General features: G+C 34.5%; 9 protein-coding genes, 3 non-coding genes and 3 pseudogenes across 32 annotated transcripts in view; 8 read left to right on the forward strand and 7 right to left on the reverse strand.

Moving 5' to 3' along the window:
* Positions 1 to 2776, forward strand: part of LOC110673063 (pescadillo homolog) — a 6719-nt gene extending 3943 nt beyond the window's left edge. Inside the window, exons 10-13 of the mRNA XM_021836068.2 lie at positions 84 to 205; positions 1108 to 1327; positions 1635 to 1853; positions 2454 to 2776. Of these exons, the coding sequence (XP_021691760.2) occupies positions 84 to 205; positions 1108 to 1327; positions 1635 to 1853; positions 2454 to 2540 (648 nt within the window). The 3' untranslated portion in view covers positions 2541 to 2776. The remainder of the gene's footprint in view (positions 1 to 83; positions 206 to 1107; positions 1328 to 1634; positions 1854 to 2453) is intronic.
* Positions 2777 to 5062: 2286 nt separating this feature from the next.
* On the reverse strand, positions 5063 to 25816 carry LOC110673059 (uncharacterized). Of its 20 annotated transcripts, none has more exons than XM_058141208.1 (40): positions 25669 to 25816; positions 22555 to 24345; positions 22179 to 22406; positions 21796 to 22026; positions 21190 to 21646; positions 20434 to 20609; positions 20046 to 20309; positions 19408 to 19959; positions 18287 to 19324; positions 17696 to 18199; positions 17421 to 17573; positions 17156 to 17314; positions 16924 to 17067; positions 16562 to 16702; positions 15403 to 16473; positions 14703 to 14972; positions 14482 to 14598; positions 12041 to 14386; positions 11796 to 11939; positions 11500 to 11709; positions 11204 to 11413; positions 10908 to 11117; positions 10664 to 10822; positions 10368 to 10577; positions 10072 to 10281; positions 9779 to 9985; positions 9484 to 9693; positions 9188 to 9388; positions 8887 to 9096; positions 8591 to 8800; positions 8298 to 8504; positions 8002 to 8211; positions 7706 to 7915; positions 7493 to 7619; positions 7410 to 7462; positions 7114 to 7323; positions 6818 to 7027; positions 6521 to 6730; positions 6190 to 6435; positions 5063 to 6005 (listed from the first exon to the last, which is right to left on the reverse strand). In XM_058141208.1, the coding sequence occupies exons 1-40, from the start codon at positions 25708 to 25710 to the stop codon at positions 5286 to 5288; spliced, it is 14478 nt and encodes a 4825-aa protein (XP_057997191.1). In that variant the 5' UTR covers positions 25711 to 25816; the 3' UTR covers positions 5063 to 5285. The 20 variants fall into 20 exon arrangements, with proteins under 20 accessions (XP_057997191.1, XP_057997198.1, XP_057997189.1 ...); XM_058141215.1 differs by having other exon boundaries at positions 7114 to 7272; positions 7694 to 7915; XM_058141206.1 differs by having other exon boundaries at positions 7694 to 7915.
* Positions 25817 to 32809: 6993 nt separating this feature from the next.
* Positions 32810 to 33576, forward strand: LOC110673070 (cyclin-dependent protein kinase inhibitor SMR6). The gene has a single exon (XM_021836080.2). It carries the CDS (start codon positions 33035 to 33037, stop codon positions 33362 to 33364), a length of 330 nt encoding a protein of 109 aa, XP_021691772.2. The 5' UTR covers positions 32810 to 33034; the 3' UTR covers positions 33365 to 33576.
* A 7880-nt stretch (positions 33577 to 41456) lies between these two features.
* LOC110673036 (uncharacterized) lies at positions 41457 to 43190 on the reverse strand. Its single transcript, XM_021836016.2, has one exon. It carries the CDS (start codon positions 43066 to 43068, stop codon positions 41590 to 41592), a length of 1479 nt encoding a protein of 492 aa, XP_021691708.2. The 5' UTR covers positions 43069 to 43190; the 3' UTR covers positions 41457 to 41589.
* A 3362-nt stretch (positions 43191 to 46552) lies between these two features.
* On the forward strand, positions 46553 to 47179 carry LOC131175863 (uncharacterized). The gene has a single exon (XM_058140541.1). It carries the CDS (start codon positions 46553 to 46555, stop codon positions 47177 to 47179), a length of 627 nt encoding a protein of 208 aa, XP_057996524.1.
* Positions 47180 to 51821: 4642 nt separating this feature from the next.
* On the reverse strand, positions 51822 to 58610 carry LOC110673050 (uncharacterized; annotated as a pseudogene).
* On the forward strand, positions 58363 to 66082 carry LOC110673071 (ABC transporter B family member 26, chloroplastic). Its single transcript, XM_021836081.2, has 17 exons — positions 58363 to 59436; positions 59529 to 59571; positions 59872 to 59916; positions 60002 to 60124; positions 60209 to 60312; positions 60941 to 60995; positions 61065 to 61135; positions 61306 to 61408; positions 61548 to 61758; positions 62955 to 63028; positions 63819 to 63875; positions 63964 to 64038; positions 64654 to 64728; positions 64805 to 65086; positions 65244 to 65308; positions 65384 to 65444; positions 65618 to 66082. Exons 1-17 carry the CDS (start codon positions 58871 to 58873, stop codon positions 65696 to 65698), a joined length of 2091 nt encoding a protein of 696 aa, XP_021691773.2. The 5' UTR covers positions 58363 to 58870; the 3' UTR covers positions 65699 to 66082.
* A 1956-nt stretch (positions 66083 to 68038) lies between these two features.
* On the forward strand, positions 68039 to 153390 carry LOC110673061 (nuclear pore complex protein GP210). Of its 2 annotated transcripts, XM_021836066.2 has the most exons (41): positions 68042 to 68414; positions 68848 to 69113; positions 69849 to 70015; positions 70105 to 70321; positions 80849 to 81195; positions 82974 to 83153; positions 83275 to 83413; positions 83509 to 83657; positions 85381 to 85492; positions 85594 to 86189; positions 86332 to 86455; positions 86566 to 86840; positions 88012 to 88119; positions 88276 to 88338; positions 119596 to 119787; positions 121320 to 121379; positions 121462 to 121530; positions 121846 to 121992; positions 122107 to 122226; positions 122514 to 122633; positions 123475 to 123630; positions 123715 to 123777; positions 123851 to 123951; positions 124165 to 124573; positions 130511 to 130613; positions 130695 to 130807; positions 131030 to 131101; positions 131825 to 131900; positions 132069 to 132176; positions 132284 to 132425; positions 143899 to 143979; positions 144069 to 144285; positions 144677 to 144743; positions 146672 to 146763; positions 147079 to 147139; positions 147239 to 147566; positions 150324 to 150364; positions 150459 to 150622; positions 150750 to 150849; positions 150936 to 151105; positions 152496 to 153390. In XM_021836066.2, exons 1-41 carry the CDS (start codon positions 68245 to 68247, stop codon positions 153021 to 153023), a joined length of 6813 nt encoding a protein of 2270 aa, XP_021691758.2. In that variant the 5' UTR covers positions 68042 to 68244; the 3' UTR covers positions 153024 to 153390. The 2 variants fall into 2 exon arrangements, with proteins under 2 accessions (XP_021691755.2, XP_021691758.2); XM_021836063.2 differs by lacking the exons at positions 150324 to 150364; positions 150459 to 150622; positions 150750 to 150849; positions 150936 to 151105; positions 152496 to 153390 and having other exon boundaries at positions 68039 to 68414; positions 132287 to 132425; positions 147239 to 147883.
* Positions 153391 to 170425: 17035 nt separating this feature from the next.
* On the forward strand, positions 170426 to 176149 carry LOC110673057 (altered inheritance of mitochondria protein 32). The gene is made up of 5 exons (XM_021836039.2): positions 170426 to 170860; positions 170993 to 171078; positions 172997 to 173302; positions 173377 to 173460; positions 175584 to 176149. The coding sequence occupies exons 1-5, from the start codon at positions 170615 to 170617 to the stop codon at positions 175942 to 175944; spliced, it is 1083 nt and encodes a 360-aa protein (XP_021691731.2). The 5' UTR covers positions 170426 to 170614; the 3' UTR covers positions 175945 to 176149.
* A 13616-nt stretch (positions 176150 to 189765) lies between these two features.
* On the reverse strand, positions 189766 to 191543 carry LOC131175972 (alkane hydroxylase MAH1-like; annotated as a pseudogene).
* Positions 191544 to 199714: 8171 nt separating this feature from the next.
* Positions 199715 to 201544, reverse strand: LOC110673075 (alkane hydroxylase MAH1-like). The gene has a single exon (XM_021836087.2). It carries the CDS (start codon positions 201489 to 201491, stop codon positions 199899 to 199901), a length of 1593 nt encoding a protein of 530 aa, XP_021691779.2. The 5' UTR covers positions 201492 to 201544; the 3' UTR covers positions 199715 to 199898.
* Positions 201545 to 206509: 4965 nt separating this feature from the next.
* Positions 206510 to 206616, reverse strand: LOC131176159 (small nucleolar RNA R71). Its single transcript, XR_009146284.1, has one exon. It is a non-coding gene; the product is annotated as a small nucleolar RNA R71 (small nucleolar RNA).
* Positions 206617 to 220202: 13586 nt separating this feature from the next.
* LOC131176274 (small nucleolar RNA R71) lies at positions 220203 to 220309 on the forward strand. The gene has a single exon (XR_009146397.1). It is a non-coding gene; the product is annotated as a small nucleolar RNA R71 (small nucleolar RNA).
* An 8784-nt stretch (positions 220310 to 229093) lies between these two features.
* Positions 229094 to 229200, forward strand: LOC131176204 (small nucleolar RNA R71). Its single transcript, XR_009146329.1, has one exon. It is a non-coding gene; the product is annotated as a small nucleolar RNA R71 (small nucleolar RNA).
* Positions 229201 to 255731: 26531 nt separating this feature from the next.
* LOC131175990 (alkane hydroxylase MAH1-like) lies at positions 255732 to 257484 on the reverse strand (annotated as a pseudogene).
* Between the last annotated feature and the right edge of the window lie 1334 nt (positions 257485 to 258818).

Genomic DNA, 258818 nt, shown 5'->3' on the forward strand with positions numbered 1-258818 from the left:
TTGCTTATGGACACTTGCACCCACCCATTTCTTGGGGAAATGTATAAAATCAAATTTGATTTGGGAGTGTTTTATCTTTGCAGATTGTTGATAGGCCAACCCAAGGTCATAAATACCTTTCAAGAGAATATGTTCAACCACAGTGGATTTATGATTGTATAAATGCCAGGATCATATTGCCGACTGAGGCTTATTTAGTGGGGAGGTAATCTTTAGGAATTGTAAAATTCATTTTCCCTTGTTTAGGTGTCCAACTGTTACCCATGCTTATAATATTCTGAAGAACAAATTTCTGTGGGCATCTGAATCTGATTATTTGACCACTAGGATCATTTATCAGTTTTATCTTTTAATAATAAATTCAGCCACTGGGTTTATGATTTTGTAAATGCAAGGATCAATTGCCAATTAGGGATTAATCAGTATAAAGGTAATTTGAGGAAATGCAAACTGTTTTGTGTTGTTTACCCATGCTTTGTTTCTGTGATTCAAAATTTTATCAATTATTAAACATTGAATGTGGGTTTCAGTTGCTATAAGTTGCAATAGATTCCATGCAAATCTATTTCCAAGGAAAACCTTTTGTGGGCATCCACATCTGGTGATATTGGCTACTCAAAATATTTGTCAATTTCATCTTTGAGCATAATTTGAACACATGGTTTGAGATTTCAATGAACTAACAAAGGAAGTTGTTAGTTTGTAAGAAGCATATGGAAAAATGAGCAAATAGATAATTGATTGGTGGATAAATCATAAAAAGAGTGCAAGTGCAGGCACAGGGTATTAAAGGATTCGAAAGAAGAGTTCAAGTGGTTGACTTTGATTGAAGTAAATTGAATCCTTGTTTTTTATTTTTTTATTTTTTGGTGGGTTCTCTGCCTGCTTGCATTTTTGTTTTAAGCTTTTCTCTTTGCATCTAGGATCTAATTCTTGTTACTCCTGCAATAATGCTTGCAGTCTTTTTTATTTGTCTTTTTGTGTTCTATTCATATAATGTACTTGGGCTGGCAGCCACTCTGCCACCTTTTGTTAGTTCTATTTTTTTTTTCCCTTATTGGGGAAAAAATTGGTTTATTGATGTTAACATTGTGGTTATGCCAACAGAATTCCACCACCACACCTATCGCCTTTTGTTGATAATGAGGTGGAAGGTTATGTTCCTGACTATGCAGAGACCATCAAGCGTTTGCAGGCTGCAGCCAGAAATGAAGTCCTTCCAATTCTAGGTGTAGGAAAGGAAGATCTAGATGATCCTCAGAATTTGTTGGTTGAAGGTTACATCAGTCGAACAGAGGCTATTGAAGCTGCTGAGAGGAAGCAGAAGGTATGTAGCTGTTGAATATTTAATTATGAAGTAGTAAGAACTGGATGTACAACACCGTTGAATAAGTGAATGCAGTTTTAATGCACATGTGTGTGTTAAATCTAATAGCTGGGCTCACTATGGGTGAAACCTTACCCTTATCTACATGTCCCTTCCATCCCCATCCCAATGAGATTTAAACCTAGACGTCCAAGTTATTTAGTTAATATTTGTTTTGTCCTTTCTTTCATTTTTATATGGATAAATGTTATCCAGTTCTCTTGTTTGCACATCTAGTTTCTTAGTGTTTGCATTTTGGACATTGCAGATGGAAGATCTTGAGAAGCAGCATCATGAAGAACTAAAAATGGAACTTCAGAATCTCCATTCTTCACCTGTGTCAAAGAAAATTAAGAAGAGCCCTGTTAAGGACACAGAGTCTAAGGAGGAGTCTCGCACTGACTTGCAGCAGTTTATTGAAGACAATGAAAGACGGGAAACATTGCTTATGCCTCGTAAAAAGAGGGGCCTTTATGAAGCTATCAAGGTGACTTTGATTACCCAATTATGCTCTTCTGGTCCTCTTTATGTCAGTCTAGTCCCATGCTATGCTATGGAAAAACATAATTTTACACCATGCCATCAAAAAATGTTGTGCTCTTGATTATGGTTAGTAAAAAGTGTATTCTATCTGTTCCTAACCCATAGTTATATAGCTTATAAAATGATTAAGCAAATTTTTCTGGCACTTCTTACTTATGAAAGTCATCCTCTACAACAACCCCAACACCCACCCCCCCCCCCCCCCCCCCAACAAAACCACCACCCAAAAAAAAAAAAGAAAAAAAAAAGAGTATTGAAATTGTAAAACATTAGCCTCTTGCCATTTACCGTACCATTTTTAATTTTCTTGACATGGTGCACTTTTAATGCCATTTTTTTGTAATGTTATCAGTTGGTAGAGTTTAGTATTTCAACCAACCAAGTGAATTTCTTTGTGCTTGATCTGATAATGCTGGTTGTGTAGGATCTCTCTTTGGTTTGTTCTTTAAGTCAGTTGATTGTGAATGCTTGTTCACTTGTGCATTCTTTGGGAAGTCTCTCTTGTGGTTGTGCTGATTTATGACATTGTTTGTTATTTATCCAGAAAAACAAGGAACGGAAGAATGCTCACGTTAACAAACTCAAGGAGCGAAAGAAAGCAATTGAAGCTCGGAAATCCGATAAGAATTGATTTGTCTAATGAATTCTTTACTTTGAAATTCTTGGCATACCAAACTTTAGCTTCTTTTTTAGCTAGTTCATGTGTTGTGCCATGTAAACTATTACTTAAGCATGTAGCAAGTATGACTTCGCCAATTAATGTTTTAATTGGCTTAAATTTTGCTAAAATATGTGCTATTTTTAAATTAGGATATGACATGTGAATTGCACCTTTTTTTTTTGTAAATAATTATTTAGTTTCTGAGATTTTACAATCTCTCAGTCTCCTTCCCCGACACCAAATACTCAAAGTTCCCCTAATATAATACCCCCCTTGATTTTGATTTAACTCATTTATTCACTAAAATAATCCTTCATTGTCCCAAAACCTGTCGTTAGTCTTCTTCATGGGGGCTTGGCTCTCTATTGCAAGCAAAGCGCACTGTATATAAAGAACACCATCTCTTGTCCCTATTAACAATTCACCTCTAAATTCTTTTTTTCTGTCACTTCATCTTCTCTTTCATAGTTTACCACGACTTATCGTCCAATTTCAACGATTTCGTTCTTTACAGGTTCTCCTTCATTACTTCTCCACTGCTGCTCTGTCTACGACTTCTTTCAATGCTAAGATCTCAGAGAGGAAAAGCAACCAATCTATCTTCATGGGGACCTTGACTTGTCTATTGTTGAAGCTAGAAGGTTGCCTAACATATTCGCACATGTTTCACTAATTGTGCCCCGTATTCCACAGCCGCCGTCCACTTCCACTGAGGAATCGTGACCGTCGTTTAGATTTCAGTGAATCTAAGGCTCCTCAAATAATTTACAGAAGTTGGTAAATATTTAGATTCCTTGGCTTGCGAATTATTTACAATGGAAGTGGGTCTTGGTCAATCAAACCCGGAAAACTTTTTATCTCCATCTTCAAAATGGCTCTTATCTATAAATTATAAATTATTTTTAATATTTAAAAATTAATATTTGAATCTATATCATAAGGTGTGACGAAATTTTTACGCTAATTGTCACTTACCGCAACCCTCCTCTTTTATCCAAATTTGGAACCGCAAACTATTTAGGGGAAGACCTAAATTGACTTGGAGGAGACTAGTACAACATAACCTAGAAGCATTACACATTTCTGAGGATTTAACCCGAAATCGTTTAGAGTGGAGAAAGCGAATTCATATACTCAACTCTAAATTTTTAGAATAAAGGCTTAATTGAGTTGAGTTGAGTTGAGTATTTAAAAATTAATATTTTATTGTTAAAATATGAGAAAAACTATTATTTTAATTTTTTTATTAAAAATTAAATTTATTTGAACTTGATGAAAATATTTAAATGAATTTATTTAAACATTCTGAAAAAAATTAAGAGCATATTTAACCTTTATTTGAGTGTTCTCCAATTATCCAATAGAGAAATTATTATGTACATACTAGTGTTTATAATCTTAATTAGCTGTAAAACAAACGGAGCTAGATGGCAACATGACGTGGTCAATTATGTTTTCATTTTTAGAATTTGGATAATTTTATTGAATTATTAAAATACTTATATATATATTATTTAATATTATAATTAAATCATATAAAAATATTTTTATGAAAAAGAGTTTCAAACGAAACAATTTTCATGAATTTTTTTTGATAAAATATTCAATTTAATTTCTGTATTTATTTTGAAAAGATTAATTTAATCTATTTTTAATTTTTATTTTATTTAACTTAAAAACTAAAATTTATTAACTAAATTTTTTAATTATATAAAAAATAAAGAAATTTAATTTTTTTATTTTGTGATTAAATTTTCTTAATTTTTGAATTAAATTAAATTTAAATTGAAATTTTTAAATCAAATTAAATAAAAAATTAAAAATAAATTAAATTAAACTTTCAAACAAGAGATGTAATTGGGCTTTTAAGTTTTTTTTTCAACGATATCAGTTAAGCAATTTACCGGTTCAGCAGTAAATAGCAAAATATTATTATTTTCTTTCTGTTTTTGTCTTGCTAGTTGTGAATTGTCTTTCATTTTCCTCCCTCACCCCGTCGGTCCCTCTTCACCATTTTCCCCCTCTGAATCTTTGGAACTCCTTGTTTCTCCATATGCATTGTAAAGCATTTTGAAGATGATTCAGAGAGGACTTCACATTCAATTAACAAGGAAACAATGTGCCTGCGGATGCTGCAAATAATAAGACATCAAAAAATCTGGTCTCCTTTTGCCACTGATTCAATTTCTTGGTGTTCGTAGGCTGTATTTCTATGATTAATTAATACGTAGTAAGTGCATTTTACTTGCTCATCATATCATTGCCTTGCTGCTATTTGTTAAATTTGGAGTAATTCATTTTAATCTGAGTTTACACAAGTGATTTGAGTTGTTTTATATATCAAAATGACTAGCAAAGTTAACGTTGCAACTCAACAGCTATTTTCTTAATGTGGGACAAGTATTCCCAACACTATTTAATGATTGCCTTCCATCTTGATGTTTCTTTTAATAGCTTTTTCTGAATTTATGATTAAGAAGAATAATAAAATCTGGTTTCAAGATTTTCCACAGTAGAGCTTCTTCTTGCAAACAACAATGCATTACAATCATGGCATGTTCAACTCTCTATACATATATGTGCAGAATCTGAATTTGTACTTACAAGCTACCTATATGCACACACCACACTTCAAACCTTAATCCTATAATCAAAACATCAAATGAGAACAACCCTTTGAATGAATTTTGTTTTTGTCACCTAGTATTTTGTACTTCATTTTAGTGATTGTTGCTTTGGATGAGAGGACTTGCCAGTAATGGCTTTCTTCACCTTGGAAATGGAATGCTTCACCTTTGATCCAACACCGGATAATATGTTATGGGATTTCTTGTGTGCAACCTTAATGTCTATGCCCCTTGAGGCTTCTACAATTACTGGAGCTTCAGAGCCCGAGTCATTCTTTTTGTGCTCCTCTCCTTCCTCTTCTTCTTCTTCATCAGATTTTGCCCTTTTTGTTTGTTCGGTTTGTTTTTCAACTTTCATTTCTTCTTTTGTTGCTGTTGGTTCTTTAGCTTCAGTCAATTCTCCAGCTGCTTGCCTTTCTCTCGTGGATTTCTGCATCATGTCAAATAATGAAAATTTGGCTGAATCCTTTGAAACTGTCTCCTCAATTGCTTTTTCATCTTTCTCATCCACTATATTATCTGATCCATGTTCAACTCCTTTTACTTCTGAATCGACATCTGCAGCATATACATGCTGTGAACCTCCTATTTCAGTAACTTTTGTGGTTTCTGCAACTAGTTCTTGCAGCATCTGTGGAACATCTTTCTTTCCGGTTGAAATGATTGTATCTAGCTCTACTTCTCTCAATCTCTGGTTTTCCAATGTTCCATCAGAGGTACTCTCTTCCTGATGAATGTCCTCAGTGGTTTCAGAGGCTTTTGCAAGGCCTGTGGCAACTTCTATTTGTGATGTCTCTGCACCCAATTTCTGATAAGACAAAATATGAAGATTCTTAATTTGGAATGTCAAGTGGAATCTTTTTCTTATCCAGTTTGATCTTTAAGCATTATTTGGTTCTTTAAAAGAATAAAGAACATGTATATATATATATATATATATATATATAACAATTCAGAAAACTCAGATTGAGGGAGACTAAATGTAATCTAACCTTTTCAGTTGCAGTTGTGGCTTCTGTTATACCATCTCTAGATATTGTCTCATCACCCTGATTTTCAATGATTGGTTTCCCTTCTGTCTTCTGAACATTTTTTTCCCATGTTTCATCTGGAAAGTGCACTTCAGCAGTCTTATTCTGAACAACAACTCCGTGAAGGTTATCAACTGCTCCTATTTCTGTGCTGATATGTTTTTCAATTGTCTCACTTGCATCTGTCTTTTGAATTTCCTTGCATAACTGTATTTTATATAAAGGCTTCAACTTTATGTAATGAAGAAGTTAGCAAATAAATAAAAACTAAGTTCAGTGCTTATAGTCTTACAGCTTCATTCTGTATTTCCTTTGCTAACATCTTATCTCCTAGACTTTCTTCACCCTTGATCTCATGTTCTTGGTGAATCTCTTCAGTTGCTTCTTCACTTGAGACATTGTCAACAACAGGTTGGTAAAGGTTCTCAACTATTCCCTTTTCTGTATTGATCTGCTTTTGAATTGTCTCACTTGCATCAGTTTTGACAATTTCCTTGCATAACTGTATTTTAGATAAAGGCTTCAACTTTATAGTAATGAAGAGGTTAGGAAATAAATCATAAACAAAGTTCAATACTTAAAGGCTTACCACTTCAGTTTGTGTTTCCTCTAATAACACCTTATCGCCTAGAATTTCTTCACCCTTTGCCTCTTGTTCTTGGTGGATCTCTTTAGTTGCTTCTTCACCTGAGATATTGTCAATAGCACCTTGGAGAAGGTTCTCAACTGTTCCTTTTTCTGTGCTATTCTGTTTCTCAATTGTCTCACTTGAATCGACCTTTCCAAATTCCTTGTTTAACTATATTTTACATAAAAGTTTTCAACTTTACACTAATGAAGATGTTAGAAAAAAAATATAAACAAAAATCAATACATTAGTCTTACCTCTTCGTTTTGTGCTTCCTTTGCTAGTATCTTGTCTCCCGGAATTTCTTCACCCTTCATCTCATTTTCTTGTTGGATCGTTCTATTTGCTTCTTCAACCAAGATAGTGTCAACCACAGCTCGTTGAAGGATCTCAATTGTTCCTTTTTCTGTGTTGACCTGTTTTTGAATTGTCTCACTTGCATCAGTCTTTTCAATTTCCTCGCATAACTGTATTTCAAATAAAGGCTTAAACTTTAAAGTAATGAAAAAGTTGTGAAGTAAATGTAAATAAAATTTAGTAGTTATGGTCTTACCGTTTCATTTTGTGTTGGCTCTGTCAACACCTCTTCTCCTATACTTTCTTCTCCCTTGATCTCATGTTCATGGTGGATCTCTTCCACTGCTTCTTCACTTGAGATATTGTCAGCAATAGCTTGGTGAAGGTTCTCAACAGTTCCTTTTTCTGTACTGATATGCTTTTGAATGGTCTCACTTGCATCAATTTTCACAATTTCCTTGCATAACTGTATTTTAGATAAAGATGTCAACTTTATAGTAGTGAAAATGATAGGAAATAAATATAAGCAAAGTTCAATACTTGAAGGCTTACTACTTCAGTTTGCATTTCCTCTGCTAACACCTTATCTCCTAGAATATCTTCACCCTTTATTTCTTGTTCTTGGTGGATCTCTTTAGTTGCTTTTTCACCTGAAATATTGTCAACAGCACCTTGGAGTAGGTTCTCAACTGTTCCTTTTTCTGTGCTGTTCTGTTTCTCAATTGTCTCACTTGAATCAGTCTTTCCAATTTCCCCGCATAACTATAGTTTACACAAAAGTTTTAAACTTTACACTAATGAAGAGGTTAGGAAATAGGGACAAACAAAATTCAATACATTAGTGTTACCTCTTTGTTTTGTATTTCCTTTGCTAATATCTTATCTCTTGGAATTTCTTCATCCTTCATCTCTTGTTCTTGTTGGATTCTTTTAGTTGCTTCTTCAACCAAGATATTGTCAACAACAGCTTGTTGAAAGCTCTCAACTGTTCCTTTTTCTGTGCTGATCTGTTCTTCAGTTGTCTCACTTGCATCAGTCTTTTCAATTTCCTCACATAACTGTATTTCAAATAAAGGCTTAAACTTTATAGTAATGAAAAAGTTGGGAAGTAAATGTAAATTAAATTTAGTAGTTCTAGTCTTACTGTTTCATTTTGTGTTGCCTTTGTCAACACCTCATCTCCTATACTTTCTTCACCCTTGATCTCGTGTTCTTGGTGGATCTCTTCAGTTGCTTCTTCTCTTGAGATATTGTAAACAACAGCTTCGTGAAGGTTCTCAACTTTCCCTTTTTCTGTACTTTGCTTTTGAATGGTCTCACTTGCATTAGTTTTCACAATTTCCTTGCATAACTGTATTTTAGATAAAGGTTTCAACTTTATAGTAGTGAAGAGGTTAGGAAGCAAATATAAATAAAGTTCAATACTTAAAGGCTTACCGCTTCAGTTTGCATTTCTTCTGCTAACACCTTATCTGCTAGAATTTCTTCACCCTTTATCTCTTGTTCTTGGTGGATCTCTCTAGTTGCTTCTTCACTTGAGATATTGTCAACAGCACCTTGGAGAAGGTTCTTTATTGTTCCTTTTTCTATGATGTTCTGTTTCTCAATAGTCTCACTTGAATCAGTGTTTACAATTTCCTTGCATGACTGTATTTTAAATAAAAGTTTTCAACTTTACACTAATGAAGAGGTTAGGAAATAAATAAAAACAAAATTCAATACATTAGTCTTGCCTCTTCGTTTTGTATTTCCTTTGCTACTATCTTGTCTCCTGGAATTTCTTCACCCTTCATCTCATGCTTTTGTTGGATCCTTTTAGTTGCTTCTTCAACCAAGATATTGTCAACAACAGCTCGTTGAAGGCTCTCAACAGTTGCTTTTTCTATGCTAATCTGTTTTTCAGTTGTCTCATTTGCATTTGTCTTTTCAATTTCCTTGCATAACTGTATTTCAATTTCAAATAAAGGCTTAAACTTTATAGTAATGAAAAAGTTGGGAAGTAAATGTTAAAAAGTTTAGTAGTTATAGTCTTACTGCTTTATTTTGTGTTGCCTTTGTCGACACCTCATCTCCTATACTTTCTTCACCCTTGATCTCATGTTCTCGGTGGATCTCTTCAGTTGCTTCTTCACTTGAGATATTGTCAACAATAGCTTGGTGAAGGTTTTCAACTGTTCCTTTTTCTGTACTGATGTGCTTTTGAATCGTCTCATTTGAATCAGTTTTCACAATTTCCTTGCATAACCGTATTATAGATAAAGGTTTCAACTTTATAGTAGTGAAGATGTTAGGAAATAAATATAAACAAAGTTCAATAATTAAAGGCTTACCACTTCAGTTTGCATTTCCTCTGCTAACACATTATCTCCTAGAATTTCTTCACCCTTTATTTCTTGTTCTTGTTGGATCTCTTTAGTTGCTTCTTCACCTGAAATATTGTCGACAGTACCTTGGAGTAGGTTCTTAGCTGTTCCTTTTTCTGTGCTGTTCTGTTTCTCAATTGTCTCACTTGAATCAGTCTTTCCAATTTCTTCGCATAACTGTATTTTACACAAAGTTTTCAACTTTACACTAATGAAGAGGTTAGGAAATAAATATAAACAAAATTCAATACATTAATGTTACCTCTTTGTTTTGTATTTCCTTTGTTAAAATATTATCTCTTGAAATTTCTTCATCCTTCATCTCTTGTTCTTGTTGGGTTCTTTTAGTTGCATCTTCAACCAAGATATTGTCAACAACTTGTTGAAAGCTCTCAACTGCTCCTTTTTCTGTGCTGATCTGTTCTTCAGTTGTCTCACTTGCTTCAGTCTTTTCAATTTCCTCACATAACTGTATTTCAAATAAAGGCTTAAACTTTACAGTAATGAAAAAGTTGGGAAGTAAATGTAAATAAAATTTAGTAGTTATAGTCTTACCGCTTCATTTTGTGTTGTCTTTGTCAATACCTCATCTCCTTTACTTTCTTTACCCTTGATCTCATGTTCTTGGTGGATCTCTTCAGTTGCTTCTTTGCTTAAGATATTGTAAACAACAGCTTCATGAAGGTTCTCAACTGTCCCTTTTTCTGGACTGATCTGCTTGTGAATGGTCTCACTTGCATCGGTTTTCACAATTTCCTTGCATAACTGTATTTTAGATAAAGGTTTCAACTTTATAGTAGTGAAGAGGCTAGGAAATAAATATAAACAAAGTTCAATACTTAAAGGCTTACCACTTCAGTTTGCATTTCCTCTGCTAACACCTTATCTGCTAGAATTTCTTCACCCTTTATCTCTTGTTCTTGGTGGATCTCTCTAGTTGCTTCTTCACCTGAGATATTGTCAACAGCACCTTGGAGAAAGTTCTTAATTGTTCCTTTTTCTGTGGTGTTCTGTTTCTCAATAGTCTCACTTGAATCAGTGTTTCCAATTTCCTTGCATGACTGCATTTTAAATAAATGTTTTCAACTTTACACTAATGAAGAGGTTAGGAAATAAATAAAAGCAAAATTCAATATATTAGTCTTGCCTCTTCATTTTTTATTTCCTTTGCTACTATCTTGTCTCCTGGAATTTCTTCACCCTTCATCTCATGCTCTTGTTGGATCATTTTAGTTGCTTCTTCAACCAAGATTTTGTCAACAACAGCTTGTTGAAGGCCTTCAATTTTTTCTTTTTCTGTGCCGATCTGTTTTTCAATTGTCTCACTTCCATTAGTCTTTTCAATTTCCTCGCATAACTGTATTTCAAATAAAGAGTAGTTATAGTCTTACTGTTTCATTTTGTGTTGTCTTTGTCAACACCTCTTCTCCTATACTTTCTTCTCCCTTGATCTCATGTTGATGGTGGATCTCTTCCGTTGCTTCTTCACTTGAGATATTGTCAACAATAGCTTGGTGAAGGTTCTCAACAGTTTCTTTTTCTGTACTGATCTGCTTTTGAATGGTCTCACTTGCATCAGTTTTCATAATTTCCTTGCATAACTGTATTTTAGATAAAGGTTTCAACTTTAGAATGGTGAAGATGTTAGGAAATAAATATAAACAAAGTTCAATGCTTAAAGGCTTACAACTTCAGTTTGCATTTCCTCTGCTAACACCTTATCTCCTAGAATTTCTTCACCCTTTATTTCTTGTTCTTGGTGGATCTCTTTGGTTGCTTCTTCACCTGAAATATTGTCGACAATACCTTGGAGTAGGTTCTCAACTTTTCCTTTTTCTGTGCTGTTCTGTTTCTCAATTATCTCACTTGAATCGGTCTTTCCAATTTCCTCGCATAGCTGTATCTTACACAAAAGTTTTCATCTTTACACTAATGAAGAGGTTAGGAAATAAATATAAACAAAATTCAATACATTAGTCTTACCTCTTCATTTTGTATTGCCTTTGCTAATATCTTATCTCCTAGAATTTCTTCACCCTTCAACTCTTGTTCTTGTTGGAATGTTTTAGTTGCTTCTTCAACCAAGATATTGTCAAAAATGGCTTGTTGAAAGCTTTCAACTGTTTCTTTTTCTATGCTGATCTGTTTTTCAATTGTGTCACTTGCATCAGTCTTCTCAATTTCCTCACGTAACTGTATTTCAAATTAAGGCTTAAACTTTAGAATAATGAAAAAGTTGGGAAGTAAATGCAAATAAAATTTAGTAGTTATAGTCTTACCGCTTCATTTTGTGTTGCCTTTGTTAACACCTCATCTCCTAGACTTTCTTCATGCTTTATCCCTTGATCTTGGTGGCTCTCTTTAGTTCCTTCTTCACCAAGAGTTATTTCCTCACAATTCTTGGCATCATTCTCTTCGATGATCTGTTGTTTTTCGCTCTTAGTTATTAAGTATCAAATGTTTTTACACCTTTTGGAGAAGCAAAGAAAAAAAAAATAGCAAGTTGTCTAATTCTCTATCTGACCTGTTCATGTGTGACTTCATTATGTATGTTCTCAGTTGCATCGGTTGTTTTTTCACTTTGATTTTCTTTGACCATTAAATCCAAAGTTGTTGCCTCTAAATGCTTTTCCTTGATTTCAGTTTCTTCTGATTCATTGAGTACTTCGCGACCATGAACTTCTAATATAGATTCAGAACCCTCTTCACTTAGCTCAGTCTTGAGAGTGGAGGTTTTCTCAGACAGCCCTGTTATTTCAGATTCTGAGATTTTCCCACTTTCTAGTGGATGTTCTGCATCTCTCATCTCATTTCCAGGTTCAGCCTGCAATTTTATATGTTCATCTGGAGTCCCATCTTCTGCCACATGGATTTCTTCAAGACTCTCCTTCTGTATATTATTGTCAATTTGAAGATCTAATTGGGAGGTTTTGAGCTCCCTTGTCTCTTCCTTTTTAATGCATCCCTCTTCTGTTGTTTTTGGTGCATTTTCTGGTATTTCCACTTCCATTGCCTTTTCTTCTATGCTCTTAGTGTTGGTTGAAATGCCATGCTCCTGTTCTTTGGAAAGCAATCCAGCTAATGATGTCTGATTTTGCTCCTCTGATGTCTCTACTGGTAGAGAGTGATCCGAAATAATTTCATCTTCTGCTGCTTCTGTATGGTCTTCAGAACTGGACTTGGATGCTAATTCAGAAACTTCTTTAATTCCTTCTGTAGTACCATTTTTAGCCCCATCTTGTCTATCATGTATTTCATTTGGGCTCTCCTCCTGTGCATCTATATCAGGTTGAAACTCAAACAGGGAGACTTCAAGCTCTCTGGGATCTTCCTTGTGGAGGAATACCTCATCTGTTGCTTTTGACTTATTGTCCAGCACTTCCATTTCCTTCTTGTTCTCTTCTGTGCTCTTGATTTTGGCTGAAGTTCCATCCTCTTGTTCCTTTGAAAGCAGTGAAGAGGACTGTTTCTGGTTCTGTTCTTCTGGTTTCTCCACAAGATTAGTCTGATCAGAACTGATTTCTTCTTCTTTATCTTTGCCATCGTCTTTTGAATTAGAATTTAATGTGAAAACAGAAGATCCCTTCTTTTCTTCAGTTTCTGATGAAGTCTCTTCTTGTTCCTTTTGTGCTTCCTTTGGACTCTCTTTTTTATCTTTACTAATTTCAAGGTCTAATTGGGAGACAATGATATCCCTGGACTCTTCATTTGGTAAGAAACACTCTTCACTTGTTTTTGGTCCATCTACTGGCAATTCCACTTCCGTTATGCTTTCTTCTATCTTCTCAACTTGCATTGAGTATTCAAGTTCATGTTCCCTGGAAAGTAATGCGTCAGATTCTGTTTGATGTTGTTCTTCTGATTTCTCCTCTTTATCATCAGCAACTATATCTTCTGTAGCAACTTCGTGGTTGTGACATTTGGATTTCAATGCTGTTTCAGAAACTTCTTCGGTTTCTTCTTTAATTTTGTCTAGAGTTTCCTCTTTCTCCACTTGCAGGCATCTGTCTTCTGTTGTCTCTAATGCAGAAGAATTTTCTGGCTTTTCATCCTTTGCTATTACCTTTTTCTCTATCTTCTCTCTGATATTTTCAATTGTGGCTTTAGTTTCACGCTCCTCTTCTTTGCAAGGAATTGCTAGAGATGGTGTCTCATGTTCTTTTGTTATCTCTTCTGGGCGGGTCTGATCATTAGCAACTTCAATTCCTGTAACTGTTTCATCACTCTGAGACTTGTGTACTGTTTCAGAGGCTGCTTTGATTTCTTCTCTAATTTCATCTATGTGCAGCTCTTCCACTCTCTGATTTCTGGATTCATAAACTACATCAGAAGCTTTTCCACTATCCTCCTTGTCATCTAGATTTGCATTTCCCTTCTCCATGGTTGCATTCTCCTGTGTTGTGCTCTCATGATCAGGTGGAAGTCGCGATGCCAAGTTTGAGGAGTTTTCTTCAAGCACCATGCTGTCCTGTTGACATGCCTCAACTTCAACTGCATGTGGTTTGCTCTCATCTGAGGGGATGCTAGAGTGCTGCACTAGCTTTTCATCTGTCAGAACTTCCTTCAAGCATGGTTTTGTTGTTACCTCCACCACAGTTGTTGCCTTTATATTGTCATAACCACCATCTGCATCCTCTATGATCTGCTCCTTAATTTTTTCTTCCGATTCTTTTGTTGGTATAATGGGTGAGAGGCTTACAATCTTTTCACTATCTGCATCTTCCAATTCTCTTTCTTCCTTTCCCTTTGTAGCTAATATATCTTTTTCCACGGCTTGTGGTACTTGAACCTCTGAGCTTATTGTTTCTGTCTGTTCATTGGAGTCTGTTGCTTTAAGAGATTCGGTGGATACAGGGCTGAATTCTTTCACCTGATTAAAATCATGATTCAAATAATTGTTTATGTTAGAATTTTAAAGTGGTGTAATATTTAAAATACATTAAATAGTCATATTGTTAAGCTGACCTCATCTTCTCTTTCATCTTCAGTGGATACAGTGTGAATTTCCTGTATATCATTCTCTTCCTTGTTAAGGTGTTTGACAGTTTCATCAAAATCAGCTTTCTCAACTTCTTTGTGCACCTGATAAAGAAACATGTAAATTAAAAAAACTGAACCTAGGAGATATTCGAGGGAAATTTACTTATGCTTATAGATGAGTTTTTTTTTTTTTTTTTTTTTCAGACCTCTTCAGTTAAGATGGTAGCCTTTATTGTCTCATCTGCATTTTGTGTTTCTTTAATGTGATCTTCAGCCTCCAACTTTGACTCAGTTATCTCTTCTGTCTCCTCCTGATTCTCTTGAGATTCTTGGGATCTTTGTTCAAAAGATTCAGAAATTCTCTTTTCCTCAACTGTGCTTAGGTTGGTATCAAGGATTGTTTCATTGCTTTGATCTCTTGTCACTATTTCAGAGGTACAATCAAGCTTCTTACTAGACTCCAATGATTCAAAATTCTGTTACACAATGACAGTTATTAGAAGGCTAAAAAATGTAGTCATAGAAAATAGATATTGTGTGCTTGTTTGATGTAAGCCAGAGTATAGATAAGAAATTGACACTGTTTGACACAGCATATGAACACTTAAGTTGGTCAAGTAAGACTAAGAGGAAGTCTCAGATGTAATTGACAGTGGTTAAGAAATATTTCAGAGATGCCTCTTTTGTATATTTTAGCAGTACCTTAGTTTCTAATCAGTGGAATTAAGAAAAGTAAGGAATTGGACCACTAAATTTTTTATGGCATTTAAGAAATCCATTCTGAGGGATCAATGATCAATGTCTCATTTGCACCATTAGGGATTGAAGAAAATGAATTCACTCAAGCTGGTTCTTAATTCATTGTGAGGCTATGCAAAAGAGAAAAAGAAAATATTTTTCTCTGACCTCTTCTGTTGGAATTCCAAAGTTTTTGGTCTCACTGGCCTCAAGCTCTTGTTTCTGGGCTTCTGTTGCGAGCTTAGCATCTTCTTTTTCTACTGCATCATCTTTCTTTAAGCTAGAATTTTTAGGAGAATCCTCAACATCATCTTTCTGAGCTTCAGATTTCTTAGCAGAATCCTCTTCTTCCAGGATAATTGAATTGCAAATCTCTCCCTGATCAACTAGGTCTCCTGTTTCTTCCATCTTCAAGATTTCAGTGTCCTCTGGTTTGGAGAGAATTTTTTCATTAAGTAGCTCAGGATTCTGATGAAGAGCCTCACTCTGGTAAGACCTGGCTTCTTCATTTGTAATCTCTATTCCAGTGTCCACAAGAACTAATCCTGAGACCTCGTCTGCAGCTGTGATCTTATCCTCATTTACTGGCTTGCTTTCTTCACTAGTTATGAACTCAGAATCTTTTGATAAAATTTTAGGGCATTCCATCAGTTTATCATCTGATATTTTGCCTGAAGATGTTGCAGTAATAATCATCTCCCTTTGATTGTCAATTCCTGCAATAAAAGCTTCGTTTTGGATGTCATGCTTTATATCTTCTCCAGCTTCATATGCTTCTCGTGATATCTCATGGTCCCTCTTCTCAACCAAGGTGGTGGCATCATCTCTTGGGGCATTGCTATCCAAACTGTCCAATGCAGTTCCTTTTGTGTCGCCTGACATTGGTCCCGTCTCTTGAGTGTAGGGACCCGAACTTTCAAACTTCCTTTCATCTTCTAGTTTGACTTCCACCCCCTCAAAGCTTGTTTCTTTTGTCACTTCCGTAACAGATGCTGAGATAGAATCATTAACGAGTGGCTCTTCTTTCCCTAAGGTGTCTTCTTTGCTCTGTGACTCTAATAAGAAGACTTCAACAAGGCTTTCATTGCTTTCTTTAGGCAGCATTCCTTCTTCAGATTCTTTCGCAGGATAAAGGCCAATATTTGGTTCTTGTTTTTCCTCCAGGTTGTAGAGTTTATTTGCCTCCTCATAAACTCTTGATGCAATCTGTTTTGTGGATTCTGAATTGAAGCTTTTTATCTGTTAAACATGTGGATCTGTAAATATGCAACTAAGAAAGGATAGATGAAACAAAAAAAAAAAAAATTGGAGAAATTCAGAAGTTGACCTCTTCTTTTTCCTTCTGTATAGTATCTTCTTCATCTATTCCTTTTACAGGAACATCAAAGTTGCCCTTAGTTGCATTGCCTTCCTCTGTGATCTGTTTCACAGTATACTCATTCTCAGCAGGTTGAATAATTTCATGCATCTATGTGAACAGATGGGTTTGTTATTGAAATAGATAAGGATAAATAAATTGTACATGAAAAATGAATGTTCATTCTAGAAAAGTTCTCGATTGAATCTCATGTATCTATATGAATGGATGAGATCTTGAAATTAAAAGAAAAGGAAAAATATATTGTACATTAAAAATGATAGATCATGCTAGGAAAGTTCACAAGTTCTTGGCCATAACATTTGGCATACCTCTTTTTTTGGCACCACTGCTATCATATCATCTGCATTTACAATAGCAGGTTCTGTCGACTGGTCCTTTATAACATTTACCTCCTCTGGAACTAGTTTTTCAGTGTCCTTAACTATACTGGTTGGCTCCAGTTCTTCTTGCCTCTGCTCAAGAGATGGAATTTTAGATGTTGAATATGAATTATAAGGATGCCAATAGGAAGCACAACATGAATCAAGTTGTCCAACCAACCTCCATTTTCGGTTTCTCTTCTTCTTTCTCCCCTTTATTGATTAGAGCTGTTACTTCTCCAGCTGATTGTGGTGAGATGCCTATGGTGGTGTGTGCTTCCATTATGATGTGTTTTTTGCTCTCTTCTTTCAGGCAAGCAGTCTTAGTATCCCTGTATACCTGCAGGGCATAAGAGTTTTCAGCTTTGGTGGCAATAATAATGAAAAATAGGAAAATAAGACTGAATACAGTGAGACTAAGCAAAGATTCATTCATTAGACTGGACCTCTTCAATCTCTTCCTTTTTTATTTCCTCTTCTGTATTATTGCTTGTTTGTTTGCCTTCTGTATCTATTTCACTTGTTATTGGCTTTGTCTCCACAACTTCGGTCTCCACACTTACATTTTTGTTGCATGTTTCTTCCTCTGGTTTTTGATCCTGCATAATGGATAAGATTATAATGTCGTTACCTTAGCTTCTGTTGATAGATAATTATTAGCTTGAATGATATAGAAGATGGGAAATACTTGATTCTTTTAAGAGATCTTTTTGTATTCTACCTCTCTGGTTGGGACTTTTTGCGCTTTGTTCTCAATATCTTCATTTCCTTCTTCATTATTTTCTTTCTCTACAGTTGCTTCAGTATATTGGATGGCTTCAACTTGTTTTGCTATTATGATGTCATTGGCCTGTTCACTCAATGTACCTGTCTCAGTTTCTGCAGTAATTATATTTGATGATGTGTGAGGAAGTTCTTCTGTTTCATTCTTCTGCAACTCCGGTTCCCTTTTTTCTTCACTCTCTGATCTTTCATTCTCGCAATTCTTGATAGCCTCTGCTAATTCAGTATTGCTGTCATTACCTTTGCTAGCTTTGATCAAAGATCCATTGTTTGTCTCCTCTGGCAATTCTTCTGTTGGATTTATGTTCTCAACCTTACCCTGCAAGCTTTCCTCTTCTTTCATTGATGCAGTTGGAAGATTTGCATTGGGACTTTCATTATTTTCATTTGTCTCAACTACAATTCTCTCATATGTTTTGCTTGTTAGAGACTCCTTAAAAATCTGCAAAAGAAACCAAGTTTCTAGTCAACAATGAGACTATAAACTAATATTTTTCAGAGGCTACCATAATTGAAGTGTCAAACTTACCTCTTGGTTAGACACTTCAGCATTAATTTCATCATTATGGAGATTCTTAAGCGTTCCTTGCTCAATAGATTCTTTTGGGAGGCTTTCAATATCACTCTCATGCATGATATGTCCCTTGGTGTCATCTTCTTCTTTAGACATTTCTGCCTCCTTTGCATTGTCTTGAGGATTCTCAACTATCTCTTCTTCAGTGTTATGAGCCACTTCTTTCAAAGTAACTGCCTCAGTTTCTGCAGATAGCACAGTAATCAGCGGTTCAAGATTTTCTCCAGTTTCTATCTTTTTCTCTAGTTGTTCTGAATCTTCCTCACTCTTCAATGTCTCCTCATTTTGCTCTTTAAGTTCTTCTAATCCAGTGTTATTCCCATTCTCCTCATCCATTTTGAGAGTAGAGTGATTCTCATCCTTTTCATCCATGGGTGGAGCTTCTGGTGGAGTCAAGTAACTTGGCAGACTTTCATCCCTTACTAGTGAAGCTTGAAGAGACAAGTTGAGACTTTCATCATTCTGATTCATTTCATGGGAAAAATGATAATCCGGTTCGCATTTTTCCTTGTCACTGTCCATGTTATCCTCTTCTAGCCTAGTGTTGCTATCGCCATCTTCATCTATATTTACAGAAGACCCATTCTCCTCCTTTTTCTCCTCCGTTGAGGCTTCTGCTAGAATGTTCTTACCCTCATCCCGTAGACTTTCCACTTCTTTTGCCAGTGATGTTGATGAGTTGAGGCTTTCATCCTGCTGATTCATTTCATGGGGAAAATCAACCGTTTTGGATTTTTCTGTGTCACTGTTCTTCTTATCCTCTTCTAGCCTAGCATGGCTGTCATTTTCCTCATTCATATTGAATGAACACTCATCCTCCTCCTTTTTCTCGTCGAGTGAAGCTTTGGCTTGAATATTCTTATCCTCAACCTGTAGACTTTCCACTTCTTTTGCCATTAATGTTGGAACAGTTGCACTGAGGCTTTCATCATTCTGATTTGTCTCATTTGCAATGCTCTTGCCTGTTCCTACTGCCTTGGACTCCTCAAAATTCTGCAAAAAGAACTATTTTTCAGTCAACAAAAATGAATGAACTGAAATTGATAGAGAGAAGTAATTAAGAGTTTCATTCTAACCTCTGTGTTTGACTTCTCAAAACCGATGTCATCATTCTGAAAGTTCTCAATTGGATCTTGTGCAACTGATTGTTGTGAGAGGCTTTTAATATTGCTCTCATTTGTAGTTTCTTCTTCTGTTGCCATTTTTGCCTCCCTTTCAAGGTCTCGAGGGCTCTCAAGTTTTTCTTCTACAATGTTATCCATTTTACTTAAAGCACCTTCGTCAGTTTCTTCTGATTTCACATTCAATGAATGTTCAATATTTTCTTGGGGTTCATTCTCCTGCAATATTTTTTCTAAATCTTCTTCTCCCTTCAATATCTCCTCATTGCGCTCCTCAACCTCTGGTAACCCAGTATACTTCTCTTTGTATTCATCCTTTTTTATGGAAGATTCATCCCCAACAATTTCCTCTTCTGATGGAACCTCATGTGAAGCTAGGTTTTCACTTTGCATGCCTTCCTCCTTAACCAATGAACATTGAACAGTTGAGTTGGGTCTTTCATCATTCTGTTTTGCTTCATTTGCTATGTAATCAACTGTTTTGGCTGTTTCAGACTCCTGAAAACTCTGCACGAGAAATTAACTTTTCAGTTGAAAAACAAGTAAAGCTAGAGTTTAGTGAAGACCACTAATATGTTTAGTTTCATGCTGACCTCTGTGCTGCTGGACTTGTCAGTGTTCTTTTCATCATTTTGGAAGTTCATAACTGCGCATTCTTCAACAGACTCCTGTGAGATGTCTTTAATACTGTTGCCTTCTGTGATCTGTCCTGCAGTGTCCTCTCCTGTAGATATATGCACCTCCCTTTCAGTCTGTTCAGAGCTCTGAACTGTCTCTATGTTAATTACTTCTGATGGAAGCTGCATAATATTGTCTTTTATGTTCTGTTCATCATTGACCTCACCAGCGCCTATGACCTTTGGTCCATAACGCAATTGTATTATTAGATATGACTTGATGATTGTAAAGAAGAAAAGGGAATTTAAAACAACTAAGCAAAATGAATTTCAATTTCTATCGATACTTGTTCTTAGTGTATACCTCTTCATTTTTTATACTTCTGTTCTCTTTGTCTTCTCCTTCACCTTTCAACGTTATTACTGCTTCTGCAAGACTTGCTGCTTGAAAGTTTTGCTCAACTGTCTCATGAAGAAAGGGAGCAATGCAGATTTTATCTGAGGTTGCTTCTTCAGTATGACATTTTTCAGTGTCATGACCTGCAGTAAATGTACCAGGGCAATCATTCTCTCTCTTTCTTTCTCACAGAGATATGCCTACAAATATAGCATTTTGCAAATACATAGCTTTTATGACATCAGAAGCAGCAATAGTATTGACTCAACTCACTGAAGTGCTGATGAGAACTTAAACCATGTTGCAAAGAAGGTTCTAACAAAAATGATTGTATGCCATGATGTTGTGCAAACTATTAAGTTATATTTAATGAAATGCTTTTAGCGTGAGGTAAACTACTAGAAGTGAAAGGAATTGCACATTTGACTACTCATAGTCGTTATATTTGATATTAGTCTCTCATCTGCTGGACACGGAAGGAACTAATTTTGTGTGTGCTTGTGAAGGATGGGTTTTGTGCCTATGTAGGACATGCCATCAAAGCCTCTTGTTTGGTTTATAATTTCCTCAGTTATTGAACCCTTTCAAAGAGATTGGCACATTTCGAATAGCAAAGTATCATCCAATACATTTCACATTGAACGTATTATCTTGTAAATTTTCATTTTATAGTTGCACAAGTATGTTTTAGTTCAGCTTATGTTACAAGTTGAGAGTACTTACTTGTTGTTGCCAATTTATGTGTCTCTATCTCACGTGCTTCTTCCTTCATTTGTATATATTCTTCTATGCTTGTGTGAGCATCCTTGACCTCTAATTTTTCTTTGGAGTCGTATTCACAAGCCTCTTCCAATTTCTCAATCCCTAATTCACTTGTTTCTGAGCTTTGTCCTGTAATTTCTGTCCGTTTTGCATGTGGAAGCTCTAAATAGATGTTCTTGGTGCTTTCACAAGTTTTAGGGTTATTTTCATCATGGTTTTCCTCATCTCTACCTGCTCCATTAGCTTCTTCAACTAGCTCTTGCGGTTTAGAGCCAGAGACTTCCCTTTGCTCTTCACCTTCTGCTAGTAATGTTTCTTGTTCCATTGAATGAGTTGAATTGAACTCATCAATGCTCTTGTTTGAGACGTCAACTTCTGCAATATCAATCTTTTCACTGGCTTCTGCTGGTGGGAGATTCTGCAACAAGGAAAGAAAATTTGTGGAACTATATAGATATTGTTGTCATTATTGACGTTGTTGTATTCATTTCATGACTTGTGTAGGAAGAAATACAGATAAATGAAACTTTGGAATCCAAAAAGGTTCAAGATTAATATTGTTTTTACCTCTACTTTTGGAATTCCATCATCTCTGATTACATCAGTGACTACTGATTTCTCTTCTTCTTCAACTTGGTCATGAGGTTCAACATCAGAGATTCCCCCAAGCACTTCACCTTCTATTAGTCCGGTTTCCTGTTTCAGTGAATGAGTTGCATTTAACTCATCGATGCTCTTGTTTTGGATCTCAACTTCAGCAAGCTCAATCTTTTCATTGAGCTCTGTTTTTGGGGGATTCTGCAACAAGGAAAGAAAAATTTGTTTGACTGGATTCTGGAGATACCGTTGTCATTGTTGATGTAATATTCACTTTTAAGATGTGAAAGGAATCAATACAGATAAATGAAACTTTGGAATTGAAAAAGGTTCAAGATTAATGTTGCTTTTACCTCTGCTTTTGGAATTCCATCATCTCTGATAGCATCAATGTCTGATTTCTCTTCTTCCTTAACTTGGTCTTGAGGTTCAAATTCAGAAACTCTCCCCAGCTCTTCACCTTCCATTAGTTCTGTTCTTTTTTCTAATGAATGAGTTGCATTTAACTCATTTACGCTCTTGCTTGGGATCTCAACTTCTACAATTTCAATCTTCTCATTCGGTTCTTTTGGTTGGAGGTTCTGCAAGAAGTAAAGAAAATATGTGAAACTTTGGTGATACAGTTGTAATTATTGAAGCTGTAGTATTCACTTTCATGATTTTTATGGACATAATACAGATGAGTAAAAGCTTGGAAGTGAAAAGTTCCAAGAATAATATTGTTTTAACCTCCAGTTCTACAATTCCGTCATCTCTGATAGCATCAATGTCCATTGATTTCTCTTCTTTCTCCTTTTTGTCAAAGCTTTCTTCCTGATCTTTGATGGAAGTATCCTCTTTCGCACATGCAATTGTTTCAGAGCAGTCACCTGAAGCAGTTGTTTCTATCTCCTCAGAAGCCATTTCCAAAGATTCTTTTATCTCTTCATTTCCTGGTTCATCTTTGCTGTGTCCTGAAGCAGTTATTGCATCATTGATTTTGTCTTCAGCTGCTATGACTGTATGCCCAATGTTGTCTCTGCTCTCCCCTGCTGATGCCTCTGTTACAGCCAGCTGTTCATCTATGTTTTGTTTACCTTCCTTGTGGTTTACAGGCAAATTGTCAAGCTTTTGTTCGTGAGTCATCTCATCCCTAACGTTTTCACCTTCACTGCTATCAGCTTGAGCTGTTTTCTCAGGGATTTCTATCTGGCCTTCTTCTTGTGGGCTTTCTTTCACGTCCTCTGACCAATTTTCTTGGACCACATTGGATACTGGAGTCTCATCTACTTTCTGCAAACACATTTCTTCAGTCTGTGTGACAGAAGGAATATCTAAATTGTGCTTCTCTTGGGTTTCATAAGTGATTGGGGTCACATCTTTCTTATTCTCATTCAAGTTGATTGCGCATTGGCTTTCCTCATTGGTTTCTATAGTAGAGGTCTCGTCTACTTTATCTCCTACTTTAAGCACATCATCTTCTTGCATGCTTGACCTGTCTGTTGCCAATGTGACAGATGGACTCTCAAGTTTGTCATACACATTCTCTATGATTGCAGAGCTGGTTTCTCCAGCATTCACCATGATGTCTATACTTTCTGCTAGTGTTGGAGAAGATTCTCCAATTGCATCATGTTCGATGCCTTCTTTCTCACTCTCTTTCTTTTCAATTGTCTCATCCACATCAGGACCCTTCTTCTCATCCAAGGAACTGGAGCATCTCTCTTCTTTCTTCTCTTGTACTCCTTCAGGAGTTTTTTCTCTACTGTTTTCTTCAGTAGTTGCAGTTTCAGTGCTCCAAGCTTTGTCATTGCTTTTATTTTTAAGGAAGGCATCTGTGGTTGGTTCAACACTAGTTTTCAAATCATGAACTGTCGGATCAGGGATGTGAATCAAAGTTTCTTCATTCTGACCTGAGCTGGCCTCAACTATGCTTGCTTCTTTACTAGTTTTGAGTTCAACATCCTCATTTTCCTTTGGTCCATCTTTTTCATCTTTCTGCAAACCAATAGTTTCTTTTTCAATAGTCTCTGGGTTTTCCTCGACATGGTCAGATATTCTCTTCTCTGAAATTTCCTCTCCTCCAGCCCTGAGGCATTGTTCCTTAATCTTATCCATCTTTAAACTGATTCCTGTAGCAGCTGATATTTGACAGCTTGTTTCATCCTTCTCTCCTCTCTCCTTTGTTTCACCTATGACATCATTCTCCTTATTTTCCATCTCTTCTGCGGCCTTAAATTTTTCATCTTTCTGTGTCTGCTTTTCATTCTCTGTCATCTTCTTCTCAGCTTGGTATGGCCTATCAACGGCCTGACAAATTTCTTGTTTTCTGCTGGTTTCTTCGCCTGGAACTTTGGCAATTGTGGGTGATTCTAAAAAACTTCCACTTGCTGTCACTCCAGGTTTGCCTTCAAAGCCACTAACTGTAGTTTCAACATTATTTGATACTTCTATTTTTGCTGATTTTAACAAGTCATCAGCAGTTTCAGGAGGTTGGTTAAACTCTCCTGGGGTCAAGTGTCTGTTAACTCCATCTTTTTCCTGCATAAAGGAAAATCTGTGCTTACATTTGTGGAGACTTTATATGTCATCTTCACACCAATAGATATCCCATGACATCCATATAGAATTTTTTAGCGTGAATCTAATTTGGGAAAACATATGAAGTAATTTAATGGTTAAGATTTATTATTAGTTGGAAGGTTTCCACATAACTATGGTTTTAAGGATATGGAGGATGTAGCCAACTGGGATTGCATTCCTGTAATAAATTGTTGGTTTATAAAATATAAATTTAATTCCTAACTTAAAATTTTGTGGAAGTAATATAAGTTACATGCTTAAAATGCTGTATTTGTGTGTGCATGCATGTCAAGGCATTTGGCAAAGCATTCTTAGAGTTGCGGTGAGATTAATTCACTTGGGAGAACAGAAGCTCAATGGAAAAGTGAGAACTCAAACTTTTCTATGCATGCACCACTGAAAGGGCATCTCAGAAAATTAACCATCAAGACATATGCAACAATCAGATATTTGTTATTCATTAATTTTGTAAAATAATATTAAGTACAAAATGGTTATTTCTTATCTAGTCATGATAGCTCAGATTTGACTACGAGTTTTGAAAAGACGCTTTGTTGGGCATGTAATTTTGATAAAGCTGGACATTTTTTTTATTGATGAAAATTTTCTGTAATCTGTCTATCTGTTTATTTGGATTTATGCTACCATGAGATTTGGATGTCAGCTATTCTAAGTTTTCCATATGTTGTAACATACTTATCATTGCACCCATGATCTATAGCAATAAGCGCTGATAAAAATATAGAAGACACTGATCAAGAGTAGCTTTTGTAGGGTGTCTTAAAAACTAACTGAAAACACTACAGGTGTAAAGTACTTATCTTCACATACATGATGATTCCCCCCACCCCCCTGCCATCTTCTTTTCTTTTCCTTTTTGGAAGATATCTATATCTATATATATATATATATATATATATATATATATATATATATATATATCTACAGAGAGAGAGACTTATAGAAAGTTGTCTGGTAGGAAACAAGGCAAATGAAGGCTGCAAACTTTCTTTTTCCTGCTGCCTATGTTGATCAAAACAGGGAAAATCTAGTATAAACAGCTTTACTTGTACAATAAATGCAACATGAATTATTAAATTCCTCAATGATCTTTTCTTTCAAAGTTGTGAAAGTTGTTTTATTGCTCTCATTTGTCAATGATCTTGCAAAACTGTTATGCCACCCTGAATGTTTCTGATGACAGATTCTAACATTGTATATCATTAATATAGCAAAACACAAAGTAAAAGGCATACAGTAGAGGAAGGTGGTCTTACATACCGGTAAAGATACAGACTCTGGAATATCAGCTTCAGTTTCCATTTCATGCGAGACTAGGTGAATCTTGATCTAAACTCTCGGGGGTAAGCTTATGATTTCTTTGTTCTGCCAAAATCTCTTGTCCCTGCATTTAAAGAGACTTTTAAACTTTGAATATGTGGATCATTAGGTACCTGTAATATTCTGCTGATAGTTATATGGCTAAAGTAGGCTAGAAGTGACAAAATGCCACTTGGTATATGCTAATGTATTGGTGAGTTGTCAAGATATGCAATGGTCCTACTGATTGACCAGTCACATGCCCCAGTTAGTAATACAGCTTTAGTGAAATTGCACAGTTTACATTCCATCAATTATTCCTAGTCCAAAAAATTGAGATGTTTCCTCCAACAGAAAGAAGGTGCCATTCTTTTTAACAGTTTCCTTTTTGTCAGGACGCTTATATAAGTTGTCGTGTGGGGTTGTGGCACCTTTGTTGACTATAAGTGCTTTAAGATTATAACTTTTCAGGTAGAGTTCATATAACTTAAGGAAAGAGTGTTGTGTTCCTCACAGAAAGGAAGTACCTTTCTTTTATATCAATATTTTTTAGTCATTGTAAAACTGCTTCCTAGGAATGGATTTGTTTTATTTGCACTATTTGCATCTGTAGCAATGGTGTGATGACAAATCTTGCATAATTTTACTGTGATCATGTTGAACTTTCTATTTCAGATTTGAATCTTACTTGCATACATATAGAAGTAAGATTAAGTAAAGGATCACCTTCAATATCAGAAGTGATATTGAAGCAAGACGCTTTTCTGTTATTTTAGTTACTTCGGTTTTAAGAACCCACTATTATATACCAGTAAAATTTTAACCACCAATGATGTTTTGATTTGGTGGAAGATAGAATTCATGATTAGCTTCAAATTAGTCTAAAGGCAATGCATTCCAAGATTGAATTTTTTACAGTGTTCAGTGGTTGCAATTGGTTAGTTTTGTAGCCATAGATAGATTAGTTTCTATAATGACAACAAATTTGCTAATGATATTTTAAATGACTGTCAAGGCCAGTTCTCATCTAAATCTAATTAAGAGCATAATGGAATCTTTTTTTTCTTTTTTTTTTGTAAGGCATAAAACATCAAAATCACAGTTGGCCACCATGGGGGGTCCCATCATTAGGTGTCTCAGAAATTAAATCCCTTGTATATGAACTTCCAATGTAAGCATTATTGAAGATTAACATAAGACTTGCAACTATACTGTGGATTCATCAGATATGTCAAATGTGTGAGACAGTTACTATTTTAAGATTATTAACCTATTACTCTCTCTGTTGTCAACTCATCAGTCTACATCTAGAATATACCCTTAGAAGTATACCTGGCCGCCGGTTGAATCGGATTGGAACGGGGTTGAATCGGATTAGAACCGGATCGAAATTGATGATTCTAATTTCAAGAAAATCGAAACTAAAACTGCAGAGCTCCTGGTTCTATTTCTAGTTCCGATTTGATTTTGACGTAGTTCCAATTCAATTTTGAAAATTAACACAAATTCCACCAGATTAAATTAGTTTTATTGTTAAATTTATTCAATTTGAAATGAGTTGAGACTTTGAAACCAGAATTGTTGCATAAATTGGTTAGTTTTTTTTTCATTTTTTTATAAAACTTAAAATTTTAATTTTTTAAATATATTTGTAAATAAAATTATAATTGTAATAAAAAAAATCAACTTTTACTTTTTGTAAATCTGACTTTTCCACATTCTAAATTTAATCAAATATTACTTTTTAACTTTCTCTTTTAAAACTAACCAATGGGAACTTTTAGCAGATGGGGATGATGGTCATGGCATCAGAAGATGATGTGGACGGTGGTCGTGTGACAGATAAGTCGGCTAACTGCTGATCTAATGGCCTCATGACCCATCAACCGTCCAGGTGGCTAAAGTCTAAAATTGTTGGCAGAAGTCAGAAAGCAGGATATCCACATCCAAGTGGATTCATTTTGTGTTTATTAAATAATAATAATAATAATTACTATATTTGTAATAAAATTATATTTGTAATAATAATAATAATTTAAATTTTTTACATATATTTGTAAATAAAATTATAATTATAATAAAAAAAAAATCAACTTTTACTTTTTTGTAAATCTGACTTTTCCGCTTTTGAAACATTGTAAATTTAATCAAACATTACTTTTTTACTTTCTCTTTTAAAACTAACCAATGGGAACTTTTAGCTGATGTGGATGATGATCATGGCATACGAAGATGATCTGGACGGTGGTCGTGTGACAGATAAGTCGGCTAAGTGCTGATGTAATGGCCTCATGACCCATCAACCGTCCATGTAGCTGAAGTCTAAAATTGTTGGCAGAAATCAGAAAGCAAATACACATCCAAGTAGATTCATTTTGTGTTTATTAAATAATAATAATAATTATTATTATTATTATTATTAATTATTAATTATTTTTTATTTGATGCAATGTGTAAAGTTGCATAAGATCTCAAGAAAGCAAACCAAATCAAACCGACCAAACAAGACATTATTGTCTTCATTGGCCGCCCATTGCATGGATAATTGATTCCACTCCCAATTGGTTTTGCTTTTTTTATTACAAAGTGTTATTTGATTAGAAGCTTTTTTTTTTTTTTTTTTTAAGGATATGCAAGTTGGTGATCAACGGCCAGTGGCCACAACATGCATCCATCAAGTCATCCTATACTATGATTAGAAGTTTGAAATTAAATGATGAAAAAAAATATTCAAATCTTGTCATCTTGAAATTCTCCTCCCCTCCAAAAGTTACTATAGTGTTTATTTATTTATTTATTAATAAAATATTTAAGTGAGGGAACGCTCCTTCAGCTCAGGATTTTGATATATTATTAACTTCAGTGACAGATTAGAGTATAGTTTATAAATCGTTTATCAAAAAATAGTAAATAAAATTCGAACTCTCAACTTAATGGAAATGATGATTAAATCTTATTGATTGAAATAACTGTTGAAGATGTTTATTTATTTATTTTTAGCAAATGAAAAACAAAAAGTTCCTTCCATCAATACAAGTTTATTTCATCAATGCAAGTATAGCTCTAATCCATAAATGAAAAATAAAATTATTATATAAATATCCCAATTAAGTTGTGTTTGAAACTCTAATCCTCACTTATTGTAAGAAAAAAGGTTGTCTAGCAAGCCTGATAATTAGATATGGATACGATTAGCATATATGATTGCATTTGAAGTGCCAAGATTTTCAATTTTGGGAAAAGATTTCCAAAGTTTCATAAATTAATATTAGAATTTTTTTGCCTAAATCGAGTTTACATAGACTAAGACATAAGATGTACGATGAAATTTAACTATTAAATAAATAGATTTTATATATTTGTATCTTAAATTCATAATAGACCGAATCTAGATAAGAATTTTTCTTAAGATCATCTCAGTAGGAAACCTTGGATTATCCCATGTCACTATCTCACTCATTTAAAATAATTGGATTGAATGTATCTTTTTCATTATTACGTTGATGCATTTTAATTTATTGTATTTTTACATTTTTTTTCAAAAAATCTATTGTAATTTAAACTCTAAATCATCAGACTTGTAAAATTGAAATATGAAATTTTAAAGTCACAGAAATAAAATTATTACACCCTAAACTCAATTGGACTAAATAATTTTGGCTTTAAATCATTAACCTAAAATGATTAATTTAAGTTATTATTATTATTTTTTTTTTAAAGAATTGGGTTTAGATTAGGAGCCTTTTTACTTTCTCTCTTTGCCACCCGGCCTCTCTCCCTCACGATGACGATGACGATTCTCGCCTGTGTCTTCCCCGTCCCTAGGTCATGACTGACATGGCTTGTTGCCATTGCAACTCGTGCCACCCTCACCCTTAGTGACCTTACCTTCCTTAGTGAGTTGGCCACGGGAAGAATTGGTCCTTAGTTCATTGATCCAGTCGCTGAATTCAACCACAGTTCTCATCAAAGGTGTCGCAACTCTCTTCGCCGGCCCAAATGACTGCTTTGATATTTTATTTTTTTAGGATTTTGTGTTTTATAACAGGGATTTGATTTTTAAGTTAATCGTTTAGTATTTTGATAATGATGAAAATATTTTTTTATTATATTAAATTATTTAATGATATAAATATTTATATTAATGTTAAAAAATTGAGAGAATATATGAATAATAAGGTATAGTGTTTTGATTATAATAAAAAATATAATATAATTATTTTATATTTAATAATTAATTTAATATTTATTTTTATTAAATATTTTTATTTTAAATTATTATATAAATAATTAATTACTAAAAATTAAAAATTAATAAAATAATTGATAATTATAAAAATATCATTTAATTATTATTAAAATAATCAATATTGGTAAACAGAAATTTAAATTAAATGAGAAAGTGTTAGATTTTGATTTTTTTGTTCATGTGTTTTTGCTTGGTTGCTAAGAAAATGAAAGAAAATGTGATTTTTTTAAAAGAGTTGCAAAGTGTCACCATCATAACAACTCATAGAAACCCGCATTCCCAAAAGTGGGAACGGAGAAAATTAAAAAAAAAAAAAAAAGGAAAAGGACAAATAAACATCACCAATGGGTCCTCGTCTTAATAGTCCTATTCTTATACAAGTGAGCTCATCTTGTGCTCTATCATGCTCCATAACCATGAGTCTGCATTTTTGAATGCTTGTTACTCTGGATTCTGTACAAACTCACAGAGGCCAGAAACCCAGAAAAGAAAAAATCGATAGGCATGGCTTAGGCTGAATTATTGGGGTCCATCTCTGGTAATAGGGACCCACATAAACATGATAAGAAGACAAGCATGTGAAGTCTCATAAGTCACAAATCACAACATAGGTGGAGCCATGTCAGTTCTGATATTAAACAGGCTTCCTATTGGGTAGTCTGTGATGACTGGCCAGTTCCTAGTAGCCGCCCATGGAATCCCACCCATTTGGCTCCTGCTTAGATCTTGTGATTCAAGACTCTTCTCTTTTTATTTCTTACAGAGACGGTGGATGCTTTCTTGTGGCTACATCTAGACAGGACTGCTCACCTTTTCTGATCTCAGCAAGGCCCCTTCTCTATGGAAAGCAAAAGTCTGATTTTTATAATTATCGTAAGGGGTTGAAAAAGCTTGAACAAAACTAAGGGCTTGGCTCAAAAGTTTTCCCTCAATTTATGATGGTGATTTTGAATTTCATGATTAGATCATTACACACGTAAGAGTTAAATTCTTGAATATTAAAATTGAGCATAGAGATGTGTCTTTATATTCATCATAGAATGAATGGTGTGTAATTAAAAGCTAACCCACGTATTAAACCTATAATTTAATCTTAAATAAGTTTACATCGAATTAGGTTTATGTAAAAATTTCCTACTTAATGAAAATTTCACTATCCAAACATCACTTCGTGAGTTAATAATTTGAAGTTAACTTTTTGAATTCAATTCAATTTAATTTAAATCTTAATATAAAATAGAATTTTATTTCAATCTCCTTAGCGATTAGGTATTCAAAGGCTTTACAGTAAAGGTATGTCTATAAAGACTTAAATTTATATGAAGACGAATTTATCTATTGTTATATTAAATTTTTATATATAAATTCGTACACTTTAATTAATTTTATATATATCTCAATATAAATATTTAAACTACGATAATTAAACTCATTTTTATATAAGTTCAAACTTATATTAAATATAACCTTAATAATATATATATATATATATATATATATATATATATATATATATATATATTATTAGCAACTAATTTTATAATTTTAAAATTATCATTAATACTTTATTAATTTTTTTGGTAGTGCATGTGGAAAAGAAGTGAAATTTATTTAAAATAGAAACAAATTAAATAAAACATTTAAAAGTTTTACTAGAAAAATAAAATAATAAAAAAATTTAAATACATTCCCTCCCCCTGCCTCTTTATCCAATCCCACCCCTAATGTTAATTTCAACATTATATAATATCACTTTAATTTCTCAGTGGTATTAGAGTCATTTTTAAAGTAGTAAAATTTTAAATTTAAATTTTAATTAAAATTAATTATAAAAAAATCTATATTAAAATATGTTAATATTCATAAATTTAGTAAAATTAATTGTGGAAAAACTAATGTAATGATGGAGAAGCACATATGCATATGCAAACATGCTTCTTCTAATTGAACCCTTAATTTAATTGTCTCTAAAATTATGAGATTTTCGGTTTAAATTTTAATTAAAGTTCATTATTCTGAAATTTAAAAAAAAAAAATTTATAGATTATAGCAACTGGCTTAATTGTAAATACATGCTCATAACTTTTGGCCTTGAACAGGCCTTGAACACTTACAGGTAGCTTGATCTAAATTATTTTTTTTTCTTTTTTAGAAATTTATAATTCAATACTTGGGCTGGGCTCATTGTTCATAATGGGCCTCCTCATTATCAGGCCCAATCAAATTTCTAGAGGATTTTTTTACACATGACCATGCTAAGCAAATTTTGGTTTTTATCCTCTTCTTCAATTTCTCAATATTGTTTCCTATATTAGCAAAAAACATTTTTTTTTTGTAATTATAATTAGATGATATTATAAATTAATTAAATTTATTATTCTACTTCCATTAAAGGCAAGTCATTCAGTTTAAGAATAAAGATTCACTAGAAAAGAAACTTAGAAAAAAAAAAAGCTGAAAAAATCACTTTGTGTGAAATTTTTAAAAGAAGCTACTTTGTGTTAGCCTCCTTTTGAGTCAATGCCAATCCGTTTTAAAACGACGACGGGTCTAGACTTTCACATGTGTAAAACGCTAACGTTTTGACTTGATGTAATGAAAACCCTGTGCCGGTGGCCGTGATTGTCCTTTCCCTAGAAAACAAATTAACAACGAAGAAGGGCAAAATGGGAAACACGTGAAAATAATAAACGCGGGAAAAAGAGCCGTTGATAGCAAAAACCTCGAAATTTTTGGCGCCAGATGAAAATTTTCCTTTCACTCGGTTTTCGACTGCCCGTAAGAATCCCGGGCAGCCGCCCCTCCCTCTCTGCTTTTGGCCCGATAAAATATTATATATATAAATCTCTCTTTTTTCTTGGTCTCTCAATCTCTTTCTTTTTATTTTCCTGCAAAATCTCTACTTTTCTTTCCCTCTTTCAAATCTATTTTCTCTTTCATTTCCCCCTCTTTTCTCTCTCCCTCTCTACCTCACAAAAATTAGTATCCAAGGACCCTTTTCTCTTATTCCCTCTACTCTTGCTTGTTTGCTTCATTTTCACTAGAAAAAACTTTTTCTTGTTTGCTGATTTCAATTAAATGATGGGGTTTTCAAAGAAGGCACAAGTGGATTCTGGTTTAGACTCGAAAGGGAAAAAATGGGTAATTGCTGGAATTGCAATTAGGACTTCACTGAAGCCGATAAGCATGAAACCAAGGGGAAAAGGCAGTGATGATGGTGATGATGAAGAGGAGTGTTCTACAACCCCAATTGCCAAAGAAGCTAGAATACCGGAGAGGTTGCACTGTCCACCGGCTCCAAGGAAGCGGCGGCCTTCTTCGAGGTGCAACTACAATGATACTAGGGAGTTCTTTACTCCTCCTGATTTGGAATCGGTATTTAAGTGCCATGTTGAGAAGGCAAATTGAGAGAGGCTTACAATGATTAGGCCTAAAAGAAGGGTTGAATTAGAGCTTAGAGATTTTGTAGCATTTTCTCTATTTATCTTCCTTTCTTTTCCCCCTTTTACTATTAATAGTAATTTTTATCTCTATTTTTATGTTTTGGTAGTGATTAGTGATTAGGAGCTGAAGTTGTACAAAGATATGATATTTTATGAAATGACTAGTGTACTTTGGTTAGCATTTTTTTGGTTAATGAGGAGTTTTTGCATCTTTTTCTGTTCCAAGTTTCTTCTTTGCTTTAGAAGATATTATTCTCATTTCTTACCAACTAGTAGTGCTTGAATGGGAAAGAACATTCATTTCTTGTAGTAGTTGATTTCACTACTAAAGCTTGAAGATTTCTTTTGATTATTACCTTCCATCGTTTTGGGTATTGTTGTTGGTAATTAGCATTTATCAGGCGTTAGCAGGTTAATTTTTTTGATGGGTTTCTAGTGTGATTTTTATATTCAAATTTGGTTAAGTGGGCTGTGGCATGGGCAAAGGCAGAGAGTACCTTCAATTTATGTTCTGCCTATTCTCTGCTAAACTAATCATTTATCAACCCACTCTGTCAGTGGTCGCTCATTTAGTTTTGCAGAGATATTTTGAGCCAAAAATCTGAGTGTTCACAAGCTAATAAGCTAACCCTTCTTTGCTTTCCTCCGCACCATTGGGTCACTCTCTCCCTCTTCAGGAACAAATGCACACGCTCAGAATTCAGAAATAAAAGTTTGTGTGGGAAGAATTTATCAAGAAAGAAAGTAAGCCTAAGTTTTTTTTTTCTCTAGGAAATTTCTAAAAGTATAATCTTTTTCATGGCTGGAGATGCTGCAAGCATGCTTCTCCATTTGTTGACTACAAGAAGCCCTCTTTAACTCTCAAGTCTTAACCATTAGTACGTTCTTTTATGCTCTATGTCAATCTCTTCTTTAACCTTCCTGTTTGCTTCACTTACATAACCCACCTCATATCTCACCACCTAACTCCAACCCAAGTTTCCTACTATGCTTCTCTGATTATAAAATGACAAACCCATATCTAATGTGATAAGGCAAGAATCCTATGTGGGGTTTTGAAGGATTTTTGGTTTATTTTTAAGCCACTTAGTGAAAAGGACACTAAATTTTGGTGTATTTGTGGGTAAGAATTGAGGCATGTGTATATTTGAACTTATTATTTTAGTTGCTATTTTAAAAAAAGAAGTTTCAAATATGTCAATCATAGGCTTTGAAAAATTTTCTTTTAAATCAATGGTGTGAGATCCCTATGTGCTTTTTTTACTTTTTATTTTTTTTCTTCAAGAAAATTAATGGAGTGGATAAGATATTTGCTGCTTGATTCTTGATTTGTTTTTGAAGGTGACAAGGAGAAGTTTACCTAATCTATGGTTCTCTTTTTAGTTTTTAATTTGCATATTTTTGAAAACAGGCAAAAGGGTCTCTCTAGGGATTAGGAAACTTTAAGAAAGCACATAGTAAAGTGGTACTAAAAATTATCGTCTTAGTTTGGCAGAATCTGGTCATTTAGTTTTGGATTTGCAGGTTAAGCTACAGTTTTCCAATATAATTATTGATGCAGTTGATCCCACATGAGATGAGTTTTGATTTTGTTGTCTTCTCTTATAAAAGCATTAATTTCTTGTGGATAATTTTTATTTTGTCTGTTGTTAATGCCACCACTAGGGGAGCAACAGATTTTCTGAATCAAATTTCTTGTACAATATCAGATTTTTCAATGAAGTCTATTTAATTTAATTTATATTTTCATACTAACTGAAATTGAATGCATTACAATAAATATTTATAACAAAATTTATATATTTATTATATATTTTTTAATTAATTTTACATAAATTATAATATAAAATATTTAATTTAATAATTATTAAATTCATTTTTATATAAACTCAATTGAGTCTAGCATAGTGGTGCCTTACACTACAAGACTGTTCGATCTGTAGAGTCGATAATTTAGATAAGTTCTCCCTTTGCATGTCCAACACTCAAAAGAAAATAATCAACAAAAGGACACTCTAATTAATTTTCTAAATAGCTTGTATATTAGATAATAGAAGAAGAAAAAATTTTCACAATTTTAAAATACAAGAGAGGGGAGAGAAGTAAAAGGGAAATGAAATATATAGAATTATATATATTTAAATAAATATATATTATTTTATTGTGAAATAAAATAATTATTTTAATTTAAATAAATTACAATCAGATGTGTTTATTAACAAATATATGTATTTGTTAATAAAAATATATGTCTATTATATATAAACAGTTATAATTATTTGAAATGTATCATAACAGATGTGTCTATTAATAAATAAATATATTTATTACACAAACATTCATATATGTTAGAAGAAGTGTCAATCTAAAATAAAGAGTCATGTCTGTTAAAAGTAAACAGATGTGTTTGTCTAAAAAAGATATAATGATTTTTCATTATTTATAAATATGAATGAGTTATTCAAATTCATACGCTGCCCTATTTTTTCTTTTTCTTTTTTAATCTTTCTAAATTCTGTTCCTACAAAAAGTTTTTAAGAAAAAATTTCAGAAATTACTATCTGTAGATTTCAGATTTTGTTATATTCTGAAAGTATATTGCCATAATCTTGTAACAATTTAATGAGATAATTAATATTTTAAAGATAATAATTTATTACGCTTCAAAGTCTATTATATACCTATTGCCACAACAATTAATATATATATATATAAAAAAAAAATTAAATCTCATATAAAATCAAATTTATATTACATATATCAACTGAAATTTATAAAAAATTTCCCTCCATAACTAGAGGCCTATTTAATTTATTCCATAATTATCCACATATTTGAAGTAAGTGCTCAGAGCCTATGATCCTGGGAAATATGAAGTGTGTCAGTACATTGAATGCCTCAATCTTCAATCATTGTCATTGAAGAATTAGTGTTTGTCCAATTTTGTTAAATTTGACCATGATAATTCATTCCCAAAGAATTCACCTGATTAGCATGTAAATATGTTTTTCCAAGTAGCTAACGGTTTGATTATTACCAAATAAATATGTTTTTCATGTCAATTAAAATCATGATAATTTTAACAGAGTTTTTACTCTCATATAATTCATACTCACGCACACTCCACAACTGATGTAAAATCGTAATAAATTAACCCATTGGCAAATGTACTTGTTTCGATTTTTTCACCATTGGCTCACCTGCACTAGCTCTTCTCTTGGCTTTTTATTTTTTTTTTCCGTCAAAAATAAAACACACACATATGAGTTAGTGATGGAAATAAACCATCGTTAAAGCAATGATAATTTTACTAAAGTTTACTTGGTATATCAATTCATAAGTATTTTCATTTAAAAAATCCAATGAGTAATTAATATTTACCTCAGTGTATAGGAAAAATAGTAAGTATCCTTTTCTGACAAATTATATAATTCTACAAAGAGTTATACATCTAAATATCTTAATTTATTGTGGGTAATTTTTTTTTTATTAGTTAGAATTCTTGGTTGTTGTAAATGACAAGTATTGCATAGCATATGCCTGGTTGGTTGTTGAGGGTTTTAAGAAAAAGGAAAGAAGAAAGAAAAGGGCAGTTCTAAGGTTATAGTTAAAGCAATCAATCCTTTTCAAAAGGAAATGACATATCATGTGATGTAAATGGGTCATTGAGAGAGCATAATCTTGACCCAAATTTGATCCAGCTGAATGCATCACTTGTTTTCTTGTCCTCATCGATTGCTTCCAACCAAGTTTTTAATGGCTTAAACTTGGTCGTCCATCTGCTTCTCTAATGGGGACCCAACAAAGAGAAAGATCATCTTCTTCTTTCTTTATTATTATTATTCTAATAAAAAATTGGGTTTTTACATTTTCGTTAAAAATAATTTAATTTTTCATTTAATTATTAAAATATTTTCTACAAGTTTAAATTTTGTGCTTTAATCTATTTATTTAGTGAATGTGCTGGACTCCAAGGCGTTCCTGGAATTGCTCTCGCGTGCTGAGTGAGCCAAATTTGCAATTCATAAACTTGATTGCTTAATATTGGAGGCTCTTGAGTCATTCTTGGCAAGTGCAGCTTCGTCATTGCTATAGAAAAACTAACAAAGTTGTTGAAAAATTGGCTAATTTAGCCATGAAAGTGAGTTTGATGAGTCATTTGCTTCGTACTGTTATAAATGGGTAGGATTTGAATTGAATTGCCATTTATAGAGAAGGGTAGATAAGATAATCAAACTTTAATAATAATAATAATAAAAGAGAACCCTATTCATGAAGCCGAGGAGAGAGAGACATGAACACATGGCCCTCCTAAGGAATCCAAAGTGAGAAAGAAGATTCTATTCCTATGCCAATGTTTAAGCCCCCTTTGGGGTCTGCCCGAGCTGCCCCAAGTTTGTTTGGCGGGAATCTAACCCCAATCCAGTAACCCTTTTCCTCAAGATTTGGTGTTCCACACTCCACATGAGTAGGGCTGAGCAGAATTCGATTCAAATCGAAAAATCGAATTGAACTGAGTTAATTTGATTCAATTGGTTCGGTTTTAAAATTTAATCGGTTTGGTTCGTTTTTAATTTATAAAAATTTCCGTTATTTCGGTTCAGTTCGGTTTTGAAGAGAAAAAAATCGGTTAAATAAACCAAACCGAATATTAATTTATATAGTCAAATCGAACAGAATCGATTTTTGAATTAATTTATTTTTATGGAAAATTTATGAATTATATTTAATTTTATATATTAATATTGTTTAATTTCATTGATTAATGATTATTAGGTTCAAATCAAAGTTAAAATTAGATCAAATAACTTGAAAATCAAGTCTAAATTAAAAAATAATCAAAAATCAAACCGATCGGTTTAAACCGAACCGAACCGAAATAAAGCGGTTCGGTCCAATTCAGTTTTTCACCAATTTCGATTCGGTTCGATTTTTATAATTTAATTCAATTCGATTTGGTTCGGTTTGAACCGATTGCTCACCCCTACACATGAGAGGTATATAACATATAATAACTCTCCTATCTTGTGTAGGATTAATATATGAAGATTTTATTTATTTTATAAAAAATATATTTTTTATAAATGAGTTAATAAAAATATTTTTCTGATTAAAGAGAAAATTAAATCATTTTTAAGAAAGATGATTTTGTCTTTTTAAAAGAGTAAATTATTTTTTATTTTATAGATATTGATAATTTTATTGAAATGTAAACATATATATATATATATATATATATATATATATATATATATATATATATATGATGTAAACACGTACCATTAATTTAATATTTCAACTAAATAATAAAAATTTTTTTCTATAATATATTTTTCATAAAATAAACAAAATTAAAATGATAAATTAATTAGAAAACTATATTTAAATATAATAAGTATTTATTATTTAAAAGAAAAAAAATTATTTTAAACACACGATGAAAATTGAATGTTATGAGACTCATTTATATTATTTATATAATTCTCATTGGCTTATAATTTTGTATAGGTCATTATATATAAAATTATCGTTATATTATATAATTTTTCACATAAAAACAGCTGAGGGTAAGAAAATTTTTTTAAATATTATTATTTAATATATAATGATTATATTATAATTATTAATTATGATGAGTTTTATATCATAATTAATGTTTAGAGTATATTTATTATGCTTATAATGATTATAATTGCAGTGAATAAATTCTCGATGATGAGGGGTTGGGTGCTAAATGACTAAATTGCCCAATAAGGGTTTTTAAAATGCTTACGTGTTGAAGGTGAAAGTGGGTGTCTAAAATGGGAAATTAATAAGGTCACTTCACTTTTCAATTACAGTAAAGAAGAATGGAAAAAAAAAGGGAATTTTTGAGTTTCAAAATTGCCTGCTTCAATTCAATTCAATTTATGTGTGTATTAAATTACTTTGCAATTGGGCAGTTGATGAAGAGTAATTGTTTTGTTTGGATAAAATGAAAATATATTCAATAAAGTAAATTTTAAATTTTAGGGGTTAGTTTTATTAAATTCTGAATTATAAAAAATATTTATTTTTATTTTATGAATATTTTATATTGAATGTGAATGGTAGTGAAAGTTTTTAAATTTATTTAATTTTATGTATAATTTTAATCTAAAATTTTATAATTTATTAAATAAAAATTGAGACTTAATATATTTAAAAAAATATTTTTTTATAATTATTCTCGTTATAAATACTTATGATTTAAATTTTTATATATGAAATAATATTATTATAGTATTATAAATATTATATTTAATTATTTAATTTAAAATATTAATTTTAACATTATTTTAATTCATTATATAAATAAAAATATTTATTAAATTAAAATTATTATATTGTTTATTGGATTATATTTTATGAAAGTTTTGTGTTATATATAATAATAACATAATTATAAACTTAAATGAAATATAATAAAAAAAATAATAATAAAATTTAAAATATAAATGAGTTAAATTTTAAAAAAATAAATAAATTAATAAAAAAATACAAATTAGCTCATCGAATTAAATTTATTTAAATTTTATTATTTTATTTTTTAAAAAAATAAGATTGATTTATTTATATTATATATTTTTTATAATTTAAAATAATATTAATTTACATAATGAAATTGTAAAATTAGATTAATGTGAAATAAAATTATTAATAAAATTAAAAAGTATGATAATTTTTAAGATGTATTTTTATAGTTTTGTGTATTATGATTATAAAATTTTAATTTTTATTATATTAATATCTTGAAGTTCTGCATCATCCTATTATTTAATATAATTAATTTTAAAATATATTTAATATATTTAATAAGTATTTTTATTAGCATGTATTGTAAAGAATATTTATTACGTGTCTGCCTGGGCGAATCACTCGCCTAAAATTCTATCATCACATGGTTAAAGTTCTATCATCTAACATATTATTTGACATCCAACCTAATGATTCACATTTGGGAGACTCAACTATAACTATTATAAAATAAATCTTTACGCTCTTTACATATAAAAAAAATAAAAGAAAATCAATTAAAGCTATCCATTGAATATTTATTTATTTTTTGACCTGTGGGACGCGCAAAGGAAAAAGCCAGCAAAAGGAGCTATACTTCAGGCAAGCGGAATTGAAGGCGCCATGACTACCTCCTGCCTTCGACCATCTAGAAAAAGACCTAGTTATATTTCTCACACTATGAACCAGAAATGTTTTTTTTTTTTAATTAAAATTTAAACTCAAAATCTTACGATTCTGATAAAGCTTTCATAAATAATAATAGGGAACTAAATTCTATTTGTCTCTTCTTTTATCATTCGCCCTACTTTAAAATTTTTTTATTGTTGCTCCAAATTTTTAGTTGAAAAATTCTTGTACAAACAGGATCTATCATAAATCTATGGTATCCATATATTTAATAAGTGTGTCTCATATTGAATTTGAAAAAGAGTAATAAGAAATGGTTCGATTCTCTGATTTTTCTTTCTTGAACGAGAGATCTATGAATTGGGATCCGAATGCACATAAATACAAATAGTCTAATGAGAGTAAAAATTTCTAGGAACATTTAGAACATTTCATTTTTGAGCAGAAGAGTTATTTTCTTTTTTGAGCAGAAGAGTTGTTTTCTTTTTCGAGTAGAGTTCGATCAATTATGTATTAATCAATATTCGATTGATTAGTCTGAGGTTATCGACAAAAAAGATTTGTTTAAGTCACTTTGTTTTTTTTTGTCCAAGTTACTTCTTTTTTAGTCAAGGAGTTAGAAAAATCCTAGACCATAGGTGTTTTTTTTCTTTTTTTTTAACATTGATCAAGACTAAACCTCAAGCATTGGCAAGTAAAATTACTGAGGCAATGACTCAAAATTCAACGAAAACAAAACATAAAATCAGGTCACTGCAGGATGTATAAGCAACAGCTATGTGAAATTGATTCAAGGTAGCTAGTAGTTGCCATATCAGTATAAACAGTAATAAGACCAAATGTAATACAACTGAACTATAAATATATGCCATTTCATTTGTCACAGACAAGAAGAACTCAAATCTTATATCATCATTTTTATTGAACATTCAACATCTGTGCTAACTTAATTATTCACCTCTTTCTATTCTACAACAGAGATATTTACAGCAAACAAAGAAGAATTGGTTTTCCTTTTTTTTTTCTTTAGTTCATGAATGAAGCAACAACCTCAATGAGTTTATGTGACGCCCATGTCCTTGCAACATCAGAAACCTTGCTTTCCTCAACCTGCATTCGTCTCAATCGCGGTGAATTAAGAACGAAGAATTCAATAGCCTCAGCCTCAATCCCACAACAATGTATAATATCAACATTTTCCAATCTCTTGCAACTCTTGAACCTAGAAAGAATTGCTAAACTAGTAAGTCCTTTGCACCCTCTTAACCTCAACTCAACCAGATTATTGCAAGAAACTAGCATTGATATGAACTCTTTATCCAGCAAAGACTCATTATGAGACAAGTCTAGTTTACCCAGTTGCTTCAAATGCTGGCCTAATGTGGCAAGCAATCCAGATTCCCTTTCAACAACATCACAATTTATAAGTGCCAATTCTTTGAGGAGCCCTGAACTCATGGCAATTCCAAGAGCTTTTAGTCCTTCGCCAGTAACTAGGCAACAACTTCGAAGCCTAAGAGTTGAGAGACCCCTGAAATTTACTGCAATTGCTAAGAGATGATCATTGTTTAGGTCTAAAGGTAATCGAAGGTCCAGTTTTTGCAGATTACACCTGCAATTGTTAATGAAATGAAGGAAGCCTTCTCTGCTACCACCATCATAAACCAAAAGAGAATTCAAAGATTCACAATTCTCTGCCAATCTTATTAAAACCCCATCAACTATACTCCTACAAGTCCTTAGCTCCAGTTCTTGGAGAACATTCAAGCACCTGATAAATGATAAAAAGGATCCTCCATCACCAATACCTTCACAGTTCTTTAACTGCAATTTCTTGAGTTTTTTGCAGCTTCTCCATAACCAACCCAAACCAGAATCATCTCTTTTAATCCCTGATAAATAAAGACTCTCCAAACCCAATTCTGCATCAGTTTCTTGATTTAAATACAACCCAGATTGGCTATTGCTGTAAAATTCATCCCCAGCCCCATCAAAATCTGATACATAGATAGATAATTCCTTTAAACTAGAAAAATAAGCAACCCAGTTGAAGAAGAGAGGCCTGGACAGAACGATAGTTAGAGAGGTGAGAAGGGCACTTGTAGTAGAGAGAGAAAGGAGAGAAGAATGAGAGATAGGACCAGCCAAGAACCTGAGGTGCTTAAGCTTGGAGCAAGAAGTGGACACTATAAAAAGAAGATGATCATTGAAAGCTGTGTTGGTTGAATTGGTGATCGTTAAGGTAGGGTCAGAGGAGAAGAGGAGAGGAAGAGAGGAGAGAAATGGGTAGTTGGAGAGAAGAGAGAGCAAAGATTGAATTGTGGAATTGTCAGGAGCAAATCTAAGAGAAAGAGAGGTTCTGGAAGTACGATAGAGACGGAGCCACCGCTTAGAGACCAAAGAAACCGATGAAGCTGATGAAGATGGTGCAGGTGATGCTGATGATTCTGAGACTAATCTCGAAATGATTTCTTGGAGCAGCTCATCACAAAGCATGCTATCCATTGTTTCCAAGTTCCAAGCTAATTGCTTCTCAAAATTCTTCTTCTTCTCCTTCACCTACCAAAGAGAGAAGCCTCGCTTGGTGGGTTTGAGGTATTCTTCCTTGTCTGCTTCTGTTGTTGACCAACTCTTCCAAAATAGAACTGAGAAAGATTCGGTTAAGCGCTGTTTGGAGGGCGTTAAGTACACTTTCCTTCTCAGTGGAGGTGAAGTGAAGGAAAGAATATTTCCATTAAAGTTAGGGAGAAAGAGTGTCTCTCGAGTTAAGCAAAAAAAAAAACACCAAACAGGGTACAAGAATTGAATGCTTAGAAGCAAATTGGGAAAGAAATTGCAGGTTGGTTTATTTATAGTTTTTCTTTTCTTTGTTAGGGTTTCTCATCATTGATAGAATGTAATTATAGATTCACTTACCTAATTAAGATAATCTGTTAATTTGATGATGTCTTTGATTAAGAAACTTGATTCTCTTGGTAAGTTGGCAACCAATTTGATCTAAATAATGCAATTTAATATGCAGTGATTAAAACCAATGTTATGAGTGTCACATTTGGATTGTGAAGATGTAAAATTTTAAATCTAATGATGTTAATTTGAATGCAAAAGATGTGACAAAAGAATATAGCCAATTAGGAAATTACATAATTTGTCTTTTTATTTTTATTTTAAGATTTTTAAATTCAAATCTTCTTATTTATATATATATTTTAATATTCACTTTTATGATAACAAAAAAAGATAAACAATAAAGAGAAAAAGTAAAATTAAATTTCAATTACTTAAAAAAAAAGAGATTGGATTTTAATTTGATAAACAATAAAGAAAAATAAAAAATTCTATTACATTTTTCCCTTTTTTTTTTTGTTTTTGGACATATGGCATTACTTTTGTAATTGATTTAAAGAAAATATTATTTAAAATATGTCAAATTGTCAACTAAACTAAACACAATGAATGGTTGCTCTTAAAGTAAATTTTATATTCTATTTATTTTATTGAAAATATTTTTTACATAAAAAATGAGTAAAAAAATAATACTAATTTTATTGAAAATTTACTAGTGAGGTTTTAATAAAAACACAGTGATATCAAAATTTAGAATATTTTTTAATGTTCAATTTTATTTTCGATAGACAAAAACATTGGCATAAGGAGGTTTGAATATTAATTAATCTATTTAAATAATAAATATATTAAAGAAAATGAAAGCATAGATAGTGAAAACAGAGATGACGTTGATTTGATAAAAATATTTCACATTTTAAATATTTAATTTTATATTATATAAATAAATATTATTATGTAATATCATATTATTATAAATAATGATAAAAAATAAAAAAAATAAATAAATAATTGAAATACAGTAAAATAGAATTTGACGTATTATTATGGAACAGTGATAATATTCTTTATAAATTATCAGTTAAATTAATTCATATATTTTTACATGTGTCCAAGCTAACCACTTTTTTTTATATTTATATATATATAATTTATGGTATGTGATTCACACGCTCTGAAAGGCACGTGTAAATTAGTGATGTACATTACCTCTTCCACAATCCTGCTGCACATTTATTAGGGGTAATTTTTATAATTCGTACATACTGGAATGTGCTCCAAGATGACCTTATAGTAGTTGTCCTTGCCTTTTTCCACGGGGGAAGAATTCTTAGAGCTTTTAACCACACTGTGTTATCACTTATTCCCAAGGTGAAAAGGGTTCGGTCTATGAAGGATCTTCGCCCTATTAGTCTCTGTTAAGCGTTTTACAAAATCATCTCAAAAATTTTGGTGCATAGGCTCCAACTTTTCATGGATGCTATTATTAGTGAGGAACAAAATGCCTTCACCAGAAAATATTTTGATATGTCGTGAGATAATGCATAACTTCTCTAGAAGAAGGAAAGGAAAGAATTGGGGAATGGCATTAAAACTAGATGTTAGCAAGGCCTATGAATGTGTGGAATGGCCTTACCTTTGGATGATGCTTACCAAATTTGGCTTTCATGCACCAGGGATTTCTTAGATAATGGAGTGTGTATCCTCGTTATCATATTCTCTTTAGATTAATGGTTTTGATCAAGGAAGCAAGATTAGAAGGCTAGCAAGTCTCACCAAGAGGTCCTATTCTTACACATCTTTTATTTGTAGATGATTCTATCATTTTCTCTATTGCTAATGCTTCCGTAGCTCATTTTCTTGATGATGTCCTTACAAGATATGCTACTATTAGTGGGCAATCCATTAATTTCCAAAAATCTACTATGACTTTCAGTAGAAATACTCCCATTTCTATTAGACAGGAGACAGCTGCTATCTTACACATTTATAACACCACAGGCCACGATGTCTTTCTGGGATTACCATCCATTATTCTTCGCTCTAGAAGGGAAGCCTTTTCTTTTATAAAAGAGCGAATTCAAAGCAAAACTGTAGGGTGGAAGGAGAAGCTTTTATCTCAAGGAGGTAAGGAGACACTAATTAAGGCAGTCACCCAAGCAATTCCCATCTATGTCATGAGCTGCTTTCGCCTCCCTTCTCTTCTTTGTTAGGATGTTAATCGTTTAGTGGCTAATTTCTTTTGGGGACAAAAACATGATGAAAAGAAGCTTCATTGGATATCATGGAAAACTATGTGTGAGCCGGAGGCTAAAAGGGGTATGGGCTTTAAGGATATCCAAGACTTTAACCAAGCTCTTTTAGCCAAGCAAGGATGGTGATTATTGTCGAGATCACATTCCTTGTTTGCTAAGTTTATGAAAGGTAAATACTATCCTTTTTCCTCTTTCATGGATGCTTCTATGGGATCTAATTCCTTAGTGGGGTGGCAGAGTATTATTTGGGGCAAACAAATTCTTCAAAAGGGTGTAAGATGGAATATTAGCAATGGGAATTCTATCTTATGTAAAGATCAGTGGATTCCTAAATCTTTTCCCCATATACCTAAAGTGGCTTCTTCTCATGATCTTTCTATTCATTGGGTTGCTCAACTCATGCATCCTAATAGTTGCTCTTAGAATTTGGATGCTTTACGTGAAAATTTTCAGGATGAAGAAGTTCAGAATATACTTGCTATCCCTCTTTCTTTTTACAAAAAGGATGACAAGTTAAATTGGCATTTCACTAAAACAGGAGAATATTCTGTTAAGTCTGGCTACTACTTGGCTAGAGAGGCTCATTATCACATCTCTAGGCAAAACAATCCAAGGCCTGCTCTCACGCTCACATTGAAGGTTTCTGGAAAAAACTTTGGAGCATTTCTCTTCCTAGCAAACTTCCGGTTTTCTTATGGAAACTGGCTAAGGGAAGATTGCCCTGTGGAGACTTGTTACATAAGAGAGTCCGTTCCATTCCTCGGGAATGTCAACATTGTGGGACCTTTGAGACGTTAACCCATATATTTTTTCAGTGTCCGCGTGTAGTTGAGGTATGGCTCCATTCTTCCTTTCGAATTCGTTCATTACTACTTAATAGTTCTACCATGGCTGACTATTGTAGTGAACTTCTTCAAGTTCTTTCCACTCATGAAGATGATAAAAAATTATCTCAATTGCTTGTTTATCTCTTCTGGTTCATATGGAAGGCCCGAAATGGTCTTGTCTTTGAACAGCAATCATGGACATTTCAGGAGATTAATGCCAAGGCAGAATTGGCTCTCAATGAATTTCTTGTCTCTAATCTAGATGACAGTCCATTTCCTAATAATCCAATTGTTAGACCTCCACATTGGCTTCCTCCTCCCTTGTCAGCAATTAAAATCAATTTTGATGCTTCGGTTGACATTAACAGAAACATGGGCTCTTTGGCAGCCATTGTCTGCAATGTTTCAGGGAAAATTCTCGGCTGGTTTTGCAAAAGACCGAAAGGAATCACTGACCCAACTATGTTGGAAGCAATGGCTTGTCGTGAAGCCATTTTGTTGGCCAAAAACAAAGGGCTCCCGAATGTTGTTATTGAGGGTGATGCTAAAGCTATTATTTCTTATGCTAATGTTAGCGCGGTACCCTTAGTTCTTCAAGGCATTTTCCATGATACGGCTTTGTTATCTTCTTCTTTTTCTCCTGTTAGTTTTACTTTTGCTAGTAGGAAGTGTAATTGTGTTAGCTAAACGAATGCTCCAATGTGATTCTTTTGCTTGTAATATATTGGAGCAAACAAATTTTGTAATCTTTTCTTTGCCAATATAATCTATTGGTCTTGCCTTTGTCCAAAAAAAAAAAAAAATATATATATATATATATATATATATATATATATATATTATTCTTTAATTTTTATTTATTATTTAAAATTTTTTATTTTTAATTTTATTTTATAAAATTATTTAGTATGTTATAGTAGATTTTCAAATTAAAAAAAATAATGATATTACATTTTTATATCATTTAGACTTATCATAAAAAAATATTAATTCCATCAAAATAATTTGTTTCTTAAAAAAGAGAAGGATTTAACTTTTACAGAAAAATATTAAAACTGCATTTATAGATATCATATTATAATTTAGAGAAATTTTTTAATTTATAAATCTGATTTTTTTCAAATAAAAATAAAAATTTAGAGATTTTTTTAGGAACAAACTAAGATTAAAGAATAGAAGTGAAACACAAAATAAAGTGCAAGAACAAATTATAAAAATTACTCAATTTACTAGACTAGATTAAGTTTTAATATTTCAATTTTGATTTTTTTTTAATTTTAAAAACGATTAAAATTTTAATTTAAATAAATAATATTTTATTTTTTTAAATGACTGTTTTGAAGTTAAATCAAAAGATTAAGACTTAATTAAATATGGCCAAAAGTTTGGCTTTATTTATTTATTTATTTATTGACAAAAGGGCTTTATCCCATTATTTAATTAACACACAGTTTTAAGAAAATCTCATTCATGCCTATTCTGTGAATTTTTATTTTATTATTATTATTTTTTTTTTTACAGGAACCCATCTTTGAGATTTGAGCAGAAGATGCGGCAAAAAATGTTTTAAAATGTAATACAATATATATATATATATATATATATATATATATATATATATATATATATATATATATATATATATATATATATATATATATATATATATTTTTTTTTTTATTTTAAGAAAATTATTTCTAAAAGTTCAAAACATTTTTTAAAATAAATTTCGAAATTGAAAAAAAATAAAGGAAGCATAACAGAAGAGAATAAAGGTGGCAAACTTTCATAATTAATTTTATGAGTCATGTAAATAGCTGAGATCAAATTTTACACCTCAAGATGGGAGGCCATGCAAGAACTAACGCATTATTCCCTATCAAATTGTGGTAACCTTTGTTGTGCATGTTTATAATACTGAAGGAGTGAAAGCGTGAATAAATGGCATTAGAACTTTAAATTTCAAAAATTATTTCTAATGTTACATGTACCATATCAAGTGTCTTATGATCTTAATCAATTTTCAATGCCCAATTGCATACCAAAATATATTTTAGCATGCATTAAAATTTCATTTGTCATTAAAGATTGTGAATTAATATTTAATTCAATTATACCCTAACTAAAAGAAGGATTTTTAGGTACTGACCTCTTAATACACAATTGAAGTCTTTTAAGATGTTCTTAGAACTCCAAATATTGTCCCTCTAGTTTGTTCATCACAAGCACACACCAAAGATGCAATGACAGCCCTTAGATTGGCTTTTCAAGCCTTGTCAATCAATTTTGAGATGGAGTTTATGCTTTGTGAAGGTTGTATGAATGTATTGGGTGTTAGAAACACTTTCTAATAATTTTAATTTAAGAGGAAATCATAGTTTTTCCCTTGAATCAATTGAGTAATTGAAAAGGAGAGGGAGAGACAAAGCAATGGCAGCCCCTAGATTGGCTTCTCAAGCCTTGTTAACTAATTTTGAGATGGAGTTTATGCTTTGTGAAGGTTGTATGAATGTATTGGGTGTTAGAAACACTTTCTAATAATTTTAATTCAAGAGAAAATCATAGTTTTTTCCTTGAATCAATTGAGAAATTGAAAAGGAGAGCGAGAGACAAAGCAATGGCAACCCCTAGATTGGCTTCTCAAGCCTTGTCAACCAATTTTGAGATGGGGTTTATGCTTTGTGAAGGTTGTATGAATGTATTGGGTGTTAGAAAAACTTTCTAATAATTTTAATTCAAGAAGAAATCATAGTTTTTCCCTTGAATCAATTGAGAAATTGAAAAAGAGAGGGACAGACAAAATTGCCGTCCAGTTTGAGAGAAAAGAGAGAGGAGTATATTTTTTTCTTTATAACTTTTCTTTATATACTTAGGTCAACCCTAACTTACTCCTTTGCCACATGTCATCATAAGATCCTATCTTGTTATTATTTGATTTAATCCTATGAAGTCAAGTGTCAAGCTCCATTTAAATCATGACATGTGGCCTTTCATCATAGGAAGATAAGTGGCAAGATCATATGGTATCATGTGTCACCATCTTATTGTGCCACATGTTATCATGTGAAAAGACCAATTTGCCCTTACTTTTTAATTTAAGTTCTCAACCCAAAATTATAATTTCTCCTCTTAAAATCAATTTATATCAAATATTAATTAATTAATTAATTAATCTCAATTAATTAATTTCTCATAATTAAATTCATATTTAATCAAATTAAATATAAATTTAATTTATACTATACATCCAATAACCTAGATTTGGTTTCAAGTCATGCTAGCGACTTTGCAATCTTATTACAAACTAAACCTCTTTAATTATTCAATTAAATCACATTTTAAATAGTGATTAGCTTGTGTAGATGTGTGACTTACTAGGCCCATTACTTATTGGCAATGAGAAATGATATTAACTCTTAATATCATTAGAACTCTTTCTTACTGTAAATAATTTCTCTAAATCATTTCAGACATTTCATAGACCATAGTTGACACCTAGCATAGTATGTCATGGCCCCTTAATTAGTAATAAGGAATACCTTAAATGAACCTTTAATCATATGTTACCATGTACTAGAATCTCTCCATTACAAAACCCCAATTCGAGCTGGAGTCATGGTTAATGTCAAACCCCATTTGCTATGAACATTATGTTATCTTTTAATTTCAGTTCTTGATTAATTAGATTTTCTTATCAGAAACTCTTTTCTGACTAAATTTGTCTGTCCTGGCTAGGAACTTGAAACATAAAAAACAATTAAATGAACATAGGATTTTATCCATATTTACTTAGGGATGGATTCCATCTTTATTAATACCTATCTCCATATATAACTAGTAGGAGCCAACACATGCTTATATATCCATACACAGTACAAGTATGAAAGCAGTATCAAACTCAAACCACCTATATACAACATAACTGTGTTATCTCAGGTCTAAAGATTATATGCACTGATATGATATATGATAATGCATTGACAAGAGTAAACTCCATGTGCTTGTCATAAGCGTCACTGGTTCGGCCTACTTATTATGTATAAATACCTATCATGTTTATTATGTGACATGAGACTCACCACTCTATCTTATTTATATCCCATATAAATACCTTGGGAACAAACATGATTACAATCTTTCTGGATAAGTCATGTCCTTTGTGAAGTATCCTCGATTGTGAACCAATTTATAATACTTTGTGCTAAAAATACTGTCACTCATATTCTTAACAACTTAAGAATATAATTTCTATCAAAACATCAATAAACATTTTCTATTATACATAAATATATTATGTAAACAGAAAAGTGAAATTGTCTTTTATTAATAAGATATATACAAGATTCATACAAAATGATATGCTCTAGGACATATTACTAACAAATACTACATGATACATTTGGAGCATAAAAGCACTTTCAAATTTTACATTTTAGGCTTATTTGATTGGGGTAATTTGGTTAGGAAACTTGAAGCTCCTAGAAAGTTTAAAAATTAAGCCTGTTTGGTTGCTATTTTAGGAAGAAGTTCCTTAACACAACCCAAGTAACTTCGAGTTCCTTAACATAAATTATACTATTTTCTACTTTATCCTTTCTTAAATACTATACTTTTATTTGGAGTAAGGATATTTATGTCCATTTTATTGTCACTTCCCACTAATACACTTCACTTCTTGAGAATTGAGCATATTAGCCAAACACATTGAAAGTGTAGTTCTTAAGAAATAAAATCCCCACAAGTGACTTCTCACAAAGTGTACTTCCTAGAAAATAGACAATATTGAACCAAATAAAGCCTTAGACATTATCAAGTCGATCAGTGTTACCTAATCTGACTTGTTTGATGGTTGAAGACACATCTCTTACTTGATAGCCCATGTTTGAATCTTCAATCTCTTAGTCCCCCAATTCAATAAAAAAATGATTTTTTTTTAACATGCAATTATAGAATTGCATTACCAAGACCCACTAGGCAGAAGTACATGAAATGGATAAGGCCTAAAGCTAGCTTCACGAGAAACCCAGACCAGAGAAAAATCCAGCCCAATATGCCCACAGGAAAGCAAACAGTGCCGCCAGTTGTTGGAGAAACACATGTGACCAAACCCCACAAACACCACTGAAACTTCGCTGGACCTCCCCCTAGTGCCATATAATTGACTGGTCGAATATTTAAAAAAAAAAAAAACCCATCATTATAAGGCCTTCAGTGTTGTTGCTTATTTTCAATGTATGATATTTTTTATCTGTAATATTTGCATGTGTTAAACTTATTAATTAGCAAGTGACATAATTAGAGTAACACACGAGTTGGTGGAAAACATATTTTAACCTGTAATCTTTATCTGAAAAATATCTGCTATAGCAAAATTAACAACTGACATGAGCAGCAAACCAATGAAAGCAGCCGGAATGGTCACTGATTTTAACATAGCACATTGTCCTTTCTGAGATGCATAGGCATAAGAAAATAGTGAACCCAAGATCAGGTATAGGATAAGGAGGCTAAGCATCGAAAGCAATATCCAAGAAACAAAACTGGTTGTTGGGCTTCTTTCAGGCATTTGACAAATCAAATATGGCGGCAACAAAACTACCACACCCCATATAAGAACAACAAAGACTTCTTTTGCTGCACTGGGCCTTTTCCATGACCTAAAAGTGATGTCTATCTCATTTGATGCAGTGGTTATAGAAGTAGATTTATCATTTTTCATGCCAAAATCCAATTCATTAGCATCAACATAAAGGGATGCAGCAGCCTGGGGAAGAGGAACTACAAGGAGTGCAAAAGCAATCATGTATACTCCAACTGAGACAAACTTACTAGGAGATGCTCAGGGGTATAGAAAGAATGACTGGTGAAACTTTTTGAGAAGATTAGTTACTGAGCTTATAACTCCTTCAATCAACCTTCACAATTAACAAGAAAAACCTTCAGCCAAAGAACACAAAATCTATAGATTTGGGTATTCATAATTGGACAGTGGCATCACCATAGGATCGCCAAATAATGTGTTATAATCACACACATAAAGAGAAATAGAAAGAAAAGTATCCAGATAGAGCACAACCTAAATAACAATAACTCTAGAATCAGAGGGTATTCTAAGGCATTTCAACTGATTACAGATTGAGCAGTTTTGTCTCTAATTGGGCAGTCTTGGTTTTGAATTTAAAGAAAACCAATATGTTCGTTTGGGTCTCGATCCTGCCTCAATGCATTGATCATCTCATTATTCTTTAGAAATCTATCTCCCTAATAATTCATAGATAAGAATAAAATCAGCTGTTTTCTGAATTTGCTTTACAAGAAGCAAAAACTAATCTCTCAAAGATTTCCCTGAGATATGCATGAGCATTAAGGTTTTTCAAAGAGATGCAAGACTACGAAATGACAAATCAAGGTTGCAAAAAATTAACTTAGTTAAGTAAAAGTATCCATTTTATTTTTACTGGAATTTGAGATGAACAATAACGTTACTCAAAGATAATAAAGCCTTAGCTGTAAAGGTTTCTCATGGATAAAATATATTCTCACTAGTGGTCATCAACTCCATTGGAAAGCTACACCAATGTATTGTGGTTCATAGTTCTGTGATTTAAAGTTGAGTGAGAAAGAAAATTAAAATGACGTGGAACAACACTGACCTGCGACCTCGCAGAAGAAACTCATTAAGCCGAGCTTTGTTATTCAAAGAAATTTTAGGTGAAATCTCCAAAGTAATTGCATCAACTTGGAAATAGCAGGAATACCTAGCGCCTAGTGGCAGGAAAAAGAAGCAATGTAAAACCCTTACACTTAGTTGCCAATCCAACTGATATTACAGAAAGCAACAGATAAATCCCGCATCTTGCATCCAAAAACTCCTAAAAAGAAAAGAGAAAAGAGAGAGAATATTGCAAAATCAACTGAAAAAAAACATACTACCAGGAAATACAATGAACTTGCAAGTGTAGCAGTGCCTCTAATATAATCTGAAGCTGGAACACCAAATTTCCAGTTAGGATTTAACCGTCTTGCCAGTTTCCCTAGTAATTCAAATGTTTTTCCCAAAAACTTGTGCCATTTTAAATCAAGTAAAGACCAATTTCTCAACCTTTACATGCAAACCTTGCCTATAGACAGCTAAATAATTCACAATATTGATGAGGTGTAGGTTTGGCATCTGCCCATTGGATGCCTCAGCATAGATACTAAGAGTGCCATCCCAGTGTTCATTTCCATCTGTAACCTTCAAAACCAGGGCAACAACCATTGTCCCAGCGCGTCTAAAACCATCAGATATCTTTCCTTGCAAACCAGAATTATCCTTTGATATATTAAGATTATTGCCTTCAACACATGCATCAGCATTTAGGGAAACTAAACCAGTAAATGATGGTTTATGATAATCTCTAAGCCAAGCAGCAACAGAGTCATATTCGCCATACTGTGAATAAGCAATCAGCCAAATAATATCCTCATCAAGCCATGAAACTCGGGTGAGCAAGGAAAAAATAGATTATGCAATACTCAAAGATAAAGTTTCACTCAAATCACTCTTTCCAAAATTGCAAGGTGTCATGAAGCCAATAGCTTCCTTACCATCACCATGAGGTGCTCTTATTATTCCAATAGTGTTGACACGATAAGATGAATAACTAAAGACTAAACTTCTCTCCTGTTATCCCAGAATTAGGGTTAAAGAAGAAATGCAGTGGACGAAAATGATTGTGATGTGGATGGTAATAAAGAGAGATAGAACTATTTTTGTAGCCTTTATCTACAAGTTTAGATTTTTAGATTGAGTGGTTCCTTGATATAGTACCAGAGTTTTCTAGACTAAAAGTCTAGAATTCGAACCCTGGTCACTCCATTTATTAATTGAATATTTCAGTATACGGCAAAGTGGGCCTGTGTTGTTTACGCTTCAAGTCTAGTGGGCTTTCGCGTGCGAGGGTGTAATAGAGAGATATAAAACTATTGTTGGAGTTCTCATCTACATGCTTAAACTTTTAGATTAAGTGGTTCTTTGACAAATAGAACTTGTGATAACTAACTTCAGCACCCAAATATGAAAGATACCTTGCTAGGAGCCTTCGACTTTCTCTATATAAAAAAATGAGAAGTATAAATTACATCAAAACACCTTTTCTTTGTTTCTTCTACATTTTTTTACAGCAAAACTATGAGGCATATTATGAGTCTACAACAGAAACAGACAAAATATAGATGTCATGACTAATGCAGAATAGAAAGTTTATAATTTTATTTAGGAATTTTTATTGTTTAGAAATTTTATTATTATTAGGTCTATTATTTTCTAATTTATCTTATTTAGTATTCCTAATTAGAATTGAATTAGGATTTCAATTCTTAATTTGATTAGGGTTGTAAGCTCAATAAATAGAGCTAATTTTCTATTATTCAATAGCTTTGGATTATAATTATTATTGAGATTAAATAAAATTATTGAGAATTAGTTATTTTTTTAAGGATTGGTCCTTATTTTGTTCTTTGTTCTTAGCATAGTTGCTAGATTCTCCTAAACCACTAGGTTCCGCGACATATATCTCGCATTCCAAAATGTGAGATATTTGAGTCCCAAATCTCTTGGGAATGCGTTCTGATTTTCTAAATCAAGCGATCCCATTTCACTATGCTCAACACAAAATCAAAGTGAAGAAGAAGATCTTATTCATTTTTTTTTTAATTTTTTCTTCTCTTTTTTTTAATAAAATAAGAGTAACTGGGATGTTAGTATACAAAGAAAAAATAAAGAGGAAGAGAAGAAAATGCAAAGAAGAAATAAAGTGGAAGAGAAGAAAATACAAAGAAGAAATAGAGAGGAAGAGAAGAAATAAGAACAAAAAACAATAACCAATAACAGCCATGAAGCCTTAAGAAGAGGAAAGAGAAACTTTCTAGAAAAAACCTCATATGTCTCATTCTCTCTTCGTTTTAATCTTCCTTAGCTTAGGTGATAGTGAATATGGGTTGTTAGTTTCACATGCTATTAAGTCTAATAAGATCTATTAAGTAATTATAATGTGTTATATATACCATTGAGCCCTAAATTATAAAACTCATTAAATGTTAATTAAAAGCTTATCTATTTTAAATACTATTATTTTTTTAAAATATAATTGGTAAAAAAAATTTAATAGTCTATTATAAAAAAATTAGATTTTTGAAAATTTTTTTAATAATATTAATATTGTAAAATATATACATCATAAAAAATTTAAAAATTGTGAAAAAAATATTTTATTAATTGTTTTTAGAGATTATACTAATTAATTATAATTTATGTATCACGAATGGAATTGATATAATTCACATATTGCGTACTGAATTAATGTACCTATTAAATCTACTCTCCGCATACCCTATATTTAGCTAAGTGGCGAATCGCGTACCTATACCCTGTACCACGATCCAAGACATTCCGCGTTCTAGGTAACTATGGTTCTTTGTTGTTCTATACCAATGACTCATGAAAAGAATAAAAAAAGATGCACTAGTTATAGAAAGTGAAGTGCTACATACCACATCAAAAAAAAAAAAAAAGGCAATATAGTGCCTATTATAAAATTTTCCACAGTAGCAGATAAAGAAAGAGAAAATTGCACTTAGCTTTCAGGATTATCTAATATAACCCTAACCACCATGATGTGATCTTACTAGTTAGAAGAATGCTAGCTATAGTCACTTGAAAAAGTGATTATCCAACAACCTCCTTTTTATTGGTAGAAAAGTATTTAATAAATTTTTAGATAACTTGTTACCTATTATCACATATTACTTTTTTTTTTCTTTCCTATAATTAATTATCATTTTCTCTCTCCTAATCTCTAATTTATTCACTCTCTTCCCACCTCTTGCCTCAAACAAAACAAAACCCCCCTCCCACCATTCCACTTTTTTTTTTTTTCCTTTCGTCATTTTTCTTTCTTTTATTTCATTTTTTTTTCTTAAAATATTTTATATTTATCCTCTATTGTGTCAGCCTTTTACCGTAGAACTTTTTGTTTTGGATGTTAGTCTTTTGCTAAAAGACAAGGACTTCAAGAAAAAGATTTTTTTGATAGGTGCACATATAATTTATAATATCTCTTTTTTTAATTGATTATTCTGGACACAAATTAATTTTTTTTAAAGAACTCCCAATGAATTATGCTGGACACTCTTTTTTTTTAATTGATTATTCTAGGCACTCTATTGTACACCAACAGTTACTTATATATAATTTATATATGTTGATAATTTAAAAGAACTCCTAATGAATTTTAAATCCTTTGTAGATTGTAGATTTAGGCAAAAATTTATTGGGCACTCTGTTTTTTATTTTTAATAATAAATATGGTTAATTCACTTAATTTATATAAAAATTAAAGCTCATGAAAAAAAAAATTCCAAAATAGAGTGCAATAATTTGTGATCTGTTTGAACTTTCTATAATTTGTTGTAGGTAAATTAAAAGTTGAACAATGAGATGGATAAATAAAAAATATATTATTTCTAAATATCAAAACGTTACTTTTCATATTTATAATTTTAATAAATCTAATGGTAATATCTTGTCTTCATGTGAGACTTATCTTTATTTGTAGTCTAATAATTTAAAAATTTTTATTTAAGTCTTTCAAAAATTCAATTTTGGCAGAATGAATAACTTCTTAATATTATTACAAAAAAATATGACGACTCAAGTAAAATATGATGAATCAAATTAAAGAATTACATTAAACAAACATAAGAATTTTTTGTTTAAAGGAAAAAAAAAGAAGTGGTATTTTGATTATTTTGTTTACTAGAAAATAAAAAAATAAAAACGAGCTTTGTTAGCAGTAACACTTCTTTTCTTCTAACCACATTTTTTCATTTTGAATTTTATTATTTTGAATTAATTTGCTATCAAAAAATATTTTTTAGAATTAATTTAATTTAAATTAAGATTTAAAAGGTCCAATTAAAAAAAAGAATGAATAAATTAGAGATTAAAGAAAGTAATTAACTAAAGAGAGAGAAAGAGTAATCAATTAGAAGAAAGAGAGAAAAAAAAAAAGGAATTAATGAGTTTTTGGTTATCTTGATAATAGGTAACAAGTTACCTAAAAATTTAATAAATATCCTTCCACTAATAAAGTCATTTTTTCAAGTAACTGTAGCTAGCATTTCTCTACTAGTTAAATTCTCTTACATTGCACAAGTGGATACTTGTAAGAATTCCCTTATTAGATATTAGATAAAAAAAAACCTATCCAAATCCGACCCTAAAGCATCTCATAAATTCACCAAGCAAGGCTTAAATAGCCTTCTATAAAAAGTCATCTTTGCTCATTCCCAGACCTAAAATATCTTCCAACAATTATAAAAATATACATGAAACTTGCACGCACATGCTCAGACTTCAGATTATTAAAATGGCTAAGAATTCATAACCCATTTGGACACTCTTAACAAATCAAATTACAAAACAATCAAATATCTGTGATTTTGAACGCAAGGGCTCATGTTCTTCAATTGAAGTTTCAATGCATCAAGAGGTGAAAATAAAACTAAATTATTTGAAATTACACATACATGCCTGTGTCCTTGAGTCCCAAATTCAAGCTACTTAAGTCCACCAATCTATTTGAATACAAAATGTCATGATTAGAAAGCATAGAACTTGCAGAACCTATAAAATGATAGTAAAGCTGGAAGTGAAAAGACTATTACAGAAACATTAGAATATCAAATCTTCGTTACTTGGCCCCAATTTAAAGTTCTTTTAAAATAAATTACTCAACAAATATTTGAAGCAGGGAGAATGAAGTGACCCACCAGGCATGAGAGCATTCTCGGAAATGTATGTGTTCTTAGCGAGCACTGCAAGTGGCAAGAGAGCTAAAACCCCAGCTGTACAACAAACGACACAGAAAACCTACCACCAGAAGAAACCAACCATCAGTAACAAGAAGAATATCAGTAAAAAGATTCAAAATTTAGGGACCGGAATAAGAAAATACCTAACAAGGAAGGAGTGAGAGATGAGGAAGATCCCAAAACGCACGATTGGTCTTGGCTTCATCTTGGGGGTCCCTGTACCTGTCGCTGTCTCCTTCTCCGTTTCAGTCTGGGCCATCATTGAACAAAGATCCCTGTTTTTGCTATAACTTCAAATTCGACCATCAGAAGAAGCTCCAAGAACTGGAAGAAGCCATCAGGAACCAAAGTTGCAGAGAACGCTGCGAAGCTAATGCGAGTTTATGACGTGGCATAACGTTATTCGTTCAAGCTGATTTGTCGCGTCCACTGCTCTTCCGAGAAATAAAACGACGTCGTTTGAGACCCGAAACCAAACTACTGCTATAATGGTGTAGCTCTGTGAAGCTTCATGCACTTTCAATGGCTATCTCTCCCTTAAATCTTTACTCTCTTAATTGCGGCAAAAGATCTCTCTCCGTTTTCAATCCAGAAACGCCGTGTATTGCCACAAGAACTGATTCCCAATTCAAATTCCAATTCCCTCTAAATTCTTCTTGCAGAATCAGATATCGCGGCTTTAAATTCCCCTGTAAAGCATTAGGTATCCAGCTGGATGAACCACAGGAAAACAGAGATACCAGGAATGTGAAATTATTGGAAAATTTTCAAAATTTTATTAGTTTCATAGGCTCCCTTTTGCCCGGCGGCAGTTGGTGGAGATTGTGTGATTCTAAGGAAGAAGAGGGTGGCGCAGGGAATCCGGTTACAGTGAGGGATGCTCTTCTTCGAATGTGGGAATTGCTTGGAAATGACCAGTGGATTATGTATGGGGCATTTGCTTCGTTAATTACTGCTGCTGTTTCAGAGATAACAATGCCAAGTATTTTGGCTGCTTCTGTCTTTTCTGCACAGAATGGTGAGGCCATGGCGTTCTCTAGGAATGCACATTTGTTGGCGATGTTGTGCTTGACTTCAGGAATAAGCAGGTTAGGTTCTTCTTGTGTTCATTTGTTTTCTTGTACATTAATTTGTTAAAGTTTGTGAGCAGTTTTTCATTATATTTTATTTTGAATCTCAGTGGTTTGCGAAGTGGATGTTTTGCAATTGCAAATATGATTCTGGTGAGTACCCTAATCTTAATTTTTTTCAAGGAATACCGGGTTTTTCTTCTTTTAGTTTTTACGTCGAGTTAATTTGGACATACACATTCTCAATTGAATTAGCTTTTCAGACGTTCTTGTCTGTTACCATTGATGCAGCTTTCTCTGTGACCATCGATTAATCTCCACATTATTTTTGTGGTGTCTTTGCCTTCTGAGACTATAGTTTTCATCTTTTCTTTTCACCATTGTTTCCTTCTCATAATTTGTATGGACAAAACAACTCTGACATCTGTTGGTATTCCTTACTGCAATGTGCAGGTTAATCGTCTCAGAGAAACTTTATATTCAGCTCTTATTTTTCAGGTTTTTGTTCCATTTTGATATCACTAAACTTGAGCTGCCGTCTGGGATGTATTTCTTTTACTGATGATATTTTCCTTTGATGTAGGATATATCCTTTTTTGATACAGAAGAAGTTGGTGGCTTGACAAGCAGGCTAGGGTCAGATTGTCAACGACTTTCACATGTTATTGGAAATAATATCCATTTGATAGTACGCAATGCCCTTCAGGTTGTGGTTCTTATATGTTTCTTCTTTCTTTAATAATGCATTTGATTTTTCAGCTAAGTTGTGATTTTATTTTAAAATGCTTAGGGGACAGGTGCTTTGATCAATTTACTGTGTTTATCTTGGCCTCTTGCATTGTCATCACTTGTCATATGCTCTGTTCTGGCTATTGTCTTTCGTATTTTTGCCAGGTAAGTTTATGTACCTTCTCCTACAATAATAAGGTTACTAAATTGTTCACTTTAAATTCAAGGCAGTCTCTTGAAATCATTAAAGAAATAGTTGATGTGGAACAAGTAGAACACAAAAGGTAGAGAAACATTCTCAAGAAGGAAGAGAAATATATGCTTTAGAGAAACAAATCCTCAAAATGGAAAACAAATTACAAATCCTCAAATTTTATTAATTCTCGATAACAATATCACAATAGACTTTCTTTAACAAAATACCTAGATATAGGTATTTATAGTTTATCAACTAGTCCTATTAGTAACTAAGTAGGAGTACTAAACAAACTCAAGTTAGGAAAATAGTAAACTTAATATTCCTAAATAATAATAATAGAATTCTTAAATGATAGAAATCTAATCTTCCTAATTTCACAATGAAAAATTAAATAAACATACTTCCTAAATCAAATCCTTCTTAACGTCCTTAACTGCATCAATAGTATAGTTATTAGTCTTATCATGTAATCCAAGTATTCTGGGGTATGTTATTTTAATCTATTTGTGTCATCTTATTGATAAGGGTGGCTATCAGCTATCTGCAGCTTCTTGATTAGTCTGAAAAATCTCATTGAGCCTGTTTTGTTTGTAGGTATCAGAAGATAGCTGCCAAATTGAGTCAGGATGCCACTGCTTGTGCCAATGAGGTACCATAAGCTAAATAAATTGCTTTTGAATGGTATCTTAATTTAGTTATCTGTTTCTGTTTGATATAGATTGCAGAAGAGACGCTCTGCTTGATAAGAACTGTCAGGGTTTATGGAACTGAGAGAAAAGAACTTGGAAGGCAATAATTTCTGCCAGTCATATGCTATTAATTTTACAGAAGTATTTTTGTCTTTTCACTCTATTATGCATATTGATTGATGTGCAATAGCTGAAATCCAGAGCATACTTCTTATTCTCATAATTATTCTTCATAGCAAAACTCAAAAGATTTGTGTTATATGGTGGTAGGTACAAGCATTGGTTGGAGAAGTTAGCTTTTATTAGTTTTCGAGAAAGTGTGGTTTATGGATTCTGGAATATGAGCTTTCACACCCTTTATCGTTCAACTCAGGTCTGGATCATGACGGACAGTAATTTGTTGGTTCCACTGTCAAAGACCAAATGCTTCTTGGTGTTTTTTTGCAGCGTGTGAAAGTTGTAATAGATGAAAGTATTACTTTGACTAATACCTTGCAAGTTACATTTTATAGGTTTTAGCAGTGTTGTTAGGAGGAATGTCAATTACGACAGGTCGTGTATCAACTGAACAACTTACAAAATACATATTATACTGTGAGTGGCTAATTTATGCAACTTGGAGGGTGGTGGACAACAGCTCATCATTGCTGCAGGCCATTGGAGCAAGTGAAAAAGTTTTCCAGTTAATACAGCTCTCACCCAGCAACCAATTCCTGTTCAACGGTAAGCAGTCCATTCATATCTAGTACAGGCTCCAGTAGCGGATCTAGAAAAAAAAAATTTCTGGGGTCAGTGTATGATAAAATATTATAAAAATGTTCTTATAATTGTACTTGACGAGGTTTAATATCCTAAAAACTATTAAGATTTACATCTTTATTAATATTATTAAATACATCTCATCTATTTAAGTAACTAAACAATCATTTATCAATTGATCACACATGTAAATGAATTAAAGTTGTTACTTGTAAGTTAGAGCTTGTGAACTAATTGCCAATTTGAGTAACAGGTTAAAGAAGTTCTTTAGCGAGGGACTGGGTTTAGGTATGCAAGCAAACGAGTATTGCTAATTAAATTTGTTAATGCTAATTTGAGGATAGAGTTAAAAACGATTTCTTAGTAGATAGTTAAACAAGTTTAAACGGAGATTAAAAATGACTTTTCATTAACTCTTTATTTTTAATTTATTATTTAATTGGCTATATTAATTAGGAAGTGATTGGGTTGAAATCCATTCACTTCTCCCATTAAATTGCCATGTGAGATGAGAAATAAAAAATATATCTTATACATTTAATTTTAATTTTATTAAAAATATTTAAATTTATTAAGAGTCAATTTAAATAAATATAGATAATAATTTTTTTAATAAAATTAGGATCAATTAATTTTTCATTATAAAAATGTATTGTTTTCAAAGAAAAAGGGTTCAATGCCTAAATTTAAGAGGGGTCAATATATAAATACCTATATATAAAGGAGAAATTTAAAAAAAAATGAGGGGTTAATTGGCTCCTCTTTCTTGTGAATGCATCCACCATTGATCTGCTTCCAGGTATTTTTCAGTTATGTGAACCTTCATAATGCTTTTTAAGGTTATGATTTTTTGGAATGCTGTGGATGTGGAAGTAAAGACTTTGAATCCAACTTGCACTAATTATTTTTATTATTTCAGGTGCTTGAAAATACTTAAAAACCAGGATTCTTATTTGTTTCCAGAATTCCATTGTGTGTTATGAAAGGATGCTGAATGGAGAAAGTGAATCCTGATAAATTTGGATTTGGAAAAAAATGAGAAAGTTTTCTTAAATGCACATGTAGTTTGTACTTTTTGTTTACTCTTTTCAATTTAGAGATTTATTTTCAACAGTTGCTTTGCTCCTTGAATTCTGAAATTCATTGGTTGTATTTTACAGGCATGAAATTGCAAAGGCTAATGGGACAAATCCATTTTGTAGATGTATCTTTTCACTATCCTTCAAGGCCAAAAGTAAGTACCAGGTCTTGTCAAGTTAGAAATATTTGTATTTTTCTGTTTCTGTGCTTCAAGCATTCTATAAAGCTATTTCCAATCTTAAATGTAATCAAGCCAGGTGAAATTGGTAAAGCATGTAACATACTTCTTGATTTCACAAATGGTTATTGTGGCTGTGTTGTAGATATTTTAAAAAGTTTGTGTTATAGATCATTTTCATATTAGATTTATCTACTGTCTAAAAGATAATGTGTATTTATGTTTTATGTATACTAGACTCTCTTCGTTTTAGAAATTAATGACTGTGTTGCGGTGAAAGTACCTGGTTGTCGGCTTCAAAAGAATGCAAGGGCTACCAAAGAAATAGAAATGATTAGCAATCCTGTATTTCATAAATCTGAACCACATAATTGAATTTAGAAACTTCTACTCTCACATAAACAGTTCTATAGCAGTTAATTGGCACAAACCAAATATGGTGTACCTCACATGCTACACAAATATTGCATGACATAATTGCTTTAACTCCTTGTATTGATCTAGGTATTTTTTTACAAATTTGTTGCAATTTTGTTGTTTTGTCCTTGCTTCAATTGACTTGCATTTGCAAATTTGCCCCTCAGCTAACTCTTTTCTACTTGGTTAGAATTATATCAGAGAGATGGTTGTGAATCGATTTGGACCTCTTCCTCTTCCTCATGTGGAAGACAACACAAGTTTATGTCTTTCTGTGATGTTATTTGGTCTTCTGCATTTCTTATGTAACACAATCATTGTTCTCAAAATTTCTCTTTTATCTGAACAGGTACCCATTCTAGAACACTTGCACCTTTCTATAGAAGCAAATGAAGTGGCTGCACTGGTAATAATATATTTTATTTATTATTCTATGATGTTAAGTTTAGGATATAGCTGGAATTGACTGCTCATCTGTATGCTATTTTGGCAAGGTTGGACTCAGTGGCAGTGGAAAAACCACGCTAGTTAATCTCTTGCTTCGTCTTTATGAACCAATTAATGGTCAGGTAAACTAAGCTAATGCTTGCATCTTGTGCCAAAATCCTCCAGTTTGAATAAAATAATCACGTGGAACATATGATTACTTTTTGTACGTTTGAAATAGCTTTGGCTTTCAGTCGATGAAATTTGTAAAAGATATGCATCCAACCTTTTTCCTTTCTCAAAAAGTGATCTAAAGGTTGCACTGATGGTTGTTCTTATTGGATGCTTTAAATTGTTACATTGAATTTATTGGAGAAAAAATGAATCCATTTTATCAAATGTTCAGCTTAGCAATGATATTATGCTGGTATTGTTGCAGACCTTTGAAGTCATCGGCACCAAAAAAACAAAATGCAAATAATGGTATATCTGATCTTAAAACTGAAAATGTTTTAATAATATGGGTTACACTTCAGAAATGGAAATATTGGTGAATGCTACTTGCTTGTTAATGGGTCATTATGTCCAGTATTTGCATAATTGGCTCTTCATATGCATGTGTTTTACAATGGAGAAAACATTTATCATTTTATCATTATCACGTCTCTATGTGTTTGGATTCTAATTCTTGTCCTTAAGTGTAGCTACTGTGGTTTTTTACTAGTTCATTCTTACAAGGATGTGGCTTTGAATTTCAGATTTATGTCGATGGTTTTCCTCTGAGAGAATTGGATATGAGGTGGCTCAAAGAAAACATAGGATATGTTGGACAGGTTGGACTACTGAGTTTGTGAGATATGCTTCAAAGTAGCTATATGAGATTATATTAAAAACTTTCATTTTAGGCAGGAGCCAGAGCTCTTCCACGCTGATGTCAAGTCAAACATTACATATGGATGCCATCGAGACATTAAGCAGGAAGACATAGAATGTGCTGCAAAGCTAGCCCATGCTCATCAATTCATTTTATCACTTCCTGATGGTTATGGAACCCTTATTGATGATGACTTGCTAAGTGGTGGACAGAAGCAGCGAATTGCTATTGCAAGAGCCATTCTTAGGAACCCTGTGATTCTGATTTTTGATGAAGCTACAAGTGCTCTGGATCCAGAAAGTGAACACTATTTCAAGGTAAGTTTCATGTCACCTGAGAAAATTAACAATATCTGAAGTTAGATGTTAGTTCAGTCAGAAACTTTCTTATCACCAGACAGAAGCAACATTATACCGAGTTCAGTGATAGTGCAGTCTCACTAATACATGATCTGCTGCTACATTGCATGTTTAGGAGGTTCTTCAAGCGTTCAAAAATGAGGACAAGGAAAAGAGAACTATCATTGTCGTCGCACATAGGTCTTTCCTCTTGCCCGTTGTCATTCTGTTGTTCAAGTTGTGAGATTATCTCCTCATCGGGACAAAATTTTTCAGGCTTTCTACCATAAAAGCTGCTGATAGGATCATTGTAATGGATGGGGGCCGAATTGTGGAGGTAATGCATTCTTACTGATCAACATAGCCCTGTTATTTTGAAGAAGCACAGATGAAACTGAAATGCTCAAGTTCTTTAAAATACTAGACCTACCTTATCTTCACTAATAGCATGTGGACATGCTTAACGTGAAGTCATGTGCATGACTTCATTGGTGATTTGTGTTTTTGCAGATGGGTAACCACAGAGAACTTCTACTCAAAGATGGATTGTATTCACAGTTAATCAAACAAGAATCAGAATTTTTGGACTAGCCAAATAACGCAGAACTCAGAATTGGTGAACACTGTATTGATTTCATCTAAGATGCTTTTGGTCAAGTGGAAATATCAGTTTTGCGATCTTTAACATGAAACATGAAAACTACAAAATGGATTACAACAAAATCAACAAACAACAATACCAGTTTACCAGGCAGTGGAAAAAGGAGAATGGGTGGGTAAAAGGGGTCCTAGATAGAAAGTCAGAAAGGCAATAATCAAAGTTGCTCAAGGAGCTTGCTGGTGAGGAAGACTTTTTACTTCCTCATTTGTTCCTTTCATTGCTTTCTTGTATCTCCCCTCCATATTACCAGATGGCTTATCTACCAAGAATATATATTTTATAATAAATTAGAAAAGTATAAATCTCTGCATAAACTTTTGTTGGAACAAATGGATTATCACTCTCTATAAGCTTAAAGCTTCTCATTTGTCTGATCAAGATCCCTTCAGGGAATTCTAAATACCAATAGCTTCTTGTATTGCTAATAACTAAATTTTTAATTTTCTGATAAAAAAAAACTAAATTTTTAATTTTAATCAACTCTAAACAAACTAAAACATCTCCAATGTTTTATTCTCTTATTTATTTATTAGAGTCATAATAAAATAATATAATATAATTTATGTGAATTAATTAATAATCTGATCTCGTAAAATATTAATTAATTTATTAAAAAGAAGTTTCATAATAAATATTATTGCGATTGTGTAATGCTCATGGTAAATTTGAAATTGGTTTAATTCTTTACATGAAAGGGAAGAAATCATCTCATTGATGAGTTTAATTCTATTGAGAAGCCCTTCCTTCTCTGTAAGAAAAATAGGAAGTGCTCGTCTGTGTGAAGCAATTGAATTAGGCTGGCAATGATGGTTAATTCCCATATGTTAGCTTAATAAATTTATAATTAAGTCTCGGGTAATATGTTTTTTATGAACATTATTTTAGAAAAATATTTTTTATTATTATTTAATAATAATGTTAAATTAATATTATATATATAATTTTTCACATTTTACTAAAATTATTAAAATTAAAGAAAATAATTTATTTTTTTTAAATATAAAAAATATTTCACAAAAAATATTTTTCATAAAATAAAAGAGTATAAGTTAATAAATTTGTAATCAAGTTAGGTGTTTATTCCTTTAGAGGGTATGGAAGGAAGGGGATATATGGAGAGGAAAAAAATGTTTGTCCCATTAATAAGAGGATCACTTCTCACCGCAGTAAATAAACACAATGCACAACTATTTTTACAAGTCTTATCCACTAATTAATAAATTTTTTTTTATATATGCAAAATAGGTGTACATATAAGATGATCAAATATCCGGTAGAAAATATTGCACTTTCACACACTTTAAAAATATTCCTATTGTACCTATTTTAATATCAAAGTTTAGAAAATATTTGTGAATGAATTAATAAGACGTAAATATATTTTCACACTATTTTATCATAAGAGAGTTAATATAAATAATATAATTTTTTTAAATATATACTTATTAATGTTCATTTAATATAAGTAATGCAATTTTTCTTTAAAATTTAGAGTAATCAATTGATATAAAATGAGTTAATAAGTTAATCTCAATCTAAACCCATACTTGGACTTATTTGTTTTGTGGAAAATTATTTATACATGAAAGACTTTTTTTTATGAAAATATTTTTTATTATTTAATTATAATGCTAAATTAATGAAACGTATTTATGTTAAATATGTATAATTATTCATTTTTTTAATAAGATTATTAAAAATTAAAAATTTTGTATAAAATAATTTAATTATCCTTTGACAGAATTTTTTATTGATTCATTTTTTTTAAGTCTTCAAATGTTAAAAAACGCAAATAATTTTTTTATAAAAATATTTTTTTGAAATGAAAGGAATTTTATTAATAAAAAAATATCTTTTTATTGATTGTGTTTATTTAATGCATACCATTATTATAGAAAAATATAATTTTAATGATAAATATCACTAAAAAAACAAAATTTTAATAATAAAAATATATATTTTTTATAATTTTAATAATAAATATATTTTATTTTTTTATTATTATGAGGATAATGTATTTATCATTAAAATTGTAAGTTTCATTAAAATTGCAAATTTCCAGACTTACAGATGTGTTAAACGTATAGGCACAAAGAATTTATTAAATGAATCTTAATTAACGTTTATTTGCACACATTCGAATCATGAAAAATCAAAAAATTATTAATAGGAACGAGTACTTCGCTGGTTTGCGCACACGTTTCACGCATCGGCTCCTACATCACAACCAACAAACATCTGCCACGTACTAAAAAAAGTTCACCTTATTTCACTGTCCCTGTCCTTGGCCATCCATGATCGTGCCTCTAGAAACAAGCTAAAACCCTGATTCTAGGGTTTTCCATTTTGGCTTCAACCTTTCCCTCCATTTTCTATGCTCAAAATTTACTGGTAATTATTATGCTAATATCAGTGGAACTACTTTAGCATTTATCTATCTAGCCAGAGCTACTGCTGGATCAACGTTTGTGAAGATATGCTGCATCCAAGTGTATTTTTGGTCGTTTTCCTTCTTCTCACAGTGCAGGAAACGGCGTCGCATTTGGCTTCTGGACCTCATATTGCTGATGTGAACATACTGCTCCCTCCTAAGATGACGCATCCTGTGGAGTATCGGCTTCAAGGAAGTGATGGCTGCTTCAAATGGTATCTTCTGCTTTAGCATCTGTTCAAGTTACTTTTGAAGTTTAGAATGCATAAATAACATATTGAATATGTTTCTTAGAAACTTAATGATCATTGTTAAAAGGTTTCCAGATTTAAGCTCCATTTAGTTTTTTTATTTGGGTTTTCACATTTTGATTTTGCTAGAAAAAAAAATGTAATTTTAAGAAAGTATAGAGAAAACAGAGAACAACTAATAGAGAAAGGATGGAGAATGAGTAAAGAGAATGCATGTGTTAAGTTTTCACTGTCCTCATGGACCCAGTTCAGGTTGCTGTAATATCAAATTGAAGGGAAGTGAGGCTAAAATGACAAATCAAGAAAGAATATTGAATTAGTTTCTCATTGTTTATTCTGATCCTGCAACTTCTTGTTCTTATTCTTTGTCTTCTCTTTTTTCAAAATATTCTTGCAGGTCATGGGATCATCATGATATTTTATCTGTTCTACCTGAATATAATTTAACCAGCCACTGCTCTACAAGTGCTCGGTTGAGATCTATTGCCCCTTTTAGTGGTCGCAAGGAGACTGCAGTTTATGCGGCTGAAGTACACTCTGGAATTGTAGTTCGCTGCAAAGTTTTTATTGATAACATTTCCAGAATTCAGATATTCCATAATTCTATTAAACTGGATTTGGATGGGCTGGCTACTCTCCGAGTTCGTGCCTTTGATAGTGAAGGTGTCTGATGTGCTAATGCTTACGTTTGGATTGTTGAATTCGTATTTTTATTTATGGATTACATAGGGTTCCATGTTAAATTTTCATCTGGTTCACATGTGTTTGTTTTTTTATAATGCATTTAACATGTTTTATGGATTATATATGCTTCCATGTTATATTTAGTAATTATGATATCTGTGAAATTGGGTTAATCTTCCATGCTTTATATCTCCTCATTGCTGTTACTCATTATTACCTTAAAAGGTTATCCAATAACTATTGCATTTGTTAGGTCTTCCCTCCATTCAAAATATTTAACCGAAAGCATCATGAAATTACTTTAAGTAAATCTCAAATTCTTTGAAGTTGTTGACATTAGTTTCAGTTCAGATATATTAAGTTGATGGTATGTAGAAATGCATTCAGTTCCAGAAAAAGATTGGGGCTTGATGGTTTTTCTACTAACTCTTTGGTCTCCGCGTGATGACTTCTCTAAAGATCTTACAAATGATGGATGCATTTTTGTGTGTTCCAAAATTGTTGATGTCTTTCTAATTTGTGTATGAATTGCTTACTTTTAGCTGTGAAGGATTTTTGTTATATTTGTGTTAGATGACAATACTTTCTTTGATTTTCAATAGTCACCTTTTCAGGTTGATAGTTTACCTCTCATATTTCTCTGGTTGTTTAATGATATTGATCTTTGGCTTTATTTATATTAACTTGTTATTATTTATTTATTTTTTTTTTCAGATAATGTGTTCTCATCATTAGTGGGCCTGCAATTCATGTGGCAGCTGATACCTGAGGCTGTTGGATTGCCTCACCACCTTGTTCATGTTCCTCTGAAGGAGTCTCCCTTGAGTGACTGTGGTGGATTGTGTGGAGATTTAAACATCCAAATAAAACTCGAAGATAGTGTACGTCTGCAAGAAGTTGATATAACATGAGCAATTTCAGAGACTTAGCATATTTGGCATCTCACAATTTTCAATGATATGTGGTGCAGGGTGTATTCTCTGATTTATATGTGGTGAAAGGCATTGGAATTGGACATGAAAATGTGTATGTGCATTTGCTCGAGCCACAATTTAAGCGTGTTGCTGAAAAGATTGTTCTAACTGTAGCAGAAGCAATGTCACTTGAGCCTCTCTCACCTGTTTTTGTTCTCATTGGTGCCGCTTTTCATTATAGTCTTAAAGTTATCCGTGGAAATATACCACAAGGTGTTTTTTTTTTTCCTCAATTCTTTTGACTGGGACTTTAAATTAGTGGATTTTATGGCTAACTTGTTTACCATCAGGCTTCATAGATTTCCTCACATAATTATAGCTATGTAATATGGAACTTTGACTTCTCAGTTGGTATCATTACTTTTCAATTCTCTTGTTCATATGATATCTATTAAAGCTGAATATAACAAGGGAGCAGAGATGAGCCTAGTTGATATGCTCATTGGATGAAATTACTTCAGTCTGTAATCTTTTTCCCCTTCACATAGGGGCTTTTGTCAATGCTTAAGTTGTCGAATGGTGAGGATACTGCATATTGATTTCTCATACTGGTTTAAGTGATGATTCAAATTAGTTTGATAGTTTGAATCTGATTCTCCTTCATTTATATATGTATTTTTTTTCATATGTTGAAACTTTAGTCCTTTGTTTTAATAATGTAGAAAGAGATAATTCTCATTGATTTCAATTAATCTGTACATGGGTATATATATACAATTGATTCCTATAATTGTGTTCTACTAATTAGGAAGAAATCTTAAATAAGAAATCCTAAATAGAATACAGAATATACAGAGAAATAATATAGTGATTGACTTTCCATAACACTTCCACTCAAGTTGGAGCATAGATGTTAATCATGCCCAACTTGTTACAAATGTAGTCAATCCTAGCTCCATTCAGAGCTTTTGTGAAAATATCTCCTAACTGCTCTTCAGTTTTGATGTGTCCTGTTAAGATGATCTGTTGTTAAATCTTTTCACGAATAAAGTGACAATCAATCTCAATATGTTTGGTCCGCTCATGAAACACCGGATTAGAAGCAATATGAAGAGCAGCTTGATTATCACACCACAATTTCGCAAGCAGGGAGGTCTTAAAACCTGTCTTATCTAGTAATTGAAGTATCCACATTACCTCACATACTGATTGTGCCATGGCTCTGTATTTGGATTCAGCACTAGATCGAGAAACTACACTCTGCTTCTTGCTTCTCCAAGACACCAAATTTCCTCCAGTAAAAACGCAATATCCAGTAGTTGACCTCCTGTCAACCTTAGATCCAGCCCAGTCGGCATCTGAAAAACATTCAACATTCAAATGCCCATGATTACCATATAGCAAACCTCTTCCTGGAGCGCCTTTCAGATAACACAAGATTTGTTCCAAAGCTTCCCAATGAGCAATAGTTGGGGAAGACATAAACTGACTTACCACACTAACGGCATAAGCAATGTCAGGACGAGTGACTGTAAGGTAGTTCAATTTTCCTACCAATCTCCTGTATCTCTCTGGATCTTCAAACAACTCACTATCCCCAACTACTTGATTTGTAAAGTTGGAGTCATTGGTGCGCTACAAGGCTTAGCACCTAATTTTCCTGTCTCTGTCAATAGATCGAGGACATATTTTCTTTGAGACAAGAAAATACCCTTCTTACTTCTCATAACTTCGATACCCAAGAAATACTTTAACAATCCCAAGTATTTGGTCCAACCGAGTTTGGAGGAAGGTTTTAAGAGATGAAATACTGCAGAGTCACTCCCGGGATGACAATGTCATCCACATAGACTACCAAGAGAATTAGACCACCTCATATTGCCTATAAAATCTTGAGTGATCACACTTACTCTTTTGCATACCAAATTCTGTCTTGCTTCTTTGAATCTCCCAAACCATGCCCTAGGACTTTGTTTCAAGCCATAAAGAGACTTCCGAAGCCTACAAACTTTACCCAACTCCCCCTGAGCAACAAACCCAAGCGGTTGCTCCATATACACCTCCTCCTGAAGATCACCATGAAGGAAAGCATTCTTGATATCCAATTGATGCAGGGGCCAATCATATGTAGCTGCTAAAGAGATAAACAAGCGAATAGAAGTAAGTTTAGTTATAGGAGAAAAAGTATCAGAGTAATCAACCCCATATGTCTGAGCATATCCTTTTGCTACAAGACGTGCTTTTAACCTAGCCACAGAACCATCAGGATTTACCTTTACTGTAAATACCCATTTGCAACCAATAGCTTTCTTACCAGTGGGCAAAGGCAATAGTTTCCATGTACTATTAGCATCTAAAGCCTCCATTTCCTCTTTCATAGCATCACACCAGCTAGGATGAGACAGTGCCTCATCAACAGTATTAGGGATAGGAACAGAGTCTAAAGAAGTAACAAAACACCAAGAACAAGAAGACAATTGATTATAAGAAACAAAAGAAGAGATAGGGTAAGTACATGAACGTTTACCTTTACGAAGAGCAATGGGTAAGTCTAGATTAGAATCATGATCAGTATGTGGTACAGGATCTCCCAACGAAGTAGCTGGTGGAGGATCTGAGTCAGGAATCTCCAATCTCCTGGAATAAACATGAACAACGGGAGGTCGAGTAGGTCTAGAGACAGAAGGAACAGGCTGTGGGAGAGGACTAGACATTGGTTGGACAGTATAATATTAAGAGATCATCCTCCTCCCCCTGACTCTCATACACAGATGATGGAGGAAAAAATGGAGTGGACTCAAAAAATGTGACATCTGCAAAAACAAGATAACGATTAAGAGTAGGAGAGACAACGGTACCCTTTTTGGAGCCGGGAGTACCCAAGGAAGACACATTTGAGAGATTTTGGATCCAATTTAGTAACCTGTGGACAAACATCATTCACAAAACAGGTATAACAAAAAATACGTGGTTCAATAGGGAACAAAGATTTTGTAGGAAACAAAGTAGTATAAGGAATATCCCCATTAAGGACAGAAGACGGCATACGATTGATCAAAAAACATGCCGTAGAAACTGCATCCGCCAAAAAATGTTTAGGTACTTTCATCTGAAAAAGAAGAGCACGAGTTACCTCAAGAAGATGACGATTTTTTCTTTCGGCCATGCCATTTTGGGATGGGGTATCTACATAGGAAGACTGATGAAGAATGCCATTTTGTGTCATATAAGGCTGAAATTGTGCTGAAATTGTGCTGAAAAGTATTCTTTGGCATTTTCACTTCTTAATATGCGCAGAGAAATATTAAATTGAGTTTTGATTTCATTACAAAAGGCACAAAAGATAGAAAACAACTCAGAACGATTCTTCATTAAATATAACCAGGTAACACGAGAGTAATCATCAACAAAAGTAACAAAATAACGAAATCCAGTTTTAGATGTAACAGAACAAGGACCCCAAACATCAGAATGAACTAACTCAAAAGGGGATGAAGCCCGTTTATTGACTCTAGACACAGAAGGCAAACGATGATGTTTTGCAAACTGACACGACTCACATTCTAGTACTGATAAAGACTAAAATTGAGGACACAGCTTCTTCATGGTAGACTGTAGAAAGAGATAATTCTCATTGATTTCAATTAATCTGTACATGGGTATATATATACAATTGATTCCTATAATTGTGTTCTACTAATTAGGAAGAAATCCTAAATAAGAAATCCTAAATAGGAATACAGAATATACAGAGAAATAATATAGTGATTGACTTTCCATAACATAGTGATTGACTTTCCATAACACTCCCCCTCAAGTTGGAGCATAGATGTTAATCATGCCCAACTTGTTACAAATGTAGTCAATCCTAGCACCATTCAGAGCTTTTGTGAAAATATCTCCTAACTGCTCTCCAGTTTTGATGTGTTCTGTTGAGATGATCTGTTGTTGAATCTTTTCACGAATAAAGTGACAATCAATCTCAATATGTTTGGTCCGCTCATGAAACACCGGATTAGAAGCAATATGAAGAGCAGCTTGATTATCACACCACAATTTCGCAGGCAGGGAGGTCTTGAAACTTGTCTCATCTAGTAATTGAAGTATCCACATTATCTCACATACTGATTGTGCCATGGCTCTGTATTCGGAGTCAGCATTAGATCGAGAAACTACATTCTGCTTCTTGCTTCTCCAAGACACCAAATTTCCTCCAATAAAAACGCAATATCCAGTAGTTGACCTCCTGTCAACCTTAGATCCAGCCCAGTCGGCATCTGAAAAACATTCAACATTCAAATGCCCATGATTATCATATAGCAAACCTCTTCCTGGAGCGCCTTTCAGATAACACAAGATTTGTTCCAAGGCTTCCCAATGAGCAACAGTTGGGGAAGACATAAACTGACTTACCACACTAACGGCATAAGCAATGTCAGGACGAGTGACTGTAAGGTAGTTCAATTTTCCTACCAATCTCCTGTATCTCTCTGGATCTTCAAACAACTCACTATCCCCTGCTAACAGTTATAAAGTTGGAGTCATTGGTGCGCTACAAGGCTTAGCACCTAATTTTCCTATCTCTGTCAATAGATCGAGGACATATTTTCTTTGAGACAAGAAAATACCCTTCTTACTTCTCATAACTTCGATACCCAAGAAATACTTTAACAATCCCAAGTCTTTGGCCTGAAACTGAGTTTGGAGGAAGGTTTTAAGAGATGAAATACCTGCAGAGTCACTTCCAGTGATGACAATGTCATCCACATAGACTACCAAGAGAATTAGACCAGCCTCAGATTGCCTATAAAATACTGAGTGATCACACTTACTCTTTTGCATACCAAATTCTTGTACTGCTTCACTGAATCTCCCAAACCATACCCTAGGACTTTGTTTCAAGCCATAAAGAGACTTCCGAAGCCTACAAACTTCACCCAACTCCCCCTGAACAACAAACCCAGGTGGTTGCTCCATATACACCTCCTCCTGAAGATCACCATGAAGTAAAGCATTCTTGATATCCAATTGATGCAGGGGTCAATCATATGTAGCTGCTAAAGAGATAAACAAGCGAATAGAAGTAAGTTTAGCTACAGGAGAAAAAGTATCAGAGTAATCAACTCCATATGTCTGAGCATATCCTTTTGCTACAAGGCGTGCTTTTAACCTAGCCACAGAACCATCAGGATTTATCTTTACTGTTTATACCAATTTGCAACCAATAGCTTTCTTACCAGTGGGCAAAGGCAATAGTTCCCATGTACCATTGGCATCTAAAGCCTCCATTTCCTCTTTCATAGCATCACACCAGCCAGGATGAGACAGTGCCTCATCAACAGTATTAGGGATAGGAACAGAGTCTAAAGAAGTAACAAAACACCGAGAACAAGAAGACAATTAATTATAAGAAACAAAAGAAGAGATATGGTAAGTACATGAACGTTTACCTTTACGAAGAGCAATGGGTAAGTCTAGATCAGAATCATGATCAGTATGAGGTACAGGATCTCCCAACGAAGTAGCTGGTGGAGGATCTGAGTCAGAAATCTCCAATCTCCTGGAATAAACATGAACAACGGGAGGTCGAGTAGGTCTAGAGACAGAAGGAACAGGCTGTGGGAGAGGACTAGACATTGGTTGGACAGTATAATATTAAGAGATCATCCTCCTCCCCCTGACTCTCATACATAGATGATGGAGGAAAAAATGGAGTGGACTTAAAAAATGTGATATGTGCAGAAACAAGATAACGATTAAGAGTAGGAGAGAAATAACGGTATCCTTTTTGGAGCCGGGAGTACCCAAGGAAGACACATTTGAGAGATTTTGGATCCAATTTAGTAACCTGTGGACGAACATCAAGCACAAAACAGGTACAACAAAAAATACGTGGTTCAATAGGGAACAAAGATTTTGTAGGAAACAAAGTAGTATAAGGAATATCCCCATTAAGGACAGAAGACGGCATACGATTGATAAAAAAACATGCCGTAGAAACTGCATCAGCCCAAAAGTGTTTAGGTATTTTCATCTGAAAAAGAAGAGCACAAGTTACCTCAAGAAAATGACGATTTTTTTCTTTCGGCAACTCCATTTTGGGATGGGATATCCACACAGGAAGACTGATGAAGAATGTCATTTTGTATCATATAAGGCTGAAATTGTGCTGAAAAGTATTCTTTGGCATTGTCACTTCTTAATATGTGCACAGAAATATTAAATTGAGTTTTGATTTCATTACAAAAGGTACAAAAGATAGAAAACAAATCAGAACGATTCTTCATTAAATATAACCAGGTAACACGAGAGTAATCATCAACAAAAGTAACAAAATAACGAAATCCAGTTTTAGATGTAATAGAATAAGGACCCCAAACATCAGAATGAACTAACTCAAAAGGGGATGAAGCCCGTTTATTGACTCTAGACACAGAAGGCAAACGATGATGTTTTGCAAGCGACACGACTCACATTCTAGTCTCGATAAAGATCAAATTGAGGACACAGCTTCTTCATGGTAGACAAAGAAGGATGACCCAATCTACAATGAGCTTCAAGAGGTGTTAAGGTACTGGAGCAAACAAGCGACCGCGGTACATGATTTTCCAGAATGTAGAGACCACCTGACGCGCGTCCTCTACCAATAATCTGCTTCGTCGTAAGATCCTGAAACAAACACTGGTCAGGAAAAAAGGAAACAGAACAATTTAAGGTACGAGTAAGTTTACTAACAGAAAGTAGATTAAAAGAGAATTTTGGTAGACACAAAATAGAATTCAAAGAAATTGACGAAATCGGGTTCGCAGTTCCAGAACCCATGACACAAGAAGTAGAACTATCAGCTAAAGTAACAGTAGAGGAAGTGAGATTTGACTGAAAAGCAGATAGAAGACTAGAATTACCGGTCATGTGATCTGTCGCACCAGAATCAATAACCCATTTGGATGAAGAAGACACAATGCATGTAGTGGATTTACCTGACTCAGCGATCGCAGTGACAGGGGAACTGGTAGGCTTTAGAGATGCCTGATACTAGGAAAATTGTGCAAAATCCTCTGCAGATACCAAAATAGTTTTCTCAGAGGAAGATACTGTAGAATTCTCTGCTGCCATATTTGCCATCTGTGATCGCTGATTTTTCCTCTGAAATTGCGGACAATTATATTTTGTATGGCCAGGCTCATGGCAATAATAACAAATGACTCCTCTTGAGTCCTGATTAGAACTAGCCTTTCCATTACGCTGATTAATTCTGTTGCCTGTAATTCCTCCTCTACTTCCTCTTCTATTACCCTGTTGTCCATTTGGATTACGGCTAATAAGAGCACTACTGGCAGGCTGTGAAGATTGAGTACTTTCTGTACGAAGGATCCGTGTGAACGTTTCATGCAAAGAGGAAATCTCAGAACTGGAGAGAATCTGAGATTTAACAGTCTCATACTCTAAAGGAAGGCCTGCAAGAAAACTCATAACAGCCAGTTGCTCCCGTTGGGCCTGCTGAACTTTCACATCAGGACTAAAAGGCAACAATACATTAAGTTCCTCGTATACCCGTTTAAAATCCATAAAATAAGCCGTGAGAGACTTATCTTCTTTCTCAGCACGGTAGAATGCCTTACAAGCATCATAAATACGGGAGATATTCCCTTTACCAGAATACAGAAAATCTAAGTAATCCATCAATTCCTTAACAAATTTACAGTGATTAATTAAACTAATTACCTCACTATGAATCGAGTTCCGAAGCTGCAAAAACAACCGAGCATCCTCCGTTAGCCAAGTTTGTCATGTATCATCAGTGGGTGGATCTTTAGTAAGGTGATCATCCTTATCAATGCTACGCAAATAGACCCTAACAGTCTTACTCCACTTCAGGTAATTCGAACCATTAACTTTGTGTTCCGTGATCTTAGTCATCACCGGAATCACATCAGAAATAACATTTTTATTGTCTGCCATTTGTTGAGACAAAGAAAACTAACCGAAACGCTAATCCAAAGTGCTTATAGTAGCAAAATAACCCAAAATCACAAATCAAGCAAATATCGAAATAGGATCTGAGAGCCAAACCTTAGAAGTCCTTTAATGGTTATATTGGATCAGGCAACAGCACACAGTGGTGGAATAAGGGGGTTGAGACGACGCCGGCGATGTTGATCGAGGTTGAAACGGCCGGTCGGCGGCCAAGATCTCTCCTGAACTGGGTAGTGAGAACAAATAGTCACCCTAGATTGATGACCTGCTCTGATACCATGTAGAAAGAGATAATTCTCATTGGTTTCAATTAATCTGTACATGGGTATATATATACAATTGATTCCTATAATTGTGTTCTACTAATTAGGAAGAAATTCTAAATAAGAAATCCTAAATAGGAATACAGAATTCAAAATATACAGATAAATAATATAGTGATTGACTTTCCATAACATAGACAAAGAAGGATGACCCAATCTACAATGAGCTTCAAGAGGTGTTAAGGTACTGGAGCAAACAAGCGACCGCGGTATTTGATTTTCCAGAATGTAGAGACCACCTGACTCGCGTCCTCTACCAATAATCTGCTTCGTCGTAAGATCCTGAAACAAACACTGGTCAGGAAAAAAGGAAACAGAACAATTTAAGGTACGAGTAAGTTTACTAACAGAAAGTAGATTAAAAGAGAATTTTGGTAGACACAAAACAGAAGACAAAGAAATTGGCCAGTCGGGTTCGTGATTCAGAACCCATGACACAATAAGTAGAACCATCAGCTAAAGTATCAGTAGATGAAGTGAGATTAGACGATAGCGGATAGAAGACTAGAATTACTGTCATGTGATCATGCGCACTGAATCAAAAACCCATTTGGATGAAGAAGACATAAGGCATGTAGTGGATTTACCTGACTCAGCGATCACAGTGACAGGGGAACTGGTAGGCTTTAGAGATGCCTGATCCTGGGAAAATTGTGCAAAATCCTCTGCAGATATCAAAATAGTTTTCTCAGAGGAAGATATTGTAGAATTCTCTTCTGCCATATTTGCCATCTGTGATCGCTGATTTTTCCTCTGAAGTTGCGGACAATTATATTTTGTATGGCCAGGCTCATGGCAATAATAACAAATGACTTCTCTTGAGTCCTGATTAGAACTAGCCTCTCCATTACGCTGATTACTTTTGTTGCCTGTAATTCCTCCTCTACTTCCTCTTCTATTACCCTGTTGTCCATTTGGATTACGGCTAATAAGAGCACTACTGGCAGGCTGTGAAGATTGAGTACTCTCTGTATGAAGGACTCGTGTGAACGTTTCATGCAAAGAGGAAATTTCAGAACTGGAGAGAATCTGAGATTTAGCAGTCTCATACTCTGAAGGAAGGCCTGCAAGAAAACTCATAACAGCCAGTTGCTCCCGTTGGGTCTGCTGAACTTTCACATCAGGACTAAAAGGCAACAATACATTAAGTTCCTCATATACCCGTTTAAAATCCATAAAATAAGCAGTGAGAGACTTATCCTCTTTCTCAGCACGGTAGAATGCCTTACAAACATCATAAATACGGGAGATATTCCCTTTACCAGAATACAGAAAATCTAAGTAATCCATCAATTCCTTAACAAATTCACAGTGATTAATTAAACTAATTACCTCACTATGAATCGAGTTCCGAAGCTGCAAAAACAACCGAGCATCCTCCCTTAGCCAAGTTTGTCGTGTATCATCAGTGGGTGGATTTTTAGTAAGATGATCATCCTTATCAATGCTACGCAAATAGACTCTAACAGTCTTACTCCACTCCAGGTAATTCGAACCATTAAGTTTGTGTTCCGTGATCTTAGTCATCATCGGAATCACATCAGAAATAACATTCTTATTGTCTGCCATTTGTTGAGACAAAGAAAACTAACCGAAACGCTAATCCAAAGTGCTTATAGCAGCAAAATAACCCAAAATGACAAATCAAGCAAATACCGAAATAGGATCTTAGAGCCAAACCTCAGAAGTCCTTTAATGGTATACTGGATCAGGCAACAGCACACAGTGGTAGAATGAGGGGGTTGAGGCGACGCCGGCGATGTTGATCTGGGTTGAAACGGCTCTGAGCTGGGTAGTGAGAACAAATAGTCACCCTAGATTGATGACCTGCTCTGATACCATGTAGAAAGAGATAATTCTCATTGATTTCATTTAATCTGTACATGGATATATATATACAATTGATTCCTATAATTGTATTCTACTAATTAGGAAGAAATCCTAAATAGAATACAGAATATACAGAGAAATAATATAGTGATTGACTTTCCATAACATAGTGATTGACTTTCCATAACAAATAATACTACCATTGCTGGTTTTTCTTGCAACTTCAGCAGTACCCTGGACAAGCTTTTGTATTTTGATTTCTTTTACTGATTTAAATTATAGTTTAAATAATTCATCCCCCTTTTTTTAGGATTGGTATAACATTCTTTTGGATTTATTATTATAATGCATGCAGATAAATATTCTTAAGGATTAATCATCAACGAAAGACACCAGAAAATGGTTTAGTTGAAAGGGACGATTTCAACTAAGATTCTATTTTTAGGGTTTTTCTTGGCTTGGACTGTGAATGTGTACATTTAATTCTCTTGGTATCCTCTGCACAGAAACAACGTCATGGCCTTTTATACGTTTCTTTTTTCTCCTTGAAATTCTTAATTTTCTTTCTATTGGCCCATTATAAAGTTGCATGAGTGAAGCATATTGTATCACATTTTGCCATTAGCATTATTATCAAATTTCTTACTACCCTTTCTGTTGGCATTTGCAGTTGTAACTCTACCATCTCCACATCATAGATGGTTTGTTTCGAACTCCACTATTGCTGAGGTGGACTCTATGATGGGATTTGTTCATGCAATGAACTTAGGGGTAACGACTGTCGTTGTTGAGGATACCAGAGTTGCTGGCCACATACAAATGTCTTCACTTAATGTGGTTCTCCCAGATAGTTTACGACTGTACATAATGCCGTTATCCATTTCTGGTGATCATGTGGAAGGAGTGAAAGCCATTCCATCTATGGAACCTTGGTATGTTGTTTCTGGCCGCCAGTATCTTATTCAAATGAAGGTTTTCTCAAGGGGACCTGATGTGCATGAAATCTACATTACAGAGGTAATTTATGCTTTCTTCTAGTTTCACACAAGTCTTGATATATGTCGGTTAAAATTTATAATTGTAATTTCTTTTCGCATGCATTTCTATTTTGATCTTTCCTATTTTGGTTGAATGACTGCATTAGACATACGGGGTTACCTCTCCAATACCCACCTTACCTTTCCCTTTTTCCCTTCTTCTCTCCCTCCTGCCAGTGTTGTCAAAAGCGCTAGGTGCCCTTAAGGTGAGAAGGTCCTTCATTGCCAGAGGCGCTGGGCACTCGCCCGAGCGAAGTGAGGCGCTAATTTTAATTATGTTCTTCCATGGCAGCAGCAACCTTAGGGTTTAGAGAAGAAGAAGAAGAAAAAGAAGAAGAAGAGGAGGAGGAGGAGTGACAGCATGCTGCATGAGAAAGAAGGGGGGAAAAAAGTGGAGCAGTAGCAGAAAAGTAACATGTGGGAGAAGGAGAATGGGAAAAGAACTGACCTGATTGGAGTCTTGGGAAAACTAAAAGACAACTTTAACTTTTTTTAGCTTTTTACTTTCTTGGAATTAGGTGGCTGGCTGCATAGGGACATGTGTGGTGCCAATAAGTGAAAAGAAAAGCTGATTAACTTCTCTCTCAGATTTTTTTTTCAATTTCTTGTTTTTTCTTGCCTTTCTCACCTTTTCTTGTCTCGCCTCGCCTCTCCTCGCCTGGGCCTCACCTCAATGCCTAGGCAGTGCCTGAATGAAGTCGCCTCGCCCGGAGGCTTCCTGGCGAGGAGCCTGGATTTCGCCTCGCTCAGATGCCTAGGCGAACTTCCGGGCACCTCGTGACAACACTGCCTCCTGCTGACAAAAAAAATGTTGGGGGAGAAAGCTATTTAGTCGAGTAATAATGACATGTTTCTGCTTTTATCTGTTGAATAAGTAAGAAACAACAAAAAGTCATTAAACTTCTTGACCCTCTTGATCATATTTTTATTTTTGGATGTGTAACTGTTAGATTTAATAGATCAGTATGCCTATAGTCTTTGAATGCATCGTTGGGCTCTAGCATATAGATCTTAGGTTCAAATTCCACCAACCAAAAAGTAACACACATGGAAACAAAAATGAAGATGGTTGAACCCATCAAAGCTATTTCTACAGCTTGTTGACATAATCATTCTGCATCAAGGAATAAGTTGAGTAATATTCTCTCTTCATGCAGTACTGATTATAATTAATGAAACAATATTATCATTTTGTTTCTCCAATGTAGACCATCAAAAAATCTTAAGGTTGCCATGTTGTTGATTATATAATTGCTTTTGTGTTTCTGGTTGTTATTGTCCCATTAAAGTTCTTGCAGTTCAATAGCAGCATAAAGTTGTTCCCATCTGCTAAAATACATGCTTCTATTATGATTGAAAAATGTCTCCAATTTTATGTTTTGCCTCTTAAATGTTTTAATTACAAGCAGACATTAAATTCTGCGATGACTTGTGACTTTCTGTGAATTGGGGAGGAAGCAATTCTGATACTTTTTGTTTTCCATATAATCTTAAACTCACAAGTTTTTGGTTATTATGATATTTTGCACACATTCATGCACTTCCTGTTTTCCTAGCGTTGTTGAACTTTCAATTTGTGGCAAAATGTTTTACTTGTCTTTTAGTTGAGATGCTTTACTTTCTTTTGCTATTTATTTTCGTGAGACTTCTTTGTTCTTACTTCTCAAGCATGAAATTTGTGTGACAAAATGTTTTGATACTGTTTCTCATTATTTTTTGGATTTTCTTCTGCTTAGAACTTTGTTCCCTGCATTGCAGACTGATGATCTTAAGCTGCATGACGAGCGGTCTAATTACTGGACAACTTTCTTGCCGTCAGAGGATATTGAGGCCAAATACGGCTGGCATAATTCTAGAATCCTGAGAGCAACCTCACAGGGGCAGGGAGAACTGACAGCTTCTTTAAGTTATTTTAGTGGGCACCAAGAGACAAAGGAGGTGAGGCTAAACTTTTACCTTGTAAAAATATTTTCATGTGTTCTTTTTTCCCTGGCAGTAATGTGATCCGCCATTCTTTGCAAGGCAGTTAACTTTTTATCTGGCTCTGATTTCTTCATAGGTTATTGGTGTTGTGCAAGAAGTGATCGTTTGTGATCAAGTGAAGTTTATTTTGGACAGAACAACTGGTGCATCTCAAAATATTCTCCTTCCCTGGGCCCCTTCTGTTTACCAGGAGACGGAGCTAAAGGCTTTAGGAGGTTGGTAGTTTTGTGTATATTCAATCATAACTAAACAAGTATTTAACCTTCATCTGAAATTGTTGATAGACATTCATCGATATTGTGATATGTAGGTTGTGCTCAAGTATCCAGTGATTACAAATGGTTTTCTTCAGATGTGGCTGTTGTATCAATATCTGCGTCAGGCATTGTTCAGGCAAAGAAGCCTGGTAAAGCAACAGTCAGAGTAGTGTCCATTTATGATCCATTTAATTATGATGAGGTAACACTATTATGTTAATGTATTTATAATTTAATAACTGTATCTATTTTCGCCTTTTCCTTTACTTGGTTCTTGGGGAGCATGAGTTTCAAATCCAGGGGATTAAGTTAACCCCAGGCATAACGACTGAACCAAAATCCATCTATTAAACAAGTTACTGTCTTGCTTTCATTCCCATAGAATTATGAAATATAATTGAGACAAGCTATCATCTATAATATCGAGCTGCTTAAGGTATGTAATCTTGTTTATGAGCTTTTTCTAGTTCAGGAATTGTAGATCTAAAAATCATGAACTTCCTTAATCTGTACACACCTATAATTTATTTGACTGCTGAGGTTACTGAATTGTAGAGTGGAGATTGAATTGTATCAATTTCAATGTTATGAATTACTTAGACTTTATTATACTGACTGCCGAGAGAGAGAGAGAGAGAGAGAGAGAGAGAGAGAGTAATGGAGATCATACAGGATTTAGTTGAGATTTGTGTACAGAGATTTTCAGTTCTTTTTTTTTTTGTAAAAAAAATCACATCTTATTTTAGGTTTGCCTTAGGATTGGGATTTTTCAGTTGACATTTGACAATTTGAGAGTATTAATATAGTAATAAAGTCTCTTGTCTGGATCTTCCCTTTTCTTTTTTATATTTATCTGTGCTTTCGCTAGCTCTGTTCCTTATTCTCTCTCCTTTGCTTGTTTCTTTCTTCTTTCTATTTTCCATCTCTGTTCTTTACATATGGGATTTCTTCCCCAAACATAGGGAGAATGAGTGTTTGATCTTAGTTCTGTAATGCTTATCTAGGTGGAATGTGAACTTGGGGATTTGAATAATTGTTTAATCTTTTTGCTTTTGTTATCAACTTATCATTGTCACATAGCACCTTGAACTCACTTTTGACAGGTAGATGCATCACATACTGTTTGTGCTTTCCCTCTGTATCATGCTGAGGCATTCAGCCATCCACAGTGGTAGATCTACGCACATTAGAAGAGGGGTCATTGACCCCTCTTTTTGTAGAATTACTCTTATATATTTATATATTTACTTAAATTGACCACTTATAAATTTAAGTATTGAACCCTCTTTTTTAATGGAGGATGTGTTTTTACTAATAGGAAGTAACTCTATCTGATTTGTTAAGTCTATCTGATTTAGATGTCATCACATTGCATGCAATTGAAAATTTTATATGTATCTGTTTCTCTGAAACCTCACATATTTTTTGATATCTCTCTCTCTCTCTCTCTCTCTCTCTCTCTCTCTCTTTCATATCATACTAATATTGATTGTGCTATTATCAAATTCCTCTTGAGGCCACAATGTTAGTGGTTCACACTTTATATAATAATTTCTTTGGAAGTACTGTGCATAAATACTTGTTATGTTCTATTATGTCATAATGGTGTAAATACCTTTCCAACTGGTATGCTTGCTGAGGTCTCTTTGGTTTTTTCTTTTTTCCTTTTTCTTTTTTGTTTTTTGGGTGTTGGGTTTGGTTGGGTTGGGTTGGGTGTCAGGTTTAGTGACTGAAGTTACTAACAGCACCTTGAAGCTGCACAAGCAATAGATTTATTATTCTGGATTGTGTTATACTGCTCCTTCTGCTGTTCATGCGTAAAGTTTTGCCATCTTCGTTACTTTAGATGTTATCCAGACCTTGCCCCTTGTGTCCACTTTCTCCTTGCTGTGAACTAATTAGGTTTTGCCCCTTTTTTATAACAGCTGATTGTGGAAGTTTCTATTCCATCATCCATGATTATACTGCAGAAGTTCCCTGTAGAGACTCTTGTGGGATCACATCTTCAAGCTGCTGTGACAATGAAAGCATCTAATGGTGATGACACTTCCTGCAATCCACTGGAACATGCTTTTGATGTTAGGTGGTTGAATTTCATGTCCTTCTGTTTAAGTGAATTTGCCTTCGTGTGTTTTCAGGTGCCTTTTTTTATAGTTGCAATGCCTTCCACTCATTCATAAAATGGATAACTGGAAGCGAGTCTTTTGTTGTTGTCAATGCAACAAAGGAGCCACCTGTTTTAGAAAAGCTTGGAAATGTTGAGCTACATGACTCTGTTTATGGTCCACCATGCTCATGGACCTCTGTATATGCTTTAGATTCTGGTCAGACCATGCTGCATGCGGTACTGTCAAAAGAATATGACCACTATGATCATTCTTTCCATGAACCTATAATTTTGAAAGCATCATCACGTATTGCAGCATATCCACCATTAATTGTGCGTCAAGTGGGTGATGGTAACCAGTTTGGTGGGTACTGGTTTGATTTGGCTCATGTTGAAGCAAGTAATCAACTGGAAAATTTAGAGAGGTTATATCTTGTCCCTGGAACAAGTCTAGATGTTATTCTCCTTGGAGGACCTGAAAGCTGGGACAAAGGTGTTGACTTCATTGAAACTGTCGAAATATTGGATGACAAACACACTGACTCTAAAGATGGGGTTCATGTACATCCAGTGTTTGGGAGATATCAGAGTATGTATAGAGTCTCGTGCCAAAATCTGGGAATATTTGTAAGTTTGCACTCTCTTATACTCTCTACTACAACTATATTATTCTTGCCCTGCACATTCTGATCAACTTCTTCCATCTCTAGTTCTATTTGACATGGAAAAATCATGATTTATTTTCTCACTCTGATTTAAAATGTCTCAGAAATTGGTTTTCAAACGTGGGAATGCAGCTGGAGATGACCACCCTCTGCCAGCGATAGCAGAAGATATATTGACTCTCACATGTAGAATTCCTTCTTCAATTGCACTCATAGTTGATGAACCTCGTAAGGATTTTTCGTTCTTCACATACTTGCAATGACGATCTGTTCCAGACTTCTAGTTTTTATAATGTATGCTTTAGATGCAGTTTGGCTAAATTTGTGGCATTTTGCAGTTAACAGACATGAAGCTATAAGGAATGCTGCTCTTGCTGACCGTAGCAAAGGGAAAATCCAATTGAACTCCATTACAGTGGCAAATGGGCGAACTATTCGTATAGCTGCAGTTAGCATTGATTCTTCTGGAGAAACTTTTGCAAACTCATCTTCTCTTGCTTTGAAATGGGAATTGAGCAGCTGTGAAGGGCTGGCATATTGGGATGCAGATGAAGCTAAGTTGTCTAAATCAAGTTGGGAGAGTTTTTTGGTTTTGCAAAATGAATCGGGGGAGGTACTGCCAGAATTTCAATGTCTTCATCTTTATAGTATTTATCACCTTTTATAGTAATGTCTTTATTTCACTTATTCTTGAGAGTTTTAATTGTAGTGCGCTTGTGCATGTACACATATACATAAATGTGAAGGAGATGAAGAGTATGTCGCATGGTTTTAAACAAGGGCTATTACATAATGTAACGCCATTAGATAAAGGTTTATGGGGTTACCTTTACAAATACCCCTTATAAATAACTGGCATTTGAATTTGGGGGTGGTCCATTACCAGCGCTTAAGTAATGGTAATGGACAGAGAATTTACTTTCTTTTGTTTTGCAGATAGCCAGAGACAGATTCATCACATCCATATTTGAAACCGTGGATTTAATTTCCTTATTTGATGTATTTATACTTATTATTTAGTTTTGTGTCTTAGTTTTAATTATGTCTATAAATATCTATTCATTTTGTGAACTTCGAATCTTTTCAAAAAAATTTGCATAACGATAGGCCGATATCATCACATTACGGCCATTATAGGTTTGTTTCCATTGCCTATGATTGCGATTTAAATCCATGGTATGTCGTAAATGAAAATTGTATCTTATTTTCAACTTGCTTGGGAAATAAGCATTACTAAACATTATTAGTTCTGGAAACCTTTTTCTGTTACACTCCCACCAGTAATGGGTCTTTGAGGATAAATTTTAATAACTGTCCCTGAACTTATATAGTTATAACACTACAGTCTTTTAACTTTAAAATGTAGCATAAAACTCCTTAAACTGATGTAAATAGCTCCCGCATGGCACTTAGTTAATATTTCTCTCTCCTCTCTTATGCAAAGTGTAAAATTATTCTCTTTACGCATGAAAAATTATTCTGTCTATAGAAAGAAAAATGATTCAATTTACACATGGCTTAAGAAAGAAAAGAGAAATACTGACTAAGCTCCATGATGAAACTGTCTAGGTCAGCTTCTAACTGAAAAACTAATAATTGGAGGTTAGAGGGATTTTACTGTGCAAAATTTGAAAGTTGATGGGATTTTATGTTACATTTTTAAGTTGAGGGATTGTAATGTTACAACTAGATAAGTTCAGGGATAGTTATCAAAATTTATCCGGGTCTTTGAAACTAATGTTGCATATATGTGTTAGCTGAGGTGTTGAATTCTTGTTTCTCAGTGCATAGTTCGTGCTGCTGTTATAGGCTTTTGTGATGCCATAGTTGGTCATTATTCTGCCCAACTGCCAACTTCAAAGATTGTTCTTACAGATGCTATGCGTTTACGGGTATGCTTTTGTGATTATGTTGTTTTACAGGGGGCATTAGATATCTGTCCTTTTCTCTATGAACTATTTATTCTTGTGGGGATGAAGTTCTGAGTGGTATGGTTTATTGCTGCCATAAGCTTGATTCTTAGTTTTTGATTTTTTTCACATATGCAGCTTGTTTCTACATTGAGAGTCAATCCAGAGTTCAACTTGTTATTTTTCAATCCCAACGCTAAGGTAGATTGTGATATTATCTTAATGCTTTCTATACTGTTTTCATCTCACACTTAGTGAAGTTGCACTGCCTTATTATGCTTTTGTGGGTTGTCCTGCTTACTTTATGCGTTCACATTAAAAGAAAATTAAAAAAAAAAGAACTTGAAACAACTGATTAGTCCTTGTTCTTGTCTTTCTGATTGTAAACAGTAAGGAAAAAATACTTTTTGATGACTTTATTCAAGGATTACAGGGGTATTTATACAAAGATTAGAGGTCTATACAAGGAAAAATGAAGATAATTCTGCCTAGAATCAATCCTACAAATTAGCCTAATTGTTTTGACCCTATAATCAAGCTAACAAGAATGGAAACATAATATTACAACTAATATGTATAGCTAACACTCCCTCTCAAGCTAGAGCATAGATGTTGATCATGCCTAGCTTGTTACAAAGATAATTGACTCGAGTCCCATTCTGCCTTTGTGAACAAATAAGCTAGTTGTTCCCCTGTCTTCACATAACCAGTGGAAATTAAGTTCTCTAGAATCTTCTCACGAACAAAGTGACAATCAACCTCGATGTGTTTGTTTCTTTCATGATACACTGAATTTGAGGCGATATGAAGAGCAGCTTGATTATTGCACTAAAGTTTTGCTGGTGTAGAATGTTTCAACCCAACTTCCGTCAAAAGATGTTGTATCCACATAATCTCACACGTGGATTGTGCCATAGCCCTATACTCAAATTCGGCACTGGATCGTGATACAACATTTTACTTCTTACTTTTTCATGATACCAAGTTTCCTCCAACAAAGACACAGTAGCCAGTAGGAGATCTTCTATCAACCTTGGATTTAGCCCAATCAGCATCCGTAAAACACTTGATGTGAGTGTGCCCATGATTGCTATACAATATACCCAGTCCAAGTGCACCTTTCAAGTAACACAAGATCTGCTCTAGAGCTGCCCAATGTTTGACTGTGGGTGCAGACATGAATTGGCTGACAATACTTACTGCAAAGGCAATGTCCGGATGAGTTATAGTGAGATAGTTTAGCTTCCCAACTAACCTCCTATATTTGTCTGGATCATTAAAGAGATCATCATCATCTTTTGTAAGGTGCACATTAGGGACCGTCGGAGTACTGCAAGGCTTTGCTACCAATTTTCCCGTTTCTATGAGTAGATCAAGAACATACTTTCTCTGAGACAGAAAAATTCCCTTGCTTCTTGTTACCTCTATTCCCAAGAAGTATTTTAGCTGGCCCAAGTCTTTTGTATGAAACCTGGTATGCAAAAAGGAGTTGAGAGAAGATATCCCTATATAATCACTTCCTGTAATGACAATATCATCTACATATACGACAAGAAGAATAATGCTTGCTGCTAATTGTTTGTAGAAGACTGAGTGATCACATTTGCTTTTTTTCAGCCTAAACTCTTGGACTACCTCACTGAACTTCTCAAACTAAGCACGGGGACTACAAAGATTTCTTCAGATGACAGACTTTCCCATTCTCCACCTGAGCAACAAAACCAGGTGGTTGCTCCATATACACCTCTTCTTGGAAATCACCATGTAGAAAGACATTCTTGATATCCAACTGGTGTAAAGGCCAATTCTTAGAGGCAGCTATAGAGATGAAAAGACGAACAGAAGTGAGTTTGGCAACTGGGGAAAAAGTCTCAGAATAATCCACTCCATAAATCTGTGCATATCCTTTAGCTACTAATTGGGCTTTAAGTCGAGCCACAAAACCATCTGCATTACATTTAACTGTAAAGACCCACTTGCATCCCACAGTCTTCTTGCCTTTGGGTAAATTCACCAACTCCCATGTATGATTGTCCTCGAGAGCCTTTATCTCCTCAACCATAGCATCATACTAACCAGGATGAGACAAGGCTTCTTTAACTGTCTTAGGAATTGAAATAGAGTCTAGAGAGGTAATCAAAGAGCTAGACGAAGGAGATAAGTGATCATAGGAAACAAAATTAGCAATGGGATAAGTAGATTTAGGAAGGGTACATTGACGTTTACCTTTGCAAAGACCAATAGGCACATCAAGGTCATTTGGTGTAAGATCAGATGACAAAGAAGCTGGTGCAGGACATGTATCTTTGGTCTCTGGTCTTCTGGAATAAACATGAATAATTGGTGGTTTTGGTGGAGCTGACTGCTCAAAAGAAGATCTTTCAACATGTGACTGTTCAACAGGAGGAATACTATTAATTGACTGCTCAAAAGAACCATCACCTTCATCTGAATCATCCTCTGACAGTTCAATAGTGATACTTGGAGAAGTGATTTTATAGATTAGCCACTCTTCTTCCTCTCCCTAACATGGAGATGTGGACAGTGAGGAAAAGAATTGTGTTTTCTTAGAAAAGACCACATCAGTGGAAACCAAGTATTTGTTGAGATCTGGAGAGAAGCACCGATAACCCTTCTGAAGGCGAGAATATCCTAGAAACATGCACTTCAAAGCTTTGGGATCTAGCTTAGTAATATGCGGCCTTACATCACGAACATAGCATGTGCTACCAAACACCCATGGCTCCACCGGAAACAATGGCTTTTTCGGAAAAAAGGACATTGTACGGAATGTCACCACCAAGAACTGTAGATGGCATGCGATTGATTAGAAAATTAGCTATTGAAATAGCATCAGCCTAGAATTGCTTAGGGACTTTCATCTGGAACAGTAAGGCACGAGCAGTCTCAAGAAGATGTCTATTTTTTCTCTCCGTTACCCCATTTTGAGAGGGTGTATCAACACAGGAGGATTGATGGAGAATGTCATGCTGGTTCATATAATTTTGAACAGATTCTGATATGTATTCTTTAGCATTATCACTCCTTAGTATATGCACAAAAACATTAAACTGAGTCTCGATTTCAACACAAAAAGAAGAAAAATGTGAAAACACCTCAGAACGATTTTCATAAAGTAAATCCAAGTCATTCGAGAGAAATCATCCATAAAAGTAACAAAATACCTTAACCTAGTTTTAGACAAAATAGGACATGGTCCTCAAACATCAGAATGGACGAATTCAAAAGCAAATTCAGCTCGTTTATTGATTCTAGGACCTAATGAGCTACGATGATGCTTTGCAAAATGACAAGACTCACAATCTACTGATGATACATTATGAAACTGAGGGCACAATTTCTTTAAAATAGGCAGAGAAGGATGTCCAAACGGACAATGAGCTTCAAATGGAGAAACAACACTAGAACAAGCAACTGAACGAGATACCCATGGATAAAGAATGTAGAGACCATTAGATACATATCCTTTACCAATAATCTGTTTCGTCATAAGATCCTGAAAAAGACAGTAATTAGGGAAAAATGAGATACAACAATTGAGGTCTTTGGTAAGTCGACTTACAGAAATCAAATTAAAAGCAAGACTAGGTAAACTGAGTACAGAAGATAAGGTAATAGATGAAGTGGGTTTAACAGTTCCAGACCCCTCAACAATGTAATTGGACCCATCAGCTATGGTGACAGGAGATGGTGCTGTGTGAGACCAAAAGCTAGAAAAGATTTTGGGATTACCTGTCATGTGATCTCTAGCGCCAGAATCAATGACCCATTTGTTTGAGGAGGAAATGAGACATTTTTTACCTGACTCTGCAAAAGTAGCAATTGGTGTGGATTCTTTCACTGATTCCTGGTATTGAGAGAATTTGGCATATTCATCGGTTGAGATTGTGACAGTTTTCTTAGAAGATGAACTAGAAGTAGCAACGGTGGCAGTGGCAGTGGCAGTGGCAGTGGCAGTGGCAGTTTGAGTTCTCTTATTGCGATTCTGCAATTTCTTACAGTACTGCTTTGTGTGTCCAGGTTCCTTGCAGTAGTAGCAAACAATCTCACTGGTTCCCCCTTTGTTACTATTCCTTTTCCAAGTATCATATCCCCCTCCTCCTTTAGCAACAAGAACACTAGTTTGTTGATTAGATGGAGCATTTTCTGTGCGTAGTGCCCGACTAAACACATCTTGCAAAGAAGCGATTTCAGCATTAGAGAGAATTTGGGATTTGACAATTTCAAATTCTGAGGGAAGTCCGGCTAAAAAACTCATAACTGCCATTTGTTCTCTCTGAACCTGCTGTACCTTGATGTCAGAACTAAAGGGCAGAGGCATATTCAATTCCTCGTAAGTCTTCTTGAATTCCATGGAGTATGTTGTCAGTGACTTAGCTTCCTTCTCAGCATGATAGAAAGCCTTGAATACTTAATAAATTCGAGACACATTCCCTTTGCCCGAATATAAAAACTCCAAATAATCCATTAACTCCTTAACAAACTCACATTGATTAATTAGACCAACAATTTCGTTATCAATAGAGTTTCTGATTTGCAAAAATAATCTAGCATCATCTCGTATCCAAGCCTGTCTAGTTTCATCAGTTGGGGGGTTTTGAATAAGATGGTCATCCTTTTCAATACTACACAAATAAATCCTAATGGTTTTACTCCAGTCTAAATAATTAGACCCATTTAACTTGTATTCTGTAATTTAGTTTGGGTTGGAATTATTTCAGTTATAGAGGCTTTGTTATCAGTCTTTTTATCCAAAGCAAAAACACCCAAAATTAGTACAACACAACAGTAGGAAACAGAATCAGAACTTGTACCAAATAGTAGCAAATAACTGAAGAAGAAATTGGATAGCAGCAAATCGAGACCCTTGAAGAGCAAACCAACACCAGAAATCCGCCGAAAATGATTGGGCGTCGTCGGAGGAAGCGCCAGTCAGCAAATAGACAAGCCACGCGCTGCCCTCGTCGGCCCGTGAGAGATCTCCAGAAACAAAAAGTGGCGCATGAGGGCCCCTCATGCAAAACCAGGCCACCCGATTTTGAGGACTAGCCGGAAACACTGCTGCAATCCTTCCTAGGTTGGTGGTGAGACTCAAAGGTCACCGGAACTGGTGACTTTAAACAGAGGCAGACGGCAAAACAAACCCTAAATAGAATTAAAAAAAAAAAGGGGGTTTTATAGCTCTGATACCATGTAAACAGTAAGGAAAAAAATATTTTCTGATGATTTTACTCAAGGATTACAGGGGTATTTATACAAAGATTAGAGGTCTATACAAGGAAAAATGAAGATAATTCTGCCTAGAATCAATCCTACAAATTAGCCTTGTAGAAAGAGATGATTCTCCTTGATTTCAATTAATCTGTACATGGGTATATATATACAATTGATTCCTATAATTGTGTTCTACTAATTAGGAAAAAATCATAAATAAGAAATCCTAAATAAGAATACAGAATACATAATATACAGAGAAATAATATAGTGATTGACTTTTCATAACATAGTGATTGACTTTCCATAACACTCTCTCTCAAGTTGGACCATAGATGTTAATCATGCCCAACTTGATACAAATGTAGTCAATCCTAGCTCCATTCAGAGCTTTTGTGAAAATATCTCCTAACTGCTCTCCAGTTTTGATGTGTCCTGTTGAGATGATCTGTTGTTGAATCTTTTCACGAATAAAGTGACAATCAATCTCAATATGTTTGGTCCGCTCATGAAACACCGGATTAGAAGCAATATGAAGAGCAGCTTGATTATCACACTACAATTTCGCAGGCAGGGAGGTCTTAAAACCTGTCACATCTAGTAATTGAAGTATCCACATTACCTCACATACTGATTGTGCCATGGCTCTGTATTCGGATTCAGCACCAGATCGAGAAACTACATTCTGCTTCTTGCTTCTCCAAGACACCAAATTTCCTTCAATAAAAACGCAATATCCAGTAGTTGACCTCCTGTCAACCTTAGATCCAGCCCAGTTGGCATCTGAAAAACATTCAACATTCAAATGCCCATGATTGCCATATAGCAAACCTCTTCCTGGAGCGCCCTTCAGATAACACAAGATTTGTTCCAAGGCTTCCCAATGAGCAACAGTTTAGGAAGTCATAAATCGAATTACCACACTAACGGCATAACCAATGTCAGGACGAGTGACTGTAAGGTAGTTCAATTTTCCTACCAATCTCCTGTATCTCTGGATCTTCAAACAACTCACTATCCCACTATGATTTGTAAAGTTGGAGTCATTGGTGCGCTACAAGGCTTAGCACCTAATTTTCCTGTCTCTGTCAATAGATCGAGGACATATTTTCTTTGAGACAAGAAAATACCCTTCTTACTTCTCATAACTCGATACCCAAGAAATACTTTAACAATCCCAAGTCTTTGGTCCAGGCGAGTTTGGAGGAAGGTTTTAAGAGATGAAATACCTGCAGAGTCACTCCCAGTGATGACAATGTCATCCACATAGACTACCAAGAGAATTAGGCCAGCCTCAGATTGCCTATAAAATACTGAGTGATCACACTTACTCTTTTGCATATCAAATTCCTATCTTTGCTTCCGAATCTCCCAAACCATGCCCTAGGACTTTGTTTCAAGCCATAAAGAGACTTCCGAAGCCTACAAACTTTACCCAACTCCCCCTGAGCAACAAACCCAGGTGGTTGCTCCATATACACCTCCTCCTGAAGATCACCATGAAGAAAAGCATTCTTGATATCCAATTGATGCAGGGGCCAATCATATGTAGCTGCTAAAGAGATAAACAAGCGAATAGAAGTAAGTTTAGCTACAGGAGAAAAAGTATCAGAGTAATCAACCCCATATGTCTGAGCATATCCTTTTGCTACAATGCGTGCTTTTAACCTAGTCACAGAACCATCAGGATTTACTTTTACTGTAAATACCCATTTGCATCCAATAGCTTTCTTACCAGTGGGCAAAGGCAATAGTTCCCATGTACCATTAGCATCTAAAGCCTCCATTTCCTCTTTTATAGCATCACACCAACCAGGATGAGACAAAGGCCTCATTAATTATTAGGGATAGGAGCGAGTTTAAAGAAGTAACAAAACACCGAGAACAAGAAGACAATTGATTATAAGAAACAAAAGAAGAGATAGGGTAAGTACATGAACGTTTACCTTACGAAGAGCAATGGGTAAGTCTAGATCAGAATCATGATCAGTATGAGGGACAGGATCGCCCAACGAAGTAGCTGGTGGAGGATCTGAGTCAGGAATCTCCAATCTCCTGGAATAAACATGAACAACGGGAGGTCGAGTAGGTTTAGAGACAGAAGGAACAGGCTGTGGGAGAGGACTAGACATTGGTTGGACAGTATATATTAAGAGATCATCCTTCTCCCCTTGACTCTCATACACAGATGATGGAGGAAAAAATGGAGTGGACTCAAAAAATATGACATCTGCAGAAACAAGATATCGATTAAGAGTAGGAGAGAAACAACGGTACTCTTTTTGGAGCCGGGAGTACCCAAGGAAGACACATTTGAGAGATTTTGGATCCAATTTAGTAATCTGTGGACGAACATCACGCACAAAACAGGTACAACCAAAAATACGGGGTTTAATAGGGAACAAAGATTTTGTAGGAAATAAAGTAGTATAAGGAATATCCCCATTAAGGACAGAAGACGGCATACGATTGATAAAAACATGCGTGAAAGCGCATCCGCCCAAAAGTGTTTAGGTACTTTCATCTGAAAAAGAAGAGCACGAGTTACCTCAAGAAGATGACGATTTTTCCTTTCGGCCACGCCATTTTGGGATGGGGTATCCGCACAGGAAGACTGTTGAAGAATGCCATTTTGTGTCATATAAGATTGAAATTGTGCTGAAAAGTATTCTTTGGCATTATCACTTCTTAATATGCGCACAGAAATATTAAATTGAGTTTTGATTTCATTACAAAAGGCACAAAAGATAGAAAACAACTCAGAACGATTCTTCATTAAATATAACCAGGTAACACGAGAGTAATCATCAACAAAAGTAACAAAATAACGAAATCCAGTTTTAGATGTAATAGAATAAGGACCCCAAACGTCAGAATGAACTAACTCAAAAGGGGATGAAGCCCGTTTATTGACTCTAGACACAGAAGGCAAACGATGATGTTTTGCAAATTGACACGACTCACATTCTAGTACTGATAAAGACTGAAATTGAGGACACAGCTTCTTCATGGTAGACAAAGAAGGATGACCCAATCTACAATGAGCTTCAAGAGGTGTTAAGGTACTGGAGCAAACAAGCGACTGCGGTACATGATTTTCGAATGTAGAGACGCCGACTCGCGTCCTCTACCAATAATCTGCTTTCGTAAGATCACGAAACAAACACCGATCGGGAAAAAGGAAAGCAGAACAATTTAAGGTACGAGTAAGTTTACTAACAGCAGTAGATTAAAAGAGAATTTTGGTAGACACAAAAAAGAAGACAAAGAAATTGACGAAGTCGGGTTCGCAATTCCAGAACCCATGACACAAGAAGTAGAACCATCAGCTAAAGTAACAGTAGAGGAAGTGAGATTAGACTGAAAAGCAGATAGAAGACTAGAATTACCTGTCATGTGATCTGTTGCACCAGAATCAATAACCCATTTGGATGAAGAAGACACAAGGCATGTAGTAGATTTATCTGACTCAGCGATCGCAGTGGCAGGGGAACTGGTAGGCTTTAGAGATGCCTGATACTGGGAAAATTGTGCAAAATCCTCTGCAGATACCAAAATAGTTTTCTCAGAGGAAGATACTGTAGAATTCTCTGCTGCCATATTTGCCATCTGTGATCGCTGATTTTTCCTCTGAAGTTGCGGACAATTATATTTTGTATGGCCAGGCTCATGGCAATAATAACAAATGACTCCTCTTGAGTCCTGATTAGAACTAGCCTCTCCATTACGCTGATTACTTCTGTTGCCTGTAATTCCTCCTCTACTTCCTCTTTTATTACCCTGTTGTTCATTTGGATTACGGCTAATAAGAGCACTACTGGCAGGCTGTGAAGATTGAGTACTCTCTGTACGAAGGACCCTTGTGAACGTTTCATGCAAAGAGGAAATCTCAGAACTGGAGAGAATCTGAGATTTAGCAGTCTCATACTCTGAAGGAAGGCCTGCAAGAAAACTCATAACAGCCAGTTGCTCCCGTTGGGCCTGCTGAACTTTCACATCAGGACTAAAAGGCAACAATACATTAAGTTCCTCATATACCCGTTTAAAATCCATAAAATAAGCCGTGAGAGACTTATCCTCTTTCTCAGCACGGTAGAATGCCTTACAAACATCATAAATACGGGAGATATTCCCTTTACCAGAATACAGAAAATCTAAGTAATCCATCAATTCTTTAACAAATTCACAGTGATTAATTAAATTAATTACCTCACTATGAATCGAGTTCCGAAGCTGCAAAAACAACCGAGCATCCTCCCTTAGCCAAGTTGGTCGTGTATCATCAGTGGGTGGATCTTTAGTAAGGTGATCATCCTTATCAATGCTACGCAAATAGACCCTAACAGTCTTACTCCACTCCAGGTAATTCGAACCATTAAGTTTGTGTTCCGTGATCTTAGTCATCACCGGAATCACATCAGAAATAATATTCTTATTGTCTGCCATTTGTTGAGACAAAGAAAACTAACCGAAACGCTCTGATACCATGTAGAAAGAGATGATTCTCCTTGATTTCAATTAATCTGTACATGGGTATATATATACAATTGATTCCTATAATTGTGTTCTACTAATTAGGAAAAAATCATAAATAAGAAATCTTAAATAGGAATACAGAATACAGAATATACAGTGAAATAATATAGTGATTGACTTTCCATAACATAGTGATTGACTTTCCATAACAAGCCTAATTGTTTTCACCCTATAACTAACAAGAATGGAAACATAATATTACAGCTGATATGTACAGCTAACACTGATTAATAATTGTGTTCCTCATAAAGAGGCGGTGATATTGGATATAACATGTGGACAGAAGTTGAACTTATCACATGATATGTGGGTTTAATTTTACTCTTAATATCTGATTTATTGACACAGCGTGAAGCTCAATAAAAGTACGCACTTACACAATAGTGAATATTGAGAGAAATCTCTGCTGTAGTTTTATTAAATGAAGTCTGAACTAAAATGCACAGCTTTTAGGTGTATTTATAGAGTTTTAAGACTTCCAAAACTAATAGGAAAATAAAACTACTATTTAGGAAGCATAGATAAATTAAAATACAATAGGAAAATTTAAACTAATGTCCTAGATAAAGTAGGAAAACTAATAACTACTCCAAATTAAAATAGGAAAATAAAACTAGTCCTAATTAAAATAGGAAAACACCTAGAAAACTAAATTTGTGGCCTTCTCTTAACAAAATAGGAAATACAATGTATCTTGGACTGCTTGGAGAGGAAATCTGGACTGAAAGAACGTCATTCATGCTGCTATCCAGAGAATCTCACACCCTGGGCATGTATGCTACCCCAAAAATTATCTTCCAAACTTGCTAGAAATGATAGAGCGCCCCGCCTCCCAGCCCCTGCCCCTTCCCTCCCCTCTCTCCCTCCCTCTTCTCTCTATCCTCTTTCACACCAGCATGCTTCCATTGTTGTTAGACTTGTTTCTTAACCCAAAAAATGACATGTGATGGATACAATCTATTATTAGTGAGAATTTCCCTTAATTCATAGGTTGTGTCTGACACTGAAGAATCTCATGATTAAGAGAAAATCATGTGATTGATTAGCCAAATCAATGGCTTAATTAAAGCTTATATAAAGGAGTGATTTACTGTAATATGGTAGGATGCCATGTGTGTGTATTTTATTTTCCATTATAAATATGGAGTCTTATATATTATGTAAATATATAAATGAACGAAATGTAATCCTTTGAGGTTTTTTTGTCCATGGATGTAGGTTCTCACTAGTCGAATCATGTAAATCCTTTTCTTGTTATTTTCTCCTATCTTTTCTTTTATTTTAAATTTAAACATTATTCAATAATGACAAGGATACAAAACCGTATACAATTTGTTCCTATAATTTTGTTATCTAATTTAAGAATAAATTATGCTAGCTAATCAAGAATAAGTGCCAATAACTATGCTAACTGTTATGAATGAGTTTTCTATGTATTTCACAAGAAAAAATTGGTACAAATATATATACAAGTGATTAGAGATTCCTATTCTAATTAACAATAGGAGACCAAATCCCTAAAATTATGCCTATACTTATCTATACAGGAAATACATAATAATTAGGAATTTGTAGTTGACTTTTCTTAACACTCCCTTCATGTTGAAACATAGATGTTAATCATGCCCAACTTGTTGCCGATACAGTCAACCCGAGATACATTCAAACCTTTTGTAAAGATGTCTCACAATTGATCTCCATTTTTAACATGACCTGAGGGTGTGGAGGTAAACTTTTCCTGAATCTTGTCTTGAACAAAAAGGCAATCATCTGAATATGCTTAGTTTGTTCATGAAACACAGGGTTAATAGCAATCTAAAGAGTAGCCTGATTATTGCACCATATCCTAGCCAGTAATCAAGACTTAAGACTAACTTCATTCAATAATTGATAAACCCACAATATATCAAACAGACTATGCCATGGCTCTATACTCTGATTTTGCACTAGATTGAGGGACCACTTTTTGCTTCTTATTCTTCCAAGATACTAGATTTCCTCCAACAAAGATACAATACCCAATAGTAGATCTTCTATTGACTTTGGATCCTATCTAATTTGCATTTGAAAAAACATTCAGTATTAAATTGTCCATGGTTTGAATACAACAAACCCCTTTGATGCTAACCTCCAGAATGATGCCTTGAAACCCATGAACAGGTTTGGTTTATAATCCCAAGAAAGTCAAAATCAAGTTCAAACACCAAAGAATACCTTGACCTATCAATTATAGAGGATTGAAAACCAAGATAATTCAAAGGTAGAATTAAGGATTCTTGACTCAAAGTTTATAATTAAACAAGAACCAATAATATCAAGATTGTTAAACCCTACAAGATGAATCACTCTTAGAGAATTTAGTTTAGTTCAAGAAAGAACTTAGGAAAAATCTCTCTTATATTAATTTAATTAAAAGTAATATTCAATTAAAAAAGTTCTAAGTTATCCTTATATATGCTGTTGAAACCCTAAATCTCTAAACTAAAAAAAATAAAATAAAACCCTAAAAACTAATAAAAAAAGCTTTAGTGGGCTGCATTCCTACCTAAGCCCTAAAAACACATAAATTAGGCTCAAAACACATAAATCTGATAAAAAATAATTAAATAAAACTATTCAAATCTATCCTAGATAAAAAAAAAAACACTAAATTTGCGTAGAAACTCGTTAATTCTGTCCAAATATTTCTCGATCATCTCCCACGCAAATTTGGATTACATTAAGCCACTTCCCATCTTCTTGTAACCCCAATTTATTGATTGTATCTCTATATTTAGCTTCTTGTCCAATTGCTTCCTCAATCAACTCTTGCATCTTCTTAACTCTAGTCCTTGTAATTGGAGCTTCTTGTGCAATTGCATCTTGAATCATCTCACAAACATTTCTAGGATCTTGTTGTTCTTGTTGATTTCCGTCATCCCCTCCTTCTTCAAAAGGATTCATCCTTGAATCTTTACCTACATCAAAACGATTCATCCCGACGCATGAGAGATCAGCAACATTAAAAGTAGCACTCACATTGTACTCACTAGGAAGATTCAACTTATAAGCATTATTATTAATCTTGGCCACTACTTGAGATAGACCATCTCCTCTAGAATGAAGTTTAGACTTTCTTTGAATTGGAAATCTTTCCTTCCTCATATGCACCCAAACCCAATCTCCTAGTTGGAAAGTAACTCGCTTTCTTCCCTTATTAGCTTGGGCTGCATATCTCTTATTCTTCTTCTCAATGTGCTGTTTAGCTTGTTCATGGATCCTTTTAACCAACTCAACCTTCTTCTTTCCATCTAAACTTGAAATTTCATACACAGACAAACGAATCAAATCTAATGGAGTTAAAGGATTAAACCCATAAACAATCTCAAAAGGTGAAAAAACAGTAGAAGAATGCACACTTCGGTTATATGCAAATTTAGCAAATGGTATACATTTTTCCTATGATTTCAAATTCCTTTTAACAACAGCACGCAAAATAGTTGTTAAAGTTCTATTAACTACTTCAGTTTGTTTATCATTCTGTGGGTGACATGTAGTATAAAATAACAACTTAGTGCCCAACTTGCCTCACAATACTTTCCAAAAGTAGCTTAGGAACTTAACATTTTTATCACTAACAATGCTCTTAGAGATGCCATGCAACCTCACAACTTCCCTAAAGAATAAATCAGCAATATTTGTGACATCATCTGTTTTATGGCAAGGAATGAAATGTGTCATCTTAGAAACTCTGTCCGCTACCACAAATATAGAATCTTTACCTTCCTTAGACCTAGGCAACCCCAAAAATAAAGTCCATAGATAAATCAACCCATGGTTCACTAGGTACAGGAAAAGGTGTATATAAGCCCTGAGGTAAGACCTTAGAGTTTGCTTTCTTACATGTGATACACCTAGAAGGCTAGAATACACTCTCCACATTTCTTTTCATATGAGGCCAAAGGAGGTTTTCCCTCAATGTATCCAAAGTCTTGGTAACCCTAAAATGTCCTATGAGACCACCACCATGTGAATCACACACAAGCAACTCCTTCATAGAGCAATTAGGTACACATAATTTATTCTTACGAAATAAAAACTTATTATGCCTATAAAACTTTTGAAAAGCAGTTTTCTCACGTGCATCGTAAACAATAGCAAAATCAGAATCCTTAGCATATAACTCCTTCACATACCAAAAACCTAACAATTTAGCATTAAGAGTAAAGAGCATACATGCATGACAATGCATCAGCAACTACATTTTCCTTAACCTTGCTCATACTGAATAACATAAGGAAAATTCTCAATAAATTCCACTTACTTGGCATGCAATGGGATGTCTCTCTTGCATCAAAACAGAAGCATCACATTCTATTTCAAATGTTTTAGTGAAATCAGGAAGACTCAGTAATGGAGCAGAACATAACTTATCTTTGATTAAGTTAAAAGCACAGTTTTGTTCCTTACCCTATGTAAAGCCAACTTTCTTTTTAACAACCTCAGTCAAGGGTGCAGCTAAATTACTGAAATCCTTAACAAATCTTCTATAAAAACTAGCGAAACCATAAAAACTACGTACCTCAGTAACATATGTAGGAATCGACCAGTCATGGATAGCTTTCACCTTCTCTTTATCCACCTCAATACCTTTTGCACTAATCACATAACTCAAAAACACAACTCTTTCCATGTAAAAAGTACACTTTTTAATATTAGCATACAATTTTTCTTTTCTAAGCATTTCAAACGCACACCTCAAATGAAACATATGTTCTTCCATATTTTTACTGTACACTCATATGTTATCAAAGTATATCACTGCAAACTTACCAATGAATGCACGCAAAACATGATTCATTAATCTTGTTATAGAAAGTCAATCCTATAATTATGTACATAATATTCTTTCTTAATTAGTTAGCATAATTATTGGGATATCTTCCTAATTAGAATACTTAATTATAGGATTCTTTGTATATAAATACCTTGTATCTCATTTAAGAAAATACATAGAAAATATTCTCTTCAAGGTATCAGAGCTAGGATCCCTAGTTTGAAATTTTTTTTTTCTTTCTGAAATTTTTTTTTTTCTCTGGTTCTTCTCCTTCGACAAGTGCCGTCTTCTAGGAGAACTCAATAGAGTTATCACAGTGTCTCACCACCCATCTTAGGAGAAGGCCCAGGTGCCGATCGGCCACCCTTGGAAGTCCAATGACCAGACTTGAAGCGCGTAGCCTTCAAGCGCTATTCTTAAGTTCTGATCCCTATTCCACGCGCTGGCATGTGAACACGTGTGTGCCGTCCTCTGGCGATGTTCGACAATTGCGCCTCTTGTGTCAGGGTCACTTCGACTCGTTGATTCTAGTTCTGTGGTTCTTTGTTCAGTTTGGGGCATTTCTATTGGATCTCAAATATTTCTCTCCTTCGGGCAGTTCACTGTTGAGCGATTTCAGGTTCTGTTTTCATGGAATTCTTTTGTTTCTAAGTTTTATTGAGTTTGTTTAAAGATTGGGACAAATTTGGTTATTAATCTGTGTTAGAATTTTGTTAATTTCATCTAATGGTGGACAATAAGGCTATTATTTCTGATGTGATTCCAATGATTAAAATCACAGAACACAAATTTAATGGTTCAAATTACCTGGAGTGAAGTAAGGCCGTCAGGGTCTATTTATGAAGTATTGACAAGGATGATCATCTGACTAAAGATCCACCCGTTGATGATACAAGGCAAGCTTGGCTTAGGAAAGATGCTCGGTTGTTTTTGCAACTTTGGAAACCATTAGTTTAATTAATCACTGTGAATTTGTTAAGGAATTGATGGATTACTTAGATTTCCTATATTCTGATAAAGGAAATATTTCTCGTATTTATGATGTGTGCAAAACATTCTATCTTGCTGAGAAGCATGATAAGTCTCTCACGGCTTATTTTATGGAATTTAAGAGAGTATATGAAGAACTTAATGTCTTGTTGCCTTTTAACCTTGATGTGAAAGTCTAGCAGGGTCAACGAGAGTAGATGGCTGTTATGATTTTTCTTGCAGGTCTTCCTTTAGAATATGAGACTGCTAAATCTCAAATCCTATCTAGCTCTGAAATTTCCTCTGTGCATGATACATTCACACGTGTCATTCGTACAGAAAGTACCCAACTTCCACAAACCACTAGTGGCCCTCTTGTTAGTCGAAATATGAATGGACAACAGAGAAATAAAGGAGGAAATTCAAGCAATAGAAGTAATCAGCGTAATGGGGAAACCAATTCTAATCTGGACTTAAAAGGAGTTATTTGTTATTATTGTCATGAGCCTGGTCATACAAAATACAATTGTCTAAAGCTTCAGAGGAAGAATCAGCAGTCTCAGATGGCAAACATGGCAATAAAAGAGTCTGTTATGGAAAGTCGATCACTATATTATTTCTTTGTATATTCTGTATTCTGTATTCCTATTTAGGATTTCTTATTTAAGATTTCTTCCTAATTAGTAGAACACAATTATAGGAATCAATTGTATATATATACCCATGTACAGATTAATTGAAATCAAGGAGAATCATCTCTTTCTACATGGTATCAGAGCAGGTCATCAATCTAGGGTGACTATTTGTTCTCACCACCTAGCTCAGGAGAGACCTTGGCTGCCGACCGGCCGTTTCGACCCCGATCAACATCGCCGGCGTCGCCTGAACCCCCTCATTCCACCACTGTATGTTGTTGCTTGATCCAGTACACCATTAAAGGACTTTTGAGGTTTGACTCTCAGATCCTATTTCTGTATTTGTTTGATTTGTGATTTTGGGTTATTTTGCTGCTATAAGCACTTTGGATTAGCGTTTCGGTTAGTTTTCTTTGTCTCAACAAATGGCAGACAATAAGAATGTTATTTCTGATGTGATTCCGGTGATGACTAAGATCACGGAACACAAACTTAATGGTTCGAATTACCTGGAGTGGAGTAAGAGTGTTAGGGTCTATTTGTGTAGCATTGATAAGGATGATCACCTTACTAAAGATCCACCCACTAATGACACATGACAAACTTGGCTAAAGGAAGATGCTCGGTTTTTGCAGCTTCGGAACTTGATTCATAGTGAGGTAATTAGTTTAATTAATCACTGTGAATTTGTTAAGGAATTGATGGATTACTTAGATTTTTTGTATTCTGGTAAAGGGAATATCTCCCGTATTTATGATGTTTGTAAGGCATTTTACCGTGTTGAAAAAGAGGATAAGTCTCTCACGGCTTATTTTATGGATTTTAAACGGGTATATGAGGAACTTAATGTATTGTTGCCTTTTAGTCCTGATGTGAAAGTTCAGCAGGCCCAACGGGAGCAATTGATTATTATGAGTTTTCTTGCAGGCCTTCTTTCAGAGTATGAGACTGCTAAATCTCAAATTCTCTCCAGTTCTGAGATTTCTTCTTTGCATGAAACGTTCACACGGGTCATTCGTACAGAGAGTACCCAATCTTCACAGCCTGCCAGTAGTGCTCTTATTAGCCGTAATTCAAATGGATAACAGGGTAAAAGAAGAGGAAGTAGAGGAGGAATTACAAGCAATAGAAGTAATCAGCGTAATGGAGAGGCTAGTTCTTATCAGGACTCAAGAGGAGTCATTTGTTATTACTGCCATGAGCCTGGCCATACAAAATATAATTGTCCGCAACTTCAGAGGAAAAATCAGCGATCACAGATGGTAAATATGGCAGTAGAGAATTCTACAGTATCTTCCTCTGAGAAAACTAGTTTGGTATTTGCAGAGGATTTTGCACAATTTTCCCAGTATCGGGCATCTCTAAAGCCTACCAGTTCCCCTGTCACTGCGATCGCTGAGTCAGGTAAATCCACTACATGCCTTGTGCCTTCCTCATTAAAATGGGTTATTGATTCTGGTGCGACAGATCACATGACAGGTAATTCTAGTCTTCTATCTGCTTTTCAGTCTAATCTCACTTCCTCTACTGTTACTTTAGTTGATGGTTCTACTTCTTGTGTCATGGGTTCTGGAACTGCGAACCCAACTTCGTCAATTTCTTTGTCTTCTGTTTTGTGTCTACCAAAATTCTCTTTTAATCTACTTTCTGTTAGTAAACTTAATCTACTTTCTGTTAGTAAACTTACTCGTACCTTAAATTGTTCTGTTTTGTTTTTTCTTGACCAGTGTTTGTTTCAGGATCTTACGACGAAGCATATTATTGGTAGAGGACGCGAGTCAGGTGGTCTCTACATTTTGGAAAATAATGTACCGCGATCACTTGTTTGCTCCAGTACCTTAACACCTCTTGAAGCTCATTGTAAATTGGGTCATCCTTCTTTGTCTACCATGAAAAAGCTGTGTCCTCAATTTCAGTCTTTATCAGTACTAGAATGTGAGTTGTGTCAGTTTGCAATACATCATCGTTTGCCTTCTGTGTTCAGAGTCAATGAACGGGCTTCATCCTCTTTTGAGTTAGTTCATTCTGATGTTTGGGGTCCTTGTTCTGTTACTTCTAAAATCGAATTTCGTTATTTTGTTACTTTTATTGATGATTACTCTCGTGTTACCTGGTTATATTTAATGAAGAATCTTTCTGAGTTGTTTTCTATCTTTTGTGCCTTTTGTAATGAAATCAAAACTCAATTTAATATTTCTGTGCGCATATTAAGAAGTGAATGCCAAAGAATACTTTTTAGCACAATTTCAGTCTTATATGACACAAAATGGCATTCTTCATCAGTCTTCCTGTGTGGATACCCAATCCCAAAATGGCGTGGCCGAAAGAAAAATCGGCATCTTCTTGAGGTAACTCGTGCACTTCTTTTTCAGATGAAAGTTCCTAAACACTTTTGGACGGATACAGTTTTTACGGCATGTTTTTTGATCAATCGTATATCGTCTTCTGTTCTTAATGGGGATATTCCTTATAATGCTTTGTTTCCGACAAAATCTTTGTTCCCTATTGAACCTCGTATTTTTGGTTGTACCTGTTTTGTGCGTGATGTTCGTGCACAGGTTACTAAATTAGATCCAAAATCTCTCAAATGTGTCTTCCTTGGGTACTTCCGGCTCCAAAAAGGGTACTGTTGTTTCTCTCCTACTCTTAATCGTTATATTGTTTCTGCAGATGTCACATTTTTTGAGTCCACTCAATTTTTTCCTCAATCATCTGTGTATGAGAATCAGGGGGAGGAGGATGATCTCTTAATATATACTGTCCAACCAATGTCTAGTCCTCTCCCACAGCGTGTTCCTTCTGTCTCTAGACTTACTTGACCTCCCGTTGTTCATGTTTATTCCAGGAGATTGGAGATTCCTGACTTAAATCCTCCACCAGCTACTTCGTTGGGAGATCCTGTACCTCATACTGATCATGATTCTGATCTAGACTTACCCATTGCTCTTCGTAAAGGTAAACGTTCATGTACTTACCCTATCTCTTCTTTTGTTTCTTATAATCAATTGTCTTCTTGTTCTCGGTGTTTGGTTACTTCTTTAGACTCTGTTTCTATCCCTAATACTGTTGGTGAGACACTGTCTCATCCTGGCTGGTGTGATGCTATGAAAAAGGAAATGGAGGCTTTAGATGCCAATGGTACATGGGAACTGTTGCCTTTGCCCACTAGTAAGAAAGCTATTGGTTGCAAATGGGTTTTTACAGTAAAGGTAAATCCTGATGGTTCTGTGGCTAGGTTAAAAGCACGCCTTGTAGCAAAAGGATATGCTCAGACATATGGGGTTGATTACTCTGACACTTTTTCTCCTGTAGCTAAACTTACTTCTATTCGCTTGTTTATCTCTTTAGCAGCTACATATGATTGGCATCTGCATCAATTGAATATCAAGAATGCTTTCCTTCATGGTGATCTTCAGGAGGAGGTGTATATGGAGCAACCACCTGGGTTTGTTGCTCAGGGGGAGTTGGGTAAAGTTTGTAGGCTTCGGAAGTCTCTTTATGGCTTGAAACAAAGTCCTAGGGCATGGTTTGGGAGATTCAGGGAGGCAGTATAAGAATTTGGTATGAAAAAGAGTAAGTGTGATCACTCAGTATTTTATAGGCAATTTGAGGCTGGTCTAATTCTCCTGGTAGTTTATGTGGATGACATTGTCATCACTGGGAGTGACTCTGCAGGTATTTCATCTCTTAAAACCTTTCTCCAAATCCAGTTTCAGGCCAAAGACTTGGGATTGTTAAAGTATTTCTTGGGTATCGAAGTTATGAGAAGTAAGAAGGGTATTTTCTTGTCTCAAAGAAAATATGTCCTCGATCTATTGACAGAGACAGAAAAATTAGGTGCTAAGCCTTGTAGTGCACCAATGACTCCAACTTTACAACTGTTAGCAGGGGATAGTGAGTTGTTTGAAGATCCAGAGAGATACAGGAGATTGGTAGGAAAATTGAACTGCCTTATAGTCACTCGTCCTGACATTGCTTATACCGTTAGTGTGGTAAGTCAGTTTATGTCTTCCCTAACTGTTGCTCATTGGGAAGCCTTGGAACAAATCTTGTGTTATCTGAAGGGCGCTCCAGGAAGAGGTTTGCTAAATGGTAATCATGGGCATTTGAATGTTGAATGTTTTTCAGATGCCGACTGGGCTGGATCTAAGGTTGACAGGAGGTCAACTACTGGATATTGCGTTTTTGTTGGAAGAAATTTGGTATGTTGGAGAAGTAAGAAGCAGAGTGTAGTTTCTCGATCTAGTGCTGAATCCGAATACAGAGCCATGGCACAATCAGTATGTGAGGTAATGTGGATACTTCAATTACTAGATGAGAGAGGTTTTAAGACCTCCTTACCTGCGAAATTGTGGTGTGATAATCAAGTTGCTCTCCATATTGCTTCTAATCCGGTGTTTCATGAGCGGACCAAACATATTGAGATTGATTGTCACTTTATTCGTGAAAAGATTCAACAACAGATCATCTCAACAGGACTCATCAAAACTGGGGAGCAGTTAGGAGATATTTTCACAAAAGCTCTGAATGGAGCTAGGATTGACTACATTTGTAACAAGTTGAGCATGATTAACATCTATGCTCCAACGTGAGGGGGAGTGTTATGGAAAGTCAATCACTATATTATTTCTCTGTATATTCTATATTCTGTATTCCTATTTAGGATTTCTTATTTAGGATTTCTTCCTAATTAGTAGAACACAATTATAGGAATCAATTGTATATATATACCCATGTATAAATTAATTGAAATTAAGGAGAATCATCTCTTTCTACAGAGTCTACAGTTGCACCCTTATATGAGAAAACTGTCTTAATATCTGCAGAGGAATATGCACAATTTTCCCAATATCAGGCATCTATAAAGGTCTCTAATTCTCTTGTCACTGCTATCGCTGAGTCAGGTAACTTCACTACATGCCTTGTATCTTCCTCATCCAAATGGGTTATTGATTCTGGTGCTACACATCATATGACAAGTAATTCTAGTCTTCTATCTTCTTTTCAGTCTCATCCTACCTCCTCTTCAGTTACTTTAGCTAATGGTTCCACTTCTTGTGTCATGGGTTCTGATACTGCAAACCCAACGTCATCTATTTCTTTATCATCTGTTTTATGTCTACCTATATTTTCATTTAATTTGATTTCAGTTAGTAAACTTACTGTGCCTTACATTGTTCGGTTTCCTTTTTTCTTGATTATTGTTTGTTTTAGGATTTTACGACGAAGCAGATTATTGGTAGAGGATATGAGTCCGGTGGTCTCTACATTCTGAATAAATATGTGCCGCGATCTCTTACTCGCTCCAGCACTTCGCTCGAAATTCATTGTCGTTTGGGCTATCCCTCCTTGGCTACTTTGAAGAAGTTATGTCCTCAATTTCAGTCTTTGTCAGTCTTAGAGCGTGAGTCATGTTAGTTTGCTAAGCATCATCATTTACCTTCTCCACCTAGAGTTAATAAACGGGCCTCGTTCCCTTTTGAGTTAGTTCATTTTGATATTTAGGGTCCTTGTTCTATTACTTCTAAAACTGGTTTCAAGTATTTTGTTACATTTGTTGATGATTATTCTTGTGTTACTTGGTTATTTTTAATGAAGAATCGTTCAGAATTGTTTTCTATTTTTTTTGCCTTTTGTGCTGAGATTCAAACTCAATTTAATACTTCTGTACATATATTGAGAAGTGATAATGCTAAGGAATATCTTTCTGGCAATTTTCAAGCCTATATGTCAAAGAAGGGCATTCTTCATCAAACATCTTGTGTTGATACTCCATCCCAGAATGGGGTTACTGAAAGAGAAAATAGACATCTTCTTGAGGTAGCACGGGCACTCCTTTTTCAAATGAAGGTCCCTAAACAATTTTGGGATGATGCAGTTTCTATAGCTTATTTCCTGATTAATCGTATGCCATCATCTGTGCTTAATGGTGACATTTCTTATACCATTTTGTTTCCTTCTAAATCTTTGTTTCCTATTGAATCTCGTATCTTTGGTAGTACTTGTTTTGTGAGAGATGTTTGTCCATAGGTTACTAAACTGGATCCCAAGTCTCTTAGGTGTCTCTTCCTTGGCTATTCTCGACTTCAAAAAGGGTACAAATGTTTTTCTCCAACCCTTAATCGTTATATTGTGTCTGTTGATGTTACCTTTTTTGAATCTACTCCATTTTTCCCTTCCTCTGCTAGTTATGAGGGTCAGGGGGAGGAAGATGATCTCTTAGTCTATTCTGTCCATCCAGTGTCAAGTCCTCAGCCAATTCCTTAGAATACTCCTGCACCAGCATCTGCTTGACCTCATCGCTCACCTGTTGTTCATGTTTATTCCAGGAGATCGGAGACTTTTGACTCAGATCCTCCACTAGCTTCTTCGTCAGAAGATCCAGTTTCATCCACTGCTTCTTAGTCTGACTTAGATCTTCCCATTGCTCTTCGCAAAGGTAAGCGTCAATGTACTTATCCTATCTCTTCCTTTGTATGTTATGATCACTTGTCTCTTTCATCCCGTTGTTTTGTTAGTTCTCTAGACACTGTTTCCATTCCTAAAACTGTTGCCGAGGCATTGTCCCATTCTGGCTGGCATGCCACAATAGAAGAGGAAATGGTGGCTTTAGACACTAATGGTACTTGGGAATTGATGCATCTGCCTGCAGATAAGAAAGCTATTGGATGTAAATGGGTTTTTACATTGAAAATGAACCCCGATAGTACTGTGGCTTGTTTCAACACTCGCCTTGTAACTAAAGGATATGCTCGGACTTATGAGACTGACTACTGTAACGCTTTTTCTCCTGTTGTTAAACTAGCTTCTGTTCGCTTATTTGTTTCCTTGGCAGCTAGATATAATTGGCCTTTATATCAGTTGGATATTAAAAATGCTTTCCTTCATGGTGATCTCTAGGAGGAAGTTTATATGGAGCAACTATCAGGTTTTGTTGCTCAGGGGGAGTTGAGCAAAGTTTGTAGGCTTCGAAAATCCCTTTATGGCTTGAAACAGAGTCTTCAAGCTTGGTTTGGCAGGTTCAGTGAGGTAGTTCAACAGTTTGGTTTGCAGAAGAGCAAGTCTGATCATTCGGTGTTTTTTAGACATTCTAAAGCTGGACTTATCTTACTTATAGTATATGTTGATGATATTGTCATTACTGGAGATGATATTGTCATTACTGGAAATGACTCTGTAAGCATTTCTTCTCTCAAGTCATTCCTTCAGACTCAATTTCAAATAAAAGATTTGGGTTTATTGAAATATTTTTTAGGCATTGAAGTTTCAAGGTGTAAGAAAGGCATCTTCTTATCTCAGAGAAAGTATGTCCTTGATTTATTGGCGGAAACAGGTAAATTAAGTGCCAAACCATGCAGTGCACCAATGACTCCCAATCTTCAGCTCACAGCAGGAAATGGTGAACTATTTAAGGACCCTGAGATGTATAGGAGATTGATTGGCAAACTTAATTCTCACAGTAACTCGTCCAGATATTGCATATTCAGTTAGTATTGTAAGTCAATTTATGTCCTTTCCTACTATTACCCATTGGAAAGCTTTGGGGCAAATTTTATGTTACTTGAAGGGTGCTCCAGGTCATGGTCTCTTATATAACAATCATGGGCACTTAAATATCGAGTGCTTTTCAGATGCAGATTGGGCAGGTTCAAAGATTGATAGAAGATCTATTATAGGATATTGTATCTTTGTTAGAGAAAACTTAGTATCTTGAAGAAGTAAGAAACAGACTGTAGTTTCTCGTTCGAATGCTGAATCAGAATATCGAGCTATGGCCCAAGCTGTGTGTGAAGTTATGTGGACACGGCAGTTATTGGAAGAAGTAGGTCTTGAGACCTCATCTCTTACCAAACTATAGTGTGACAATCAAGCCGCTCTTCATATTGCCTCAAATCCAATGTTTCATGAGCGTGCTAAGCATATTGAAATTGATTGTCATTTCCTTCAAGAAAAGATTCAACAAAAAATTATCTCAACAGCGCCTGTCAAAACAGGAGAGCAATTAAGAGATATCTTCACAAAAGCTTTGAATAGGGCTCGGGTTGACTACATTTGTAACAAGTTGGGCATGATTAATATCTATGCTAACTTGAGAGGGAGTGTTATAGAAAGTCAATCCTATAATTATGTACATAATATTCTTTCTTAATTAGTTAGCATAATTATTGGGATAACTTTCCAATTAGAATGCTTAATTAAAGGATTCTTTGTATATAAATACCTTGTATCTCATTCAAGAAAATACACAGAAAGTATTCTCTTCAAATCTCATGAATGTACTAGGTGCATTAGTTAATCTAAAAGGCATAACTAACCACTTATATAAATCATATTTTGTTTTGAAAGTAGTTTTCCACTCATCTCCTACTTTCATCCTAATCTGGTGGTATTCACTTTTGAAATCAATTTTCGAAAAGGCATAAGCACCATGCAATTCATCTAATATGTCATCTAGCCTAGGAATGGGATGTCTATACTTTACTGTAATCTTGTTTACAGCTCGACAGTCAACACATATCTTCCAAAAACCATCCTTCTTAGGCACCAACAGCACTGGAACTGCACATGGACACATGCTCTTTCTCACATGCTCTTTTGCCAATAACTCCTCAACTTGCCTTTGAAGTTCCTTTGTCTCCTTGGGATTACTTCTGTAAGTCGATCGATTAGGAATTACTCTTCCATGAACAAAATCAATATGATGTTCAATCCCTCTAACAGGTAGCAACTCATTAGGCATCTTTTCAAGAAAGACATTTTCAAACTTTTGTAAAAGAGAAACAACAAAACTAGGCAAAGCAGTGTTAAGGTTAGTAAGATTCGCATAAGCCTCCTTGTATATAAGTACAATAATTGGATTTCTAGCATAGAATGCACTCTTAACATCTCTTTCTTTTGCAAATAAGCTCACTTTTCTCTCTCTTTGCTCTCCTTTTGCACTTGACTCACTCTCTTTCCAGTCTCACTCAGTAACTTTCACTCATTTCTTTATTTTTCTTTTTATTTTTACTCTCAATCACTCTTTTCTTCTCACTAGAACTCTTGGCCTCTTCTTTTTCTACACTTTTACTCTCAGCCTCACTAGTGTTTTCCTTCTCAATTGATCTCCTCAACTTCACTTGATCCTTATATACTTGTCTAGGAGTCAATGGAGCCAATGTCACCTCTCAGCCATCATTTTCAAAAGAATACCGATATTTATAACCATCATGTATCACTTGCCTATCAAACTGTCGTGGTTTATCAAATAACAGATGATTAGCATGCATAGGCACCACATCACATGTAACCTTAACATGATATCTACCAATGGAAAAAGCAACTAGTGCTTGCTTAGTCACCTTTAACTTCTCCACATTCATTCAACCATTGTAACTTGTATGACCTAGGATGTTTCAAAGTAGGCAACTTCAATTTCTCAACCAATAGTGTACTAGCTACATTGGTACAATTACCTCCATCTATTATCATATTACATGCTTTATCCTGAATGAGGCATCTAGTATGAAATATATTTTCCCTTTGCTCGTCTGTACCAACCTCTCTCTTTACTTGCATATTCAATGCTTTCCTAGTGACAATGCACTTTCCTCTACAACATACTCCACATCAGTAGCATCTTTTAATGGAGGCATAGAATCACTATCTTCATCACTCTCGGTCTCTATATCTCCATTATTCCTTAAGATCATTGCCTTTTTATTGGGGCATTATGAAGCAATATGACCTATCCTTAAACATCTAAAGCATTTTTTATCCCTATTATTTGAGATTGGGAAGAGTTCATACTTTTATCTTTGCTATCCCCATGAGGCTTACTCTTACTTCATGCTTAGGCTTAGAAATAGCCTTATCCTCCTTCTTGGGCCAGTTCGGTTTCCATGAGCTTTTAGGAACCGAACTTGTGCTACTCTCATACCTCAGCATCTCTTTCCTCCTGAGCTTATCAATTTTCATTATCATATGCACCATGTCCTCTAGCTCCACATAATGTTGCAACTCAACTAAATCAACTATTTCTTTATTCAAACCACCTAGGAATTGAGCCAGTGTGGCTTGTCTGTCCTCCTCAACATTTGCCTGAATCATAGTCATCTACATCTCCTTATGATATTCTTCCATACCATCTGTTCTTTGTGCGAGTCTTTGCAGCCTTTGATGCAATTCTCTGTAATAGCGGTTAAGGACAAATTTTCTTCTCATGACAGCTTTCATCTCAATGTTTCTTCTCCTGCTCAAAATCATTTGATCCCACCATACAAGAGTATAGTCAGTGAATTCAATAGCAGCAAGTTTTACCTTTTTCTCTTATGAATAGTTTGTGACAGTCAAAGACTAGCTTAACTTTGCGTTCCCACTCAAGGTAAACATCTGGATCATTCTTCCCTTGAAAAGATGGAATTTTCATTTTGATGCTCACAATGTTTCGATCAACACTATCTCTACCCCTGTCATCTCTCCTTGGCCTCCTTTCATGCCTTTCTCTCCTCTGGTAAAATCTGCCCTCATTTATGATCGAAGCCCAATCATCATTATTTTCATCTTCCCCATCTTGCTCATCTTCGAACTCTTCAAAGGGAGGATTGTTATTGTTGTGTCTAACTTACCTCCTAGTATTAGGCCTCTCTCTTTGCAAGTTACCTATAGTAGCATCTTATCTATTTAGTCTAGTCTCTTGCCTTTCCATTTGATTCCTCATATCTCCAAACATCAAAGTCAATTGCTCACACTGTTGTTGAATAGTTTGCATTGTGAAGAATTGATCTGGTTTCTCTTCTTCATTATTTTTGTCTGACATAATTGTAAAACCTGCAAAAGAATGTTAGTAAATATCCTCACAACGCTTCCTCGCGTGTTTATACTTGATCAATGTCACTCCCCTCGTATTTCACAAAATTTTAGGCTTTTGCCCTCTTATATGCTCACACACTCTTGCTTTTTTTCACTCTTTAATTTTTTCTTCTAGCTTTTTAAGGAGCTAACCAAACTCCCTCAAAATAACTAACTTGTAATATTCAACGAAATTGAAATTCAAGACAAGACTTAAGACACGAAATAAAGACAAGCAATAAAAAGACAAACGCAATGATAGAATGATAAAGGACTCTAAAATTCAAAGAAATGGAATGAGACACTAAATTATTAGAAATTGAAATAAACGAAGCACTAAAGAAGCAATAGCCTAAGTGAAAATTCAACAATTTAGGGTGTGTAGTGAACTCTAATTGTGCCGCATCAAATCTTCCTCTTTTTTTTATTATTTTTTTTTATTAACTAGTGGCAGACCTGAAATTTTGTAGAAAAAAATCTAAATTTTTTTTTTACTCTAATGGCAGAATTGAAATTCTGCAGATAAAATCTGCAATTTTTTTTTTTGGAAATAAGAGACACAAAAGGAAAGGGAGGAAGAAACAAGAAAAAAATTTTCAGATTAAGAATTACTGAAGAAAATGCAAAACATAAAGAAATAAGGAAATTGATGAACAAGTCACAAAATGAAATAGTACGATGAACACAGAACAAAAAGAAAACACAAAAGATTGATAAACCTGATTTGGAGACAAGGCTCTGATACCAAAATTGATGCGAATTTCAAGAACGATGTCTTGAAACCCACGAACATGTTTTGTTGATAATCCCAAGAAAGCAAAAATCAAGTTCAAACACTACGGAATACCTTGATGTATCAATTATAGAGAATTGAAAACCAAGATAATTCAAAGGTAGAATTAAGGATTCTTGACCCAAATTTTATAATCAAACAAGAACTAAGAATATCAAGATTGTTAAGCCCTACAAGATTAATCACTCTTGGAGAATTTAGTATAATTCAAGAAAGAATTTAAGAAAAATTCCTCTTGTATTAATTTAATAAAAAAATAATGTTCAATTGTAAAAGTATTAAGCTAGCCTTATATATGGGGTTGAAACCCTAAATTCCTAAACTAAAAAAATAAATAAATAAAACCCTAAAAACTAATAAAAAAAGCTGGAATGGGTTGCACTCCTATCTAAGACCCAAAAACACATAAATAAGGTTCAAAACACGCAAGTCTGACAAAAAATAATTAAATAAAACTATTCAGACCTATCCTAAATAAATAAAAAAAACACTAAATTTGCGTAAAAACTCGTCAATTCTGTCCAAATATTTCTTGATCATCTCCCACGCAAACTTAGATCAAATTAAGCCACTTTTCATCTTCTTGTAACCCCAATTTATTGATTGTATCTCCATATTTAGCTTCTTGTGCAACTGCTTCCTCAATCGACTCTTGCATCTTCTTAACTCTAGTCCTTGTGATTGGAGTTTCTTGTGCAATTGCATCTTGAATCATCTCACAAACATTTCTAGGATCTTGTCATTCTTGTTGATTTCTATCACCGTTCCCAAATCTCCCTTTAAGTTACACAAGATTTGTTCTAAGATTGCCCTAGGTTTAACTATTGGAGAAGAGATCATGGACTGAATTACTACACTAACAGAGTATGCAATGTTAGGACAATTCATTGTAAGATAATCAATTTACCAACCAGTCTTCTATACTTCTCAAGGTCTTCAAACGACTCACCATTTTCTTTTGTAAGTTGCAAATTGGGAGTTATTGGTGTACTACATTACTTAGTACCTAATTTTCCTGTCTTTGGTTAAGGTTTTCAATCGCAGTTGCAGCCATGTTCGTAGTTGCTGATCTATCACAAGTAATGAAATGGGCTTGCAATGGTCATAACGTAACGATGACAGTCTGTTGCTACACAACTCTTTTTTTTTTTGAAAATTTTGTAAAATTCATGAAATGAATAAATATTCAAAATATAATTAAAACTAAGATATACATCTAAATAATAAGCACAAATATATCAAAAAAATACATTAAATCCATCATTCTTATCCATTATTAGTATTAATCAATTTAAAAATAAAATAACTAACTTTATTACCACCAAAATAAGTGTCTAAGAGATTCTTGATTATCTTGACTTGATCCTAAGACTGAAATTAGAATCCTTGATCATTGGCTTAGGTTGTAAGCTTACTGTTTAATTTATGATTTATGAAAATCAATGTCAAGAGTTAATTTTATGATTATTTATTTGTCTTAAATTTTATCTTGCCAAAGCCTAACTTTATACTCAGCAAATATTATTAAAACTTAATTTTTTTTAATATTATTTTGTAATTATTTATGTTTTACTTAAAAATGATCCAAAAATGGCTAAAAATTAGAAAAAAAAAAAAAAACAATAGCTTATCCTTTAATCTCTTTCACTTGAAAACTACCTTGTCTGTTTGATGATCCATACTCTTGAGCTCAAAAATTTTAGGGAAATGAATGATTTCACTTGAGTTCTTTGTGGAGAAGATCGAGAGAAAATGAAAAGGTGCTAAAATAAACGAGTGAAGATAGTTTTTTGCCCAAAAAAAAATTCCCTCTATTGCATTACACATGAAAGAGGTTTAAAAAAAAAAGAAGCCAAGAATTTTTAGCTAGAAAAGTAACAGTTGTTATGATCATTACTTAATGGTCGGTAACAGCCGTTACCTTAAATAACTATCGTAACGGCCTTTACAGTTATAAATTTAAAAATCTATTACATAATGGTGGTAACGGTAATGATAAGCCTAAAAATTGTATGTAACGACCATTATTTAAAACCATCTCTCTACCAACAAGTCAATAACATATTTTCTTTGAGACAAAAATGCACCTTTCTTACACCTTGCCACATCAATACCCCATGAAATACTTCAAAAATGCAAAGTCTTTTGTCTAAAACTGGGTGTGAAAAAAAGACTTTAGAGATGAAATGCCTGCCAATAATAACAATATCATCAACATATACAACTAGTAAAATTATGCCAACCTTAGACTGTTTATAAAATACTGAGTGATCACACTTATCTTTTCTATTCCAAATTCTTGAATTGCCTCACTAAATTTCCCAAACCAAGCACAAGGACTTTGTTATAAACCATAAATAGATTTGCAAAGTTGACATATTTTCCCATACTCACCCCGAGCAACAAATCCAGGTAGTTGCTCCATATAAACTTTCTCATTTACATCTCCACGTAGAAAAGTATTCTTGATATCTAACTAGTGTAAAGGCCAATTTTAAGTAGCTGCCATAGATGTGAATAAGCGAACAAAGGCAAGTTTTGCTATTGAAGAGAAAGTGTCAGAACAATCAATGCCATAGGTTTGAGCATACCTTTTGGCAACAAAACATGATTTAAGACGCACCACAGTGCCATTAGGATTAATCTCTCCAGCAAACACCCATTTACATCCAATAGCTTTCTTCCCTGAAGTAAAGTAACCAAATTCCAAGTACCATTACCATCTAGTGTTACCATCTTCTCTTCCACATCAGCATGCTAGCCAGGATGAGACAAGGCTTCATGAACAGTATTAGGAATTGAAACAGAATCTAAAGATGCAATAAAGGAACTAGAAGACGAGGATAAATGATCATAAGAAACAAATGAGGAAGTAGGATACTAGAAGACAAGGATAAATGATCTAAATAGGAATACGATATATACATAGTTGACTTCCTTAGCAAGCTGACTGATATATATGGTTTCTTATGTTATAAGCATGTTTATGATATGAGACCACCGTAGAATTCAGATTTTATGCCAATGGTTGTTCTATATCAGCATAACGGAGGTGCTTTCTTAGATATAGTTGAAAATTTTCCCCATTTTGTGTAGGTAGTTTGTTAGCTATAGTTCTATATCATGAATTTGGTTCAAGTTTATTGGGATAACACATCTGGTTATTTTTGCCATACTCTATTATATCTCAAAACAAATAAACTGCAGTTCAAATTTTGGTAAACTGTGGTCTGTATATTCATCAAGAAAATAATAACAGTGTTATGCCATTTTATCATAAACAATGTGTTCTAAATTTTCACTATATGTTCCAATGTAAAATTTAATATTGCATAGGATACTATTTCAAGGTACCAAAACTAATCTGATATTCAAACTTAATGTCTCATTTAGAATGATGAAGTTTTGAGTTCAAATAAATTTAAATCAGCTAACTTGATCTTTAAAGACCTTTAGTGTATCTATGATAGATTGTGCAGAGAATATTGATTTTCATTGGAAAAACATATCTACATTTGTTGATAAGTGGACAAATTTAAGCGTCGTAGGCATGATGCCAATTATATAAAATTTAGAGTTGTGTGTCGGACAAATCATCTCCAATTCTATCATGTTAAATCTTACACCAGAACTTCTTCTGTCAGGTAAATTTGTCAATTACAGGGGGAAGCTGTCTTTTAGAAGCTGCTGTGAATGATTCTCATGTGGTAGAGGTTATTCAATCCCCACCAGGCATGCAGTGCTTTCATTTGACTCTCTCCCCTAAAGGGTTGGGGACTGCACTTGTGACAGTTTTTGATATTGGGCTTGCTCCTACTATTACAGCTTCTGCTGTGGTAATGTGTTTCTCCTTTTCTTTCTTTTTTATTATGCTGTCTAACATGAAAAATTTTCAGCTGGGTTGTAGTGTTGCCACATCAAAAATTTCAAAGTCTTCAACTAAATGCTAATTTTGATAAATTTATTATCTTAATATGTACTATCAAAGTTTATGCTAAATTTGCTATATATATTCAAAGGTTTCGTTTATGTTAGAAGAAATGTGGGATAATTTATTTTAAGCAAGGTAAAGAGGAAATACAAGATTAGCATGGCAGAAATGAGAATGCTAAGATGGATATGTAGAAATATGAGAATGGACCATATAAGAAATGAATGCATTTCTAAGAAGGTGGAAGTGGCAACCATTGAGGAAAGTTGAGAGGAGGACGAGTTGATTTGCACTTGTGCATTATGGACCATTATGTATCAATGCGCAAAGTTGGAGCATGTTGAAATTGCAAGAAAAAGGAAATTTGCAAGAAAAAGGAAATCGTGGGGGAAGAGTGGATGACTGTGGGGGAAGTAGTGAAAAGGGATTTTAGTGACCCTAATTATTTTGAATATGTAGCCCTACCCTTGTTGGAGTGAAGGAAAAGGATCTGTATACCAACGCCAACTAATTTGGAATTAAAATTTAGTTGATTAAGTAAAAGGGGCTATGCCACCGTGGTAGTGAGACATTATAACTGTCCGCACCCTTCATTTTAAATTATCAATAAAGTTGACCAACGCTTTAAGAAATAATCCTCAACATGAATTTTGGTGACCTCTCTCCCCGCCTTTTCTTTTGAAAAATGAAAATTGCAAATTAACCATTCTTTTCCTTGAAATGTATAAATTTTTGTCAAAGCCTACCTGATACTCTATATTTGCGTTTTCATTCTCTTGTATTGTTATGTTTTCACCTAAGAAGCATCCTTGAAGTGCTAGGGAAGGTTGTGTAAATCTTAGTGTTTCATCAAGTTTGGGTTTAATAACACCTGGATATTACAACTATGTTAGTGCAGCAGTGACATGCTTCTGGAGTTCTTGTTTACTTGGCTAGCATCCTTATTTGTTCTTTTCTGTTGATTTCGTTAGCCTACTAACCGTAATGATAATTGCTAAATGTCTGCCAACACGTGAACTTTCCAGCAGCTTGTATCATGTAAATGCAAGAATAGTCATCAGGCAGCTGTATATGTATGTTCTCAAATGAATTCTTTCTGATTTCAAAGACATATTTTATGTATGAGTCAATTGAAATTCTTTTATGATGCACAGTTAATTCAACCAGTAGAGTAAGTGAAAAAAGTAATTATATGGTGTTGGGAATTTTGTTTTTTAATCCTCGGTTATCAGTAATGATATATCTTGCTCATCCATATAATTAATATTTTTAACACGTTGTCTAAAGCATATGAGTTTATAACTCTCAGCTTCTCTTTTTTTCTTTCTTTTTTTTTTTTCCCTCTTATTTACTTATTTCTGATATTTCACATGCTGTAATTCTTGTATTCACTGTTCTACATACTTGTGCAGTTTCTCATGGGGCATATGTTTTCAGGTCCAAGTAGCGGAAGTAGACTGGATTAAGATTGTGTCGGGAGAAGAAATAAGCCTTATGGTGCGTTTTGTGGTATCTGACTTTTTTTTTTTTTTTTTTTTTTCTGAACTAATATTTTATCATTATACTTTCCCAATTTCAGGAAGGAGAGTCATCATCCATAGATCTAATGGCTGGTATTAAAGATGGAAGTATATTTGACACTAATCAGGTTTTAATTGATCTTATTTGATCAATTTACACTTTTGCGACAGCCTTTTTTTTTGTCCAGTTCATCTCATGTTGGCGTGCTCTTTAAACAAGATCCATTGGGAGACTTGCATTGAATTTGGATATTTGTAAGGGCATGCATGCTGAGAATAGAGACTTGTAAATTTTCTTAGCCTAGTTGGTCTCTCCTGTTTCATATTCAATGGTCTAAATTGTTTTCTGTTTCCCTGCATGGTGCATGCAGTAATTTTCATCTGAGCCATGTTTTCTTGTTTTAAGATCCTAAGAATTTTAATGTTTGTAAATTTTGTTGCAGTATGCTTACATGGAGTTTCATGTATGGATTGAGGATGATATAGTTGAACTTGTAGATGATAATGATATCCCAAGTTCCAGTGGTGGGCGCGTTAATAGACCAAACTTCAAAATTATTGCTAGAAATCTTGGGATCACAGCTCTTTATGTAAGTTCCTTGTTTGAGTCTATGCCAATATATATTGTCCATTGGCTTCCTTTATCATGTTTCTTTATTTGGCAACGCTTGATTGTGCCCATTGATGGTTGATCTTGAGATCAGGTCAGTGCCAAACAACAATCTGGACATGAAATACTGAGCCAACCAATAAAGATAGAAGTCTATGCACCATTGAGAATTCACCCGCATGATATATTCTTGGTACCAGGTTCATCTTATGTGGTATGATCTGGAATCTTTTGAGTCTCTCTTTTTAGATATAACTTTAAGTTTGGAGTGTGAAGAAAATCAACATAGAATTTCTTGTAGTTGCTGTATTCATATTTATATGCGACTCTACTTTCTCCACTAACTTCAGTTTTTTTTTTTTAAAACATTATTGTGCTAAATTATGTGAGTGCATAGTTCTCAATTACTACCCTTTTGTATTTAATTTAATTACTTAAAATATTTATCTTACTGTTCTTTTACATGTTTCTTGTTAATTGAATGACATGTTTTGTGCTTAGCTTACTGTGAAAGGAGGCCCAACTATTGGTGTGGATGTTGAGCATGCAACCTTGGATGACAGAATAGCAACCATTGACAGATCTTCTGGACAAGTATCTGCAATTTCACCTGGGAACACGGTAAGATATGATGCTCAGCTGAAACTCAACTCTTGTGAACCTTGAAATAGGAGTTCTGTATTGTAGCTTTTGTAACATTTATGTGGATTGGATTAAGACTTGGTCACGTTGAGTATCTTATGAGGTTAATTTTTACATACTTGAAGTGTTGATTGTTTAGCATCTTCTGGATGAATATCTTTTATTTATTTATTTTTATTTTTCTGTGCCTAAAATGGATGCACGAATTATCTTTCTCATCAAGAACTGGTTGAAATGTATGGTTGTATGAGATTGTAATTTGTATGTTCTTTTTAGGAGCAGTCTCGGTGCTCCATCATCTCTCTCTCTCTCTCTCTCTCTCATATGGTAGTGAATGGAGTCACCTGTATGCTACTATATGCTTTGGAACCATCCCCCTAAGCCTTGACAAATGGTAGGAAGGAGAATATATTTTTCTCCCTCTGTTTCTGCTTGCAAATGAATGTGACAAGGTCTGATTTGGACCCATCAACCTGTCTGAAATAAATGAGTTCTGATTTTTCACCCTGCAAGAGGATATTGACGGTACATAATGAGCTGTGCTATTTAGGATCAGGCTGTATGGTATTGGGATCGGTGTGTATATTTTTTTTTTTATGTATTGCAGTTTTGCCTATTTCATTTAGATAAAATAAGGAATCTAAAATGGCATCTCCAATTCAGTATTCTAATGAACCAATCAATCAAGTTCTGTCGATTGCCATTTCTCTCCATAATCAAGGAATTGCTGGCTCTTCAAATTGATCTTTTTCTTCAACTAGTTTGTGTTTATTTAAACGTAGCATGCTTGCCTCATTTTATTTATTGCTTTTATGGTCAGACAATCGTTTCCACAGTCTATGGGAATGGAGATGTTGTGATTTGTCAAGCATATTGTAATGTTAAAGTGGGAGTTCCTTCTTCAGCGATATTGAATGTACAAAGTGAACAGCTTGATGTTGGTCGTGACATGCCAATACATCCTTCATTTCCTGAGGCAAGAATAAGCAACCAAAAGCAGTTTCTTTATCAATTTCCCTTATTGCTTCTTGAGTTCTGACTGAGTTGCTTTTGTTGTCAGGGTGATCTATTTTCCTTTTATGAGCTCTGCAAAAAGTACAAGTGGACTGTAGATGATGAAAAGGTAAGAATAAGTGCAGTCTTGTTACTGTTGTTTCATCTTTCTTTACTCATATATGTCTGCTGAATGGATTCAGGTGTTGAATTTCTACAAAGCAGAAGGCTTAAATGGTGAAAAGAATTGGTTCCAATTGGATGACGAGAAAGAACTTGGTTTTATCAAAGTGTTGTATGGAAGGTATCCTGTACATCACAGTTTGTATAAAATCTGGAGCATAACTGATGAAGCAATTCTTCTTGTGCTATAGTTTTATAATTTGCATTCTATTTAGGATGTTTTAAGTTTATAAACCAGGCTAGTTTTTGTTTCCCCTTATAGTCTTTGGAGCTCATCTTCTCTATCCTCGTCTCTGTATAAGTGTGTCTCATGAGAAATTATCATTCATTCCAGTTCTGCAGGCAGGACAAGTGTTGCGGTTGCATTTACATGTGACTTTGTTTCTACTTCTTACTCACAGACTAGACTTTACAATGCATCCATATCGTTATTGGTTGTTCCTGATCTACCTCTTGCTCTTGGAGTTCCAATAACATGGATTCTTCCTCCTCATTACATTACATCTAGTATTTTGCCTTCTTGTTTGGAATCACATGGCCTATCAGATTGTCAGAGTCGCAAAGGAACAATTACCTATTCTTTACTAAGAAGTTGTGAAAAGAATGAAGTTTGGCAAAAGGATGCAATTTCTATAGATGGAGATAGAATTAAAACAATGGAGAGCACAAATCTCGCATGCATACAGGCCAAAGATCGGACAACTGGAAGGATTGAGATTGCATCTTGTGTTAGGGTTGCTGAGGTATTAATGTTAAAAAAGTATTATATTCATATTGTTCCGTCTATTTTCCTTCATGCAACTTATATTTATGTGATTGAGAATGAACAACTGTTTCTGCTTTCTAATATTATCTTTGACTCTTCGGTATATTATCATTTATTGCAATGTAAGTTGCATCTTGCATGCCTTTAGATAATAGATTTCAAGTGTCAAAAGTTATGCTGTTTTCTAAATTGGAAACTTTTGGAGTGATTAGCGTTTAACAAAATGGTAGTGTGTGCTTAAATGTTAGATTTGACTGTTGAAGTAGGTATTTTGGAGAGAAAATTCTTTTATTTCTATATGTAAAAAACTTTGAACACTTCCTCCTATTTATACAATGATTTTAGAACTAAAAAAGAATCCTAGATACATTAGAAGACTAATCACAGAAGGATGAAAGCAATTACAATTACATTCAAACTCTACAATGTTTGAAACACTCCTTAAGGGGATAAAACACAGGATTCCAATACTCTCCCTCAAGTTGGTTCATATATGTTACACATGCCCAACTTGCAGACCAAAGGAATGATTTACTGCTTAATCCTTGAGTAAACACATCGGCCACTTGTTCTTTTGAAGTAACATGAGAGACACATAAAGATCCATCCACTATTTTCTCCTTTATGAAGTGTCGATCAATATCAGTATGCTTGGTCTGATTATATTGAACTGGATTATGAACTATACTAATAGCAGCTTTGTTGTCACAATTCAAGGACAATTTATTTGTTTCTGATAGTCTTATTTCTTCCATCAATTTCCGTAACCACAGTAACTCACAAATACCCTGTGCCATAGCTCTGTATTCTGTTTCTGCACTGGACCTTGCTATTACATTTTTCTTTTTACTTCTCCAAGTGACTAAATTGCCATCAACAAAAGTACAATAACCTGATGTTGACCTCCTATCATCAAGAGATCCAGCCCAATCTACATCTGTAAAGGCTTTTACTTGGAGATAGCCATGCTTTGGAAAAAGAAGTCCCTTTCTTGGTGCAGATTTTAAATACCTTAACATGTGAAAGATGGCCTCTAAGTGAGGTTTTTGAGGATTGTGCATGTACTAACTCACTAAGCTTACAGCATATGCTATGTCTGGTTTAATATGAGAGAGATAAATCAATCTCCCAACTAACCTCTGATATCTTCGTGTCAACTGACTCCCTAACTCTTGCTTGCAACTTGTGATTAGCTTCAATAGGAGATTCTACTGGTTTACATCCCAAAATGCCAGTCTCATTTAAGAGATCCAATGTGTACTTTCTTTGAGAAATAAAAATCCTTCTGTCTGATTTGGCAACTTCTATTCCCAGGTACCTTAATTTACCCAAGTCTTTAATTTCAAATTCCTATGCCAAGCGTTCCTTTAGATGAACAATTTCTTCCTTATCATCTCCTATTACAACTATATCATCAACATAGACAATAAGCAGTGTGATCTTCCCTCTATGATGTTTCATAAATAGAGTGTGATTAGCATTGTTTTGATGGTACCCAAAGGAAGTCATGGCCTCATTAAACCTGTCAAACCCTGCTTTTGGTGACTGCTTCAAGCCATATAATGCCTTCTTCAATCTACATGTTTTTCCTTTGGTCTTTTTATCCTCAAATCCTGGAGAAATCTCCATGTATACTTCTTTTTCTAAATCTCCATGCAAAAAAGCATTTTTAACATCAAACTGCTATAGGTCCCATTTAAGGTTTACGGCACATGACAGTAAGATCCTGATAGTATTTATCTTTGTAACAGGGGCAAAGGTTTCCTGATAATCTACCCATATGTCTGAGTAAAGCCTTCTGCCACTAGCTTGGCATTATATCTTTCAATGGAACCATCTGCTTTATATTTCACAGTAAACACCCATTTGCATTCAATCAGTTTCTTTTACAATGGAAGATTAACAAGATCCCATGTCTCATTTTTTGAGAGAGTCTTCTTCTCTTCTACCATGGCAACGTTCCATTTTGAATCAAGGTATGCTTTCTTCCAATTCTGTGGGATAGAAACAGAAGGAACAGACAAGACAAAGGCTCTATATAAAGGAGATAAAGAATCATAGGAAACAAACTTAGATATAGGATGTTTGGTGCAAGCCCTAACTCCTTTTTTGTGAGCAATGGGTATATTAAGATCATCAACAAAAGAATTAAAATTAGATTGAGTATCAGGAAAAGGGGTCTTACCACATAATTCTACAGCTTCAGGATGTGCAGGAGCTAAATCCAGGGATTCTGACTGATTAAGTGTATCATGCTCAATGACTATATCTGTCTTATCACGACAAGAGTAAGTTCTTAAATCCATTCTATTCAATCTCTTTGTAGGTTGAGGAGTAATTGGTCTATCCTCACTACTCTTATTCTCACTACTCAGATTAGGTTCAAGTCTAAGAATCTCCCCCTGAAAAGGAGTAGGGAAGGTGACCTCTTCCTTATTGTTCTCCTCCTAAAGAGGTAACTAGAAATAGGGTTCAGATTCCCTAAAGGTGACATCCATAATTACAAAATATTTCCTTGAAGGAGGATGATAACACTTATACTCTTTTTGAGTACTAAAATAACCCACAAATACACATTTTATTGCTCTAGGTTCTAATTTCCTGACAGGTGACTTATGAATAAAGCAAACACACCCAAACACTTTTGGAGGAATAGTTTAAGAACTCTGACCTTTAAGAACTTCCAAAGGACTCTTAAAGTTTAGTGTGTGAAGGGGCATCCAATTAATAAGATATGTTGCAAAAAGAACGGCATTCCCCCCAGTAACACTTGGGAAGATACATTGTGAACATAAGGGATCTAGCCACTTCAAGTAAATGCCTATTTTTCCTTTCAGACACTCCATTTTGTGCACTAGTATTCGCACAATTAATTGATGTAGGATCCCATGTGAATCTAAATAAGATTGGAAAATTTTGTTCATATACTCTGTCCCATTATCAGTTCTTAAAATTTTGACTTGTGCATTAAAATGGGTGCAAATCATTTTATGAAATTGTTGAAAACATGAAAATACTTCATTCTTAGCTCTTAACAAATAAACCCAAGTCAATCTAGTGCAACAATCAATGAAAGTAACAAACCATCTATAACCAGATAATGAGACCTTTTGAGCAAGGCCCCATACGTCAGAATGAATAGTCATAAAAAGAGTCAAAGTTTTAGTATTTTTTGAAGGATAAGAATTCCTTGTGTGTTTAGCAAGTTCACAAGCATCACAAACTAATAATCTGATTTGCATGGTCTAAACAAAATGAGATATAACCTTTCTAAGGTTGAAAAAGAAGGATGTCCTAATCTTTTATGCTACTGAATGATCTCCTGATCAGCTCCTACTGAATTTCCTAGCAAAGCTTTAGGATTTGAGAAACCAACACAGTCATCCAGCAAATATAAGCTATCTTGCATTCTACTACTGCTAATCATTCTCTTTGTTTTCAGCTCCTGAAATATGCAATAAGTAGGAAAAAAAATTCAATTTTGTAATTAAGGGCTTTAATAATAGAGCTAACAGACAAAAGGTTAATAGGAAAACTAGGCACATGTAAAACTGAAGTGAGATTTATAGTGGGAGTATATTTAATAAAACTTGTTCCTGAGATACTGGCTAAAGATCCATCCGCTATGCGAACTTTATCTTTCTCTGAACATGGAGAATAGGTTGTAAATTTATTTGAAGAGCCTGTCATGTGCTTATTTGCTCTAGAATCTATAACCCAAAGAGATTTTTCAAAATTGGCAAGAAAAACATTACCTGATTTAACAAAATTAGAAGAGGCAACTGTGGTTGCATTGAATTAATTAACCAGGACATTACAAGGGAATTCTCTGATCCCACTGGCTATGAGTAGAACTACCAACTTCTGGTTTTGTATTATTCCTGGTAATATATCCTTGTGGTCCTCTAGCCTGAATAAATAACAAATACGATCTTGACCATGCAAGATAGTTAGTGCCATCAAACTTTACGGGACTAATATGTAGAGAAGGATTGTCACCAATTGGGCTTCTCTTTGTTTCAGTTAGGTCTTTTCCCTCAGACATTTGTTAAACAACAAGCCAAGAAAGAAAACAGCAACGATTTGCAAAAAAAATAACAGCGACAGTGAAAGGGAAGAAAGGATTATGGGATCAAAGGTGCAAACCAAGGGTTGGAAACAGGTGGGTAGAGGCGCGAGACCTTGGGAAGACTGCCGGAGGAGGACTCGGCCTGAAACAGAGCTTAAAAGTAGGCCCACGCACCGGCACGTGTGATCGGCAGCAAGAATTGAAATGGTGCGTGTGACCACGCGCAGTGCCAGAAGGAGCTGGTTTTTCGAGGACAGACTGATCGGCAACTGTCCTTCCTTCCAGGATGGGCGGTAATAGTCAACTCCCTCTTTGATTGTGCTGAGAAGCCTACCCTAGCAAACCCTAACTTTGGTTGCAGCAGTGTTTTACACCAAAAATAAATGGCTGAGCTCTAATACAATGTTGAAGTAGGTATTTTGGAGAGAAAAATCTTTCATTTCTATATGTAAAAAACTCTGAACACTTCCCCCTATCTATACAATGATTTTAGAACTAAAAAAGAAACCTAGATACATTAGAAGACTAATCATAGAAGGAAGAAAGCAATTACAATTACATACAAACTCTGCAATGTTTGAAACACTCCTAAAGGGGATAAAATATAGGATTCCAACATTGACCCAGTATCCTTACTCCATAGAGTATAGCTATAACATTGAAGTGTCTCAAAAATTTTCCTTAGTTTATATTTGGTAGGACATATTCAAAGCTGTTTTACAATACATGTCCCATTACTTTGTTTGGTTATATAGGTAAAGTCCAATGTAATGTGATGCCACTTTACATTATATAATTACTAGAACTAATGTAATGGCGCCCTTTACATACAAATCATGATTATTTTACTTTAGTACTTTTTTTGTAGTTCCACCATCCCCACCATTGTCCCTGTTGCCTTTGCTTCCATCACTTTGCCATCATCACCACCACCACTACCATCAAATAATTACATTACATTAGTTTTCATTTTTGCAAGCAAACATAGCAATAAATTACCTTTACATTTGGTTACGTTACATTCTACTAAACATCCTTAGTCCTTTACAAACTAGATTGTGTTTATGACACATTGTCAGTCTAGCGTTCTTGTGAGGTAGGTATTTCCCCAAAAGGAAAATATTATTAGTAGGCATTGGGGTGTGCAACCAAGTATAAATAAAAAAAAAAATCATTATAGAAAAATTAGGCGAAGTTAGGGAGGGGCTTTTCCTCTCCCTTGAGGCCTTCATGTTTCCCTTTAAGCATCATCGAGAGGTATATAATTGTAATAGTTGTGACTCGCTATGCTAACATATCATTATATTCTCAAAATTTCGAAAAAGTTTAACAGGTCTTTTTTGTTTGGAGATCTTTTAGTGCTGAAGGTTTTATATTTTCACTTCAATGCTCCTTCTGGCTGATGTCATTAAAATCATAAATAGTGGTGGCTGAGTACCATAAATTTCACAATTGAATACCATTCATGTGGCACCTACATATGATGAAAAAAGAAACATTTTATACAATGTGTAGTTTTACTTCTTATGGAATGGGTACTAAATATACATAACTTTAATGATGTCCAGCAAGATGGTAATGACTACTAAGGTAATAATAGAAAAATCTTGGTTAAGGGAATGAAAAAAAAGATTACGGCTCCTAAATTAGAAACCAGTAAACCACAAGGTTTGGTTATAAATTTTTTCCTAAATTTTCTCCGTGATGTGGTAACTTTGTAGCTTTAGCTTGGTTAATTGTGATACCTAACGCCTTTGCCTATTTCCTTTGACTGCATCTGCTCATCTTCTTGACGTTCTTGTGAAGAGTCTTACAAAATATTTCAATGCTGTGTATTCTGGTCAGGTGGCTCAAATAAGAATAACAAGCAAGGAGTTTCCGTTCCATGTAACTCATGTTGCTATCGGCGCTGAACTTGATCTTCCCATAAGCTATTTCGATGCTTTAGGTATTTAAGTTTTATAATTAATTTACAGTTTATATCTCCAGATTGAGTTCTCATCATTCTTGTGTTTTGTAATTTAACCAGGAAATCCCTTCTTTGAAGCACACAATGTTGTTTCCTATCATGCCGACACTAACTATCATGATATTGTCTCCATAGATGATACAAAAAATGGTAGTGGGGGAATCCATCTGAAGGTTTGTTGATAAAGTTAATAGAACTAATGAAATTGAGATAGGCAGGGACTTGAACGTTCTGCCATTTTACTTGTCAATTAAAATTAATCATACAAACTGTATTAATATGGAGCATCACATTTTGTCATACAAATGCACAACTATTTTACTTTTGCATGTACCTGCCAAAATTTTGCCAGCTGTGTGTGTAACTGAAAATTCTGTGTTCCTTTCTGGCTGAAGGCAATGCGTTATGGTAGAGCTCTTTTACGAGTATCATTCAGCAGTAATCCAGAGAAGTCTGACTATATGCTGGTAAGTATTTGTCTTTTTATGAACACTGAAACTATTTGCAACTTGGAAGTAATTCAGTGCAATCTAGCCATATTTTTCTTTCACTATCTCATGAGAATCTGAGTTTCTTTAAACTGTTGTCTAGGAAGGGAAAAAGAATTTAGGTAAAGAGCTTGCCTTTCCTTGCTGATGTGCTTAAGCTTGATTCGATTTATTATTTAGATCATTTTATGCCTCTTCTAAAACATTATAATCTCTACTTTAAATTATTTTTGGTCTTTCCAACTCAGTTCATTATATTCATATTATTATAATTAAAGACAAAAATGCTTTTTTTTTTTTTTTTTTATCTGGTCATAACCTGTTGTTTTACTTACTAAATGGTAGCAAGTGGGGTCACATCTTGGATGTCCTAGGTCAATCATCATGGTATAAGTTGATCGCTGCTAAGATATTGTTTGGAATTTGGACCGATCATCATTCTATTTCTTGCTCTGTAACTTTATTGATCGAGAATCACAGGTGCAAATTACAAGGGGTTTGTGAGCAACCTGCCTCATCTGCTTAGACTTTTACCTAGAGCATATGTTGTTTAATTATCAATAGTATTTAATCTGATCATTATGTTAATAGTAACTTGCATGCAAGTTATTGTAAATTTCCAGTCCCTTTTCTGGATCCCCCTTTTTGCAAATGTGAATACTTCAGTCCAGTTTAAGACACCTGAATACTTCATTTCTTCAGATCTCTGTTGGTGCCCATGTATTTCCTCAAAACCCTGTCCTTTGTCAAGGAAGTTCACTTGATTTCAATGTTGAAGGTGGGCCTACAACATTCACTTTAAATTTCCTTTTTGTTTCTTCTAAACATTTTTAAGTAACAGTAACTGTGTTTTTCATTTGATAGCAACAAGAAAAGTTCTTTTCACCTTTATATCTCTCCTAGGATATCATAATTAATTAATTGCTTATTTTCTTGTATGTGCTAGGGATTGATGATCATGTCTCTGGCCGCTGGCTTAGTGCTAATGAAAGTGTCATATCTGTAGATATGACATCAGGAAAAGCTGAAGCAGTTGGGATAGGTTCGACCCAAGGTGCTGAATTTAAAAAATTATACTTTCTTTATGTCGTATACATAAGTTCGAATAAAATTAATGTGAACTCTGTTTTTTCATTATTTGGAATTATTATTTTTGAACAGTAGCTTTTGAATCTCCAAGTATGAAATTGCAAACAGCAGTTAGTGTGCTATCGGGAAATGTTGTCACTATTGATGCTCCGAAAGAGATGCTAACAAATGTTCCTTACCCAACAAAAGGATATAGCTTCTCTGTGAAGTTCAGGTTTGTGAATGAATCCATGCCCATATTATAGTGATTTCACACATTTTAAGTGACTGGTGCTGAACTTCAAGTGATATTTTTTCAAGTTTCTCTTGAAGAATTGATTGCATTGCAAAATGGATAACCTTTAATAAACATAGGCCATGAGAATGCCTTGGCATTTGATTGCTTGTGAAGTACCAATTTGTTCAGTTTGGTTTTAACTTATGAAATGGAATGGTGACAAATTAGTACATTCTTCATTGCTGGAGTATTTTCATCACATCATTTCACTACCGCTGATAATCATGAAATGTAGAAGCAATTGTTTTCTTAGATATGCAGTTGGCAATACTTTTTTTCTTGGAAAAAAAAAAATACTTGTATACACCCAGTGAGCAGAAGGTTGTGACTTGTGATGCTCTCTAGACACTGTTATATACATTTTGTATATTAATACAAAGCTTTATTACCATTTTTTCCCTTTGAAAAAGATTCTATATTCATCAGCTGAGTCAACAGAAATATCCAAAGTGATTCATTTGATGTCTTAATGTGTTGTCTGGACATGTTGCATTATGCTTCACTCAAATAATTAACAAAATTTAGATTCTGGGGCAAGCTCTCTGACTTTGGTAGTAAAACCAAAACTCTGTTGTTTGTTGTAGGTAAATATTTTCTATATATTTTATTGAATGAGATACAAGGTATTTATATACAAAGGGTTCTGTAATTAAGTATTCTAATTGGGGTGATATCCCACTAATTATGCTAACTAATTAAGAAAGAATATTATTTACATAATTATAGGATTGACTTCCTATAACACTCCCCCTCAAGTTGGAGCATAGATATTAATCATGCCCAACTTGTTACAAATGTAGTCAATCCGAGCCCTATTCGAAGCCTTTGTGAAGATATCTCCTAACTGCTCTCCGGTTTTGACATGCCCTGTTGAGATTATCTTTTATTGAAGGAAGTGACAATTAATTTCAATATGCTTAGTACGCTCATGAAACACTAGATTTTAGACAATATGGAGAGCAGCTTGATTGTCACACCATAGTTTGACAGGAAATGAGGTCTCAAAACCCACTTATTCCAATAACTGAGTGTCCACATTACTTTACACAGTTTGGGCAATAGCTCGATATTCTGATTTAGCACTCGAACGAGAAACTACAGTCTGTTTCTTACTTCTCCAATATACTAAGTTTCCTCCAACAAAGATACAATATCCTGTAATGGATCTCCTATCAATCTTTGAATCAGCCCAATCTGCATCTGAAAAACACTCAATATTTAAGTGCTCATGATTGCTATAGCAGAGACCACGCCCTGGAGCCCCCTTCAAGTAACATAAAATTTGCCCCAAAGCTTCCCAATGGTTAACAGTAGGAGATGACATAAATTGACTTACAACACTAACTGAATATGCAATATCCGGATGAGTCACTGTGAGATAATTAAGCTTGCCAATCAATCTCCTATATATCTTAGGATCCTCAAATAGTTCACCATCTGAAGATTTGAAGTCATTGGAGCACTACATGGTTTGGCACCTAATTTTCGTGTTTCCGCCAATAAATCAAGGACATACTTCCTCTGAGATAAGAAGATGCCTTTCTTACACCTTGAAACTTCAATGCCTAAGAAATATTTCAACAAACCCAAATTTTTTGTTTGAAACTGAGTCTAAAGAAATGGCTTAAGTGATGAAATACCTGCAGAGTCATTTCCAGTAATAACAATATCATCAACATATACTATAAGTAAGATTAGTCCAGCTTTAAAATGTCTATAAAATACTGAATGATTGGACTTGCTCTTTTTCATGCGAAACTGCTGAACTACCTCACTGAATCTGCCAAACCAAGCTCGAGGACTCTGTTTCATGTTATAAAGGGATTTTCAGAGCCTGCAAACTTTGCCTAACTCCCCCTGAGCAACAAAACCTGGTGGTTGCTCCATATAAACTTCCTCTTGGAGATCACCATGAAGGAAAGCATTTTTTATATCTAACTGATGTAAAGGCCAATCATATCTGGCTGCCAAAGAAACAAACAAGCGAACAGAAGCTGGTTTAGCAACAGGAGAGAAAGTGTCAGAGTAATCAGCTCCATAAGTCTGAGCATATCCTTTAGCAGCAAGGCGACAAGATGGGACTGCAAAAACCCATTTGCATCCAATAGCTTTCTTATTAGGAGGCAGATGCACCAATTCTCAAGTACCATTAGTATCTAAAGTCACCATTTCCTCTTCCATTGCAACACGCTAGCTAGGATGGGACAATACCTCAGCAACAGTTTTAGGAATAGAAATAGTATGTAGAGAACTGATAAAACAATGAGATGGAGACAAGTGATCACAACATACAAAGGAAGAGATAGGATAAGTACATTGACGTTTACCTTTTGCGAAGAGCAATGGGAAGATCTAAGTCAAACTGAGGAGCAGTGGATGGAACTGGGTCTTCTGACAAAGAAGCTGGTGGAGGATTTGAGTCAAGAGTCTCCAATCTTCTAGAGTAAACATGAACAACAGGTGGGCGAGGGGATTGAATCGGTGCTAGCGCAGGAGAATTCTGAGGATCTGGATGAGGACTTGACACTGGATGGACAGAATAGACTAAGAGATCATCTTCCTCACCCGGACTCTCATAAATAGGTGAGGGAGGAAAGAATGGAGTAGATTCAAAAAAGGTAACATCAGCAGACACAATATAACGATTAAGGGTTGGAGGAAAACATCTGTACCCTTTTTGAAGTGGAGAATATCCAAGGAAGAGACACCTAAGAGACTTGGGATCCAATTTAGTAACCTGTGAACGAACATCTCGCACAAAACAAGTACGACCAAAGATACGAAGTTCAATAGGAAACAAAGATGTAAAAGGAAACAAAAAGGTATAAGGAATATTACCGTTAAGGACAAATGATGGCATACGATTAATCAGGAAACAAGCTGTAGAAACTGCATCAGCCCAAAACTGTTTAGGAACTTTCATTTGAAAAAGGAGTGCCCATGCTACCTCAAGGAGATATCTATTTTTTCTTTCAGCAACCTCATTCTGGGATGGAGTATCAACACAAGATGTCTGATGAAGAATGCCTTTTTGCGACATATAGGTTTGAAAATTGCTAAAAAGATATTCCTTAGCATTATCACTTCTCAATATACGCACAAACGTATTAAATTGATTTTGAATCTCAGCACAAAATGCACAAAAAATAGAAAATAATTCTGAACGATTCTTCATTAAAAATAACAAAGTAACACGGGAATAATCATCAACAAATGTAATAAAATTCTTGAATCCAGAGTTTGAAATAATAGGAAATGGACCCCATACATTAGAATGAACTCACTCAAAAGGGGACGAAGCCCATTTATTGACTCGAGACACTTTAGGCAAACGATGATGTTTAGCAAACTGACAGGACTCACAATCTTAAACTAACAAAGACTGAAACTGTGGACATAACTTTTTCAAGATAGATAAAGACGGATGTCCCAACCGAAAATGGACTTCAATAGGAGTTAAAATCCTGGAACGCACAAGAGATCTTGGCACCTGTTTGTCAAGGACGTAGAGGCCTCCAGACTCATATCCTCTACCAATAATCTGCTTCGTCGTAAGATCCTGGAACAAATAATGATTAGGAAAAAATGAGATACTACAATTTAAGACTCGAGTAAGTTTACTAACAGAGAGTAAATTAAAGGCGAATTTAGGTAGACACAAACCAGATGATACAGAAATGGATGGTGTGAGATTTGCAATGTTAGAACCAATGACATAAGACTTGGACCCATCGGCCAAAACAACAGAGGATGAAGGATGATGAGGCTGAATGTAGACAAAAGGTTAGAATAATAGAAAGAGATGATTCTCCTTAATTTCAATTAATCTGTACATGGGTATATATATATATATAATTGATTCCTATAATTGTGTTCTACTAATTAGAAAGAAATTCTAAATAAGAAATCCTAAATAGGAATACAGAATACAGAATATATAGAGAAATAATATAGTAATTGACTTTCCATAACACTCCCCCTCAAGTTGGAGCATAGATGTTAATCATGCCCAACTTGTTACAAATGTAGTTAATCCTAGCTCTATTTAGAGCTTTTGTGAAAATATCTCCTAACTGCTCTCCAGTTTTGATGTGTCCTGTTGAGATGATTTGTTGTTAAATCTTTTCACGAACAAAGTGATAATCAATCTCAATATGTTTGGTCCGCTCATAAAACACTGGATTAGAAGCAATATGGAGAGCAACTTGATTATCACACCTCAATTTCGCAGGCAGGGATGTCTTAAAACCTGTCTAATCTAGTAATTGAAGTATCCACATTACCTCACATACTGATTGTGCCATGGCTCTGTATTCCGATTCAGCACTAGATCGAGAAACTACACTATGCATCTTGCTTCTCCAAGACACCAAATTTCTTCCAACAAAAACGCAATATCCAGTAGTTGACCTCCTGTCAACCTTAGATCCAGCCCCGTCGTCATCTGAAAAACATTCAACATTCAAATGCCCATGATTACCATATAACAAACCTCTTCCTGGAGCGCCCTTTAGATAACACAAGATTTGTCCCAAGGCTTTCCAATGAGCAACAGTTGGAGATGACATAAACTGACTTACCACACTAACGGCATAAGCAATGTCAGAACTAGTGACTGTAAAGTAGTTCAATTTTCCTACCAATCTCTCTGGATCTTCAAACAACTCACTATCCCCTGCTAACAGTTGTAAATTTGGAGTCATTGGTGCACTGCAAGGCTTAGCACCTAATTTTTCTGTCTCCGTCAATAGATCGAGGACATGTTTTCTTTGAGACAAGAAAATACCCTTCTTACTTCTTATAACTTCAATACCCAAGAAATACTTAAACAATATCAAGTCTTTGGTCTGAAACTGGGTTTGGAGGAAGGTTTTAAGAGATAAAATACCTGTAGAGTCACTCCCAGTGATGACAATGTCATCCACATAGACCACCAGGAGAATTAGACCAGCCTCAGATTGCCTATAAAATACTGAGTAATCACACTTACTCTTTTGCATACCAAATTCCTGTACTGCTTCACTGAATCTGCCAAACCAGGCCCTAGGACTTTGTTTCAAGCCATAAAGAGACTTCCGAAGCCTACAAATTTTACCCAACTCCCTCTGAGCAACAAACCCAGGTGGTTGCTCCATATACACCTTCTCCTGAAGATCACCATGAAGGAAAGTATTCTTGATATCCAATTGGTGCAGGGTCCAATCATATGTAGCTGTTAAAGAGATAAACAAGCGAACAGAAGTAAGTTTAGCTACAGGAGAAAAAGTGTCAGAGTAATCAACTCCATATGTCTGAGCATATCCTTTTGCCACAAGGTGTGCTTTTAACCTAACCACAGAACCATTAGGATTTACCTTTACTGTAAATACCCATTTGCAACCAATAGCTTTCTTACCAGTGGGCAAAGGCAACAGTTCCCATGTACCATTAGCATCTAAAGCCTCTATTTCCGCTTGCATAGCAGCACACCAGCCAGGATGAGACAGTGCCTCACCAACAGTATTAGGGATAGGAATAGAGTCTAAAGAAGTAACAAAACACCGAGAACAAGAAGACAATTGATTATAAGAAACAAAAGAAGAGATAGGGTAAGTGCATGAACGCTTACCTTTACGAAGAGTAATGGGTAACTCTAGGTCAGAATCATGATCAGTATGAGGTACAGTATCTCCTAACGAAGTAGCTGGTGGAGGATCTGAGTTAGGAATCTCCAATCTCCTGGAATAAATATAAATAACGGAAAGTCGAGTAAGTCTAGAGACAGAAGGACCAGGCTATGAGAGAGGACTAGACATTAGTTGGATAGTATATATTAAGAGATCATCCTCCTTCCCCTGACTCTCATACACAGATGATTGAGGAAAGAATGGAGTTGACTCAAAAAATGTGATATCTGTAGAAACAAGATAACGATTAAGAGTAGGAGAGAAACAGCGGTACCCTTTTTGGAGCTGGGAGTACCCAAAGAAGACACATTTGAGAGACTTCGTATCCAATTTAGTAATCTGTGGACGAACATCATGCACAAAACAGGTACAACAAAAAATACGAGGTTCAACAGGGAACAAAAATTTTGTACGAAATAAAGCAGTATAAGGAATATCCCCATTATAGACAGAAGACGGCATACGATTGATCAAAAAACATGCCGTAAAAACTGCATCCACCCAAAAGTGTTTAGGAACTTTCATAGGAAAAAGAAGAGCACGAGTTACCTCATGAAAATGCCGATTTTTTCTTTCGGCCACGCCATTTTGGTATAGGGTATCAACACAGGAAGACTGATGAAGAATGCCATTTTGTGTCATAAAAAATTGAAATTGTACTGAAAAATATTCTTTGGCATTGTCACTTCTTAATATGCGTACAGAAATATTAAATTGAGTTTTGATTTTATTACAAAAGGCATAAAAGATAGAAAACTCAGAACAATTCTTCATTAAATATAACCAGGTAACACGAGAGTAATCATCAACAAAAGTAACAAAATAACGAAATTCAGTTTTAGAAGTAACAGAACAAGGACCCCAAACATCAGAATGAACTAACTCAAAAGGAGATGAAGCCCGTTTATTGACTCTAGACACAGAAGGCAAACGATGATGTTTTGCAAACTGACACGACTCACATTCTAGTACTGATAAAGACTAAAACTGAGGATACAGCTTCTTCATAGTAGACAAAGAAGGATAGCACAATCTACAATGAGCTTCAAGAGGTGTTAAGGTACTGGAGGAAACAAGCGACCGCGGTACATGATTTTCCAGAATGTAGAGACCACCTGACTCGCGTCTTCTACCAATAATCTGCTTCATCATAAGATCCTGAAACAAACACTGGTCAGGAAAAAAGAAAAAAGAAAAAAGAGCAATTTAAGGTACGAGTAAGTTTACTAACAGAAAGTAGATTAAAATAGAATTTTGGTAGACACAAAACAGATGACAAAGAAATTGACGAAGTCGGGTTCATAGTTCTAGAACCCATGACATAAGAAGTAGAACCATCAGCTAAAGTAACAGTAGTGGAAGTGAGATTAGACTGAAAAGCAGATAGAAGACTAGAATTACTTGTCATGTGATCTATCGCACCAGAATCAATAACCCATTTGGATGAGGAAGACACAAGGCATGTAATGGATTTACCTGACTCAGCGATCGCAGTAACAGGGGAATTGGTAGGCTTTAGAGATGCTTGATACTGAGAAAACTGTGCAAAATCCTCTGCAAATACCAAAATAGTTTTCTTAGAGGAAGATACTGTAGAATCCTCTGCTGCCATATTTGCCACCTGTGATCGCTGATTTTTTCTCTGAAGTTGCGAACAATTATATTTTGTATGGCCAGGCTCATGGCAATAATAACAAATGAGTCCTGATTAGAACTAGCCTCCCCATTACGCTGATTACCTCTGTTGCCTGTAATTCCTCTTCTACTTCCTCTTCTATTACCCTGTTGTTCATTTGGATTACGGCTAATAAGAGCACTACTGGCAGACTGTGAAGATTGAGTACTCTCTGTACGAAGGACCCGTGTGAACGTTTCATGCAAAAAGGAAATCTCAAAATTGGAGAAAATCTTAGATTTAGCAGTCTCATACTCTGAAGGAAGGCCTGCAAGAAAACTCATAACAGACAGTTGCTCCCGTTGGGCCTGCTGAATTTTCACATCAGAACTAAAATACAACAATACATTAAGTTCCTCATATACCCATTTAAAATTCATAAAATAAGCCGTGAGAGACTTATCCTCTTTCTCAGCATGGTAGAATGCCTTAAAAACATCATAAATAAGGGAGATATTCCCTTTACTAGAATACAGAAAATCTAAGTAATTCATCAATTCCTTAACAAATTCACAGTGATTAATTAAACTAATTACCTCACTGTAAATCGAGTTTCAAAGCTGCAAAAACAACCGAGCATCCTCCCTTAGTCAAGTTTGCCGTGTATCATCAGTAGGTGGGTCTTTAGTAAGGTGATCATTCTTATCAATGCTATGCAAATAGACCCTAACAGTCTTACTCTACTCCAGGTAATTCGAACCATTAAGTTTGTGTTCCGTGATCTTAGTCATCACCGGAATCACATCAGAAATAACATTCTTATTGTCTGTCATTTGTTGAGACAAGGAAAACTAACCAAAACGCTAATCCAAAGTGCTTATAGCCGCAAAATAACCCAAAATCACAAATCAAGCAAATATCGAAATAGGATCTGAGAGCCAAACCTCAGAAATCCTTTAATGGTGTGTACTGGATCAGACAACAACACAGTGGTGGAATGAGGGGGTTGAGGCGACGCCGGCGATGCTGATCGTAGTCGAAACGGCCGGCGGACGGGCCTCCACACGTCGGTGAGTGAAGAAACGGCGAGAACCTTAGTTGGGCGCGTGAACCTCATGTGCTTGGATTCCGGCGACCGGATCAGAGAGGACGGCCGGTTGGCGGCCAAGGTCTCTCCCGAGTTGGGTTGTGAGAACAAATAGTCACCCTAGATAGATGACCTGCTCTGATACCAAGTAGAACGAGATGATTCTCCTCAATTTCAATTAATCTGTACATGGGTATATATATACAATTAATTCCTATAATTGTGTTCGACTAATTAGGAAGAAATTCTAAATAAGAAATCATAAGTAAGAATACAGAATACAGAATATACAGAGAAATAATATAGTGATTGACTTTCCATAACAAGAATTACCAGTCATGTGGTCTGTAGCACCAGAATCAATAACCCATTTGGAGGAGACAAAGCATGTAGTAAATTTACCTGACTCAACTATTGCAGTGACTGGGGAGCTAGAAGACTTTAGAGAGGCCTGATACTGTGAAAACTGTGCATATTCTTCGGCGGATACTAAAACTGCTTTCTAATAAGGAGCTACTGAAGAGTCATCAACTACCATATTGGCCATCTGAGATCGTGAGTTCTTATTCTGAAGTTTCGGACAATACCTTTTTGTATGACCTGACTCATGATAATAGTAACATTCAATTCCTCCTAAGTCGCGATTAGGGGCAACCTCCCCACTACGCTGGTTACCCCTATTGCCACTATACCCTCCTTTACTGCCTCCTTTATGACTTTGCCCGCCATTGTCAGTACGACTAACAAGAGCACTATTAACAAATTGGGAGACTTGGGGAGCTTCAGTACGAAGTACTCTTGAGAAAATATCATGCAGAGATGAAATTTCAGAATCAAAAAGAATTTGAGATTTAGCAGTTTCAAACTTTGGGAGAAGACCTGCCAAAAAAATTGACAGCCATTTGTTCTCATTGAGCTTGCTGAACTTTCACATCAGGACTAATCGGCATTAAGACATTAAGCTCCTCATAGATCCTTTTAAAATCCATAAAATAGGCTGTGAGAGACCTATCTTGTTTCTCTACACGATAAAATGCCTTACATACCTCATAAATACAAGAGATATTTCCTTTACCTGAATATAAGAATTCTAAATAGTCCATCAATTCTTTAATAAACTCACAGTGATTAATTAAGCTAATTACTTCACTGTTAATGGAATTTCGAATTTGCAAGAACAAACTAGCATCCTCCCTCATCCAAGTTTGCTTTGTATCATCAGTAGGTGAATCTTTGGTGAGATGATCATCCTTATCAATACTTCGCAAATGAACCTGAACCGTCTTACTCCAATCAAGATAATTAGAACCATTAAGTTTGTGTTCCGTGATTTTAGTCATTATAGAAATCACATCAGCTATTACACTTTTACTTTCCGCCATTAAAAAAAAATTTCACAGCAATAAATCACAGAAATCTCCTTTCCTAAACTAATAAACACAGAGCAAACACACCTAAAGACACAATTTTAAAGCAGTTCAGTGTAACAGAAGCCAGAAACATACCCAACAATAGTTGGACCAAGACAAATTACCTCCACAAAGGCACCCTATGGCAGGACAATTAACAGGGATGCATTATACACTCAAGGCGACGCCAGCGAGAGCAATTGGAGCAGCAAAGGATGTCGGACGCGCCTCCACGGGCCGGCGAGTGGGACAGCGGCAGAAGCTTGTATCGGCGTGAGCCTCACTCGCCGGTCTTCTGGTGAACGGATTTTTTGGGTGAGGTCACCGGCAAGGGATCTTCCTTCTTGGGTGGGCGGTGAGACTTAAATGTCACCTTGAGATGGTGACCTAACTCCACAGTAATGTTTCTAATAGTTTTCTCATAAAAAAAATTTTTTTTTCCCAACAAGGCTCTGATACTATATAGGTAAATATTTTCTATATATTTTACTGAATGAGATACAAAGTATTTATATATAAAGGGTCCTATAATTAAGTATTCTAATTGGGGTGATATCCCATTAATTATGCTAACTAATTAAGAAAGAATATTATTTACATAATTATAGGATTGACTTCCTATAACATTTGTGATCACATAAATATAATCCTATAACATTTGTGATCACATAAATATATAACATTGCTATAATGATAACTTCTGCATATCCTTACCATGACTATTGTTGTATTATATTTCTGTAGCTACTGTCTAGCAATTAAGAAAATGATCTCCATAGCAAATATATGGTCAATTAAAAACCAATCATATAATGTTGTACATGCAGATATGATAGACTTGGTCTTTTCTATTGGGGGCGGAAGGGTTTTATTAGTAATTGGGATGCATTATTTTTGGGCGGTCAAACTTGACTGGGTGGTTGCATCTCTTGATGCATGTAAATGCTGCAAGCGTGGTTATATGCAGGCGCAGAACCAGCCAACTGGAAAGAGCCAAAAAAAAAAGAAGAGGCTTTTAAAAATTAAAATAAGTACCCTTAAATTTTCATCTAAAATTTTCAAAATCTAATGATGGCCCCCCAAAGCTTTTTGAATTATAAATATAACCACGCATTTTTATGTCAACTTTTAACCATATTTTCATTTTATATTGACTTTGGCCCCTCATAACTAATATTAGTTACATGATCTCCATTCTCAATCCCCTCTAGAAAGTTCATGTGCTACTAGAATCACATATGCAGTGGATGAGAATTGAGATAACATCAACAACAGAATATTGATCACTTAGTTCACTTTCTGGATTATTATGTTTCCATTTTGGGTGAATTCTAATGTTCTGGGAAAAGCAATGTCTTCTGTTTTGCTGTTTAAAGACCTTCCTTACTCCTTAGTACTGCTGAACATGGTTGTTTCCTGATAATTTTTGGGTCTACTCAAGGCTGCATCTCTACCACCAATTAATGCCCTATTCATAACTTTCTAATTTGAAGAATTATTTGTCATTTCTTTCTGTTCTGCACACTAACACACATAAACAATGACACAGGAAAATAATTAATGCATTTGTTTTTCTGTTTGATTAAACCAGGAAAATAATTAATGCATTTGTTGTTCTGTTTGATTAAACCAGTGACCCTCACCAAAAGTTTGATGCTGTCAAAAATGGTAAAGAAATGTCATATGACTGTAAGGTTGATCCTTCTTTTGTTGGGTATGTTTCTGACTCTTTCATCTGGTGTAGGTCTAATAAATAGATGGTATATCCTGACACTTCTTGTTGTTTCCATATCTGGACTAAAGGTATGCAAAGCCATGGATGGATCTTGACACGGGTAATTCCTATTGCCTCTTCTTCCCATACTCACCAGAGCATTTGGTACGCTCAATACCCAGAATGAAGGATATGAGACCTTATATATCTGTTTCTATTAATGCTTCACTCAAAGAAGCCAACCATGTCTCTGGATCTGTATCTGCACTTTTTATTGGAGGCTTTTCCATATTGGAGATGGACAAGGTAATTTTGGTCTTGTAACAATTGAGGCAGAATAAATGCATACAACACAAACCTGGAACCTGCATTCAATTGCCCCATTACATTAGATCCACTGGAACGTTTCTAGAATTCTATCAGCTGCATATTGGATTCCATCTATTTGTTTATGTATTACATTGTAGCAAGATCTTATAGTGTTGGGATTAATTCAAGGTTTGAATTTTGCGATGTTTTTTTACAATATAATGAAAAGCACCAATTGTTAACTTGAACCCCTCTAAATGATTGACACAAACAAGAGAGCATTTTAGGAAGAAATAGTTCCAAAAGTTCATTCTCTTGTCTGCATCAACCAGGTTTTAAGTGTGAATTTGAAACAATACCAATACTGTGTGATTTTTTTATGTTGCAGAGTTTAATGCAGTTGAATCTGACACCAGACTCCAACAAGACTATAATAACCATCTTGGGTAATACAGGTAACACTCCGCCTAAACTACCTCTATTACCTCCCCTGCGAAGAAATAAATAATGAAATAAGAATATAAAAAACCCAATATCTCTCCTTTCTTGTGTTCTGTATTGGGTCATGTTCTGTGTAAGGGTTTTCCTTCTCTCTCTCTCTCTCTTTCTCTCTCTGAAGGTGGTAAGGACTGTCAGTGGTATCCTGAACTGTGCCCTGTCTATATGTTGGTCTATTTCTATTGAAGTCCTTAGAACCTTTGAGGCAGACTACATTGTGCCTTCTTTGTTGCTAATTCTGAATTAGATGTGTCTATTAAGGCTCATATGTGTCAAATATATCTAAGAACAATGCCACATCTGCTACCAGTCTCATGTAATATGTAAATGTTGGTGTATATGCATGTGTATGCATACACCTTGATCTATAAGTTTGGATTTTGTTAATGAACTTTGAGGAAATTTGTCAAGGATCATTAAACTCATGTAATTATTACTTTATTATATCCAACCAGTGGTGCCATTCTGCTAAGTTGTCACCTCCCCACTGCCCCTAGCCTCCTCATGTCAAATCGACTCCCACCTGCATGTGCATCCCGCGTGTGCCTCGGCCCTTGGGTTTTGGCTCAAATGATAAATGGGGTAATGTTGTGGGTGTAGATTTGGCCTTTATTTTATTGGTAACTCAACACAACTCGACCAAGCCTCAGATCTAAATTACTTTGGACTTGGTGTAGGCACATTGATCCTTCTAGTTCTAGGCCACTTTCTACCATCTTAGTCCATGTTAATTTTATATTTTTGGCCTATTTAGGTTTTTTAAGTTATGCCAAATAGTTACATAAGACCGTAAAGTGTTTCAGAATTCAATTAAGACCTTCAACTTTTAAAAATGATAAAATAAGTTTTTCAAATTTTTAAAAATAGATCAAATAAGCCTTTGAGGACAAATAAACCTTTTAACTTTTAAAAATAGATTAAAAAAAAGGACAATTATAATTTGCTTCTAATATAAATCTAGTCAAGACTGTGCACGGATTCTCATCAGCAATTCTGTATATCTTATTTGCAACATCCCGGCGATGAATATTGCATTCTGGAACAAATTGATAAATTATTATTTACTGGGGTGTTCAAGAAACTTCTCTACAAAACTGATGAAACCATAAAAATGCATCTTGAATCAGTCGGCAAAGAACAACTTATCAATATGCTCCAGGATGCAGCAAACATTTATGAGGATGTTGCAAATCAAACACATAGGTTTATTGATGAGGTCCCTTTGCACTAAAGATCTTCGGGTGCGGCCTTGATTGGATTTATATTAGAGATAAATTATAGTTCATCCTTTTTTAATCTATTTTTAAAAGTTAAAAATTAAAGTGCTTATTTGTCCTTAAAATAATAAAAGGACTTATTTGATCTATTTTTAAAATTTAAAAGACTTATTTATCGTTTTTAAAATTTGAAGAACTTATTTGGACCCCCAAAACCTTATAAGCACTTATATGACTATTCGCCCATATTTTAAAGGCCAAAATAGACTTTTTGCGTTTAATTTTAGGTCCATTCTCCCCTTCCTATCTGCTGATTTTGAATTAGTACACCTGTGGGCAATGGCAAAACTCTCTTAGTCTATGTTGGATATAAACCAAATGTTCTCATTTGACCCTCCCCCAACTTGTCCTCAATGGATGCCAGCCACTCACTCTCCAATAGATGTATTTACTTCTTATCTTACCCAATCTTGTATTTCTAATATCCATCTTAGCATTTTGGAAACTCTTATTTTATAACTATAGGCATTTACTTAGATTTTTATGATGATTATAAGAGAACTAAATTTCCTATCTGCTGCAATAAAATCTGCTGTAAACTAAATTTCCCATCTGCTGCCATAAATCTACTGTAAATGTTGATGTCATTGATCATTTTCCTATTGTAGATGTTGATATCCAATGGCATAACCAGGATTTTATAAAGATCAGCCCTATCCATAAAGAAGATTTTGGTATTGGTGGTTGTGCAGATTATGAGGTGAGTTATGTGATTCATTTCGAGTAATTTCTGAAATTGCGACTATTAGCAGTTAAGAAATGAAATTATTTCAATTACTATTTTTCTTAAGAATGAAGGATAATCAATCCATTGCAAGGGTTTAAGTGTAGAATTTTAATGGTCATCCCAAAATCCTGAGGACTCTGCCCAAAACATATGAGACTTGAATGTTGTTCAGACAGAACTTATCCCAAATTTTTGGTGTAGAAGTACGGAAAACACACACACACACACACATAAAAACTCCCCACTCATTTTAATTTTTAAAATTAACGTTCTTGTTGATATTTGCAGGTCAAAGTGCTAAAAGCCAAGAGATTCAAGGATAAAATTATCATCGCACTTCCAGCCAATAGTGAGCCTATTTTGCTCTGGTTGTTGACACATGATAGTTTTTTTTTTAGTTAATTTTTTTTTTTCATAACAACCTCTTTCATTTTGTTCTCTGTGACAGGTCAGAGAGTTGAAATAGATGTTAATTATGAACCTGATGCTGGAGATGCATCAAAAGCCATCTTCAAAAGCAGCATATTTCTAATGGTAGCTGGGTGTTTAGTTGCGGCACTGGGAACGATATTTATTTTCAAAAATTTCATTAGGATGTCCAACAGAACTCAGCCATATCCAACCCCTGCTACTCCAAGTATTACAGCACCTCTTACACCCGAGCGTAGTAGCCCTATTTTGAACGAACAGTCACCTCGAACACCTCAGCCTTTTGTAGACTATGTGAGAACGACAATAGATGAAACTCCATACTACAAGCAAGAATCTAGGAGGAGGTTTAATCCACAGCGTACGTATTAGACCTTTTATCTCTCTTCCTGCCAATTTGTGTCATTGAGCATGATTGCTGTCTGATTTAGACCCAACATTTTGTTGATCAAAATTTTTGTGCAACCTGGACCTTCATACTTTGTTGTGCAGAGACACATTTTCTATGTTAGGGTCATGTTACACGAGGGATGTGCATTTTGTCGAGACTAATCCTTTTATCGTGTTTAGAGGAATATAAATGAAGATGTTAGTGGGTCTATTTGATTTTGTTATTGCAGCTGAGCTGCCATTGATAAAAGCAAGCTAGTACCAGTTTAAAGTAGTTTGAAAGTCAATAGCTTTAATAATATTATATTCTTTAATGGCATTAACTTGAATAATAAAAATTATTAGTAAAAATTTCACGAAAATTTTCAATAATCACAAATGGATTGTTTAGCCTAAGTTGGTTCAGTGATTCGAATTCTCGCTTTCTCAAAACCTCTCTACTCAAGGAATAATAATAATAAACAGATTTAAAAAGGAAACTCACAGACAGAATCAAATCTTGTCAGAAAAGCTCTATTTTGTTTAATAAACTTTCAAACAACCACTTTTTCAAACATCAAGGTATCACAAAATCATGCGTTTCAAGGTATTTTTAGGGCTTCAAATCCTTGTCTGCAACAGTTGATCGCCTTCTTGAAAAGCAATTTATTTCTAAAAAATAGCAATTCAATAATTTTGAATTTATCTGTTTAGCTTAACTTGGTTTAGCGTTTAAAATCATATCACTTAACAGACTTAAGTTTTGAGTTATTACTCTTTTAATTTCTCTCTTAAAATAATAATTTTGAATTTTTCTTTTTTAGGTGAATATTTTATGTGATTATACTTCTACACATAACATAAAGGATAAATTGCTATAAGGTCCTTAAGTTTATCAAAATTTATTAGTTAGTCTCCAAAATTCTTTGAGGCAATTAAAATGTTCCCTGTTAATTCAAAGGAAGACTACTTAGTCGTTCTGTTACCATTGGGTGAGGAAAACCATAGTCAAATGGGAGAGGGCTCGGTAAAAAGAGAGGAATACGTGAAATGGCAAAAATACCCCTAATAGCCCTTAACATCCTGATTTTGTCTTTCTTCCTCCTTCGGTCATTCTTTCACAGCACCATTTATCTCTCATATTTGCAACATCCACCTCTTCTTATCCCTCCATTTTCGTTTCTTCATTTGTTTCAACCATAATGTCTCATTCAAGTGGCATTATATGTGGATGGGATTCTACGATTCATGGAATCGTAGATTGGGGTGAGACTTTCCCAATCTGCAGAAAACCCTAACCGCCCATATTACTATTGCATAGACAATATATGTGGACCATTTTAGGGATAGTGTGTTGCTTGCCATCATCGACTTCCACTTCAACTTGATAGAGTTGAAACTCTTCAATAAGGAAAATTGTTAAGTGTCAACATGTGAATGAGCTACTGGAAGATGTTATGAAGCTAGATAATATGATCAAGGAAGAGTTTATGAAGCTGAAAAATGAGGTCAAAGATGAGGTTGTAAAGTTGAAAGAAGATTACAAGTTGATGGAAAGAAAGCTTGAATATGTTGATTTGATCCTTGGATTCTTGAAGACAAGTATGTTATTTTATTTTCATAGTGTTTTTGGTTTTTATGGTATTGAAAAACAAGTAAGAAATAATTGTTTTCCTGTTGAGAGAGAGAGAGAGAGAGAGACTTCTAAGAGAGAATTCAAATAGTGATTTAAAAATTTTAACCTAGAGAAATGGCATTTTAGATGTTTTGGATGGTACTCGAGAGCATTTTGGACATTTCCATTCTGCCACACACGAAAGGTTAATAGAAAGATTAAGTTGTTCTATTTTGAATTACCCAGAGACATTTTTATTGCCTTAAAGAATTTGAAGGACCAATTAATAAATTTTGAGAAAATTAAGAGATTTCATAGTAATTTACCATAATATAAGTATCCATATGAAAAAAGTAACAAAGAGAGATTTAGAATATAAATTAACTTAAAAAATGTTTCATTTAACATTAATAAAAAAATTATTAATTTAAAGGTGGTCCCCAAGGTAAGGACGCCATTCCCGAATGGCCAACATTTTTAGGGCTTTTCAGTTTCGAACTCTGCTAATTTTCAATTCCCAAATTTTCTAGGGCTTGCTTTTCTTTTTCTTCTTCTCCTTCTTCGTCCAAGCTCTCTGCTTTACCATTCCAGTAATCATCCTTTAAATCTTCAAGCCATGGACCCGCAAGACCAAGATGCACTTGCTGTAGGAGAAACCGACCACAACGCCAATGAGATTAAGTCTCAATCTCACACTGGGGATGGAGCCAGTCCTGGGTAAGTTCTTTCTTGCTTCTGTTTGTTTCCCGAAAAAAATTCAAAATTAGGAAATGCATATATACTTTAATTCGTCGAAGCCCTTTTGGTATTGGGGAAATGAGGTAAGGTTTCTGGTAGTCTTTCCTGGAATGAGAGGGGGAATTTGATTTCTTATTGGTAATTTTAATATTGGTGATGACTTTCGCTATTGTTGTTCGCATTTAATGACACCCTATGCTCCAATAGATACACAAATAACTATTAATGTCCCAATGCTTCCATTAGCTTTAGTTATTCTTTTCCCTCTGGTAATATGGGTTCTTTTCCTCTTGTTTTTTTTTTTATTTTGGTTTTTTATGTTATATGAGTTTTGAGAAACTTCAATTGTGAAATCTGATTGATTGCTCTGATTTTACTGCAGGAAAATTTTTATTGGAGGTTTAGCCAGGGAGACTACTTCTGGTTAGTTTTGCTTGTGATAAGTAACTATTGCCACCATTTTCATTTCAGAACTATTTTTGGTTTCAACCCTTTTTTTCTACGTTTCTTTGTGCAGCACAATTTGTCAAGCATTTTGGTAAATATGGTGAAATTACTGATTCTGTTATAATGAAGGACCGAAAGACTGGCCAACCTCGTGGTTTTGGGTTCGTAACCTATGCAGATCCCTTAGTTGTTGACCAAGTTATTCAGGACACACATATTATTAATGGCAAACAGGTAGGGTGAAGTTTGAGTTCAATGTTGGATTAAACCTGTGATTTGTCTTTTCTTAAAAGTGACTAATTTTTTTCCTCGTTTCTTTGAGTGGATTATTGATTTTTGTTTTGTTCTTTGGATGCCATAGGTGGAAATCAAGCGAACCATACCAAAGGGAGCTATTGGATCGAGGGATTTCAAGACAAAAAAGATTTTTGTTGGTGGAATTCCTACAGCTGTGACTGAAGGTAATTTATTCTTTAAGCAGCTCTATTTTTCTGGCCTCCCACTAAAGTGCTAGTTGCTTGATAAATGGGCATGAATCCATGGACAGATGAGTTCAAAGAATTCTTTACACAATATGGTGAGGTCATTGAACACCAGATCATGCGAGACCACTCTACTAACCGCTCTCGTGGCTTTGGATTTATTACATTTGACTCGGAGCTGGCAGTGGATGATATTTTGGCCAAAGGGAATAAGCTTGAGTTAGCTGGAACTCAGGTGAGCATATAACCAGCTAATGGCAACAACAATTTTTTCTTCCTTGCCCCTAGATTATTAAAGATAATATTTGTGTCTTTACAAGTACCCTTCTTACCCTAGGTTTTTGAAGATAATATTTATGTCTTTACAACTGCCCTTCTTATAATTACAAGTGAAAAGCAGGATGTCAGTGTTTCAGATAACAGTTTGTTTTTGATACTCCTTTTTCTATTGTTCCAACAATTTGACTGGAATGATTTCAAATAACTTTTCAAAGACCTCAACTTAGTCCATTATAGTTGTTGCACAAGAATACAGTCTTGGAGAATCCAAGTTCTTTCTAAAGTACCCAAAATATAATATAATGTCTACTTGAAGGCATACAACTCTCTATACTGAATTCATGTAAATTTATATGATCTTTTCATCCATCAGATCTTTATGTATCATACGTTTGATTACTGAGATGCATAGTCTTTATGCAGCTTTATTATTCTGTTGTGTAGATAGTTCACCCAGTGGAAAAATGTTCAGAGTGTAAATCTACTCATGATGAATTTATGCTAGTAAATTGTTATTCACAATTGGCTATCTGGGAATCCCAGAAAGACCAATTTCTTGATTTCTCTCAAAATTTTATCTCCTTTTTCTCTCAAATTTGGCAAGTATTCAACCTTCAAGTGGATCTTTCAATGCATTCTGGTTACTTTGACTCATTTGATTGACTGAATTAACGTTTAATGAACAGATTGATACAAATTAACGATTTGTGCCAAAAATAGAGATTAAATGCAAAATTCTGTGATTATGATTGTAGTTTACCTTGTTAATGCTTGGCATGTATTTTATGACGCCCTACATTTTTTCCCTTGAAAATCAAACAATTTTATTTTAGTTTATCTGTGGCAATAGTTGATAGAATTTTAAAGTGGGAGATTTGTTTTATTGGGTTTGAATGTCAATTAATAAAATTAGCAAAATGCTCGATAGTGTGAATGCTTTGGATCTTGGTTGTAAAGCTTTCATGGATGAGCCAGGTGCAAGTGAAAGATTTCAATATGATGCAGGAAAGCCTAATGGACATATATGCCAATTATGACTATAGAGAAAATACTTATGTGCCTAATCAAGTCACTAGTGTTCCTTTTTCCAAAGTTTGGTTTATAACCTATAATATTATTGAGAGCCAGTTGTATCATCTTTCTTATCCTTGTTGTCCAGCTGGCTTGTTTTCTGTGTGCTGTGAAGTAAGATGTAATAGGTCCTTGTGGAGATAGCTAGGTCAATAAGGAGTAAAATTGAGTAAATCAACTTCTTTTCTTGTGTAAAAGTAAATTTTGTTATAGAATAACATGGTTTTCATGCATTATATTTTCGGTTTACCAACACTTATTTGTTCTTTTTGTAGGTGGAGATCAAGAAGGCAGAGCCAAAGAAGGCCAACCCTCCACCGCCCCCTTCCAAGCGTTATAATGATTCAAGATCTGCATTTGGTAGTGGATTGGGTGATGCGTATGATGGATACATAGGCAGTGGCTTTGGTGGTGGTGGTGGTGGTGGTTATAGGTCTGGCGGAGTTTATGGAGATAGAGCCAGTACTTATGGTGGATATAATGGGGGTGAATTTGGTGGATATGGAGGATATGGCAGTGGTGGCATTGCGTCTTATAGAGGGGAGCCCTCTTATGGATATTCTGGTCGGTATGGAGGAGGCTTTAGCAGGGGTTATGATTTTGGAGGTGGTTATGGTGGCTCTGGTGAGGGTTATGGTGGATATGGCAGTGGCAGTGGTGCTGGTGGATCTGGCAGTGGCTATGGAGGTAGCTATGACACTGGCCTCGGAGGTGGGTATGGGGGTAGCAGTGGAGGTTCTTTCTACGGAAGTAGAGGATATGGTGGCGCTGGCATGGGTAGATACCACCCCTATGGGAGGTAGGAAAAAAAAAGGTTATGGAAAGATTTTTGGGATTATAAAGTGCAACGGCCAAGTGAAGTTGCCGCAACTGTAGTATTTGAGCTAGTTGCCAATTCAGTAGCTTGTGCTCAGGTTTTTTAAGCTTGTCAAGGTGGTGCCTGGAATTTGTCCACTCAATGTTCAATCATCCTCTCTCTCTCTCTCTCTCTCTCTCTCTCTCTCTTTCTGTGAGACTAGACAATCTAGGAGATCTTTTTCTTTTTTTTTTTTTTTTTTTCAATTTGAATAGCACCCATGAATTACAAATTGTGGAGATGTACCCTCACTCTGATTGTTCAAGGACACCTGGTAATACAAGTTGGGAATTGGTATTTACCCATTTTTATTTGCATTTGCTTGCCCTATTTTGATAGAGCCGCACCTTCTAACATCTAATCCTCTCTCTCTCTCTCTCTCTCTCTCCTTTTTTTTTCTGAAAATTCTTTTTGCCCCCTTTTAGTTGGGAGTTGCAAAAAGTACTTTCATTGGACGAGTCCCATCTAAAAAGTGACCCTACAATTTTTTTTTTTTTTTTTAATTTTTTTTCGGATGATATAGCTCAATGATTTAAAAGAGGTTATACAATTTTAGGCCCATAAATGGAAAGCCTAGATATAATTCAACAAATATAAGAAAACATTAAGCACAAAATAATAAAGCTCATAACTCATAAGAAAGAAACCCAAGGGAATCGGTCACCCAAAGCTAGTGTAATTCAACAAATATAGTCTCCCTTAGAAGTCCAATTTTTTTGGCAAGGTCATCTGCCGAGTGAGATTCAGTGGGTGTAAATCCTTGCGGTTTGGTTTGAAGTTGATAAACCTCTTACTCCGTGACACTGGGCATGGAACTTGGACATTGATGTAGCGCTGCTGGGGAAGAATGGAGAATAATGGGATGCACAGGGACGAGCTTTATCATTTGGTAGATGAGAAATAGCAATGCAAAGAGCCATTACATGCAAGACAATCGCTCTCAAAAGGTGATGAGGTAGAGCTCTAGACAACAGAAGCAGCCTTTGGGGTCGGCCAAGAGAGGCAGAGCTAGTGAAAGACCCTTGAGTTACCAAATCCAAAAAAAAAGAACAAAGCACAATATGAGACCCAAACATACATGCAACCATATAAGAAAAGGCAAATCAACAAGATATCCCTCACATGAAAGCCTTCAATTTGCCAACAAAAACCAACATTTTATTTATCCACAAAACCTGTCCAGAGGTGGAGAGGGGATAACTCATGTCCGGGCAAGGAAAGAGAAGCCATCCCCCACCCAAAAAGGTAGGGGATAGTCGACGGAGCTCGACACAAATAAAGACCCTTGGCATCAAACCAAAGAAAAACTAAGATACGAGAAATTTCTCTCTAACAAAGTAGAGAGACTTTATTTGTTAATCAGACTTGGGTTGGCACTAAATATTACCCCAGATTCAGGCTACAAGTTAGTTGTACAATCATTACAAACCTATAAATTCATTTGCACAATTTATATTTAATCATGCTTAAAAGTTATTGGATAATTTTTATTGTTCGTCCCTGAATTTTACTCCGTATTTCACTTTTGTCCCTTAACTTCAATTTATTACTAAAATTTCATAAACTTTAATTTTATTTCACAAAAAATCTCTCTAAATTGCAATAGTAAGTTTACATATTAAAAAATTTATCTAAATTACAATTTGACGCCTACAAATGCAGCTTTTGCTTTTTCCGGGGAAGGATAAATCCTTGTCCTGTCAAGGAAGCAAATCCTTGTGATAGTATTGATACTTTTGTCATAGGTCCATATGGTTGTTAAAATTATCAGTATTTTTTGAACGTGAGGAAAATAAGGTAAAAATGTAATGTTACTGTTTTTTAACCCGGACATTAGCATATTAAAAGAGTTTTTTTTTTTTAACGAAATTAAAATTTTGGGATTTTTTAGTAATAAATTAAAATTAAGAGACAAAAAGAAAATATAAGATAAAATTCATAGACCAACTATAAAAATTATCCAAAATAATCAACATTCATGATTAATCCTGAGTTTTAATGATGTGATGATCTAATTGTGTATATTTGAAATCAAAAGGATTTATAATATCCTCATTTGTAAGGAAGTAAATGGCTACATTTTGAAAAAAATTCATTTGAAAAAAAAAATTCAATTCAATTCTAAAAAAAATTAACTAAATTAAATTTTTACAAAATTTTAATTTCCAAACAAGGGAATTAAGTTTTTAAATATGACAATGGATAAAAAAAAATTAATTAAATTAAATTGTTATAAATTTCTAATTCCTAAATAGGCTGTAAATGAATTAGAAGGTATATTACAAGTTTGAGAAGATTAGAAAATAAAAAATATTTTCAAATTTTGCCTAGATTTGAGGGTGGATTTTCCTTTATGATGTGTGGACCAAATTAAGCATATGTGATGGTTACAACTATCTATGCTTTCAAGGTGCAAGAAAAAGAAGAGAACATGTTGAAAATGTGAGTAAGAGAGAGAGAGAGAGAGAGAGAGAGAGAGAGAGAGAGAGAGAGAGCAGGTGATAGTTCTGTGTAATGTGTAAGTGAATGAAGGGATTTTGAGTTTGATAGCTTTCACAATTTTTGTAATTTATATACTCCACTTTGATAATGTATTTCTATCATTTTTATTCCTGAATATCAATAATAAATTAAATAACATAAAATTATATATTATTTGTATATTTTTATTCACTTTTCAACTCTCATTTCTAATAAAAAATAAATGTAATTAATTAATTAATTAATGTATAAAATTCTTATGTCGATATTTAATTTATTTTTTTTTTTAAATATTTGATCTTACAAACTTTACACCCTGATTAGCTTTTGGAGTTGAAGAATGGCACATTTTGTTTACCAAAAGAGTGAGGAAACTAAAGGTCTGTGAGGGACAGTGGGCATAGCTGAAGGCCCACCAGCCATTGTTTCGTAAGAGAATGCGTCAGCGATGAGCATAAGCTTTGCTTTGCTTGCCACGCACGGACTGCAATTGCTATTTAAAAGATTCAATACGTGATTGATTGCTTCTTCTTCGCTAGTTTTCTCCTTGCTTATGTTTCTGGGTAGACTTTTCTCGTGCTCTTGGCCCTCCTTGAATAAGTTATTATTTGATTTTTATATTTTAATAAAATTAATTATTTTTTTATTTTAAAATATATATTATTTAATTTTTTATTTTTAATTTATTAAATTAATTAACTTTTTATTAATTTTTCTATTAATCAACATATTTTAGTTCAATCAAATTATTATTTAGCCCATTTACTTTAATTAAATTAATTAATCAATTTTAATATTTTGAAAATTTTATTATTTAGTATTAATTGATTCTTGTATTTTTAAAAATATATCCTAAATAAAAAATGAATTTTTTTTGTGTATGAAAACTAAATCTAAATTTATATATATTTTTTAAATTGCTGAAATATTTTCATTTAATTTTTTAGCATCATTTTTATGTTTTATCTATTGAGAAATAATATTTAATCAAATATTACTTGATTTGGATCTTCAAGTAATTAAGGCGATAATCTAACAAAATTGAATGAAATTATACTTAAACAATTAAAAAAATACAAATTTAAATTTATTTTTCACTCAACAAAATTTATATTTTTCATGTATAGGAATGTGTTTTTCAAAATATTAAAATCAATTAATTAATTTATTAAAATATAAAAACTAAATAATAATATTTTTTAAAATATAAAGATTAACTAATTAGTTTCACTAAAATAAAAAAATTAAATAATAATTTAACTGGTATTAATTAATACAAAATTTGATAAAAAAAACTAAATAATTTAATAGAATCAAAATATAAAGATAAATAATATATTTTTTAAAATGCAATGACTAAATAATTAATTTTACTAAAATACAAAAACTAAATAATAATCAAACCTTAATTATTATCACTTATAAACAAAAAAATTATTCAATACATTCAATATATGTATTATTTCATGGATAACTATATGGAATACATTTCTCATATTAAAGAGAATTCATATTCATATATTTTATAAATGATGTGTTCTAGAATTTGCCTATAAAGCAATATTTTTCTCACATAATTGCAGATTATGAATAGGAAAATGACATACAAAGTTAAAATAAAAATATACATTTAAATAAAAATTGTTTATTCAAATTTATGAATGTTATTGAAAATTCATTTAAAATGGTTTTGTAAGATATTTTAAAACCACACCATCAAATGAATTATATTTCACATTTATGACTTCAAATCAATTAAGAAAACTTATTATCACATTTAATTTTCACATTTTAAACTCCTCCATTCAAATATAAAAAAGAACAATTATTTTCGGAAAATTATTGAATATACTTGAAATATTAAATTTTAGTTTTTATTTATTTATATAAATATGGATATTTTCATAAATAGTGACAGCAAATGACACTGTATTTTTCAATTTGCCACTGTTTTTACCATTTTTACAAATACCTTATGGCTCATCTATGACGTAACACGTAGGAACCGTCAAGGAGAGGGACTGACTTTTAATTGTTACTGTTTGTAAGCATTAAAATTCGACAGCCCAATCAAAGCGGACCACTTTAGCAAACATAGTAAAAGAATTAATGAGTTTGGACGTTTGTGACTGGAAACTTCTCGTTACCCTAACATTGTCTTTCTCTAGCATTCCGTAATAAAATGAAAATACCGTTTGCTGCTTTTCCACGAGCTTGCTCCCACGCTCCAATCAGAGTGATTTAAGCAGCTTCCATTTTTTATGGCGTAAAATTAATTTACGATAAAAATTTTCATTAAAATAAGTTGTTGGGCTTAGTAACTAATATTTTTTATGAACATGCGTGTTTATGTTTATGTAGATTTAATCTATCACAATTTTATAATGTTTAATTATAATTTTAACTTGTTCCTAATTGCTAACACGCATCCTATATATGCTTAGTCATAATTTAGGATCTATTTAGTATTGTTATTGAAACTATTATTGAGAGAATCACTTTTTTAAATATACTAATTAAAAAATATTAAAAAATAATTTAAAATTAAATTCAATAAGTTTTATCCATAAGAACTCTAAAATAATAAAATGATTATTTTTAAACAAATTTTTTAAACAACATCTAAAATGATGCTATCGAAAGTTCCTGGGATCTGGTCTTAACACTACGTAAGCCAGCAATAAAGAAAAAGAATGAGGTGAGTGGCCTTCTGGTAAGTCACTCATACGCTCAAGTCAGAGAACTAAATATCGAAAATATTGGAAAAATTGTAATGGGATTTTGAGAATGAGAATATGAATATATATTTCTAGTTACTTAGTTGGTATTTATAGGCCTTTTAGGGAAATAGTCATTACTTCGTTTATGAAAATAATTTTGGCTTGATCCGCCAGGATCATCTCCATGAAATTCACTCTTGCTTTATTACTGGTATGATTATTGCTCGGCATGTGAGATCCGGACTTTACTTAATTACTGGCATGATTATTGCTCGTTTATCTTTTGCTCCCCTTGTTGGGCGATCGAAGGTGTTTTGTTCAGTCTTGTTTTAGTTCCTGGTGCTTTATCCGGCTCGCTTGATCTTTTGAGCATCTAAAATCTTGTTTAACCTTTTCCAATTGCCATGTTAGACATTCACGTAGAATTTTGAATATTTGACTTAGATTTTGGGCTAGTAGTATCATTTGTCCCCCCCTCTGGTCATCATGAACCTTTAGGTTCATGTTATTATTCATCCAGATAGGATATGACATGTGTCGGTTCTTTTGGGTTATCGTGTTTACCCTTGTGGATAGATGTCGTCATATATAAAGTTTCTCTCGAGAAGATAAAATATTTTTTGATAGCATAATGATGACGGTTTTTGAATTTCGAAAGACTTTCAATGCTCTTTCTATAAAATTGTACCTCTTCACATATCATTTCATTTCTTGTTCTTTAATTTCTCTAGTTATCATCCCAGTGTCTCCGATGAGTCCTTTAAATCTTCCAATGAATCTTTCTTTTTTTGAAGGTAATCAACTCCTCTTATTTTTCCCTTCTACTTTTTCTTTTAAATCATGAGTGAGGTTCGAGTGCCACTCCTCTTTTGCCTGGAATCTTCTATAGCCAAGAAAGTAGTACCTGAGAGCTTTTTTTAGAGTCGGACCACCCCCGTCGTGATGGTATAGAAGTTTCGGTGGTTACCGGTCCCTCTGCTCCATCGGATGCCACCAGGTCTCTACCTCCTACTAAAGCTAACCCAAGTTCTTCCGGGGTGCCTATTGCTCCTAGAGTTTCTGAACTGCAATCTTGTTTGACTGGCTAGGATCTCCTGGACTTGTCCAAATCATATGGGATCAACAAAGATAGGTTTCACTTATCACTCACTAGTCCATGAGGTCGAGCGAATAGTTGCTTTCTTAACCCAGTCCATGTGGCTCTGTACGAAAAGCAGTTAAAATCAGGTCTGAGACTGTCATTGGATCCTTTGGACGTTGAGATCCTTTAGTATTATTGGTTGTCCATTCCCCAATTGCATCCTAACTTATGGAAACTCTTATTCACCATTCGAGTTTTGTGTCAGAGAAAAAGGCTTCACGCTTTGACTTGTATCTTTTCCATGTTCTTCCAGCTAAATACTAGGGATAATAAGAAATTCTAGCATTTCCATGCTCGAAAGGGGTGGGTCTTTTCACCGATCTTCTGTCTTCCCTAAAGAAATGGAAAGAGAGATTCTTTTTCATGGAAGATATAATGGATGAATAGTGGGGAAGCATACAAATGGGCTGGAATTATTTAGCTGATAAAAGGGAGAGAAAGGTATGATTGTAGGCTAAGGAGAAAATCGTAGTTCGAGAGATCCAAACTATGGTCTGGTCAGGCAAAATATCGATCAAGACTTTGCTTGATATTGAGTCCTGATGGTGGTCTTTCGTCTATGTGGCAGGGGACTCGGTGGCTGGCAAACATTACAATAACATCTCATTTGAGGGTAAAAACTTAACTCCTGCTTTATGATTTTTGATACTTACTGAGATTTCTTTCACTGTGCAGAGATGTCGAGCCGAGCCAAGAATATTGAAGAGCTTATTAAGAAGAAGAAAAGGGTCGAGGTTTCCCCTTGGAAGAAAATTATGAGATTCGACAGAAAGAGGAAACTGAGTCCTCGATTCATCGGGCCATATGAGGTTCTGGAGAGAGTGGGTCCTTTGGCATACCGTTTGGCACTAACTCCAGAGTTGGAGAAGATACATAATGTCTTCCATGTATCGATGTTGAGGAGGTACAGATCTGACCCATCTCATATAGTACCAGTGAAAGAAATTGAAGTGAATCTAGACCTCACATATGAGGAAGAACCCATAGAGATTTTGGCATATGAGGTGAAGTAGCTAAAGAACAAGCAGATACCTTTGGTAAAAGTGCTGTGGAACCATTATTCAGGCTAGGAGGCTACTTGGGAATGAGAGGAGGACATGAAGAGACAACACCCACAGCTGTTTAGAGACTGATACCAGGTAAAATTTCAAGACGAAATTTATTTTAAGGGGGGGGGGGGGAGAAATGTAATACCCCTATTTGCATAGCCTGGTACATTTTACTGTTCCGGTGACCTATGTCGGTCTGAATAATTAAGAGGATTAAAACCATGTCTAAGATACCTAGATAAGCCTTGAACGCAAATAATTAGTAATTTCCAGATAATTAACTATAAGTAAGAAAAACAGAATATAAAAAGTTAAATGAGCTGGAAGTCACAGCGATGGGTGACCTTCCTGAGAAGTGACTGCGAGGTCAGCCTTTAACTCAAATTTCGAATCGGAAAATGTGACGCCGTGGTCCTTAGGACCATTGCGAACACAGTGGGAAAGAGAAGATCACATAAAAGAATTGTTAAGCAAGTCAAATAATTAGGTCAGGGATCCGGAAGAAATATCGAATAATGTGCAAACCGGATTAAATCGGCAAGGGGCGATTTGGTCAGTTCACCCCTAGAGCTGACTCCTGACCTAATTGTCTAATAAAATAGGAGAAAAGAAAATTTTGGAATTGGAAATTAAATTAAAGAAATAAGGAAAAATAATTGAAAAAGAAAAAGAAAAGAAAACTTTATTTACATCATGCTTATCTCACAAATATGACATCATAAATGGATTTTCTTATTTCCCACCAATTTTGACCAAGTCAATTCAGTAAAAATACACCTAAAATTCATAAAATTAAAACAAAAAAATTTACTATTCTCTCCCACAAGTTTCGATAGCCTCACCCTCTCTCTCTCCTCCATTGCTAAAACCACAACTAAAGCTTGGCAAAGCTTGAGTTCACCCAACTAAACCCTAAAATTTCCCAAATTTAAACCACAAAAGCTTGTTATTTTCACTTGAGGAGGCATTAGAAGAAGGAAAGAAAAGAAGAAAAGGAAGAAAGTGAAGAATTGAACATCAAAGAAAGGTTAGTAGTTTGAATTGAAAAATTTTAGTTTATTACTTATGTTCTTGGTGTAAGTAACTTAGAAATTAACTTAAAATCAAAAGAAAACAATTGTTGGGAGACCAAAGGGAATTTTGGCCAGCTTATGTTAGGGTTTGACATGAATAATTTTGATGCAATTGATTAGTTGTTTTGATTGAATGAAGTATGTAGACATTGAATATGCACTTGAATTTTATTAGATATTAAATTTATGTAATTAGGGTTCTTGGCATCTTGGAAAATTGGAAAAAAATTTGTGGAATTGGTCAATTGATGCCATTGACCATACTTGAGTTGAGAAACAGTAAATTGTGACCATTTGTAGTGTGTTTGAATTGCTAGAACCAAGTTACAATTCGGATTGGTTAGTGATCAGATTCTAGCAGCTTGACCTAGGTTTATTTCAAGGACCAAACATGAAAATTTACCAACTCAATTGGTGTGAGGCCAATTGGGAATGAAACTAGACACATAATGGACCATTTTTCGTTTAGGAAGCATGCCCAGAAAATAACCATAGCCTAGTGAATAATTAGGTCAAACTCGGGTATAGTGCACTGCCACTGTACCAAAATGACCAAATGAACAATGTTTGTTCATTTGGCCATAACTGGAGCTATACAGATCCAAATGACCTGATTTTTATGGCATTGGAAAGGTATGATATAGTACTACAACTTTCATGAAGAGCACTAACCCAAATTCTGTCCATAACCCAGTCCTTTTGCCACCCAAAATTAGTTATTCAAAACTGCCAGAACCAAATTAGGTGCCCAGAAATTCTGGGTAGACCAATCCGGCCAGCTATGTTCAAATGGCCATAACTTGGGTTACAAAACTTTAAATGGAGTAATTCAAAAAGTGAATTAAAGTTAAGACAATAAGGAACAAGTTTTATGAAGAACACTTTGTCAAATTCTAACAGCAACATGACTAATAGAATAGTACAAAACAGGACCTTAAAACTGAAATTTTGAAATTTTACCTAAGAGACCTAGAATTTGAAGAAACAATCAAAACCAACAAAATTGGTAACCAAAATGTGGTATGTGGGTGAAATTGAAATCCCTATACTTATTAAGCATAAGAAAGTCAACAAATTGACTTGAATAGTGTCGTGAATAGTAACCTCGAAATGCAAATTTTAAAGAACGTCAAGTTAAGTATACTAAAGCTAGAAATAAATAGATTTGAATTTGTTTTTAGATTTATGATAAATTGTGATACTGAAACACTGTAAAATTGTGTGTTTCAGTATATCGAGTCAAGGCCTAGAGGCCACTAGCACGAGGTTTATGCACAACATAAAATATTCTTTAAATTTCCTTTGCAAAGTGCATGAAATGAATTGTGATTTATTTATATTACAAAATGGTGATTGAAATGTATATTATGCTATTGATCTAAATTGTTGAAAATTTAATTGCATGTGTGTTAATTGTTAATAAATGTTTGGAAAATTATTGAGATAGTTTTGAAACCAAAGTGTCATGACCATATATTTGAATGCCTCACTAGCATGACTAGTGGAAGGAATTAGTTTTGAATTTTGATTCCCTCTCTCGCTGAAGTGTTGAGGTGTGTGCCAGTAGAGGAAGAAATTGAATGAGTACCCATAGATTGAGCTAACTAGCCTTGAGATTCCTCATAAGCCTCTGGCTATTGAGATGAACATTGTTCTGATGGCATGATATAACTGTGTGTTTTTATGAAATTTGTTTTGAGACTTTCAAAATGAGACTGTTTTGACTAAAATTATAAATTGTCTTTTGTATCTACTTTTCATTTTTAGTACCATATTTGAATAAATGTGATTTGAATTATGCATAAAATGTTATTTTAGTATATTGTGCACCACTGAGTCATAGTACTCAGCGATGGTTGTTTATTGCTGTCGCAGATAGAGAGACTAGTAGAGCAGCAGAGTGAGCTGCTGAGGATCTCGGAGCTACATCCTTAAGATTTTGTCGAGTATAATTTTATACCCTGATTGTAATGTTTATTTTAATTTATGTAACTGTATGTACATGTATAAACTGGTCTTGAGCAGTTGTATAGATTTTGTAATAATATTATTTTGGATTTTCTAATGTAATTTTTGGGTTGATGAATGTAAATGAATTTTTCTTTAATGTAATGTGTATGAATTTAATTATTACTAATTTTGGAAATAATTGAATTAATATTTTGAGTTGTGAAATATTGATTTGAATTATGGAGTTGGGAGAAATTGTGTTGAGTTGAATTTGGTGGTTGATTTTGGTTGAAGTGTTATATTGGAAGTGTTTTCAACAGGTAAAATTTTTCGGTTTTTTCAAATACAGCCGGCACTCTGCCGAAATTTTCTTAAAATTTGTGAAAAAATGGAAATGGATAGAAATTATATATGACTTTTAAACCTTAATTAAATATTTTAAAATCCCTTGTAGTATATTTAATGGGTTATCGGTAGGCGAAGTACGGTAATTCATTAGGTATACTACGAGATCATGTTATACCTTACAGAGGAGTAAGGTGTGATAATGTATCTAATGTCATATGCTCCAAGGATGATTGACCATGCTACTACACATCTAGACGTCTCTGGTCTATGTAAGATCTTTCGTAGTGGGTAATTTGTTTGAACCTCTATGATGTAGGCTTCGAAGTAGGGCTTTAATTTGGTTGCTGCTGATAAGACTGCTTAAGGAAGCTTTTTCCAAGATTGGGTAATTCAGTTCTGATCCTTTTAATACTTAACTAGTGTAGTATATTGGTCTCTACTTGCCTTCTTCTTCTTTCACAAGGATTAAGCTGATGGCCTCTTTAGTAACTATAAGATAAGAAAAAAATACCTTACTCGATTTTGGCGAATCAAGTAAAGGAGGTAATGATAAAAACTATTTTCATTGGTCAAAGGCTACCTGGCATTCAACAACCCGATTTGAAGTTATTTCTTACTCGCAAAGCTCGAAAAAATGGCAGAAATTTTCTAGCTTATCAACTTATGAATCTGTCGAGGGTTGTGATTCGTCTGTTTAGTTGCTGAATTCCTTAATGTTGCTTGAAGGCTGCATGTTGAGGATTGCTCGGATTTCTCTGAATTCACCTTTATCCCTCATTTGGATATCATGAAATCGAGGAACTTGTCTACTTTTACTCTAAATGTACATTTGTCTAGGTTTAGCTTCATTCCTACTTTGTCTGATACAGCAAATGCTTTAGCTATGTCTCTGGCATGATCCTCCATTCTGTTAGATTTTATGATCATATCATCGATATATAATTCCACTATTTGGCCTTTTTGTTCCTTGAACATCTGGTCCATGAGCCTCTGATATGTTGTCCCAGCATTTTTTAATCCAAATGACATTGCTTTATAGCAGAATACTCCTGAATCTATCAAGAAGACAATCTTTTCTTCATCCTCTGGGTCCATCCTTATTTGGTGGTATCTTGATATAGCGTCGACTAATGATACCACTACATGCTCGGCTATTGTATCCACCAACTTGTCGATGTTCGGTAGTGGGTAGTGATCCTTCAAACATGCTTTGTTGAGATCTATGTAGTCGATGTACATTTGTCATTTTTCATTTGCCTTTTTCACCAAAACAACATTGGCTACCCAAGTTGGGTATTTAACTTCTTGGATCAGACCTGCATCCAATAATTTTTTAACTTCATTTTCAGTTACCTATTGACATTTTGGTGTGAAACGTCTTTTCCTCTATTGGACTGGTTTTGCCTTTGGGTTGGCGTTTAACTTGTGAGTAATTATTATTGGATTTATTCCTTTTATGTCCTCTGCCTTCTAAGCAAATATGGCAAATTTGTTTTTTAGTGTTTGAATGACCACTTCTCTGCTTGTCACGCTAAGTGCTATTCTAAGACGCACTCTTTCTCCCTCCTCTAATTCTTCCTCTCAATTGATTTTTTATAGCATTCCTATGTCAATTTTTGGCTCCCTCGAACTATCGCCATTCCTTTAGGAGCATGTAACTTCATACATAGCCATTGCATGCTAATCATTATGCCATTGTCATTTAAGTTCAATCAACTGAGGATAACGTTGTATGACAAGGGAATATCGACCATCGCAAACTCTATGTAAATTTCCCTCTTGTATCCTTCATTGCCTAGGACTATAGGTAAATAAAAGGTTTTGAGTACTAGGACTGTCTTATCACCTAGGTCGACTAGGGGGCACATAACTTTGGCCAGATTTTCTATTCTGTGTCCAAGTTTCTCTAAGACTTCTCTTGTTAAGAGGTTTATCAAGCTGCCTATGTCGATTAGTACTCATTGAACTGTGTACCTGTTCATCTGAACAGACATAATTAAGGGATCATAATGTGGTTATTTTACCTCATTGTCTTTTATACCTATGGTGATTGTCTCCTTACTTAGCTTGTTTCTATCAATGGAGAGGATTGCTAGGCCTCTAGTATTATTCAGTTCAAATGGTCTCTTAATGCCTACTTTGCTTATGTTTTGATTGCCAGCGATCATATTAATTACCCCAATCAGACTATCATCCTTTTTGGTGATGATTTCTTTATTTCTAAAGGTGGTTGTTCTTCTCTCATCTCAACTATCTCTTGTAAATTTTCTAAGCCGATCGTCTCTAATCAGCCACTGTATCTCGTCTTTAAACTGCCTGCATTCATCGATGGTGTGACCGTGATCTTCATGAAACCTGTAAAATTTACTCTTATCTCTTTTTCCTGTAGTTTTGGGGTTGAGTTTCTTCGGCCATTTGATTTGCTCGCCATTTTTTTATATCCACATAAATACTCTGGATCTGGACTCGTTCAAAGGTGTGTAGTTATGGAACCTCTCTTTGTTCCACTCTTCATTTCTGTCTGAACGATACGCCCGATCAGAGCTATAATTTTTCTTATTTTGTCTTTTCTCATTATTTTGTCTGGATTTCCTTTCTTTCCTCAAGCTTATCATTTGTTGTCAAACTTGATGTACTCTTCTTCATCAATTGATAATAGTCTAATGCTGGATTTTTTATGAGTGAGTCTAAAAATTTTACATTCCTTGTGCCTTTTTTCAAAGCTTTGTATGTCGTTTTATGATTCAGGTTCTCAATTTGTATTATTTCAGTGTTAAAATGAGTGATATGATCCCTTAGAGATTTACCCTCAGGTTGTTTGATTTTTTGAAGGTCTAAAGACAGCTTTTTTGGAGGGATGGAAGAGATGAACTTGTTCTTAAATTTGTTGGCGAGCTGATGGAAGTTTTGGATCGATCCAGGCTTGAGAGATTGGTACCATATTTGTGCCAACCCGATTATCATTGTTGGAAATACTCAATACAGGTGGTAGTCATTCACATTTTAGAGCATCATTGTTATTCACAAGTTTGCCACATTTCTCCTCGAGTCTGTTGTTCCATCGTATTTATCTAGCACAGGCAATTTGAACTTCGGTGGGAACTATTCAGCTAAGATTGGCCCGGATAGTGGAGACTCATCTTCCATTTCCAAGTTTTCTTCCTCCACCTATTTTTGGTATCTCTATACTGCTTTCACCAAACCCTAGTTTACCTTTGATCATGGTGATTCATCGGACTGTTCTTCTTGATCACTAGCAGTGACCTGCTCATTTTTTCTTTGTAAATTATTATTTTTCGACTGGGTGACTCCTGTTTAGTTTCTTTAGTTCTAGCCGGATCTGCCTCTATTAAAGGAGTTCTCACGACCTTTCTTACTTCTGGGGTAGGTGTCCCTAATGGAGCGCTGGTCCCTGAGATCAACCCTTTAAGGAAAGTGATTTGGGTCTTCATCTCTTGGATGAGCTGGTACACCTGCTCTCGTGTCATTCCTTGGAAAGGGTTTTGATGATCTTGGATGACAGCATTGTGTGGTGGAATCTGAGCACTGGATGGGATCATGGGTATAGCTAAATTTTGAGTCATTATTATTGTAAATGGGTCTCCTCCCAGTGTGGGGGTGATGGAAATGATACTTTTGCTAGGAGTCCTTAAATTTGTATCCATTAGGAAGACAAGAAACACAAATAATGAGAAAACAATTGGGACTAAAGATCAAAACTTGCTAGTAGCATAAAAAATATTAAAGGGAAGAGGAATGATTTCAGATGTAGGTTCTCAGTCGGTGATCTGAGTGTTCCCACAGACGGTGCCACTGATGTTATCGAAAGTTCTTGGGATCTAGTCCTAATGTCACGTAAGCCTACAATAAAGAAAAAGGATGAGGTGGGTGGTCTTCTGGCAAGCCACTCTGACATTTAAGTCAGCAAACTAGATATCAAACTATTGGAAGAATTGTAATGAGATTTTGAGAATGAGAATATACATACCTGTTTCTGGTTACTCGGTTGGTATTTATAGGTCTTTTAAGAAAATAGTCATTGCTTCATTTATGAAGATAATCTTGGCTTGATCCATCAGGATCATCTCAATGAAATTCACTTTTACTTGATTACTGGTATGATTATTGCTTGGCACGTGAAATCCAGACTTTACTTGATTACTGGCATGATTATTGCTTGTATATCTTTTGCTCACCTTATTGGGCGATCGAAGGTATTTTGTTCAGTCTTATTTTAGTCCTTAGTGCTTTATTTGGCTCGCTTGATCTTTTGACCATTTAAAATAGTGTTTGACCTTTTTGATTGTCACATTGGACATTCATATAGAATTTTGACTATTTGACTTAGATTTTGAGCTAGTAGTATCATAAAATAATGTTTTTATTCAGAAAAGTAATTTTAGTCTTCCAAATTCAATGTTAAATAGGTACTTACTCATTTGTTAATCTACATATCACCTAGCCTCTTTCTCCTCTCTCTATCTCTTTCAAGAAAAAGAGAAAATTATGTTGGAAAAATATAAAGATGCAACAAAAAATATATATACAAAGCTTGAGGTGTGTAGGACACTATCTTAAGAAGCATTTTTTGCCTTTCAATGAAATTAAATAGTACTCCACGTGATATAACAAGCTCTTCTATACATAAATAGAATGGGAATATCATTATTCTATGAACCCAACACTAGAACAAAGAGGAGAAGAAAGAGAGCATGAAGTTAGGTTATATTTAGTAAAGCGTAATGTAATGCAATATAATTAATTATTTAATGCAATCAAAATTAAAATATATTGTAATGTATTAAAATGTAATTGTCATTACATTCCTCTATTTAGTTGTAAAACAAAAATATAAATAATGTAACTTAATGATAATTTTTATTTTAATATTTAATTTATTTATAATGTTAAAAATAAGTGGTATTGGTTGCAGTGATTAGTAATTGAGTACTAATGGTAACTAAGTGGCGGTGGCGGTGGCGGTGTTGACAACAGTAGTTAGATGGTAGTGATGGTAGCAAGGTAAGGTAGTGGTGATGGTCATGGCCAGGTGATAATAGCTAAGTGGTGATAACGATGGTCAAATGATAATGATAGTAATAGGTGGTGGTGGTGGTGGCAATGGTGACAGAGTGTGAATAATAATAGTAGTAGTAGTAGTAGCCAAGTAATGGTGGTGATAGTTATAATATTGACAATAAAAAAAAAATCAAAACAAGTAATCATAATTATATCTATTTTTTTATCTAATGATTATTATGTTATTTTAAATATAATTAATTATATTCATTATGTCAAATTTTCTTGTGTTACCAAACAATATAATCAAATATTTACATTACAAATTTGATTATGTCATTCCAACATGGCCTAAGGGTTCTTAAAAAATTTTGCGTTATTATACTTAAAAAATTTCATTCTATACTATTATAGATTTATTTGACATTATTATTAGAATTATTGTTGAGAAAAAAATATTTTTAAATATATTAATTAGAGTGTATTAAAAAATAATTTAAAATTAAATTTAATAAATTTTAGTAATAAAAATATTAAAATAACAAAACAATTTATTGTTGAGAAAATCACTTTTTTAAATATGTTATTAGATAGTATTAAAAAATAATTTAAAAATTAAATTTAATGAATTTTAGTTATAAGAATACTAAAATAATCAAATATATTCTTTCATATTGTTTTTTTAACAACATTTAATTTTTTTTTGGAATTAGTTTTAGTTAGTATTATTAAACTCCGTCCAAAGGTTGACCCAGCGAAGGGACTGAATAAATGGGTCAATGGTTCGATAAGCCAATGAGTCATTAAAAATTAATTAAATCTATATAAATTAATTAAAAATAGTTTATAATTTAAAATAAAACTTTAAAATTTATTAATTTATATTTAATAAATTTTAATAGTATTTTTCAATTTTATATAAAAGTACTCAAATAACATAATGCATAAAATTTTTTATAAATTATAATTATCTTTTTATTATTTATAAAATATTAAGTATATATTATAAAATAAATATATTAAAATAAAAAACACATAACTACTAAATTAATTCAATTAATTTTGATTTTAAAAATTTTTTTATAAGGCTTTGAGTTCAATTATCTATAACAATACTAAAAAAAAATTTTATTGAATAATTAAATTATTTAGATCAATTAGATCATACCGATTCATTAATTTAACCACTAAGTTGATTAAATTAAATCAAATCACTTTTTTAACTAATTGAATTATAAACTTGAACTAATTTGAAAGCTGATTAACTAATTTACTGATTTAACTGATTAATTCGATTTAGGTTGAATATCTTTGATTTTAACTCTTTAACCTCAATCCCAACCGCCAAACGGCTACTATGACAATTCGTTTTTTAGTTCACATTATTCTAAAATTTAATCCCGAGAAGAAAGTCCTAACAATTAACAAGAAAAAAACCAGTATTCATTTGCCACCTACTCCATTTTGCCAAACATTCAACGATCTAGCCCACACAGAAACATTTACTCTTCGGCGACCACTTGCGCGTGTTCCCCACGTTCCTCTCGCGCTTTTATATTCCTCCTCCAAGTAGGTGGGGCCCATTCTTTTCCCGATTATAAACGCTCCTCCCCGCTCTCTATTATATATCGCTCACCATTTTTCTGGTTAAGTCCTCTCCTCCAAACAGATTTCTCTCGCTTTGCTCTCGTCATTCACAGAAACCACGAACCCTAGCTCTATCTAATACACCTGGACAAATTGTACGTACTGTTTCAATGGCGGAGACTGAGAATGTTTCGACGGTGATCTCGGCCGAAGAGGACGCGAAGTTCGGATTTACTCGACCGGAGATGTACAAGAGCAACCTCGCCGGGACTGTGGATCAGTACGACCGTCACGTATTCGTTTGCTTCAAAGGCCCTGACGCGTGGCTTCCACGCGTTGAGGAATCTGAGACTGATCTCCTCCCCAAGCTCTTCTCCTCTGCTGTCAAAGCTCGTAAGAACGATATCACCGTTAAGGTACTCATGATTGGCGTTTGATTTTCTTCCTCTTATTATTTTTTTCATTTTACTTTATTTAGCTTGATGCGATTCGTGTGTTTTAGCTGTCTTTTGTGTTGATTTTTTCCCCCTCTTTCTCTCTTTCGATAGACGAAGGTAACGATATGCGAGGAACGCGAAGGGACTGTGTTTGAGAGCGGAGATGTGTTGATATTTCCTGATATGATCAAATACAAGTGAGTTTTCTGTGGTCTATTATTTCATTTTTCTGAGAAATTTTTTGAAATTGAGATTGTGCTAAGTTTCACCGAACGGTTAGATTTAGATGCCAGTAGACGAGGAAGGTTAGGGTTCTTGTGTTAACCTTTCTGATCGTTGAGCTTGAGATTAAGCTATTTTTCTGGAAATGCTTGGCCACATTAAAGATATGTCGAATACGTTGTAGCATAATCCTCTGTCCACTTTTATCTTTGTTTTTCAAAAGTTATTTTGTCCAAAATTTTATCAAGATCTGCTAAACACAATAACTATTTATACAATTTCCTAAAACCCATCTTATCACCCCTACCTCCCTCAGAAGTATATTGTTATACCACCTCCATTCACTCCATCCACTTTTATATGTTATTTTTTAGAAGTTTTTATGTCCATAGTTATTGACAAGACAAAGGAGTATTAATTTTTTTTTTTTCCAATTTTTCCCTGGTCATTTTGGTTTATGCCTTGGCAGGCTAGTTCAATTTAGCCTATTTTTAACTTTTTGTCCAAACTAACTCAAAAGTTTTAATTTAAGTTTAATTTAACTAAAAAATTAAAATTTATTGGTTAAATTTCTTAATTTCTTGATTTAAATCAGAAATTAAGGAGTTCAATTTCTTAATTTTGAGACTAAATTTATTGATTTAAGCCTAAAGATGAAGAAGCTTAATTTCTTGATTTTCTTTATTTTTAGACTAAATTGAGTTTAAATTGAAATTTCTAAGTTAAATTGGATAAAAAGTTGAAAATGGACTAAACTGAACTTCTCCGATAAGTACAGGGGTGTAACTGAGCTTTAAGTCAATTTACCCTTATATTTACTAAACAAAATAACTATTTGTATAATTTTCTAAAAGCTATTTATTATCTCTCATTTTCTCTCTTAATTAGATAAAATAAAGGGTAATTTTATCAAATTAAGAAGTATTTTGTTTTAATTTAGGTGATTTAATTGCTTTTTTAATTACGGTGCAAAAACTTTAAATGACATATAGAAGTGTTAAATGTCGTTTAAGATTTTTGTACGGTAATTAAGGAAGTAATTAAATCACCTATATTATAATAAACTTCTCCTCAATTTGACTAAATTATCATTTGTTTCATCTAATTAAGAAAGAAGGAGGTGATAAGATGGGTTTTAGGAAATTATAAAAATAGTTATTATATTTAATAGAGATAATAGTAAAATTGGAAAAAAATTAATTGATACATGATATATAATTTTAGACATAACAACTTTTAAAAATGACAGATAAAAGTGGACGGAGAGAGTACTTGACTATTTTTTACGCCTTTTTTTTTGTCATTGTGATGAAGACTGACCATTTTGACTTTTAGATAAGATACATGGCCTCCAGCATGATTAGCATTAAGGTTTTGAGTTTAAGGTGCCATAGGTTTTAGTTAATTTGAGATTCTAATGATTTTGGTTGAAATAATTGAACAAGAATTGATGAGTCTTATGGGTATCATTGCTATCATTTTTATCATCTGGTAAATCACAGATGTGGGTTTTACACTTTTACTCATTGATATTATTGCTACAATTCAAAATTTGTTTTAAAATTTTTAAAATATAATTAGTGTAAGATTTTACTGTTTTCAATGAATAATAACTTTCCAAGAAATACAAGGACTTATTACTGTCTCATTTCTTTGAGTTTTGCAGCTTCTGGGAGCTATTATATTATGAGACGATTTTACGCTTGATGTTTATCTATTCAAATTATTTGTTTTGAGTTTTGAGAAGCATAACTAGCAATGGTTTAGTTTTTTTTTTTCTTAAATATTTTTTTATGCCTGTAATGTTCAGTTGAAAATAAAGAAACAATGAGATTTCACTTTATTTTCAAAATTGTATTTCTTGATTCTGAGATTGTCATTTTGCAATCCAAGGAGTTTGAAGGAGTCAGATGTTGATGGTTTTGTTGATGATGTGCTTGTGAGTGGAAGGCCATGGGCTTGTGGGGTGCAGGAGAAGCTTACTGGTTCATATGTCTTTGTGTGTGCTCATGGTAGTCGTGATAAGAGATGTGGTGTTTGTGGACCTCTTCTTATTGAAAATCTCAAAGAGGGAATTGAATCTCGAGGACTGGGGGATCAGGTGTTTGTTAGTGCCTGCTCTCATGTTGGGGGGCACAAGTATGCTGGGAACTTGATTGTCTACAGTCCAGACTCGGAGGGAAAAATTATGGGCCACTGGTAAGATTAGACCTTTGTTTTTCATTGTAATGGCTCAAATTATGAAGTAAACTGATAATATTCTGTTCTTATAGGTATGGCTATGTTACGCCTGATGATGTGCCTGAAATTCTGGATCAGCATATTGGGCAAGGAGCAGTGATAGAACGTATTTGGAGGTATGTGTTTCTGTTTGAATGCTTATCCTGTTCACATGGAATTGTCTTTTTTGGATGATGCCGATTCATTTATTAAAATATTAATAGTGTTTATGTTTTAGTTTTGGGGAACCAAATCAATTAATATCACTTTTGTGTTTCTGAAGTGAACAATTTCTTTAGTGTGTGATTGTTGTTGCTGCTCCAGATTTAAACTGTTCTTTGATTGTTGCTATGGTTCTTGGTTGTTCACCTTGCTTCTAAAGATGGCCATAGTGGATTTGTTAAAATTAAATGGTTCCCTTACTTTTTCTTCCTACTTATTACTTTGTAAGTTGATAAAAACAATGTTTTTAAACATGGCCCAGTAATTGAACTGTGGAAGGCAGAATGTTAAGGTTTAACCAGAGTCAAACCGGTGTATTATTAAATAAATATTATAAAATTAATAATAATGTTTTATTATAATTAATGTTTTTATATATTTTACAAATAATTATTAAAATAAATTTGATTAAATTTTAATATGTAATTTTTTTGAAAATAATTTAAGTGTAATTAAATTTTTAAATAATAATGTTTAATTAAAATTTTTAATGATAATATTTAATTATTCATAATAAAGAAATATTTGAAGTTAAAATATTTATAATAATAAATTTATTCATATCAACAAAAATAAATGTTAATAAATTAAGGTTATATAACATAATAAATAGAAAAAATTTTATATACTTCTATTGTATGAAATATAATAAAATAGAAAAATAATTTAATTTAGTATGCTAATAAAATATAATAAAATATTAATACTATTAATTATTAAGTTGCAAGTGGATGAAGTTAATTTTTTTTTTTATTTTTCTTAACAATAGTTACAGGTTAATAATTATTAATTATTTTATATTATTACAATATAATTTTAGTTAATAAAAGAAATGAATTTATATAGCAATTTAGTTAATGTGATTTTATATATATATAGACGAATCTTAAAAAAAAAAGACTTTTTATTATTAAAAATACATCATTAAAATAGAGGATATTTAAATTTATGAGGGAGGGGTCAATTTAAGTAAATATATATGAGTACTCAACTCAAACTCAACTAAGTTTTTATTCAAAAATTTGGGGTCGGCTATATGGATTCTCTTTCTCTATTCTAAACGATTTTGGGTTAAATTCTCGGAAATATGTAATGCTTCTAGGTTATATTTTACTACTCTTCTCCAAGTCAGTTTAGGTCTATCCCTTCTTTTCTTTCTATCCTCTGCCTTAATGTGCTCTACTTGTCTAACTGGAGCCTCTGTATGCTAAATAAATATATACGAGTAATTCTTAAAAAAAAAAAAAAAAGGGCTCAATTGACCCATCTTTTATTATAGTAGATCCACCATTATATATATATATATATCTGTGTGTGTGTGTGTGTCCCATGTTTGAATCCTAGGAGCTCCTCTAGCCGCTTTTTTTCTTTGAGAAATTGGAATGCCTGGTTCAATTCCGGCCGGGTGGTCTGATTCACTGGTTACCCGGCTAGTTCAAACCAGTTTGCACCGGATTTCTAAAAATTGGGTTTGATGGTTAAACCAAATTGGATCAGGCTCAGGTTTCCTATTAAACCGGTCCGAGCGGTTGGTCCAGTCCAAGTTTAACAATATAGGATAAAATTTGTTTGAAGCGTGGTAATGTCTCTCTATTTAAATCCCGTGAACTTTGGTTCCTTTCTTTGATATGAAGTTTCTGGAAGTTGCTGATTTTGAACTTGTACTGCACTAACTATAAGCAGTGTTTTAAAGTTTAGTTTCTTTGACCTTGATATAAATTTAGCTTGAAATCAAGTAGAATGATTTGAATTAGATTGGAGTTAAGTTCTTACTTTTCTATTTGATGTATTGTCAAAATAGACAAGTCATTGAAGGTAACAAAACATGACAGGTGATCTTCCTTCTAAACTGGCATATACTTATTGCAAGGATGTCCTAATTATAATGAATTGGTTTTCCAATGTTGCATGAATACTCGGGTGTTATACTGTTCACTGGTTCTGCTTCTCTTTTCCTATTCAAATATAATTACTTTATTGATTTATCTAGCATCATTTAATACATTGAGGAGCATGGATTTACAATAATCAAATACAGGGGCCAAATGGGTGCACCTACTGAAGAAGGTGAAAAGTTGGCTGAGCAAAAGCTTCCAAATGGGCAAGATGTGAAGGAAAGAAAGAAACACGAAGAAAGCAACAGCGAGGTCACTAACGAGAATGTTGGTGGCTGTTGCCAGGGTACTAATGGGTTTTCATGCTGCAGAGATGGAAGTTTGGGAGTAGGTGAAGAAAAGAAACCGGAGGAAAACATCAAAGTTCATGGAAAGAAGGGATTAGGTAAACTGTCAAGCTGGACAGCATCATTGGAGCAAAGTGATGTTCTTGCAACGGTTGCTGTGATTGGAGCAGTGGCAACTGTTGCAGTGGCCTATAGCATGTATAAAAGGTCGGGCTGAAATATGCCTTGTATTCCATGCATTAGTATTCGTCTGTGGGTTAACATACCCTTGCTTTTTGTAGGCAGGTATACTATTACTGAAAATAATCCTCCAAACCACAATTTCTTGGGAGAATTGACACATATTTGTTTTTGTTGTAACGGTGGAAATGTATGGCCAAAATTTTAGCAGGCAGAGCGAAATGGGATCGCACTTCTTTTCATTTCTTGATTTCTACACAAATTATTTTGTTTTAGTAGAACGATATATACGACATTTGGGGAATGGATTTTTTTTTATTTTTTTTATTATTTTTTTTTATTTTATAAATTTGGTGAATGGTTCATGTTTGTGGTCAAAATTGTTGCGATGTCTGGTATATTATTGCAATGGTATTAATGGTCTGTGAGAAATGATTGTAATATATGTGGACTGAATATCTCTGGATTTTTTATGTATGCCCATATGAATATTGTTAGACAATATGGGGAACTGTTTAATAGGATATGGGAATCCACAACTGCTATGCTTTGACTTTTGAGAGTGGTAGTTGAGGATGAAGGGGTTCATTGTAAATTATCTTCGCTATATATCTTCTTAGAGAGTCACTATTTTATTGACTTTTGTATGTAGTACTAAATACAAGGTCGGTTTTTAAACATTTGAATGTTTTACATTCATGGCGTCCCCATTATTGGTTCCCAGTTCATGGACACGGGTGGGTTGGGTGTGAATTATGTACGACTCGCATCTTGCAGCAAATATTTCAGGATTCTAAGGCGAATAGGCATTTTGAATCTCATGAGCAGTTGGACAAATGTATTTTCGTGATTCGCTGTCTGCTGCTATTTAATTTGTCGTTGATGGTGTCAAGTTTGAACGAAATGTTGCCCAACCATATTAAATCCCTTCTCTCTCTCTCAATTATATTAAACACGTTTTGTAAAATGGCTTGCTAAATCTGCTGCAAACTTCTTAAATTTTTTAATATTAATTTTCATTATTATAGCAAATAAAATTTAAATTTATTAATTAATATTATTATGAATCATAATTTCTAAATTTTTATTCAACATGGCAAATATACAGTGGCCTCCAAAGAAAATGTCTATAGATGTCAAAGACCAACCAAGATGGCCAAGGTGGGTGGATTCCAATTGACTTGGCCAAGTAGAATTAAGACTACATTATCTAGACAATTTTATTATCCACAACATACATAATAAATATATTGACAACTAATTCGGCAGGGGCTGCCCCATCTAAGCAAGGGTTTGTCTCTTAGCTTGGAGTATAGATTCTCCCTCCTCACTTCCGAGTTGGGTTGTAAATAGGTTTTGGTATGTGTTTTGTTATAGGTTTGTGCTTCATAGAGAGGCTTTTTAGAGTTGCCTTGTGATTTCTTGTTTCCATCAAAGATTTGGAAGGGATTATGTATGTTGTTTCTCTGTTTTTCTTGTTATTTGTTGAGTTGGGTTGTTGGTATATTGATGAGATCTCTGAAGCTGGTACTTTCAGCTCTACCTTGCATGTCTCGATGATTGAAAATCCCTTAGTTTTGTCTACTTGCAACATTGGTGGCGTCCTGGTAGCTAAAAGTGTCACTGGAATGATTTTTTTTTTTTTTCAATCTAAGATAGGTGTTAGATTTCATTAAAAGGAGAGGCTTGAAGCCCAGCACGGAGATAGGCCTATGGCCATAATACAAATAAACATTTAAAACAAGCCTTTAAAAGCCTACCAGACTAAACCCATGACAGAAAAAAAAGAAAAAAAGTCTAAGAAAACCTAGCCCCATACAACATTAAGCCTAAACCCATCATCCCAAACCCTATCATGGGCCCAAAATCATAACCAGCAGAAATAAAGGAACACTGCTGCTCGTTGTCGAACATCTTCCACCAAAAGGGAGATCGCAACAGACTAAAACTTATCGCCAGGGCCTCACCTAGCTTGCAAAGCCTTCACAAAGAACCCAAAGCATAATAACACCATTAGAACCTAGGTAGCAAAACTTAAACTCAAACCAAAACCATCCAACATTAAGTCCATAAGAGCCAAACACAGAGGCTAAAGGAATTAATAGTAAAAGAAGAAGGAGAGTCTAGATGCCTTCTCACTTTCATATAGTCGGAGGGGTAGGGTCCCTCTTCTTTTAATAAAAGACTGAATGAAGCACAATCCTAGAAGCCTATCAATAGAGAAAGGAGGTAAAAGGAAGTTTTGTTTGCCTAGTTGACTAAAGAGGAAAATCAGCTCACTGCAACAACGATTGATAGATCCCAAAACCCATTCTCACCAAGCATATAAACAAAATCACTTTGCATGGCTGCAAATGGACAGGATCAAGAGGAAGGTTGCCAGAACCTACCTAAAAACTATATACAACCCACCTAGCAGCAAGGAGAGCTAACCTACCACCGGGCAGGGAAGAAGGGAGTCCTCTTTGCCCAAATGGGCACAGGATGCCACTTGGATGGCAAAGGCGAGGAGGTGGCACTCTTAATGAAACCCTAAAAACTAGAGGAAAATGGGTTGGACTTTTTTGTGGGCTGGATTGTTATCTAAATAGTTTAGGATCCTCTGTTTTGGGTTAGGGTTAGACTTGGGTCTTGGGCTTGTATCTTGCAATATCTATTGAACCTTTTTGTGATGCTTAATTTTATGAAATGAATATAAACCTAACTTTAGGGGAAAAAAATTCGGCAAAGGCAGAATGAAGACAAAGGGTGCTTATTTCTTTTTTTAATTATATATGTTATAATAAAATTCTAAAATCAGGGTATATAAATAAGAGTACAATACAATTTAATCTCTAAAGTTTAATAAAACCTATAGATTAGTCCTTGTATTTTTAAAATTTACCTAATTAGCTCTTAACATTTTAATAAACCTACATAAGTCCCTGTCATTAGAATCACAATTGAGTCACTATTAATTTTTAGCAAAAAATACTAAAATATCTTTATTGCATCTACCATAAAAATTGGTGATTAATCATGGATTTGTCTCCAAATATCTCTAAATTGTTCTCTAAATTTAATAAATGATTATTTATAAAAAAATTATATTGTAAATGTCTATTTTATTTCTTGTAATTTTTTTAATTTAAGTATAATTAATTTATTTTTAATTGGATTAAAAAGATAAATTTAATATGATATATAAAATTTAATTTATGATTTCTTTTATCCCAAAATAAAAATTATTTTCTAATATGAAAATTGTTTTTTTTTTTAAATATCATTCTATTTCTATGAGAGTTTTTTTTTCCCCTAAATGTATGTTATAATAATTACATGAAACATTAAAAAAAAAAATAATATGGTTGTATTTGTAAATAAAACAATACGTCTACCACTGCTATCATATGACTCCAAAAAGTAATAATTTCTTGTTACCAAAGCATAGAAGAGATAAAGAAAATGATAAAAAAAAAACATCTTGTTGAGATGTTTTTTTTCAAAGGTAAAGAAACACGCATATGGGCAGTTAGGACTGAATCGTTGTTAAAATTAGGGGAGAGTATTTAGTTGGTTCAATTTCAAATTGAATTAAATATTAAAAATTAAAAAATTGAATCGTTTAAAAATATAAATCGAACTGAATCGATAATCGAAAAATAATTGAATCGAATTAAATAAAAAATAACAATTTAGTTCGATTTCATTATATTAAATAAAAAATATTAAAATTTTTATTTTTTAGATTAAATTATGTATCTTGAGTTTTGAGACTTATATATTTTGAGCTAAAAATTTATTTAGATCATTTTATTATTCAATTTAATCAATTTTAATTGATAAAAAATTAAACTAAATAAAAAACTAAACATATTAAAATTTTCAAATCAAACTAAACTCATAAAATTAAAAAATTAAATTAATTAAATTAAAATGACCCAATTCATTTTAATTTTTTGATTCACATGAAAAATTCACAAACCTTAGTTAAAATTTGATCCATCTAATCCATTATGACTGTCTATCCACTTTTTCTTTTGCCTCTGCACACAACTAATGATGTGATATGATTTGACAATTCTCTAAAAAATATTAAATTAATAATTTTTTAAAAAAATTTATCTTGTAATTAATTTAAATTTATAAATATTTAAAATTTTATATAGTTACATATTAAATAATAAATAAATATTTAATTTATTTAATAAAAAATAAATTTTAAGTATATTTATTATTAAAATAATTAAAAAAAGATATTCAATAAAATTTATAATAAAATTCTCAAAATAAAATGATGATATTTTAATAAAATATTTAATTAAAATAATTTATAAATATATAAATTATAAGTGCCAAAATAAAAGATTGAATCTCATAATTTTTTTTTAACTTATAAGCTCATAAATTATTATAAATATATAGGTTAATGTATTTTTAAAATTGAACTAATTTATAAATTAAGACAAATGTTCAATTAAAGAAATGCTTTTACAATTGTGGTTTTTAATTTTTTTTTCCACCTATGAAAACTACTTTTGCAATTGATGTTTTTATAAGAAAACATTATTTTGATAAATAATTTCAGTTCCGCATCAGCTTGTTAAATAGTTTTTTTTATATTATTTTAATAATTAATCTCCTTATTTATTACGGATTTTATTAAATACATAAAAAATAGATCAAGTACTTAATTTAATTAAATAAAAATTTAAATAATATATAATTAAATTTATAATAAATTTTGATTTAAAAAATAATATTCACATTGAGTTCACGTGAAATTTAGAATTTATGTGTTAATTATTAAATACCTAAATTTATTTATATAAATAAATAATTAAATATAAAAAATATTTTTATAATCATATTTATAAATTTTTATGTGTATTATATTTTAAATAAATACAATTTAAATATTTTATAAAATTATTAGATTTGGTAGATATTTAAATAATTTGAAGTAAATTTTAAATGGGTTTAAAACAAGCTCTGAGTGTTGAAACAAATTATGGGAACACATTGACACCAAGAAACTGAAATAAATGCAAATACTGCATCAAAATTTTTTATTATATTTTGTTTATTATTGAATTAAATATTTTAAATATTATATTTATATATGGAGTAGGTATAAATATTTATGTTATTTTCATTCCTTTTATTATTACACTTTTACTTCCCAAAAATTTAATATACCAAATCATACTTTTTGAAAAATAACTTTCATGAAAGTGTATTTCCAGAAATTAAACTAAACGAGGCCTAAATTTATACTTCATTTCAAAGAAATTATTTTGATTTGGGTTATTAATTTTATCTGTCTTTTTAAATTAATATCAACATTAACTAAGAGAGAAAATTTTAATGGTAATAGGAATATCATCATCATCATCATCATTTGAGTGGCGTTAGAATTTATAATATTATAAAAAAGATAAAAATTAAAAGTATTATAGTCCATTTACAAGTTCATCAAAATTTATTCGATGTGTTATTGTATGTGTAATGAATATATTTTGATTGTTGATTATAGGATTCGTATGGGACTCATATAGTCAATGGTCCTATTAAAATTGTGCTTTTAGCGAAAAAATAAAGCTGTGGGATAACGTTAAAAAATCTTAAACTTTATGGTTTTTCTTTTTTCTTTTTTATGATTGTAACATAAACTCTTTTTTTTTTTAAAAAAAAAAACCATCAACTTTTAACTTATTTATAATTATACTCTACTCTCTGTTCCACTGTTAATTTTAATGGCGAAAATATTTAAAAAATCTCAAACTTTACCTTTTTTTTTTATAATTGTACCCTAATTTTTTTTGAAAAATGTATGCTAAAATTTAAAATTCACTACAATTGAATCTCACTGTTAATTGCCCTATTAAAAGCTAATAGAAATGTTAGGTCAACACTTTTGATCCCTAAATTAAAACAAATTGAACTCAATTTACAATAAAATAAATCATAATTGATGAATTAATAGGTTCTATTTTTCAACTGTCAATATAGTTTTGGTTGAGTTGTTGAGAGAGAATGTTGATGGGGAGTAAGGTTAGGTCATCATAAAAGCAGAATTGGATTGGGTAATCAGTGATGGTGGAGTGAATCTGGTGGCATGTCAAGGTGATAAAAGATGGTTGAGAGATTTGTTGTATGCTTTAATGTGACAGGAGAGGATTAAACGCGCTAATCAGTAATGGTGGAGTGAATGGGTGTAGGAGATTGTGTGTGGAGGTTGAGGAGAGCTAGTGGCTGATGAGTGGGAAAGTAGAAGATGAACATCTCTATTCTTGGCAGAAGTGGTATCATTTTGTTGGAAATGAGTTTTTCTTTTTTTATTGTAAATTAGATTCAATTAATTTCAATTTAAGGATTAAAAGTGCTAACCTAGCATTTTTATTATCGTTGAATGGGGTAACTAATGAATCTTTGTTAGCATTGAATGGAGTAACTAACAGTGAGATTTAATTGTGTAACGGCCCGGCCCACTAGTGATATTGTCCGCTCTGGGCCGAAACCCTCACTGTTTTAAAACGCGTTACTATGGGTTACGAACCATCAACTTATAGACCCAATATCTCTCCGTATTTTGCCGATGTGGGATTTGCTTAGGGTGTTACAATCCACCCCCCTTATGGGACTCAGCGTCCTCGCTGAAGTTTGCCCCACCATCGTTCAAGGTTGCACGCGAACCTGACTCTGATACCACAAATGTAACGGCCCGGCCCACTAGTGATATTGTCCGCTCTGGGCCGAAGCCCTCATGGTTTTAAAACGCGTCACTATGGGTTATGAACCATCAACTTATAGACCCAATATCTCTCCGTATTTTGCCGATGTGGGATTTGCTTAGGGTGTTACAAATTGTAGTGAAGTTATAATTGTTAAAAAAATAGTTTTTGGTACGATTTAAAAAAAAAAAAAGAAAAACAAAGTTAAATATTTTTTTGGACATTTTCTATGTTGATATGGCAAAATTCATTAGAATTAATGGTGGAGTAGATAGTAGGATATAATTGTACCAAAGTTAATAATTGATGATATTTTTATTAAAAGAATTAGATATATACAGATTCTTTTGGATATTATTTCTATAATCATTGTATATAAACGATTATATTTCATAAAAATTTTCGATTGCTGCAACAGTCTCTAATATTCTTATAAAAAAAAAGACCGATAATGTAGCTAATTCTCAAAATATGGACTAAAAAAACTGTTAGAATTATGACTCAAAATCTAATGGAATTTGGAGAGAGATCTTTTTCTAATTTGAGTGGGAGAAATATTCCTCAATAGGATGGAGGAATATTTCTTATAATAAATAGAACTCTTACTTTAGTGTTATTCCTAAATTGAGTGTGACTCCTAATCAGATAATGATTGAGAGAATTAACACTATAAATAGGAGAATGATTGAAAAAGATTATTTAGCTTTTGCCCATTGAAGAGAATGACTTAAAGCATATGGAGTGAGGTTGTCACCCATTGTAAAAGGGACTTTGTCAATTGCTAAGGATTTAGCTCTGCCCATTGGTGAGGGGCACTTGTCCATTGCAGTGGAGAGAGGCTTCAGCTTAAAGTGGAGTAAGGACATAGAATTCAAGAAAAATGGATTCTTATCCATTGGTGATATGGCCCTTGTCCATATAGTTGAAGACATCCTTTATGGTGTAATGTTGTAATAGTAAATATATTTGGTTATGTCTAGAGGAGATTGAGAGATACTAACTAATATATTTACTATGAGCAGTTTGATTTTGTATGGATTCTCTTGGGTGTAATTGAGTTTATGGGTAGTACAATTATGAGCTTATAATGGTGATTTATTATTGTTGATAGTGAAAGATGGCATGCCCGTAGATGTAGCTCTATGTTGAGAAGGTGAACTACGTAAATATTGGTATTTTTTGTGTTTATTTTATTTCTTTATACTTTACACGCTTCCACATTGTACAACACAAACAGTTTATGTAATTTTGTAAATGATAATTTTTATACCAAGCATTTTAATATGTTCAGCTCCTTAATTTGTAAAAGCACTGGCTAGAACTAGGGATAGCAACGAGAGTAAGATAACCGCGAAAAACACTATATTCAAAATTTGAACTTAAATCCGATTAATTTTTTAAAATTTAAATTTATCTCAAACTTGATTAAATTTAAATTCAGTTTCAATTGTCCTAATTCATCCCAAATCCGATTATTATTATCCAAAAAATACTTAAATCCATTTAATTTTATATATTTTAATTAAAAATCTGCATAAAAATTAGTTTTGTTAATGATTTATATTTTTAAAATTTAATAATTCTATAAAATATTTCAATTTTATTTTATATATAATAAAATAAATATAAATTTAGAAATATTATTATATAAAATATATATTTTATTTTTAATTAAATATTTATATAAATGGATTCTGATAATGAATACTTAATATGAAAAACTTAAACTCGTCATGAGTATCAAATTTAAAATTCAAACACATTTTAAACCCGATTATGTATTACGCAAACTCATCATATTATGATTTTATTGAATCGAGCATTCGTAAAAACTGAACAAACTTGCTTAGAAAGAATTGAGAAAAATGATAACTGCTGTATGTTCATCTGAAAACAGAATACAGAGTAACAGCTGTGGAACAACTTATATGACAAGCCACTTATTTTAATCCAGCTCAGCAGTCTTCTACATCCCCCCCTCAAGTTGGATCATGTGGAAGTGACACAAGAGACAACTTGGAAACAAACTGACTATGGAGCTCAGAGGTTAGAGGCTTGGTAAAAATATCCGCCAACTGTAATTGTGAAGAGACATAAGATGGAGCAATAAAACCTTTCTTTAACTGTTCCCTAACAATATGACAATCTATGTCAATATGTTTAGTCCTCTCATGGAAGACTGGATTGGCTGCAATATGTAGAGCAGCTTGATTGTCACATCGCAATGAAATAGGCAATTCAATGGGAATCTGCAGATCTTTAAAAATATAAGAAATCCATAACAATTCACAAACTGTTGAAGCCAAGGCTCTATACTCAGCTTCTGCAGATGATTTGGAGACTGTATTTTGCTTTTTGGTCTTCCAAGAGATAAGAGAATTACCAAGAAAGATGCAAAAACCAGTAAGGGATTTTCTAGAAAACACACATGATGCCCAATCAGCATCACAATATGCTGATAACCTCAAATCACAATCTGCTGAAAAATATAATCCTCTAGATGGACAGGATTTTAAGTATCTTAAAACATGCATAGCTGCATCCATGTGAGGCTTCCTAGGCACTGACATAAACTGAGATAAATGTTGAACTGCATAACTGATGTCAGGTCTAGTTATATTAATATACAATAGCCTCCCAATAAGTCTTCTATAAGAATCTGGTTCAGATAATAAGTCACCAGAATCTGTAGACAATTGCAGACCTTTAGGCAAAGGAAACAAAGCTGGTTTTGCATTTGTCATACCTGAATCTGCTAACACATCAAGTATAAATTTCCTTTGACTAAGAACTGTGCCAGAACCTGACCGTGCCACTTCCAATCCTAGAAAGTACTTCATAAATCCCAAGTCTTTAATTGTGAACTTGGAATGAAAAGCCTGTTTAACAGTAACAATATCTTCTGAACTAGTGCCAGTAATTATAACATCATCTACATACACTAAAAGAGCCATAAATTGGTTGGAATCTGTTTTTGTAAAATGACAATGATCATTCTTGGACTGAAGAAATCCAAGAGAGTGAAGAAAACTAGTAAATTCCAGGTTACATTGTCTAAAAGCCTGCTTCAATCCATACAAAGATCTTTTTAAAAGACAGACTTGACCAGGTTTAGCTTTTCATACCCCTGTGGTTGATACATATATACCTCTTCATCCAAGTATCCATGGAGAAATGCATTATTTATATCTAACTGATAAATCGACCATCTTTTAGTAGTTGCTAATACAATGAATATTCTCATTGTAACTAGTTTAGCTACAGGAGAAAACCTGTCCTTGTAATCAAGTCCTTCTACCTGATTATATCCTTTAGCAACTAATCTAGCCTTGAACCTCTCTATTTCACCATTAGGCTTACACTTCACCTTATATACCCACTTAGACCCAATAGCCTTTTTCCCTTTTGGCAAAGGTGTTAACACCCAAGTTTCATTCCTTTCCAAAGCAGACAGCTCCTGCTGCATAGCTTGAATCCAATTAATGTCTGTTGAAGCTTGTGAAAAAGTTGTAGGTTCATGAATAGTAGACACATTATGAACAAAGGAAGAATGAGAAGGTGTAAAAAAAATAACAGGGTTGAGGAAAATACCTGATTTGTTGGCTGAGCAAGTGATAGCTAGTGAAGGAGAGTCTGCAGAAGCTAGATTAACAAAATCCTTTAACCATGCTAGTTTAGAAACTGTTCTAGTTGATCTTCTTAAAGGAGGATGAGGTGAAGGTAAAGAAAGAGAAGATGAGTCATTAGAAAGAGGTAGAGAAGATAAAGAAGGTAAAGAATTAGGTGGGGAATGATGAGAATCATTATCATTGATAGTAATATCTGTGACAGTTGATAAAGGCTCATTTGCAACATTATCAATTGGTTTAGGAAGAACAACAGAATCAGAAAAAATAACAGGAGTAGAAGAAAAAATAGAATGAAAGGGAAAATGATTTTCAAAAAATTTGACATCTCTACTTACATATATTTTCTTATCCTTCAAACTATACAACTTATACCCTTTATTCATTCCTGAATAACCAATGAAAACAGATTGAATTGCCCTATCATCAAACTTATCCTTATAAGGATTGAGATTGACAGCATAACACAAATAACCAAACACTCTCATATGACTATAATTTGGTGGTTTATGGTAAAGTAGCTCATATGGTGTGAGCCAATTAAATTTTTGCATAGGCAACCTATTGATGATATATGTGGCTGTTAAGACACATTTTGACCAAAACTCTTTAGGTAACTGTGCTTGTATCCTTAAAGCTCTGGCAGTATCTAGAAGATGCCTATGTTTTCTTTCAACAATCCCATTCTATTGTGGGGTATAGGGACATGTTCTTTGATGAATTATACCTCTATCCGACACCAGTTGAGCAAAATTACTATTTACAAACTCAGCACCATTATCAGTCCTAATAATCTTGACCATAGCATCAAACTGAGTGTTAACCAACTGAAGAAATTTAGATATAGTAGCAACACTTTGAGACTTGTTATGTAACATGTAAGTCCAAGTAGCCCTAGTCTTATCATTAACTATGGTAAGAAAATATCTGGCCCCAGTGACTGAAGTAACTTTATAAGGTCCCCAAATATCTACATGAACTAACTCAAACTCATGTTGTGCTTGTGTCTCTCTAAAAGGAAAAGGCAATCTACTTTGTTTTGCCAAAGGACACACAAAACAATAAAAAAATTTGTCTCTTGAAATGCACCCTTCAATTCCCAAAATGTGATTCATTTTCTTGACTGACACATGCCCTAATCTAGCATGTAAAGTAGAGATATCAACTTTGGAAACAACATTGGAACTAGAACAAATGTAATTCTCTTTATTGACTCTTGAATTAGAGATCATGGTATTTATAGGTGAAGAAATCAAGAAATTGTTTTGCAGACTCAACAAACAATCGTTTATACTAGAAGCCAAAAAACCAGATTTATCTAGCTTATAGAGCCCTGCAACTTCATGTGCCACCGCTATCACTTTCTCAGTGTGAAGGTCCTGAAAGACACAACAAGAGGGATAAAAAATAAGTGTGATTCTAGTTGTTTTTAACAATTTACTGACTGATAGTAAATTGTACTTGAATTTTGGCAAATAAAAAATATCATGAAGGCAAATGTTAGAGCTCAACGTTATGGTACCTACTTGTGAAACTTGATTTTTAGTACCATCAGGTAAATGAACTGTGATAGGGTTAGGTAAGGTTTGAAAGGAATTAAAAAGGTTTTGGACAGGTGACATATGGTCAGTGGCACCTGTGTCTATGATCCATGAATATACATCTAATTCACTTACACAACATGCATTAATAAGACTAAAGTTACCAGCAAAAGATGTGATACTATGAAGAGTAATGTTGCCTGAATAATTCTGATTGACAGGTCCCATCACATTAGCTGCCACAGATGCCTTTCCCTTTATCAACCTTTGTAATTCTTGTTGAATTGACCCCAATCTCACACTTAGATCTTCAATACTGTGATTATCTTCACAAGCCTCTAGTGGCGTATCCACTGCATTCATATTTGTAAACAATCGATCCGCCTATCTACTTGTCTTTGCGGTAGATTTATATTGTCTAGTTTGATTCTTATTCCTAGACTTCCACCAATCTGGATATCCAACCAATTTGAAACAATTCTCCCTTATATGCCCATCCATATTGCAGTAATTGCAATGTCCCTTCTTAGGATCATATTTCTTCTATTCTTTCTTAATACCTTGCCCCTTAGAAAACAAAGCCACCTCACTAGTTAATTCAGAAAAATTAAATGCAATTTGTTTGTGAGCTTCAAACTTTATAACTGTCGAGTAAGCCTTGTTTATTGATGGAAGAGGATCTGTCAACAAAATCTGATCCTTGCCTGTTCAAAACTATCATCAAGTCCCATGAGAAACTGCATCAATTTGTTCCTATTAGTTATATCTGCAAGTTCTTTTGCAGCACCACAACTACATGCAGTCAAGCACTCAATCGATGCAAGCTCATCCCAAAGCTTTTTTAATCTTGTAAAATATTCAGCCACTGATCCATTTCCTTGACTGATTGAACTTATTTTCCTTTGAATATGGTAAATCAAAGGTCCATTATTCTCTCCATATCTCTCAGCTATTTGATTCCACAATTCCCTAGCTGAAGCAGTGTATATGAATGCCTCTACCAACTCCTTAGACATAGAGTTCAAGATCCAGGATGTAACCATGTAGTCACATCGTTTCCACTTCTCATAACCCTCAGATCCCTCTTCTGGTTCTAGAATAGAACCATCCACAAACCCTAACTTCTATTTGGCTCCCAATGCTATTTTCATAGCACGACACCAAGATCGAAAATTACTCCCTATCAAAGGTGCCGAAACTAAAATCATACCTGGATGGTCGGATCCTAGCAAACTCATTGAATCTCCGCTACCCTGATTCCGAGTAGCTTCGCGTTCTACCGTCGCAGAATTTCTATCTCGATTAACAACTTCTTCATCAATTTCCTCAACTCAATCTTCCAGCTTCTTTAGATTTGCTCAAAGAAACAAACCCTAGAATTGAACCTGGCTCTTATGCCATGAACAAACTTGCTTAGAAAGAATTGAGAAAAATGATAACTGCTGTATGTTCATCTGAAAATAGAATACAGAGTAACAGCTGTGGAACAACTTATATGACAAGCCACTTATTTTAATCAAGCTCAGCAGTCTTCTACAAAAACTCTACCAATTGTCATCTCTAATTGGAACCATGCTAACGTTTGAAACAAATAACTGTCAATTCTCAAGGAAAAAATTTGAAAAATTTATTCATTAATAAATTTTGTTAAATGAAATTATATTATTTAAACGGTACGAAAAAAAACAAGTTTACAATTGTAATGCCAAATACTCATATAAATAGTTAAAATTCAACAAATGAAAAGAGCAATTTTATCAGACTGCTCCTATAAACCTCCACGCTACCAAAAGGAGCGAAAAAAACAAAGCAATCTCAACCGTTGGATTTCAAGAAAGCATCACAGCCATTTAAACTAACCCTATAAATAACATCATTATCAATTAAAGACCCAACTGCCAACTAACTCTCTTACTGCATTCCATGGACCATCACTATCAATTAAAGACCTAACCACCAGCTATTTAAGATATTTGGATATATTTCCAAGAGTCTGAAGTACAGCAAGTTGAATTTTTATTAGAAGAAATCTACGAGTAGCTCTTATTGATGACTTTTATTTATTGATATACATGCAAAGTTCATATTTAATAGCTTACATGCAAGCTCATAGATTCTGGAGAAAATTGTCACATGAGATTTCCCTCATTTTTCTTCAATTGAAGAAGCAAATCTTTCAAAAACTTTAACCTTCAGACCCTTTTTCATATAAAGTAACACAGAAACACTTGGCTCAATAGGATGGTTTTCAACCACTTGAAGAGAGAAATTCCATAAAACAGCAGCAGCAACCGTTTTCATTTGCAAAAAAGCCAAGTCCTTACCTAAACAAGTCCTGGGTCCTGCATTGAATGTTATGAACTTGTAAGACGGTACATGCTTGATTCCACCTCTCTCTGAAATCCATCTCTCTGGCTTGAATTCTAAGAAATCTTTACCCAATATGTCTTCCATCCTTCCCATTGCATATAAAGAATATATGATCTTCATATTTCCACGGATTGGATGGCCGCTAGGAAGAATGTCTGGTCCAATGGAAGCTTTGTGCACTAAAGGTACAGGTGGATACAGTCTAAGTGTCTCGCATACAACAGCATGGAGATAAACTAGTTTGCTTACCTCTTCAATACTGAAAATCCTCCACTTACCACCAGTTCCTGCTCTTAGATTTGCTTTCATCTCTTCCAAAATCTTCTTCTCTACAAATGGATGTGTTCCAACTAGCCAGAAAAGCCAGACAAGTCCAGCAGCTACGGTGTCTCTTCCAGCTGCCAAGAGATTAAAGGCAGTGTCTCTAAGAAATTTGTTTGATTTAGTACGGATTATGACATCTTCTCCTCGTTGATGATCTTCACAATCATCATCTTTAAGCATAAAGTATGTTAATAAGTCGAAATCCTCTCGCTCCTTCTGATTTCTGCTCCTTTGGCCTAATTGTTGTCGCCTTCTTGTAATGCATTGCTCTGCAAAATCATCAAAGATTTCCCAAGCTTTCCTAACCTTCTTCTCTTTCCCAATCTGCAACCATCTTTGCAACTTCCAAATGCTTCCTAGCAAGGTGTGCCTGTAAATTGCAGCCTCCGACATGTCATCATAGGCCTTCGCACAAGGAATTTGCGGGAATTCCGGGGAAAGGGAATTCGGATCGAAACCTAAAACCAACAAGCAGATGTTATCAAACATGAATCGCTTAAGCACATCTTGTATATCTACCTCATTTGCTAGTATGGAAGCATTCTCTAGAACAGGGAATAGGCCTTTCAAGATCTTCTGCACCATAGTACTCTTTGCAGCAAACTCGAACCTCCCACTTTTAAGTACAGAATGAAATATTCTTCTTAGAGTTTTCCAATTATCGGAGTCAGAACTGAAAATCCCGTCTCCCATAGGTTAAAAAATTTGCCTGAAATCCTCGCCCCTATGGTAGTTGGCGAAATTCTTGCTCAAGATGTGGTGGATGTTCATAGAATCGCTAGTGAACACAAAATCCTTGTCACCGAACCAATGTCCTTTGAACAGAAATGTGCCCCGACTTTGCTGGAGAATATAAGTGAGATAATCATGCATACGAGATACGTTCCAAGAAAGCTGTGGAACCATCCCTACTACTGGCCAGTTTATAAGTAGGGAGTTCCCATTCCACCACCATAGCCGAAGGATAAGTGTAACAATAGAGAGAAATGCTAGAAGTGCTACTAGCATCTCTGAATGCCCAATTATGGCCACTTCCATTTTCCAAGTTGCACTCTTACTATATTTTGTATAAGCAACTCTTGGTATATATATGTTACAACATGCTTCTAAAACATATATTTATATACAGGATTAAGCCATGCGTACTTGCCTTTTGGTAAAAAAAAAATTGCCATTAGGAGAGAGATGTGGTTGGAGGGCCACTCCCCCACCCATGAGGGGGGGAGAGAGTCTCCATCCACCTCTCTAGATGGGGGACCTCTCTCCCACCCATCTCTCCCCCACCGTCCTCTCTCTGTCTCTTGTCCCCCATTATTTATTTTTCAATAATTAAATATCTTCGTTGAATGACGATAGCTTTAATATAACGGCAAAGTTAGTTCATTTATGATTGGGAGATTATGAATTTGAAACTTTATTTATTTTGTAAATGATAATTTGTATATGAAAAATATTTTTTTTTGTTTTGTTATAATTAAATTAATAATATATATTTATATTATATATATATAAGTATTTTTAAATTTTAATAAAATTATGAAAATTAGGAAAATTATTTTGTTTTTTTTTAAAGATAATTTTTTTAAAATATTTAAAAAATATAAAAAAAATATTTTGTTAAATAAATAGAGCCTGAATAATAATATTTTCTCTGTAAAATAAAGATAAAACTCTGTATATCTATTGAAATGTTGCGCGCGCCATGAAGCCCGTTGGAACCTTGGCTTCTCAGTGACGTGGTGCCTTTTTTTTTTTTTTTTTTCATCCTATAGGCATTTATTTTAATAGCTTTTTTTATATTAATAAATAGTTAAATATTTGTCATATGTACAAATTTGATAGAAATTATTTTTTTTTATATTTAATTTAATTTTTTATATTTTATTTTTTATTAAAATTATTTTTAATATTTTTTATATAATTTGATTATTAAAATTTATAGCATGTAACCTGTAATATTCTCACTTAATACTTTATTTTTAATCTTTATATATCCAGTTTAAATTTTTAATAAAATTGCATTTTTATCACTTTTTTAATTCATTTTATAAGAAAAATAAATTAATTAACATATATATATATATATATATAAATGAAAAAATAAAAATAAAAATAAAAATAAAAGAAACATATATAAAATCAACATTGAAAACTTTACATTTGCGTGCTACTATTATTCATTATTTTTTTTTATATAGATGGTGCTACTTAATTTTATTTTTTTAATTTAACAGTCTCTTTCTAATATTATAGAAAAAAATCATAAATCAACAGAAATATAAATAAATTTTGAAAATTAAGACCAATAAAATTTGAATAAAAATTATGAAAAATAGAGCAAACAAAAGAATAATTTGAAAGCATTAAAAGATAGAAGAAAATGTGGTACTTATCAATGGCACAAAATGCTTACTATTTATAGGTAAAATGTTGAAAAAAATAGAAAATAAATTTAATTCAATCACTAAATAATTTTAACAATAAAAAAAGTTATACCATTAATTTGGTATTCAAAGTTTGATTATTCAATGGCCTTATGTTATAAAACAATGGCAATAAGTTAAAAATCAGTGGACACTAAATGTAATTTATTATTTTTTTTTAAATAACAAATTAACATAATTAATTAAAAAAAATAAAACATAATATAATAATATTAAAAAAAATTAATAATTAATAAGAAAAACTCTAATTTGAAAGTGCCATATAGCAGCTTTTAAGAAAAACTTAGCTTACTATATCTGTATAGATAGATTATACACTACACTATATTCATGAAAGAAAGAGTGAAAGAGAAGGCAGAGCATATAATCGGATTAGCCAATTCGGATTGCCTAATTAGCTATTATGTGATAAATTAAATAAAGAATTTACAATGATATAACTTTTTTTGAGAGAGAATTAATGTAATTAAATAGAAATTAATTTAAAAATAGAAGATGGAATTTACAAACAAACATGTGAATCTCACTTAAAGGTGAATTTTTATTCTTTTTCTCATCTTTATTTGATTCTTCCATTGCTTTTTTTCCTCTAATTTCACCCATTATTCTATATTTTTTTTACCTCCACTATTTTTTTCTTATTCTTTCATTACTTTTTTCTCTTATTTATTAATTTCTTTTTCTTATTATTAATAATATTGTTTTAGTTATAAAATAGTATATTTTTAATATTTTCTACTAATATAATTTGCTTCTTGAAAAATATTATTGTGATTTTATAAAATTATATTATTTTTTTCTATAAGTTTTTATAACATTATTTTATAGTAATTTTATTATAATATATTTATGATGAATTATTATTATTTACAATTTCTATAGGTAAATTATTTTTAATAAAAGTGTAGTATTTTTTAACAATATATTTATTGTAAATTATTTTTATGATAAATTATTAATATTTACAATATTTTAACTATTTTTTTTTTATTTTTTTAAAATACAAACAGATTTATAAACGGACTGAAAAGCAAACAGATTTACAATCAACCCACTCAATGGCAAAACTAAAGCAAAACTGTGTTTGTGGTTTAAAAAGCAAAACTAAAATGGCATTAAGGTCTGAAGAAATCAAGAAAGATGAACATAAAAACTGTAAAACTTTAGAGAAAAGAATACTTTTCATTGAACTGAATCAATCAATCTAATCTATTACATTGTGTCTTTATATATACATGTAAGGTACGTGAGGAACGAAAGATATCTAGAACTATCTTGACGGCTGTAATTGACATTCCCGCCATATCATTCTTCACCATTGCTGTGTTCTCAGGTCTGGTGCTTAGCTTTATACGCACCGCATCACTTTTGCTCTACGCACTGTTTTAACCAATGGCTGCCAATAACTTAAAATAGCTGCTTGCCTCGACTTTATCCACTAGTCGTTACAATACTTTCAATCTCCTTTTCTTCGAGTGCGTAAAACAAAAAACAGCGATCCTTTTATTATATGGCCCAATAACTTTCCAAAGGAGCTTTATTTCTTCATGTGCAGGTTATAATTTCCCTTCACACTATATTTGGGGTGTAGGTGAAGGAGGATGAATAAAGATAGGGATAAATAACTTACATACTCCAGTTTGAAAAAAAAAGAGTTGTTAGAGGATAAGGGTAAGTCTTATTCTCTTTACTAGTTAGGAATGACAATGGCTCGGGTATTTTTTATTATTTGACCCGATTGAACCCTTATTAAGACAGATTCGAATATTATATAATCAAATTTGAGATGGGTTCAAATACTTTAGGATAAATTTTAATTGGGTTTAGTATGAGTTCGAGTAATAAAAATAATAATTAGTTTGGGTTATAGTATTATGATTTTTGCAGATACTCTACATGTTGTCACCCTATCCCTTACCCCTCAATTAAATCTCAATTTTTCTTAAAGAGGGAAAGGTGAGAGTTGTAAATTTTTTTATTTCTTACATCCGTCAAATAAACCATTCTTTCACCTCTTCCCAATTATAAAGAACATTATCTCCTTTTACATTTCCTTTAATTCACCCCTTTCAAACATAATTTTTTTTATTGTAGCCTCTTTACTCTCCCTTTCTCTTCCTTTAATTACTCTTCCCTTATCCCATTGAAACAGAGGGTTAAAAGTTGAGATGTGCATGCACAGTAACCACCCATGATGGGTGGAAACTCTTCCTTTAGCAACATAAAATAGGCAAATTAGAGAATATATGAGCATATGCTCCTTCACTCACATGGATGTGAGACATACTTTTTATAATTTATGAAAAGACTCACATTTTATGTATGTGCAAGAAACATTAAAATTTAGTGCTTCGAGTGCACTCAATAACTTCCTTACAAAATAACCTCACTTAATTTATCTATAAATAAGATTGAAAGTATCTTTTAGCCATTGACTTTTGCTTGAAAAGTTACTTTAACACCTCCACCTTTAGTTACATCAAATTTAACACCTGAATTTTATAAAAATATAACCATTTAATTCATGCAATTGATGAATTGAATAATATGACTTGTATGCGTTTTGATGTAGACAACAATGTTGATATGTATATATATATGCTTTAAGATGTATTGTCTTTGGTCCCATTTTTTTAAAATAGATATTGAATTTAGAATAGTATTATTATTAATAATAACAATAAATATAAATATAAAAATAATGATAATAAGTTTATGAAGTTGAGATATTATTATGTTAAAAAATATTTTAGAAATAATAATAATAATAATAAGTGTGAATATCTATTTAGAATATTTTAAAATAAAGATATTAAAAATAAAGATATAATAAGAAAAGGAAAAAAAATGACAATGAAAATGATGAGAAAAAAAAATGATACATATTTTAAAATCTGTGTAGATTTCTGTACTCCTTTATTTTCACCCTTGACTTTGACATAGCAAAAGAAGAAGTTTACTTGTTGATTAAAAAATGTGATCTTTGGTCTCTCTTTATATTAAATGTAAGAATTAATTAAGCTTGGCATTAGCGCTATTGGCGGGGTGTTGCGAGACTCTCAAGGCCATTTTCTTTGCATCTTCTTCTGTCTGGTGGGTATTGATGAAAGTAATGCTGCAGAATTAATAGCAATTGCAAGATCACTTGCTTTATTAGCTTCCAAACCTGAGATTGGCCTTAACATTGATAGGATTTGTCTTGAATCAGAGTCGATTAATGTTATCTCCTGGGTTAAAAATCCTAATTCATCTCCATGGCTGCTTTCTTCAATCATAAATTCCATCTTAGTAAGCTTTCAATCACTCCCTCCCATTGAGCTCTCCAAAATTTTGAGAGAAGCAAACTTTGTTGCTGATTGTTTAGCAAGGCAAGGATTATCTAGAATTACAGATTTTGTCGCTTCTTTCTGACATTGACTCTTTCTTTGTAGCTTGGTTCTCCACTACAGCAGATTGTTATTCCCTGGTTATCTTACATATGTTTTCCTGGTTATCTAGAATTACATCTGCTTCTTGTGTTTTGTCTCCTCTTTGTGTATCTGTCTTTTGATTATGTTGTTTTGTTTTTTTTTAGTTTTGAGTATGTTCAGTTTTGTTCCTTTGGTTTTCAATGTGGTCTTGGCATGTTGGTTTTGTAAGTTCCAGGTTTTTCACTTAGCATGATTCGTCATAGGTTGGGTGTAATTAGGCTGGTCTGTCGACCTGAGCTAGTTGGATGATCCGATGCTAAGTTTTTCCTGGTTTAACTTTTAATAAAATGATTTGCTTATAAAAAAAATGTAAGAATTAATTAGAATTTTTTGTTTAGTAAATCTTCTTTCTTGGAGAGTTTTAATATGTCTCCACTCATGCTTTAATAAGGACGACTTTGTTACTAGTTAGTCTCACATTTTGAGACGAACCTCTGAACTTCTTAGTTTATATTTTATATTCTGATGTTTTTGTGTTATATTTTTTTAATTAACATTATAAATCCTAAGTTAAGTATATGGATGGATATGCTGATTTGGGTGTAGTATGAATATTCTTTATTAAATTTTTCATGATTATTTAAACTTAATAAATATATGACTTATAAAATAAAACAACTAATTTAGATTATTATCTAATAAAAGAGTAATTTATAAATTTTTATTAATTACAATAATTACGTAACCATTCAAATTTTAGCTCTTCAATATTTTAGTTGGATAAGTAAAAAAATAGAAAAAAAATAAAAAAAATTAATTTTTTCATCTTTTCTATTTGTTTTCTGAAAAACAAACGGCAATAATCTCTCCAGAAAGGAAAAATTACAAATCAAGCAATCAAAAGGTTAAGAAATTCAATTCAAATTGAAATTTTCCATGATCAAAAGACAATAGATATATATATATATATATATATATATATATATATATATATATATATATAAACCAAGAAGAGCTGTTTTCAATTGAAATTGAATCTTAAGTTGGGACTGCTCCTCCACCTGACTATCCCCCAATCCCACTCAAGCACGGCAGCTTATAGATTCTAGAGAAAGTTCGGAACCAAAAAAGTAGGAGTGAGTATTTGGTTAATTAAATTGAATTTTAACTTATTAAAGTATTAATAACTCTAAAAATATTAATTAAATAGAATCAAAATTATTCAAAATTGAAAATATTTGATTGATTACCATTTATAACTGAATTAATCGAAAAAAAAAATAAAACATGTATTTATATTATTAGTTTTTTTTTAGTCGATAGATAAAATGCACACACTCAAGTTAATGACAGAAATAAATTATCGTTAAAATCATGATAATTTTTACAGAGTCATTGTTCCTATATAATTACACACACGCACACTTCACATCCAATGTGGGATCCCGAAGGACCAGTCCCTAGATACACCCGACTTACTTGTGAACCTCAACCAGGACTACACCGAGACACTCAACTCTCCTTTATTTTCACTCAAGTATGTTTCATTTTTTTTTTATCGATAGATAGATTTATATTATTAATTAATTAATTAAAATATATTTATAATCTTTTTTATTTATAAAAAATTATAATTATGATTTAATATTAATAAGAGAATAATTATAAGTTAAATATTATTATAAAATCATAAAAATAATAATTATGAATAATATATTATTAATAAAATTATAATTAATATTAGGCTCTTTTAGCTCCACTACCCATTAGAAATTTATTACCTACATCTGGTATATAAATTAATTTATACATTCAACCAATCAAAAATTGGAATCTCAGGTCCTACCATACTTTTAGACAAGTCCATCGTAATTTTAAATTACATGTCAATTTTTTATTAAATGAGTGCATAAACCCTAGTGTATATAAGAACTCGCATGGATGATTGTTTCTTTTGCTTTCTCTACCAACTCGTGGCCGCTGTTCTGCCAACTGGATGTCTTCTGCAGAGATAAAGCAAACGCCAATATCTAGCCCTTCAATGCACTTCTTGGAGAGCAATCCGATTGTAACAGGCCAATTTTTGTTGATAACATAGTAGAATTAAGTAGAATGTTCTGAATTTTGCTATCTAGCCTCGGAGTCTTAGCAACGAATTTAATGAGCTTATCCATTAGGTTGATAGCTTCAGAATCTTTTCTTCTGGAGAAAATAATTTTTTTACAGAGTAGTTGAATCAGAAATTCTTTGTTGGGGGGGAATTCCAAAAACCCTGACAAGTCCTGAATAAAATAGAGGTGCGAGCTGCATCTTCCATCTAACAACAACGACACCCAAATTCATAGAGAAAAGGAAGCTCAACCCAAAAGTCCTGCTTCTTCAAAGAAGCCAAACTCATTCTGTGATTACATAATTATACACATTTGAAATGAATGAAATTAAGAGTTATTATTATTATTATTATTATTATTATTATTAAACTGATACTGTTGTATATGTGCATATGCAAGCAAGATTATCTGGGGGTCATCATTTCTGATGCTTAATGAAAAGCTCTAGCGTAATTTTCTTGTTTTACTTGCTCCTAACGTTAGTTGATATAGTTCAGCCCAAGTTTCGATCTCGGCGGGTCGAATCTACCGGATTTGGACTGAATCTTATCATCAGATTAGGTGATTATTTTATGAGCGATTAAGAGATTAGTTGTGAGATGGATGCTACAGATATGAGCTTGGAATAATGTGGCTATTGGACAAATGCCATTATATAAGTACATTTAGGGTGATTCACTCTGAGAATCGTACAATAAGTAAGGAGAAATTCTGAAAGTCATGCCAGATTGTCTCTTAAAGCCATACAATTAACTCAATTTAACTCAATCATATATATATATAAATTACCATTTCATCATCTTTTTAAAGACACTTGTTGACTTGAGTATCGAAGTGGCTACTAAAAGATCATCGAAGTGGCTCTTTTGTTTTCAGGCAATTTGAAAATCCATTATCAATCATCTAGTGACCCAGAAATTCATGGCCACATCACTAGTATATATTTTCAGGAATTTTATTTTTCAATCATCAATTATAGAATTTCATCTTAGTTTATGATTTTTCAATCATCAACTAATTGGCGTCCTCTAAAATATTTTTTGTTCCCAAAATTATAGAGAATATAAAGCTTAGAATACACCCGACGATCAGTGATTCTTCTATTGAATGCGTATGAAATTTGTTATCACTAGAACAAAAAAAAATTAAAAAAAAAAAATGAAACCCATCTAAGAGCTCGTCTAATTATATAGCAGAACAATTTATATGAAAAAAAAAAAATCAGAGCAGGTTAGCAAATCGAGAAACATTTTATATGACAGAACCAGTGAATCATATAAAAATCAACAAAAACTGGCTTTTATACATGAAATTAAGGTGGAGGGAAATCCACGATGTGTAGCTAGCCCACAAACATTTGGCCTCTCCTTATTAGTTAACTAAAAACTAGCTCTTATATATGAATTTTTGTCACTGGCTTACATGCAAGCTGATAGATTCTGGAGAAAATCGTCACATGCGATTTCCATCATTTCCTCCATTTGAAGACCCAAATCTTTCAAAAACCTTAACCTTCAAACCCTTTTCAATAAAAAGTACCATAGAAACACTTGGACCAATGGGATGGTTTTCAACCACTTGAAGAGAGAAATTCCATAAAACGGTAGAAGCAACCGTTTTCATTTGCAGAAACGTCAAGTCCTTACCTAAACATGTCCTGGGTCCTGCATTGAATGTTATGAACTTGTAAGACGGTACATGCTTGATTTCACCACTCTCTGATATCCATCTCTCTGGCTTGAATTCTAAGAAATCTTTACCCCATATATCTTCCATCCTTCCCATTGAATATAAAGAATAGATGATCTTCATATTTCCAGGGATTTGATGGCCGCTAGGAAGGATGTCTGGTCCAACAGAAGCTTTGTGCTCAAAAGGTATAGGTGGATACAGTCGGAGTGTCTCGCATATAACAGCATGGAGATAAACTAGTTTGCTTACCTCTTCGATACTGAAAATCTTCCACTTACCACCAGTTCCTTCTCTTAAATTTGCTTCCATCTCATCCAAAATGTTTTTCTCTACAAATGGGTGTGTTGCAACTAGCCAGAAAAACCAAGCAAGTCCAGCAGCTACGCTGTCTCTTCCAGCCGCCAAGAGATTAAAGGCAGTGTCTCTTAGAAATTTGTTTGATTTAGTACAAATGGCATCTTCTCCTCCTTGATGATCTTTGCTATTATCATCTCTCACCAAAAAGTATGTTAATAAGTCGAAATCCCCTAGTTCCTCCTGATTTCTGCTGCTTTGGCCTAATTGCTGTCGCTTTCTTGTAATGCATTGCTCTGCAAAATCATCAAAGATGTCCAAGGCTTTCCTAACCTTCTTCTCTTTCCCAATCTGCAGCCACCTTTGCAACTTCCAAATGCTTCCTGGCAAGGTGTGCCTGTAAATTGCAGCCTCCGACATGTCATCATAGGCCTTCGCACAAGGAATATGAGGGAATTCTGGAGAAAGGGAATTCGGATCCAAGCCTAAAACCAATAAGCATATATTATCAAACATGAATCGCTTAAGCACATCTTGTATATCTACCTCACTTGCTAGCATGGAAGCATTCTTTAGAATCGGGAATAGGCCATTCAAGATCTTCTGCTCCATAGTAGTCTTTGTAGCAAGCTCGAACCTCCTGCTTTTAAGTACAGAATGAAATATTCTCCTTAGATTTCTCCAATTATCGGAGTCAGAAATGAAAATTCCATCTCCCATAGGTTCAAAAATCTCCCTGAAATCCTCGCCCTTGTGGTAGTTGGCAAAATTCTTGCTCAGGATGTGATGGATGTTCATAGAATCGCTAGTGAACACAAAATCCTTGTCGCCAAACCAATGTCCTTTGAATAGAAATGTGCCTTGACTTTGCTGGAGTATACAAGTGAGAAAATCATGGAGACGATATGAGTTCCATGAAAGTTGTGGAACCATCCCTACTACCGGCCAGTTGATAAGTAGAGAGTTCCCATTCCACCACCAAAGCCAAAGGGTAAGTGTAACAATAAAGAGAAATGCTAGAATTGCTACTAGCATCTCTGAATACCCAAGCATAGCCATTTCTATGTCTCAAGTTGCACTCTATTTTGTATATGCAACTCTTGGTATATGTTACAACATGCTTCTAAAACATATATTTATAGACCATTTGTATTAGTTTTAATCCCATTTTATTCATGATTTTACTTTGACTCATTTTTATGATTTTAATTCATAAAATCATATTAGTCAATTCAATTTTAACTAGTATAGTGCTTGCCCTTCGGGACAGCCGTGTATACTCTCCTTTTTGGTGCGAGAATTAAAAAAAATTGCCATAATTGTTGATAACTTCGCTCATATTCTGGCACATATGTTGCATGAGCAAAATCATGAACAGTTACGTCATGTATTATTCAGTGAAATCAGTTCTGTTTCTCATGGCAGAAAATTGGTTAAGAAATATTTTACCTTTTCTTTTCTGAAAGTGGAAGGTGTTGTGCTAATCTTAAATTGCCTCCGATTTAGTAATTATTAGTGCGATTTATATTTTAACTAGAAAATTGCTCTTAGCACGTGACTATTATATATATATATATATTAATTATTTTTATTATAAAATTTTTATTAAAAAATTTGAGAGATAAAAGTAATAAAAATAAAATTTAAAATAATTAATAAAAATTTAGAATATATAAAAATAATGTAATGTTCTAAATTTTTATTAATTATTTTAAATTTTATTTTTATTACTTTTATCTCTCAAATTTTTTAATAAAAATTTTATAATAAAAATAATTAAAATCTATATATATATATATATATAATTAATATAAGTTATTTTATAATCATAGCTATTTATTATAATATTAATATGGTAGCTATTAAATAATTTATAACTTACAAATAATAAATAATGTTACGTGGTAATAATATGAAAGAGAATGTCACGTATTAATCACATAGCAATATTATAAAAAAAAATGCCACACGTGAGATAGAAATTACCTGTACTAATGCTTGTGTCTATTAATAATTTTAATTTTAATATATAAAAAATGTAATGTTTTAAATTTTTTGTTAATTATTTTAAATTTTATTTTTATTACTTTATCTTTCAAAAACTTTTTAATAAAGATTTCATCATAAAAATAATCAATATCTATCTATATATAATATAGATATAAATATATGTAATTAATATATGTTAATATATTGTAAATTACCTTATAATAATGGTTATTTATTGTAGTATTAATAGGATAATTATTAAATAGTTTATAACTTATATATAATAAAAAAATTACGTTATAATACAGAATGTCAAGTATTAGTCACGTGCTAATACTATAAAAAAAAAAATACAGAAGTACTTCTATACTTTAGATATAGACATAGACATAGACATAGACATAGACATAGATGTCTCTCCCCTAAAAAGACAAAGGGGTTTCTTCTCTCTTTTCCATACTCACATTTCTTAATAGATCTCCTCAAAATTTCTTTCTACAAATAACAAAGGTCTTTAAAGTTTATTTGGTTGCTGAGAAAACATCATCTATGAACATTTGATTTTTATGACACTCCGGTTTCTTTTTGACAATTTTTTATAATCACCATGCAATACAGATGATTTAGCTCTTCCCACAGACGACACTAGTGATGCTAAGTGGCAAGGTAACAATTACAGCAGGCAACTAATTACTCCACTTCACCCCCCACCACAACCCCCCCCCCCCCCCCCCCCCCCCCCCCCCCCCCCCCCATTATTTATTTTTTACCTTCACCTGTACTTAAAAAGTCACTCAACATTTCACACTTAATTACATTTCATTTAAGAAATGAATTTTATAAAAGTATAATTATTTAACCCTTATAAATGGTAAACACACAGACGTGACTTGCATACGTTTTACCTCTTTTATAAATTTAACCATTTAATAGTTATATTTTTATAAAATTCAAGTATTAAATGAAATACAACTAAAAATAAGGGTATCTCGTGTGAAAATCAAAGATTTTTCTTGTTAGAATGAGGATAGCTTTATATAATGGTAAAGTTATTTCATTTATAATTTGGAGATCATGAATTTGAGTCACAAATAATTTCTCTACAAAATATAGGTAAAAGATAAAATTGCGTACATTTACACTCCTAACATTAATAAATGTGAGATTTTTTTGTGCATTGGTACTGATGCCCTTTAATACTAGTTGTTGGGACTATGGCTTTTAAATGATGGGTTCATTTGTTTTTCTTTTTCACCATTTCGGCCTTTATTTCTTAGCTTTCTACACTATTAAATAGGGACAAGTGTCAAAAAAAACTTTGTGCTTTTTAAAATTTTACAATTCTACCCCATAATATAAGAATTATCAATTAAACCCTAAACTTTTTATTTTTTTTCAATTTTATCCAACTATTAAGAAAACTATTATTCCATTAATAAAGACGCTATGTAAGACGCCATGTAAGTATAACCTAGTTGTAGTTAACATATAAGAGAAACACATATCTTTAAATAATATATATATATATATATATATATATATATATATATATATATATATATATATATATATATTTTAATTCAATATAAGTACTTTGTATTAATATGTATTTGATAAGTTGCACTTAATTTGTTCTTTGTTGTTGACAAACAAAACAAAAATTTGGGATTAGGATATTTGAAAAGATTGAGCACATGTACTTTTTGGTGGGAACATATTATTTGTCATGACCCAAAATATGGACCAGACCGACACTAGGACTTGGGTAAGCATAAGACTGATGCATGCATTTTAGATCATCATTTAGGAGTAATTTTTGCACATAATTTACCCTTGTTCATAGCTATTATTATAGATATTAGTATATATTTAGTCAACTTTACAATTTTCACACTTCTTAGTTTAATTTTTGGAATTTATTTGTTTTGTAGGTTAAATTTGGAGAAATTTTGATGTATTTTGATCAGAATAGCCATTTGGAGGAGATTAAAGTCGAATTGCAAAAAATTTTGAAGTTGAGTAAAAAAATGGCCGAGAGCGACACAACCTGCAGCACAACTGAATTAGCTTATGTCGCAGCTTGTGTCGATCGTCAGATATTCACGCCGAGAGCGACACAACCCGCGACACAACTGACTCGGCTTATGTCGTTTTTACTGGAAAATAATTGACGTGGCATTTCCGTTACTCCAGCTTTTTACCTCACTTTCTGTGGTTGCTTCCCCATTTTACCCTTTCTAGAACTGTCCCCTCGCCTATTTATATTTCCCTTTATCACTTTCTTCGATATAGAGAGCAAGGAGTCATTTCTAAAAGTTAGAAAGAGAGAAGGAGGAGCACCTTCGCATTTTCTTCCAGCAGAAGGATCACGTTTACGCACTTTTCTGCAGAGATCCTTACGCAATTTCTTTGGTTTTTCTACCCCTTTAGCTTACATTTCCATTATTTCTTCATTTCTTCATTTGGGTTTGTCTTTAAACAATGATTTGTGAGTAGTTGATTGAGATTCTAGAGATGGGTTTGTAAATATTGATTTGTATTGTGGTTTTGAACTGATTTAGCCATTTAAATGGGATTTGTTATATTTTGATTTATTGCTTGTGTGCTTATTGCCTTGCTTGATGAATGGGCCCTCATTAAGTTAAGTTTTAATCCTTAATAGATGGACTGAAAAGTGAATATTGGGGATGGATAATCTTGCAATAAACTTTATTTTCTTGGTGTTAGAAATAAGCTAAGAAGATTAAGGGGAATTTTCCAAAAATCAATTTTATGCATTAGTTGGGTTTTTGTTAGATTTGAAATACCGTGAAAACAGGGTTTGATTTAATGAAAACCAATTTTGAGATGCTTGAAAAAGGTTTCAAAAATTTAAGAATTGATTTCCCTCAAAATTGCAATTCTCATGTGTTTGGCTAAATTAATGATAAACCACATGCAAACAATATTGAAAATCAAATCTCTATAATCAATTTAATTTTCATTGAATTTAGATTTAAATCCTCCGAATCTCATAAATAGCAATTTCAATTTAAATCCAATTTAAATCCAATCTCTAGAATTACTTTATTTTATTTTTATTGAATTTAGATTTAATTCTTCTTAATTTCATAAATAGAAATTTCAAATTAATTTTTGGTAATCTAGTTTAATTAATTTTAATTAATTGTTTGATTTAGTTTTAATTTCTTAAATACCAATTTTAATTCTAAATTTCATTTTTAATATTTTTAAATTTTGTCATTCTAATTAGCTTATCCTTTTATTTCCAATTTAAGCACAATTTCCTGTGGGATCGATATCATTTTTAAAACTATACTACTGTGACCCGTGCACTTGCGGACACACCGTATCAAGTTTTTGGCGCCGTTGCCGGGGAATTGTTTGTTTTAAGTTGGATTTTAATTGTTTTAAGCTAATTAGATTTTTTATTTTCTTTTATTTTCACTATTGTTCCTTGTGTTTTTCAGGTACTTTTCTTGTTTATGAGACGATCGAAAAGCACAAGTGACACTGAATTGTTGTTCAATCCTGAAATTGAAAAATTCTGTCGAGCTAACAAAAAGGAATACAAGAGAAGAAAAGAAGCAGAAAAAGAAGAACAACAAATATTTGAGCAAGAGGAGACAATAAAAAATATGGAGAATCAAAATAAAGCTATTGGTAGAAACAATGGAGGAGATGAGCAAAACGGGCAAAATGCTGTGGTTAATCAAAATGATCCTCAAAGAAGATCCATGTTAGACTATGCTTTTCCTAGATGTACTGATGTGAGAGATAACAGACCTATTATTGGAGCTAATCAATTTGAATTAAAAACTGGTCTTATTCAAATGGTTCAGAATTCACAATTTGGAGGTAGCCCACTTGAAAATCCTCATTCTCATTTGAAGAAATTTTTGATGATATGTGGTACACAAAGACAGCCTGGAGTTTCAGATGAAGTTATTCGGCTCACCTTATTTCCATTCTCTCTTCGGGATTCAGCATTGGAGTGGTATGACTCACTTCCACAAGCTATTATAGCTACTTGGGAGCAGCTATCTCAAGCTTTTCTATCTCAATTTTTCCCACCTGGGAAGACCACTCATTTGAGGAATTTGATGGTAGCTTTTAAACCAAGAGATGATGAAACTTTGTATGAATCTTGGATGAGATTTAAGGAGCTTGAAAGGCAATGTCCTCATCATGAAATACCCAAATGGATGATTGTTCAAAATTTCTACACCAGAGTTACTCCAGCCATAAAAAACACAATTGATTCACAAGCAGGAGGAGATTTCATGAGAATGACAAGTGAAGAATGCTATGATCTATTAGAGAAGATTGCTCATAATACCCATTTATGGGGAAATCCTAGAGCACTTGAGCCAAAGAAAGCTGGGATCTATGAACTAGACTCAGTTAGCTACATGAATGCAAGATTTGATCAGTTGACTCAGCTTCTTAGTGATTTTTGCACAAAGGCAACAAACTCAACTCCTACAACTATGCAACAAGTTGCCTTCACAGATGGAACTCAAAGTTGTGGAGTTGATTACTCTTCTTATGGTGATGATTATTTGCAAGAACAAGCTGCTTATGTAGGAGGTTATCAACAAAAACCTATGGGAAATGCTTACTCTAATGTGAACAACTCAACATGGAGACCACAAGCAACTTTTGCTCAACAAGGCCAAAGCTCAAATTATCCTCATAACCAGCAGTTTATGCAGCAAAATAGGCCTCAATTTCAGCCTCAATTTCAGCCCACAAGGCAACCACCACCTGGATATCAAGCAAGAGCACAACAATCCCTTCCACCTCATGAACCGAAGCCAACCTTGGAAAGCATGATGGAGAAATTTTTTGCTGAACAAAGCAAGATGAATAGCAAATTGGAGGAAGAAATGCAACACATGAGACAAACCATGGATCAATTACAAGTCCACAACCGCATGTTGGAGACTCAATTGGCTCAACAAGCAAGCTCATCGGGAAGCAATTCCTATGGCAAACTACCTAGCCAACCACAAAACCCTCATGAACAATGTAAGGTTGTAACCTTAAGAAGTGGTAAAAAAGTTGGTCAAGAGAGTGAAAACAAGAGAGAAGAAAAAGAGAGCACAAAAGAAGAAAATTCAGTTGAGAGCAAGAAAAATGAAAAAGAAGAAGAAAGCAAAAGTGAGCAAGATGAAGGAGAGAAACCATACATCCCACCTGAACCTTACAAGCCCACCCTTCCCTACCCTCAAAGATTCATCAAGCACAAGCTAGACAAACAATTTGGCAAATTCCTTGAAGTGCTAAAGAAGTTGTATATCAATGTGCCATTCACTGAGGCACTATCCCAAATGCCAAGTTATGCCAAATTTTTGAAGGAGATTCTTTCCAACAAGAGAAGGCTAGAAGATTATGACACCATCAACTTGGGAGAGCAATGCAGTGCTATAATCCAGAAGAAGTTACCTCCCAAACTCAAAGATCCGGGTGTGTTTTCCATTCCTTGTCATATTGGTGATAACTGTGTGGCAAATGCCTTATGTGACCTTGGAGCTAGCGTCAGCCTAATGCCACTTTCAATATATGAGAAGTTGAATATGGGAGAGTTGAAGCCCACAAACATGTATCTTTCATTGGCTGACCGTTCGATTAAGTATCCGGAAGGCATTCTTGAAAATGTGCCTATCAAGGTTGGGAAATTTTAGATTCCGGTGGACTTTGTCATTTTAGATATGGAAAAAGACACAAAAGTTCCTATCTTATTGGGAAGACCCTTTTTGGCAACAGCTGGTGCATTAATTGATGTAAAGGGTGAGCAATTGACACTTAGAGTGGGAGATGATCAAATGATATTCAACATCAATCCAGCCATGAAAAGGAAACATGAAGAAGTTGAGTCTTGTTTACGGGTAGACATTATTGATGAGATTGTTCAAGAGCATTTTAGAAAAAGCTATCCACAAGACCCACTTGAAAATTGCTTAGTCCATGGTGGGAGCATTAATGATGATAATCATAACATGGCTACTTTTGCACAATATTTGGAAAGCTCTCCACCACATCCTGAAGCCACAATTTTTCAACTTGAAGGAGTGCAAAATTTGGAGATCAAACAACCATCATTAAAGGTAGAGGATGCCCCAAAGGTAGATCTTAAACCTCTTCCTTCCAACCTCAGGTATGCTTTTCTTGGACCGAATGAAACATATCCAGTTATAATTAATGCATCTTTGACTGATATTGAGAATGAAAAATTGTTGAGAGTTTTGAGAGAATATAGAAGAGTTTTGGGTTATGCAATTGATGATATAAAGGGAATTAGTCCAACAGTTTGTATGCATAGGATTTTCCTTGAGCCAAATAGTAAACCTTCCATTGAACACCAAAGAAGATTGAATCCTACAATGAAGGATGTTGTGAAAAAGGAAATCCTAAAATTACTAGCTGTTGGAATTATTTACCCTATTTCTGACAGTGAGTGGGTTAGTCCTGTGCATGTTGTACCAAAGAAAGGTGGGGTGACAGTTGTTAAAAATGAGAATAATGAATTGATACCCACTAGAACTGTTACAGGTTGGAGAATGTGCATAGACTATAGGAAGTTGAACAATGCTACAAGAAAAGACCATTTTCCCCTTCCTTTTATGGATCAAATGTTAGAGAGATTAGCCAAGCATTCATTCTTTTGTTACTTAGATGGATATTCTGGTTTCTTTCAAATTCCAATACATCCTGATGACCAAGAGAAAACTACCTTTACCTGTCCCTATGGCACCTTTGCCTATCGAAGGATGCCATTCGGATTGTGTAATGCACAGCACATTTCAAAGATGCATGATGGCCATTTTTCTGATTTTATTGAAGAAATTATGGAGGTTTTCATGGATGACTTGTGAGTATATGGCACTAATTTTGATTCATGCTTGACTAATTTGTCTAAAATCTTGCAGAGGTGTGCTGATAATGATTTGGTGTTGAATTGGGAGAAATGCCACTTTATGGTCCAAGAGGGGATCGTTCTAGGGCATTTGATCTCAAATAGGGGAATTGAAGTGGATAGAGCTAAAATAGAAATTATTGAAAAAATGCCCCCTCAAACCATCACAAAGGAGTGCGGAGTTTCCTTGGACATCTTTGGGTTTTCTGGCGATTTATTCAGGATTTTCTAAACTTGCTAAACCCTTAACAAATCTTTTGAATCATGATGTTAAATTTGATTTTAATCAAGATTGTATGGTTGCTTTTTGCAGGTTAAAGACGGCCTTAACAACAGCTCCTATCATGCAACCCCCGGATTGGACTTTGCCATTCGAAATTATGTGTGATGCAAGCGAGTTTCTTTGTTGGGTATCCTTGGCCAGCGAAAAGATAGAAAACCTTATGCCATTCACTATGCAAGACGAACCCTTGATGAAGCTCAAGTTAATTATGCCACAACTGAAAAGGAGTTCCTTGCGGTAGTATTTGCACTCAATAAATTTCGTTCTTATTTGGTCAACTCAAAGGTAATAGTTTTCACTGATCATGCAGCAATAAAGTATTTAATGAGCAAGAAAGAAGCTAAATCTAGGTTGATTAGATGGATATTATAACTTCAAGAATTTGATTTGTAAATAATAGATAAAAAGGGTGTTGAGAATGTGGTGGTGATCACCTTTCTAGGATAAAAGCGAAAATAAAGATGATGAAATTGTGCCAATTGATGAATTTTTCATGAATGAGCGATTGTATGTGTTGAATTCTGCACTTCCATGGTTTCTTGATATTGTGAATTTCTTGTCTTGTGGTGTCTTGCCACGATTTATCTTGGCGACAAAAGAAAAGATTCTTGCATGATGTTAAATTTTATTCCTGGGAAGAACCTCTTTTGTTTAGAAGATGTAATGATGGAATAATTAGGAGATGTATACCAGAGGAAGAAATAAATGATGTTATTTACCATTGTCATTCCTCTGAATATGGTGGTCATTTTAGTGTCTCAAAAACTGTTGAAAAGGTCTTAACATCAGGTTTCTATTGGCCTAAAATGTTTAAACATGTGAGAGACTTTGTAAGCAGGTGTGATAGGTGCCAAAGGGTAGGCAACATTTCCAAGAGAGATGAGATGCCTCAACAGTCTATATTAGAAGTTGAATTATTTGATGTGTGGGGAATTGATTTCATGGGGCCATTTCCATCTTCTTATGGAAATAAATATATCTTGGTAGGGGTGGACTATGTATCTAAATGGGTAGAAGCTATTGCTACACCTACCAATGATGCAAAAGTTGTGGTGAAATTTACAAAAATTTGTTTTGACAGTTTGGTGCCCCACGTGCCATAATCAGTGATGGTGGTAGCCATTTTTGCAACCACCAATTTGAAAAATTGATGAGAAAATATGGGGTAAAGCATAGGATTGCCACACCATATCACCCTCAAACAAATGGCCAAGTAGAAATCACAAATAGAGAAATCAAGCAAATCTTGGAGAAAACTGTCAATAAGTCCAGAAAAGATTGGTCCCTTAAATTAGATGACACTCTTTGGGCATATAGAACAGCATTTAAAACCCCCATAGGAACTACACCTTATAGGTTAGTTTTTGGGAAATCATGCCATTTGCCCGTAGAGTTAGAACACAAAGCTTATTGGGCCATTAGAGCAATCAATTTTGATTTACAAGCTGCTGGACATAAAAGACTTTTACAACTTGATGAATTAGAAAAATTGAGACTTGATGCTTATGAAAATGCTAGGATCTATAAAGAGAGAACTAAAAAATGGCATGATAAGCATATCAAGAAAAAGGACTTTAAAGAAGGAGATTTGGTTCTCTTATTCAATTCAAGGTTAAAATTTTTTCCAGGAAAATTAAAATCAAGGAGGTCAGGTCCATTCAAAATTGTGAAAGTTTTACCTCATGGTGCTGTGGAAATTTTTGGTGAAAAATCTGGTAATTTCAAAGTAAATGGACAAAGATTGAGGCATTATTCAGTTGGTGAGCCAATTGAGAAGATAGCAACTTGCTATCTCTCTCATTCTCCATAAATTCTTGAGTGGGTATGGTCAAGCTAAAGACCTAAACTTAGCATTTTTGTGCATAACTCCCAATTTTTCATTGATTCTTTATTTCTTTCATATATTTGTTTTAAGCTTTTCTATACTCCTTATTCAGAGTTTAACATTGTTCTAATTTCCTTGTGCAGATGGGATACAATGCATTGCAAGCAAATGAGCATAAAAAAAAAAAAAAACATTTCATGTCTTTAACTTCGTTGCTTAACTAATTAGTATTTTGAACTTGTTTAGTTAATATTTTACTTGTGTTGTTTTTATTTTACTTGAATCATTTACTTATTCAGTTTTTTAGTTCCTCATAAAATACATTTTTATTTTTTTAGTACATTGCTCACTTGCTTTTATGTACTACTTCGAATTCACACTTGATGGTTACATTTTTTTTTTTAGCTTAACTTCCTATTTCAACTTTTTGAGTTTAATTGATTTAATGGATTCCATTGCACTGTTTCTTTTGCAATGAGTGCATCAGCTGTCCAAATTTTATCTAATTAAATTGGCTGCACTTCAATGAGGTAACACTTCTTATCTCAGCTTGTGTCATTTTCAACACAAGCTGTGCTATCGCTTATGCAACAGGGTAATAATTCTTTATGCACATATAGCCAAACTATCCCATTCCTTGCAATCTTTTAACATTGAGGACAATGTTCATTCTGAGTATGGGGGAGAGGGTAAATTTTTTGCATATAGTGACATTACTTCATACTTGTACATATTCACATACATACACTTGCATATAGCTTCATACACTTAGTTATGCATACTTAGTTACATATAGGTTGACTTGACATTTACATTCATGCATTTCATTTGTTCATTTAAAATTTTTGAATTTTTAAACCAGTCTTTGAATTCCATAAGCCACTTATTCAAGCAATCCAACTTGCCTTTAGATGGTTAGTGGAATGAAAGTTCCAGCTGGGTACAAAGTCTTAAGCATTATTCTTTCTCTTACTTAATAGCTGAAAATTAATACATTCATCTAGGTATGCAGATTCTGATTAGTTATTTTGAGTTTTGAGTGTCTGGATAAGCCTTTAAGGAAGAAAATGGTCCTTGTCGTCTCACCATTCCTAGAACAAGCATCTTAGATCTTTCAAAGCGAAATTTTTAACTTGCATTTGATAAGAATATGATTTAGGCATTCCTTCATATTTTAAACCTCGCATTTAGCCTTAACCTACCTTAATCTCATTTTAACCCTTGTAAACCCCCTTGAACCTTAATTCCCTAATTTCTTTGAAACCCAAATCATTTACCTAGCCATTAAACCTAAACACTACCACCTATCTATGAGAATAATATTTTAGCAATTAAGTGCATAAAAAATGATAATGATATAAAAAAAAAAATGGAGGATTGAAACATCTTGAAAAGTGCTAGAGTAATTGTGAAAAGTTGAAAAGGTCACCAAAATATCCCAAAGGTAATTTTGGGTGTGACATGAAATAGGGACACATACAAAATCAAAATAAAATATATTATAAAAGTAGTCCCTTTATTGTGTTAGCACTTAAGATTCATTGTGAATTTCTTTCCTCTTGATAAAAAAATTACTATTATTAAAAAAAAAAAAAAAGAAGAAGAAGAAAAAAAGAAAAAAAAAAAAAAGATGCACTTTGAGTTTTATGGTTAATATTATTCTCATATTTTGTTTACCTTATTCCCTTTCTTTGTTAACCACAATCTTACCCTATTTGACCCCATTACAACCCTTAAAAAGACCTAATGATTCTTTGAAAAATGTTTGTTACATTAGTAGAGTTAGATCTTTTATGCTTGCATATGGGTTTGGCAATATAATCTTCCATACATTACTCACCATCTATTTGAGACACATTGGCTATCTATTTCATTTAGGTTTGTTTTGGCACAATTGACTCTTGTAGCTGGTTGGTATTTGTTGCTTGGGTTGATTGGTTAATTCTTAGCTATTCTGTAATTGTTGAGAGTGCTTGCTTCATTCTTTGTGCTTTTGCTGGTGGGAATTTGGAATGTTGGTGGCTAGAGGTAAGTTGGTGGTTTGGATTTGTGATTTTTGTGTTTTCAAAGAATGATTCTATTCCCTTCCAAATGAGTTTTAATGAAATTTTGCTTGAGGACAAGCAAGAGTTTGAGTATGGGGGAATTTGATGCATGCATTTTAGATCATCATTTAGGAGTAATTTTTGCACATAATTTACCCTTGTTCATAGCTATTATTATAGATATTAGTATATATTTAGTCAACTTTACAATTTTCACACTTCTTAGTTTAATTTTTGGAATTTATTTGTTTTGTAGGTTAAATTTGGAGAAATTTTGATGTATTTTGATCAGAATAGCCATTTGGAGGAGATTAAAGTCGAATTGCAAAAAATTTTGAAGTTGAGTAAAAAAATGGCCGAGAGCGACACAACTGCGGCTGGCCAATTAGCTTATGTCGCGACTTGTGTCGATCGTCGGATATTCACGCCGAAGGCGACACAACCCGCGACACAACCGACTCGGCTTATGTCGTTTCTTGGAAAATAATTGACGTGGCATTTCCGTTACTCGACTTTTACCTCACTTTCTGGATCCTTCCCCTTTTACCCATTCTAGAACAGTCCTACTATATAAAGTGCCCTTTATCACTTTCTTTCGATATAGAGAGCAAGGGAGTCATTTTGGAAAAGTTAGAAAGAGAGAAGGAGGAGCACCTTCGCATTTTCTTCCAAAGCAGCAAGGATCACGTTTACGCACTTTTCTGCAGAGATCCTTCGCAATTTCTTTGGGTTTTCTACCCCTTTAGCTTACATTTCCATTATTTCTTCATTTCTTCATTTGGGTTTGTCTTTAAACAATGATTTGTGAGTAGTTGATTGAGATTCTAGAGATGGGTTTGTAAATATTGATTTGTATTGTGGTTTTGAACTGATTTAGCCATTTAAATGGGATTTGTTATATTTTGATTTATTGCTTGTGTGCTTATTGCCTTGCTTGATGAATGGGCCCTCATTAAGTTAAGTTTTAATCCTTAATAGATGGACTGAAAAGTGAATATTGGGGATGGATAATCTTGCAATAAACTTTATTTTCTTGGTGTTAGAAATAAGCTAAGAAGATTAAGGGGAATTTTCCAAAAATCAATTTTATGCATTAGTTGGGTTTTTGTTAGATTTGAAATACCGTGAAAACAGGGTTTGATTTAATGAAAACCAATTTTGAGATGCTTGAAAAAGGTTTCAAAAATTTAAGAATTGATTTCCCTCAAAATTGCAATTCTCATGTGTTTGGCTAAATTAATGATAAACCACATGCAAACAATATTGAAAATCCAATCTCTAGAATCAATTTAATTTTCATTGAATTTAGATTTAAATCCTCCGAATCTCATAAATAGCAATTTCAATTTAAATCCAATTTAAATCCAATCTCTAGAATTACTTTATTTTATTTTTATTGAATTTAGATTTAATTCTTCTTAATTTCATAAATAGAAATTTCAAATTAATTTTTGGTAATCTAGTTTAATTAATTTTAATTAATTGTTTGATTTAGTTTTAATTTCTCAAATACCAATTTTAATTCTAAATTTCATTTTTAATATTTTTAAATTTTGTCATTCTAATTAGCTTATCCTTTTATTTCCAATTTAAGCACAATTCCCTGTGGGATCGATATCATTTTTAAAACTATACTACTGTGACCCGTGCACTTGCGGACACACCGTATCAAAGACCCCCAAAACCCGTAGTAAGCCTAAACTATTCCTTAACCCAACCTAAAAGCCCATATTCAAGCACATTTCAAGAACCAATCAGACAAAGTTCGACCATAACCTAGACCATCTAATGGGGAGTTATTAACTCACCCGACCTGTAATCTCAATAAAAATATATTTGGGGAGTTCAACTCACCCATATAATCATCCACAAATAAAAATAAAATCAAGTAGAAGCTCAGCTCCCTCATCCAAACCACAAGCCCAACCCATTCAACCATACATGCATCATATGAAGTTTACAATTTCCAAATATGTAATCTTTACAATCCCAAATCAAAATAAATATTTCCTAACATATGCAAAGTTCTAGATTTCAACTGACAATATAAATTACAAGAACAGACATAAAAGGACCTGTAAGGAAGAAAACAGGTCAATTACATGTAAAGTTCTCCTATAACCTGGGAAAAATGGGCAAATAGGAGTAAGCGTTTGACTCATATAGTAGTATATTGATTTTAAATACAATTTCTATAACTATCTAGCACTAATGCATCCCTATGAATATAATGCAACATAGATCAACAAATTCATCCAATTCAAACAATATTTGCCCAAAGAATAATTTGGAGCACTCACATACCCGCGTGTTGCATCAATGAATATACATATATGGGAGCTGATATCCTATATAGCTCTCTTAATCCAATGTCTGCCAGTGAGATAAACTCGAGCCAGATTTTCTCTTAATAATCCAAATGCGGGAATCAGTGAGATTAATACAAAGCCATACTCGCCCTGACTTATCACAAAAAGGACCGGGCCCCAAGCGAGACTAGCTTAAGCCGATCTACCCGTCCTATCCATATCTATCACATCGTATACAGACACGCACATCGCTCCAAATCATCCTAAGGCGACTTCCACATCCATTATACAAACAAGAAAATGCAACATAAATGGTGCCTAGCAATTAGCTGCATACATATATTTATATGTTATATATGAGCATGCCTTGAATATATAATAATAATATTGAAATTATAAATAAAATCAATATCTATTCACAACTTAACCAAAGGTCACTGCGGTGGCTGGGTGGAGGAGGAAGGTTGGCTCGGCTCACCTAAATATTATATCAAAAATTTTATCAATATTTATTCAAACAAAACTTTAAAAAGTCAAAGGACAAATCCTAAGTTTTGCCAAAAATCCAGCAGAGTTTTCCTTATACCTAGGACCTATCCAACTTGCAAAATGATCCAAATAACACTTCTAATAAACAAACCCCACATCCACATCTCATCATCATCAAATGGCCCCTCCTGGGCCCTCCAAAACAGTTAATACTCACAATTTTGAAAAATTATATTTTATTCCCTATAACTATCATTTTATCATAAATTATTCAAACGAGCTCTAAAATTTCTAAAATTTTTTCTCGCAGTCGTTAACAATATTTTGAACCTAATGCAAAAGAATTTATAATTTTCTAGCCACCCACGAATATTTTATAGATTTTTATTCTAAATTCGGTACTAGGAAATTGAAGAAACTTCGAGTTCAGATTTATCTATGCTAGTTTTAATGCTTGAAACACGTCCGGGACGTCTGAAAATAGTGGGATAGACTATAATTTTGACCCGATTCTGAAGTTGTTTCGGTAGCCCATCTGTCTGACCGAAAATTACAGACCCAAGTAACGGTCGAATTTCGTGAAACGAAAGTACCTACACAAAGCCCACAACACCAAAGGTTAGAATAAAATTGTTACAAAATTAAATAAACTCATTTGGAGCTCGAAAAAATACTGCGAAGTTCGAGAGACCCATTGAAATTTTAGTGTAAGAAAATTTTAAAATTTATATGGTTGCGAAGCTCTCGTCGAGTAGAGCACGCCGGTACTCTCAAAATTTTTGTGGAGTTTCCAGTTTGAGAGAAATTTAGCCCAAAAGTCAAAATGGGCTAAAATTTTTCGGGTAAAAATTAGACAATCTGTAACGATTGGGCTCCAACCACTAGAGGAATTGTCCGCTTTGGCCATAAGCCTTACGGTTTTGTCCCATAGATGGAATGGAGAACTTCCCAGGAGGTCACCCATCCTAGGATTTCTCTCAAGTGAGCACGCTTAACCCTCGAGTTCTTCCAACTGTCCAGGCCATTCCACCAAAAGGCGCCTCTAGTGATTTGTTTTTCCATTTTATATATCATTACTTTTTGAACCCAAGACCATCTCCGTACTTTGCCGATGTGGGATTTTCCTGAGGGACCTTTCTCCCCCCCTTTCGAGACTCAGAGTCCTCGCTGAGGTTTGCCCCACTATTGCCCAAGAGGACACACGAGCGGCTCTGACACAAGCTGACAGACCTGCTCCTGTACCACAACGGGGTAGGAAGCCCGGTAAATCTAAGGCAGCTGGTCCATCACTGAGGCCTGCATCTGAGTCAGCTGAGAGGCCAGAGGCCAGAGTACCTGCCAGGGCCTATGCCATCAGAGCTCAGGAGGAGCAAGATGCCCCAGATGTCATCAGGGGTACATTCTCTCTCTACAACACTTCTGTACCCATTATCGTCACATACTCTCCACTAAATCCCATTTGACTTTTAATCTTGTTTTCTTCTATCTCTCATGAATTGATTGTTATATATTCGTTTTATATTTATTTATTTATTATATCTTCCACCAAATAGCAATTTTTCTGTCTGATGTTTTTGGGTATATTGACTAATAAATTTTGAGCATTGAGAATTATTGGTTCGGGGAACTCTTAACTGCACACAAGAGCTCTAACGGATTGAAGTATCTTGCGAGAGGGACATGGTTGATTGATTACTCGGTGCAGACAGACCGTTTCCTCTCAAAGGGTAGCGCCAAAATTCAACATGCTTCAATCCACAAATTTACAGGCTACTCTAATCCTTTTTCTCTTGATTTTAAATTGTTATTATTTAAATTTTATTATTTGTTTATAGTCCATATTTACTGTTTTTTATTTAATTAATTGTTGATTTAGTATTATTTTTCTACAGATAGTTCTAGATATCTTTCGTTCCTCATGTACCTTACATGTATATATAAAGACACAATGTAATAGATTAGATTGATTGATTCAGTTCAATGAAAAGTATTCTTTTCTCTAAAGTTTTACAGTTTTTATGTTCATCATACTTGATTTCTTCGGAGCTTAATGCCATTTTAGTTTTGCTTTTTAAACCACAAACACAGTGAAAGATGAGTGCACAGAGTGCAAGTGTGTGCATGTGCTACAGGTTGGACAAAAATGATACAATATCATTTAGTTTCGTATGTGAGCAGTTTATTGGATAGTAAACATACAACGATTGGAAATTTAAAACGATATGAATGTATATGATGTCATTTACATGTAAAATAGGTGAGACGAAGGACGAAGTCAAAAAATTCAGTCAATGAATAAAAAAATTTTAATTTACCCAATTTAAAGAAAAAATTATGCACGATGATGATAAACTTACAATACAATAATGCATATAAATTTTTAATATAAAATAACAATCGAGTAGAATAATTATTAATCTATTAAATATAAAATAAAATACTAAAATAATATAAAATTAAATGATTCTTTTACTTGTGAGTCTTCCTTGTAGAAAATCAGTTTGGATTATCATTGTTTGTAATTTTTTACAAACGGATTTTAAATTTGTTTGGATTTACAAAATCAGTTTGTATTATCAATCCGTTTGTAATTGTTAAGGAAAGTAAAAATAAAATAAATTTTCAGTCCGTTTATAAATCTGTTTGTATTTTAAAAAAATAAAAAAAAATAGTTAAAATATTGTAAATATTAATAATTTATCAAAAAAATAATTTACAATAAATATATTGTTAAAAAATACTACACTAATGTTATTAAAAATAATTTACCTATAGAAATTGTAAATAATAACAATTTATCATAAATATATTATAATAAAATTACTATAAACTAATGTTATAAAAACTTATAGAAAAAATAATATAATTTTATAAAATCACAATAATATTTTTCAAGAAGCAAATTATATTAGTTGAAAATATTAAAAATATACTATTTTATAACTAAAACAATATTATTAATAATAAGAAAAAGAAATTAATAAATAAGAGAAAAAAGTAATGAAAGAATAATAAAATGAGAAAAAGATGAGAAAAAAATAGTGGAGATAAAAAAAATTTATAGAATAATGGGCGAAATTAGAGGAAAAAAAAGCAATGGAAGAATCAAATAAAGATGAGAAAAAGAATAAAAATTCACCTTTAAGTGAGATTCACATGTTTGTTTGTATGTATGACCAAATAGGAATGGTTAAATTCCATCTTCTATTTTTAAATTAATTTCTATTTAATTACATTAATTCTCTCTCAAAAAGTTATATCATTGTAAATTCTTTATTTAATTTGTCATATAATAGCTAATTAGGCTAATCCGATTATATGCTCCACCTTCTCTTTCACTCTTTCTTTCATGAATGTAGTGTAGTGTATAATCTATCTATACAGATATAGTAAACTAAGTTTTCCTTAAAAGCTGCTATATGGCACTTTCAAATGAGAGTTTTTCTTATTAATTATTAATTTTTTTCTTTTAATATTATTATATTAATGTTTTATTTTTTTAATTAATTATATTAATTTGTTATGCAGCTTGCTTTCCATAATCTACTCCACAGCTGGTAGTTTCTTCTGCATAAGCAACTTGTTATGAACTTCCAGATGATGATGATGAACTAACCAACATACTTAAATCTTCCATCTTCTTAGCCAAAACATCTGTAAGTGCATCAAACTTTGCATTAATCATGTTGAATGGATGAAGGTCATACATTCCAGCAGCTTGCCTCTTTTGAGTTGGAGCTGGTCCTCTTGGACTACTCCAAAGATGAGTATTCTTTGCAATTTTCTCCAATAGCTCATAAGCTTCATCTTCATGCTTCATAATAAATTCTCCTCCTCTTTGAGCATCAATTATCCCTCTAATTGCAGGAGTAACATTGGTGTAAAAATTCTGGTTTATCATCCATTTTGGAATGGCATGATGTGGGCATTGTCTCTCTAATTCCTTCCATCTCATCCATGATTCATAGAGAGTTTCATCTTCTCTTGGTCTAAAAGTTGTCATTTTATTCCTCAATTCTTGAGTTTTTCCAGGTGGAAAATATTGTGCAAGAAATGCATCAGTGAGTTGGGCCCAATTTGTAATGGAGTTGTGAGGTAAAGAATCAAGCCAATCCAATACTCTATCCTTCAAAGAGAATGGGAATAGCTTCGATCTTGCTGCATCATCAGATACTCCAGGTTGTTTTTGCATATCACAAATCATAGCAAACTTCTTTAGATGTGTGCGTGGATTTTCAAAAGGATGTCCCCCAAATTGGAAATTTTGAATCATTTGAAGAACCCCAAAATCCATCTTATAGCTATTTGCATCAATTCTTGGTCTTGCTATACTCTCTCTCAAGTCATCAAAACGAGGAAAAGCATGATCCATCATACTTCCCCTAGGCACATGAGCTGCTTCATCATCTCTTTTAACTCTTTCTGCTTATCTCTGGTTTCCATAACAAGATCAAAGAGTTGATCATGACGATCCTTGAGGGTATCAAGACCATATTCAAGCTTCCTATCCACAAAATATACATCATCACTAAGCCTCTCAAGATAGGTGAATAAGGCTTTAGTGTTGAAGGGAGGAGGTGCTGTGGATGAAGAGGGTCCAGCTACAGATGGTGTTGGCTGTGCAGATTCTGCTGGGGTATCCTATGCAGACTAAGTAGGCGGTGCAGTTCAGTAGAATGCTATTGGACTGGTGGTACAGATTGTGCCTCTGGTTGTGCAGTGGGTCCTGTATCTACTACTGGTTGTGCAGTGTCAGATGGTGGCAAACTGAATCCAGTTTTGGATAAGCGAGTAGCATTAAAATATAGTGTCTAAAAGTGTTGGTAGAGGATGCTCTTTCGGATCAAAACCAAAATGCTTAGCTATAACAGTTATGAGCCCACCCATGACTATATCACCTACAGATTCGGTAGCAATATGTAACACATGCTCACAGAAGAAGTAACCAGGAGATATTTTGACTTTGTGAAAAGCACACCATAGCATGAACAAGTCAGATTTTCCAACAGCACCAGAACTAGTCCCTCGGCCTAAGATAGTGCTAGTAATAAGCCTATGGATAAATCTAAGTGCTGGGTCTATTATTTGGGAGGTCTTGGATCTGCCAGCATAAAAACTCTGAGATTGGTTTGTAATACTCCTCCAAAACTGAACAGCATTCCAAACACTTTTATTTGCTACCTCTATGCCTGTATATGGTACCCTAAACAATCCATCGATTGCAAACCCAAAAATACTATGAAATTGGTCTAATGATAGCTCTCTATTTTGCCCCAAGCACCTAAATTTCATAGTTAGCTTGTAATCTATCTCATGCAATTTCAGAGTAGCAAAAAATGAGGAAACAAATTCCAAAACTAGAGCTGGATAAACTAGTTCTTGTTTATGCACAAATTCCATCCAACCTAGACCATCAAGGCAGGCAACAACATTATCAAATAAATCAACTGATTAGAGGGCATCTGCAGAAATATACCTAGTGGGTTGCACTTTTCTGTCCTTTAGCCTCTTAAAAGTTGCCTTATGGGTTGCATCAGGAAGGGGCCAAGGTAGTTTGGATACCTGTGATGCCACTGCTGAATGTTGCTTCTTGCTAGAGGAGGGTGATTTGGCTTGTGGGGTAGAGGTAGAAACGCCAACCCCCTGTCGTGTGGAAGCTGAAGTTTTGGGGTTTTTGGGTGTTGGCTCTGAAAGTGGAGTAGCAGGTGGGTCTTTGCGTTTTGTGAGAGGTGGTGCAGAGGCCATGGGTTGGGTTGATTTCGACCGGATTCTCCTCTTATAGGTGGATGTAGGAAGAGGTGGAGGGGTTTATCGTGGAGGAGAATCGGGATTGGGGGCTTGCATTTCTAGGGGTATGACTTGGGGAGGAGAGCCTTGAGGGGAAGGGGGAGGTATTTCCATGGTGGTTGTCGTCGATGGTGGGAATGGAGGAGGGAAGAAGAAAGTGAAAGAGGTAAAGGGAAGTTAGGGCATCGATCTGTGAAAAGAGGTGTGGGGAGAAGGATTAATGCCGAGAAAAATGAACAGGAGGGAGGTTGTGAACAGGAACGACGGGAAGTGAGAGGTGGGAAAGTGGGGTGCCGAAAATTTTGATTTACACAGGACATGTGATTTTCTACATAAGGGGAGAATGGGTGTGTATAAGTTATGCACTCTTTTATGCAGGTTTCGACAGAAAATGGGAGTGTGAAAAGTTGGTCGTGCAAAAGTGCATGACTTATGCACTCCCTTATGCAAGTTTCGGCAGAAAATAAGGGGTCTGAAAAATTGGTTATGCAAAAGTGCATAACTTATGCACTTAGTCATGCAGATTTCGGCAGAAAATGGGAGTGTGAAAAGTTGGTCATGCAAAAGTGCATGACTTATGCACTCTCTTATGCAAGTTTCGGCAGAAAATGGAATCCCAGAAAATTTGGTTATGCAAAAGTGCATAAGCTGTGCACTCCCTTATGCAAGTTTGGGCAGAAAATGGAATCCCAGAAAATTTGGTTATGCAAAAGTGCATAACTTATGCACTTGGTCATGCAGATTTCGACAGAAATGAAAATGCAGGATTTGAAGTTATGCAAGAGTGCATAAGTTATGGACACACTTATGCAAGTTTCGGCAGAAATGAAAATTGGCAAAAATGTAGCAGTGCAGAATTGCATAAGTTATGCACACCCTTATGCAGATTTTGGTAAGAAATGAAATAGCAAAAATTTGGTTATGCAGGATTGCATAAGTTATGCAAAGGCTTATGCAGGTTTCAGCAGAAAAGAAAAAATGGCAAAAATGAGACCTGAAAGCTGCATCAAGTTTCAAAAATACACTAGAATTAAGAAATGTAATCCTATGAAGCATAAATCATGAGAAATTATCATAAAAAACTTATCAATATATACAGAACCATCACAATTGCACCATACAAGCTTGTAGAAGTAAGTTCTGCATAAGAGACATTTGTGAATTATGCCATTTCAACTCAAACTCTGCAAATTAACATTTAACACATTAAGGCTCAATAAAAATCTGCACAAAGTTGCATTTATCCACAAAAGAAAATGGACTCTCCAAGTTATGCTAAGAAAATACAGCATGTGCATATTGAATCACACAACCCAAATAAGCTCAAAACTACTAAAATGACCCACTTACCATCATATTAACATGATAAGCACAAATACTTAAAAGTTACACACCCAACCTCAACAAAGAAGCAAATACCATATGCTGCAGACCCCTTTTTGCTGAAAATTTTATTTATCTGCATAAGCTAAGAAGGGGTCCTACACAGGTTATGCAATGAAAATAAACCAATCTTGGGAGAGTTAATGGATAAAATATCAGATTAAGAGTTACTCCCTAGCAGTGCAACAACCTTCATCCATTGAAATACATCTACAAAGGACAAGATTCAACAATGTCAAAAATTGAATTTGGGGAGATTTAAGATAAAAACAAAAGTAATGCAAATAAAAGTAAATCAATAAAAGCAAAATAAAAGAACTTGGGGTGCCTCCCAAGAGTGCTAATTTATAGTCTTTAGCTGGACTCTTCATGCATTTCACTAAAAAGAGGTGAGGGATCAGAGAGCTTGTAACATCTTGCTCCTTTAATTAGGTCTCCAGTTATATAATGTTTCAATCTATGCTCATTGACCTTAAAATTCCCAGATTTTTCACTCTGAATTTCAATTGCTCCATAAGGGAAAACCTTAGAAACTCTACATGGACCAGTCCACCTTGATTTAAGTTTTCCAGGGAACAATTTCAATCTTGAGTTGAACAACAAAACTGAATCACCTTCTTTAAATTCCTTTTTCCTAAGATGCTTATCATGCCAAACTTTAGTTCTTTCTTTATAAATATGGGCACTTTCATAGGCATCCATCCTCAATTCTTCAAGCTCATTAAGTTGCAATAGCCTCTTCTCACTAGCTTGCTTGAGATCAAAATTCAAGGTCTAAATGGCCCAATATGCTCTATGTTCTAGCTCCACAGGGAAATGACAAGACTTACCATATACCAACGTAAAGGGAATAGTTCCTATAGGGGTTTTGTAAGCAGTCCTATATGCCCATAAAGCATCATCTAGTTTGACAGACCAGTCTTTCCGAGAATTGCTCACTGTTTTCTCCAAGATATGTTTAAGTTCTCTATTAGAAATTTCAACTTGTCCTGAAGTTTGAGGATGGTTTTGGGTAGCTATCTTGTGCACTACACCATATTTCCTCATTAAGCTCTCAAATTGCTTATTACAAAAATGTGAACCCCTATCACTAATTACAGCCCTTGGAGCTCCAAATCTACTCAAAACAAATTTCTTTAAGAATTTCACTACCACCTTAGCATTATTAGTTGGAGTTGCAATAGCTTCTACCCACTTTGACACATAGTTAACTCCAACTAGAATGTATTTATTACCATATGAAGGAGGAAATGGGCCCATAAAATCTATTCCCCAGATATCGAATAATTCCACTTCAAGAATATCATTTAGGGGCATTTGATCTCTTTTTGACAGATTTTCCACTCCTTTGACATTTATCGCATTCTAACACAAATTTCCTCACATCCTTAAAAAGATTTGACCAAAAGAAACCAGCCTGCGGAGTTTTACTAGATGTTTTAGAGATTCCAAAATGTCCTCCATAATCAAAAGCATGGCAATGATGCATAACATTCTGTGTCTCCTCATCAGGAATACATCTTCTTATTAAATCATCACAACATCTCCTAAAGAGTAAAGGATCATCCCATCTATAAAATTTTGCCTCATGCAAAAACTTTTTCTTTTGTTGCCATGTCATTCCTAGAGGTAAAACTCCACAAGATAGATAATTCACCAAGTCTGCATACCAAGGTAGTTTAGCAACAAGAGAGAAAAGTTGTTTATCCAAGAAAAACTCATCAATAGGGACTTCATCCATTTCTTCATCATCCAATTTCAACCTACTAAGATTATCCGCAACTACATTTTCAGCTCCCTTCTTATCTCTAATCTCCAAATCCAACTCTTGTAGCATTAGAATCCACTTAATGAGCCTAGGTTTAGCCTCCTTTTTATGGAGTAAATACCTAATAGCAGCATGATCTGAAAATATAACCACCTTTGAGTCAATAATGTAAGGTCTAAACTTTTCCAATGCAAAGACAATTGCTAAGAATTCCTTTTCAGTTGTTGCATAATTTGTTTGAGCCTCATCTAGTGTTCTACTAGCATAAAAAATAGCATAAGCCCTTTTGTATTTTCTTTGACCAAGAACAGCTCCATTTGCATAGTTGCTAGCATCACACATAATTTCAAAAGGTAGGCTCCAATCGGGCGGTTGCATGATTGGTGCAGTGATAAGAGCTTGCTTCAACCTACAAAAGGCATCCAAACACTCTTGGTCAAATACAAATGGTATTTCATGACTTAACAAATTAGACAAAGGTTTGGCTATTTTAGAAAAATCCTTGATAAAGCGTCTGTAGAACCCGGTATGCCCTAGAAAACTTTGAATTCCTTTAACATTGGTAGGAGGAGCCATCTTCTCTATCACTTCAACCTTGGCTTTATCAACCTCTATTCCTCTGTTAGAAACCAAATGTCCAAGCACTATCCCTTCCTGAACCATGAAATGACACTTTTTCCAGTTTAACACAAGGTCAGTATCTGCACATCGCTGCAAAATTTTAGAAAGGTTAGCCAAGCATATGTCAAATGAAGATCCATAAACAGAAAAGTCATCCATAAAAACCTCCATTATATCTTCAATGAAATTGAGAAGATTGCCATCATGCACCTTTGAAAAGTGGCTGGTGCATTACACAACCCAAATGGCATCCTCTAATAAGCAAAGGTTCCATATGGACAAGTAAAAGTAGTTTTCTCTTGATCATTTGGATGGATAGGGATTTGAAAAAAATCCTGAATACCCATCTAAATAGCAAAAATAAGAATGTCTAGCCAGTCTTTCTAACATTTAATCAATGAAGTGAAGTGGAAAATGATATTTTCTAGTGGCAATATTTAATTTTCTGTAATCTATGCACATTCGCCAACTAGTCACTGTTCTGGTGGGAATTAATTTGTTATTTTCATTTTTGACCACTGTCATTCCACCCTTTTTTGGGATAACATGTACTGGACTCACCCAAGTACTGTCTGAGATAGGATATATGATCCCTGCATCAAGCAACTTCAAAATTTTCTTTTTAACAACTTCTTTCATATTTGGGTTCAACCTCTTCTGATGTTCAATAGATGGCTTACAATTTTCTTCCAAAATAATTATGTGCATGCAAAAGTGTGGACTTATTCCCTTAATGTCATCTATGGTATATCCTAAAACTTTCCTAAATTGCCTCAACACTCTTAACTACTTATCAACCTCTAAACTACTCAAGTTTGCATTTACAATTACTAGATAAGTGTTATTGGTGCAAAGAAATTCATACCTGAGCTGAGAAAGAAGTTGCTTAAGTTCTACCTTAGATGCATCTTCTTCCTTGAATGATGGTTGCTTAGATTCGACTATTTCCTTCTGTGTGAGTTGAAAAACTAGTGCAGAAATGTAACAGCCCGGCCCACTAGTGATATTGTCCGCTCTGGACCGAAGCCCTCACTGTTTTAAAATGCGTCACTAGGAGTTACGAACCACCAACTTATAAACCTAGCATCTCTCCCGTGTTTTGCCGATGTGGGATTTGCCTAGGGTGTTACAATCCACCCCCCTTATGGGACTCAGCGTCCTCGCTGAGGTTTGCCCCACCATCGCTCAAGGTTGCACATGGAGCGGCTCTGATACCACAAATGTAATGGCCCGGCCCACTAGTGATATTGTCCGCTCTGGGCCGCAGCCCTCACGGTTTTTAAAACGCGTCACTAGGGGTTACGAACCTCCATCTTATAAACCCAGCATCTCTCCCGTGTTTTGCCGATGTGGGATTTGCCTAGGGTGTTACAAGAAATGAATGGTGGACTACCCTCTAAATGTTGAGCATATGTAGCCACATGAGGGTTGTCATAGTCTATGCTTCCTCCATGAACCAAGCAATTTTTAAGTGGATCTTCCGGATATCTCTTTCTAAAGTGTTCTTCAACCAGCTCATCAATGATATCAATTCTCAAACAAGTATCAGCTTCAGAATGATGCTTCTTCATAGTGTTATTAATATTGAAAACCAATTGATCTTCACCAACTCTAAGAGTCAATTTTTCTCCCTTAACATCAATTAATGCTCCTGCTGTAGCTAGAAAGGGTCTTCCCAAGATAATTGGGATATTAGAATCCTCTTCCATGTCCAAGATGACAAAGTCAATAGGTATATAAAACTTTCCAACCTTCAAAGGCACATTCTCCAAAATCCCTTCAGGATACTTAATTGATCTGTCAGCTAGCTGAAGAGAAATGTGGGTTGGCTTAAGATCTCCCATATTGAGCTTCTCACAAATGGAGAGGGGCATAAGGCTAACACTAGCCCCTAAATCACATGAAGCTTTTATAGAACATGATTCCCCAATGTGGCATGGAATTGAAAAACTCCCTAGGTCCTTGAGCTTTGGAGGAAGTTTCCTTTGAAGGATAGCACTGCATTCTTCTATCAAAGCTACAGTTTCATGGTTTTCAAGTTTCCTCTTGTTTGAGAGAATTTCTTTTAAGAATTTTGCATAAGAGGGCATTTGTGAAAGAGCATCAATGAAAGGCACATTTATGTATAGCTTCTTCAAAACCTCTAAGAACTTTCCAAATTGCTTATCAAGCTTGGCCTTTTGAAATCTTTGTGGAAAGGGAAGTTGTGGTTTGTAAGGCTCTTGAGGTATATACTTCTCTTCCTTCTCTTCAATTTTTTCTTTACCTTTTTCTGCACTTTCTTTCTCACTTTTATGTTTTTCACTCTCATCAATTTCTTTCTCATTTTCTCTCTTCTCACTATTTTCACTTTTCTCATTTTTTTCACTCTTTTCATTATTTACAACCTTCCCACTTTTTAAAGTACTAGCTTGACACTGCTCTCTTGGGTTTTCCGGTTGACTTGGAAGTTTTCCAAAAGACTTGGTACCAGTGTAAGATGCTTGTTGTGCAATCTGATTTTCCAACATTCTGTTATGTGTTTGCATTTGTTCTAGCCTTGCTTTCATCTCTCTCATCTCTTCATCATGCTTAGTTTGGTTAGCAAGAATCTGTTGTAATAAAGCTTATGTGGTAGAACTTTGTTCTTGCTGTTTTGGTGGAGGATTCGTATTTCTCTGTTGCAAATTAGGCAATGGTTGCCTATTTTGCTGATATGGAATTCCTTGTTGCTGTTGTGGCTGAAGATTCTGATTTGGGACTTGACTTTGCTGATTTCCCCATGAAAAGTTGGGATGATTCCTCCAAGTTGGATTATAAGTTTAAGAGTAAGGATTCCCCATTTGTTTGTTTCCATAATTACCAACATATGCAGCTTGCTCTCCATAGTCTACTCCACAGCTGGTAGTTCCTTCTGCATAAGCAACTTGTTGTGAACTTCCAGATGATGATGATGAACTAACCAACATACTTAAATCTTCCATCTTCTTAGCCAAAACATTTGTAAGTGCATCAAACTTTGCATTAATAATGTTGAATGGATCAAGGTCATACATTCTAGCAGCTTGCCTCTTTTGAGTTGGAGCTGGTCCTGGTCCTCTTGGACTACTCCAAAGATGAGTATTCTTTGCAATTTTCTCCAATAGCTCATAAGCTTCATCTTCATGCTTCATAATAAATTCTCCTCCTGTTTGAGCATCAATTATCCCTCTAATTGCAGGAGTAACATTGGTATAAAAATTCTGGTTTATCATCCATTTTGGAATGGCATGATGTGCGCATTGTCTCTCTAATTCCTTCCATCTCATCCATGATTCATAGAGAGTTTTATCTTCTCTTGGTCTAAAAGCTGTCATTTGATTCCTCAATTCTTGAGTTTTTTTAGGTGGAAAATATTGTGCAAGAAATGCATCAGTGAGTTGCTCCCAATTTGTAATGGAGTTGTGAGGTAAAGAATCAAGCCAATCCAATGCTCTATCCTTCAAAGAGAATGGGAATAGCTTCAATCTTGCTGCATCATCAGATACTCCAGGTTGTTTTTGCATATCACAAATCATAGCAAACTTCTTTAGATGTGTGTGTGGATTTTCAGAAGGATGTCTCCTAAATTGGGAATTTTGAATCATTTGAAGAACCCCAAAATCCATCTTGTAGCTATTTGCATCAATTCTTGGTCTTACTACACTCTCTCTCAAGTCATCAAAACCAGAAAAAGCATGATCCATCATACTTCCCCTAGGCACATTAGCATTTACAACCTCTTCACCTTGAGCTGCATGTTCATTGTTTCGATCATTTCCAGCATTACCACCACCAATTCTAATTCTTTCATCAGCCATGTCTGCTTCAATTTCAGTTTCTCTCAAGGCTTCTTTCCTTTTTCTGGTTTCTTTCTTGTTGGCTCTACAAAATTCTCAATTTCAGGATTAAACAATAAGGATATGTCACTTGTGCTTCTAGCTCTTCTCATAAAAGATTAAGAGTACCTAAAAAAAGAACAAACAAACACAAAATGAAAAGATAACAAAGATAAAACTATAAACAACTAAAATAATCAAGAATTCAATCTTAAACAAACAACTCCCCAGCAACAGCGCCAAAAACTTGATGAGGCCCAACCGCAAGTGCATGGGTCGTACAAGTAATATAGAAAAGATATCGTTCCCACGAGGAGTTGAGTTAATGATTGAATTTTTAATATAAAAATTCTGACTAAATTGAACTATTTTTGAAATTAAAGTAATAAATTGATAGTTATTGAAGTGTGAATTCTATATGTGTAAAATTAATAATCTATTCAACAATGTAATAATTTAACTAAATTTGCATCAAATTAAAATAAGCAAATTGAAATATGGCAAGATTTAAAATGGCAAGTAATTAAATTCAATTAGAAATTAACAATGATAAAAAGGGCGATTCCGGAGTTCGGGAGTTCATATTCAAGCTATTTTGGGATTTTTAAATTGGTTATCCAATCTTGTGGAACTTACGGATTTTAAGGAGATTATTTCTTAAATCCTTTGAATACCCTTTCGAGTGGGACAAAGAGTGCCTTAATTAATCTAATCCTACTTTCGTAGAGTTAAAATTAATCAAGACCCATTAAGTTCCTTAATTAATCTGTAAATCCTCTTAATCCTTAGTCTATTTTTAGATCTAAGTTAATTAAGTCCAATTTCTTGATTATCTATCACAAGGCTTTCTCATTTCGGTGCTTCAATCATGGATTAAGAACAACACTTAATGGGATCCTACACTAAGCACGTCATTGAGCACACAAGAAATGAATAAAACTCATTAAAACCACAAAATATGGATTACCCAATCAAAATCCACAAAATATCTCAAATATTACATCCCAACTCCAGAATCTAATGAAAACTACTCACTATCCATAATATTTACAAGAAATTCTGAGTTAATATGGAAATAAATCTTTAATATAAGCTAAGAACTAAGAAACCCAATACAAGAAGGGTAGGAAATATGCAAGAAATGAAAGAAAACTCCAAATCTGTCTAGAAATTAGGGAGGTGACGTTTTTGCTCCCCTATTTGACTCTTCTGCTGCTGCTCCTTTTCTTTTTGTTTTTCCTCCCCTTTCTAAAATGAGATAAGGGCCTATTTATATCTTTTTCTTTGACAAGTAGCCCTAAAATGGTGTGTTTGAGGTGTGTTTTTATGAGGGAATCTTCTGTCAGCTCATTATGAAGACTTTATGGAACTTCATAAGTGGACTGCATAAGTTATGCAGTTCCTTATGCACTTTTCGGCTAGTTCCTGAGCTCTCTGTGCGAAGCTGCATGAGCAGGGTGCAAGACTGCATAAGTTATGCAGTTTTCCGTGAGGTTGCATAAGCAAGGTATGAATCTGCATAAGTTATGCAGTAACTTATGCAGTAACTTATGCAGATTTCGGCAGGAAATGGAATATTGTTTCTTCTCCCTGTGCAGAACTGCACAACTTATGCGGCAAGTTATGCGCAATTTGGCCAATGCATACTTCAACTTTGAAACTTGTTTTTGACATCTTTGGCCATAGAAATCACTCCTCAATGGCAAAATTTCTTTTTATTCCCTCAAAAACACCATATTTCCTACAAAATAAAGTAAAATTACAAATTAATCCTCAAATTGGTAATTATGAAAAACTATCTAAATAACTAATGAAATTAGCTAAAAGTGACTAACAATCAAATAAAATGGTCATGAAATTAAACCTAAATGACTATGCAAAATGTATGTATCATCAAACTTTTTAAACTTTTCAGCAACAGCCTGCAGAAATTTCTTAGCAGTCTCCTTATCAGGAATATCTTGTCTTATAGACTTATCTATAGTATACTTCATCATCATTAAGCAGACCTTATTAGAATTTTGTCACTTTTCATGATAAGTTTTCTCAGCAATAGTGGATTCATCAATAAGTTCAGCAGGTGCATCAACCCATAAGGCTAAATCCAATTGGGCTATTGCTAGGTACATGCTTAGAGACTCTTTCCAGTCATCAAAATTAGAGCCATTCAGAGTTTTCACAACAGATAATTGCATAGAAACAACAGCTAGAATCAAACAATAGAGGAAACATGAATTATGTATATAACATAATCACAAAACTAAAGTTTCCTTTTAGATCTAGCTAAGAAAGCAGTTATGAACAAAACTGTTATTTATTATAATCCCACCTAAGGGTCTTGGATTACAATAAAATCAAGAAAACTCATTGAACTCATCAAATATATATATGTATATATATATGTAAACCAACATCTTTAACACTTTTATACCGATAGGGTATTGAAAAATATTAAAGATAATTAAAAAATAATATTACAATCAACAATAACATATTATATTAATAATGTTATACCGATAGGTATATCCACTATTAATATAATCCAAATAGCTCTTGAAGTCTATGGGATAAATTTTTAAACAAACTAACAAAACAATTTTATGACTAGTCCCATGATAAGTGAGTTTATAATCATAAAAGTGTTTAATATAATCAGAATTTTCATGAACACTATGTCACAATAGATTTTGCGGTCGCCTGGACGATCACTCACCGAAGTGGGAAAAAGTGAGGAGTCGCCACCTTAGTTTTGAGGGAAACTAAAGAAAACCATTTGAGAAGTTAAATTAAAAATGAAACCACTTCAAAACAGAGATTCTAAGTTCGGGGTCCGTAAACGGGTGGGGAAGGTGTTAGGCACCCCACCTCGTCCCTTAATAAGGGTAAGTAGATTTAATTCTGCGTCCTTTACAAATTAGTTAGGAGGGCTTAGGCGGCAATGTTAATCCTTTTGGTAGAAGGAATATTTGATTTTTCACTAAATTTGGATCACCCAGATACATAAGTAAATGAGACAACCTCAGTGAATGGGTGTGAGAATCGGATAAGAACTCTCCTCCAATCTCTTTTAAGTTGTTTATTAAAATTTTGAGGAGACGGATAAGAACCCTCCTCCGATCTCCTTTAGAGTTATTTGTTAAAATTTTGAGGGGAGACCGGATAAGAACCCTCCTCCGATCTCCTTTAGAGTTATTTGTTAAAATTTTGAGAGGAGACCGGATAAGAACCCTCCTCCGATCTCCTTTAAGTTGTTTATTAAAATTTTGAGGGGAGACCGGATAAGAACCCTCCTCCGATCTCCTTTAGAGTTATTTGTTAAAATTTTGAGGGGAGACCGGATAAGAACCCTCCTCCGATCTCCTTTAGAGTTATTTGTTAAAATTTTGAGAGGAGACCGGATAAGAACCCTCCTCCGATCTCCTTTAGAGTTATTTATTAAAATTTTGGGGGGAGACCGGATAAGAACCCTCCTCCGATCTCTTTTAAGTTATTTATTAAAATTTTGAGAGGAGACCGGATAAGAACCCTCCTCCGATCTCCTTTAGAGTTATTTGCTAATGTTTTGAGTTGAGACCGGATAAGAACTCTCTTCCGATCTCTTTCAGATTAACAGGAGCCTGGAAGGGATTTCTCCGATCTCCCGGGTTTTTAATTTCAACTATATGACATAAGAACCTAAAACTAAGGATTCTGGCGTTCTAAGATCTTTGAGGATAAGGCTTCTCGACACCTTTTGACTAGATAGGGAAAACTAGACTTGATTTACCGACCTTCCCTGCGTTCATTTTACCAATATCTATTAATGACCGATCTACTCTGTTTCGTTTACTTTGGTCTTATTCCACTTTATGACATCTTTGTCGAATTGCTGTTTACGTCAACCTAATAGTTCGGCTATCTTCCTGACGTGTTATTCAGGTCCTCTTTTTTAAAGGAGACCTCTAAGTTGCAGCTACCTACGTTTACCCAACCATTTACATACTACTAAGAGTTAGAAAACTTGCTTTCAGAAATGACGGAGATCAATAAAATGAACTGAACACTAAAAAGATGATTTGAGAGTGACTTTCTTTGGGATTGCTTGTGCAGAAATGGTCTAGATGTAAGAAGAACAAGGAAAATCACGGAAATAAACGTAGACACTTGATAAAACAGTAGCATGAACTCTTACAACAACATTTTTTCTCTTGGGTTCTCTTGTACAAAATAACCTTGAAGAAAGTTGCAGATGTATGAAGAACAAAGGAAGTGCAGAAAATAAACGTAAACAGTAGTATGAACTCTTACCTGTGAGGAGCCGGGTCTACTAAAATAGTTACGGGGTGGCAAGCGAGGATGAGACAGTGGTGATTAGCTTTGAGGGTGGTGTTCTTCGTGAACTGGAGGGTACTTAGCTAAAGAAATGAGTTATATGAAGTTGATCTTGTGCAGTGAAAACAGATATTATAAAAGAAAGAAAGTGAGAGTATGACAAGATACTGAACAAACTGGAAATATAGAGTTCGAGTATTAAAAATCTCTACAAGAAAACAATTAAGAAAACTAGTTTCCAAAGTCCTTTTAATCAACACTTCTAAATAGCAGAGTAACAAACTAAAATGAACTTTCAGAGTTCCTCTTGCTATAATAACAGCCTCTCGTCTATTTTTCCGTCCGTCCCTTGACCAGTTTTTATGCAGGTATTTATAGGAATCGGGTGCTCTTCGTGAAGGGTCAGGATTTATTTTGAGGGAGATGGAGGGTCAAGATTTCGAAGGACATGATCGGAGGTTCAGGAATTAAAGAGAATCGAAATGAATGGTTGAGATCACTCTTCATAATATTTGTCCTTTTATTCTTTCCATCAAGCGGTCCCAAATTTCTTTGTTCGGAACGATCTGAGGGCTAAGAGTGAAAGACGCGGGTATTGTCGTCTTCTCTCTTGATCTAAGGGTTCCGGGTTTGTCCTTACAAGTAGGCTCAACGGTGGAGATTGGAATGTACAAGACTGTCATGACATACCCGCACTGTCGATGTGCGAGGCGATTCTTAGGCGTGCGGTGGAGATCTCGTCTGCAACGCCTTAACTACCTCGGCTCACGATTACGCGGCGGTTATTGGAATTTGTCTTATTCTTTTTGCCTACCGATCCTCCTCTTCTCGATCTCTTTCACATGTTCTTTCCGACCTTTCATGCTGGTCTCCCACCTTCCGATCTATTATTCCGAACTCTCCTTTTCTCTGTTAAGGTCTGGTCAAAGCATTAATTGTCACTCGATTCCCGGCGTCAGCCGTTTTACGCTTAGCAATAAATGCTCATTTTCCCCTATATATACCCACAGTCGGAGACATTTTCTTCATCGACTTTCCTCTCTTCCTTTCTTACTTACCACATTCTGTTTGCTCGGTGGAAGTTACGCTATAACTGTGGCTTTGATCTTTTTCCGATGGACTCCTTTACTCACCGACTGAAAATTTACGATCCCGGTGATCGCATGACCTTAACTTATGATGGTGAGAGAACTGGATTTGACCGATCTGTATTGCGGACCTCGGTTGTACCGATCTCGAGTCGCTCAACTGAGTTCATTCGGCTTCTCATCGCATTGGGTGTTCCGACAGCGTCTTTCCTCCACATTGGGTGTTCCGACAGCGGGTCGGTTTCGAATGGTAACATCGGTGATGATGTCTCTCATCTTCATGGGAGTCATAGTCACCCCATCTGAGCTGTACATCTATCCGATGTCAATAGCCGGTCTCCTGGTCAAACACGTCTTCTGACTCAGCCACGAGACTAGGCTTTGACATAGGCTTTTTAGATAGGATGTTCCATCGGTCTCTAGAGATCGCCCAAATGATGTAATCCTTCAATGTAATCAGATCTCTAGAGATCGCCCAAATGATGTAATTAGACCTTTATCATAATCCGATCCCTAGAGATCGCCCAAATGATGTAATCCGAACTTTTGGAAATAAAAATCTTGTTCCTCCAATTATTGCCTTATTTGATTATTTCTTTGATCTACGATATATTTGTCCGATTTGGATTCTAACAAAACGACTCTTAACTGATCTTTTATTCAAAATATTCAACTTATTATGCCGACCTCTACTTAACCGATCTCCTTGGGATGTTCGAGAGACGTGTCAGAACAGCTGGCAGCTCACGTTAACCGATGGACTGCATGGAACTTCGTGAGCATTTAATGCTCGGACTAGTATAAATAGGGGTAAGGGGCTGGCGGTTCTCTCATTCCGTTTTGCTTCTTTGCTTTCAACCGAAGTTCTCTCATTTTCTCGGTTCTTGGCCGATCGGACTCGGTAAGGGCTTTGATCTTCTTTTTAGTTTAAGTTCTTTGTTTCTTTTGAAAATGAGCGGTCTTAGAAGGTCGAGAGCGCGAGCCCTCCTTCCATTCGGTTCTCATGGTCTTAGATGAAGAAGAGGTAGTCGGGCCAAGCACGCAACCTAAACCCCTAGGGTCTGCTCCAGTCGGGGCGGGTCATACCATCAAGGCTTGCACCTATTTCAAGGAGAGAGACCCTTCCTATAGACGAGCTTCCGTCGGTTCTTCGAGAATCCGATCTGCCATCGTTTGTTCAAGAATACAATATTTGTTCTGATTCATATGAGCTGATCAAGTGCCATGGCGATCTTCGTGTCGATCATTCTTTTGAAGAGGATGACATGGTTATGGTGTATGAGGAACAGTTAAAGGCCGGTCTGAGGTTCCCTCTAGACGATTTCTATAAGGAGGTCCTAAAACTTCACCGAGCATCCATTGTTCAAATTCACCCCAACTCGTGGCCGATCTTGGTAGCTTTCTGAGGTCTATGCCGAGCTAAGGGAATCGGACCTACGGCTAAGGTGTTCGAGCTGCATGGACTAACTCGCCGAAAGGATGACGAACACTGGTTCTTTCAGTGAAGCCTCATTGCGGACTCTTTTCCGATCTGCCCTCATCCCTTAAGAATTGGAAGAACGGTTCTTCATTACGAGGAGTAAAGATCCAGAAACGCTTTGAGGACTTTCCTCGTAGTGGTGGTACCAGGGCCTCGCTTCGAAGCACATTACCACGAGTCAAGAGGAAGCTTAATAGTGATGGAGCTGAAAAGTCGGCCGCCACTCTAAAATATTCTGTCCAAATGCGGTGGTCGCGAATCGCACCATTGGACCATGCAATCGATCACGCCGAGATCGCGAACTTCCGCTCTCTGACCTCGGCATTGGTATTTTCTATATCTCAGTTCTCAGGACCTTAGCGATCTCACTAACCTCTTTTCTGTGCAGGTATGGCGGGTGGTGAAGGTTCTAGGAAACGAAAGAAAGAAAGAGAGATCTCGGAAGATAAAAGAGATGAAGCGTTGAGCGACTTCAAACACCCGATCCACGAACACAGGGAGATACAAAGAGACCCGCCTCAACCTTCGGTCCGCGACCATGAAGCCGGATCTCCTCCTAGATCGGAAGAGCGACCCCGCCTCTCTCAATTATTCCAAGCACGGAAAGGGAGCCTTCTCAATCTTCTGGGAGGACCTCTTCTCGTGGCGCTCAGATACTGATCGACTGCTTGAAGAATAACCGGACTGTTAGGGAGAACTCCGATTTTGCCAAAGTCCTGGGATCTACCATCTTCTTTCAAGAGGATCGGGACAGGCTATCCCGGAATGGTCTCGATGATATCTTGACTCGAACCATGAGCTTGAATGTGGAGTGTCTGGTGAACCAGACCATGGTTCGGGAAAAGATTCAACGTCTGGGTAAGGAGGTCGGGAAGAAAAATCAGGAATTGGCTTCCCTCCGATCCCAACTCTCATCCGCTCGGGATTATATATCTCAAGTCGAGGGACGGGCGAAGTACCATGAAGACCAGCTGGCCGAGAAGTCTCGTGACCTGGCTGAAAGAGAACGGGCTCTCAGAGAAGTCCAGGCACTTCAGGCCAACGAAGCCGCTCAGGTCGCTCAACTTATAGAGGAGCTTAACGCGAAGGATAAGGAGCTTACAGAGAAAGGCAAAGAGCTTAAGGAAAAAGATGAAGAGATGGTGTCAGGAATAGCCGGAGCCTATGTGAATGCTCATAAGGATCTCTTGGCCGAACTCCAAAAGCGCTACCCTGAAGAGGACTTCTCCTGGATGGATGACCTGGCTCAGTAGGGCGACGGCGAAGATAGTGAGGAGGAAGCCGAAGGTGAGGGAGAGAGGGAGAGTGATCCAAATGTAGATCAGGCTGGGGGTGATCCCCCAGCCGAATAACTTGTACAGATTATGACATGAAATGAAATGCCTCTTTGTTCAATGAATGATTGTGATCGGAAAATTTTAAACCATTGTTTGTCTGAGTATTTGATTGTATGAGCACAGCAAAACAAAAACTAAATGTGATTATTAATCTAAGAATGAGAGATCGGAAAGCACTTTAAGCATGAGATCGGTAGGGAAGAAATGCTGAACGGAACTTGATCGAAAATTTAACTCGAACACTTAAGATCGGAATCCTCATTAAATCGAACTAAAACTTTAGCTCTTAAACCTTCGGAAAGGAGGTGGGCAATAAAACTGGTAGGAAAAGATCTAGTGCCAGTTCATTTTATTTATCAACAGAGATCAGGAATATACTTGACAGGTCCGGAAATTCGACAACGGGTTTGAGAGATCGGCGAGGCTTTAATGAATGTGAGGACTTAGCATTGATTCAATCCTTTGTGAGGAGAGATCGGAAATGTGACCGCCTATCAAAGAGGGATCGGAAACGTGATTAGCTGTTCAAAGAAGAATTTTTATTGATTCTAGGGGTCGGCCAAAATATGGTGTCGACAGCTGCCCCTCTTTACATAATTTCTATTAAAGGAAAATTTTCCGTATAGGAATTATGTAAAGATTCCGACTCATATTTTGGACGATTAGGTGTTTGAAGTTAAGGAACTAAAGCACACTTAAGTTAATGACCTAGAAATAGGCAACAGAAGTTAGACCCAAATTAACTTGGATCAAAGAATCGGGGAATAAAAATTAAAGTCAACTTAGATCAAGGATCCAGAGGTTGATGACAGAAAACGTAAATTGCAGGAAATTAAAATCAACTTAGATCAAGGAACCAGAGGTTGATGGTGGAAATGTAAATTGCATGAAATTAAAATCAACTTAGATCAAGGAACCAGAGGTTGATAGCAGAAATGTAAATTGCAGGAAATTAAAATCAACTTAGATCAAGGAACCAGAGGTTGATGGTGGAAATGTGATTTGCAAGAAATTAAAATCAACTTAGATCAAGGAACCAGAGGTTGATAGCAGAAATGTAAATTGCAGGAAATTAAAATCAACTTAGATCAAGGAACCAGAGGTTGATAGCAGAAATGTAAATTGCATGAAATTAAAATCAACTTAGATCAAGGAACCAGAGGTTGATAGCAGAAATGTAAATTGCAGGAAATTAAAATCAACTTAGATCAAGGAACCAGAGGTTGATGGTGGAAATGTGATTTGCAAGAAATTAAAATCAACTTAGATCAAGGAACCGAGGTTGATAGCAGAAATGTAAATTGCGGAAATTAAAATCAACTTAGATCAAGGAACCAGAGGTTGATAGCGAAATGTAAATTGCGGAAATTAAAATCAACTTAGATCAAGGAACAGAGGTTGATAGCGAAATGTAGATTGCATGAAATTAAAATCAACTTAGATCAAGGAACCAGAGGTTGATAGCAGGAAATGTAAATTGCGGGAAATTAAAATCAACTTAGATCAAGGAACCAGAGGTTGATAGCAGAAATGTAAATTGCATGAAATTAAAATCAACTTAGATCAAGGAACCAGAGGTTGATAGCAGAAATGTAAATTGCAGGAAATTAAAATCAACTTAGATCAAGGAACCAGAGGTTGATGATGGAAATGTAAATTGCAGGAAATTAAAATCAACTTAGATCAAGGAACCAGAGGTTGATAGTAGAAATGTAAATTGCAGGAAATTAAAATCAACTTAGATCAAGGAACCAGAGGTTGATAGCAGAAATGTAAATTGCAGGAAATTAAAATCAACTTAGATCAAGGAACGAGGTTGATAGCGAAATGTAAATTTCATGAAATTAAAATCAACTTAGATCAAGGAACCAGAGGTTGATAGCAGAAATGTAAATTGCAGGAAATTAAAATCAACTTAGATCAAGGAACCAGAGGTTGATGGTGGAAATGTGATTTGCAAGAAATTAAAATCAACTTAGATCAAGGAACCAGAGGTTGATAGCAGAAATGTAAATTGCAGGAAATTAAAATCAACTTAGATCAAGGAACCAGAGGTTGATAGCAGAAATGTAAATTGCAGGAAATTAAAATCAACTTAGATCAAGGAACCAGAGGTTGATAGCAGAAATGTAAATTGCAGGAAATTAAAATCAACTTAGATCAAGGAACCAGAGGTTGATAGCAGAAATGTAAATTGCAGGAAATTAAAATCAACTTAGATCAAGGAACCAGAGGTTGATGATGGAAATGTGAATTGCAAGAAATCAAAATCAACTTAGATCAAGGAACCAGAGGTTGATGACAGGAATGTAAATTGCATGAAATTAAAATCAACTTAGATCAAGGAACCAGAGGTTGATAGCATAAAATGTAAATTGCATGAAATTAAAATCAACTTAGATCAAGGAACCAGAGGTTGATAGCATAAAATGTAAATTGCATGAAATTAAAATCAACTTAGATCAAAGAACCAGAGGTTGATGACAGGAATGTAAATTGCATAAAATTAAAATCAACTTACAAGGCAAGTCTAACCCTGACACATGAAGTTCTTCCCCGATGAAGTGTACTTAACAAGATACCGACAGCCGATGACTAATGGAAAAGGAGTTGCAAGACTTGGCCTACGACCTCATTTCTTCGGATGCCCCTTTTCTATTCTTGACTTTCCTCAAAAAGCGCCCTTGCGGGTTTTCACTTTCCTTTTGCCCTTTTGACTAGAAGCGCCCTTTCGGGTTTTCACCCTTTGTTTTTTTTTTTTTTTTTTTTTTTTTTTTTTTTTTGATAGCTCACTTTTTCAGGATGCCCTTTCGGGTTTTCATCCTTCACTCATTTTGCAGAAGGCGCCCTCTCGGGTTTTCACCCTCTTTCACACATTTTACTAGGAGCGCCCTTTCGGGTTTTCATTCCTACATTTTCTTCTTCTTCTTCTTCTTCTTCTTCTTCTTCTTTTTTTTGTTCAAGTCCCAACTTCCCATATCAATAGGTTGTGTGTTCACTGCTTAGTCATTCCCTATAATTCTCAATGCAATGTATATAAAGTTACCTGTGTTTAAATTCTTAACTCATAATAAAGCATTAACAAGTTAACAGCGCATGTTCCAAGGTAAATGGGCTGATGGAATATGAGAAAAATATGGTTTTTAATAACAAAGAATAAGGATATGAATTTGGAAGAAAGAGAAATCTCACGAATTCCTTTATTAACTTTTCTAGACCCTTTATTGCCCCAAATACTAATAGTCTGAGAAGAATCATTGTGCCATGGTCACTTGCTACCTTTTGACTCCGTTTTACATTCTCAATAAGGCTTCATGTTGCTAGGCGCATCCTTTGAGGTTTTCAATCCCGATAAATCTCTTTTTCAGGTTGGTCTGTAGAGTTTTCATCCTTCACTCTTTTTGCATATGGCGCCCTGTCGGTTTTTGACCATCTTTCCCTCTTTTTAATAGGAGCGCCCTTTCAAATTTTAACCCTTTTTTTTTTTTTTTTTTTGGTTCAAGTCCCACATTTTGTAGTATTTTCCTTGATATAAGATCTCTTGGTTGGAGCTCGAGATTGTTCATTCTTATTCAAGCACTCAGCCTTTCTTCTTTGGTATAACCGTCCATGGTAGATTTGAATCTTGTTTTGACCTATTCGATTTCATCTAGCTCTGTTCTCCATTAAGATTCACAGAGAAGGAATTTCCATCTTTATTGGCAAAATCGCTTCCATGCCATATACTAACGAATATGGAGTTGCTTTAATCATCATCTTTTCGATCATTCATTTGAGATTCTTGTTTCTGATTTCCATGGCGTTGTTCATTTGGGGCCGATAAGGTGATGAATTAAGATGAATCACCCCGGAGGCTTCCAATGACATCGATGCCCCGCATTGCAATCGATCATGGGACGTTTTTCCAGCCAACATATGTACAGCACTTGTGACATTTTCAAACATACTCAATACAGCTTTTCTTAGCCATCGTGTTCGTTAGCTTGCGTGGCATAGTTCCCCTTCATCAGAATCACTAGTATTCAGGGCAATTATTGGTCCTTCAAAGTTAACTTCATGAATATCATAGTTGATTGAATCATTATGTATTGGTTGGAAATGGGCGGTTACAAGAGGAGAATTAAGTGGTTTTATTAGGCAAAGAAAAGGCTAAACAAAAGAAGTAATCGGATATGAAAGTTTGGAAAATGCGCGAGTAACAAACTAATACTTAATCATGAGAGAAGGTCCATTCACAATCCACTTAACACCATGGACAAAGTGGTCAAGTGTAGGTAACCAAATATTCATTACTCAGAGAAAAGTATAAGGATATCCTTTGCCCCCCAAGTATCAAGCTCTTGATTTCCTTTTATTTGCACAATCAGCATTTCTGGTTCCAACGCATCTCCTATGCATTCTATTATGTGCACATTGCCTCTTTTACCAGTTTCGTGGTTAGGCAATGGATTAATTTCAACATTAGGAATTGCACTTTCACTTTCCATCTCCAACCACCCATTTCTGATAAGGGACTGTACCTTACCTTTGAAAGCTCCACAATTGTATATTGAGTGACCAATTGCCCCCCCCCCCCTATAGTATTCACAATGAGCATTTGGATCACACCTCATTGGATATAGGGATTGTAAAAGGTCGAGTGGTATGGGGACTATCTGGTTTATGCTCAAAAGGTAACAATAAATCTCGCTTAAGGGCATAGGCAGTGGTGGGTCGGGATTGGGAAGTGGGTGATTTAGATGAACTAATTTGTTTGAGTCGGCAGACGTGAAGTGTAAGCAATTGGTTATGGGACCTATTGTGGTTGGGATAAGAAGAAATTTTGGTGGAAAATTGGCTACCATTAGGTTTTGGGAAGAAAATCGAGAACGGTAGGTGTTTTGTGGGGGGGCATGGTTGATAGGCTTGTTACATCACATTGTGCACCTCCCCTTCCATTTTCTTCTCGTAATTTATCGTACTTTTCTTGAATTTTCTCTTACCACTTCTGTAACCTCCCCTAGTCTCAAATTTGCCTCAATTCTCTCCCCAGTCTGTATAATGTTAGCAAAGTTGTTGGAGGTGTTCCCGATCATCAAATAGAAATAAGGAGCTTTCAAGGTCTCAATGAAGAGAGAGCAAAGCTCATTGTCAATAACTGGAGGGTATATTTCCGCTGCTTTCTCTCTCCATCTTTGGGCATATTCTTTGAAGCCTTCCCTGTCTCTGCAGGTTCGAGGTCCCTTCTTGTGGGGGCCACATCGCAGTTAAATTTGTATTGCTTTAAAAAGGCCTCGGCTAAATCCTTCCAGGAGCGCAGTCTGCTCCTGTCTAATTGAACACACCACCTCAGAGCTGCTCCAGAGAGGCTCTTGTGAAAGAAGTGGATTAACAGTCTGTCATCATCTGTCATAGAGGACATCTTGGCAATATAGGTGGCCAAATGAATTCGAGGGTCCGAATTCCCAGTATACTTGTCAAAATCGGGGACCTTGAATTTGGGCGGCACCACCACATCGGGAACCAATCTTAGTGATGCCACGTCAACTGAGCCATACATATTCAGGCCCTCTATAGCTCTCAATCTCTCTTCCAGAGCGGACAGCTTCTCATTTTCTCTCATCTTACTTTCTCCTCCTGTTGTGTGAGGTGCTCCCCAAGCCCAGGAAATGAGGGGCGTAATGAATTGGAGGGCTCGGGACCGAAGGGATGGTTCGGATTCAGGATGGCTGGATAATAAGAGAAAGGAGGTTCATTAGTCATGACGACCGGATTGACAGTGACTGTCGGGTCCGGGATGGGGGATTGAAAGGTAAAAGAAGTTGAAGCTTGGTGAGGATCATTTGTTGGAGGTGGTGGAGGAGGTAATAGTAGGTTAAGGTCTGAAGCTGGCTTATTTTGGGACATCTCCCTCATCAGCTTCATAAGTTCTGAAACCTGGTCTTTTAGTTCAGAAACTTGCCCCTGTAGGTTCTGTACTTGTTCCTGATCTTCCATTAGTTTTCTTGTTCGAGATCTTATTAAGTACACTCGCTGGGGTTGAATCGCGTGCTTGGTCAGACTTGCCTTGTTTGAAGTAATGTTTGATTTTCTGGGGGGAGTAAAAAGGAAAATTTTCAATGAATTTTGAATTAAAAATTAAAAGGGTCCTGGTGTGGACAAAGGATACGATGGCATCTGAGAGCCAAGACGAAATCTGCAGAGGGATAATTGCATCCCTTTTATCATGGCATCGTTCGATAGTCCGACGGTGAATGACTGGATTGAATGCGCATTTATGGTACTTGTCCATATGGCGCATTCAATTTTTTGCATAACCCTAGCGAGGGGGTTCCTACGGGAGTCATACTATTCATTCACAATTTTGCTAAACCATGGCCCGAACCGCCTCATAGGTTCAACAATGGTTTAGCATTCTGTTCTGGTCTAAAAAACTTCCTCTGCCGACTGACTCGAGGATGCCATGTTAAAAATGATGCTTATCCTTTTACAGACCTTATTTTGGTGATGCCTGTGGGAAAAATTCGTTAGCAAGATAAATTGGGGTAATTTTGAGTCATACTGTTGACAAGGTGACACATACACATTTATCAAAGTAGGAAAATGTGTAGGTGTTTCAGTAGTATTCAAGATTACCCTTATAAAATGAACAAAAGGAAATTAAAGCAGAATAGGGTAAGAGAAAGTATGCCCCTTTTGTCCTATAGTAGGGAGACTCCTAACACCGGGTGAGCTCTACCTACCTGGATAGTTTTATCTTATGAAGTAGTTTACTACAGCCTTCAACTATTGTGATAGTTTAGCTCAGGAACTAATTTTCTAAAAGCCACAGGTTCCCAAATTGCCCTCATCAGAACAAGAGAGCCTCATTCTACCCCTGTGATGTTATCGGGAAAATTCCACGAGTATCACAGCGGATAGAGCGAGTTTCAATTTGAGCAGAAGCCTTCACGGATACTAACGGGGTAGAACCCACGGGTACCGCTACATGACCCCCTCCTACTTTCCTAAAAGGGTAAGAAAGCCCGGGTTAGGACCATAGTGTGTGAGGACATTGTGTAAGTGTTCAGTGTGTGAAGGGACACCTTTACCTCTTCCCAATTCAGGGGGAATTTATTTTCCTATTTTTTCGTTTTTCTTCCTTTTGAAATGAAGAACACTGTGAGAGATAGAACATGCAAAACAAAATAGTTAGCAGCAATAATAATTAACATATAAGACATCGCCGAGTGAGCCCATCTAACTATAATTTGATCGGACAAAAATTAAATCTAATTTGGACCACTAGACCGGGGTTAAGTCGATACATCCCCAGTGGAGTCGCCAAACTGTCGCAATAGATTTTGCGGTCGCCTGGACGATCACTCACCGAAGTGGGAAAAAGTGAGGAGTCGCCACCTTAGTTTTGAGGGAAACTAAAGAAAACCATTTGAGAAGTTAAATTAAAAATGAAACCACTTCAAAACAGAGATTCTAAGTTCGGGGTCCGTAAACGGGTGGGGAAGGTGTTAGGCACCCCACCTCGTCCCTTAATAAGGGTAAGTAGATTTAATTCTGCGTCCTTTACAAATTAGTTAGGAGGGCTTAGGCGGCAATGTTAATCCTTTTGGTAGAAGGAATATTTGATTTTTCACTAAATTTGGATCACCCAGATACATAAGTAAATGAGACAACCTCAGTGAATGGGTGTGAGAATCGGATAAGAACTCTCCTCCAATCTCTTTTAAGTTGTTTATTAAAATTTTGAGGGGAGACCGGATAAGAACCCTCCTCCGATCTCCTTTAGAGTTATTTGTTAAAATTTTGAGGGGAGACCGGATAAGAACCCTCCTCCGATCTCCTTTAGAGTTATTTGTTAAAATTTTGAGAGGAGACCGGATAAGAACCCTCCTCCGATCTCCTTTAAGTTGTTTATTAAAATTTTGAGGGGAGACCGGATAAGAACCCTCCTCCGATCTCCTTTAGAGTTATTTGTTAAAATTTTGAGGGGAGACCGGATAAGAACCCTCCTCCGATCTCCTTTAGAGTTATTTGTTAAAATTTTGAGAGGAGACCGGATAAGAACCCTCCTCCGATCTCCTTTAGAGTTATTTATTAAAATTTTGGGGGGAGACCGGATAAGAACCCTCCTCCGATCTCTTTTAAGTTATTTATTAAAATTTTGAGAGGAGACCGGATAAGAACCCTCCTCCGATCTCCTTTAGAGTTATTTGTTAATGTTTTGAGTTGAGACCGGATAAGAACTCTCTTCCGATCTCTTTCAGATTAACAGGAGCCTGGAAGGGATTTCTCCGATCTCCCGGGTTTTTAATTTCAACTATATGACATAAGAACCTAAAACTAAGGATTCTGGCGTTCTAAGATGCTGGGGATAAGGCTTCTCGACACCTTTTGACTAGATAGGGAAAACTAGACTTGATTTACCGACCTTCCCTGCGTTCATTTTACCAATATCTATTAATGACCGATCTACTCTGTTTCGTTTACTTTGGTCTTATTCCACTTTATGACATCTTTGTCGAATTGCTGTTTACGTCAACCTAATAGTTCGGCTATCTTCCTGACGTGTTATTCAGGTCCTCTTTTTTAAAGGAGACCTCTAAGTTGCAGCTACCTACGTTTACCCAACCATTTACATACTACTAAGAGTTAGAAAACTTGCTTTCAGAAATGACGGAGATCAATAAAATGAACTGATCACTAAAAAGATGATTTGAGAGTGACTTTCTTTGGGATTGCTTGTGCAGAAATGGTCTAGATGTAAGAAGAACAAGGAAAATGCGGGAAATAAACGTAGACACTTAATAAAACAGTAGCATGAACTCTTATAACGATATTTTCTCTTGGGTTCTCTTGTACAAAATAACCTTGAAGAAAGTTGCAGATGTATGAAGAACAAAGGAAGTGCAGAAAATAAACGTAAACAGTAGTATGAACTCTTACCTGTGAGGAGCCGGGTCTACTAAAATAGTTACGGGGTGGCAAACAGGGATGAGACAGTGGACTGATTAGCCTGAGGGTGGTGTTCTTCGTGAACTGGAGGGTACTTAGCTAAAGAAATGAGTGATATGAAGTTGATCTTGGGCAGTGAAAACAGAGATGATAAAAGACAGAAAGTGAGAGTATGACCAGATAATGAACAAACTGGAAATATAGAGTTCCAGTATTCAAAATCTCTTCAAGAAAACACTTCAGAAAACTAGTTTCCAAAGTCCTTTTAATCAACACTTCTAAATAGCAGAGTAACAAACTAAAATGAACTTTCAGAGTTCCTCTTGCTATAATAACAGCCTCTCGTCTATTTTTCCGTCCGTCCCTTGAACAGTTTTTATGCAGGTATTTATAGGAATCGGGTGCTCTTCGTGAAGGGTCAGGATTTATTTTGAGGGAGATGGAGGGTCAAGATTTCGAAGGACATGATCGGAGGTTCAGGAATTAAAGAGAATCGAAATGAATGGTTGAGATCACTCTTCATAATATTTGTCCTTTTCTTCTTTCCATCCGACGGTCCCAAATTTCTTTGTCCGGAACGATCTGAGGGCTAAGAGTGAAAGACGCTGGTATTGTCGTCTTCTCTCTTGATCTAAGGGTTCCGGGTTTGTCCTTACAAGTAGGCTCAACGGTGGAGATTGGAATGTACAAGACTGTCATGACATACCCTGGCACCTGTCAGTATTGCGGGCGATTCTTAGGCGTGCGGTGGAGATCTCGTCTGCAACGCCTTAACTACCTCGGCTCTGATTCTGACGACGGTTATTGGAATTTGTCTTATTCTTTTTGCCTACCGATCCCTCCTCTTTCTGATCTCTTTCACATGTTCTTTCCGACCTTTCATGCTGGTCTCCCACCTTCCGATCTATTATTCCGATCTCTCCTTTTCTCTGGTCCGGTCTGGTCAAAGCATTAATTGTCCCTCGATTCCCGAAGCGTCCGCTTCGTTTTCTGCTTAGCAATAAATGCTCATTTTCCCCTATATATACCCCTGTCGACGGAGACATTTTCTTCATCTGACTTTCCTCTCTTCCTTTCTTACTTACCCTGTTCTAGCTGCTCCGGTGGAAGTTCTGGCTATAACTGTGGCTTTGATCTTTTTCCGATGGACTCCTTTACTCACCGACTGAAAATTTACGATCCCGGTGATCGCATGACCTTAACTTATGATGGTGAGAGAACTGGATTTGACCGATCTGTATTGCGGACCTCGGTTGTACCGATCTCGAGTCGCTCAACTGAGTTCATTCGGCTTCTCATCGCATTGGGTGTTCCGACAGCGTCTTTCCTCCACATTGGGTGTTCCGACAGCGGGTCGGTTTCGAATGGTAACATCGGTGACGATGTCTCTCATCTTCATGGGAGTCATAGTCACCCCATCTGAGCTGTACATCTATCCGATGTCAATAGCCGGTCTCCTGGTCAAACACGTCTTCTGACTCAGCCACGAGACTAGGCTTTGACATAGGCTTTTTAGATAGGATGTTCCATCGGTCTCTAGAGATCGCCCAAATGATGTAATCCTTCAATGTAATCAGATCTCTAGAGATCGCCCAAATGATGTAATTAGACCTTTATCATAATCCGATCCCTAGAGATCGCCCAAATGATGTAATCCGAACTTTTGGAAATAAAAATCTTGTTCCTCCAATTATTGCCTTATTTGATTATTTGCTGATCTCTGATATATTTGTCCGATTTGGATTCTAACAAAACGACTCTTAACTGATCTTTTATTCAAAATATTCAACTTATTATACCGACCTCTACTTAACCGATCTCCTTGGGATGTTCGAGAGACGTGTCAGAACAGCTGGCAGCTCACGTTAACCGATGGACTGCATGGAACTTCGTGAGCATTTAATGCTCGGACTAGTATAAATAGTGGTAAGGGGCTAGCCGGTTCTCTCATTCCGTTTTCAGCTTCTTTGCTTTCAACTTCGAAGTTCTCTCATTTTCTCCAGTTCTTCTGACGCCGATCAGACTCCGGTAAGGGCTTTGATCTTCTTTTTAGTTTAAGTTCTTTGTTTCTTTTGAAAATGAGCGGTGCCGAAGGTCAGAGAGCGGCGAGCCCTCCTTCCATTCAGTTCTCATGGTCTTCCGATGAAGAAGAGGTAGTCGGGCCAAGCACGCAACCTAAACCCCCTAGGGTCTCTGCTCCAGGTCGGGGGCGGGTCATACCATCAAGGCTTGCACCTACTTCAAGGAGAGAGACCCTTCCTATAGACGAGCTTCCGTTGGTTCTTCGAGAATCCGATCTGCAATCGTTTGTTCAAGAATACAATATTTATCCTGATTCATATGAGCTGATCAAGTGCCATGGCGATCTTCGTGTCGATCATTCTTTTGAAGAGGATGACATGGTTATGGTGTATGAGGAACAGTTAAAGGCCGGTCTGAGGTTCCCTCTAGATGATTTCTATAAGGAGGTCCTAAAACTTCACCGAGCATCCATTGTTCAAATTCACCCCAACTCGTGGCGGATCTTGGTAGCTTTCCGAGGTCTATGCCGAGCTAAGGGAATCAGACCTACGGCTAAGGTGTTCGCCGAGCTGCACAGACTAACTCGCCGAAAGGATGACGAACACTGGTTCTTTCAGGCGAAGCCTCATTGCGGACTCTTTTCCGATCTGCCCTCATCCCTTAAGAATTGGAAGAACCGGTTCTTCATTCTGAGGAGTAAAGATCCGAGCTGCTTTGAGGACTTTCCTCGTAGCTGGTGGTACCAGGGGCCCCTGCTTCCGAAGCACATTACCCTGAGTCAAGAGGGAAGCTTAATAGTGATGGAGCTGAAAAGTCAAGCCGCCACTCTAAAATATTCCTGTCCAAATGCGGTGACTGCCGAACTGCACCATTGGACCATGCAATCGATCACCGCCGAGATCGTGAACTTCCGCTCTCGACCTCGGCATTGGTATTTTCTATATCTCGATTCGGGACCTTAGCAATCTCACTAACCTCTTTTACATGCGGTATGGCGGGTGGTGAAGGTTCTAGGAAAGCGAAAGAAAGAAAGAGAGATCTCGGAAGATAAAAGAGATGAAGCGTTGAACGACTTCAAACACCGATCCACGAACTTGGGAGATACAAAGAGACCCGCCTCAACCTTGGTCCGCCGACCACCGGCTGTCGAGATCTCCTCCTAGATCGGAAGAGCAGCCCCGCCTCTCTCGATTATTCCAAGCACGGAAAGGAGCCTTCTCAATCTTCCGGGAGGACCTCTTCTCGTGGCGCTCGAATCTTGATCGATCGCTTGAAGAATAACCGATCGTTAGGGAGAACTCCGATTTTGCCAAAGTCACAGGATCTACCATCTTCTTTCAAGAGGATCGGGACAAGCTATACCGAATGGTCTCGATGATATCTTGACTCGAACCATGAGCTTGAATGTGGAGTGTCCAGTGAACCGGACCATGGTTCGAAAAGATTCAACGTCTGGGTAAGGAGGTCGGGAAGAAAAATCAGAATTGGCTTCCTCCGATCCCAACTCTCATCCGCTCGGGATTATATATCTCAAGTCGAGGGACGGGCGAAGTACCATGAAGACCAGCTGGCCGAGAAGTCTCGTGACCTGGCTGAAAGAGAACGGGCTCTCAGAGAAGTCCAGGCACTTCAGGCCAACGAAGCCGCTCAGGTCGCTCAACTTATAGAGGAGCTTAACGCGAAGGATAAGGAGCTTACAGAGAAAGGCAAAGAGCTTAAGGAGAAAGATGAAGAGATGGTGTCAGGAATAGCCGGAGCCTATGTGAATGCTCATAAGGATCTCTTGGCCGAACTCCAAAAGCGCTACCCTGAAGAGGACTTCTCCTGGATGGATGACCTGGCTCCCGAGGGCGACGGTGAAGATAGTGAGGAGGAAGCCGAAGGTGAGGGAGAGAGGGAGAGTGATCCAAATGTAGATCATCACCCCCAGCCGAATAACTTGTACAGATTATGACATGAAATGAAATGCCTCTTTGTTCAATGAATGATTGTGATCGGAAAATTTTAAACCATTGTTTGTCTGAGTATTTGATTGTATGAGCACAGCAAAACAAAAACTAAATGTGATTATTAATCTAAGTATGAGAGATCGGAAAGCACTTTAAGCATGAGATCGGTAGGGAAGAAATGCTGAACGGAACTTGATCGAAAATTTAACTCGAACACTTAAGATCGGAATCCTCATTAAATCGAACTAAAACTTTAGCTCTTAAACCTTCGGAAAGGAGGTGGGCAATAAAACTGGTAGGAAAAGATCTAGTGCCAGTTCATTTTATTTATCAACAGAGATCAGGAATATACTTGACAGGTCCGGAAATTCGACAACGGGTTTGAGAGGTCGGTAAATGATTTGAGAGATCGGCGAGGCTTTAATGAATGTGAGGACTTAGCATTGATTCAATCCTTTGTAAGGAGAGATCGAAAATGTGACCGCCTATCAAAGAGGGATCGGAAACGTGATTAGCTGTTCAAAGAAGAATTTTTATTGATTATAGGGGTCGGCCAAAATATGGTGTCGACACACTATATTATGAGCAAAGTAATAATGTTACTACTAACGAATATGTTTTCAATATACCTGAATATAATTAGTTCATTAAAACTAACAATTATTAGTAAACACATAATATTACCATAATTAATGACCACATAACCAAACAGAATTGTAAATATTTTATGCTATTGGCTTTTGTTAAATTAATTATATGTGACAGTATGCATGTTTTATATGGGCTACAAAATCTAATCATATTCAATCATAATCATTATATGAATATGCTATATACTATTTCGAAAACCAACATACAGCCATGTGGATTTTGAAATTCAATATATATATATATCATGAAATTAAATTTAATATTTATTTACCGAAATTAATATTCAAACATACAACAATGAAATTAATAAAAAAAATCCCTAATCATGGCTCTGATACCAATTGTTAGAAATAAATTATATACAAATTAAATCGTTATAGATTACATGATTAGAGAATATGTGTACCTAGAAATACACTTGTATTTATGATTTTCTATGAACAATGAAGAACGGAAGTAAAAGGGTAGGTTCATAACTCTCAATATCCACAACCTTCAAATTTTATATGAATTCTATCTGATGTTAAATGGGGTTATCAGAATATATATATATAAGACTGAGAGTTGGGGCCTCTTTTTCAGTGGGCTTATGGACAGCCTGACCCATTACTAGCTTGCCTAATCACATGATCCAATCCATTTGGATATTGTCAATTACTAAACTTATTATTTGATATCATTATTTAATCTGTCAATGAGCCTAAAAATTGATTAATGCTAATCCACATCCAGATATAAATAAATAATCAAACATCCCTCCCATTGAGCTCTCCAAAATTTTGAGAGAAGCAAACTTTGTTGTTGATTGTTTAGCAAGGCAAGGATTATCTTGAATTACAGATTTTGTCGCTTCTTTCTTACATTGACTCTTCCTCAGTAGCTTGGTTCTCCACTACAGCAGATTGTTATTCCCTGGTTATCTTACATATGTTTTCCTGGTTATCTAGAATTACATCTGCTTCTTGTGCTTTGTCTCCTCTTTGTGTATCTGTCTTTTGATTATGTTGTTTTGTTTTTTTAGTTTTGAGTATGTTCAGTTTTGTTCCTTTGGTTTTCAATGTGGTCTTGGCGTGTTGGTTTTGTAAGTTCCAGGTTTTTCATTTAGCATGATTCGTCCTAGGTTGGGTGTAATTGGGTTGGTCTGTTGACCTGAGCTAGCTGGATGATTCGATGCTAAGTTTTTCCTAGTTTAATTTTTAATGAAATGATTTGCTTATAAAAAAAATGTAAGAATTAATTAGAATTTTTTGTTTAGTAAATCTTTTTTCTTGAAGAGTTTTAATGTGTCTCCGCTCATGCTTTAATAAGGACGACTTTGTTATTAGTTAGTCTCACATTTTGAGAGGAACCTCTGAACTTCTTAGTTTATATTTTATATTATGATGTTTTTGTGCTATATTTTTTTAATTAACATTTTAAATCCTAAGTTAAGTATGTGGATGGATATGCTGATTTGGGTGTAGTATGAATATTCTTTATTAAAATTTTCATGATTATTTAAAATTAATAAATATATGACTTATAAAATAAAACAACTAATGTAGATTATTATACAATAAAAGAGTAATTTACAATTTTTTATTAATTACAATAATTATGTAACCATTTAAATTGTAGCTCTTTCAATATTTTAGTTGGATAAGTAAAAAAAATAGAAAAAAAAATAAAAAAAATTAATTTTTTCATCTTTTCTATTTGTTTTCTGAAAAACAAACGGCAATAATCTCTCCAGAAAGGAAAAAATTACAAATCAAGCAATCAAAAGGTTAAGAAATTCAATTCAAATTGAAATTTTCCCTGACCAAAAGACAATATATATATATATATATATATATATATATATATATATATATATATATATATATATATATATATATATAAACCAAGAAGAGCTGTTTTCAATTGAAATTGAATCTTACGTTGGGACTGCTCCTCCACGTGACTATCCCCCAATCTCACTCAAGCACGGCAGCCTATAGATTCTACAGAAAGTTCGGAACCAACAAAGTAGGGGTGATTATTTGGTTAATTGAACTGAATTTTAACATATTAAATTATTAATCAACTTTAAAAATATTAATTAAATAGAATCAAAATTATTTAAAATCGAAAATATTCGATTGATTATCATTTGTAACTGAATTAATCGAAAAAAAAATATGTATTTATATTATTAGTTTTTTTTTAGTCGATAGATAAAACATACGCACACTCGAATTAATGACAGAAATAAATTACCGTTAAAATCATGGTAATTTTAATAGAGTCATTGTTTCTATATAACCACACACACGCACACTTCATATCCGATGTGGAATCTCGAAGGATCAGCCCCTAGACACACCCGACTCACTTGTGGACCTCAACCAGGACCACACCGAGAGACTCAACTCTTCTTTATTTTCACTCAAGCATCTTTCATTTTTTTTTTTGTGGATAGATAGATTTATATTATTAATTAATTAATAAAAATATATTTATAATTTTTTTTATTTATAAAAAATTATAATTATGATTTAATATTAATAAGAGAATAATTATAAGTTAAATATTATTATAAAATCATAAAAGTAATAATTATGAATAATATATTATTAATAAAATTATAATTAATATTAGGCTCTTTTAGCTCCACTACCCATGAGAAATTTATTACCTACATCTGGTATATAAATTAATTTATACGTTCAACCAATCAAAAATTAGAATCTCAGGTCCTACCATACTCTTAGACAAGTCCATCGTAATTTTAAATTACATGTCAAATTTTTATTAAATGAGTGCATAAACCCTAGTGTATATAAGAACTCGCATGGATGATTGTTTCTTTTGCTTTCTCTACCAACTCGTGGCCGCTGTTCTGCCAACTGGATGTCTTCTGCAGAGACAAAGCAAACGCCAATATCTAGCTCTTCAATGCACTTCTTGGAGAGCAATCCGATCTAATCATCCATGTAACAGGCCAATTTTTGTTGATAACATAGTAGAATTAAGTAGAATGTTCTGATTTTTGCTATCTAGCCTCGGAGTCTTAGCAACGAATTTAATGAGCTTATCCATTAGGTTGATAGCTTCAGAATCTTTTCTTCTGGAGAAAATAATTGTTTTACAGAGTAGTTGAATCAGAAATTCTTTGTTGGGAGGGAATTCCAAAAACCCTGACAAGTCCTGAATAAAATAGAGGTGCGAGCTGCATCTTCCATCTAACAACAACAACACCCAAATTCATAGAGAAAAGGAAGCTCAACCCAAAAGTCCTGCTTCTTCAAAGAAGCCAAACTCATTCTGTGATTACATAATTATACACATTTGAAATGAATGAAATTAAGAATTATTATTATTATTATTATTAAACTGATACTGTTGTATATGTGCATATGCTAGCAAGATTATCTGGGGGTCATCATTTCTGATGCTTAATGAAAAGCTCTATACTTGAGCGTAATTTTCTTGTTTTACTTTCTCCTTACGTTAGTTGATATAGTTCAGCCCAAGTTTCAATCTCGGTGGGTCGAATCTACCGGATTTGGACCGAATAATATGAATCTTATCATCAGATTAGGTGATTATTTTATGAACGATTAAGAGACTAGTTGTGAGATCAATGCTACAGATATGAGCTTGGAATAATGTGGCTATTGGACAAATGCCATTATATAAGTACATTTAGGGTGATTCACTTTGAGAATCGCACGGTAAGTAAAGAGGAATCTTGAAGATCATGTCAGATTGTCTCTTAATACCATACAACTCAACTCAAATATATATATATATATATATATATATATTACCATTTTTCATCATCTTTTTAAAGACAATTATTGACTTGAGCGTCGAAGTGACTACCAAAAGATCACTAAACTCACTCTTTTATTTTCAGGCAATTTGAAAATCCATTATCAATCATCTAGTGACTTAGAAATTCATGGCAACATCACTAGTATATATTTTTAGGAATTTTATTTTTTAATCATCAATTATAGAATTTCATCTTAGCTTATGATTTTTCAATCATCAAAATCATCGACTAATTGGCGTCCTCTAAATTATTTTTTGTTCCCAAAATTATGGAGAATATAAAGCTCAGAATATGCCACACGAGCAGTCATTCTTCTATTGAATGCGTATGAAATTTGTTATCACTAGAACAAAAAAAAAAAAAAAAAACGAAACCCATCTAAGAGCTCGTCTAATTATATAGCAGAACGATTTATATGGAAAAAAAAAAATCAGAGCAGGTTAGCAAATCGAGAAACATTTTATATGGCAGAACCAGTGAATCATATAAAAATCAACAAAAACTGGCTTTTATACATGAAATTAAGGTGGAGGGAAATCCACGATGTGTAGCTAGCCCACAAACATTTGGCCTCTCCTTATTAGTTAACTAAAAACTAGCTCTTATATATGAATTTTTGTCACTGGTTTACATGCAAGCTGATAGATTCTGGAGAAAATTGTCACATGAGATTTCCATCATTTCCTCCATTTGAAGACCCAAATCTTTCAAAAACCTTAACCTTCAAACCCTTTTCAATAAAAAGTACCATAGAAACACTTGGACCAATGGGATGGTTTTCAACCACTTGAAGAGACAAATTCCATAAAACGGTAGAAGCAACCGTTTTCATTTGCAGAAACGTCAAGTCCTTACCTAAACAAGTCCTGGGTCCTGCATTGAATGTTATGAACTTGTAAGACGGTACATGCTTGATTTCACCACTCTCTGATATCCATCTCTCTGGCTTGAATTCTAAGAAATCTTTACCCCATATATCTTCCATCCTTCCCATTGAATATAAACAATATATGATCTTCATATTTCTAGGGATTTGATGGCCGCTAGGAAGGATGTCTGGTCCAACAGAAGCTTTGTGCTCAAAAGGTACAGGTGGATACAGTCGGAGTGTCTCGCATATAACAGCATGGAGATAAACTAGTTTGCTTACCTCTTCGATACTGAAAATCTTCCACTTACCACCAGTTCCTTCTCTTAAATTTGCTTCCATCTCTTCCAAAATCTTTTTCTCTACAAATGGGTGTGTTGCAACTAGCCAGAAAAACCAAGCAAGTCCAGCAGCTACGGTGTCTCTTCCAGCCGCCAAGAGATTAAAGGCAGTGTCTCTTAGAAATTTGTTTGATTTAGTACAATGGCATCTTCTCCTCCTTGATGATCTTTACTATTATCATCTCTCACCAAAAAGTATGTTAATAAGTCGAAATCCCCTAGTTCCTCCTGATTTCTGCTGCTCTGGCCTAATTGCTGTCGCTTTCTTGTAATGCATTGCTCTGCAAAATCATCAAAGATGTCCAAGGCTTTCCTAACCTTCTTCTCTTTCCCAATCTGCAGCCACCTTTGCAACTTCCAAATGCTTCCCGGCAAGGTGTGCTCAGAATTGCAGCCTCTGACATGTCATCATAGGCCTTCGCACAAGGAATATGAGGGAATTTTGGAGAAAGGGAATTCGGATCCAAGCCTAAAACCAATAAGCATATATTATCAAACATGAATCGCTTAAGCACATCTTGTATATCTACCTCACTTGCTAGCATGGAAGCATTCTTTAGAATCGGGAATAGGCCATTCAAGATCTTCTGCTCCATAGTACTCTTTGCAGCAAGCTCGAACCTCCTGCTTTTAAGTACAGAATGAAATATTCTCCTTAGATTTCTCCAATTATCGGAGTCAGAAATGAAAATTCCATCTCCCATAGGTTCAAAAATCTCCCTGAAATCCTCGCCCTTGTGGTAGTTGGCAAAATTCTTGCTCAGGATGTGATGGATGTTCATAGAATCGCTAGTGAACACAAAATCCTTGTCGCCAAACCAATGTCCTTTGAATAGAAATGTGCCTTGACTTTGCTGGAGTATACAAGTGAAAAAATCATGGAGACGATATGAGTTCCATGAAAGTTGTGGAACCATCCCTACTACGGGCCAGTTGATAAGTAGAGAGTTCCCATTCCACCACCATATCCAAAGGATAAGTGTAACAATAGAGAGAAATGCTAGAAGTGCTACTAGCATCTCTGAATATCCAAGTATGGCCACTTCCATTTTCCAGGTTGCACTCTTACTATATTTTGCATAAGCAACTCTTGGTGTATATATGTTACAACATGCTTCTAAAACATATATTTATATACAGGATTAAGCCATGCGTACTTGCCTTATGGTAAAAAAAAATTGCCATTAGGAGATAGATGTGGGTGGAGGGCCACTCCCCCACCCATGAGGGTGGGAGAGAGTCTCCATCCACCTCTCTAGATGGGGGACCTCCCATCTCTCCCCCACCGTCCTCTCTCTGTCTCTTGTCCACCTAGTGTCAGATGGGTGGGTGGAGGGTGCGGGAGCTCTCTTTGTCTCTCCTTTCATCCGGCATCACCCAATAATATACATGCACATCCTCTCATATATTGATTATTAATTATATGTGTGCTAAAATTGTGGTTATTGTTATTATTAATTGTGTATAAGCAAATCTTGGTATGTATTACTACGTGCTTCTAAAACATATATTTATTTTTATAAGGGATTAAGCTATGCGTTGGACAGCACGATCTAATTTAATCACTCTAGTAGAATGAGTTGGACAGTAAAATCTACTACCTCTAGAACTTGTGCAATAGCCAATAAAGAAACAACTAACAGATTTAGCATCTAGCTTTCTGATCTGAGGGTTATATGGCCTCACATCTGCCTTACAACCCCATACATGAAAATGTTTCAAACTGGGCTTCTTACCAAAAATTAACTCATAGGGAGTCTTAGGCACTGATTTACTAGGAACTTGATTAAGAATGTACACAGCAGTTTTCAAAGCATCACCCTATAAAAATTTTGATAAAGAAGAATGACTAAGCATACATCTCACCATGTCCATCAAAGTACGATTTTGCCTCTCTGCAACTCCATTTTTTTGTGGAGTCCCAGGCATGGTGTACTATGCCTGAATCCCACATTCTTGTAAATATAAAGCAAAAGGACTAGGATTTTTACCAGTCTCAGTATACCTGCCATAATACTCACCATCCCTATCTGACCTTAGACATTTAATATTCTTTCCAGTTTTCAGTTCAACTGCAGCCTTAAATGCTTTAAAGGCATCCAAGGAACTAGACTTCTCATAAAGAAGATCAATCCAACCATATCTAGAATAGTCATCAATAAAAGTGATGTAGTATTTAAAACCTCCCATAGCAATAAGAGAAATGGGTTCACAGATATCTGTATGAATCAAATTCAATACATCTTCACTCCTAATTGCCCCTTTATTTCTAGCCCTAGCAGGAAATTTTCCCTTAATGCAATCAATACATGTATTAAAATCAGAGAAATCCAAACCATGCAAGACACCTTGTTT

Source organism: Hevea brasiliensis, chromosome 18 (genome assembly GCF_030052815.1).
Source record: "Hevea brasiliensis isolate MT/VB/25A 57/8 chromosome 18, ASM3005281v1, whole genome shotgun sequence".
Classification (NCBI taxonomy): Eukaryota; Viridiplantae; Streptophyta; class Magnoliopsida; order Malpighiales; family Euphorbiaceae; genus Hevea; species Hevea brasiliensis.

Excerpts from the sequence above, each read along its gene's own strand:
- LOC110673059 (XM_021836042.2), bottom strand. The coding sequence starts at position 25,710 with ATGGAAACTGAAGCTGATATTCCAGAGTCTGTATCTTTACCG. Across the intron at positions 20,610-21,189 it reads ACATAAATTGGCAACAACAA|GTCATGACACTGAAAAATGT; the intron begins GTAAGTACTCTC and ends CATTTACTGCAG. Across the intron at positions 7,028-7,113 it reads AGGAAGCACAAAACGAAGAG|TTAAACAAGGAATTTGGAAA; the intron begins GTAAGACTAATG and ends TGTAAAATATAG.
- LOC110673070 (XM_021836080.2), top strand. The coding sequence starts at position 33,035 with ATGATGGGGTTTTCAAAGAAGGCACAAGTGGATTCTGGTTTAGACTCG.
- LOC110673036 (XM_021836016.2), bottom strand. The coding sequence starts at position 43,068 with ATGGATAGCATGCTTTGTGATGAGCTGCTCCAAGAAATCATTTCGAGA.
- LOC131175863 (XM_058140541.1), top strand. The coding sequence starts at position 46,553 with ATGGCTGACTATTGTAGTGAACTTCTTCAAGTTCTTTCCACTCATGAA.
- LOC110673071 (XM_021836081.2), top strand. The coding sequence starts at position 58,871 with ATGGCTATCTCTCCCTTAAATCTTTACTCTCTTAATTGCGGCAAAAGA. Across the intron at positions 60,996-61,064 it reads CCACTGCTTGTGCCAATGAG|ATTGCAGAAGAGACGCTCTG; the intron begins GTACCATAAGCT and ends TGTTTGATATAG. Across the intron at positions 63,029-63,818 it reads ACTATCCTTCAAGGCCAAAA|GTACCCATTCTAGAACACTT; the intron begins GTAAGTACCAGG and ends TTATCTGAACAG.
- LOC110673061 (XM_021836066.2), top strand. The coding sequence starts at position 68,245 with ATGCTGCATCCAAGTGTATTTTTGGTCGTTTTCCTTCTTCTCACAGTG. Across the intron at positions 88,339-119,595 it reads TTTTCAATCCCAACGCTAAG|GTAAATTTGTCAATTACAGG; the intron begins GTAGATTGTGAT and ends TTCTTCTGTCAG. Across the intron at positions 119,788-121,319 it reads CTATTACAGCTTCTGCTGTG|GTCCAAGTAGCGGAAGTAGA; the intron begins GTAATGTGTTTC and ends ATATGTTTTCAG.
- LOC110673057 (XM_021836039.2), top strand. The coding sequence starts at position 170,615 with ATGGCGGAGACTGAGAATGTTTCGACGGTGATCTCGGCCGAAGAGGAC. Across the intron at positions 173,303-173,376 it reads GGAAAAATTATGGGCCACTG|GTATGGCTATGTTACGCCTG; the intron begins GTAAGATTAGAC and ends CTGTTCTTATAG. Across the intron at positions 173,461-175,583 it reads GTGATAGAACGTATTTGGAG|GGGCCAAATGGGTGCACCTA; the intron begins GTATGTGTTTCT and ends AATCAAATACAG.
- LOC110673075 (XM_021836087.2), bottom strand. The coding sequence starts at position 201,491 with ATGGCTATGCTTGGGTATTCAGAGATGCTAGTAGCAATTCTAGCATTT.